The following is a 278941-nucleotide window of genomic DNA, read 5'->3' as shown; positions in this document are numbered from 1 at the left end:
GGGGGGGAAGGACGAGGGGGGGTGGGCAGGGCTCTTCGGGGCTGCCCAGGGAGGGGGGGGGGACACCCCAGACAGGATGGAGGGGAGGCAGCCCTGGTTCCATCCTTTAAGGAGGTGCTGGGGGGGGGAACCCGTCTTTCCCCCCACTTTTGCAATAGGGTGAAGGGAGGAGAGGCGACGGAGCGGGTCGCTGCCCCGCCGCTGCCAGGGGAAGGAGCGGGCTGGGGCTTTGCAAAAAAAGATATTTTGGGGTAAGGGGAGGGGGGGGGGCGCGGGGGGGAGGTCTCTAACGATTGACTTATCTGTTAGAAAACGCGTCTGCAGGCGAGTTCACCAATCCGGGGCGGCCGAGGCTGCTGACACCATCCCCTGGTGTCAGTTTTAATGGGAAACTTCACTGCTTTGCAGGGCTGGGGGGGGGGCTGGGGGGGTGTATTTTTTAATATAAAGACCTGCAGCTACCGCCGGCTTTCCCCTCGCCCCTCCTCACTCGTTCGGCTCCCAGTTTGCTCCCACCACTATTTCCAGCCTCCCCATTTTTGGAGTGGGGATTATTTTGGGAAAGCCCTTTGCGGAGGTGAAGCGGGAGCCTGTGGCTGTGCCAAAGCGTGAAAGGCCATCCCCAAAATTAAAAAAATAGAGAGGAGAAAGAGTCCTGCGGAGAGCTGATGTCCAGCTCCCCCCACTAAGCCCGGCGTTTGCAAAGTCGGGCTCGAAGCCTTTACCTCCTTGCAGTGCACCTTGCCTGCAGCAGAGGGGGGCAAATATTATATATTAAATATTAAATATCATATATTAAATATCATATATTAAATATTTTATATATTAAACATTATATAATAAATATTATACATTAAATGCAAAAAAGCCGTGGCATTTTTAGGGAAGGGAACACATCTGGGGTTCCTTGTAGCGCCGGAACCCACGGAGGGATGAGCCGGGAGGTGACACGGAGCACCCCAAAGGCCGGGGGACCCCCGCCCACCGCCACCCCCCACCCCGGCTCCTCCTCGCCCTTCCCAGGGCCAAACCTGAGCTGGTGTCGGGCCGCTCCCGCGGAAAATCCGCGCCCCGCGGGCTGCGGCAATGCACACGCGTGGGGCTGGTCGGGTTGCACAAGGAGTCGGGGAGCAGCAAGCAGAGCAGCCCCCCCCCCTCAATGTACCCCCCATTCTCCGACTCAGCCAACTTCTTTTTCCTACCCCCATCCCGCAGGAATTCAAGTTTTTGGCCGGGTGACTGGATGGGGACCCTCCTCCTGGGCTGGTAAAGCAGGGGCTGGGGGGGGGTCTCCCCAATTTGGGGGTTGCCTGGGGGCATGGCCAGCACAGAGGAAAGTCGGGTTTCCCAGGAGGTCGGTGCCCAGCCCGCTCGCTCTCTCTTCAGAAAGGATTTATACACAGGATTAAATGCCCGGCCGCATAGGACAATTTAACAATCAGCGTGAATTAATTCTGACTCTGTCTTTAAGAAAAATGATGGTTTGTGGTACAATCCTCTGCAGGGCTGTCATTGCAAAGAAGAAAAGAAATCAAATCCCAACAGCACTGGCGGGTTTCCGATGGCTGGAGGCACCGTTTCCAAAACGGCACGGACTGAGAGCATAGAGAAAAGGGGAAATTTGGTTCTTCGGTAGAATCTATTTGCCCAATTTCTTCACTGGTAATACACTTTTCCTTCTGGAAATGAGCCTGCGAGGTCGGGGTGCTGTTGGAAACCTATTAAAGCTTACGCCGGTAGGAGACATTTTGCAGTTGCATCTGGTTCTATGTTCGCAACACATTCTCAAAAATGTAAAAATACGCCGATTTAAATAGCTAATAATGGGCAATAGTGGGAATTAAAAAAAAAAAAAAGGAAAAATAAGGAGTGGGATTTTACAGATTTTGGAAACCCTAAGTATAACCCAAAACTTCATAGAGAAAAAAAAAAAAAAGACTTCAGACCAAACCCAACAAAAAGTCTGCTATAAAACAACCGAGGGAGGAAGAGAGGGGCACATTTCCGAGAGCTCTGAGCCCCAGCGGGTATTTGTCCCCTTTCCAGCCGCCTCCACCCCCGACGTCCCCCGCCTCGGCCGGGACTGACCTGGGGCTGCGCGCAGGACCCGCTCCCCGCAATTTTCCAAACCGCAGTCGTAAGCTGTGAAATTGGGATGTTTTTCCCCTTTTTAACTCCTTCCTGCCTCCCATCTTCTATTCCAACCGGTTCCCCAGTTGCTCTCGCAACGGGCCTTTGCATAGAGTCCTTAATTAAAAAAAAAACCAACTCCCTTTCTCCTCCAGGTTCTGATTCTGCACTGCGGTCCCTCGGGAGGGGGGGAACGACTTTTTCCTTCAACCTCCCCCCCTCCTCTTCTCCCAGGGACCAAAGTCCAGACCCGCTTTGCACATTGATCCTGCCGTCCAAAGGGTCACCCGTGGGTGCTTCCAGTGAGCTGGGGGACAAAACCAGCCGTGACCGTCCCCCCCCCCCCGGCCCCGCTCCATACATTTGTTCCTTTGCTGTTACCATCTGCCCATCACCGGGAGCCGTCGGGGAACTGGGGATGGGGAACGGGAAGGAGAAACGGGAGCAGGACTTTTAAAGGAAAAGTCCAGGACTGAGGTTTCAGGGTGTTTCGGCTAAAAGAAGTGACGATCTGCTTCTTTTTTCCCCTTTCTTTCTTTTTTCTTTTTCTTTTCTTATTTTTTTTAGCAAAAATCTGTTTGTCGGAAAAGCGCGGAGGAAAAGGCAGCTGGATCCCGCAGGCTGTGCTCCTCGCAGGGAAGAGGGCAGGGGAATGTTATAATCTCTTGGAAAGGACCCTCGGCCCTCTCGAGAGTTTTTTTCTGGAAATACTCAAAGGATGACAAACAGACCTCCGCAGGGAGGGCTGGAGAGGGCTCAGGGCGTTATCACCGCCCGGGGAAAGCCGCTGAAGGGTCCACACTAAATAAAAGCTATTAAGGCGGGTGGGGGGCTTTGCTTCCTTTTAATCCGGGCCAAATCCTGACAATCACTCCTCGACTTAATTTCAGCCGGGGAGTCCTTCCCCTCCCCACCCTGACAGGTTTTAGTAAATTTACTTCGTTTTTGGGTTTTCATGCTGAAGCCCCGCGGCTACAATCATGTGGGGCGTCGGGGCGGTGGGTGCCAAGGGCGGGGGACACGCAGTGATTTTTGCTACATGGTGCAAATCATATCAGAAACAACCCCAAACCATTGCGTCCCCAAGTTTGCTGCCGGCTGGTATTAATGTGCTTCACCACCGATGCTGGAGGCGACCAGCCCCAGGCCGAGCATCCCAGTCCGGGTCTGGTCAAGTGGAGCACGGGGCACCCCCAGCAACAGCCCTTGTGCCCCCAGTTTGTAAAGAAATCTTCCTTGTAAAAGTCGCTTTACATCTCCTGAGCCTGAAAACTACCAGGTAACAACTTTTTACGACCCAACTCCCAGGACACAGTTTCATTTCGTTCCTTAACTCTCCGTCCCTTTCTCTCCTGGCTGTGTTTCCCAACAAGAGATCCCTCTAGATTTAGCACGAATTTAAACACTCAAACCTTGCAACGAGAGCTGATTCACGACCTGGCCTTAAACCGCAGGATTTTCAGACCATCTGGAGTTGAACTCTGATTCCAGCCGGGGGGATTTTTGGCTTTTTAAAAGTCCTTGGGATCCCTGCGATGGTGGGGAGAACCTCTCCTCCAGCAGCAGCGCCGGTCTCTGCAGGAAGGTGCTGGGGCTGATTTGTCCCGAGGGTTTCCTGGCTCCGGGACATCCCGAGGACCACTCTGCTCCCATGTAGGCCCAGCGTCGATGCAGAAAAATCCCAACCTAATCCCAGCCTGAAGCAGCTGGAGAAGTTCCTCAGACGTGTTTCTTTGCTGTTTTTGCTGGTTTTCCTTCTAATTACTTGGACATTTTGGAGTTCGAAGCAGGAGCTTGGTGGGGAGAGAAGGACATGAAAGAGGGGGAAAGCAGCACTGGAAATCCAGACAGGGAAAAAACACAAGAGCAAATCCATGGCTTAACTCCCCTTGAAAGTGGATGGATGTGAGCCCTCCTCTCCCCCTTGCCCCCCCGGCCCTTGTCCAGGGACCTTCGCCTCTCCGGTTTATGGTTCTCCTCTGTGTAGTGTCAGCATTTCACGCCCTTGATGACACAGCCTCCCCTTCTCCAGTCCCTCTGAAGGCTCGGATCCCAAACAGAGCCAAAAAAAAAGACTTTTCCAGCTCTGTGATTCTTCCGAGTGTTTGGGAGGTGGTGTGGGTCTGCCCACTAGTCCGTCAGTTATTCTTTAGATAAAGAAATAAAATAAAATTAAAAGGCCCCCAAATCAAGAGGTGAGTCACAAGAGCAAAATGAGACTGTGGATCCCAGCAGCAGAGCTTGGCATCTCCCCTCCGACAGAGCAAAGGCAAGTTGTGGCACCATCCTGAAACTATTTAGTTCACATCCATGGGAGATGGGGGCCTTTTAAGGTCTCTTCTCCCTACCCCACCCCCAGAGCCACTACCCCTCATATATTATTTTTACTAATGTGGTGGGATTTTTTTTTTTTTTCCTTCCTAGGAGGAGGAGGGATTTGTGCAGCCGCATCTGAGGAATTTGGAGAGAGAGAGAGAGAGAGATCCCCCTGTTGACTAGAGAGATGTTGTTCTTGGGATTAGAGATGTCTGACCTTGAAGGTCACAGGTCACGGTCTTGAATAAGGAGCAGGAGTGTGAGGTTGGGATTGAAACTTGAGGTGTGTCTGCTGGAGATCACAGGGAAAAGTCTTCCAAACAAAGAGGAATGCCTCGATTGGGGCGAGAAAGGATAACTTCCCCAAGAATTATGGGCTCCTTCCGGATGGTCGCATACCTGCAGACCCCCCAAAGGATGCTCTGCGACTGAGGGAGGGAGAAAGGAGGGGCAGGATGGCTGGAGCCAGAAGGCCCCATTATTTATTACTATTTGCATTCTGGGCAAGCCCAGAGGCCCTGTTGCTGGCGGTTTTATGGAGATAGTTGCTGTGGAGAGCGATAGAAAGAGCATCCCACTGTCTGCTGCCCAGAAGCATCTTTGCAGGAAGTGAAGAAAGGAAGAGATTTCCCCAAGGGCAGGGAAGTAACACAGAGACACAGCAAGAGTCTGAGTCTCGAATCTGTGTCCAACACACCAACTATGAAAGCTTTCCCTCTGTGAGATCCTGCAGAATTCTGGGAAGTTGCTCAACAGCTGTGTGCCTCAGTTTCCCTCCTGGGAATACCAACCGGAGAAGCAAAGAGCACTTCAAGCCTTGTTTCAGGGCAGCAAAGGTAGAATAGTCTACAGAAACCTTATTTCTCTGCTGGGATCTCCGTCCAAATAAGGAAAGTAACATATTTAGTAGTCCAGAGCCATCTGGCTTGTGCCCATGGACCACAGAGATGGAGGTTTGTGCTTGCCTGCTTCTGGGTACCTGTGCACAGGCTGTGCCCCTGTCCAGAGGATGAGGTTACGTGGGTGGTGTGAGCAGGATCATGGCACGATCCCGCTGATGTCCCCTGCACATCCCACCAAAACCAGGCAGCACTGCAGGCACCATGCATTGCTGGCAACAGATCCCTTTAGCTATTTAACATGGCATTAAAGTCCATGTTCAAATATATGCAGGTCAATCCCCTGGGCCAAGAGGAACGAAGCACACAGGAAGGTGTTTGAAGATCCAGGATCTTCAATGCAACCTCAGCCCACCTCCCTGAAGCCCCAGTATTTGAACAAACTCAGCTCCAGATCCTCTGCCAATGTCAATATGGTCTGAACGACCTCAGGGGTGAAAAGCCCTGACTCTGTTTCAACATTTTTGCAAGAGAGCAATGAGGACCTCATCATATCACCCGTGCAAACCACGCACGGAAAGATCTGCAGTAAAACTCCACAGGCCATGTCTTGCTGTGATGCTTAAGCTCATCCTTAAGGCCTTTTCCTTTCTGCTTTCGGGCCCGGTGGTCTGGAAGAGAAGGGAGAGGGGTCAGGGCGAGAGCAGCCCCTTGCCCCCGGGAGCAGCCCCGAGCGACGCTAGAGGGAGCCCGGGGCTCAATTAATTAACGAGCCAGAATTAGCCGAGTGGGAAAAACATTGGAGCTGGCAGAGAAAATGAGAATTAATTTACCTGTGCTATTACTGACATTTCCAGCTGCATTTATGCCGATATATATTAAAAAAAAAACCCTATGTGCGTAGCAGTGGGATGACACTAACCCGAAATGCAGCAACAGCTTTGTGCGTTTGTGATCTGATTCGGGGCAATTTGGGCTCTAATTGATTTAAACGGCTCTCAAACCCGCTTTTCCCTCTGCCTAGGTATTTATTCTTCACTTTGAAGCATTTGAGGGAAAGCAGAAGGCATCAATCTGTCTCCAAAATGCCTTTTTTATACCGGTATTGATTTTTGAAGTGCCTCTGGAGGAAGGGGAAATGTAAAGAATAAATGTTAAGGAGTTCAACATTTCCCAGTCTGGCCCAGCCATAAGCTCACGCCCAGGGAGGCCAGAGCAGAGCTGCTCTAGGGAGGTCACCAGGCCTGATCCAGAGCCTGCCAAATGCAGTGGGACCACAGCCAAGAGGCCACGGAAGAGGGTCGCAGAGGCCAGAACCGCCCTTGGGTACCAGCCGAGAAGTTGCAGCAGGGTCTCCAGGTTTTTGGGGTGCTTGTAGGGTGCTGCCTGTATGCAGAAGGGTCTGCAGATCCACCCTGAGGGCCAGCCTCAGTTTCCCTCTCACCTTCCTCATTCCTCCGCAGCCTTTCCTGCATGGTGCAGAGCTCTGCTGCAGGTTCGAAGCCTCCTGAAGGCAAGAAGGGGTTTTCAGGAGTCGTAGCAGATTTAAGCAGAGGTCCTGTGGGTGGGAAAAGGGGAAAGCAGCCCCAGAACAGGCCCCCGTGGATGGGCTGGAGCTGTGTGGTGGAGGAGCTCAGGCTTGAGTGTAAGCAAAAGTGAACCAAAAGGGAGCTCAGCAGAAACGAGGTCATAAACGCTGCTGTTGGGCTTATTTATTATCATTTTAATCTTATTAGCATCCCATTCAGTGGCTCTTTGGAGAATAAAACACTGATATTGTGTATTTATCTTGACAGAAACCAACCAACCTTAATAAAAATGAATCACTCAATAAAGGAAAAAGGGGTATCAAACCTTTCTGAAGTTTTATATTGTTTTTTTTAATTAACTACTCTAATGTTGCCTAAGTATGTAGGAGGGGGGAAACTAGAAAATAGCACAGATTATGTAAAGTGTTTACTGTATCCCATGTCCTAGGTGTAAATAATGCTCCTGTTAATTTAAAACCAAGGCTGCCTGTCTTTACGACTTCACTGCACTCCCATTAGCTCTATCTTTATACAGTGTCATGGGTGCAAATAGATTGGGTTGAAAACTTCCCCCAGAGCCACTTTAAAGTGACTTCTAATCTTTCCCTTTAGTGGTGTTAATTCAACTTCACAAGAGTGTTTGAAGCACCATTAGGCAGAGAAATGGACCTTCTCTCCTGCTGGTGCCCTTATCCAAATAGCAACATTACAAAAAAAAATCTGTTTCATATCAGGCCAAGTCTCTGGGGCTCCGGAGAGCAGCGGAAGGAGACGTGGGCTTCCTTTTTATGACACTTAAATACATAAAGGATTTATGCTCTGCATTTCTGTATCACTGCCCCGTGGAAGTCTCCAAGCACCTTGGAAACCTTGTGCCTCACAGCATGCAGGACGAGTGGCAGCCGCTGCTGGAAATGGGGACAGAGAAAGAGCTGGGGACACAGCCAGGGAAAGAAAAGATTCCACGTAACCCAGGCTGGCTACATGGTGGCATGCTGCCGGGGTGGTTTTTTTACAGCAGGACACCAAGGAAAGGTGGAAAGTGAGGTGCTGGGAAGCCCTACATGTTTTGTGGTAGGCCATGGTCATGTTTATATGCTTGTCCTGCATCCTACAAGTGGGTGATGGGGGTAAGCAAAAGCCATGGTGTTATCTGTCATTAGTGGGAACGTGGCTAGGCATTAGCAAGAAGGGAGCGTAATGAAAGCTGTGAGACCCAGAAGCATTGGTGCTGCTGGATGGAGCAAGGTTTGTCACACGCATCAGCCCAGAGCACCGTCCAGCCCCGCTTCCAGCACCCACCCCAGCTTCCAGCGTGGCCTAGGAGCAGGTACATAGGGGGAAAGGGGCATGTACAGGGTGCACCTTTGCTGAGGATAATGTCCCAGCCTCTGGCAAGCAGCAGGGTAAGAAACTTTCTGACCTGGTGGCTCTGCCTGGACTGTCATGATTGACAGCCAAAGTTGGATGCGTCCCTCAATAACCTGTTGGATCCTTTTTTTGACTCTCATTTACAATTTTGGATTTTACATCCTCCAGTAGCAGTGAGTTCCACAGTATTTGGTGAGAAACAACCTGTCCATGCTCTGAAACAGAGAATAACTATTCCCCTGGACCTCCCGTTCACCTTCCAGGCTGGGACAGACCTCTATCATCCTCCATCTCAACCATCCCTCTGCTCCTGGCAGCTTAGCCAGCAATGGATGGTGGTTACCCCGTTTTGATGGAGAAAATCTTCTACAACGGGACAGTGTGCCCCAGGAGACCCAAATTGTCCCTGGGATCTGGCAGGTGCAGGAATTACAGCGACTGCGAGATCGTGGGATGCGATTTTCTCCTGTCCTCCAGGAGAGGGCAATCCCTGGCTGGAACTGAACCGAGAAACGCTGCTTAAAAAGAGATACTTGGGAGGCTTTTCTTCTTTCGCTGCTCCTTCCAAGCAAAAGCTCAAATTACTGTGATGGAGGAAGGCTGTAAAATGGAAAACACAGATGGGGGAGCTTATGGGGAGTGTGGTTTTGGGGTAGCCAGTGTTTCTGTACACAGTGGCATTCATTAATACAAACTGGCTCTACGAAAAGGAAAAAGCAGAGTTAAAAGTAAACCAGAGTTTCTTTTGAATCAGTCAGAACTTTATGCTACATGACCCAATCATAAGCATATCTCGTCATTTATTTTCATTAGGCTTGTGTTGAATTTATCTTGTTTAATCTTCTTTCTTTTTAAAACCCAGGCAGAAGATGCAGGTGTATGTTGGGTAAAACAAGCAGATCTATACATAGCTTCTCTCAGCCTCCTCTGAATATTTGATTTCCACCACACACACTGTTTTATTTATGCAATACACTCTCACACCAGCAAATACACTCTTCACCTGCCTGGTGGAGACAGGCTGGTGAGCAAGACCCTGGCAGAAGTTTATTCCAAGTTTTATTCTATATCATCAGGTAACAGATCAAATAGCTTGGCCTCTTCTCTCTCTCAGTTTCCCCATCTGCAAAATAAAGATCATGAAACTGTAACATTTTGCAAGATGCCACATTGCAGAAGCCATGAATTAAACATAATTTTCTTCAGATGTCCTCTTTCCTAAGAGGGCGGTAAAGATCCAAGCCAGTACTTCAAATATATTTTACTATGTGTGTGAGAGGTGTCCCATGCATTTCAGTGAAGTCAACAGTGAAGCTGTTTTTGAGCATGGCCTTAACTTTGCACTTGAGGGTGTCCAGGAGCTGGCAGAAGGGGAAGGTGGGGAGAGGAAAGGGGGTAAAAATGCTTCTGAGTAAAGACACAACCCGCTCGAGGAGGGCTGCTCGACACCTCAGTGATTTCCCAACTATTCCCAGGGAGAAGGTTTGGAAAACCTAATGTACAAGTATTGGAAGGGAAGTGGGCATCCCACTGGGCCACTTCATCCTGGTGAGGGTGTGTGGCTCAGAGAAAGAATATCTGGAAAATAAATGAGCAAAACCTTGTTAAAATAGTCCTTGGACCATCCTGTCTCTTGCTAACTGTTAACTACAGAAAGAAAGCAGGAATGAGAAAAAAACACTCAAGCCTGGGAGAACTGGAATGTGGAGCTTTTTGGCACAAGCTGAGCAGGAGAAGTTTCCAGAAGAAACAACATGAGTGAGAGGATTATTACGAAAGGCCAGAGTGTCAAATCTGTGCTGGGAGTTAAAAGGAGCCCATAAAATCCACTCACCAGAAATGGAGCCAGAGCAAGGTCTGGAGTTAACTCCTTAAAGTCTACAAAACAGTGATAACCATCAGGAGTGACTTTGTTTCTGTGAGGTGCAGAGTCTGGGCAAAGTCCCATCTTAGCCATCACCCAGAAAGCTATAAAGAGGAAAAAGGCAGGTCAAGCAGGTTGATGAGTGTTTTATGCAATGCAATAAATCCAATGTCCAGAGCAGCTCTCTAATTTAAACTTCCCCCTCATAGCCATTTATAACGATTCTTTCAAAAATAAAAGAGAATCATAACAATTTAATCCAGTAATATTATAACAATGTAACCCATATGCACCTAATTTTACCATCATTATTATTAAAAACTATTGCACTGCAATAGCTGTGTGAGGCCAAATCCTACTGGGGACTTGCAAAATGACTTCAAAGTAGGAAAAAAAGAAATTCCAATGGCTTTTAATTTTTTTCCCCATGCAAACTCTGAGCAGTGAATCCCTGAAAGTTACACAGCAATTTCTCCTCTTCTGTATAAATGCAGTGAGTTCTTGCAGTTATTTGAAGACTTGCTAGTCTAAAGAAGTAGAGTCTGAAGAGAAATTTCAGAGCATTGCCTAAAAACTCTGTGAAAGTGGGGGCAAGACTGAAGTGTATCCTGTTCTTCACTTTCATGGTGGACAAAGCCAGAAACAATGGGTTTGGATTGCAGCTAAGAAGATTCATACGACACGTTTTCAAAGATTTTGTTTTGCAAGGAACACAAAAGATGGGTTTGGAGTCTGAAGGTGGTGGGGCATCTCTAATGCTGGGTGGATACATATCACAGCGATAACAAGGTAAAACTGTCTGAGATCATGTGGCAAGCTGAGACTGGGACTCCAATCCTATGCAGAGGGTACGAGACTCATTCTTACAGCTCTCACCTCCTGCTTTCTTTGCAGAATGCCTTTATTGGCCTTTGATCCTATAAGGCAGGAGCAGCTGATCAGTAGATTACAGACCAGCCCCAGCCTGTCCCCACTTCCCCTTCTGCTTCTGGCCTTTGGATTCTGACCCTGCTCTCCAAACTTGCAAGATGAAACCTGTCTGGAGGGAGCAGGAGGCAGGACCTGGCTGCAGGAGTCCTGCCCTCTGTGCACAGCTTCGGCTCATCTGCACAGATCAGGGAAAATGAGAGAAGAAGCAGGGTCTAGGAGATCATGAAATGTTGACTTGAGAGTTGCCAGTAATTCAGTCCTGTTTGGATCACTGCTGTTCACAGACATTTTGGGAGAAAGAAGAAAGCATGTGGCCAACATTTTCAAAAGATTTTCGGTGCTCCCCTCGAATGGCAGGTGCTCAGCCAGAAGAAATGACTCTGGTTTAACACACAGCAGAACAAATATCATGTCTCCAACTCAGAGAGGCAGAGCTTAAAGGGACAATCAAACTGAGAAGCTTTGAAAAGACAGAAACAAGTGTAATACGGAAGCAAAGGCAAACTAATGAAAGTCAGAATGAATTTATGAGGCACCTTAATGAAACACGTGGACATGCAGAAGATGAATCCATGATGTTTAAGCTTTTAAGTCTGCAGATGGTATGGAACTCACATGATAGGAAAGGTAATAAATTTCCTAGCAAATGGACAAGATCATATTTGCACAGAGAAAACCTTTGCCCAAAGCAAGCGTGTGTGGTTAGTGAAAGATTCAATTAGGCTATTTAATGCCAGTTGCACAACTGTCTTGTTCAAAGACTTGTATGATGTTCTGTTAAAGGTTGCACCCCTTAAATGGTAACATTTATGGATTAAAGTCGAGCAGCTTTGCTCTGCCTGACAGATGGGTCTTGTTCCTTTGAGGAGAAAGATCACAGAGAAAATGATAAACAAATCATGTCCGACTCCATACCCATAGTGACAGAACACATATAATAAATGTTACTTTTTACTTAATTACCCAGAAAATGCTCAGCCAATACACAGGCTGAAAACAGGACATGGAACCACTAAGCAATGATCAGAAGCCGTTACCATTTATTAGCCGTCCTGCAGCAACACCCCAGCCCAGGTGAGGGTCAGAAACCCCACCGCACCGCTGGACAGACATGAAACAAGACCCCACCCCAGTGTCAGCACGGATTGACAGCCCAGGGAACCCCCCCACACCCCCAACCAGGCACCGGGCTCAGCTGCTGCTGACCCCCCCAACTCCGGGGCCACGCTTGAACCCGGGGACGGCAGCACCGCGGAGAGCTCCGCCCCCCCCCCCCCCCCCATGGGACTGCCAAGGGCTGGGGGGGCTCTGGGAAACACCCGGGCTTCCAGGTATATACACACGTGCCTACATATATCTAGACGTACGGAAGCATCGTTCCGTCTAGGCATGGACATCTACAGATTTTTCTGAAGGAGGGTTTGGACGCGGCCGCGCTGGCTCACGGCAAAGTTCCACCATCCCATCAAGCACGGCTTGGATTCTTCATTTCTCAGGAGGTTTGGGGCTGCTTCTTTTCCAGATCAATTCTCTGAAAGGTTTCCATAGCAAGGGTCTGAGCCTCCTCTCTGGTACAGGCAACGAACGCTAATGATGGGTGCAGACAGCAACAGCTGTACTGGTTGTGAGTCCTCATCAACTGGGAAAGGTCCTCCCCGCTCTGGGTATGGCCACGCTCTCCTGAAGTAACACAGACATTAAGTAAGCCCAGTTATTTGGGCTGGTACTTTGCTTTTCTTCCCTGCATTTATTTATTTGTGGTTGTGCATGCAGCTGCATGAAGTCACTATGCAACAAGACAGAAAAGCCACCACCTTAAGTTACAAGAGTTAAGTACCACCACCAGCTTGAATTACAAAAGTAAAATAAAACAAATAATAATAAAAATTATTCAAATGCCTTCAGGGATATTTAACACAGAGGGACAGAAAGAATAACTTCTTCCAGCAGAGGGGGGAAAAAATCTAGAAGCTAAGCGGTAAGATAAAGGTAACAGGGTGCTGCAATGTATTTGTGCTTTCTACAAGCTGATCAGGTGCGTCTCAAATATGCAGAACGAGGGAACTGTTGCCTGGGAAGACCCTGCATGTACACCACAAGCGGGTCCTCTTCCCTGTGCTGTGATTAAAATATATTTTCTTGCAGCCAAGATTTGAAAGACTGCAAATGTCTTTGTTTGCAAGCCAAACAGATGCGCAAGGAAAATTACCAAATAAACAGTGGTTTTATGCAGGGAAGAAACGGCCTTTTCTTGGTTTATTTTGTTTTCCGCAGATATAATCACAAGTTTCTGCAAAACAGAAGTTGAGGATGATGCAAAGTGGCAACATGAGATATTACAGTGTAAGGACAATTCAGATCTTCTTTACCTTTCACTCATCATCGGCAAAAGTGATGTCTTTGCTTTTCCTTGAGAAACCTAGAGCTGCAGGACTCTTCTTATCTTCAGTTATAACTTTCTATTGTTATTTAACTGTGTGCATCCGATTCACTTTCCTCTTCTTCAGTCAGGCAGCGAGCAAAGAAAAACCTTACACACACACACAGAGAAACCGGTACAGATAATTTAATTGATGCTGTGGGAAGTGTAACTGCAAATAGAGACAAATAATAATTTGTAGCCTAAAAATTCGGTGTCTAGATCTAGGGAGAGGTTTATTTCTGATTCTGGAACAGTAATAGTGGCTGTGGGTATGAATCAGTGCAACATTTTCTACAGCGTAAATGGTTAATATGAGCACGAATATTTTTACAGAAATATTTTCAAGGTTGAAACTTGCATTTTGTGAAATCGTTACCCCCGCGAGAATGATACGTCTCCCATATTATTTTAAAAACGCATCCTTATTATTTGTTATGTGTGCACATAAAAAAATACCCAAAGAAAACGAAAACAACAAAAATTGAGAGGCTTTTACAGAGCTTTTGCAAACGTGCGGTGGCAGTAGGGCCACAAGAGCCAGGGAACCGTGCTGCCGTGTCCAGCTTCAGCCTGCAGACAGCTCTGGGACATGGATTTTGTGGGTTTGTGATCAAAATGGCATGTGGGGCTTTGAGTTATGGTCTTTTGGGGGACAGGAGTTATATATTGTAAAGTTGTTGTTGTCCAAAATAAATTAAAATCGGCATAATCTGCGAGTTTCGCTGTTATAATAAATCAGGGTGGGTTTTTTCGCTGCCTTTAATAGTTTCTTTTCTTCGAAAAGAAAATGAAATCGGGTAATTTTTGTGCTTCTAAACATCCACAACAGCAATTCCCCTGGTTGTTTGGGCGGTGGGAGAAGGCTCGCTCGCACCCTCCCGTCTGCTGGGTGACCTCCACCCGGTGCCCCCTGCCACATCCACCTCAAATTCTTGTCCTTAAGGCAAGAAAAAACTGAAGAAAAACTGTCCATCGCTCAGCTCCGGCTCCGGACCCCACCGGGGCTGCAGCCAAAGCCTTTTCCCAATCCTTTCTGGCCGGGTCAACCCCTCAGCCGCTTCGCTGAAAGTTTTTTGGGGGTTTTTTTCCAGGTCGTTTTACCCGCACAGGGTGGGTGCGGAGCCCGGACGGGGTCCCCCCCCGCCCGTCGGTGCGGGGATGTGGCTTTGTCGTTGAATTCTCTCGGTCCGGGGGATGAGACCTGGGGCCGGGATTATACCGGGATGACCCAGGACATCAGTCCCGGCCGTGAGCTCCCGGGGTGTGTGTGGGGGTGTGGGGGGTTCTGGGGCACCCAGCAGCAACCCACGGCGCTCGGGGACACGGGGGTGGCATTATTTCTTTTATTAACCGATCTTCCCCAACTCCTTTCCCTCTCCCTGACTCCTTTCACGGAAAAAGTCCCCCCGGGTTTTTCCTGTCCGCGTTTTCCTTGCGCGGCCGCGGAGCCGCGGGGGGGGTGTGGGGGGGTGAATTTACGATCCGGCCCGTTGGAAACCGAAGCACCGGGATTTACTGTAAAACGTCGCGGCGGCCTTTCCCGGAGGGGGGCTTGAGGCGAGAAAATCTGAGAATGTCACTTAGCCGGAGCTTGTCGCCAAAAAAACCCGTGCTCTTGTTCAGGACAGCGATAAATTTCCCCTCTGGCACGGAGCAAATTGAACCTCGGAGGAGGGGGGGGGAGAGGAGGGACCCCCCCCCCGGGCCAGGCCGGGAAGGGCTCGCTGCTCCAGCCCCTTAATTCCCGCCAGCTTTATCCCTGGGGGTCAGATCCAGCCCCCCTCCAGATGACAACACCCCCTCCCCTCCGGTAATAGGGTTACCCCAGTGCTGTGAACCCCCCCAGTTTTTGTCAATCCCTGCACACACGGGCTCTCTGATGGGGAAGGGATCCTGATTTATATCCAAAGTATTATTGGATTGAATTACACTTCCTGAGAGGTGAAAAGGGCCAAACACACACAAGCACCCCAGCCAGAGCCTGGGAGAGGGCACAAGCCTTTGGGGTGGGCTTGGGTGGGACACAGCCCCATGCATCGTCCTGGGGTTCCATCATGTAGAGGAACCCAGGGCCTTCTGCTCTCAGTGGAGGGTTCAACGGTGAAGTAAGCAACAAGGGTGAGAAATGCTCCAGAGTGGTAGAGATTCACATGAGGGTGAGGGGAGAGAGCAGAGAAACTTGTGACCACAAATTCCCTCCCAAAATTTCAGTATCTCACTTCCTGTCCCACTTGCATTTGACTTTCGCAGCAAAAGGAGAAGAAAAAGAAAAGAAAAATAAGGAGGAAAAGTAGTAACTCCCACTGACTGCGGTGTGTTCTTCTGCTTTTTAAGATCAAAAAAGGGAGACAGAAGAAAAAAAAAAAACAAAACCAACAGATCTGGCTGAGCAAAGATCCCTAATTCCTGATTAATTTCTCCTTCCTTCTATGCAGGGCTATTCTTGGAGGTGGCCAGACACAAGTGGAGCCATGAAGCCCCCAAGGAGCTGGAGGTTGGGGCTGGCAGACCCGTACCCACCACCTCTGTCCTGCTCAGCACCAGCGATGCAGCTCTGCTCAGAGCAAGGGCTGCAGGGAGCAAAATCAGAGACACTCCTGCCCTAATTCCTGCAGCAGAGGTGGGAATAAAGTGTGTTTCTCGTAGAGTCTATGTCTACGAATTCCACTTATGAAATCAGTCCTGTTATCCCGTGGGATTTTGCTGAGGTCTGTGGTTGCTGCTCAGGCGTTGGTGACCTTGCCCCACATCAGCCTGGCAAGCCAAGAAGAGCCACTGTCAAATTGACCTTTTCCTCTTAAAGTCTGAGCAAGGAGGGTTTGAGAAAGCTGGATTTTGGAGGCAGGTTAAAGGTAACAGTTAAAAGAGGCTTTACATTTTGGGAGAGAGCAGCCTGCTGAGGCAGATGGTCCTCGAGGGTCTCGGTGTCCTGGTCCATTGTGCAGGCATTCTTCATGCTCCAGCCAGCGTGACGTGACCAAAATGCCTCCTGTTCACACAGCATCTCTTCAGCTTTTTTCCAAACTCTGCCGTCGGCCAGGTTGGAGGACCCCACAGGTTTGCCATATTTCACAGCGCTTCTGACCTGCTGCTGGCAGATGAGCTAGATGCTAGGCAGATTTGGGAGGATTTCTTTGCAACTTAGACTATAAATGACATCGTCCCTAATATAATAAAGTTCCATAGAGATCTCCGCGTAGTTTACAATGGCTGTAAGAGGTGGAAATAAAATTAGAGATGATGGTAAAGCCAGAAGTACAACTCAAACCGCTCGAGTCCCAGGGTAGTACCCCAGCCACTGGGCTCTTGGGTTTTCTGAAATACATTAATTGCTTTACAGCAGAAGCAGTAAACCAAATGCAAACCAAATCTTGGGTTTTTTATTTAAAGCACAGAGTCTTGGGCTTTGAATTCATGCTGAGAACAGAGACAAGCCAACATTTATTTTTGTCTTTGAGAAATCCTAGTCCTGAATGTTCCCCTTTTCTTCTAAAACTTGGGTGGGGAAGGGGAAGAACTGGCTTGATTCTGGGAAGTATTTTGATAAAGAATAGCTGCAGTCAAATTCAAAACCTCCAATGATTTTATTAAGGAGATTTCCTAATTCAACTATTTTACCTCTTTGTGGAATTTTAAGACGTGGAGCGTAGAGGAAGGTGGCAGCAGCGGTGGGATGTGACAAATACCGAAAGCCTTCAGTGCGTTTCCAGTTCTGCTCCATACACATTGCATTGTTTCATGCGTTTGTGTAACCCTAGGTTTAGTGGAATGTGCCTGAATGATGGTTGAGCACAGATGTAGGAAAAGACTGCCAAAAGCGCTCCAAGAAAGGACATGGGACTGGCAATAAATAGAGCTGCATCAGCAGGAATGGAGGCTATGAGCCCTGGAATCTTGTTCCAGATTTCACATCCTCTATGGACTGATGAGGATGGGGAACTTGGGAGAGGGACAGGAAACTGGGTGGCTGGTGTCCCAACACCGGCAGCTCAGGCATAGGCTCAGCATTAGATTTAGCAACAAAAAAAGAGCAGGTGGGAAATCAGAAGTAAAAAACCTGAGGATGGTTCAATGGTTCGCATTGAAAAATACTATCTCCACTGATTTACAGTGATGGAGGCTTGGCCCAGGGCACAGAAAGCACCACGCACATGGGTCAGGAGAACTGCGATTCCCAGGTGCCTGTTGTCCACAATGCAGCCAAATTCAGACTGAAGGGGTAAAGCAGAACAAGCATAAGCCTAAGGAAAAGTGCTTTCACACTTTACCATAAGCTATCCAGACTCAGGGACTAATAGGGCATGGAGAAGGACTTGTTATGCCTGACTCTCCCTTTCCTCTCAGAACTGGGACTGTGCACGGCTGTAGGAATGAGCTTTGTCCTTTTTTTCATTTGCACTGAGCTGAGTCATTGGGGAGGAAAAGCCCATTTGTTAATGAGAACAAAGTGATAAGGTTGAGACCAGAATCTCTCCGGTTGCCAGTTAAAAACATATACACTGATTTCCCCGAGGTTCTTCTAAAAGCCCCAGCTGAGATTCCCAGCCCTGGGGGTCTCATCAGCCCCCTCCTCGCCTGCCAGTGGAGCTGAAAGCAGCAGCCTGCTTGGGTCCAACCATGCCCAGCCCATCTGGCCAGCAAGATGAGCGCCTGGGTCTCTGCCCATGTGCCGTGGCCAGGCTTACGCTTCCCCCGGCAGCGCGATGGGCTGCGCGATGGGCTGCGCAGGGTGCACATAAACACCCCCCCGCCTCACATCGCCTTCCCAGACTGCAGACAGAGCCATAAGGTACCATGAAGCTTAAGGTGTGTGATTTTTATGTAAACATTTATTTAGATGCCGGGTCTTTGCTCTGCTCAGGAGACTCTGTACCTGGGGCACATCTGCTACCGTGTACAAACCTCCACGTTTCTTTGAAAACCCTCCCAAATTACTGGGCACTCAGGACTAAGGAGTGAGGGAGTTCATGAAAACAGGAATAGAAAAACAAGGGTCTTTATCAGAGACGGCAACATACATTAACCAGGGATTCCCATAAAAATACCACTGACCTTCCTTTGCTTGTGAAAATCTTATGTCTGAGGAGCTGCAACACCACAGTGCTTGTTTCCCCATTTACACAAAAGCACTTTCTCTTTTAACGTCGATGAGGAGGAAGGGCCCAGGGCTGGGCGAGGAAGGGCCCAGGGCTGGGCAAACACGCTGCTGTGAAGAGCTGGAGATGGGAAAATTGTTTCTGTTGGCTCTGGAAAAATACCCTGAAGCTATCTCAGTCCTGAATGCCGGTGCCTGACTTCTTGGAGGGAGAAACAGGAACAAAGTCATCGTTTAAGACCATCTATATAAGGATCAGATCTTTTCAGGAAAATAACCTGAGATCCTGGATAGGCTGATATATTTAAAAAGAAGATAAATGTCATTATTTGAAAGTATGTTCAAGGAATACAGAGACATTAAGCACTATTTTATAATCTTGAGGGAGATAGATGGTTGTTGCAAAAAGGGTGAGCCTTCAAATGACAGGAAACTTACCCCAACCTGCCATGTAATTCAGCAGAGGAATTTTAACAAGAAGCACCTGCCTGTCTCTTCTAGCTCAGCACTGGCCTTTATGGCTTTACACACATTGTTAAATTTAATCAAGCACATCAGTTTACATATTGTTTCTAATGATTAAACTCTCTACGGCTGGTTTTTTACATATAGGTGAACGTACCAAGGTGTATTAAAAATTAAAAAAAAATATCAATCAGCTGAAAACCTGCGGGCTGTTTGCATGCTGTGCCCTGAATCAGGAGCTTGTCTGTTCTCAGCGCCAGCATCCAAGAGTTCACGCATACTCTTGAGGAATATCATAGGCAAGAAATGATGAGATGGTAAAGGCATTTGACTTAACAACTGATCTGCGCTTTGTGTCTGTGTGACACCGGTAGAAGCATTAGCCCAGTAAATGGTCCCCGTGGGTAGCCCAGCTCAACCGCTTGCACTGCTGGTGGACCAGTACTAAGCGGATCGCAATATGTTTGCCACAATGCATTTCAAATTCAGAGGTGAGGAAATATTTTGCCCTAACAAAAGTTCTCCAGGGTTGAAAAACGAGCATCCAAAAAATGGGAGGAAGTTAGTGTTGGAGGGAGGAGGGGAAGGAAGGACGGTCGCAGCTTGGAAATCCCTGGCACAAAGAGGAGGTCATGGACCACGCAGCACATCTGAGGGCGCTGGACTCGCTGCCCATGTACTCTGCATATAGCTGGCTCGTGTGTAGTAGGTCCCAGCATGTCCCAAATGCATCAGACGCACTGACCTCCATAGAGTTAATCTATTCCTACTTTCCTTTGTTCCGTATCTCTGGATGTCCAAAAACCGTGACCAAATTCCTCTTCTTCCATTAAGGCAAAATTTCTTGGTGGATAAAGAGAACAAGTTGTGAAGCCATGAATTCCCAATTCTTTCTCAACTGTCTGGCTCAGTCTCATCTTCACAGGCCCATGGGGACCATTTTTGGGTGCACATGTGAAAGAACACAAGAGCACATGCTACTTTAGCTATTGCAGGTCAAGAAGCTCTTGTCCATCTGAAAGACATCGTCTTAATAGGCCGCTGCTTGCACAGGACAGATGGAGGGAAGAGGCAGAGAAATCCACTGTAGGAGAAGGACTCTCAGTTGCTGCGGGAGGAAGCAACAGCTCCATCCCCAGTGGATCTGCACCATCGGGTCGGTGTTTCAGCAGTGTCGACCGAGGGATATTGTGGAGGGACAAATAGGAGAAGCCATAATAAGGTGACATAAAATAATGGCTCATCCTGTAGAAAGGCTCTGCTTCATTCCTCGCAAATGTGCATGAAACGATGGTCCCAGTCTCCTCCGTGCTAAACTTGAGCAGATTGCTTTGAACTTTAATGAATACAAGGGACTGCACAATTTTGCTGGTGAACTGTAGGGGAATTGCTATTGATTTATATCTCAACATAAACCCAGGAGCTGAAGAGAGAGATGGGGAGAGGTGCTGCGCTCAGGCACCCCTACAGAAGGAGAGGCTCACCCTCATCCTCAGGGCCATGTGTGCTCAGCAAGGCCAAATAAGCTGCACCTCAACACAGCTCCTGGCTTTTTGGTGCTTATTTACATCTTCCGCCCTGGGCAAAAACTGGAAGCTGGTGCTCCCAGTGCTCCCAATGCTGACTGAGCCACCGTGCTTTCAAGCATTACGCAGTGCAGGAAAAACAGCATTTAACATAATTTAGTTACATTCCACTTCCTGCCTCTCCTGTTTCATGTGGTAAACTGCTAAAACCCAAAATACGTGAGATAAGAATATGGTTATTTTTTTCCCAGGAAAGCCAATGTAATACTTATGTTTCTGATAAAATGGCTTTGTGCGTGGATGTGAATGTGTATGCAGGTACCTGAGCCAGTGATTGCTAAAGCAAAAGGAAATTTCTTTTATATCGTTTCATTAATTTGGGGGTTGGGGGGGCAAGATGAAAGCATGTAGCAATTTTAATAGATTAAAGACAATTTTTTTTCAGGAAGAGATTTCTTCCAACTAGCCTTTTCCTGATGGGATTTTCCAAGCCAGAAATGTTTTACTCCTTTCTCTCGTCCGCTAACAGCCCTTCAGGTGAGCAATAACCATCCCAGCAACCTCGGTTATTTACACCCGCAGCTACTGCAACCATTGCGGCTGCATGCAGTGCCGGAGGACAACCTTGGAAGCCCCATGTCTGACAAGGTGCTTGAAAACTGCCTGGGTTTAAGCCAGATTAAGCTCCTGTGTCTCATTCACCTGCTTAAAGCAGTCAGTGAAGTATCCTGCTAAACTGAGACTTTAATGAGGAAATGAAGCCGTGAGTCCAGGTTATTTTTTTTTTTTATAAATTATTGGGTGCTGCTGAAACATATGCATGCAAACACAGCCCTGTCTCTGCTTCCATCCCTCCCATTTCCATCCCTGTCTAGCATTTCAGCGCATTTCAGTATGTTTCAGTGGGAATAAGATATGAAAGCCCGCGCACTTGTTTTCCATTTTCGGCGGCTTAGCGTTGCTGTAAGCTCCATATCGGCTCCATATCTGCAAAAACAGGCTTGGGTCTGTTCCTGACATTTCCACACCTCACTCCCTTTCACTTTTGGTATTTTTGCCTGTACCTGGTTTCTGGGTTGCAGACCCAGGATGGGCCCCTGCTGGTTTCAGGGCTGTGCAAGGGCAAGTTGGGGTGGGAGGTGAAGTTTAGTAAATCAAATCTTTTTGAGACTCTGATAAATGGTCCCTCGAAGGTGACCCAGGCGGGACCTGGGTTTCTTCTGGCCATCGCACACACCAAGCGTCCTGTCCCTCAGTGCCCCAAGCCCCCTCGCTAGCCTCATACCTATGCATCGGTTGGAAATTAATGGCATGAAAAAGCAACAGATCCTTTAATTCCGTTGCTTTTTTTGCTTTATGCAACTGAAGATAATCACCACCAGGATTTTCTTTCCATTCTCTGCAAAAACCCCCGTAGTCTCATAATAACCGACGAACTGATTTCCACGTATTTTTCTTCATTAGGTAGTACCCTTCCTGTGGCCTTACAGAGAGTTTTTCTTACTTGCTTATAAAAATTAAAAGCGAGTGGGTGTATGCTCAAAAAAAAAAAAAAATCTTTTAGCCTTGCGTGTTTAGGGAAAAAACCAAACCTACAGGTGCTGTAAAAAAGATATCGGCCTGCAAATTATTGAAGGGGACAGGAGACACTTGCAAGGTGAGCTCAGGTACAGCCAGGACTTCTCTCTTTCTAGGTAAAATTGTGCTTTAAAAGTGATTTTTCCCTCCTCGCGTCCCCGGTGGGGTGTAGCCTCAGACGGAGCAAATGTTTGAGGGACCGAACAAATCGGACTTTTCCCCCTCATTTCTCCACCGGGCTCTGGTTTCTCCTCCTGCCCGGCCGAGAGCAGGAGGAATCGCCTCTTTCTTGCACTTTTTTGCACGCAAATTGGTGCCGAAGAGGGTGATGGAGGCTGAGGGATGCGGCGCAATGCAAACGGACAGCCTCGGGTTGTTCATTTATCGTCCTTTAAAAAAAAACCAACAAAAAAAACCAAAGAAGAAAGAATTGTTTAGCTATCCGAATAAAGACAAAACGGTGCTTGAAAGGAATTGAAAAGAGCCCCTTTTTCTCCGTCTTTTGGTTGCAACAGAAAATCGCACACGGATCTATAATGCGGGTATTTCACAGTCTTACAGTGGACATTAACATTCAGCACACGGTTCTCTGCAGTAGGAATGAAATGGTTTTGAGTGGGAATGAACAAAAACCTATTAGAAAACCATGACTGTATTAAATTTCAGCTCGGAAAATTGAAATATTTCTCACTTGGACGCTTATTTCTGTAGATCAGAGCAAAACCCCAACGAAAAGGGCTCTTTAGTTGCTCTTTGGGGAATATTTCATCCCAGTGGCACTTCCAGAGTGGCGTGAGACCCATCAATGGCAAGTCGGCTTGCAAACAATAACCTATTTCATCTTTTTTTTTTAATTTTTAAAGTTTATAGAAAGTAATTAAGCCATCTAGCAGAGAAAGATAACATTGATTCCGGTGGAAAACTAATTATATTTTGCCTTTGTACAGAGTGTAACACTGTAATATATCGAAAAGGCATTTCACTGGCAGTGCTTTAGAGTAACGAATTTCATTTTAAATGTGTTGGATGTAACAGCAATTAGGAGTTTTCCTGTTTTGTTTACAGGTCTAAAATTACACGGTGATGTACAGCAGCATGCACACTAAGAGATCACGTCGTCTTAGGGTTTGAAAAAAAAAAAATAAAAAATTAAAAGAGAAAGAGAGGGGGAGAGGCAGAGCTCCCTTTTATATTGTATTTTATTTTTGGACTCCGATTAGGAAACAAATGGAGTGAGGATGTAAAAAAATGTACCTTTGATTCAGCTGAAGGAGAAACAGGGAAAGACAGAGAGCAGTCTGAGGTCCCTGTTAATGACATCCCGTCAAGATGCTTGTAAGACCCAAGAATGTTTACAACGTGGGCTCAAGTTCAATGACAAAATCCTTTGAAGGGGAAAGGGGAAGGAAAAAAAAAAAAAGCAGCCCAGACACTTTGTGCAGTGGGCATGAACTTGAACAAAAGAAAGGAGTCAAAGGCTGGGAAAGGGGAGGGGGAGGCGTGAGGGAAGGACTCGGAGAGGTGTTCCCACTGCGCCTGTTTCTGCCTTTCTTAAGTTCGTAGGTGGATCTTTAGTACATTTTCATTTGTTTTAGGAGAAACAATAAAGGAGGGGGGAAAGGAGAAGCGAAGCGAAGCGAAGCGAAGGGAAGCGAGGAGAGGAGAGGAGAGGAGAGGAGAGGAGAGGAGAGGAGAGGAGAGGAGAGGAGAGGAGAGGAGAGGAGAGGAGAGGAGAGGAGAGGAGAAGAGAAGAGAAGAGAAGAGAAGAGAAGAGAGAAGAGAAGAGAAGAGAAGAGAAGAGAAGAGAAGAGAAGAGAAGAGAAGAGAAGAGAAGAGAAGAGAAGAGAAGAGAAGAGAAGAGAAGAGAAGAGAAGAGAAGAGAAGAGAAGAGAAGAGAAGAGAAGAGAAGAGGAGAAGAGGAGAAGAGGAGGGATGCCAATGTGGTGTGTGCCCCATCTCGGGGCAGGGCAGCTGGGTGATGAAGGTGCCTCTCCAGTGACTCTGTTTTAAACCACAATTTTCTTCCTAAAACCACATCAGAGCCCCCCCCTTCCCACCTCCCACCTCCCACCCAGGACCTCCCAGGGCTGCTCTGCCCTGAGTTTGGGGCTGCTCTGCCCTGAGTTTGGAGCTGCTGTGCCCCAGGTTTTGGGCTGCTCTGTCCCGGATTTTGGGGCTGCTCTGCCCCGGGTTTTCTGAGTTTCAAGTTCAACGGCAAAGGAGGGGGCTTCACCTGGCCAGGCGCCCCCCGGCAGCGGCTCCTTCCCGGCGTTTTACGAGGATGTCGGGCCTTTCTCGCCCTTTGCTGAGACCGCCGTGTAAAGGTTTTACAGCTCTCCCCGAGACTCTCCTCCTCCCCTTCCCATCTGCATTTTCCGCCTCGGATTTGGGGCTGGAGCTGAGGACAGGGATTGGGGGCGGGGGGGGAGGGGGGGGGGCACGTCTCAATTTCAGCCCAGTTTCCCACTGGGGTAGGGATCTGAACTGGGCTGGAGGGGTTTGGGGGTTTCTGGCCGTTCCAGTGAGGATTTGGGGACAGAAAGATCCCTACATGGGAAAAAAAAAAAAAAAAAAAAAAAAAGGATGGGAAAAAGCAACACCTCACTAAAAGGATTAACCCTTAACGTGCCATAGAGGGGAGGTCTAAGAGGAGCATCCCTTTCCAAAGCCATAAGCAGGCAGGGTTTATTTTGAAGTCGTGCTCAGATACAGGCCATGGGAGACCAAAACCGCATTTCTTTTATTTTATTGGATTATTTGCTTTTCTCTGGGGGACATCCGAGGGGTTTCCTCCTGTCAGGTAAAGCTGCTTCTGCTCTGCGGCCTCTGCAGACACACAGAAATCAGGGCGAGAGGGTTCATTATTGGTAACAGAGGGGGAAAAAAAAGCAGATTTTGAGCTTTGTCATCCATCCGCCCATTCAGGAATGCCAGACAAACATTCCCAGCCGCTTTCTAACGCGGGACGAACAGCGGGTCCGGCCGGTGCAACCGGGACTCAGGACTGGGATCCTCCCTCTGGACCAGAAATTAAGAAAAGAAACCCAAAATGGTTCAAAGCTGAGTAATTCAGAGCAGGATCCGGATGGGGAAGAGCAAAGTGTAACCGGTCCCCGCACGACAACGCTGCTGCCAGCGCTCCAGCTGCCGGGGGACCCAGCACCACTGCCAGGGGCCGCAGGAGCGTTATAGGCGAGTACGGGGGTCTATAGGCGAGCGTTACAGGCGAGCACAGGATCTATAGGCGAGCGTTATAGGCGAGCACAGGATCTATAGGTGAGCGTTATAGGCGAGCACAGGACCCTATAGCCCACGCTGGGTCCGCACACGCGGTTTCCTACGCCCTTCTGCCCTCACACCGTCCATATCGCCCCTTTTCCACCTTTTGGGGGAATTTTTGGGTTTGGGGTTTTTTTTCCCGTGGACCGGAGCGGCGCTCGGACGTCGCGGAGCCTCCCCACAGCCCCGACGGCTCCCCCTCCTCCCCGCGTGGGGCGGGATTTATTGCGTCTGCCCCACCGCCCCTGCTTACGTCACCGCTCGGAACGCTCAGCCCGAGCGCCATTGGCTGTTCCCCTCCCGGAGGTTCTGGCGTCACGCGTGACGTCACGGGAGGAGTGACGCCCGCCCAGGCGGGGAAAGGCTGCACCCCGGGGTGCCGCCGGCACCTTCTGCAAAGCGCAGGGCGAAATTATCTGGGGAAAAAGGGCAAAAACGGGCAAAAAACCGCGGAGGGCGCGCCTGGCTCTGCTCCGTTCCCCGCCGGGAACCTGCTGGAAGCCAGAGCCGGCCCAAGCCTAAAATATTTAATAAATACGTTATTAAACCAGAACAAAATCACTATTTAAAATTATCCTTATTTAGGGCGCGTTGCGGTTTAATGCTTCGAATTTCTAAAAGAAAGAAAAGGCAGAAAAAAAGGCAAATTTCTGTTTGCGGTAAGGGTGTTTTGGAGTTTATTCGCCCTTTGAGAAGCTTTTTGGGGTTTACAGGCAGGTTTAAACACGACGCTGCTGCGGGGACTCTGCGAACCGACACGCCGCTGCCTTGAACCACCGAGGTATTAAACAAAGCAATTGTGTATGTAGAGTTTGTGCTTCCCTGAAGCTGTAAATAACCCGAAAAGAGCAGAGCAAAACGCATGTTTGAGTATATTTACTTTCACCCTATTTATTCTGTTGAAAAGGATGACGACGTTTCTTAATATTAACCAAGATCATTTAGTATTATACGGGGATTATCTTAGCACATGCTACGAAACGTATCGCTATAATTCTGTATTAGTAGGAGAAGGAAAATGTGTGTACAAATACACATATATTAGCACAAACGAAAGCGCGTATGGAATTATACGAATTGCATTTACCTGTATCAAAATATAGGCATGAACATACATATGTCTATATGTACGTATACAAACACGTGTATATACAGCTTTATCTGAGTATATATTTATATCCACACATCCAGTACTATATTGCATGTATACGTGCATACGTTTGAGTAGCTAGGTATATATAAACACACGAACACAAATATCGTATATGATAAAAGGTAAAATAATGCGTGCTGCTAAATATGTGCATGTGCATACGTACATGTATGTTTTATATATAACCGCGCAAAAAAACGTAGTACGTGCCTTCATAAATGTGTGCCTACGGGTACATATATGTCATACGCATATACTGTACATTCACGCAAACCCACACGTTTATGCAAACAATTCACGTGTGTTTCTCTATAACACCCCCGGACTATATTTATTCTCCCTTAGACGCGCATTTTGATACTTCTGCCTGAATTAAGGAGTTTGTTTGGTTGTTTTGGGGTTTTTTTTTTGTTTGTTTGTTTTTTATAAGTACGGCTTTTCGTTTCTAAAGACCAAATTCCCTGTGACGACTCCCCGCTCCCTCCATCCCCGGCCAGCCCCCCCCCAACGCACGCAGGCGAGCCGGGAGTTGCCTATCGGGATTAATTAACGTAATTAAACCAGGTTTTTTGGTTTGTTTTTTTTTTTTAAGCTCTCTGAGGATGCGGTTCCAACCGAAGCGGTGGGAGCAGGACGTGGCAGCGGCGTTGTAAGGCAAGAGCAAACTGTACAGGGTCCTCTGCGTGCAAAGCGGGCGGGGATGGGGCATCTTCCGAATTCACCCTCCTTTGCCGGGGAAGGTGGGGGGGGGCTTCACACTCCCCCCCCCCACCCTGGGAGCAGCGGGGAGCGCTGCCCAGCGCCCTGCGCTACCCCGGGTTCAGCCCACCCCGGGGTGGGTGGGGGGCCCTCTCGCTCCCACCGCTGACAGTGCCGGACCCCCCCCCCACCACCTCACCCCAAGACCCCCGAAGGGGAGTGGGTGGGTGTGTGCAGATGGGGTGGCCGTGTCCTCACGGGGTGCTGCTGCTGCTTTTGATTTTAGCGACGACTTTTTTCTCTTTCACCCGCCTGTTCTGGAACCAGATGGTGATCTGCCGCTCCGTGAGGTTGGTGGCGGCGGAGATCTTCCTCCTCTTGTCGCGGGTGATGAATTTGCTGCTGGCGTACTCCTTCTCCAGCTCCTTCAGCTGCCCCTTGCTGTACGGGACCCTCTTCTTGCGGCCCCGGCGAAAGGAGCAGCCGTCGGTGGGCAGCTGCCCGGCGGAGTCTGGGAATGGGAAGAGACGGGGTTTGAGACGGGTCGTGGGGGGGGTCCCACGCACCCTGCACCCACCTCCAGTCACCTTTCCCTGCGAGCGGCAGCCCCCCTCTCCCTGCCACCCCATTTCTTCCCTCCAGCCTCCTGACAGCGATGATATTTAAATTTATTTGAATGGTATATTCTCCCAATTGATATTTAAATATCTATTTTCTTCCCTAAATTTATTATTTTGGGGGGGGGGGGAGAAAAATCCAGGTATCGGCAAAACACCGACGTGGGTGACCCCCGCGCTAATACCCGCGTACTTGCTCCGCAACTCGGTGCGCGGCCGAGCAGGGCCGGGGGCGAATTCAATCCCACCGGCGTGGGCGGGGGTGCGTGGGAAGGGGCCCCCCCCCGGTCACGGCCCTGCACGGTGGGGTCCATGCGCACCCCCTCCCCTCTTTAAAGCATCCCGATTCCGAGTGCGGCTGGCCCGCAGCTGCCGGGATCGTGGCTGAACCCGGATAGTATCACCAGCTGAACCCGGATAGTATCACCGTCTGAACCCGGATAGTATCACCAGCTGCCTCCCTGCTCGGAGGGCGATGAGTTGCAAAGGGCAGTGTTAATCTCAATTATTATTTTGTGAAACCTACCTACTGGCTGATTTGGGCTAGCTCGCAAACAAGTGTTACTGGATGGCAAGAGCAGCTCCCCAGCAGATGATTTCGAGCTTTGGTCCCAATCCCAACCCCCCCACCCGCGATGCACCCACACCCCCTCGCCCGCCTCCCAGCCCCAGCACAGGGACTTTACCTGCAAAGGCGGATTTCAGGAGGTACCCGGCCTGGCCCTGCTCCTTGGGGCAGCACATCTGGCTGCTCCAGCCGCCGCCCAGAGCCCACGGCTGATGGTAACCGTCCACGGGCAGCAGAGTCTCATGCCTGGCCTCCCCCGGCCCCCCCAGCCCCGGTACCACCGACACGTCCAGGTAACCGGCGACGGGCTGATAAGGAGCCCCGTAGCCGGGGTAGAAAGCGAACTCGGCGGGGCGGCTCTGGAAGTCCTCGCTGCCCGCGGGGGGGTCCAGGTACTTCTCGGTGGGGAAGGGGCCCTGGGTCGGCCCGGCTTTCAGGGAGCTCCGGGCTACCCGGCAGGAGTAGTAGCCGCTGCCGAAGTATCCGTAGGGCAGCGGGGGCGGAGGCGGCGGGACCCGGCGGGGCGGCCGGGGGCGGCGGCGGGGCGGCCGGGCACGGTTTGGGGGGCTCGGCCGGTCCCTCCGCCGGGTAACCGGGGTTCATCCCGGGGGGAGACGAAGGACCGCCGAGGGCCGGGGGGGGAGGAGGAGGTGGCAGCAGCCCCCTGCCCTGGCCGCCTGCGAAACCGCCGGCTGCCAGGAGCCCCTCGAGGCCCGGGGGGCCGCGGGGCTCCGGGGGCTGCATGGGGGGCGGCTCGGGGGCCGGGGCATGGGGAGAGCCTGCTCGGCAGCACCCGGGCACTGCCCGAGGGGGGTCCCCGGATCTTTTTAAAAGGCTGCGAGCTACAGAGAGCTGCCTTTCCCCGCCGGGCTGCCCTGACGCAACGGTCGGGGGCTGCCTCATTGGCTGCCGCTCGGGGGGAAAAGGACGGAGAAGGAGGAAAAAAAAAACAAAAAAACCAACCCCAAGCCCACACAAAAAAAACCTCCAGCCCCAATAAACCCTGGCTGCAGAAATTGCGAAAATACTTTTATTGCAATGGGAGGAGGAAGGGGGACCCCCCCCCCGCACGTGACAGGCGGGTACACGGGAGGCGCCTCTTGCGCTGCATCTTGCCAAAAAAAAAAAGGGGGGGGGCGGGGGGGGGGAGTAGGGGGGACGAGGGGAGGGAGGGGAAGGAGAGGAAGGATCACGAACGGCGCGGAGGAGCAGTCCCCGGTGGAAAAATCCGGGCTGAGATTAAAACCATCTTTTTTTTTTTTTTTTTTCCCCCACCCCCGGTGTGGCCCCTTCTTCTCACGTAGGTCCACGGGTTTCTGCCCTCGGAAAAAGCCTGGTCCAACCCGAGGAGATCCGGGGACCCCCCTCGGTCCATGCGGGGTGACGGCTGGCAGCCGTGGGGCAGCAATGAATCCTCGGGGATGGAGCCTCCCCTGCTCCCCGGCTTCTCCCTCTGCCCCTGCTCGGGGGGGTTTAATCCCATGTACATCGTCGTGCACCTTCACTTTCAGCTGCAAAAGATTGAAACCTCTATCCCTAGGGAGAGGGACAGGGCATGGCCCTAAAAGCAAGGAAAGAGGGGAAAGGGGGGGTCCCCAGTACCCCGAAAAAATAACTGCAAAGGAGAAGGGGGGGAACCAGTCTGCTTGCACACAGCTATTGCCACGCACGATGCTGGCGTGGCCCTGGGCCGGGCATGCAGGTCAGTGTGGATCCAGGCTAAGAAGCATCCCAAAGGGAAAGACTTTGGAAAAGGGAGGTGGGAAAATAATATAGAGAGTCCCTTTGGGGTCCAGGAGCACCGGACAGGTGGAGAGACAGGTAGAAGGGGGAAAGACAGACAGACATGGCGATGAGGGATTACATGGGTCTGGAAAAGTCTGGGGTAAATACACTGAGGCCTGTGTCTATGTGCGTGCTAATAAATTATTCAGGTACGCACATTTTTCGTCGTCTGTACACATGGTACAAACACACAGCCACGTTTTTCGCTCCTTTTTTTCTCTGGTTTTCCCCTAAAGGCCTTGTCTGACGGAAAGCTTTGCCAGAATTCCCCCAAAAGCAGCTTGAGCTCACGCGTTGTTTCCTTCGGGCAAAGAAATCGGGAGATTTCTGCCTTCTGACTATCAAATCGCAATAAAAATTCTCCTTCTGCCACGACTTGGGGCCACCAAAGCAACGACCCATCCACCCACAGGAGCTGAGGCAGGGTTTGACACGTAGGGACAGAAATCCCGATAGAAAATAGGGATTAGGACTGGTGATTGCAATGCTCGCCCAGGTGGGGAAAAGCCCCGTTTCTCTGTGGGGGGCAGCTCTCCCCCCCCAAAAAAATCCCCCCCGGCTCCTTCCAGCTCCCTGCATCTGCAGGGGCTTTGCCCCGGGCTGTCTCGGTGAAATCCGCTCCAGCACCCCGTCCTCTCTCCCAGGGAGATAAATAAACCTCATCGCCAAGCTGCATCTTCGCTCCTCCGCCCTTCTCGTCCTCTAAAAATCCCGGAGTCTCACGGAAGCCGACGATTTTCTTTTTCTGGAGAAAAAAATTAAAATAAAAAAAAAAATCCCAGTGTTTTTAGCCTTCACCTTTCCGATTTCAAAGCTTCTTCCTTCCCTTTCCGTAGTTTAACGACTGCACTCCTTCTTTGATGCCCTTTTTATTCTCCCCCGCTCCTGCCCTCTCCCCATTTGCTTTGAACCAGCCCATAACTGGGGCGCTGGGACGCGACGGCCGGCCGGGTGTTTGCCGACGGGGCCGCAGCTCCCCCGCGTCTCACCCTCTTTCCTTCACAGAAAGGTCGGGCTTAATCCGGAGGTCAAGGCCAAGTTGAAAGTTAAGAACTTGTTGACTTCGGGGCTTCGCTGTGCCGGCGGCCGGCGGGGTTGCCCCGGTCCCGCCGCCCCCACGGAACCCCCACGGCCACGGGGAGAGCTCGGGCCCCGCGGTGGTTTTGCCGGGAGAAGCTCCCGAGATATCCCGGGTTGAGGCTGAAGCGGGATCCGCGGACAGAGCGACTTGCTGCAGACTTTCCTGGTAGTTTTTGTCACTTTATTTTCTTTTTTTTTTTTTTTTTTAAATCCAAGCGGGAAAAAAAAAAAAAAAGGAGTGGGATCCACCGGCAGAAGCTCCCGACCAGCCCAGCGCGCACAGACACCCCGATAAAAGAGGGTACGGAACCGCCGATGTATGGAAATCGGATTTTATCCCGTTTCCCAAGGACTCCTCGGGCAGGCCGGTGAGTGGGGGCTCGGCCCCCCCCGCCCTCCCTCCGCCTCCCGGGGATGCTGCTCCGGCCGGAGCAGAGTCGGGGAGGAATTCACCTTTTTTTCACCCCCCCAAAAAACCTGCACTTGGGTTAATTTATTTGGAGGCATTACCGGTTTCCGAAATTGCAGCGTACCTCGTGCTTTTAAGACCGCGCTTCCCTTCGGTTCATCTTCTTTATAACGTGTTCGGAAATTTTCGAGCAGGCTTTGCAGTGGAAATAGTTTAAAATGCGGCTTCCAAACTGATATTAAGATTTCCGTTCTTTGACAATTTTACTGAGAAAATTTCAGTGTGATATTTAAGGTCACGATAAAGCAAGAGGAACGGCGTTATTTTAAAGGAAAAAAACCCCGGATTTCTTTTACTAGTTCCTCTCTCCTCTCTGTGATCGGGCTTAAAATTATCAAATGCACTTATTACTTTGCAACTATTCTTTTATCATATTCTCGATAGGATCCATTTAATATTTATACCATCTGGAATTCGAAAAAGCAGGGGAATAACTTTTTAACAGTCTCTGATTTTTTAAAAGCAATTGAATTTGAGGCCATCGTTACAAAATACAAGGAAAAAACCTCAAAACCAACCCAAACCCCAAAGCAGTTTGAAGGGGAAACAAAAATTGGAACTACTTAAAGACTTAACGTTTGGAAATAATCAATTGTTGGAAAATTGAGTTCTGGGTCTGGAAGGGAGCCCAGCTCTTTGGTTTCTGATTTTGGCAATATTTCTGGGAAGAAAAAAATCAAATAAAGGCAAACATTTTGATCTTTTATTTCTTTTTTCTCCCTTCACCGCCGGCCCCTCCTCTCCCACCCCACAGGCATCCCCGGAAGCCCGGGGGATGTAGGTGCGAATATTTCTCTCCCTGATGCCTGGAGGGCCAGAATCTGTACTTTATAGCGGATTTCTCGTGGATCCTTTGAACAAATCAGCTGGCATGGGAACAGAGAGCATGGCTTGACTTCTCTTTGCTCTTTTTATCCCCGCTCTGCACTAATGCCCCAGCCCCGCTATCACTGCAGCGCACTTCTGATCCCCCCTCCCCCTTTTTGGGGTGAAACGTGGGGTGATTTCAAACTCGGGGTGTTTTGTTTAACCTGGTTCTCGCCATCCTTTCACTTCCCAGGTTTTCTCTCCCCTCCCCAGGCTTGACTGGAGGCTTCTTCCTTGCCATTAAGTTTCTTTATGATAAACCAGGAGTCCCAAGTTCCGCCTCGGACTGCTGGTGTGTTGCTCCCAGGTTGTCCAACCTGAAATCTCCAGTTTGTGTCTCTCCCTTCCGTTTGCCAAAATGGAAAATGAAATACCATGGTGGCCCCCAAAAGGCCGCAGCTGCCGGTGCCCCCCGCTCCCAGCCCCAAACCCATCTGCTCCCTCAGAAAATGCTCCTCTGTGAGCCCCCTTCCCACCTCCTGCATCCTCCTCTCCAGCCCCGGCCTCCCCCAGCCCGAGCTCCTCGGCCAGGGAGGCCAAAACCTCAAAGGAGACCAGCCCTGACCCCGCTCCTGCCTCCAGGAGGGGAATAAGCGTGGTGGGAGTCCATACTGGCTTTGCCCACAGAGCAGAAGCCTGGGGGAAGCAGAGGGGATATGTCCTCGATGCCCCTTAACGAAGCAAATGCTCCTGCCAGGGAGCAGAGAGAAAAAATACAAATGTATTATACAATATGTTTGTGTTTTATCTCTCTGTCTACTGCACATCCTCAACCTGGAAACAGCTACATAAATGCAGCTGGGTGTCCCCACTTGCTTTGGCTCTGTGTACAATCCAGCTCTTCAAAAGCCCTTTCTTTAAATACGGCAAAATGTACATCTCTGCACACCACCTCCACACACCCGTATATGTGCATCGTGCACTGTGGCTGTGCATCCCATCCATCCCACCCAGCCGGAGACGCCCTTTTGCCTGAGCACATTTCCCTGTCGGCACCGAGCCCGGCAACGTGCGCCCATCGCTGCACGCACCAGGGACTAACTCTGTGTTCCCCAAGTTCCTGCTCAGCTAAAGCAATTTATTTCAGCTGTTGTGGGAGAAAAGGGGAGTTGCTTTGTACTTGGCTTCTAAGCCCTGCTTCTGATGTTTAATTTGGTAGGAGCCGTCGGGATCCGTTGCGCTTCCCTGCTGCTCCCTCCGCTGCTGGTGGGAGCCTGCAGCCGGGTGTGGGTCCCGCAGGCAGCCTGCAAGGGGACATAGCTTGACAACATGCATGGAGGGCCTGGAGGTGAGCCACATTTTTGGTGGAATCAGGGAGATTTTGAAGGCCTATTCTCAAAAATGTGCTCTGCAGGAGGCAAATCTGGTTGTATCCAGCCAGGGCAGGAGCAGCTCTCCCGTACCAGGCATGTCACTGCAGGGTACCTGGCACATGGGGCAGCCTGGGGATGGGAACCAGAGGAATCCCCTTCCCTCGTAGCATAAAATTACACACAAGCCTATAAGCTGGACTGTGCCTCTGGTCCGGCACGGCTCCGCTGCGCTCGACGGGTTATCACTCTCTTTTCTGGTCTCTCTGGTAGATCAGAGATTTCTCCCTAGGGCAGAAATTCAAACATGAGGCCTTTGTCTTTTGGACCGAGCCACCGATATGGTGATCTCCATTGAAGGCCAGGCTCTAATTCACACGCCTGGTGTGATTCATGCCCTTCGCTCAGGGAAGTCTCACTGAGCTCAGTAGGATGGACCATAAATCATGGCAAGATGAGCGATGGCTGCTCCTAGTCCCAGGCTGGGCACGGAGGTGCTCAGGCCAGCAGGACGGTGACTGAGGTCCCCAGGCCTGCGGTGTTCACTGCAATGGGAATTATGCCTCCTGCTTTTCATGGCAAAACCTTCCCAGGCCTTTGGGGGAGACTAAGGTCTTCAGAGCAGGTAAAATATTGGGGATCTGAACCTCCTCAGGGCAGCCACGCTGTGGAAATGCCCCACGGAGGTGTCGGGGGTGCAGCATTGCTGCTTTTCTGGCTGAATCTTGTGTGTTTCTCACCTGTACTGCAGGGAGAGATCCAAAAAGTGGCCAAGTGCTTTGTTCAGGCTTCTTCTGCCTTCCTGAGCCTGGTGGTAGATCAAAAATGCCTAAAAGGGCTTACGTGCAGGCACAGGGCTGGGCTCAGCATTGCCCAGGCAGAGCAGAGACCATAGCAAGTATGTTGGGAGACTTTGTGATTAATAGATCGCCAAGAGATCACTACAACCGCTGGGAGACGGGCCATGCATTGCCCTCACCACTGCCATTGCCATTGCCACTGCCGGACCAGGTCTGAGGAGGTCTCTCCTGTCTCCCCTGCCCACTGCACTGGGGCGTATCCCAGTAAGGACAGATGGAAAGGCACCGAATATCACCCTTGGACTGGCCTAGAGCTCCAGTGAGTGCTGGTCTGCAGCATCGTGGGGGACAGGGAGACATGTCTCTGTCCCAGTGGGTTTTAGTGCATTTTTACATATTTCTACTTATTCTGTAATTGAAGGGTTGAGAGCAGAGTCTCTTCCCTGTCCCCCCCCTCAGCCCTTGAATCCAGTTTGCGATCCCAGCATGAGATGGGAAGAGCGATAGGGAAGGACTGAGAGCAGAACACGAGATGTGCGTCTCTGGAAAACACCCTGAGGCCAAACTGGGTCCGCAGAGCAACTCTTCCCCAATGCTGCCCTGGTTTCCTTCTCCTCCCCCTCTCACCCCACTGGGGAGGTGTAAACCCCCCCGGTAAATCAGACGGGGAGGGCAGAAAAGCCCCCCCGGAGCATCCCTGCCTGCAGTCGCACTTCCCCGAGCTCCGCTTCCCACCGCTCTCCACCGTTTGCACCCTGTACCCCGCTCCCCTCCGCAGCACCCGTGGGTGGGCCAGGGAAGGCAGGGAGCCCAGTGGGTGCCCCCAGCTTTGCCCCCCCCACCCCGGGGTGGCCCTGAGCACCGGACCCGCCCCGGCTCTGCAGGTGCCCGGGGTGGGGAGGGGGGAATGGGGGGTTTCAAAGGTCGCCGTTCCCCCCCCCCGCCACCTTCCTTATCGCAGGGGCGGCGGCTGGGACCGCCCGGTGCGGCGGGACCGGAGAGGGTGGGCAGGATGCGACCGGGGGGGGGGGGGGGGAGACACGCAGCCGCCCCCCTCCTCCCCTCCCCGGGCTGCAACGGGGGCTCGGGGTGGCTCCAGGGACTCGGGGTGGGGAGGCTCCGGGGATTTAAACAGCTTTTTTTAGCTTCAAATAGAAGCCGATAGGCAAATCCAGGGATTTCCTGGGATTTTCAGGGCTGAATTCACAGCTTTCCCCACGATACGTTGCCGGCTGTTAGGATTAGCCAGGTGATGCCGAATTGATTCGGTTTGGGGAAGAAATGCGTTGCTGCGAATCAATTGAACACCCAAACGTTACTTGCCAGAACGGTGGAAAAAAAACCGCCCAGGATTAGTCGATGGGTGAGTGAATTGTTTGTTTACAAGAAGTGCCAGACTACATTAAATCCCACGCGTGAATACAACGGCGGGATTGTTGGTTTACGAGAAAGTCAGGGGCGGATGCTTTGTATTCTGCTTTGCAAAAACATAATTCCGTCCTTTTCCAAAGGGCAAAACACAGGGAGACCACCTTACCCGAGCCCGACGTTTGCAGTCGTTTTTCCTCCCCTCGTTGCCAACCGAGGAAGGAGGATTGCGGGGGGGGGTCCTGTCCCCAACCCCACCGGCTTTGGGGGTGAAAGGGGGATTTCTGGGGCGGTTCAGGCCGTTTGCACTCAGAAACGGTTCAAAACCCCACAGGTTTCAGCACACACCGGGGGGAGCTGGACCAGGAGCTTGGGCCGGGGTGGCAGAAGCAGCAATTTCTGTCGATGCAGGAATAACTGCTTTAGGACTGAAGGAATCACGTCGGAAAAGTTTACCGAAGTTGCAGTTAAAGAAAAAGGTAGCTGTCCCTGTCTACACCTCTGATAAATGAATCCAGCCACTGAATCAGAGTCGGTCGAGGCACAGGAATTCACATCTCGAGCGGGATAAAGGTTTTAATATTCACTGCTCTTAACGTCCTCCTGATAAATTAGGACCGTAGCAGAGAAGCAAGGACGTTGCACAGCTCAGACCTCATGTCAACATGAGCATCGATGCCCCGAGCCTTTTTCACTCGTTTTCCCTAAAAAGTAAGGAAATTCCTTGTATTTACCCTTCGTCGCTGCTATGCAGAATAACTTCTCAGGCGACTTGTGTTGCAAATCAGCCGGAACGATTACCATGGCCAGATATCTCCATCGAATCTTTTTTTCTTCTCTTTTTTTTTTTTTACCAAACCCCTTTTTTGACCGGCCCAGAGACCCCCCCGAGGCCGTTCCCCACCCGGATTCCTCTCCCTGCACTTGCTGGTTTTCCCGGTGCTTGGGACACAGAGCAAAGCACGGAGATTCCCACGGGGAGAAACCCACTGCCTTCCACTCCGGCCCATGGAGACAGAATAATTAAGACCCTCCAATTTTACTCAAGACCCGATATCCCTTTGAGAGCTTCCCTGAGAGATTTATGTAACTGAAGTGCATTTATCAATATATTTTCTTAATAAGGATACGAATAAATACTAACATCAATCCTTAAATTAGTATTAATATTGATACAGTAATAACTATATTGATAAATATTATAATATTAATACATTATATTTATTATAATAATAACCAGTAACAAAATATCACCCCGACGATCTTTTTATTTAATACCTGTACCCGCATATGAGTATATACAAACGAGGGTGCAGAAACATGCCGTCAGGGCGGCGCGAAAGCACCATGTTCCTAAAGTCACAAATACACATTTTCTCTGTTGTGGTTCACACAGCGGATCGGAAAGGTTTTTTTCTGTTCCTTCCCTTAGTTTATTAGTGGATGACAAAACGCAAAAAAAAACCCCAAACCACAAATAAAAAAAACAACCCACCCCAAAACCCCAGCAACAGAGTACTGAGATAACACTGCAAAACAGAGAAATAATGATAAAATCGGTTATGATTTTTTTTTTTTTCACTTAGTCCCTCTGTTGCCCGAATTACCCCAATTCCCAAAGGGAGAGGAGGTTTTCCCTTCCTCCCTCTCTGTAATATTCCAGCGTTACCTGTTTTTTTAGCTGTCTTGGGAAAACGGTTGTTTTTTCCTCTCCCGTTTCGGTGCCACCGACTTTGAGGCTCTCCCTCCCTCTCCGGGCGCCCGACAACCCCCGCTGGGCTTTGGGGGGTGCACTCGCCCCCCAGAAACCCTCCCCCGGGAGGGAAGGTGTGCTGGGGGGGGGGAAGGTGTCCGCAGTAGGGACAGATCTGCCGGTGCCCGCTAATAACCAACTCCTCTCCTCCCTCATGGGCTGACAAAAGGGATCGAGCTCCCACCATCCAAGGTAACTGCCTTTTTTTTTTTTTTACGTTAATTATCCGGATTATTAAAAGTGATCCAAAACTGAAGGTGCCCCCCAGGTGCCCCCAAAGGTGCCAGTGTAGCCATTAATTTAAGGAGAGGTTTAGTCGTGAGCGACTCAGGCAGGACCGCCTCCACGGCTGAATTGTGGATTATTTCGGTTTCATTTTCTTCTCTTTTTCTTTTTCCCGGCAAATTTATCCTGTGGGATCCGGGGGTCCTTGAGATCCCGGGTGTGAACAGGGGACAGACCCTTGGGTCTGGTTGGAAAACCTCAAAACTTTCTCTGTTGAATCATTCGTGTCCTCATGAAACGATAATGGAGATGCAATAATACATCTTTCAGCAACCATTCCCAACCCGATTTAAACCTTTTCACATCTTAGTTTCCAGGCCATCTCTACTGCTTCTTGTCCTCCAGCAAGGAGAATGAATTTTCTTTCTTAATTTTCTTACAATCCGGATGTAAAAAACTAAAGAGATTACAGCACTATCATAAATTAAAAAATAAAACACACGTGCATGGTGTTAGAGAAGTTATATGCAAACTAGACATTTTTTCTACCATTTATTTCTGTCTGCACCTAAGTTACTTTTCCTTGTTCCCAGTGGCAGGTACATTTCTCTTACCTAGAGACAGTTCTCCTTGTCTTCGTGCCAGGTGTTTATACATTGTTTGGAGTTGTCTACAGATTATGATTTCACTCGAAAATTCCCCATTTTCAGAATTCTGATTTTTTTAGCTTGCACAGTATACTTAAAAGTCTAGATATTGAAACACGCGGCACCAAAATTTTCAAAGGACCTGTAGGTTTGGTATACTCAGCTCCAGGCACACAGCTGTACACCTGAGCTGCTCCCCACCTCCCCGCAGTGATACCTCATAGCCTCCCTGGGGAATCTGTCTTGAGCATTTTGGTGATCTCAGAGTATATTTTTCCTTCTCATTTTAGTCCAGTCCTTGCTGCTGATCAGTGCAGTTGGGGAATAACTCAGATTTCCAAAGCATAATTTAGGGAAAAAAAGATTCACAATGCCAGGGTTATTCTCTGCCACACTAGAAAGTCCTTCAAAAAACGTTTTCAGTCATTCCCTTTGACAAACGTCCTTCCAACATTGTCCAGTTTCTTTCCAGCAAAAGAGGTAGACCATGTACATACACTTGCACACCCGCACAGCAAGAGACTGTATCTGGCCAGTCATTCTCTTCCCATTTCCAAGATAATCTAGACTTTTCAATACCTGTGCCCACATCATTTCATATTCACCAGCAGGAGAAGCAGATCTGGGTTCTCCCTCCTTGCGTAGTGTGTACGCCACATCAGAGCACTTCCAAAGCACCCGTCTGACAGATGGTTCACAATTAATGTTGCCTTTCCACTGTCATTATGTACAACTTCTCCTGCTGAGTAGTCACGTACCGCAAGACATCAGGCAGTGCCGGATCATTTTATGAATGCCAGGACCAATAAATGCTGCTTGCTGGTCCTCGGCAGTTGTGAGCAATGTTACCACCCGTGTGACTTAATGTAATCACGTATTTCTGCACCCAGGCCCCAACTGTTAAAAGCAGGGTGTGTGACATTGCCATCGGTGGCTTCATATTTTCCATTCATTACTGAACACGTGTCAGAAACACTATCAGTTGTTGCTTAAGAAAAGAGATTAAGAAGTAAATATTGTTTCCTCATGGCTGGCTTACTGTAATCATCTCTTCGCTTGAGCTCCCCTTTTTTTACTGCTTGTAGAGAAGATATTTTCCTCAGACCATAACGTCTGGTATCCTTCCTAAAGGTAGAGGGGTTTTATCTTGGATATTCTAAAAAAATCTGTATTGGCTCCCCCTGATCCCTACACTTCTTGGGTATAATGACCCAGGGATTTCAGACACAATGCCTCTCCTGGCTCCACTGTGGGGAAGGGAATCTAGAATAGTTGCAGCAGAAAGGAGTCAGAGCACTCCACAAGCTACATCCCTCCCTGTCTCTGCTAGAATATAAATCTTCAGATATATGTTGTAATGAAAGAAACCATCCCATATGCACTGGAACTAATTAAATCCCAATCACATATTCCCAACAGAGGGGATGTGCCTTGAGAGCGGCACAGCTCCTCCACGCACACAAGCAGAGACTTGCACCTTCCTACACTGGCTGGTAGCTGGAATTACAGGCCCCTGAAAGATGCTGAGCAAATGTTTTGGCTCCTGACCTGTGTTAAGCCTCTGTTATTCTGTTTTTGCTCCTGTTACTTGTACTAAGCTGGGGTGGGTATGGGAGGTAGGTCTTCTGCTGCTACACTCACATTTCCATTTGTATATGGGTATATGTCCCAAGAGCCCTGCCCTAATCCTGCAGCACGTTATCCACATGGCTTGTGCTGGACTGCAACAGCTTATGTTTATGATAGGACTGTATTAAAATTGAATTAACTGATGGTCATTTGTAGGATGGAGGAGGACTGACCGTCAGCAGCTTAGCCTTAGCAGGCCAGTCGTCTAAGAAGGGGCTCTCTGAACTCAACCCAAAAGGACCAAAATGCCCCCACTGTACCATTTATTTCAGGGAAGCAGGAAAAATGGAAGCTGAGGCTTGTTGTGCCACTAGCTCTTGAAATGAAGCTATCAGAGGATGAATATTATCTACACCAGCTGAAAAGCAATATGAAGGGAAACTGATGCAATTTTCACATGCAGATAAACCCTTTAATCTCATTTTGCATAATTGTATTGTTGCAAAGGGATTATGCACTATTGAAACTACAGATATCCTCTAGCCTAGATAATTTCTCTGAGCCTTTAGTTGACAGTATTGCTGTATATAATAATTATAGCTCATGATCATCTTCCTTTGCCCAGCTGTTATTGATATAACTCATGAGCCAGACGTTGTTCTAAAAACATACTACTAATAAATGCCACTGAAACCTGCGTGCATACAAAATATGATGGAGTGAAAAATAATAAACCTGCTACAGTGAATGATCAGAACAAAGCAATAGTCACGTATAGTGAGACCTGAAAGCCTTCAAGGCAGAGACATTTACTGGAATTGCTTCCAAAATACACAATTCAAAGTGGGCCGAACAAAGGAGGTGGTTTATCTCAGCAAGGAGCCAATTTATACCTGAGAAATCAAGGAGATGGTATTTGAGATTTGTACACAATGGCATGTCTTAGCTGTATTAGCTGTTTGCATCGCCTCTGCTCCTGAGCTCAAGTGGCACCGAAGGAGGGGTGAGAATGTCTCTGTGCTTTATAACAGATGAAGCTGCCAGCCTAGTCTTGCGAGGACCTTCCCCACATAAACACCCTTTTACCTAGCTTTCCTGTGACTCCTCTTTGCTAGCTCCCATTTCACAGGAGTTAAAATGAAAAAAAAAAAAAAAAAAGGCAGCAGCTTCCTTCTTCTGCCAATTTGACTTTTAAGTGGGAAGCGCTGAAAAGTCAGCACCGTCCTGCCTCCCCCCTGGGCTGAGCAGCAGGGAAGTGGCACATGTACAAGTGCAGATATTGTAAAACATTTCCTCCTAGCCAAATGAAGTGAAGACAACTGAACCTGTACTTGCCCTTAGCTGAAGGGCAGTGTCAATACTTCATTTTCTTTTTGATTAACCCTCAGATTAAGTAATTTAAAGGGAAGGAAAGTGATTCTGCTGAGTGACACTAATTTCAGTCTGATTCATTTTACAGTGTTGTAAAAACAATTATGTGCCTGGCACCCTCCAGAACATTGAACGCTGTTCAATAACCATCAGATCTACTGAGATGAAACTGATACAGCTTGTTAGAGCATAAACTTATTGAAAATGTGCTTTGCAGCCAGACCAAGCGGACAGTGGCTTTTTTTTTTTTTTTTTTTTGTAATATGAGCTTGGCTGGTTTTCCTCAACTTAAATAAAAAGGTGCAGTTGCTACAGTCACTTTTGATCAGATTTTTAAAGGAGTCTAATTCTCATTTGGGAACTTAATTGGATTAATCTGATTTTTCAGAAATATTAACTATCTGTGGAATTATGTGTTAGGGGCTTTCAAAGGACTAAACTTTTGTAACAACTTGGGACAGATTTTTAAGTATTTAGCAATTGTGTAGAAGCCAGAAATGGCCAGCTTCCATTTAAGCTGTTAAATAAAAAGTGCACATTCCCAGTGCAATTGTTCCCAAGGATATGCCATCCTGTCCTAACTTACTGGTCAGGGCCACACACAGCACACTGAAGAAGTTTCAAAAATCCAGTTCTTCTGAAACTAGCTGCTTTGATTTGGTGTTTCCTGACTACATTTACAAATCTGGCCATTTTAGTACCTGAACTGATACCACTATTAAACAAAAACCGGAAAGAATTAGTTCTGTATCCTTTTTCTTTTTCCATAGCGACACAAGACAACGAAGAACTATACAGCTCAGAAACTTCTCTTTGTAGACATAGATCCTCTTTTATTGAGATTCTGCTATTGAAATAGATGACTTTTAGAAAAATAACAGCTCAATGAAATTCACTTTTCCAGAATTAAAAGCTAAGAGGTGATGGATGGCCTGAATATATCCAACAGCACCATGAAGGTTCACTATCAACTCTGAAATGGTCAGAACAAGGCTGTAGAAATGAATGTTATGGGACCTCACACTTTGTCCAAGAGTCAGGAAGAGCTAAACCCCCTAAGGGTTATGTTTGCTATCGGTTCCAAGTCTGTGCCATTAACGGCTGGAGCAGGAACCAAAACCAGACTGAGGCTATCAAAATGATCTTCTCCACATTGGAGAGAATGAGATTTGATGCTGTTCCTCACTCTGAGGGTCACAGAGAAAGTTCCAGAGAGGTCCAGTGACACAGATGATCATCTCTGCCAACTAGCAACAAGCTCCGTGCCTCACTTTCCCTATCCACAATACTGTTGTCATAACCATATTTTCCCAATCCATCAGTGATGCTTTGTACAGACAGTGTTTCTAATATGCCATGCTTCATTTTTTCATGTATGTTTGGTTCCAGAACTGAAGGATGAAGGATAAAAGAGAGAGGTACTAATTACCTTGATTGCTGCCCGTCAACCTTTAGTTACGTTGAACATGTCCTTCTCCTTTATACTCAAATATTCTTCCAGTATTTAGAAGGTCTCTGGAAAAACTGAAATTTCTCCCTCCACCTGCAAGCAGATTTCCTTTCAACTCAGAAATCCCTCTACCTTCCACTGTGTAGGTACTCACATGGCAGTGAAACACTGTGCTGAGAATCTAGCTACTAGAAGAAGAGCAAGGAGGCAATTCATGACCCCTTTCCAGGCTCACATGATCTTTCTCACAGTGACCTGCTGCATGTTGTATATGTGGTAGTTTCCAGCAACGTACATTGTACTGTATTTTTACATAGGAACAGTCTTGGAGTGGGTAGCTTAATTTCTACCAAAATGTCTATTAAAATATATGAAAAGATTAATATTTTATTGATGTTCTGCATTGGAATTGTCTTCCTTAATGCAGACACATCTGTCTCACAAGGCTAAATAGCTTGTATCAGGAGCTGATTCAAAATCAGATTGATGGTATGGACTAAATTCATTCTTGGTGCAACATTGCTGAGGTCGGTGAAATGCAGAGCATCAGCTCAGTCTATGTTACAAAACTGGCTACTGTTAAAAAATGAGCTAAAAAAAGGTGAGGATGGGACACTGGTTACCTTTTAATTTTGTTTCATGTTGCTATTCTGCTAGGGCAGAGGTTTTAATCTCTTGCTCAGTCAGCTGCTCATTCCCCACCTCCCCTCAATGACTGCCCACTCTGACCTAAAGGAATTGAAGAGTGAACAATTGAACAGAAAACAATTGAACAGCGTCTGTAGCTACCTCTGCAGCAGATCTGGAAAGTGCTTTTGTTAAAAATCACAACAAAACAACAGCATTTTTCTAACATAATTCCACAGGCAAAGTTCAAAGTATGAGTGCTGAACACTTGAACTGGCATGATTAACAGCAGTAGGCTCCGTACCCAAGGATGAAGGTCAGGCAGAATGAGGCACTGGATTGTATTGGTTCTGCTGCTGGTAGAGGAAACGTGAAGCAATAGCCTCAAATCCTTCTTTTATCAAGGCAGATGTTGTGAGTGCTTTGGATGGGGACAGTGCCTCCTTATCTAGAGTTTTGTTAATATGTAGTAAATAAATGTACATTTTCTGAAATTGAGCTTGAAAAAGACGTTGCCTTATCCAATGAAGCAATTTGTCAGACACATGAGGTCTTTTTGCCTCTAATCAGATGAAAACTAGGCCAAGGGCGGGCATATCTGTGAGTAGCTGAGTGCTCTCTTAACAGGGTTAAGTGCAAAATGAATGACTCTCAATGGAGCAATATAAACAACAAGCCCTGCCAAACCCCCAGACTTACAAGATCACAGTTGGTGTTCCTCATTTCAGCCTCTTCCACCCTTTATTCTTCATGAGCCTGCGAAGTGACACTCTGCCATACCACATTAATGTATTTATTTTTATGCTCTTTACAGTCTTATGAAGAGTCATAAATGTACAGGTCTGGTTTAAACATATCTTGCCCTGTGAATAGAAAATTTTCGAGATGTGGTGCAAGCACTCAGCTGTTCAGCTGAAGTTCAGTACAGAGAACTTTTTTCCCTCACTGTGTTCCACTAAGTAGATCAGACACCACACTGACATTCTTAGCAAACGATTTTTCATTGAGCAAAACAAGAGCTGGCAGCAATCAGATACCATCATAGCAAGCATATATACATCAAGTTCCAGTACAAGAGTTTCACGTCAGGACACCCAGAAACTCCTGACATTTCTCTTTTAAAGGCAAATTTCACTAGTCATCTATTGATGGATGTTACGTGCTAGCAAAGCTGTAAAAATTGAAGCAATTGCCAAAGCGTATATTTAAAAAAAGAAACAACAAAATGGTTCTGTCAGTTCCTAATGAACAATACTGTCTATAGAAGAGACGATCTCCCTGATTTGGGGAGACAAAGTTTTGGGAGTAGAGGTTTGCTCAAGCCCCATAAGGAAGGAAATACAATAATTAATGGTATGTCCACACTACAGGCTGAAACTTTAAACAGCCTAGCTCAGATTCTGGAAGTGGTATAGCTAAGGCATAGCTGCACTTGCATTGTCAATTCTCGGTGAAGTAAATTAAAGATAGCTCAGATATTGCTTCACAAGGGGTTTCCCAAATTAGCTTGCTCCTCCATGCTACAAACCTGCATACAGGAAAGTGTTTCATTATTTTGGTGGTACTTGCTTATTATCCCCTATGTGCCATTGCTCATAAAGGCATCACAGTTTGAGACCAGCTACTCCATACTACCACTGTAAGACTGCAAAACAGATACACGCTTTGGAAGCAGACTGAAATCATATAGTGAAAGAAAGCACACCCTTCCCCACCAGCTTGTGACACTTCTCCCACAGATTCTGTTAAACCCGCGCTGGGGACTACCGAACAGCTTGCAAAACAGATCCTGAAAATCCTCTGCCTGGCAGAATATTTGTCCTGTGTTGTCTCCAGTAATGACATGATGGTCAAAGTGAAGGCAGCAGAAGCTGGCACCTTCCTTGTCAAGGTTTTCCCTTCTAAATATAACTTCTATCACGTCAATACATCATTTCTGAGACAGTTATCATACACTGAATATTGCTGATTAATCATCTAGCACAGAAAGCAAATTGGTTCCCCCCTTAGCAGTGTTCAATCCTTCATTCCTAAATCACTTTAAAACTAAAATTAGGAATCTTTTGCTCTTTCGATGCTTTGCCTTAACATCTATAAATAGTATACTGAGGATACAATGCTGAGTCAGAGGAAGAAAAATCACCTGCTGAGTAACTCACATCTCTCCTTACTACAGTGTGAAGTCAAACCTGGCAAGTGATGGGGCCCACTGAAATGCACTTTTTCACTGAATGCAGTTCACTCCTGGCTGGCTAGCACCCACTATTTGCAGAATACTTCTGGAAGGTGATAGTTCTTGGACAGATAGATATTACCACCTAGTTTCTCCTCCTCCCCTTCCTTTGTCCTCAAATTTATTTGTAGCTTCCACTGTTTGTAACTTAGGACACGTTGTGTAATTCTTTGCGTCAAATAACTGGTATGCTGCTGCCACAAGGCATTTAATATTTTATAAGGAGATCTAGGTTTCAGAGGAATGGAATTAGAAAACAGAAAAAACACTGTGAATATAGTCCTCTGAGTGTTTTTTACCTGCTAATCTGACTCTCTGATCTGTTGCAGGGTGATGACCACATACTGCACGATCTCGTGGGTCTGGACTGGAGTTGTAGCCATCCAGTGGCTCCAAATCTTACTTGACATTTGCTAAAAACCATACCCAGTCTGGAGCAACAGAGACAATACTGTTCAGCATATCTGAGCTCACAGATGGGCTAAAGAAATGGGTCTATAACACATCGCTGGTGTAATCTCAAGCACACATACTTGCCTAGAGTTGAACTGTGTTTGTATTGTGTGGCTCCAGAAAACGCTAAAGGAGAAATTGTGAATCCAGTCTATCCTTTGGCATGGAACTTTTTGCAGAAATCAGAGCCTACAAACTGGGCTCTGTCTCTGGCCCCGCTGCCTTTATTACTAGGACTGATAAGATACGGTAAGCGATGTGAAAGCCCTTCCTAAGAGATCCCCCACCTACCTGCCTCAAACTGCATATAAACGGATTTCCTATGCAATTTGATGGCTACCTAGAACACAGTATGTATGGTGTATTAGGAAGTTAAATTATCTCTTACAGGTGACAGAGATGTGTGGAGCCAGGTCAGAGGATGCACTGTGCTTGATCCCAGCATCTAAGGTCAGAGGAAACATAGGAAATCTGGAGTTTTGCTGCTGGTTTCAACAAGGATTTGTGAACAAGTTGCTTATGCTGGAAAAAACACCTTCTTCTCCAGCCTGTTCTTGGTAGAGTGATGCCAGCTGGTTTTTTTATATATATATTGCAAAGAGGGAAACAAATAAGTAACACGCTCAGTTTGAAATTATAGCCTCAGGTCGAACGCAGAGTGGATACCAATCTAGTATGTGCTGGGAGTAGAAGAGGAGGAACTGCCTTTAACTTGCTCTTCTCTGAAAACCACAGTCTGCCCCTTCCATTACCGAGTAACTTCCACCGAGGGTAATGCATAACTCTGAAATACTTCTGTATGCAAAGACCTGGAGTGAAGCTGGCCACAAAGGTGAGGACTCCTGCAGGCAGGCAACGCTCCCCGCATGTGTCCGGGAGCACAATCCCCTTTTTCCCACCGATTCGGTGTAGTCTATCCCCCTCTGCCGGCCACCCACCAGCCAGCCGGCTCCGGGAACCAGGCAGGAGATCTGTCAAGAGCCAAAACGATCCGAAACTGGTGGTAAGAAAGAGGCTGATGCTAGCAACCAACAGGCTGAAGAAGAGACCAGTTAATACATGATCATGTTGCAAGATCAAGGAAAGACTTTTATCAGGGTCCTCAAGCAATTGGGGCTTGGATTTGTGGTTCAAGATAATATCAAACGTGCGTATTTCGAAGTGAGAACTACCCTGGTGTAACTGGGGGACCACATGTGATAGTTACGTTTCATAATAGCATGTGCTGTTACCCATATTTTAATAACAACATCTGCTATATGCAGCCACATCTGGCTGGTATCACAGCCATATTTCTGCATGCAGTTGTTAAAAGTGGACAGTTTCCTAGAAAGGGCAGGATATTGGAAACTTTGGTAACAAACACAAATGTAACTGAACTGGTGTATTTCTACCCTAATATTGCAACAGCTCAATCTCTGTACTGCTTCATTATATCATTATAACTGTATTCATGTCCAGAAACTTCTATTGCTCAAACTATTACTGAGTTAGAGCAATCCCATTTCCTAGTACAGGAAAGGATTTAGGAAGCAAAATGTAAAGAAGAAATGTATACTCCCGGACCACCTTGTAAGAGTTATACCTTGCACAATCACAGCACTGCAGCTGATTTATTTACAAAGAAAGAACACAGAAGAAACATTGCAAAAGAAATGCTTGCAATAGGAAAAAAAAATTACGCCTAGGTAAACTAATATAAAACTGCCTATCACAGCTGACAAAGATAACAAATACAGTAAAGATGTAGAATTGTTATAGCATGATGATCTAATATTACAAGCAAAGTTCAGAGGGTGGTAACATCTTATTAGACGAATCAGTGTACCTGGCAAAAGCAGGCAAGCATTTAATCTCAAGACAAAAATTGAAACAAATCCAATGGATGTTGTCAAGCTGAAGTGCAAACTCCCCTCTGTGGAGTATTCTTCCCAATTTTGGTGTCCAATTCTGTTACTCATCTGAGTTTCTTCACTTGCTTTATTCAACAGCAAAACATACAGTGCATTGGGGAAACACAAGGAGGTGTTTTGAAGGCTTCTGTCAAGCATATAAAGATGTACAAGAAAAGGTAAACACTACCCCCTCTGGGAGTAGCTTAGAAATGTTCTCTCCTTTTTACCTCTTACTACCAGGGTCTTTTTCTCTTGCAGAATTAACTCTGTTCTTGTTAATGGAATAATTTGTCAGATGCATGCATACATTATCCTGTAAATGAATGAACAAGATGCAGGGTTAGAAAGGTATTAGCCTCCTCCCTTCTTCTCTACATGATCCTGGTCACACTGCATAATGTACAAAGCATCTTAATTAAGCACAGAAGATTTAATGGCACTAAATATGATCAGCCCTATACTGATCCCATTACTCTAAAGAACCCAATAAATGAGGCTCAACAGTTTCAATTTCACTTCACTGCAATCTCATCAGCATTCCAATTCCATCACTTCTGAGAAATCAGCAGTTTCAATGGAAGATAACCTTTCTCAGTCAGGCCCCATTCTACAACCACTTATTAGTAGAGCTAATTCTGTGTTGGAATGATCCAGAACTGCATACCAGAACCTTTTCCAGCCATCAGCTAAGCCACAACTTCTTTTCATAAAGAAGTAAAACAAAATATCTTAGCATTTAGGAGCTTTTTTTCCTTCCAAGATTTCTTCTTCTTATAACTATTTTTTTTTCCCCCACAATAATGCTTCATGAAAAATAGTCAGAATAATACAGAAAGTTAATTGGGTATGTATTTATAAAAGTACTAACTGTGCCAAAACTTGCATGCAGCACTGATCTGGATAATATAACACATGCTGTATTTGACTACAGAATCTGCTCAAATATTTCATGCATAATTTTATTTATGGCACTCAGATACTACAAAGATGAATTACTAGTATTTATGAAGCGCTTAGAGATTCTCAAGAGAAAGATGCTTCGGGCAGTCAAACCATTATGATTTCTCTGTATCTCTGGTCGCTATGTATTGAGCTGTCATTAACTTCTGCTAATAGGCTTGTTTACTTACCAAATTATTATGCAAAAGGTCAGAGGATGCTGAAGTAGCAAAATGTGTAAGGCCCTCATTACAGACAAATATTCTTGGAGGGTCACAGGATGTCACCAGCACATAAATCCTCAGATCAAACTTAAATCTACCAATAAAAGGCTGGGAAGGAGAACATGAAGCTGATTTGCTTCTAAACTTGCTTGAAACACATGAACAACATTGGTAACTTACTAATCACTATAGCAAAGGTGACAAGACTAGCTGTTGTCCCTACTGAACTCCTTTGCCAGGTATGCTTCTACCATAGTCTAGCCTGGTGCTGACCTGGGAAAGATACTGAAAATGTCTCTTACTTGAGCCTATGTCCCTAACACTGATCAAACTAGAGCTTGGGTCTGCACTACAGCAAGTGTTCACAGGTTCTCCACTTAATTTAAAGTCGTAGCTGGTCTTTGTACAGCTCAGCGAGTGTTTGAAGGAATGAAACATTAACAGCAGAAAAGGAGCCTGTGGGTTAGTCCACCCTATCTCCTGCTCAAGAAGATCTGATTTCCTACTTTATTTTCCTCCAAGTCAGAGACTTCATGTGTCCTCCCTTCCACCTCTTATTATTTTTCCCAGACATTCACAGACTTTCATTCTTACCTTGGAACATCCCCTAAAATATAACAATGAGGTCAATGCAAAGTCAAACAAATTTAGCCCATAAAATAAAGTGTGTCCAAAGGTCAACAATAAACCAAAGTAAATTAAGGTTTTGCTCCTCAAATTATTGGAATTCTAAACAACTTGAAGCTTACAGAAGTTTTTATATTAGACTTCATTAGAGACATGACTTAAAAGTGTCAATCAAAAACACTTTGGTGAGACATTTATTTGGAACAGGATGATAGGGCTTAATGGGACTCATGAAAAATTAGTATCTTTTAAGTGCTCATTCACTGATGAGGGGTAAAGTTTTCCTTGTTCACCTATCCAGAATGCCCTGAATTCTTGTCAAGGTGATTCTTTCTCAAAATATTAGAAGTAATTTCTGAACAAAGTTTACAGAATAACATGCAAAGTAGACATTTTTCTTTTGACAGTGATGAATTCTTTTGACGGTGATGAATCTGAAGAAAATGACCAGTGAATGCTATTTATGGCTGACTGACCACATCAAGGCAAGGCTAAACCAGGTATTAAAACGCCAGCTCAGTGACAAAGCAGCAATCTTGAAACATGGAATGGAGGGATTACCCTTGAGATGTAGAGCTGGCAGATCATATCCTGTCCAGGTTTTATGTCCTCCTCAGATTTGGTAATGAAGATGCCTCTGCCCTGACAGCCAGAGTCCAGTTTACAGATATAAGTCTTGTGTTTCCTTGATCTGCTATTGGGCTACAAATGTCATAACTATGAGGAGGGAAACGAAACAGAGGGATGCTACAAAAGTTATGAAAGAATTGCATTAAAGCTGCTTTCTAACACAGATTTTCTAGGCCTAGGTTTTCAAACTATTGCAAGAACTTTGCAAAAGTGTAACTTTAGCTGTAACAGCAAACAGGACTGTAAGAATATTGTAAGATTAAAGAATCAGGACTACTTTCCTTCAGTCCTCTGCACTTAAAAAAGTTTTAAGTGACAGTAGCTTACTTTTCCTGATTTCTTTTCCAGCACTAATTTCAAACAGAGAAAACTATTTGCTTTCCTCTAGCCCAGCATATTAATCTTTGCCTAGTATTCAGGAGAGGCTTCTAATATGCTGGAAGGTAGCCCCTTCTGACACGCAAATAATAGAATTTAAGTCTGATAGCCAAAAAATAATTGTGCCAACAAGAAAGTCAGGCTTTAAGAAGGGCTTACTCGGCAGGAAGACACTGAGAAAGAAGTTGAATTCTTTTGGGAAGAGCTTTACCACCCTGCTCATGTTCGCAGCCAGCAAATACTTCCTACAGATCTCACTCCTCCCAGGGAAGTGGCTAATTTTCTGGGGAAAGAAGCCTGGGGGGGGGGGAAAGCCATCAACAAATATTTTGATCTTCACCTTTTTGACTGCAAAAAACCAATAAAGGGATCCTCATATGCATATAGCCTAACCAACTCACACTCATAAGCACGTGATTATTTTTCATTTCCATTAACTGATCTGTTGAGACAGTATAATCTGTCCAGCGTGCTGTTCACTCCTTGTTCTCTCTTGCTCCCCAAAAGCCATACCCGCTAGCAGCTCCACGCGCTGCATCGCAGAGCAGAAGCAGTTTCAAGAGAATGAAGATTTGTAATTTCAAACTCTCTGTTTGGACTCAGAGGGAGACGGAGAATCGCTGCTCAATTAGACCTCGGCAATCAATCAAGGTGGATTGCTTTTGCTCACTGTGGATGTATTATTTACAAACTGCCTGCTTTAGATGATAATCTGGGCAATTAATCATAAACGAGTACCAAAGAAACCAACAATTTCTTACTGTTTCAGAAGCTTCATACTAGCTAGCAATAACTGCTAGAACAAACAGTTCCATTGATATTTCCGACGAGTGGTGAAAAACAAAGATTCCTGGAATACAACTCTGAATAATGCTTTATTTGGATTGGGAACAGAGCCATTTACACTGCTTCTTCATGTTCTTCTCTCAAGGCACGAATCCAGAAAATACTGGCAAGAGCTCACAGACATATTAAGTTTTGACTTCTTGCCTAACTTCAGTCATTATGAGAGAAATATGTATAACGAACACAAGCTAGTACTTTAGAAAGATTAAACATTAGGGATAGTACATACTCGCAAAGAGCAAGTGTTAGAACAACAGGGGACACTGGGGCCAATAAAGAACTACTCTGATTAATGACTGGTAGCACATGTCTGAAGTCAACTGCATCAGTGGGGGAATTCTGAGACAGGCTGCCAAACTTTGTGCAAAACAAGACGCACGGACACTAAAGCTTTTGACTTCTAACAATTCAAGCGATATGTTGACGCCGTGACCCAGGCACGAATGTAAATTTACTAGTCCTTTAGGAATTGACTACACCACAATTATATTTTGGCTTCCCCATCCAAGAGATAACAGAAACGCTTTCCCAACGCTCCATCCTCGTGCCAGCAGCAGCCTTTTCAACCCAAAAGACCCGTCTAGGGCTACAGCCCAACTTTTGAGGCACTTTTTTTTGCCCTCCCCGCCAAGTTTCATCCCTGCACTTCTCACACGGGACTTGGCATCCATTCAACGCCAGCAGGAGACTCCCCAGGCGGGAACTGCCTGCCAGGAGGGCCCTTACAGAGACCGCCATCCCCCGGAACCGTCCTCAGCAGGCCCGGAGGCACCGCTGAGCTCGGAGCAAGGGCAACTCGCATCCCGCGGCACCGGGCCGCGCTCCCCCTCACACCACCCACCCCCCCCCGGCCTACACGGAGGCACTGGCAGGGCCGAGACGGGCTGACAGGCGGCGCGACCCCCGACCCGTCCCGGGGAAGCGCTGAGGGACGAACACCGGGCCGAGGCCCGACGGCTGAGGGGAAGCAGCACCCCGCCCCTTCCCGCCTCCTGATTGGGCAAAACGACCAGCCTAACACCCACCCACCCACCCCTTCCTCCCCGCCCCTTTATTAACATATCGCCGCTCCATTGGGCCAAGCGGCCGGGAGGGTCTCTGATTGGGTAAAAACAGCAAGGGGGGAGGTGTTGTTACGACAACAAGAGGATGCGCCGGCGTCACGGGCGTGCGCCGGAGTTGCCCATGCGCATTCCGGCGCTGCCCCGGCGCTAACGGCCTCCTAACGGCCGCTATCGGCCCCGCCTCCTTCAGGGAGGCGTGGCTTGGTTTGAACGGCAACAGCCAATCACAGCTGTGAGGATGGGGGTGATTTGAATATTCGCGAGGGGCGCGGAGGCTGCGCGGGGGGTTGTGGGAGGTGTTGTGTGAGGGGGGGATTTGCGAGGGAAGGGTTTTCCTGAGAGGATTTGTCCCCTCTCCTCACGGGCGGGATCCTGTGGTACGAAACCTGTCCTCACCTCAGAGCCCAGCTCCCCTTCTGCGGGCAGGCTTCGTGTGGCTCTGCCTTTGGGCCGCTGTGGTGTGGGATTTTGGGGGGCTAGAGGGAGGGAGGCGAGTCGGTGCGAGGCCCCCAACAGCTTCAGGTGACGCAGCGTGTCGAAGTTCTTGACAGAATCCAAATGTTGGTCCCCTAGCAGCAATGGCCATCCCATCAAGGATTTATTTGTGAGGCAACAAACCTTGTCGTGAGACCCTGTGTGAGGTTAGGTGGGATTTCAGGGCTCGGTTTTAGACAGCCAAAAGTTTGCAGATCGGTCTGCACCAGGTCTGTCCGTGCTAACCTAACTCTGGGCTGATGGTAGTGCACAGAGCCTAGAGCAACCTTGTCTTAAATCTTTAAAACGGCACAAAAATCGTCCTAAATAAATAATAATAAAACAAAATTACCAGCTTTGGGAAACTGAAGTTAGACTCTGAGGTCTGTTGGTGCTGCTGACACAATGGGTAGCACCATTTACATCCAGACTTTGCAACAGTTGTATGAATTCTGTTCCTGCTGCCATGGAAACAGACTGAGATGGCTAAAAATGGAGCAGGTTGTTCTAAGCTAATTGTTCGGCACACACAAAAAAGCTTGGATTCCCTTTTCTTTTTGTGATACTGACTCCTTTAAACTAACCTGCTCCATTTCCATGGCAGCCAGCAGCAGATTTACTAGAATTCATTTTAAATTTTACAAGCCTGATATGTGTCATAAGGTTAAGAGTTTTCCAACATTTTCTATAGAATTAAAGATCCAGAGAGCTCCTCAGATTTATTTGAGCAATCTGTAGCATACTCAAGACAATGCATTCAAGTGATATATAGGTATATATAGCTTCTACATTAAAGCAGCATATTTTTCTCTTCTGCTGCTTGTAAACAGAAGGATTGGAGCCTTTACTGGGACTGAAGAAATTTTCATTCAGGATCCCACAGCGATGCATCTAGTCTATCTTTTGTCTCTTGTTGGGCCACATGTTTTAGGATAAAGTGTAAGAATCTCATGTTTAGGGGTTGTCTTATAAAAGTTCATGGAGAAATATGATTTAATGTCTCTTTCAAAGTTTATGTCTCTTCCAAAATATGTGTTAGGATTGTAACTCTGAGTATTCTTATAAGATTTCTTCCTTTAAGAGCAGAGGGGCTTTCTAGTAGGTAGCTTGCAAGAAAGTTTAAGTGTCCCCATTTTGCCTGATTTGTTAAAAAACCCACCAGTGTAAAGCAACAATAACACCTCAAGGCACACTTTCTAAGTATAGTCCTGAAAGGACAGAATACAGGTCATTAAAATTATCTTATACTAACAGAGATGGAACTTCCTGAAGATGTAGAAAACACTGAGCTGCCTAAAAAAAATACTGATCTTCTCGTTTCATGTAAGGAAGAGCCCCTCTTCCAAAACTTTCCTACATTTTGGATCAGATCTATCCTAACAATAGCCCTCTTTAAGGAAGGATTGTCAAGTCTAATCACTCCATTAAGGCAAGCGTGGGCTCATACATACTGCTACAACCAAGTAATAACTCTTAGGAATTAAAAATCCATATGGCTCTCTCAGCTGTACTATATAACGTGCAGCAGCTGCTCTCAAAAATATTATAATTGTTATCAAAAAAGGAATTAACTACACTCTATGGCTTACAAAACTGCAACTTATTATTAAATAGAAACAAATTTAGTGTAAAAAATGTTCAGAATCTTCAGGCTGACCATCTTTTTTGTCTTTTTCATTGTCCCTATTTTTTTCTGGTTGCATTTAGATGCTGTAATCATGACCAAAGCCCCACAGGAATAGACATTATAAAAGCACATGCAATATTCTAGTCTCATCCTGTTACTGGGGAAGGGAAGCAGGCAGGGAACGAGACGTACAGATGTAAGTGCCTCAGGGCTTGAGTTATCAACTCACTCTCAAAGCAGCTGCTCCCACTGGCGAATCTCTTATGGATCAGTAGAGGAGAAGTACAGCCTGATGAACCCCACCAGGTTTTTCAGGCTGGGAAAACCATTGGGAAGGGTTAAAAACTCCCTGGAGTCTGAAGGGCATCAATCCCTTTTGGCAGCCATCCATTTTTTCTCCATCCTGGCTCAATTCTTGTGCTGTTCAGCTTTTCTCAAAATGAATGTTAAATCTGGCGAGGGAAAGGGGGATTATGCCACAAATTTTCTGAGTGACTTTGGCCAAATTCCTTCATGTCTGCATAACTGTTTCCCTGTCTGTAACATAGGGATAATATTTAATTAGAACATAAGCCTCGTAAGGCCTACTTCTTCGGAGCTTGTCGTGTGAGGTTGTAATGTGAAAGGAGCTATATTTAAGGTCATTAATTTAGGATCTGTGTTGCTGATGGCTTTGCTGTATTTTAGACCCTCAGTGCCAGACTAGTAATTATATAAGACTATAAGCCCTGGGCACTCTGAAGCTAGTAGAAGCTTTGTCACCAATGTCATTTTTTATTTATATTGCATGGTAAACCAGGGTGCAAGCCTACATTTAAGCCTAAACTGACCTTGCACACAAATTTTAATGAGCTCTGGTGCCTCAGAAGGCAGACAGTCCGCATGATCTCTTAAAATAGACCCCTGTGCAGCCTCATCTGCTTTGTGAGTGGGATGGGCACAAGCATGGCTGTGCCAATCATAATATATTCCATAATATCATATAGCCAATGGAGAATGGATGAGTGAGCTCAAGTTCCTTCCTAGAAGGCTTTAGTGTTGTATGCAGCAGGGTGCTGTGATCTGAGCAGACAGCTGAGCTACAGATATTTGGGCGATGACTAAGTCAAAGGGCATACTTTGTAGTAACCCAGTTCCTGGCCAGATCCAGTGAACTACAGAAACATTGCTGTTTGGATCAGGACGTGGGGTCAAATTTTCCCTGAAGGTAGTTTGGACTGGCTAGGAAGGTTAAAAAAATTCATCTTGAAAAGGAGAGTCCTCTTTGCCTAAGAGCAAGAGACAGTCTATGCAGTACCACTGCACTAGCTCTACCACTTAAAATGTGATCAAAACCTAACAAAACCCTCTACTTGCCGAGATTTACTGCTTCACAGACCAACGGAGCGAAATGTAAACTGCGGTACATCCGTCTTTATTCCACAAGCATCCCTGGTTCTGTTATTCCCCTCTCCAGCCCCCCCCCCCCCCGATGAATAACCCTTTCCCCTCGCCACGCTGAATAGGCCAGGTGACTCCAAAACCGGCCACCCAGCAGATGCTTCCGCAGTACCAACTGTTCTGAATCCCCCCCACCCCATCTCCAGCTTTTTTATTTTTTTTTTTCCCTCCTTCCCCCATGTCCTACCAATCTAGGCTGCCTGGCACATGCTGCAAGCTGCAGTCCCACTGGAGTGATATTGTGATGGAAATGAGGGAGGGGATGCAGGCAGAACTGCACAGATTTACAGCACTCTAAGGGTTTCCATTAAAATCCTTGACAACTTGTTATTTATGAGTAGACCAACAGCTCTTCTAATATCCAGGGCCTAGACCCCATTCACTTCAATAATGCTGGTTTGGAATAAATGAGCCAGAGGATGGAAACCAGTTCTGTTAGTATAATGGAGGAGGCTAATAGCTGTTTAGAGAAAACAACTGATGTAATTCTGGGACCCAATCCTTTCACCAACAAAACAATAAAGGTTCGATTCTTCAGTGCATTTCACGTAGTGATTTAATTCAGTACAAAGAGGGTGATAAATGGCAGCGTTTGGATTTCGTGCCGTTATATACCCACTAAGCACTCTCTATTTGTACTAGTGCACTACAGATAAAGGGACTCATTGACTCCTGTGCAAGCAGGAATAGGTCAGTCTGGATCTCCGCAGCAGAACAAAGATAAACAATGTGTCCTTACAAAATAATAGAAGTGACAAACCCCCCCTCTGCCTAAGTGTAATATCTTCATTTTTCAGTCTCACAGCAGCCTGTGAGCATTTCCTTCCCCAGATTTTTCTGAGGTGCCCCACATAAACCAGTGTGGCAGTCTGTCTAAGTGTCATTTTAGAATATTTTTTTTCCACCATTCCCTTCTCTTCTCCCTTCTCCTTCCCATCATTGACATGCTAAATGCAGAAGCACCTCCACTTACTAAGTAAGCACAGGAGTGATCCCTGAAATAAGGACTTTGTTGATCAAAACACTTTAAACCCTAGGTGTGCATTAAGCTGCTGTAAAGAATTATCGATCTCTTCTGCTGTGTCTTAAAATCAAACTGACAAGTTGATTACCGACTATAACCACTCAATTGCTGGCTTGTACACGGCTTTCCTTTTCCTCCTTTGTTCACCTGCATATCGTCTATTTACATTCCTTTTGTCAGGAATCTTTTTATTTCCTTTCAGCTTCCTCTGCTCTCCATGGGAGCCTCATTAAGGTGAAGCAAAGAGAAGCAGCAACAGAGCTCCCAGACTGCGTTCTGCCGGGTGAGAGGCAGCACTGCCAGATGGACCCTGCTCCATGCCTCTGCCTCCCCCTCGTCCACACGCCCAACCTCAGCACTGTGTTTTTGGAGGAGATTGACAATGCTGAAGGTCCAAATTGTTCTGCAGGAAGAGGAAAGAAGACATGGATAGATGAAGAGGAACCAGGAGGAGAACGGGTGGAGGAAAGAGGCTGTTCAAGTGAGGAAGGGGACTGTGGCTGTACGATTGGGAATTGCATCCTGAAAGAAGCTGACCCACCAGTCAGTTATTTCAGAATCCTTTCAGATACTCTGACTTTCAGGGCTGAAATAGTTTGGGAATCTGGAAGCTGTAACTGCCTCCCTCGTGGACAGTCTCTTTTTTTCTACGCCACAAATAACTTCTCCCAGGCAAAACAATGGTCTTTCCTATGGAACGAACTGACATCAGTCAGTATGTGATGCCCTCTGTGACCATAGTTAGCAGCGTGTCTTTGCAGCTGAGAGAAGTTATCATCTGGTTTGCATTTTATACATACAGAAACATACTGGTTAATTGGAAAATGATGTGCTGTGAACAGGGACAGATATATTCAAAATATACTCTGTGTGAATGGGAGAGAAAGCCCAAGGAAGAACCAGCTTCTTGGAAAAGAAAGGCAAAGGGTCTGGCAAAAATGAGGGAGAAGCAAAAGGACCAAGCAAAGGGAGAAGAGCTCTCTGAGCCTGAGTGGTTTTGCCTGGGTGAGAGACAGAAAATGCTAAGCTGCATCCCAGCAGAGATCATTGATGGAAAGCAAACCAGGCCAGTTCCTAAGCTGGACCAAACTGATTAGCTCTGTAAAGGTCTAAAAAGATACATATTCACAAAGATTTGGCCCACAAAGTATGACTTCTTCCTTTTAGATACATTTCTAATGAATGCCCATTCAGATGCTACATGAGTTCGGGTACAAATTGTGCCTTTTGAAAATTTATTTCAAGGTCCTTATCCAACACATATCAATGTAATACTGGATCTCATCCAAAGTATAACTGTATCTAATTATCAGCCATTTGAGGTACTTCTGTATTAAACTATAAAATTGAGATAGGATTGAAACCTCTTATGATTCCAAAGGCTAAATGCAGCAGTAACATAAATAATGCTGTAAATTACAAGCAAAATGAAAACTTGGTCAGAAAATATATGATGTAATTTGTGCTTAGGGGTAAATTGGTCCCTGGCTGCCCAGGATAGGGAAGGTATGACCTGTATCAGGCCAAAGTATATGGCTGGGAGTCTGAATCTGTGTCATTATTGCAGAAAAAAAATGACATACCTTAAAATACTTCAAAAAGCCAGCATCCTCACGAGATTTATTGCGGTCTGACCCCCTCTGCCGGTCACCCGCTCGCTGCCTGTGTCCCAGGGCCGGCACCTCAACATAGGCTCCGAGATTTGTAGAAATGATAGGAGCGAGCAAGTGGAAAATGATAGGTACCCGTGTAAAAGGGATGGAGAGGCAATTCGGGGGCACTGACACTTGGCACCCGTAGCTCAAGGACATAGGTAGCATCGTGACAGAACTCTAACCCCAAGTGACTGGGTTTGGGTTTAGGATATGAGCTGCTAAAGCCAGTACTAGCAATAGTGTAGAAAGGAAAGAGGTCTGATAACTGGCATTTGGGTGAACTACCAGTAAAAATTGTTTTTGTGTCTCTCCACATTTGATCTGCTGCTGTCAAGGTGCAAAGCAGTAAAAGGAAGAAAAATGTAATTTAGACTGAGGACGTACGGGAAAAGGTTGGGGGGGAAAGCATTTTCTTGAAAAACAATGGGACTTTTCCTGAGGAAACAAGTGTTCAGTTAAAAATCAGCCTCATTTTGATGGAATGTTCGATTGTCAAAAATGGGATAAAGCTATGCCGGGAATGTTGAGATATACGATAGTAATCAATAATGTCAAAACATGTACAATACCAAGTATTTTTAAAATAATATTTTATCGTCCCGAGTGAGGAGGTTTTCAGCTTTTTCTCCTAGCCTAGCGAAAAGAGGTGTTGATATGCTGGACGTTCGTATGACACAGAAGAAATTCAGCCAGCTCTAGGTTTTTAGATCAGTGCTACTGGGAATGGATATAAACAAACAGATCCCATACAGCTCATTTTAGTTTCCTGATTCATTCTCATTATCCCATACTATCCTTTGGCCTTCATGATACATTCCCATGCTGTGAGGAGCCACTGAGGATCAACCAGTTAAATAGGTGCTTTCTGTTAAACAGAAACAGTCTCACTACCCGTAGGGATACTATGTTGCATGCTAAAAGTTATTCAGAGAGGTGCTTTAAGTACTTTGTTAGAAGCTTCAGCAAGTAATTGAAAGCCTGCAAATAGCTCCCTTAAGACCCCATCAATTCCTCCAACTTATTTCTTTAAGAATGAACAGACATAGCCATCTTTTTCAAAGATTTTCTCCGTATAGCTTTTATTTTTGTTTGCTGTTATTTTCTTTTACAGGTTTTTTAAATAATGCTTACCAGTATAGTACATCTCAGGACAGAAATACTCTATTTAAACCTAGATTGATAAAAAGTTTGTGTAGAATCAAAACCGTAAAACATTTTGAAGTCTTTGTTACTCTAAATATTCTTAAAACTCTATGTAAACTTCTTAGGATTTTCTATTGCTTCAGATATTCAGCAGGAAACACAGACTAATACAGCTGGATAATAAACCTTTCCCCATTTGTGTTTGCGTGGAAAGAAGAGCTGTTAATTGTAAATTGAAAATGCCGAAGCAGAAATAAAAATAGTAACTGGATAATCTGTGCACAAAGCATTGTAATATCCCAAGGCACTTAGTTTTGAATCATCACAATGTTTGGGGTTGAGAACAGGCTCTTCTTGTTAAATCAAGAAGGTTTAGAAACATAAAAGAGAAATAATCTGAATTAATAATTTCCTTTAAATGAGGATGCCCAGTTTCTGACTGAGACCATTTATTCTCTGTGCTGCCAAGACAACTCAGCTACTGCTTTTCTATGGGCTCCATGCCATACTGACCTTCCCTGTTTCAGAAATTTCAGGCTTTCCTCATCCTGAGACGGATGGAGAAAACTGCACGTGCCTCACCCTAGAATAAGCCGTGCTGCCTACTTTGCTGGAAGGAGGGCCCTAGACCTTCAGATCTGCAAACAGGTAGCTGGTCTCCTTATAAATATGTATCTTTCACTTGCTTTATGACTGACGGTGAAAGAAGAGATGTATTTTTATTTAGACTTTTTTACTTATTATTAATTCATTCTGCATTCCAGAAGCTGAGCAGGACTGAAGGTGTGATCCTGAAAGATTATACAATGTTTCCAGTCTTTGGTTAGCAATCACAGTGCTATATTAAAGAACAAAACCATTATAATAGGGATGTATCAGCCAAGTACAGAAAACTGCTGTACTACATCCCATCACTTGGATCCCTACCTGAATGAACAGTTATGTGGCCAATCCTGTTCTAAAGAACTGGTACCACATTCAACTAAATTACTAATTATAGGATTTGTAACTCATTTAACAAGCAGATATACTTGATCCAAGACAGAGGACTTAAGTTTGATGACGGTTATTCAGTTTCAGGATGTGGATGTCTGACCTGATTTATGTGCTGGTCATATGCTGCATGGAACAGAAAGCTCAGAATTACAGTACTAGTGGCATAGTCAGTCGTGTCTGGGTGATCTTAGCATGAATTAAGCCTAGACAGTGATTTTGGTCTATTCTATACTGCGGCCTCTGCCACCTATTCTACAGAGCAGATATGGATTCAGAATTATTCCAGGCCATGACAAAAGATATGGTCCTCAAACACCTGCTTATTGGACTTTTCAAAGGTCTCACTGCAGACTGGGCACTCCAGAAGATGGCTCTGCACATGGGCCTCATATTGACTTGTTTCAATATCTTCAGGAAATACTTCATCGCACATGGGGCATTTCCTTATAGAAGGCTGAAGTACAAAGCAATGCAAATAAAGTCAGTTTAAAAATTATCTTCAAAGAGAAGAAACAGAAAAGTTTAGTAGCCAGGTATTATCACTTTTGGATAAGCCTCTCTGACTTCTAACACTCTCAAGTTTTCAAATGTCTCCAGGCTTCTCTAAATAGCACTTCAAAGTCAAGAGCTTCTGAGAGGTACTCTTAACTTTCCATCCTACATCGCACATGTCCATGTCTCCAATATGAAATAAGGTATTTAGCAGCTGCATGCTGCTCATTCTGACATTAGGTGCTGCCAAGAGCTGTTCCTTAAAGATTAAGGTCAACAGAGTTTCCTTTCTCTCCCTTAAGACATATAACTCTTATTAATTCTATGTGTTAAGCATACATGGCTCCATGTTGTTGTCCGCTATCTTACCGGGACTCAACCAGTTAAGTAGACAATTGGCTACAGAACTGAACTTGGAGCTTTTTGTTTCAAACCACTAATTCATGTCCAGTCGTGTCCACTTTACTTACTATGTCTGCAGCTCCTGCCCCCAGGTTTGTTCCTGTAGCTGGAAAAAGAAGTCAATTTAGCCACAGCAAAATGATTAACAATGTAATGTGCTGATAACTAGTAATTCTTGAAACATGAGGATGTGGCTCTGGATCTAAACGTTTGTATTTAGGACTACAGAAACTGGACATAAGCCACAGAACTAGCTGTCTCACAGCTGAATAAACCAGCTAATAGTTGTCTCTCTTGGCAGAAAATGAACAGACAGCTGATCACTTAAGTCAACTCTTAACACCTGGCAGCATTTCGCAGCTGCCAAGTCATCTGCACACATGCAAAGCTGCACAGAGGTGCTGCTAATAATGTCTTTTCTACAGCATTCAATTTGAGAGGGAGGATAATTTGCTGAGACTTTAACTGCCATGTATTTGTGGTTTCAGACAGAATGCCAAGTAATCTCACCACAATATGGATTTCCAAACAGAAGGCCTCCTACTTCAGGAGCTGGAATTGGAGCTTGAGCTTGTGAAACAACAGAGAAGGGAGAAAACTCTCTAGCCTGCGAGAGATGCCTCAGGAGTCCGTCATTCTCTTTCCTGAGTTTCTGCAAAGGGACAGAAAGGCAGAATGAATTTCCAGAAGCTCAGGAGACCATTTCAGAGAAAAGTCAAACTTTGCACTAACATAGATCCTCTTGTATCAAATGAAAATTGCTCTGAACTTCTTTTAGGTAGCTGCTTGACCAAATGGGAAAGTGAGGTAAGGAAGGGCAAGGATCTATTCTGTGGCTTGCTCGGAAAGGCAGACAAGATGATCACAACAGAGTAATACACTTTAAAAGACAAAAGATTATCATGAAGTCATGCAGAGTAAGGAACAAAACTGAGCAGCCATTGCTTAGACCGGACAAAAAGGCTATGTCCATTTAAATGAGTAAGTCCATTCATTTCAGTGGTGTCAGAACTAAGCTAACATTAGGAGTTTTTGAAAATCCCCATGCTACTATGGGTAAAACAGTCTATTCTGTGGTGGGGGAAAAGGTGCAAGTTTTTGGACCCTTCCTCTTAGGCTGTACAGATGTGGCAGCAACAACACACTGCGAGTGTATGCACAGAGTCATTTGTAGGTGTCTGCAGACCTAGTGATCTAGGTGATCCGTTTGGTAGATCCTAGTGATCTGTTTGGTAGAAGGGTTAATGGAACTGAACACTGGACTGAGACATTAGTGTCATATTCAATACAGGAGAAAAGCGAGGGAGTTGTGCCAAATTCTCACCTGATTTTCCTCATCAGCTTCCTTCTTTTTTGCCTGCAGAATCTGAAACAAACGCTTCTGCTCCTCAAGTTCTTTCATCAAGTCACGGTTTTGTTGCTATGAAGGAAGAGTGTTATTTGGTAAATCATGGGAAACTGGCAAATAGAACGATGACAGCTCCAAGCACCGGAGCTGTCATATACTAGGTGCCTCATGCTGCATTTATTACCAATAAATAACCCTTCACTTTTAATAGGAGTCTTACCATTTCATAGTTTGTCACCTAGGATATCTCCATGTCACCACTCACTTATGCTGTGCATTTTCATTACAACATGAGGGATGACACATGACCTCCGAAGGGAACACATGACAGGTCAAACAAAGAGGGAGGCTGAAGAAAAGGAACTCATACAGCTGAAAAATCCACCCTGGCAGGTGAGAGCTATGCAAGTCTGCCAGGTTTCCTGATGCTGTGAGACTTGCATTGACGGTAGACAGCCAGTACATCTTTAGGCATTAATCTTGTAGCTGACTCTTGAATTAAATCAGTAAATTAGATAAGCTAGAGTACTTAGGGATTCTGCAGTCATTCTCAAAGTATCACTCTAAGAATCCTGAACATTTGGTATCACAGCAGAGGTAATCACACCATCTATTTTAGGCATCTAATTTTCAATGCCAAAGTGAAAGTAGAGCCTCCAAAAGCTTCCTGAGTAGCACATACAGAGAGAAGCACCTTTAGAAGGTCACTTAGGGCAACAGGCTAAAGATGAAGTGGCAGCCTCAGTCATTGCCAATGATGGTTTCTTCAGTAGAAAGAAACACCACAGCATGCTGCCTTTTTCTTTTATATCCTTCACATTCCTTCAAGGAGTGATTTCCAGTGCTGAGGTTTGTGTATTACTTCTAAAAGGTCTGCAGAAGCTACCTAAGAAAAGCAAGCCTTTTGTCCATAAACTTAAATTTGTTATACACATAGTCATCTGCAACATCATAGGGAAATTGTGACGGTTCTGCAAATCGAAAGAAGGTGGAAAACAGTGCCGTCAGTGAATCTCAGCTCCCCTACACAGGTACCAGCTGGTTCCATATAATACAACAGAGCTCCGTGCTCAGCACTTTTGGGACCATCTCCCCAGCTGCACTGCCAGAAATGCTGGGCACCTGCTCATTCTGCAGACAGTGGGACAGACAAAGTGAGAGTTTGGCCTCCGACCCCGTCAAGTTTTCCTTGCAATGTTCAAGCTCCTTATTTTGCTCCTTCTGCACAGAAATCCCAGCTTTTCACAAGCAGAGCTGCAAAGAGGTGTTGGAGAAGGATGTAGGGCAGAGCACCAAACTACAGAACAGAAACTTTGTATTGTTTACAGCTTTTTTTGGTGCATTCTGAGCATATTGCATCTATTTTATTGATTATAAAATGCCAAATTTGAGATATTAAAGATGAGAAAGAGACAAAAACATCAACAGAGAGAAGACCAGCAAGGTTGCTGCCTCACACCAGTTACTAGTCAGCTTCCTGCTGGAGGTAAAATTAACAGCATATAGTTGGGGCAGATTTAGGGTAACTTGTTTTATTTACCCATAAGGTCCAGCCCTGAAACAATTTTGCTGGGATGCAACGATTTGCAATTAGCCAAATATGAATCCTGAATTCCCACCGATTTACTTTATCCCTTGAGCTGACTCAAAAGAGATCGAGACTGAATTTTCCTGCTACAGAGAATCAGAATTACAATGTCTAGTTATACAGATGTTTCTTCCAAAACTAAAACATATGTGTATACTATAAGAATGTATGTATACTATAAGAATCTGTCAGATGGTGTGTTCACAGAACCATCTATGTGGACACCCATGCCACCATGGACATTTCTCTTTCTGTCATGCATTCCCTTAAATTCTCGTAAGATTGAGCAATATTTGAACCTGCTCACTGCCAAGGACGCCTCAGCCTCTCTGCCCTGGCTCCCCCAAGCACCGTGATGCTCAGGGAAGGCCTTACCTGTTGAGTTCTAGTCATGCGTAACTGGCGATTCTCTTCCTTTAAACTTTCAAGCTGCTCTGCCTTGTCACGGTCGATATGAGATAGGTTTTCCACTTCTTTCTCATAATTCAACACTTGAGACTAGGGAGAAGGAAGAGTGTGCAAAAAGTGAAAATCGAACAGCTCTGAGTGAGGAGCACAGGCACCTTTTGCTGCAGAAGGCAAAGCTCCAGAACCCGCAGCTGCTTAAAATTTTTTTTCTGTAAACGTTTTTCCATTAAAACCTTTGTAGAAACTGAGGATAGTTACATGGGGATATACTGGAGCTGATGTATTTGTCAGAACACAGTATTCATTCCTATGTTCTCTGAAGAGCTTTCTAAGTTTCAACATGACACTTCTAGTCTGGAAAGTCAGAGAACAAAGAGAAAAACAGAGACTCTATAGCCAGATGGTTAGCCCATTGTTCTGGGTTTCCCATGTCCCAGACCTAACAATCAAGCTATTTTCAGCCTACCTTCTCTCTTCACATACCTCCCAGCTAGAAGTCTTGTTTTCACCCGAGTACTGAACATAATTTTAGAATGTGTTTCAAAACACAAGTGTTTTCTGCCCAGATCCTTAGCTAGCAGGAGGTAAACAACAGTCTGATTTTGGCCAACTTAATGAGCAGGTAAAGGGGATGTTTTTAGGAAATAAAATCCTTACAGTTTCTCTTAGCACATCCCCCTCTACCCTTCCTTCCAGAATACAGCTTTTTTGAGGTTTCCTGGAGGTCAAATCATATCAAAGGTTGACACTTTCTTAAAGAACTCATATAATCAAAAAAGAAACTCATACACCACATACTTGCTCAAGACAGCTCAGTTCTCTGTCAGAGGGAAACTGATTCCACCAGAGACAGTTCATAAAAGCAAAGGAGGGCAGCTACATGTTTGCTACCTGCAGCTGGTCCATGTGATCCAGGGCTGTTTTCAGTCTGGTTTCCAGGCGTTCCTTGTCAGAGGTCACATTCTGAATTTGTTCTTTGAGTCTACTCAGAACAAATCAAAACACACCATACTTTCACCGATGGAAATTTAATCCATAAAGGCAAGGTGCTTACAGGAAATCCTGGTTTGAGATATGTTGTAAATACACTTACTGGTGCACTTCTGCCTCTCTGCAGTCATCCAGCTCCTTTAGCCGTTTATTTTCCTTTTTCAGGGAATTCAGCTCCAGCTCCAGTGTCTCTGTGTTGCTCCTTAGAGACTCTAAACTATTCTGCAGCTCCTGAAAATCACAGTGAGGTCGACGAGAGGTAAACAGGACCAAAGCAATAGTCCTGCTCTGCACTGGAGCTGCAAAAACCCTCAAATGCAACACTTCCAGGCAGCCCATCTGAAGGAGGAAACTCTCTCCTTTGCATCCTGACTACTCTTTCAGACCCCATTTCATTTACATTAAGTCCCGAGCAAAACTGAAGGAGGAAAAGATAATGATAATGAGATTTCAGGACAGCCTATAGAACATTTTTGAACACTCCCCATAAGTTCCTGACTCCTGTGTCTGAAGATGTCTCTTGTTCATCATTATTGTTCTTATCACAGTAAAGGTGTGGTACAATTTGGTAAAGGATTAAACAGATAAGGTGGGGAGAAACCTCTTTAATTTTCTCCTGGAAGCACACAGTGGAACAAGACCTGACTCAGTCCCTCTTCATCTTTCAGACTTAAAGCTTCTGACTTAATATGTTAACTTTTTTGTTTACCTGTGTCTTCTTGAGGTCTTCCTGCAGATCCATGTTTTGTTTCTGGAGACTTGCACAGCTTGCTTTCAGCTCCTCGTTTTCTTTACGCAAATTTTTGTTTTGTAGTTCAATCTCTTCTACTTCTCCCTGGCAAGCCACAAAGTTGTTTCGTCATAACAGAAGCACTGAAAAGCTACATTCCAAATGGCACAGTGTGAAGGGCAGAGAAAGATGAGCTCTGCAAAAAGGGAACACTGTGTACCTCCCCGTGCTTTCACTGCTAGCGCAGACCAGACTGCTACTTCGCTCTCCCCAGTGCATCCAAAGCTGACCATCCACCCAGTTCTTGAATACTGAGCACATACTACCCCTGATCTTTGGAGATGCTCAATGCCTTCTGTGACCGCAGAAGTCAGCAGAGGCAGAGCTTTGAGGCTTTTTCCAGTTTGTTAGGTTAGGACCATGTGTGCAGTTTAGTCATTAACAAAAGGGCTGCACACAAGACACTGCAAAATAAGAGTGCTTGACTTCACAGCTCTGCAATTATTGTCCATGTGCATGCTCTTACTCCCATCTAATGGCAGGCTGTTTCCATGAAAATGACATTTTCATTTAAAGATATTCAAAATGCCCTGAAACACTATGTCTAAGTCACTCCCCGTTACAAAGAGCTCACAATCCAAGTGATAAATGGCAGGTAGAGAAACAAAGGCTGCCCAAATTTGTGTGACAGATCAGTAGCAAAGCCAAGAACAGAATCCAAGTCTGCTGAGTTCTAGCTTGGCATCCAGTCTACTGGATCACTCCATGTTAGCACTGACCATATGCCAATAAAAGCAGAAGCAGTAAAAAGCAGGGGAAGAGAGGACACATACCTGTGTGGTAACCACCAGGATATCATCCTCAGTCTCTGCTCTGAACTGGAAAGGCACACTGGCTCCACGGACCACGCCATCCTGGTCGATGTAGCAGAACTGGTAGTATTCATCATCTTTCGGTAGGTAGTAAGCTTCAGACAAACACAACAAACCCCATCATATGCAGCTTCTAATTATTCAAGACTCTTAACTACATAGCACAGAAAGTGAGAACCTCAGAAAACTGAGACATCCTAGTTCAGTATTGCTCCTGCACCTTTAGTAATCCCTTGTGCCAGCGATAGGAACACAAACCATATCACTCACTCAGGATGGCAGAATTTAACATGTTCAAAATTTTGTGATTTATTATGGGATTTGAAATAAGTCTCCCAAAGCATGGTCCTACAGATATTCTGTAATTCTGAATGTAGTGCTCATTAGTGGTAGCAAAATGGGAGTCTGTGAGTGTGTGCCTGTGTATGCACATGCACATACATTCCCCAAGCGATGCAAGCTCCCGACTCACCTTTGAACTGGATCTGTTGCTGCACAGCGGTGTCACTGTGGACATCATCAGGCAGAGGAGCCCACATGAATGTGTAATATTCCCGGGTTGTTTTCCATCCCACCTGCAACAGCAAAATTGTTATATGGCATCACAGAGTTCATGTTTATCCTATGGTATTGGGACTGTATTTCCACATAGATCAGTTACTGGGAGGACTTTTGCATTGATATCCTGACTTCTAAGAGTTGTGGTCTATGCACAAAAGGATAATCAGAGTGTTTGATTAGCCTTGAAGCTGTTTGAGTCACAACAGGTCTGGCACTTTGTCCCTAGGCACAATAAAGATGTTCTATTACACAAGGTTATTACTGAAAAAAATTCCCCAACCCTGTTCTATCAAAGCCCAAGCTGTTTGTTTCTGCCTGCTGCTGCTTTCTCGTACTTGGCACATCCGTTTTCACAGCATTCACTTACCCGGAAGATGCCCACCCAGTCCTTCCTGCGAGGAATGATGTTCTGTGTGAGGGTATAATAACATGTTACATCTCCTCCGGGAACATAAAACTTCTCCACATCGTTAAAGATGACCTGGGAGAAGTGGCAGTTGTCTAAGAGGACGGCAGAGGTGGGAGGCTCGTCTGCGGTCTCGTCCATTGTGGAAGTCTACAAGAGGAAAGAATAAGGGGATTATCTCATCTTCAGATGCTGCCAACATAGTTGTGTCCATGAAGGGTATGAAGAGGTACAGCTTGGGAATGACGTAGCTGTGAGGTCCAAAACCCCCTACGCACACACCAAGGTTTCTCAGCAAGGCACACGAGCTCATTGGTGTCCCTGCCACCATGGCCAGGCTGCTCCTGTCATCCGCGGCAGCTTGCAGAACCTCTTTAGCAGACACGTGTAGGACTCTCATCTGACTGCTGCTTCCCAGCCACGGTGCCTGGTGCTCTGAGGCTGCCAGTGTGGCACGGCAGCCCCTCTCCTGCGTGGGACCCCAGGAACCAGACCCGCTGACTATCCTACAGATCTGCAGTGGTGCCTTGTAGCAGCAGGAGCACACGTGCCTGCTGGTGGGATCCCATGCTTGAAGACCCTGCTGGAATGCCGCTGTCCCCACATGCAGCCTCACATCAAGTTTTTAATGTGAATTGACACTCCAGGCACATCCCCACCATGTGCAGCTCTTCTGAAATCTGGAGACTAGCACATTGCTTGAGAAGAACAGAGGTTTCACTCCATCAGTGAAATGCTCCAACAGTAGCACAAGATGAAAACAGCAGCTTACAATCTATCATGCTAGGAGCTCCAAGACTCGTGCACTCCCAGCCCTAACACACTCCACCTTCACGGGCTGACTGTGGCGAGACACACAAGACACACTCATGCTGGTGATAAGCAAACTCAGCAGCCTCCTTGCTTTCTGCATTCAAATCCAACGCAACAACTTGACCTCCAAATACAGTGTCTTTCGTCTTCAACTTCCTGGCTCCACGGGAAGAGAGGTACCTTGCTAAGCTCAGCTCCCATGGAAGAGCACAAACGGAGGAGATCCTGGCTAGGCAGGTCGTCGTAGTTCTGTCTCACAAGCCTGTGTCATGAGGCTATTATAGCCTTGCTACTCATGACTGCTATGCTGAAACCGCAAGATGATTCTCAGTATCGAAATGAATATGTTGCATGACAGCAGGGTCAAAAAATAGCATCAAAGCTTTTGCATGAGTTATCTATACAGAAAACTTTGCACTGCATTGTGACACTACAAATCACACAACATAAATCTGTAGCGGGTGCATCGATCAAAACAGTATCTAAACTGCCAGGAGCCTAGGCAGGACTGGAAACAGAACACTAAATTACCCTCTTTGCCACTACGTCTTGCAGGCAGCCAGGCTTCAGCCCTGGCAATCTGTCAAGGGGCAGATCACTGCTGAGAAAACCCTGCTGCCGGTCCCGGACAATTCAATTCCAGGAATCCAAAGCAAAACCTTCTCAGCTGATCTTAGTGACAGCAGCAGCGAGCGAGGATTGACCTCAGAACAGAGGGAAAGTTCATCGTGAACAACCATCCCACTGGAGCGTTTCAGGTCATCTCCAATCCAGAAGTTTCACATGGAAATGAACTCTCTGGAACCCTGCTTTATTTTTTTGGTGTCACCCAGGAGATTGTCTGTATTCTGTGCCAAAGAATAGCCTGAAAATCAGGCAGAAGTTTAGATGGGGATTGTGGGGCTGTGCTCGCAAAGGAAAAGGCATCCACAGCTGGAAAGAGCAGCAATAACTGCACTGACACAGGCTGCCTTGGGAGGATTCAGAATTCATCCTGCTGGGAGCGGAAGGCAGATCAGACCCTAGAAATGGATGTGGTGCAATCCTCCAGGACATCCGGGGTTGCGGTTTCACTTTTAGTTATCTCAGTAAAGTGTAGGAAATGGCATGCGACTCACCTAAGCCTCAGTCTTTATCTGGCTGACATCAAACTCTCCTACCCTGATGTGCCTTATGATTTGCAGTTCCTGAACACCAGGGACCACTTGACAGCCACCAGACAGAAAAAAAAAAAAAAAAAGGAAAATAAATCTAAGGACAGCACGTTAATCATATTATTGCATCGCTTTGGGACAGGACATGAGCCCTTGCTGCCACAAGGGTTAAAATTAACTTGCAAAGAAAATGAAGAGTCAGTGTCTGGATGCAGCAAAACAATGCATTCTGCTGAAAAAAAAAACCCCAAAACGTTGGCTTTGGTGAAAATACATGTGATCTTGAAGGAAAACAAATGCAGAGGCAGTGCCAAGTTGTGCTGATAGCAGAGTCCGCAGTTCACGTCCAGGAAAAGACAACAGGAAGTAGAGGGGCGAGGACATTTTATTAACGTTCATATTTTTGTTGCGCCAACAGCTCTTAAGTCATCAGGAGGGGCCCTGCCAGGCTGCTGCCGCCCTAGGGGACAGGGACGGGGACAGCCACACCTTCGGGTTGTTAATGCTAACGGGGCAGTCCCAGCCCGGGGCTGAGCTAACGAGGGATGATTGCAGCTCACAGGGAGCAGAGTGGAATAAATAACGCTTCCTCCGGTGTTCACGGCCCAGGCTCTCTCTGGGGACTCTCTGTTTTTTTTCCTTTTCTTTTGCCGTTGCTGTTTTCTTCTTGCATTAACCTGCAGCGTCCCCATGATGTAGAAAAACAGGAATTCCCCCTTCCCAAGCGAGACCAACTTCCAGCCGCCGTTGGACACCGGATGAACCGGGCAGCCCCCCCTCGCCGCCGGCAGCGTGTGCCACGGGGGGTCCCCCTTAGCATCCCCGTACGTGGGGTCCCGGCGGAGGGCGGGGAACGGACCGGGCTGTCCCTGTCCCCCCCCCCCCCCCCCCCCAGGCCGGGCACCCCGGGCTCCGCCATCAAAAAACGAAAGTGAAAGTGTCGCCGCCGCTTCGCTGCGGGGCAGCCCCGGCCCCCCCCATACGGCCCCGGTAGGGGGGGGGGGTATACGGGACCCCATCACCACCGCCCCCCGCCTCACTCACCGAAAAGCACTGCTGCAAACCTCCGGGGCTGCGAGAAGGAGGTGGAGGACCAGGAAAAGGCGGAGCCCCCCCCCGCCCCCATCCCCGGGATACCTCCCCTGGGCGGCCCCGGCCGCGCTGCTGGGACTTGTAGTTCGGTGTGGGGGTGTCGTTCGTTGTCCCCCCCCCCCCCCCCCCGCCCCAGCCCCGGTACCGCCTTTCCGTACCGGCGCTCCGGTTGCGGGGGTGAGGAGAAACCGGGGATGCAAGGTCCGGTTGTCCTGGGGAGGGAGGTGGGTAAAAGCTCGGGGAATTTGGCAAAGCGGGAATTTAAAAGTCCCGGTAACGGACCGCTCTCCTCCTCCGGGGCACCGGAGGCCTCGGGAGGGCTCACCTCCCCTCGGCTCACGCAACGGTGGTCCCCAGCGGTTGAGGCTGCCGGTAACGGGGCAGGGAGCCGGGCCTTGGCCCTGCACCACGGCCGGGCGGCGATCCCCCTCCCCCGGGGAGGGGGAGGGGGGGGGGGCGGTGGCACTAAACCTCGATTCCAGCGACGTTCGGCCACGGCTGAACCGGGCGCTTTAATAAACCACGGGAAAACGTTTAAACGTTCAAAATGATCTTTTAGGAGAGACTCGGAACGGGGGCTGGGCGGGGTGGGTGCCGGGGCGGCCGGGCCCACCCCTCCACCATCACTCCCCTGCCTCTATGGTAACCTCTATGGTTGCAAGGAGCGCCTCATGGTCCACTGGCAGACCCCCCCCAGACCTCCAGCCAATCAGCAGGCACGCCGCGTAAATACCTAACCAATGACAGCTCCGCGTTGCACCACCGCCCTCCCGCCCTTTTTGCGCTCTCCCGGACGCTAGTGGGAGGTGCTTCCTTCATCCGCAGCCAATGGGAAGCGCGGATATTGTCCCAGGATGCCGCGCGTCCTGCGCGGCGGCAGCCAATGAGCGCGGAGGACGCTGGAGGGACACGGCAAGGTGAGCGGGGGCGGGGGCGCCGAGTTTCTCTCACAGCCGCCGCCGCCGCCGCCTCAGGCCCGAGCGGACCCCGCGGAGGTGGGCCCCGCTCTCGGCCCGGCTTTGCCTTCCCCTCACCTCCCTCCGGGCCACCGCGGTCTCCTCCCTGCCCTCGCCGGTTAGCGGGGGAGGCTCTACCGGCCGCGGGGTATCGCTGGGCCCCGGCGGCCGGTGGGGTCGGTACCCGGCCGCGCCGGTGCCCTTCGCTGGGAGGAGGCAGCTGAGGAGAGTGCGACAAGCGTCGGCGCTTCCGCTGTCCCCGCGCATTCCCCCCGGGGTTCGGGTGGGCTCGGTTGGCTCTTAGGTGGGGGTTTCGACCGTGTTGGGGAAGGCAAAAATGTGCAGCCCTGGGGAACGGCCCAAAGGAGGATTAACGGAGGGGGGGGGGACGGGGACGCGGAGCCGTGCGTCGGGGCGGTGGGGAAAAGCCTCGGGCACAGAGGAGGGACGCGGCTGCAGATAGACGTGTTGTGTGTCTCCCCGAGGGGGGAGTGTTGGCTGGCGGCAATAGCGTTGGGATTCCCATTTCCTTTTTCTCTTTGTCTTTATTTGTAATAGGTTAAGCAAAATGCAGGCTCCTCTGGCTCTCCTCAGCTCTCCAGCTGTGGTAAGTCTCCTTTCTTCAGAAGCGTATAGTAATACTTAGCAGGGATACATGATTGTGAAGTCTTTCTGTGTGATGCTTGGCTCAAAATGCTGTCCTGGACACCCTCAGCTGAGGTGGGATCGTGTGGGTTTGTTTTACTGTGGATTTAACAAGGAGGGGAAACAAGGTGACCTCTGGTGACCGGAGGGTGATACCTACTATCGTAGTAGATGTGCATTGAACTACAGGCCCAAGGGCTTCTCCAAAGATTAGTTAACTATCACAGAGACACTCCTTCACCTCTTTCTCTCAAGGTGTGCATTGGGAAGAAAATGTGTGGAGTTGTAGTAATGACTGAACTGCTGTAGCAGATATGACACTCGTTGTGCTGCAGTGTGTGGTCTGTGGTGGTATTACTCATGGACTTAATACAACTGGTTAAACTAGAAATATCCTAGATTTGCATATGCCTTTGCTTTTTAGTCTTGTTTCATTCTTGAGATGTTTTATAAAAATTCTAAGGCTGTTCTTCATAAAATAACTGCTCTTTTTGAGGGTTAGTGCGGACACATCCAATTATAGGAGTTAATTGTCTGTGTTTCACTCCAGTTCCGGTGCTGTTCCAGGGCTCTGGCCAGACCAGTTTCAGTCTCTGTTTTCAGCAGGCCTGAGGTTCAGACTGTACAGGTGAGACTCTTATGTGGCACCCTGGGTCCTGTATTTCTGTGCTTGCTGCCTGTGATACGTGGTGGTTTCTCCTGAGATGGAGGAGTAAGTTTGTATATCAAGAGGATGGCTAATACGGGGACATAGCTTCTAGCCCAGATTGGTGATGGCTTTGCAAGCTTGGCTGATTTTGCTCTGCCTTGGGTAGAGGGTAAACGTTGATAATGTTTTATTTAAAAAATATATATATTTATGATTAAAAGTGTCATTAGCATCTTTCTTTTCCTGTATTCTGCAGCCAGCTGGTGTTTCCCATCCACAGCTGACCCACCGTGAGTTCCAAACCAGTGCTGTTTCCAGGGATATTGACACTGCTGCTAAGTTCATTGGTGCCGGTGCTGCCACGGTTGGGGTGGCTGGTTCAGGAGCGGGTATTGGGACGGTGTTTGGCAGCTTGATCATTGGCTATGCCAGGTAAGTAAGATGCCAGGCTGGCTTGAATTTATTCCCTTCTTCCAGCACTAAATTTGGTAGATCAGTAGAGCTTTCTCTGGAATATATGTCCGGCTCTACATGTGTAGTGTATATAAGCAGATAAATGTGTTTAACTGAAGCAGTCCTCCTTGGAATATAAAATGGTTGTTATAATCCATGATTCTATTAAAATAAATAAGAAAGTGCCTAAATTGTTTGAATCCACCCTATACTTACTTCTGAATGATGCAGCTGCTCTGTGGAGCTCTGCCTGCCTCTAGAAGAAATGAAGCACTGGTTATTAGCAGGAACCATTGCTTGGTGCCGCCAGGGCAGGTGAAACTAGCCTTCAGGGTTCAACATGTCTATGTTGCTAAAACCAGGGAAAAATCATGGCTTTCTCATTCCAGCCAGTGGCTGCCTGCCATAAAACTGGTTTGTGTCCCAAAATCCATTGCCTATGTGACATAATCCTGGCTTTCTGTGATACGGGCTCTGGTTTGGGGTTTGTTTGTGGGGTTTTTTTTCTCACTGTGGATCCTTTTTTGTATTTTTCCTTCTCTCTCTGGTTTGTTCCTCTCCTCGTACAAAATACAGGAATCCATCTCTCAAGCAGCAGCTCTTCTCCTATGCCATCCTGGGTTTCGCTCTGTCTGAGGCCATGGGTCTCTTCTGTTTGATGGTGGCATTCCTTATCCTCTTTGCTATGTGACAACTTCTGGTCCTGGCTGCGGCTTCCATCACTCTGTCCTCTGCGGTTTGAGTCTGCTTCCATCAGAGCGTTCCAGACTGACAATTAAAGAAAAGATTTCTCTAAATAAACTGGTGGTTTTATTTTTTTAATATTTTTTTTTCTTTCTTATGTCCTGGTCCAGTGGTGGGGAAGTCTGTGGGTGAGTTGATGTATTGGTTGAAGAGGGTGATATCCCAGGTATGGGGGCGCTCGCTGATAAAGCAGAAGGGAAGTATGAAAAGGTGGTGAGAAGGGAGTAAAACTAATGTGAAGACAGCTGGGGTAAGAGAGGATGTCCTTGAACAGCTCAAATCTTTGCAAAAATCCCAACAAGCATTGCCCTAGTAAAGCAAATACTTCTGGATGAGCTGAGGAGTGGTTTTTTCCACATACTGTTGTTGAGAATGCTGTGCCTTTGTTTTTTTTAATCTGAAAGACAGTCTGTAGAAAAGGTGATGGGTACAGGTGAGTGTGTTTAGAAGTGTACTAATGGTGTTTGCATAACTAAATTGCCAGTAAGTACACAAGGGTAGGCACTGCTGTATCAGCTGAATGTTCTTCTTTCACAAAGAAGAGCTGGTTTCAAGGTCACACGATTCATGTGCCTCCTTGAAGCATCAATTTACATGAAGGACCACAGCCTAGTTATATTTCTTTTCCCCCCCAACAGTTACATGCTTCAGCTGTGTTAGAGATTGGAGTATACTAGGGAGGAGAAATGCTAAAATCTAACCTGCATCTTGGACCTTGTGGTAAGACAGCTGTGCCTTTAAGGAAGATAGGAAGGTGAGCACTGGGTGAGAGTTATCTGCTTTAGGTAATTGAATTAATGCAGCTACTGTGTGTGCTTAAAGCCTCTGAAGCATGGTTGTGACCTCCCTGGGGATATGAACGGGGTACGGGAACTGTTCTTCGTTTGCAATAGCTGCTTACACCCTGTTGAGGGGAAGGTGGGCTGAGAAGAATTTGACTCAAAAAACTGTCCGTGAGACTTCTTGGAGAAACCAAAAAGAACTTGAGAGGCAAAATACTCCATCTGCAGCCAGGCTGGCTTCTGGGGACAAATGTGTAACCCTACAACAGTGATACTGTGCTTTGGGAATCTTCTCTGGGTGTTGATGGCAGGTTGTAGCGATCAGCGTGTCAGGCACTCAACACTGTCTGTCTTGGGAAAACAACACTCTTACCTGTCTCTAAGCTGGTTATAGTAATTCTCCCTTACGCATACGAAACTGTGCGTAAATAACTTTTGTCGTTGTATCCCTGGTAAAGCAAAAGTGACCTTGCAACGAAAATCGCTCGCTCTCCGTTGCACACTGTTACTGGAAGGCGCTTCTAGGCAGTTCTGGCGGGTGTTGTAGGGGTGAGGTGGGCCTTGTAGGCCAGAATCAGAGCTGCTGCTTTCCTGGGAGCCAGAGTAAAGGCCTCCATCCCCCCTCACACCTCTCCGCGTGGGCTGTTTTCCTTCCTGACCCTTTCCTCAGGCTCTGCACCCAGGGGAGGGCTTTGGGTGCTGCCTGAGGACATGGCCTTGCCTCGGTCTGGGCTGAAACACTGCCTTGCCGTGTCTCCGCAGGCTGAGGCGCGGTGATGGCGAGTTTGTTGCAGCAGCCGCTTCCCAATAGAGGGAAAAAAGAGTTGGGTTTGTTTGTTTTTTTCCACCCAAAAAGCCCCAAACTGGTCGTTCCGCTGCCTCCAGCCGGGGAGACCCCCGCCAGTAGGGGGCGCGCTGTTCCCAGCGGTACACTCTAGCCTACCACGAGGCGTCTCTGTGGAAGGGGCGCTCTGGCTCCGGTGGGGAGTTGGGGGGTGGGGGGGGGGGAGCGGGGGAGGTGCCGCTCTGGCCGGCCATCGGTGGTGGAGTCGAGAGGCGGGGGCCGCTCTGGCCGGCGGACTCGCTGGTGCGGAGTCCCGGAAGCGGCGTTCCTCCGAGGCCGGGCGCGGAATGGCGGAGAGTCCGGCCGCCGAGGAGGCGGCCCCGGCCGCGGTGCTGGCGGCGGCGGCGGCGGCGGGTAGCGGCGGTAACTCGGCCGGCCCGGGAGGCGGTGCGGGAAGCCCCGGTGTTTTCATCCCCGCCGAACTATGGGCGGCGGCGGGTTTCGGTGCTGCGACGCCGGGAGCCGGCGTCGCCCCGGGGAGCGGCGGGGCCCCCATCGCGGCGGCGGCGGCGGCCGCGGGGGCCGCGCTCCTCACGCACTCCGCCTTTTGGGACCCCACCGTCAGCGGCGATTGGGACAGCGAACGGCCCAGCCCGGCCTGTCTCCTGCGGATCAAACGGTGAGATAAGCCGCCCTTGCCCGTCAGCGGCGGAGCCTCCCGGGCCCGGTGGCCGAGCGGTGCTGCCGGGTGCCGGCTCCCTTAAGGACCTGGGGGGGGGGTGGTGACTCCGGTCCTCGCTTCTGCCGGCCTCCCCCGGGCCTAGCCAGCTGCGGGCCGTGGAACCCCCGCCGCCCTGCCCCGGTGGCTGTTGTGGGGGCTGCCAGGGTGGAAAGCGGGCACGGAGCCTGAGGGTCGTAAGGCGGCAGAGATGCTTGGCTCGTCGCCGGTACCCTCGAGGCGGTAACTGTCCCCTGGGCCTCACCATCCCCTCACAGGAGGCCCTGGAGACCTGGGTTCAGGTCTGGGGACAGCCTCCAGTCCTTCCCTGCGTCCCGGGGCTTTCCTGGGGCCAGACCCCGGTCCCCGCCATGCCCCGGGGACTCTCCTTGGGCGAGGATGGAGTCTCACACCTCGCCTGCCCTGGAGCCGTGGGCCCCTGTACCACCATCCGGGGTCTCTTTCTTAGTCTGCTGTTGCTGGGGCGTTTGGCAGCAGAGCTCCTCGGTGCACGGCTCTCAGCCTGCCCTCAGGATTGCTGGGTGCTCCTCAGAGGTGCTGTTAAATGGGGAGGGGAGCAGGCTTCTCAGTCCCCATCAACGGTCAAGTTAAGATGTTTATCCTAAACCTGCCCGTAGCGATCCTCCTTCCTGCCGGTGGCCACCCGTTTGGCTGCTCTGACTCTTTAAAGGATCATCTGGTTAAACTTGGCATGTCGATAGCCTTTGATATAATGAGCAATATGGTCTTGTATTGTTAGAAATGCTGGCGCTGTTTCAACAAGTTCTTCCTCTTCCTTCGGAGCAAGTATCACTGCCTGCCAGGCACTTGCTCATCCTTGTTCTAGAGCTGTATAATGTCTTCCAAAGATGGCACCAGATATTTGGGCAGTTTCCAATCCAAATGCCAAAAACCACTAACCTCGTAAAGGTAGGCAGGAAGGCGAGGCTCTCCTCTTGCTCTCGCACTTGCTCTCGCCTTGAAACCTCTCTGAGCTCTGGTTGCTTCCCAACTGGAGCTCAGTGCAGCTCTGATTATGGGAGGGAGGCTTTGGGCTATGAAAGGTTACAGGTGCCAGTTGATTTGTCTGTAAACTGCACCGAGTTGTAGGTGATTTGTTGTTTTTCAGTTCATTTGGTCAGAGTTACTAGAGAAAGGAGGCCATTGTGATCAAGTTGTGTGTGCATGTGCATCCTAACTACTCTTGAACCTGCTGTCTGATTAAACCCAAATTTGTCAGAGCAGTAATCTTCTCAAAGGCAGTTGAGTCACGGTATGTTTGGTGAAAACGAATGACTGGGTATACCAAAGGGATTCTGTAAATAGTCTGAGTGTGAAGAAGGAAAACATGGGGAGGGAAAGTCATCCTGTAAACAACAAAACTCACCTAAGAGAACTTTTAAACGACTACCTTAGGGGAAGTTTATGGTTGAAGTTTTATGTACTGAAGCCGATCTATGGGAAAATACGAGGCAGCAGGTAGTCAAGGTGCATTCGGTCTGGTGCCTCATGTATTGATTCATTGAATAGTGCTTGTGCTCTTGAAATGCCTCAACTATTTTTGGGGATAAGTTGAAAGAGCTCAGCCAGAAAACAGTCAGAGGCAAAAGAAAAATGTCTAGCAATTTACGAGTTGCAAGTTTCCATCTTAAAAGTCTGTCCCTTTGCATCCGTGCACAGATTTGTCATCTAGAACGTTCCTGTGCCTCGAGAGCTGATGAACACCAAGGGAGATCTTGACTAATTCCTGTTTCCTTTGTTCAGGGATATCATGTCCATTTACAAGGAACCGCCCCCGGGAATGTTTGTTGTGCCTGATCCCCACGACATGACCAAGGTAAGAGAAGATTTGGAGCTGGTTCAACTTTCTGCTTCTCTGTATGTTGCTGTTGATGGCTGCTTTAAGGGTTTGCCCAAATGGAGCATTCCCTTAATGTTTTGAGAGAAGTCAGGGTGAGTCTTGCAAATGCATAATGAGGCTCCAGTTTTCTTGGTGACATTGAGATGGGCTGCATTTAAAATGGGAGGAGGCTCTCAAGGAAACTGGCTCTGTGGAGAGATATTATCACAGGGATCTGAGGAGCTTCCACAGATAAAGCCAGCTCTGCTTTAGTGGCCCTGTGAACCAGTGAGGTGCTGATCCAGCTCACTTCATCCTATTGAGGCTTGAAAACAATCAATAGAGCAGCTCAGAGAAGAGTGAGCTCCATGGAAAGCCGTTGGCCATGGGGGCCTTCTCAAAGGCTGGAAATGAGAAATGTCCATTAGCCACAAGCAGTGCTGGACTATCTATAATCTGCCTGTGGGACTTGGAGATGTTTAATTGTTGTGAGCTGGTAGAGAGATGCATCCCTGTACCTGGGCCCTGGCCTGCTGTGGAGCTGCCCGCTGGGTTCTCACAGGTACCAGGGTCACGTGCAGGTCTGACCCACGCAGCTGCTCCCACCACATCGCCTCCAGCAGACCCGCTCCCTAGGGACACTGGCACGGCTATGGCCTCTCCTGCCCTGGTTCTTCCCCTCCTGGCTCTCAGGGTTTTCCAGGACTGGGAATTTCAGATTATGTCAGAGAGAATGCAGTGAGCTGGGAGGCAGAGGTTGCTCAAATGGTGTTCTTGATCCGACGTGTTTCTTGGCTGGTGCTGCCCTTTCTCCAGCCGGTGTCACCTGGTCTGGCTGTGCTGGTTTCTGAGAGTTGCGTGTGTGTGAGGTTGCTTTGGTTTTTCCTCTGCTGCACACTTCTCCTACCCCCCTGACAAACGTGGCATCCCTCAGTTTCCCCCAAATTCCTGCCATGTAAGTGCCTGCCTGGCTTGGGGCCCCTGGGTTTTTGGAGGTGGCACAAAGGGAGTGTCTCTGCACAGCCAATTCCCACCTGGGGCACTTTTAGCTGCAGCTCTGGCTTCCCTCAGCGTTGGTAGCTGCAAGTGCCAAAATGCCCTTCAACGGAAATGCAGGTTTGTAGAACACCAGCCTTGGGGCTTTTAACTGAAATCCTGGGGAGGTAAGAGGATCATTAAAGGAGACTGCTTGGATCACTTGGGGAGTAAGCTTCCTTAATAGCCCAAAGGGAGTAGATTTCCTGGTATACAATTGGGATCTTTGAGGGTAATTAGCATGGAGAGAATAGGGTCTTAATTTCAGATCCTGGCAGAGGAAATTGAGTGATTGGTTTTAATAAGACCAAATCAGCATGAGACCATAAAATTGAGGAATGCTCTAGTTTTGGCAGAAATTCTGAATCTTTTTCTTTCTAAAATTAGATTTTTTTTTTCATATTCGAAATCTTTTTTTTTTTTTTTTTTTAAGCATAGCTTACCAGCTGAACTGTGATTCAGTCTGGTTTGGACTGTATAGAGATGTATGGGAGGCAGCTGTTGTGGACTCTGGCCAAACCTTGCATTGGAAACCTGCTTTGCACATTGAGTGTGGCAGAGGGGAGAGAAGTGTGCAGCAGTGACTCTGGCTAACGAGGGAATGAGGGAGGGTTAAGTATGGCCTGCACATGGCGTGTGCTTGTGGAAGACGCTGCCTCTGTGCTGCTGCCTGGGTGGAGATTTCTTGCCTTTGGTTGGCTTTGTTGAGGATTTGATGGTGCTGCACAATTTTGAAGTGGTGCGCAAGACGGGCTTTTGTTTTCCAGATTCATGCATTGATCACAGGCCCATTTGACACGCCTTATGAAGGGGGTTTCTTCTTGTTCCTGTTTCGCTGTCCTCCAGATTATCCCATCCACCCACCAAGGGTCAAACTGATGACAACGGGAAATAACACAGTGAGGTTTAACCCCAACTTCTACCGCAATGGGAAAGTCTGCCTGAGTATCCTAGGGTAAGAGGAGACTTTGGCTGTTTTGATGGGAAATCAGGAGGTGGCTGCAGGCTGTATCCTGCCTCACGCATCCTTCTCAGCACATTGTGCCCTGATCTTGCCCCAGACACGTGCTTGGATGCACCTTTGTGCTTCTGTGAAGTCATGTGCAGAATCGGAGTTGTAAAGCAGCACAAATTCCTCTACTGAAATAAGAGTCTAACTTGTCTTTCAAAGCACCTGAGAACAGAGCAGAGGAAGCACGAAGTTCAGTGGACGCTGCCGCTTTTCTCCTGCTTCCCCTTGCAAAGCCTCAGCCCGAGCACTGCATTTCTTCTGCTTTTGCGCTTTGCAGCCTGATCCTTAATGTTGTCTGAATGTAGGTTTTTGTGGTTTTAATTTCCTCTCTCTATGTGGGTTTAAAAATAAATAAATAATATTAAAAGCCGCTAAGAACTTCCTTGAGAGCCATTTGACTGCTCTGGGCTTCCACCTACACATAGTATGTGGGGCTGAGCGGTGGGTGTGATGATTTACAAGCACTGCTCCCATGCTGCCTGTTCAAACAGGCTCCACTGCTGCAAAGGCTTGTTATTCACCTGCTTGATTTTTAAACATGTGAAAGTCCTGATTGATTGAATGGCTCTTATGGCTCTGCCAGAGGAACCCTGGCCATGGTGTGATATTCCCAACCCCAGCTGTGACAGTTTCAGTTGCCAGTAAAGAAAGGCTTTTGCTGAGACTCTGGACTGGTGCAGCTGGGCTGATAGTACGTGGTTCCTTCTGCTGCAGAGAGGTAGTAGCGGCAGCCAGGTGAGGAGAGGGCAGTGATGGCTTGAATTGCTGTAGGGATTTGACCAACCAGCAGGAGCTTGAGCACTGATGTGGTTATAAGACTGCCTTTGCTGGGATGGTTTCTACAGTGCTGTGCATGTGCCACTTACACCAAAGTTGGTCCAAGTAGCTGATACCCATCAGCTGATAGATACTGGCCCAGGGCTGGTAGAGAGATGCATTGTACTGGGAAACACCTTCCTCAGCGTAGGAGTTTTCCTGATCTGGTGAGCTGGATGCCAGTGCCTGCAAAGCGCTGAGATGTGTAGGGCACATCCATATCTTGGGGGTCTGAATGCCCAGTAGCTCCCACACAAGCTGCCTTGTTGCTCATGCAATTGTAGCCCTGGCATGGAAGCTAAATTATTGAAGAGTGAACAAAGAGCCTCGGCCTTAGCAGAAATGGGAAGCGCAGAGGGAGCTGCAAATGAAAGGATTTAGGAAGAGCATATGTGGGTCAGCACATCCTTGTTCAGCTCACAGGGAGACAGGTCTGTATCTGGAACTAGGGTATTAAGGGCAAGAAGCAGAACAGCTTTTTCTGCTTATGCTGTTCTGTGCAAACGTTTTTGCTACCCTGTGTGTATGAAATGGGCACCTTATTCCTATAGCAGAGCATCCGTTAGTGCTTTTGATGGCAGTCCTTGTGCTGAGTGTCTGCATTACAGACTGCACAAGTGATGGTCTTGTTTGAGTCTCAGAAATCAGATTTCAGTTCTTAAGAGTTGTTTTTGACTTACGGTAGTGCTGGTAGCTTGTGTTGCTCCAGGCTGCTGTGCGAGATGATAGCCATAGCTTTAAAGTTTCCTGTAAAATGCTCAGAAATGTTACTTTTCCTGAACTCATGTGTGATGCCCTGTGTGCGTTAGCAGTGGAGTGAGGTTTAACAGACTCCCTTGTCTTGCTCAGGCTAAAGTACTCACTTGGTTGAGAGAATAAACTACTTTGACCCTGAAAACTTTCTCTGCGTCCAGTGCTTTCTATATCTGTAGCAGCTGTTTCTTTTCCTGTCGCATTTCTGTAAGGTATAGATGCGGTTTCCCAAACTTTCTGATCTTTGGTAGTTGGAGGGATGGTGCTCGCTGAGCCAGTCCTGCGTTGTTAATTGATGCTTTTCTGTTTTGATGCCTCAGCACTTGGACCGGGCCTGCATGGAGCCCAGCACAGAGTATCTCTTCAGTCCTCATCTCCATCCAGTCTCTGATGACTGAGAACCCCTATCACAACGAACCCGGCTTTGAGCAGGTGAGAGTTTGAGGTGGACCACCTCTGGTTCTGCAGCTATTTGTCTCTTCCCTCCACACCTTGCTCCTGGTGGCAAATCCCGTTCTGGAAATGGGGACAAAAGTAGATTTTGTCGCTTGGCTCTTTTCCAGCTTGCTCTGCCTCTAGTCAGAGCTTGAGGGGGAGTTGCAAGCCAGCTCTGAACCAGAGGCTGCTTAGCTCACGTATGTGTAAAGTAACAGAAGAACATGAGGCATTCGAGAAGTTGCCGGGGAGATGGGATGGCTCTTCATTTCTCTGCTACGTGACTCCTGAAATGGCTTCCTTGGGACGTACTATCATGCGGGAACCAAACTGCTCAGGTCTTCATGGTCTCCAGCATCTTGGAGAGGCAGGTTTCTGTGCTAACTTTATCAGTTGACCTGTCTCCACAGCTGTGTGAGTCCAAGACTCTGGAGACGTGTAAAATCTTGCCAGCTTTTCATTTGCAATATAAATTAGCTCAGCATACGCAGAACAGACAAAGCTGTAGTGGGTTCATGCACCAGTGAAATTCATCAGGCCCAGGAGGGAGAGATGAAGAGCCATTGCAGTCGCGTGGACTCACTGGCCCAAATTCTGTTTCCAGGAGAGGCACCCCGGGGACAGCAAGAACTATAATGAGTGCATTCGGCATGAGACCATCCGAGTAGCAGTGTGCGACATGCTGGAAGGAAAGTGTCCCTGTCCTGAGCCATTACGGTATGGAAAAGAGGCATGGAGGGAGCATAAGAAAGTGGGTGTGGGGAAGCAGGATAAAATCCTCTGGCTGCTCTTCCTGAGATCTTGAGAGTTGCTTCAGGGAAGAGCAAGTCTTTACCACTGCCTGGTCCGGTGAATAGTCATTTTGTTTCCCCTGAAGTGGATGGCTGCATCTGTGTGGTGCCCAGGAGCTGTGCATTGACAAAGGCTGTGTTAATGTGCACAACGGCTGCATCCTCTGACTTGTGTTTGAGAATAAATTTGCCTTGTCTTATGGGGAAAAAAAAAAAAAAAATCTCGGAGGGAGGGGAGCACAGCTGTTGTGGAAGCACGTGCAGAATCTCTCCAGCAGCAGTGATGCTGCAGTTCGTTTCGCTCTGTGTCCTTCCTCGTTGTACCCTGTTAGTTGTCTGGGGCACCCTGTATGGGTGTCCATGCTGACTACATGAACTGGAGTTCAGTGGGATGCGGTGACCCTGGATGATGTGACTGTTGTAAACACTGTCGTTTTGTGTTGATTGTTTGCTCTCTCATTGCATTCAGGGGCGTAATGGAGAAGTCCTTCATGGAATACTACGACTTCTATGAAGGGGTGTGTAAAGAGAGACTTTATCTCCAAGGACAGACAATGCAGGTGGGTGGCAGACAATTTTCTTGTTGATAACACACTGCCTTAGATAAGGGTGTGTCCTTAGTGACAAACAACAAGGTGCAGCACCTAGAGGTACATGGAGTGGATCTGGATCTTTTCTATGAACTTTATATTCCAACTTTGAATCACGAAACTGAGACCTGCGACGTTCCTGTGGGTAAAACACTACCACCCCCAAGTTCAGAGTATGCACACAATGTTTTTAAGGCTGTTACGATTTCTGAGTACTGGGCCTGAGACACTCTCCAGGCAAGCAGGTGGTACTTTCAGCAGTGGAACCAGTACAGTTTGCTTTCACGTGGATTTGGTATTAAGCAGGGAGGGCACATGCAGCTTATCCAGTGCTGGTGGCAACTGTACTCTATTGCAGTATTTTCCTGTGGGGTCACTGCTAGAGTTTCTCTTTTTCTGAGGTTCCTTTGCTCATACAGCAGATAGGAACTTCTCTGACACTCCCTATTCTGTCAGATGAGATTAAAAGTGGCTGACTGAGTCAAAAGTTACTGGGGGAGGAAGGGGTGGAGGAAGAGTGACAATATGGCAGACACATCTAGACAGGTTGAATACAGGAGCTTGTTTCTGCAGGAAAGTAGACTTTAAAGAATAGATTGCCAAGCTATTTGCATATGAACAGATGTGTCTTCCTCCCTCATCAGCCACCTCTTGTCTGAGTCATTGAGAAATTCCACTGCTAAGAAAAGTTGGAGGTGGTTGATTTAATGATCTTGTGTCTCTGAGCCCTTTCTTCCCGTCAGTGCCATCACTGGCTGTGTAATTCATAAATTGAAAGCACTCCCGAAGCAGGAGGTTTCGTGTTTGGAGTGAGAAATTCCCATAAGGAAGGTCTGTGCCTGACTTACAGCTGCAGAGAGTACTGAACTGAAGGCTGTGTAGTGAAGTTTGGTGAGGATTGTCAGGTGTGGCCCACTCTTGTTTCTTCTTCAAGGCGCCAGGGCTCTGTTGCTTTCTTCAGGGTTTATGAAGATCACTGTATTGTCCTCAGTTCCCAGAGGTAGTGACTGCCATAGTTGGTTTTCTGCTTACTTGCAAATAGTAGTGCAGGAAGCATGGACACAACATGCTGGGGAAATGGTAGTTGTTGTCTTCATGACCTTGTATTTAAAATGAAGTCACTCCAGGCTCAGTATCAGTTGAGTGCTTGCCAGATGTGCTGTCTTGTTAACTCTGGGGCCACATGTTGGCTTGTACCTAAGACTCCCATCAGATGGGACAGCATAAACACCACCACCACCTTATATAGCCCTGGCAATGTGTTTTCGACCTGGGATGGGGATGAAAGTAGCAAATGTTAAATAGTCTCCAAAGACTTTCTGCCTCTGACTTGGCTACATCTCAGCTGAGGGCCTTGATTTAAAATGAGAATAGCAACGCTTTCATTTGGACGGGGTCTGTGGCACTAATATAAAGCGTGGTCAAGTCTTTGGCCTCTGGATTTAGAGACTTTCATTTGTAATGTTTTCCCTGCCTCCCTGGAGTGGTCCTGAGACCAAATCCTTGAAATAGTTTATTTCCTCAGAGGTGGTAGTAGAAATCCAACCTGTGTCTGCTTGGCCTTTCATCTGTTTTTGAAGTTTGCTTGGGTTTGTAAGGTTTCCCAAAAGAGACTCCAAACAGAAATTATCATCAGTCTTCAACCTTGGCCACGACAGTGGGAAGTTAAGGGGCCGCTCCATCATAAGATGGGATTTAACCCTTAAGTCTTTAGCCATTTGTTGCCCAATTACTACGCACCTTTCTTCTTTCTGCCTCTTGCCGGAAGGATAATGGTCTATATTAATAGGCTTATTTATGGCTTTCTTCCAGGATCCTTTTGGTGAAAAACGAGGCCACTTTGACTATCAGTCCCTATTAGTGCGTTTGCAAGGAATTCGGCAGAAGGTGCAAGAGAAACACCAGCAGGAGAATACAGAAATAGACTCTGAGAGCAGCTCCTCTGAGACAGAGACAGACACTCAAGGTTGCTCTAAAGCTTAGAGCTGTGTTAACAGTGGAGAGGCCAAGCCGTGGGGATGTTCTGTCTTCACACTCTAGAGTACCCCTGACAGACTCGACAACCAAACCAATGCCAGAGCAGAGAAAACTGCGGGATATCTTCTGTCTCCTTTTACTGCTCTGGTGGATAACGCTGAACGAGAAGACTTCATGCTAGACAAAGCCAAGCTTGTGGCAGGCTACTCTTAAAAGGTACTTACTATGCTAGAAAGCCGGAGCATGTGGCATCAGGTTATTTTTTGGAAACACCTACACTGGTTGTTTTTTTTTTTTCTTTCTCTCCATTTGATTAAAGAATGAGATCTAGACTGCGAATCCTCTTTACAGCTTTTCTGTTCCTAGACAGTGAGCCCTTCCCTGGGGCCATGCTGAATGTGGAGCTGTAGCTGTGGGAGCGCTTTGATGAGTCCAGGGTATGACAGGGCCCATGCACCGTGTGCCCAGGCGAAACCTTTTCTGTGCGGGTTGGGAGAGATGGAGCCTCTCTGCTCTATGGAGCCCATTTACCTGATGTCTTTCTTCTAGACACTGTTCTAGACAGACCAAAGATAAAGAGCAGTGGTGGAATCTGGGCTCCTTTCTGAAAGCTTTACTCACGCCCTGGGTGACTTCGTCCACTGAGACTTCAGGCGCAAAGGGGCAGATGAAAAGTGGAAACTGCAAGAATCTGTAAATTGAGTGCAGGTGTGTTCATCCTGGCATTTTGGGGAAGGGAGGGTGAGAAAACCATTGGTCAGAGATGGGGGGAGCACTTAAAAATAAATCTCGTTTGTGTATTTTTTGTTTTTTTTCCAAGTGTTGATTTGAATTTAGCATTCTAGACATACTTTATTCTGGCTGCTCTGAACGGAGCTGTTTTGTTTCCTTAACTGAAGTACTCTTTGCTTTCCACCTCTCTACTCAGTGTAATATTTTATTTTCCTCCCTTCTTCCTCCTGTCACCTCACTCCCTGCTGCTACCTTGATCCATCAGATTGAAACGCTAGAGTAAGGGGCAGTTCTAGCTAAGGAAGCCACTGTTCCTGGCTGGAGTTCTTTGGAGGTGTACGCCTTGTTACTGACAAATTCCTTTGCCAAACTTGGCCGAGCGCAAGCTAGCTGAGTGTCATAAAGTTTAACACTTCAGTGCATTGACCGTTTTAAACAGCAGCTTTTTACTGTGAGCGAAGGCCGGCCTCTTGGAGAGGTGTCTGCTGGCTGCGAGTGCCATTACATCAAAAGATGTATTCGGTGTAACTTGGGTGGAGGTGAAATACCCAGTTTCTCCAGGTAAATGACCCTGGTGATGATTGATTGGAGCAGTATAATGTTTTGTTGATAAAGAGCTTAATCTAATTTTTTTTTTTTAGTATTTTTATGGGAGCTTTGATAGAAAGCTAAGCACAAAGTTGCACATTGTCCTGGGCCCTCTCCCAGTTTCCTTAAACACCTTCCCACCAGCTCGGCCCTGTTTCAGACTCCTGATGGTGGTGGGAGAACTTCCAATGCAGTCATCTTTGTTCTAAAAAAAGCGCAGAAAGAGGGGCCAAAAGACCCCTGCCGTGTGCTGTACAGAAAGGCAATGCCCCATGCGTCACTAAATTATTTTCAGTCTCTGTGATTTATATCAACTCTTGCAGAACTCAGAAGCCTGCACACCGCTTCTTCAGCAGCTCTGAAAAGCTGAAAGGTGGAAACATTTCTGAATTGTTAAGGTGCCGTTTAACAACTTGGGAACCTTTTTTCCCTTTAGCAAGCAAACTCCCCTGGGTCTGTCATTGGCTTGATTTAGACTTAAACCCTGTCTTCCCTCGAGGGAAAGCTGAACTTACGCAGGACTCACTCAATACATACACCAGATGAGAGTAAATAATGCGGTGTTCACCTTGAAATGAGGTCTCAGGGAGGCAGCAGAGTCTCCCGAGAAGTCATGAGCTGTGTGCTACTTCACCGCCTCTTTAATCCCATTGTAAATGTCACGTTGTTTTTCACCATTCAGTAGCATTGTGGGTAGAGCTGTGACTCTGCTGCCTTCCCAAGGCAGAGCTGGTTCTGAAATCTGTTTGTGATGCATGTGGCGTTACCATCCACCGATACAACGAAACAAGAAAATGCCTTATTGTGGACACTATTCACATAACTAGCATGTGGCTGTAAAAGAAAAGTATTAGTTTTATAGCTCTAATGTTGTCTGTCCTACCATTTCTGAATGTTTCCATTTCAAAGTGACAATCCTCAAATGACTGCTCTAGGCAGAGATGTTTTAGCAACAGATTTTTAGACCTAATTGAGTTGAAAATATATGCACAAGAGTCACTCTAAGATACCTTGTTTATATACTATTGTACATAAGATTTTTTTTGTGCAATAAAGTTTGTTTTGGCAGAATCTAGACTGTGGTACTCCTTAGTGGAACGACGACTCATTCACAGAGCAGAGAGGACTGCAGAACAGTTTCTCAGTGTTACTGCTGGCTCCCAAGATTCTTTAGGCAGAGTCACACTTGCGTCCTCCGAGACTGCAGTTGCAATAGCAGCTTAGATAATTTTCCTCTTGCTGTGACAAGGTAATTAGTTGTCTGTAACGGTAAGTGGCATTTCCACGCACAACAGAGGAGAAAATTCAGAGGTAAGCAAGTATGAATTAGTCCTATTAAATTCTCAAGCTAGACACTATTTACAAAACTTTATTTCAAGTCCGCTGTCCCTGTGTTTCAGGTGATATGCAAATAACCTCACAAGAAGAATTATATACAGGCACAGAACACATATCGGTCAAGGTATTGCCTCCTTGACTTCCTCTGGAGTGATATCCTGAGAGTACAGCTCTGTAAAGAGAGCAGGCAGCCAGTACTGAGGTTCTCCTGCTGCCTGAGTATCCAGCCAGGCCATTCCTTCTTTCAGCAAGTGTTCCTATACAAACAGAGCGGAAACTGTGAGTGAAACTTAACTAAATGGCTGAGAAGCCATTCACAATAGAGGCCTGGCCCCACATTTATTTTAGGGTAAGGGAGGGGGTGTAGCGCTTCGGCTACAATAATCTTTTACTCAACTTGACCGGGAGAAATATAGTTCAGACATCCAGCCATGCCCACCCTGCATGTTTATGTAGGACCTGAACTAACAAGATTCAAGTTTTAACGGTGATTAGTGAAGCCACAGGAGTATCTGCAGCTTCTGAGAGTCTGCTTTCCTCATTCTACGTTTATGCAGTGTGTACTCTGCCTTTGGTCTACCAGCTAGCTTAGGATCCCCTGTGCATGCCGTGATAACACATCCCCAGCCAACTGTCTGCTGCAGGAGCAGTCACTCTACACTGTCACTGAACTCCACTGCGCACATGAGACCTTCATACATACCAGCACTTGCTTTGCACGTTCCGTCTCCCACTTCAGACTGGACCTGATCTCACTGACTGTTACATAGCCCTTTTTCTGAAATGAGAGGAAAATTATTGTGTGCTTACAGTCAAGACTGAAGTCCATAGTTTAGAAGAGAGCGTGGTAAGTTTTGCCTACAGGCCTGGTCTAATCACAGTTCCCTGTCGTGGAAGCAATAAGGTTCTTTCAAGGTGGTTGTATTTTAAAATCTCCTGGCTCAATACCTCTGCCAGCTGCAAGACGACAGTGTGATCCATGTTCAGTTCAGCCGGCACCGACTGGATCAGATATGTTCCACCAACAGGGATAATCCCAAAGCCATTCCCCAAGACCTTCAGTTTCTTGATTGCACGAAGGAGATCATCCCTGAGAAGCAGAGGTCAATGCAAGGCTTTAAAGCAAGAGCCTCTCTGAAGCTGCACGCTATGTTCTGTAAATAAGGAAGAATTGATGTGCAGAAGCTATGAGCAATAATAGCTCTTTGGAGCTTGCTGCAGTTTCAGGTAATCAACAGCTGAAAAAAATTTTTATAAAGCAATTTAGAATTAGTTTGCATATCTGTGGCCCCCTTCAGAAGTGCAGACTTGCATTAGAGAGACACTTGTAGTACCTGAGCTGCAAGTGCTAAACTTTAAGATTCAGCCCCAATTAGTGATCACGATGGCGAGTTGTGTCCTAGAATCTGCTTCTGTAATGACATGTGTCAGTCCCTTCCTTACAGCTCAGGAGACCTCAGCAGACTGTGCCAGTAAGAGAGCTGGATTTGCAGGGTACTAATTGTCTCCAGCTCAAGGCAACAGTCCTTTATGCCTTTGGGCTCCCAGAGAAAGCACACTGCTGCTTTCTGAAATGGTTAAGTTGTTAATTGCGGATCATGTGTAAGTGGCTCCATTGCTAGAAGTTACATTTGGAGTCCAATTAACAGCAGCACTTTGAAGTGCTGCTGAGGTCACCCTTTTCTTCCCCAAATGCTACTTGAGTCCCCTTTCCTGCAATACACAGACACTCACTGGCTGACATCCTGAGCAAACTTCCCCCTTCCCTTCAGCACTTGCTGATGAAGTTCTTCCAGTGTTATCAGACCTAGGAGTGAACAAAAGGGGACAGGAAAGCATTACAGCACAGCAACAAAATTACTCCAGCAAGAGCAGTCAAGGGTCCTTTGTCCATTTGCCGCTGGCTCACCCCTGCCTTCCATTTTACAAGCGGCTGTTCATTGTTCCCAGTATCCAGCCTTGGGTGAGATAAGCACTGAGTCCCTTCTGTTCCCAGAACTAATATGCAGCAGTCAGCTGTTGCCTTCTCCCACAAATGTATTGGACTCAGGTTTCAGCTGGCTTTGCTGCAGCCCTTTCCTGGTCTCAGATTGCCTTTTTCGGAGTGAAGAACATCTACACTCTTTTCATTGGGCACTTACCACTGGTATTCCAACTCTTTGGGATATTGCTGTGATCCTTTAGAGACAATCTTACTGCCAGGCTCAAAGCAGTAACTTATCAGTTTCATACTCCTTCAAGATTGTCATTGATGCCTGCTCCTTCCCCACCATACTGCGAGTTATGGTTTTGTTACCTAAACAGAGTTGGTTGATTTCTGCAGGAATCAGTAAAGCTGGGTGATTACTAGCGGTGTAGCCTTTATACATGTTATAGAAACAAAACAAGGCTTTTTGGGGACAAGGAAGACAAAACTGCCACTTCTGTAATTTGTGAAATCTAGTAAAGAACACTAGACTGAGCCATGCGACTCATTTTCCGCAGGGAAAGGGTATCCTCCTATTAGCTGTATCTCCTAGAAACCACACACAGTGGGATCCTCACCTCCATTCCTGTGTTTCAGAGCCAGGCAAACTTCAATGATCTGCACACCCAGTTCATAGTAAAAGTCTCCAACTCCCAACATCTCTGACCAGAATCCTTTACCAGCTGTGAAGTGAGAAAGGGGAAAGCGATAGGACCATTGGCAAAAATATCCTTCCTTAACAGTTACTGGTGCCAGGCAGGCTGCTTGCAAACCTCGCTGTGAGGACTCTCAGAACTGTCACTGAAGAGTCTCCATTTTGGTTACTGTTTTCCCCCACCCTTTTAAGTAAATAACACCCGATGGTACATTACACCAATTCACAAACCCCAAGAATCAAACCAGCATCAGCTCTCCTCAGGGAAACTTCAGCTTCACTGCGAGCTGTTTCCAGTACGAGAACAGTGAGATGAATCCTTAGTCATTAACCCTGGTGCCTGTTCCTCACATGCCAAAGGATCCACTCCAATTGTTGCACACATATCCTGGAACTGGACCCGGAACTCGGGGTTTTTACGGATCTCTTGCTTGTGTTTGCTGGCAAACTCTTCTAAGTTGGTCTTAAACATGTCCAGCTGCTTAGACATCTGAAAGAGAATTGCAGAGAAGTGTTTCTGTCTTAACACTTACTTAATGCAGTTTTTGCATAAACACAGCCCCCAACAGGCCCTAAGTCAGCAGAGTCCTCCAGAAACACTGAGGACAGGTCTCTGATGTGCTGCCTACCCAGTGCAGATGGACCCAGTGGTCTTAAAGGAAAGAAACAAGATAAAATCACTCGATGAAATCAGAATTCTCCACGCTTTTAACGCTGAATTCATATCAATGTCAGACCACAGTGGAGATATGACAAGGCAAAGGGCTGTTCTGAACCAAGAGACAGGCTCAGAAGGGGAGGCAGCAGTTATTCTGTGATGTACGTGGGGCAGAAACAGTTCTACAGAAATGAGATGTTGCTGAGGTCTTGAGAAGGGAGGCAGAGCGAGACCTGTAGCAAACATCACAGCTCTCTGATGGAGATGGATGCCATCATTATCCACGCTGCTCATGGATAATGCTCTGCACACCAAAGCAGAGGGGGAAACGAAGCCCAGGTTTTGCGGCTGGGCTCACAACCATGGTTTTTCCCACTGCCAGAGCAAGGGTGGATCTCCCACCTGAGCCAGCTGGTCTTCGGCCAGGACTGTCCCTCGCTCCTTGTACTTTGCCTGCAGGAGGAAAACAGGATGATGGAGACAGCGCTGAAGGACAGATGGACCAGAAACCAAAACTGGATGAGGGAGATGCTCCTTTCGGGATGGACGAGCCAGGAGAACGCGCGGCCCCGGTGCCCTGGGCAAGCAGGGAGCCTGCCAGGAAGCTCAGAGCACCCTGGGCTGGGAGCAGGGCTGGGAGCAGGGCTGGGAGCAGGGCTGGCGCAGGCTGGGATGGCAGATGGGAGGAGGAGGAGGAGGATGAGGATGAGGATGATGGCCCCCACACCCCCCGCCACAGGGCCGCAGGGGCCTGCCCCCCCCCCCCCCCGGTACCAAAGGAGCTTGGCAGCTCCCCACCCGAGACCGGTGGGGTCTGGCACCCCTCCGGAGCCTGGCAACCTCCCCCGGGGCCATTGGATCCTGACACCCCTCCCACGGACCCGCTGGGTGCTGGTGTCCCCCCCTCCTCCCACGGGCCTGGCACTCCCCCCCCCGGGCCTGGCACCCTCCCACGGGCCGACCTCGCCGCCCACGGGCCTGGCGCCGACCCCCCCACCCCTCCCACAGCGGGATCCCGGCGTCCCTCACCTCCGCTAGCTTCTTCTTGGCGATGGCGCCCGCGCCCACCCCCCGCCGGTGCATCCCGGCCCCTCTGCCCGCGCCGCGCTCCGTCTGACGTCATCACTCCGCGACCGGCGGTGTGACGTACGGCGGGGGGGGTTGTATCTCACTCCCGGGCACCCACGGCTTAGACACCCCCCCTGAGGGCCTGGGGGGGGGCACTGAGGGTCTCAGACCCCCCCCGGGGGGTCTTTGTGTGTGTGTATGGGGGGGGTTGGGTGCCCCCCGGGTGGGGGAGAGGCCCTTTTTGGGGGGGGGGGTGTGCTCTGTGTGGAAGGGTGTCGTCGTCCCCCCGGGGTGGCGGAGAGGCCCTTTTTGGGGGGGTTGGGTGCTCTCTGTGGGAGGGTGTTCTCCCCCCCCCCCCCAGCGTGGGGGGTAGCCCGGGTTTTGGTCTCCCCCAGGGTGTGGGGGGGAAGCCCCGCTTTAGGTAAGGGTGACCCCCCCCCCCCAGATGGAGGTAAGTCCCTATCTGTGGGGCTGGGTGCCCTCTGAGGGAGGGTGTCTTCCATGGGGTGCAGGGGAACCCCGGTTTTGGGGGGTCTGGGGGGGTGTCAGGAGGGGGGGGGGCAAGTCCTGAAGGCTCCTTTGGAAGGGCAGGCTGGCTCCCAGGCAGGTTTCAGCAGGACCAGCCCTCAGCCAGGGTCTGTTCCCCGCAGCCCAGGCTGAACTTCACCACCCACCGCCGCCACCACCACCAACATCGGTTTTAAAGTCACGGCCCAGCGGCAGGTCCTAAACCCCCCCAAAAACCTGCTAATGGGGATCGTTCCGTGGTATGGTTCAGTCAGCTGTAGGTGGATTCACTGACACTCGCAAGGTGTGTTGTGACCCTTATGAGCCTTGTTTGGAAGGACACTTATTTTTTAGCAATTTAGTAGTGTTTTATAGCCCATCCCCAAATCGGGTATTATCTGAATCTTATTTCAGCTTCAGAGTAAACTGTTTATTGCTTGCGTTAGCAAAATAGACAATATGCACAGAACAGAGAGAAAATAAGACGTCTTCCTCCTTCTCACGTGTCTTGGTAGGATGAAGAGAGAGCACCTTGGGAGGGTCGTGGAGTTACATAGTCCTAACAAAGCAGAAGCGGGAGAGAAAAACATGAATTCCTGTGGTACTGCACTTAACCCGTTTTCGTTTGATTCCTATAGGAAATGAGGCATAAGTTATTGCCTTCTCTACCCACCAGCCCCCTCTGATATCTTGCAAATCCATTTTGATAGCAAGACGTGTTTCAAAGTTAGTATCTAATAGTAAGTACCTACAAGTTTCGAGAAAAACCAGCAACTGGTTAGAGGAGAGAGATACAAATAAGTGTTTCTCTGCAGGAAAGGCTGCAGTATGAGCTCAACAGTTATTTGTTTTCTCTGCCCTGCTGGCTGGCTACTCAGCTCACATTGTCTGACCAAGCTGCACGGAATTGTCTGTAGCACAGAGCTGCCTCTTATTTCCAACCTACATTTATTCATGGCTAGTTCATCCCTTTTTGTTCTTGTGCCAACTTTTGCCATTAGCATAAACAGCTCTTTTCTCGCTCTGTTTTTTTAATAGATAGTGACTTTGTCTCTCTCAGCCTTCATTTTACTCAACTAAGCATAGGATGGGCTTGCCATTCCTTTGAGCCGCCCGGGGCCCTCCCCTGCACCTCTTCCATCCCAGTTTCTTGTGTTTCTCTCTGAATGCCTTTCATAGCAGTGTACAATGCACAGAAAAAATATTTCCTGTAAGTGGTCTGATGAACACCTCCTTTTCTTATTAAAAAGAGGGGAAAAGGATTTACTAACCTCCCTTCTCTAGACAGTGATTTTTCTGAAATTTGTCTTCCCCCATCTTTGTTGTATCAGTGATATGAAGATACTTTTGCAGAACCAAAACAAACTCTGGCCAGAGCTCTTAACTCTCCAGTCAAATCCAGCTGAGCTATGCCATGTAAGCACTCAGTGGTTATCTAAAGAAATCCTAAATTCATGGACTGAGCACTGCAGCAAGTACGTTTGGGGACAAGGGCTGCAAAAGGATCTGTAGGGATGCTTGTAACAACAGGAATAGGTAGAACAGCCACTCACGTTGGTCTGCAGAGATCAGTCGACATCAGCCATGTCAGAAACTCCGGGTTCAAAACATCCTTCAAACCTTCTGAACTTTCCAGAGAAGTAAAACTGCAAGAAATGTGCCATGCCATAAAGACAGAGGAGAGGCAACAATCCAGATGCAGTATATAACAGCCTCGTATCCCAATCCCCTCAAGTTCACAGGGGAGTTTTATTTTCCTTCTAATATCTTTGACTCGGATAAACCCACAAAAAAAGCTTTAAACTCTTTTTGACATGGTGAGCTCCCTGCACACAACAGTGCCTTGATCTTGGCATGTTTGAGCTGCCCAGCAGTGAACGTGTCTGTCAGCCTTGGGGGGCGAGAAGGAACAGTCCCGTGACCCCCCTGCACCCCACCTCCTCTTAGACCCAGCAGGCATCAAAACAAAGGCAGAGCGTGGGTGAAACAGCATCTACGCTCTAAACTCACAAAGGAAAGTCTTTGTTTCCAAGAAGGACTTTCCCCTGCAAGTCGCATTTTTTATTTGCAATTAAGGCGATTAAGGGAGACACTAGAAAACCATTTTTTTAAAAATGAAGTTAATCAAGCTGATTAATCTCTAGCATCAAAGGTTTCCCTTCCCCCCTCCACCCCCACCCCCAGAACAGGTTAGACAAACATCTGTCAGGAACAGTTTAGGGTGCATTGATCCTGCTTTGGAGCAGAGGTCAGACTAAATGACCTTTTGAGATCCCTCAAAGCCCTTGTTTCTTTGATTTTGTATTTTCAGTATGACTAGCAATTCTCGGTGTCTGATTTTCCGAGTGCTTGGCCTGAGACACCTCTGTGAACCATAACTGTGCTCATTTCTCCCACCATGGGTCATCCCCCGCACCCTGGTTTCTAAAGCAGTTTTCATGCAAAGGCTGTAAAAGACAACAAATGCCCCCAGGTTCTTGTTCTGGGTGACTGTCCCATGACTCCCTGTAGTTAGAAATTCCATTTTTTTTCCAGAAGACACTAGGATTGTGCTTGAGGGATGCAGGCTGTGTGCGGTAAGTGCTTTTTTTCCTTCTTGCCACCATTTTAGGACTAAGCAGTAGCAACCTGTTAGGTTTTGTAAAATCCCCTTCATGTTAAAGAAAGAAAATGTATCCTTCATTCATTTGTTGGTGGTTTTTTTGTTTTTTTTTTTAAATATAGAAAGTGCCTGAGAACAGATTTTTCTTTGGACTCATGCGTCTAATTTGCTTTTTGAACATTTGTGACATAAGCTAAGATTGGGGGAGGTGAAACAGGCTATTGACAGGCTGTGGATGTGCTGACACAGCACAAAGCTGCGCAGCGCTGAGATACACAAGTGTGCTCTCAGCCAGATGGCTTGGGAAACGAAGGCATGAGCTGCAGCAACAGAGAGCTCCATATGGACTCGGTTACCTTGCCCAGAGGTACCTGTTCTGGCCGAGCTCCTATCGCCATCATTACCGTGATCATGACAATTTTAAGACGATTTCATCTTAAAAAAAAAAAAATCTTTGCCCTTTACTGGGGACACTCAGACAGATCAGAAACAAACTGGGAAATTCCTCCTGGGTCAGGCAGGCATCTCTCCTGCATGGTTTCACGTTTAGATGACAGGCTTTTCACAATAAGAGCTTGTAGCAGTGATACAAGGAAAGAACCGTTTTGTTTCTTTTTTTAAAAATGAACCGGTCAACATGCTGAGAGTGTGAATGAGTGGGATTTTTCTTTCCCCCTCCGTGTGGGTTGATTGGATCAAATCAAAATGTTTTGCAGAAATGTATCAATTTAATCTCATTTTCGCTGGAGAGTTTTCTTTTGAGAGGGCTTTGTTTTGATTAGGTCAAAGCATTTCGACTTCTCCGTTATGGTGATGGTGGGATGTTAGAGGAATGGATGCACTTCAGCCCTGTCAAAAGTCCATGCTTTGACCTTATCAAAGCGCTGGGTTTTGATGAGGCTGTGCTGACATTTGCAAAACCAAAAAAGACCCCAATCGTCTATATTTTTGAAATTTGTATTTCGTGAGAAATTGCAAAATGAGAGAGGCTTTTTTTGTCTTTGTTCTTTTCCTCGCTCATGAGACAGAATTGCAAAATGTGAAATTTCCTTTTGAAATTAAAGTCCTCTTGTTTTCCTATGTGAAGCCATTACCATAGATTCTTGCCCCAAAATACTCCTTTGAAAGTTAAACACTTGGGGACTTCATCCCTCCCTGCCACCAGACTTTCTGTTCTCCCATCTCACCTCTGCTTTTTCGTGGCTTTTAGAAGCCAGGTGAAGAAGTCTTTGGCTTCCTGGGTGCCCAGGTCCAATCTTTGGCCATTCGCAGCCGATACTTGGGGCTCAGCTTCCCTCTTGTATGGCTCAATGATGTTGCTGGAAAGGCGAAATGGGAAGATACCAGCCCGAAATGCCACAAGAGGGTGCCAAAATGCTGCTTTTCCACAAACCCCAGCTCCCTCCCACTCCATCTACCAGCAGCCAGAGAAGAAGGCGGTCTTGGACAGGGAGAGGGATAGTTGTGCTGTGTGCCGACAGACCAGAAACATTTCTAGGACTTAGAAAAATAAAAGAAAAAAAGAAAACCAACTCCCTAGAGAATCGCTGCTGCAGTCCAAGAAAAATAACCTCGGCTCTGCATTCTTCTGTAGCCATCAGTTGGCTGACGACAGCTGTAAGTTTGGATCGTAGGAGCATTGAAAGTCTACACACTTACTCGCTTTTCTTCTCCCGTCTGGCTAGCAACCATTCCACAAAGTTCTTCTTCAGCATGTTATCCATCGTGCGGCTGTAATCGCTTGCCAGGGTGGCCTCAGAGTAGCGTCTTTGCACTGGTCTGGCACTGGGAGTCCTTATACTTATGCTGGGGTAAGAGCACAGAGACAGAGTGAGTGCTGCACAGACCAGGAGCAGCACACGCCGTGCAGATTTTTGCTTGGGTTGCACGCAGTGGCCCATGCGGTCCCTACAGTCAGCAAGGTTTTTGTGGTCACTTTTAACGTCTTTTGGTACAGGTGACCGTTCCTGCAATGTAAAGTGAGGAGATGGCCACAGAAGGGGCTAGCAGGCTCCTCATCCGTTTTGCTGGCTACTAGCACAATTCCGATTTGAGAACTTGGGAGGAGGTGAGCTCAGGATCTTTGCTGATAGTCTGGAGTCATGTTGTTTTCCCTGCTGTAGCCTGATTCACATGGACTTTGGCTCCCAGCTAAGGCACCAAGTGTGCTCAGGCTCCCTCCTCCAGTGAGCTGCACATCTAGGGCCAAGGGAACCCTCTCCTGTGTCCTCGAGAGACTCAGGGGTGGACGGCAGGAGACAAGGGCTGACCTGGAGCCCAGTGCTGATCTGACAGTGAGACATAGTTGGTGGCTGCGTAAGTTAGCAAAGGATTTCAAGGCTGAACCTTTTTTAGTACTATCTGGGATTGCAGCAACTCCTACTGCTCTAATAAGGGTTCTTTTGGGTCTTCTCAGGTGGTAGTTGGAAATTTTGTAGCAGGAGTCAGGGAAAGAGAGGGAAAGTCTTTATTATATACCTGCTTGATGTAACTGGTCATGTTTTCAGAAGCTTCCAAATACTGGATGCCCCCTAGCCTCATTCGTGTGAGATGATTACATCTCGTTTCTAGTTCTCAGCCAACCTTTTTCTCTTCCTGGTTGACTTCCAGCTTGTTCCTCCTAACCCAGAGCCATGAAGTTTGTAGGGAAAACTTGGGAGTTCCTGGCTCTGGCTCAAAGGCTCAGGGCTTTAGTTTGATCTCTCTCTTATCATTTGCTCATCTCTGTATGCCTGGGTGTCTCTATTATCTGAGATCTACCTCAGGACTCATGTTCTCACCTACTTACCGAGATGCCAATGGAAAAAGTCCATTTGCCTCCAGTGGGGAGCTGGAAAAGGCTCAAAATACACCGTGAGCTTTCCAAAACACTTACCCTGAGACGTTTTCTTCCATCAAAACAAAGCCCAGAGAAGCGAGGAGCAGAGAGAGAACTTTGAAAGACATCATTTTCTTGCCTTGTTTCTCTGTTCGAGAGCAGAGGGCAATCCAGATGTCCGTCCCCTATAACACGTGGGACACATAAGTGACAGGACAGCGAACCCAGCGAGGTGTGCGGTGGTTGGGCACGTGCCTGTGCTTGTAAATGTGTTTCTTCAGTCCTTGTGCTTCAAGCAGCCTTCTCCACCCTACAAAGCCCTCTTCTGCCGTTCCCAGTTAAATTACTTTTTCAATGCCAATGCTCTTTCCCACCGTGGTGTCTTTTAATGTTGGCTCCCTATACTTTTATTGTAACCATCAAATTCATTGTGGGTTGTGCATTCCCAGAGGCAAGGGCTTTGTCTTCCTCCATGTTTACAAGCTGACCCTGTGGGTACCTCATTGTGCTTTAAGGGTCGATTCAATCTTGAGTATGTGAACGGCAACGTACGTTGGATCAGGCAATTCAGTAGCAATGGCATCCTGCTTATCCCACACTGCGGTTCTGCAGGGTTTAGGAGCCTGATCTAATTTCTGGGAGATTTTCTGTTGGGATGGATAATGCCTTATGTAGGGACTGGAGCCAGAGTCAGTGAATATCAGTTATGAAAAATATCCCATGGACAGTGACAGGATCGGATTCCAAGATTTATTACTTTCAAGCTGTTCCTAGTGCTCACGTCCACAGTTCAGCTCAATAGCCCTTGGACATTTGAGCTCTTTTAATTACTATTCCAGCTCTGCAAACTCCGTACAAAAATGGTTTTGATCGTGGCTCAGAGATATATTTTGTTGTCCCTCATCTCACTCTTTGTTATAGCTATTTCTGGAAACTGCATTACAATGGAGAGCTGCTGTTAACAAGAATAACACAGTAACAAAAAGAAAAGGTCTAGATCAGGACTCAGGTATCACATCCTTCAAAAATTTATTTATACATTGGTAGAACTTTACTCCTCTAAGTAGTTACTTGTACTCTTACAACAGCCCAATTATTGTTTTAGAGAGAGCAAGAATTTGCAAGTTTGGTTGTTGTTCGTAATTGTGGTGTTTTTTATTTCTGGAAAATTGTCACATCTTTTACAAATGTTATCAGCCCTTCCTATTAAGTGCAAAAAAATACTAAATGTGTTACATCATTACCTCAGATACATCAAGTTCTGAGGAATGCTCTTAAAAGCAAAGGTGTAATATTCTGAACTGAACTGGCAAAATCCCTGAAATACTTAGACCGAAAGCAATAAAAGACAAATAGTTACAGAGCGTTAACAGCAGAAGTAAATTCCATTATACAAAATGCTGAAGAGTGTTTTAAATAAGAACAGAAAAAAATGTCATGATTAAATAACTGAAGTTTTCCCTCTTATTTGCTTTTCATTTCATATATTGGTGATATAACTGTGGGTACGATGATGGATCTGAAAACAGCTAAGTTGTGCAAGAATATTGTTCTGCTTAGGGTAATTATTTGTGATGCTAGGAGAGGAAAGGCATTGTAGCCTTAATTTTAAGAAAGGGCAGTACTCCTTCTCTGCAGAATTTACCCAAACAGGGAAGAAAAGCAGTCCACATTTTCAGAGACTGTTGAAAAACCATTTTGAATTAATACAAGACCCCTTTGCCTGTGTGACACTGAACTGGAGTAGTCGAGTCTGGCATGGAGTTTGCTGTGATACCTACATTGTTTTGATCCTATGATTTGACTTCTTCACAAAAGGAGAAGCAACTGGTGAGATCTTTGCAACATGAAGGTCTTCCAGTCCCCTGTGCAATACTGTCTGCTTTGGAAAAAGCATTAGAAGGATAATATAGGGTTTTATCCCTAGCTGGGAGGTCCCAAAAAGCAACTAAGAACGAATTTCTCCTCATTTCCCTGTTTAGGTGCAGATCCCATCCTGATATTTGCCAAGTACTGAATCCTCCTCTGAAACAACAGTCTTTCCCTTTACAACCCAACACGTACACTGCTGCAGGTCTTTTCTGCCAAAGCTACCGAGAAAACGGCCGGTTTTGTACCACTTTGGGAAAAACTCAGCCAAAGGTCCAGGCTGTTCCTGCTCTGCTACAGCTACTGCCTGGCACTCTCAAACACCGTTCACTCCCACTGTTATCTTAGGGGGACAAAAAAGAGTAAAAAAAGTTAAAAAGAGAGACTGACATAGAGCTTCTTACCTTTCTCCTTCTCTGAAACTGCCCAGAGGATTTCAGCTAGTTCTGGTGCTGAGGAGAGACCCTTCAGGGCTTTTATATACGTTAGCTGTGCAGGACCAAACCCACTTCTATGAGGTAAACAGGAAATCAAGCACCTAATCGAAGCAATTCAAACCCACTTAGAGCTGCTTCATTAGGTCCATTGACCTACAGAGCAGGAAAATAACCTTTTAAAATATGTTTACATTAATGGCAATTAAACATTACTGTATCACAAAATCAAGAATGAACATGGATTGTGGGCATAATACATACGGCATTGGTCTAAAGCTTAATTCCACGTAGCACCTCCTCCCGTGGTAAAAGCTTCCTTAATTTCCATCTTTTCTTTTGCCAAGTGTAAGTGCTATCTTAGAGAGATCCAATCTACTCCTTCTGTTTCTTACAGGAGGAATAACTTTGCTAAAATCAATAGCTCCCATCACTGTTGTTTTCATCACCATCGAGTCTGAGCATCCCAACTGTGGTCTGCAACCCCCTTGTGCAAACTCCAAGTACCAAAACCAGCACCTGTCCCCCAAAACTTGCACTCTAAGAGGAGAAAACTCAGGATGGAGAGTGGCAGACGGGAAACTAGTAGGAAATGGTGAGGCAGCATTGGTTAACGAGGTGGAGGGTGTTGGCACAGCAGCCGCCTCTGTGGGGTGAGGGATAGCAGCTGGACCTGAGCACCCATTTGGGCTTTTTCTGTCCTGAGTGATGGAGTGTTTCCCTGTGGCTCTGCAGCTGCTGGGGACATGGGTCAGTGAGGCCACCACCTCACCCTGCCCTTGCACAGCTGGATCCAGGAGAGCAGATGTTCTGCAGATGTTAATTGTGCCATCAGAGTACAAGGGGTAAAGCCACTTCCCATCAGCTCTGCTGTGACTGCGTGCCCGGTAAGATATTCGTTCTCGCTGGTGGCTGACCTGCCCCGCTTCCCCTGAACCTCTCTGGGAGAGCTGGACTCATTATATTTTAACATGTAAATCCTGTTTAGGGACTGCTACTAGGCGTGTACCTGCTGCTCTAGGATCCCCGTCACACCCAGCTTCAATCTGTTGAAGAAGCAGAGCAGGATTGCGTTTGTGCTAGCCTAACCCACAAGCTGAGCTCTGCTCACATCATTACCAAAGCGAAGCCATGCCCGTGGCTGACTGTGCTGTCTTGCAGAGCGTAGTCCCGTCCGTGACTCGGTTCCCCCGAGCAGCCTGAACTTTTGCAGAAGGTTATCCAAGTTACAACCTTCCCCTCAGGTCTGCCAGCCTTTTTTTTGGTTTTTTTTTGTTTTGTGGAGTTTAGCTGAGCTGCTCGGAGCAGTAACCCTGCACACCTGGATGTAGGAGGGATGTGTGTGTCTGTGTGTATTCTCCCAGGTTTGTGCTGGCTCAGCTACATCAGGGATTTGTGTGGGAACGAAGTAGGATTTCTGGTTGACAGAGCTGAGCAAGAAGCAGCCTTTAGTGGAATTGCAGTAATAATGGCAAAACTGAAGTGTCGGTGGTTTCGGCGTGGGAGAGGGTTTCGCTGTGCTGGCACAGTGCCCCCAGTGTATCTTGTCCCAAACACGTGCAGAAATCCAGCGTGATGAGGTACGTGTCTCCGCGTAAAGGCTATCCATTTTGCAGTTCCTTTCTAAAAAGTGGTTTTTCTGCTCTTCTGAGGAGTGCTGCTGGGATATGCTGTCAGATACAGGCTGGTTCCAACCGCTACCTGTATTCCTGCGCCAGGAGACCACAGAGCGCAGAATTAACTGCATCTAGCTTACCCCGGCGCTGGCAGAAGCGAGCTCTTGCTGCTCTGTAGTTATACAACTCCCTGGCACAACCAGCCTCTCCAGCAAAAAGTGTTGCATCTATATTGCATTAAGGTAAAGGCTCAGGAGGACATTGTTAGGGTAGATTAAGAGTTCAGTGCTATTAGGGAGTAATTACTACTTTCACAGGAACTACTTAACACGTGGCTTAGTCCTTTAGCTAGCAGCACACAAGCATGCTAGGGTCTCCAAAAGCTTTTCACCCATGCAGGAGCATCGTGCCTGCTGTAATAAATGGTGCACTACAATAGTTACAAGTAACCAATTTACACTCCTAGCACAGTTGCTAATCAATAAAATGGAATAGTTTATCCTGGTGTCTTTATTATATGTATTCTGGGTACTTCACTCCCAGCCAACCCAGATATCTTGTTTCTCCAAAGTGCAACCTATTTGTTTTCCTCTCATTAAGTGCCTCTGTAGGATATAAAGTTAATAGAGTGAAATAAATATCCAGCAACATTAAATGTTGACCCAGGGTTCACAGTTCTGGTTATTTCAGGGCATCTGCTCGTGCTGCAGTCTGGACAGCAGCATCACTCTAAAATTTCTCGCAATCTTTTGAACAAAGAAACCCCAGATATGCAGAAGTTATTTCCAAGGACAGGTGGGCACTGTCTGCATTTCGTTCTGTCTGTGTGATATCGATGCCTAAAATGCTGAACCTCTGCGTGCCAGTTCAGGTCTGGGAAGTGCAGAGGCGAGGAGTGAAGTGCTGACCTAGAGAAGGACCAAGTGCCTGCATCTGCTTTCGTGAGGGTAACAGGGGGTCTAATTAATGATGCACACCTTGCTCTTCTTTAGCTTCAGCTGCCCTTGTAGCGTTATCTGTGGTCTGCTGCCTTCGCTGATAAAACAAGTCATTTCACAAGCTTCAGCTGGGTCCCAGCTTGGGACAGAGGACTCTTTTAGCTTAGGTTTCACCCAGCCATGGCATTTGTCTCCCTGCAAATTAAACAGGAGAGCTGGGGCTGCCCTGGTTCATCCACACAGTGCTTAGTGAGTGAGCTCTGCTCTTCTCCGCAGCAGACCTGACTCGAGGAGTTGGTGTTTCAGGAATTCGGGAATGTGTTGGGAAGATCACAGCTGCGTTACTGAAACGGTCCTTCTGCTCTGCTTTGAGACACCGAAACATCTCAAGGGCAACTTTGATTACAAAGCATTTCAAGTATTAGATGTCCCTGTAATCATGGAAAATAGGGCTTGAAGTGACCTTAAGAGGTCACCCATTCCCTCCCCTGCTCCCAGACAGCCTCAGCTCTGCTTAAATCTCTCTGAAAGGACGAGTCTGATCCGTTCCCAAAAGTTTTCAGAAATGGAAATGCTGCAAACTTCCCAAGAAACTTCTTAGTGTTTAGCGCTAACATCTCGCCTTCAGTGGCACAGTTTACACCTCTCTCCTATTCCCCGTGGATGTGGTGAGTAAGATTTTCCTTTTCCCTCTGGAGCAGTGCTCTTCAGCTGCTGTTTGGTGTGGCACCGCTCAGGGCATCTCTGCTCTGCCAGAGACGGATTTCAGGTGTTGCATGTCCCAGGTGAAAATAACACTTTCTGCTCCATTTTGCGTGGAAGCGTTAGGCTGATCTGAGATTCCTAATTGTATCCAGCTCTTATAGATCAGTATTGGCGTTTGCTCTGCTCCTCAAATCACAGGGAGAGAGGAAGGAGGGATTTTTACATTTTTCATCCCCATCCTCTCCCCAAAATCACAGGCATTGGAGTATCGTACAAACTCCGGTCTTGATTCAGGACCCGTTCTGTTCTTAACTCAGCTTTGCTGCTGTCAAAGGCATAGAGGCTCAAAGCTTTTCTCTGGAGCTCATTTCTCTCCCTAGAATACCAGCAATGGAGGTCTGCTGAAGTCTCGCAGAGGCAGTAACTCTTACGTGCTCTATTCTCGCTCATCCTGTTATACCTTGGCAGAGCACAAGTCCTAAATATGAGCTTCTTTCCCCCAAACCCTGACCCCACAGCCCGTGTCCAGCTTTCCCCTCCCTTCCCAGGGCTGCCTTGGGGTCCTGCTTACAACCTTGGCTACCGTGCGGCGTCTTCTAAATCTTGTGCGGCAAAGGCTGGTGCTGTCGGGAGGGGAAACCGCACGCCCGATCCCGGGTGCCAGGACTCTGCCAGGGAGCTCAGACTTGGCAAAATGCGGCAAAAGCAGCTTTGGCTCCAGCTGAAGGCAGCGAGGGTTTGCCTGGCTCCTCATCCCATCCCTTGTGCTTAACCCTGCCCAGCGTTCACGTCGAGCTGTGCTGGGGACACGAGTGACGGGCTGGGTGGATTTATAGGGCATCTTTGGAGCGCCAAACGCCGCTTTGTCCTTTCTTCTGGGTTCAGACCTGCCTCCTCCTCCAGTGCTTGCGGGAATGGAACAGGTTTTTTCACAATGGCAAAATACCAGATATGTTTTTAAATGCCAATACTCCCTTTTAACTGCAAACAAACCCTAGGGCCTTTTAAGGCTCCAGCGGTTGTTCTTGACTAATTCAGCTCACTGGGATGGCTGTCTCGGAGCCTTCCTGATCGCTAGTTCTCTGGGGGGGAAAAAAAACCCACAACAACTAAAAATGGGAACCACAAAACATGGAGAGCATGGACTTCTCCTGGTTGCATGCTCTGCTCGTTTCTTTTCTCTTAAATGCTTGTTGTAACCCCCAGGAGCAGGGACCTCCAGGACACTAAGTGCTGTAACAAAAAGCCCACGACAGCACCTGTAACATCCGTGTGGGGAAGGTTTATTTGGACCACTGAGCTGCATATAAAAATCTCACAACTGCAACTTTTACCCCTGAGTAGCGAGCACTGTCACTGCTTCCAGAGGCTGGAGAGATGATCCGGACTCGCTCTAGCATTAAAAGTACCTGTGCTTTACCCTGTTAGCACTTTACCTTGCAGCAGCTATCTTAATGTGAAAACCATCCTTTATTCCCCCTTCGAGCAAAGATAGAGCCAGAACTAACCAGCTGGGGAGATTAGAGCGGTGGAGCTGCAGGAAAGGAGAGGAAATAATCAGTCCCGCTAAATCCCAAGTATGTACCAGCAGGACGAGAAACTAGACAACCCGGTCCACGGCAAGGCGCCTGCCCAAGTGGCTGGTTCAGTAACGTGAAATTATTTCTATCTCGTGCCCTTGCTGCTCTCCTAACATCACCCTTCCGGCAGCCCAGCGGTGCGGGTGCCCCGGCACAGGCGGTGGGGTATGGGTCAAGGTTTCGATTGTGAAATGACCTATATTTTTTAAAGTGACCCACAACAGAAAGTGTTGCTGCGCAGCTTCCCACCTCCCGGGTTACACTTGTTTTGGGTATAAAGAATTAGGCATAAATGCAACGGTATTAGTGGCTGAGCCTTTCGTTGCCTCCTGCTACAGGGAGTTTAAAAAGTGGAGGGATGAAAAGCAGTGAGTGCTGGAGAGCCCGCTGTTCTTTGGGGGATTTAAATGGTGACTCGAAATTATAGGGCCCCCAAATTTGTACTCGCGGAGCATAAATCTGATATAAATGCATTTATTTCAGACTGGAGGAAATCTGATACAAATACCTACAGTTACTGAAAGGAAAACATTTAATCTGTGCTTTGTAAGTGCTGCAAATGTTTGGAGGGGGGTTCAAAAGAGCAGCTCCTACTTGAAATAAGGTCAGGGGGAGTTCAGCAACGGCAGGATTCATCCCCCACGATGCTGTCTCAACTACGTTAGTTTAGTTTATCGCTGTACCAAGACCAAAACTTTCCCCCACCGGTCCAGCCATCTGTAGGAGAAATGGCTGCTCCAGCTATCTGTCCAGCTGCTCACAGTGATTTTTGAGGAAGAAAAACTAAATTGACAGGTTAGAAAGGTCTGCTATAAAGAAGTGGTGGCACATTCATTTGGGGGGAAAGCTGAAAATTAAAGGGACTGTCTAAACAACGTTTCGGGGCTCCTTCCAATAAGTATTTTCCTTTCCTCGCAGTTAGAGTTTCCCACTTACCCAAAGAAAAGGACAGAAACCCCCAAACTGAACCATTTCCATTTGGGGGGTGCGGGGGGGGAAACGAATCATGCAAAGCAGCTTGCTTTGGTTGCAATCTGAACATTTCTCTGTGTGTTTGCAAATCCCAATGGAGAATTCAGGTTGTTGCTCCAGGAGACCTGGGAAGCGCAACCAGCCCCAGCCCTGAGCGGAGCTGAGCACCCTGCCCTGGTGGGAGCCCAGAAACTGCAAAGCAGCAGATGTAGAGGAGAAGCAAATAGTTGTTTGGTTGTGGTTTTCTGTTGGGTTTGTTTTAAAGAGACTCCAGCTCTTTAGTACCAGAACTAAAGGATTTTTCAGGATGGGAGTTGATTTTGAAGCCAGAGTTTATTGCAGTATTTGCTTTGTTTTTAACTGAAGCACTAAAATGTTTAGGGAATAGGCAGATCTTCGAGCAAATTGCAGGTTTAACCATTTCCATCTTCAACACTGCTGCTTCTGAACCTCCCACCCTTCAGGGAGCAGAGGGACATTTCCCATCGCTCAGCCCCTTCCTTGGGGCTGGGGATGCTCCTCTGCTCCTGAGCTTGAACAAAACATCCTTTAAATGCCAAGATGGTGTTTCAAATGCACAGAGAACCAGGGGATTACTAATAATCTACTTCAAACCTCAACTTTGTTTTAAAGCAAACTATTAATTTCATAGCAAGTTTGATTCTTAACAAATTTATCAACGTGAGCTTTAATCAACTGGATCTTCTTAGATATGAGCTGCTTTTTCCAGTCATGAATATTTTCCACATAATAAAAACTGAACAAAAGGTGGTTTAAACTGGGATTCCACTTAAGTAAAAGGAAATATTTCCCAACTGTAGCCCTCACTCCTCTTATTCTGTTGAATTCTCACCTATGTTTTAAGGACAGGCTTGCTCCATATTCAGATTATTTCTGCTAGTTGAGATTTGATTGAAACAGATTCTATGAAAACAAAATTCTTATTTTTTTTCCTTTGTGACCTGTGTATTTTACTGAAAACTTTTAGCCCGTATTTATTAGATAGTAAGTAATACATATTTTCAAACTTTCAAAAATGAAGATTTTTTCAAAGTTTTGGGGGTTTCTAAGCGCATCTTTGATATTGTCCAAATCTAATACTAGTGATAGCACCAGAGATTAAAAAAAACCCCACACAAAAAAAAAAACCAAATTAAAGAAAGATTCAAATGATAACTGGCAGAAAAAGAACAGAATATAATCTGTTCTTGTTTACTGCTAATCTGTCATAAAAAATTATTTCTATTTTAGTTATTTTCTGCCTCAGATCAACAATGCTTCAGCAGATTGCAGTAATTACACCCTTTCGTATCAAACCCCATTTCAGTGAAATCTTAGCTGCATTATTTACCAGCCAGCTTCAACCTTCTCCCTTAAGAAATTTCCCCAAACTTCTAAGAGTCACCAATAACTATTTGAACTTGTAGATAAATTGTAAAAATTCATTAAGACCATTTCTGCCTGATTTAAAGATTTAAATCTTGAAAAAAACCCAACTTTTGCCCACATCAGATTTTATGTATTAAATCAGAGGCAGCTTTACGTTGATGGGAGAGCGGGGCAGTAAAATTTGAAAATGTTTGTAAACTCACATGAGAAAAAAAAAAAATCAACTCCTCAGAGTGCTTTTTAAAACTACAACCCAATTTAAGAAAATCCTGGGGGAGGAAAAAGGCCACAGAGAAGTGACAGTGCCCGGGTGCAAACTGTTGCTTTGCCCTTCCCTGGCTCCAGCAATCCCACTGGATTTCTGTTGCAGTTGCTGGTAACATTTAAATCAGCGAGGGGAGAACTGTTTCCCTTTGGGGGGAGAATTTGCAGAGCTGATTTTGCCCTGGCTCAGCCTGGGCAGGGGCAGTTTGGGGTTGGGGGGGGGCAGCCCTCTGCCCCCAGCTCCTGCACAGGGGTGAGTGCAGCTCTATTACCCCCCAGCAGATCAATGATTTAGTCTCTGCTGTTTGCATTCTCTAAATACCTTGCATCTGGAATGCTGCAGCGAGGGGAAGGAGGTTGACTGATAGCCTTTCTTGTTTCAGATCTAAATTGAAGACTTCCCTCTTTGTTTGGATTTTTTTCTTTTTTTTTTTCCTTTTTTTTTTTTTTTTAGGTTGGTTTCCTTCATTTCATTATTGCAAAGGATTATGTTACATGGGGAAGGTACTGGGTAAACCAATAAAAGCAACAACAAAAGTATTCTGGTCAAGATTAGAAATAGATCCGAAGCAGATAGTGGATCATTTATTTTTGCTGTGTTTGTGGGTGACACGTATCAGTGGAGGAAGGTGCATGCTCAAGTTTTCAGCCAGGGAAGGCTTGAAGTGCACTTTGTGAGCTGCAGGAAATTTATTTCTCAATTTCATTGCTCTCTTCTTTTCACCTGTGAATTTTGAGCTTGGATTACACCCTGGAAACCTCCAAAACACGCACATGGACGCAGCAGTGCTCCTACAAAGACTCCTCTGGCTAATTTGGTTTGGTACTTTCAGGAGAGCCAAGTAATGCAGCTGGAAGGATGGGAACCAAACTTTCCCTGGTGAGCAGCATCTACATGTTTTTAAGGCAAAGATCCCGGGATAACAGAATGGATCGGATACAGGAGGGAAAGCTAAAGGCTTTTTGCTTGAAATGACCATTTCCCAGGATTTTTATTATTCATTTTAATGAGTTTCCTAGGAGGCTGTAGCACAGAGCACATACAAATGTCCTCGGGCATGTGCATCTATTTCTAAAGGTTTACACAACTTCTGATTCCTGACTAATATCCAATTTATTTACTAACAAATTCTCCGCGTGGCTTTTCCTCAGCCAGCAGGAAAAAAAACAAAAAACAAACTAAAAAAATATTTAGCTACTAATAAAAAACATTTAGCAACACAGCACAGCTGTGTAGCACCGAGGGAACAACCAAATCTACCAGCAGTGCTGGGGGGGCCCGGCCGACCCCCCCCCCCCCCCCAGCCCGGGGTCCCGCAGCGCGGTCACCCCGAAAGGCTGCGGGGGGGGCGCGGAACCGGCTGCGCACCCGCGCAGGGAGCGCGGAGCTACCCGGGAGAGCCGCACCCGGCAAGCCCTCAGCCGAGCCTTTCCCTCCCTGGGCAAAAAAAAAAAAAAAAAAAAAAAAAAAATTCTCTGTTGGGGAATTTTACTTTTTTTTTTTTTATTTTTCCCTGGAGGGGGGGGGGGTGTAGAGAGGAGCCCCCGGCCCGGCGGGTGGGAGCGAGTTTTCCTGGGGAGCGTTACATTTAATTACAGGCGCGGAGGGGCCGGACCGTGCCTCTACTTGCAGCGCAGCGGGAGGGACCGGGCGGGGGGGGGGGGACGGGACACAAGGGGGGGGACACACACACACACGGAGCCGCCCCTCCCCGCCCGGCAGCATCCCAGGCTGAGTCCCCCCCCCGGCGCCCCGGGGCTCCCCCCGCCCGCCCCGTCGGGGAGGCAGGAAGGTTTGGGGGGGGGGGGGGGGGGCTCGCTGCTATTTTCAACTCATCTTGAGCCTAAAAATAAAAAGTCTCCAGAAAAGGCAGGCGGGGAGGGAAGGGCCGGGGGGGGGGCTGCTCCGCACACGCCGCTTTGCCGACGGGGCGCCCCCCCCCCTCCCTTTCCCAGCCCGGCCCCGTCGGGGAACGGCCCTCCTCCACCGTGGGGCCCTTTTGTGCCGGGAGAAGCCCCCCCCCCCCTCGCCCCCCCCCTCCATTCCCCGAAGGCTTCCACGGGGCTGCACATGAAGGGCTTAAAACAATGCCGGGGACAATACCCCCCCCCTTCCCCTGGGGGGGGGGGGGGCTCCCCCAACCCACCGGGCTGGGCTAGCCCCGGGGGGGGGCGAACGGGTTGTTCCCCCCCCCCCCCCCCAATTCTCAATCCCCTGGCGCCAGGGGACCTCCCGGCCCCTTTGATGCTGAAGTTTTTTACACCCAGCAAAAAAAAAAAAAAAGAAAAAAAAAAAAAAAGAAAAAAAAAATCCCCATTGAGGCACCGGGGGGGAAAGGGGGTGGGGGAGGGGCGCGGTGGGGGGAGGGGCGCGGTGGGGGCGGGGGGCTGCAGCAGATGGGAAAGTGCCTCCGACGGGACGGGGTTGGGCGAAGGGGGGGGGGGAAAAACCCCCACACGGGACCCCCCCCCTCCACGGGATAAAGAGGGGGATGAACACTCCTCCCCAGCGCTCAGAAAGCGGGATGTGCGTGGAGGTAAATAACGTAGTATTTAAATTAAAATAAATAAATAAGTGGCGGCCGCCCCCCCTCCCTCTTCCCCCCCCCCCTCCTCCTCCTCTCGCGGCCCCTCCCCCCCGGGGGCCGGGCCCTCCCGCATCACCACGTGGCTTCCTCCAGCAAACATTTTCACTCATTTTCCAGGTCGGGTTTTATTTAGAGGCGGTGCCCGCCTGCCTAAGAGGCGTCCGGTGACACTTCCAGTGCCACTCTACCGACTCTGGGGGCCCCCGCAACCGGCGCCACCGCCCTGCCCGTCGCCACCAGCCACCGGAGCCGCCCCCTCCCCTAAGAACCCCCCCCCCCCCATTCCCTTTTTTTCCCGCCCCCCCCCCCCCTTTCCCCTTCTCCAAAGGGAAAAAAAAAAAAAATCCACCAAGAAAAGGCCCCCCCAAAAAAAATAAAAAAAGAAGAGGGGGGTTAAAAAAAAAAAAAAAGAAAGAAAAAAAAAAAACCCAACCAAACCAAAAAGCCCCCAGGCCCGGCTGTGGGGTGGTAGAGCGCGGCCGGAGCCCGACGGCGCGGGCGCACGGTGGAGCCCCCCCGGGAGCCGCGCTCCGAGCCCCAGCGCTCCCCCCCCCCCCTTCCCACCACCACCACCACCGCCCCCCCTTCCCACCGCCACCGCCACCGCCACCATGAACAAGCTATACATCGGGAACCTAAACGAGAACGTGACTCCGGCCGACTTGGAGAAAGTCTTCAACGACCACAAGATCTCCTTCAGCGGGCAGTTCCTCGTCAAGTCCGGTTATGCCTTTGTGGACTGCCCCGACGAGCAGTGGGCCATGAAAGCCATCGAAACTTTTTCGGGTAAGCGCCCCCTTATCTCCCTTTCCCTTCCCTCCTTCTTCCTCCTCTTCCTCTTCCCCAAGAGCTAAGGACCCCCCTTGTCTTCCTCTTCACCCCATCTCGGCGCTCAAAACCCCCCCCTCACCCCTAAAAACAGCCCCCCCCCCCCTCCCCTCACCCCCTTTCCCGCTGCGTTGCGCCCCGTCGGGGCTTGCATCAGCGGGCGCCGGGGTGGGACCCCCGCTTTCCCTCCCTGCTCCCCCCCCCCCCCCCAAAAAAAAAAAGCGCAGCAGCGTGGTGGCGGGGGAGAAAAAGAGAGAAACAACGGCCCCACACCCCCCCCCACCCGCCGTGGGTTGCCCCCCACCCAAATCTTTCCGCCCCCCCACCCCATCACGGCGGCCGCCCCGGCGGGGCTGGGCGCGGGGGTCCCGTCGCGGTAGGGGCGGGTGGGTTGGGACTTTGGCCATTTTGATTTGAAACTGGGTTTCCTGGGGCATGTGATGTGTGGAGTAGCGCGAAGGTCGCCATGCTGCTCGCAGGGAGAGGAAAAAAAGCTCCCCGGGAAGCAGAGAATTTTAAAAATATTTGAATTTTTAAAATTTTTTTTTCTTTTTTTTTTTTTTTTCCTCCCCCTCTCCCTCTCGGGCCGGGCTCCTCCCGCCGGGCTCTTCCCCTCTTCTCCCCCCCCCCCACCCGCCCCCCCCCCCCAAATCATCATAATAACCCAGCAGCAAAGAAACCCACTCCATTTTCCAAGAGAAATCCATTTCTGCCATGGAGTTACAATTTTTGAGCCTTTTAATGGGGGGGAAGAAATCTGCCCGAAGGACTTCTTGCAGGGATTAAACAAGGTGGAATTAAATAAAGGCGAAGAATGGGTCTCAAAATATTATTCCTCATTTTCTTTCGCTCAAAGCAGGATGAACTAAGGAATTAAATATTCCTAAGGAACATTGTCCAGACAGCTAACTCACCACTCCCTCCCACCGCTTCCCATTTGAAGCCAGTCTTATATTTAATAAAATGCACTTGTAAAGGAATCGGAAAATGTATTTGTGCGTAGTTCGTCGTAATTTGAATTAAATTGTGAGGTTTCACGTGATAGTATGTTATCCAAAGCTTTCTGACCACTCCACCCAGATTTTAAAAAACAGACACATTTTGTTTTTAGGGAAAGTGGAGCTTCATGGAAAACAGCTAGAGATTGAACATTCAGTACCTAAAAAGCAAAGGTAATACAGTGTTTTAATTTCTTTTTTTTTAATTTTTTTTTTTTTAATTTCTGTTGGGGGAAAAAAGATTAACCTAAGATAAAGGAGGCAAAAAATTATACCCAAATATGTGCATGTAAAATTAGAGATGTTGGTGATTTGGCTTTAGATACGTCCCCAGCGAGGTGAGAGGCAGTTTTGAGGATCAATGTTTAATTTCTGTTTTTTTTTTTTTTTTTTAAAGAAAACTTTCTCTGTGAGCAAGTTTGGGGGTTTTTTGGTTTTTTAAAAGAAATGGTTAAACAATTATCCAAGGTGATGGATGGCTGAGGCATTTTGGGTTGGGATTTTCAAACTTGTGGCACTGGAAGAATTTCCCAGCCTCGCTCGGCTCCTCTGCTGCGAAATGGGCAAAATCTTTTGTTTTCCAAGAGAACCGTAAAATGGAAAAAAAGAAAAAAACCAAAACAAAGAAAATTAAAAAAAAAAAAGGTGAAATTTGTTGGGATTTGATGGTGAGGACTTAAAGAAAAGAAAAAAAAAAACCCCAAACCAAAAAACAACAAACCAACATGGAGCTGATCTCACCGTGCCATGCCGGGGAGGGATTTAAAACCCAGCGAGCGCGGGGCGCTGGCCTACCTCCTACCCACCGGCAACTTCTATTTTGGGGCAAGAACTGCCTTTTTTGGCCGTTTCCATCTACCTGCCAAGCGGCTTCGCCCGCCGCCGCCGGCCTTACCCAGCCCGGCCCTCTCCATCTTCTTGGCCCCTTTGTTGTTGCGCGCTGGGCTGGCGTGCAGGACGCCGGAGCAACCCCGGCCACCGCGTTCCCCAGCCCCAGTTGGGGGTTATAGATGAAATATAAAGAGTATTTTTTAATTATTTATTTTTATTTTTTTTTTTTTTACAGAGACGCACCCCCTCCCCTTCCCTAAAACCCCCCAGCTCAAGGAGAGGCCGCTTGGGTTGAGGGCGAGTTAGTCCCCAACCCCAAATAGTCCACGTTGGATCGCGCAGCCCGAAACCCGCGTCGGCCACGTGACGAGGCGGTTACTTCAACGCCCGGGCGCGGAGGGAGGAGGCGAAGCCAACTCTTCCTCCCCAAACTCTCCCAAATTCCTTCGTCTCTTGACGAACCCCCCCCCCCCCCGTCGCTTGGACGGTGGGAACCCATTTTTGGGGGTCACCCCCCCCCCCTTTCTCCTCGCTTCGAGGGGCTTGCCAAAACTTTGCAGCCCTGGGGCGACGGCGGAGGGGGGCTGATCCCAAAGGCAACCCCCAAATCCATTGAATGATTTCCTAGCGGAGATTTTGTTGTTTAGTAGTAGTAGTATTTATTTTTTACCTCCTCGGGGCGGGGTGATCGATAGTCCCCGCGCTGGGGGACTCGCTGTGCCTTAAATCTCAATGAGCGAAGGGCTGGTATTGGAAAGAAAATTACCCTATGAAGGGTAACATCATAACACTCAAAAAACCCCCCTTTATTATTCTTTTTTTTTCGTCTTGCTGTTGGATAATCGATAGGTTGGGGGGACCAGATCTCGTCCCCTAAGAGCGCGGGGGGGAGAAATTCACTGAAAATGGGAATATTTCTTTGGCGGCTGTAATTCAAAGAAATGCTGAGGGCTGGGGGGGGGAAGGTTGGTTTGCGTTGCTCCTGGATCTCCTGAAAATGTGCTACGCCTTGCATTTAGCTGCTAAACCCCTTTTTTGGGGGGGCTGGGGGGGGTAAAATGAGCCCCCCCCCCCCCCCGGGTGCTGCTTTTAAAGCGACAGGAGCCGCTTTGGCTGTTGATCGTTGCGGGGGCTGCGGGGGGGGGTGGTGGTCTGGGGGGGGGGTCGGGGGGGGGTCCCCGTCTGCCCTCGTAGCGACTGCGGTTACTTTGTCTCACTTTGGGGAAGTAGTTTGTGTTTCTGGGTCGGAAAAAGGCAACTTTTTGGCAGCTGCTTGTAAACTTGGCAGGTTGTTCGCCCCAAAAGAGGTTTTGGGGGTAATTCGGTGTATTTTGCTTCCCCCCCCCCCCCCCCCGCTCTGGGTAAGGGCTGAGATGATTTTTGGGGGGGGGGGGTGCCTCAAAGGCGACTTACTTTTTTCTTCTTTCCTTTCTGCTTGTTTTTAAGACTGGATTTTCCAGTTTAAAGGCACATAGAACAGGAAATGGTTAATTAAGTGTGAGCAGTGAGGACAAAATCAGATGGGTTTGGTGGGATCTAAACCAAACAACCTCCCCCTCCCCCCCCCCCAACCTGATATTAATTTTTTTTTTTTTTTTCCCTTTAGAAATGTGGGAAAACAAGTCATGAGCATTGGTGTGCTTCCTAGCTAATTTAGAAAACAAAACAAAAGTTGGGGTTTTGGTTGTGTTTTCTTCTCTTTGAAAGTGCAAATAGGAATGCTCAGGAAAACTGATGTGGGTGTTTTTAGAAATGAAGGTGTGCCTTAAAATCGTGTATTGTAAATAAATCTTTCCTGCTGGTGTATTTCCTTCTTGAAAATCTCTGCTGTCCCTAAACCCACCATAGAAATTAATTAAAAAATACTGAATGTGTTAATATGGCACAAGAAAGAGCGATTGGTGTGTGTAGTTGCTGCACCAAAACACCCAAGAAGGATAAACTGATTTAGAGTTGTTTAATTACAGTGATTCTTCAAATCACACTTAAAGCTGCAAATTATGTTAATGATTGTGGGGAACCATTTTAACGAAATACTTTAGAAGTATTAGACTGCAAAGAAAAGTCAGTGTTGATAAATATGTTGTTTCATTTAAAAAACCTGAGTTTTAAAGTTAGTTTAGATTTGTTTAAAGTATCTCATTGCTGTTTGGGAGTTATTTTTTCTTTAAGGTTGCTGATAGAAAAACTTGGAGAAACTTAAGAGGATTTAAAAAAAAAATCTTAAAAATTATCGTATGCTTTATTCTTCAGAAGGTTAAAAAAAAAAAGATTCTTTAAGGAAAACAAATAATTCAGTTTTCTTACTTAAGATGAAGGATTGGTTTGGGGGGGTTGGAACTGGGAAGCTGAAAAGCCCAAAGTCGATGGGGTCGAAAGAATGAATGAATGAAGAGAGGAGGAGGGGTGAGGGGGGAAAAAAGTGAATCCATCAAGCAGACATTCCAAATATGAGGAATGTGGAAGTGAGTCGACCAGAGAGAATGAAACCAAGTAACTGGGGGGGGAAGAGGCAGTTGGGTTGATAACAGCCCACAGACTTAAAACGAAAAGGGTATTTTTAAGTTGAGGTCATTCACAAGCAACTCGTAGGTTTAGAGGGTCCGTGTGCTCCCGAGCGGAGGTGGGAATTATTAAATGTTGTTAATGACGTGAGGATTCAGCGTAGTGCATAGGAATGGATGGAGAAATCTTAAAATTGGTGCTTTTTTTCTAGTCTTTGTTTCAAATTTATGTTTTCACACCAGAGAAATGTTCTCTCTGCATGTGCATAATTGTGCAATTAATTGTTCGTAACGAAATATTTTAAAATTTTTGATAAGGGTGAGTGTGATTTCTTTGTTTGTCAGCATTAATCAAAAAATGTGCCTTTCTCCCTCGTGGTGGTTGGATTATCTAAAACTTGAACTGAAAAAAGTTTGGTAGTTCTTTTCCATGTAAAATAAAGACACTGCCTTGAATGCTGAGATCAAATATGCTTTTAATCCAGCCTTAAGACCATTCTCTTCACCTTAAAACAGGTCTGGTTTCCAAGTTATATTATCATTAAAAAAAATTAGCAACACCCTTGTTTACAGCAGGGCTTGGAAATTGAAAGGCAGGATGAATGCTCCTTTCTGAGGATGTCGAGTTTAATGGGATTTGGTTTGTTACTACTTTTTTTGATTACCAAAAAGGGTAATAAACTTGAGTTCTTCCTTGCTTTATTTCTGTGAGCCGCCAGCTTAGAGCTGAGAGCTCTCTGCTACTGATTTTACACCTCTGAGAACTGTAGTCGTTTCAAAATTAACACATTTTGGTGATTTCCAGCTAGAAAAACTAGAAATAATTTGTCATTAAATTAGTCATTAATAATTTGTCCCTAAAATTCATCCATGAGGTGTAAAACTGAGATAATTTAATCAATTTTAACATATCTGGAAGAAAGAATATATTTAATTTACAGCCTGAAGTGAGGAAAATGCCTTTATTTCCCCCTTTCCATGCAGGAGCCGTAACTGGCAAATATGTCCAAGCAATTGCAATTTAACAGTAAACTTTGTAGCTTCAAGTTTTGAACCCACAGAAGATGGAGGCCATCCCGGGGAGATGCCCTTTGTTGAGTGTTTGAGGATTTTTAAATTCAGAAGTAAAGAATAAATTGAGTTCCCTGGAGAACCTCGGTGGCAATTGCAAGGACTGAATCCACTTCTCCAGTTGGCTTTGTGTCTGTCTTTGCCTTTTAGGTTAAAAAAACAAGCAAACAGAGATATGGCTAAGGGAAGTTGGGGTTAAAGTACTCGCTTTGAAAATTGAGACCTTTCAGAATTTAAAAAAAAAAAAGAAAAAAAAAGGGGGGAGGGGGGGGAGAAAAAAAAAGGAGATTCCTGTCCCCCCAGCCCAAACCCCCAGTGATGTTAATGTTTTCCAGAATTACCAGGAGGGTTTTGGGGAGAGTTCAGGCTCCTTGGGATGGCCTAAGGTTGACCCAAGGGTTTGCAGCTCCAGGTTGGAGCAGGAGGAAACATCTCCAGCCCCTTTTTTCTCTGCCGGGGTCACCGGTTCCAGCACCTGCCTTTCCGCTGCCTTCCAGATTTGCTGGATTTAGGAATGGAAGGTGCCTCTGTCGATACGGGTGGAAGGTGTTGGGTTTTTTTTTTTCTGCTTCTTTTAATGATGCCACTGGTTTTATAGAACAGTTTTGATGGGGAGAAGTGGGAGCCTACAGCAAATGGGTAGGGATGCTGGTGTCTCCTCCTTCCCAAAAATTAAGGAGGGGAGTAGGAGGAAACAGAAAAATTGAAGAGCCTGAAACGTGGACGTTGCAGGTTTCTTCTGAAAAAAAAAACCCTTTTAAAGAGGTCTTGGAGACTTTTCTGGTTTTTTTTGTGTTTTGTTTTGTTTTGTTTTTTTTCACCAGAGAGGAGCTTTTCAAAAGTTTTAGGTGAAAACTCTCATTTTCACCATGACCGGAGGCATTTAAAAGTTTAAGTGAGGAGGTGCGCTCCAAAATCCTCCGCTTCTGAACAACGTTGCCAGCTGCCTCTTTGGGTTTGTGGGTGAGAGGGGTTCCCAGCCGCTGGACAGACCCCAATAAACCAGGGGATAGTGGGGAGGAACCGGCAGAAGAATTAGTTTGCAAGGTGTCTTGGTGCCAGGATCATCGCTGACTGATGGGTTTGAGCCTTTGTGCACCTTTACATTCTTATTCTGGCCAGTTTGAAATATGGAAATGAACTGGGAGGGTCCTGCACTGAGTACCTGGGAGGGGGTAAAAATGCACGTGCCCAGCAAAGTTTAAAAAATTTAGGAAAAGAAGCTGCACAGGAGAAAAATGCATCAGTGATGGGGCTGATGTCCTGCATCCACTTGGGACGGCTTTTAGCTGCCGCAGGGAGAAGCACGAGAAGCGTTGCAGAGACAGTTGGGGAATAGTCTGCTCACCAGGAAAGTTTTTCTTAACCTATATTTTATGAAACAAGAAGCCCAGACCCACGGCAGGGTTTGTCCACTCCAGAGATGTGTGTGGTGGTTTAGCCCGGCTGCCTTCCCAGGTCGTCTGCTCTTTACCAGTAAATGTGCAAACCCTGCGGGGAATTGAGCTCAGAAATCTTTGCTGGGTTTTACCTGAACATTTCAAGTTTATCCTGGAAGTCGCAGAGCTGGGAGGGTTGCAGGGGTCTCAGCTGGAAGGTTTGCCTTGTTTCTGCAAGAGATGCTGGGGAGGGTGTCCGTGCATCTCCGTCCGTCCATCCGTCCTTGTCCTTGCGCGTTTTTTGGTGAACCGTGAGATGTTCTACCCAGGCAGCATCAAGACCTGTGTCCCTGCAGAGGGGACGGGCTGGGGGAACGTTGGGGTTGGGTTGGCCAAGGTGACCTCGGGAGGTCCTTCCCCACCCGAGTCCTGCCCTGAGCCGAGGGCAGATGTCTCGGACCGAAGCAGGCTGAAGGTTTTACACCACTCGTGCGTTGGTAGTGTCCCGGGGAAGCAGTGGGAAAGTTAACGTAAGGTGTTGTTTTAAGCTGGTTTTCTTAAAACCAGCGTGCGTTTTCTGCTTCTGATGGAGTAACCCACTGAAGGGGAGCGGAAACCAGTTCCACTTCGGTTTATATCCAGTGTCCATAGCTCGCTCTTGAAGATGCTGGAGCGGTCTTCATGGTTTTAAGTACCTAGATTTAAAAGAAAAACAAGGCTTTAATTGAAAGCCACTCGGTTTTCTCCTCTGGACAGAGTTAGCAATGGATGGAGCTTTCTGGAAAGGGTCTCACAAGGGTTGGGGTCCTGCAGCCCGTTTCTGGCTCCTGCCAGCCCTTCCCGTAGGGGACACTGCCCGACTCTTGTCCCCTTCCCTGGGGTTTAGCTTAGTTTTAGCAGCGTCTGAAGCGAAGTATCGCTGCAGCTTTTGGGTGCCGGTGCCTGTTTCAGAGCGGAGGCTTTGGGGTACGCGGGTGGTCTGCGTGCATTGGGAAGTGCTTTTGGGAAACCGTTCATCCTGCCTGTGCTGTTGTCTTGGATCGAGCCTGCTCCGGCTGCCTTTACAGCTCCTGCATGGGAGCTTCCCCAAGGAGGCTAATAAAACCCGAAGAACCGTGGGGGACAGTTTATTGAGATTCTGGCTGGAGGCGAGGGGCCAGGAGCTGGCGAAGCTCGGCGGGGAGGAAGCGGAGGACGTCGGTGGGGATGGCGTTGGGGATGGGAACAGCCGGGAGGGCACTGCCAGGGCAGCGGCACGGGGGCAAGAGCATCCCTACTCCGCTCCCACCTCCTGATGTGAAAGAGCAGGGCAGCGCAGCCTTCCTGTCAGGGGAAAAAAAAAAAAAAAAAAAAAAAAAAGAGAAAATAAACAAACATAAAAAAATCTGTCCGTCCGTCTCGGAGGAGCCCTCGCGATCCATCAGGAAATGGGTCATTTATTTTATTGTAACTGACACTTGGGAGCCCTGACATGGTCAGAGCTGAAATTTCACACTTTTCTGGCTACTGTAATTGTCTGGTCCGTACGGAGCAAACCAGTTTGAGAAAACAAAACTCTAATCCATGGGGCATCCCCAGCAGAACTAGGTCCGTGCTTTATTTTTAAGAGTAATCCACCAGGTTGAGTTTAAGATGCTATGAACACGGTCCACCTAAAATAAAAGCAGCGGCAGCCCCGTGCACCAGGAACCGCTGGGAGCTGGCAGGGCTCCATGCAGCGCACGGCGAGATGCAAATCCCGCACGGTCCGGGGGTATTGCGACGTGTAAACAGCACTTGAGATTACAGGGAAATTGATTTGCACAAAAAGGAGAAAGTTTTGACTCCGACGAAGGTCCTGCTGCAGTTTCCTTTTTTACAAGGTTAAAAGCGGAGATCCTGGGGGAGCAGCCTCCCGGACTGGAGTGTAAAAGAGACACGAGAATTGTGATCTAGAGCCAAATAAAAGGGAAGAGAATAAAAAAAAAAAAAAAGGCTCTCAGGGCCAGATTTTCACCCACAATTGGAGCCAGATTTTTCCAACTTGCATTTAAGCGTCTAAATAAAAGCTCCGTTTTCAGAAGCGATTAGCGCCTGATGTGCTGAGCGCTCTTGAAAAATCTGACTGTCGGGATTCCTTCTTATTTCTTGAGATTTGGATCCGCCAGCTCACACCCGGGAGGATTCAGCAGTTATTGACCCCCCCGGGTCCTGCCCCTTTGCCCCCACGATGCCACGGAGGCTGCTGCTGCCCTGAAGGAGGGGGTGGATGCTGGGGGGGGCACAGGCTGGCAGGTCCGGAGGAGTTACTTGTCCCTCTACTTTTTAGCTCTCAGCTGCGTGGAGAGCCGTTGCGTTTAGTGCTCGTGGCGGCGAAAGGTTTGTCAAACTATTTGGGAATTTTGGGAGCGCGCGTGGACAAATGGTTGGGAGCTGGGGATGAGGTGCAGAATAAGGGGCACAGAGCTGCTGCACGGCGAGGTGGGGACGGAGCGATGCCTGAGATGCTCCGTTCTCCCTTTTAGCTCTACGTTTTCTCCAGCGTTTATCACCGGCAAAGCACTGGCTTTGCTTAAACTCCTGCACGATCCAAAGCTGTGGGTTTGGACCTTCTGAGTGTGTTGCGTGCAGAGAACTACCTGTAATGAAAAGCTATCTGTATTAAGGTATCACAAGCAGTAGCAGCGTTTACCTGCGAGGTGTTGGGAAATGCTGCGTCCTCAACAGCGACGCTGCTGGGGTGGGGTGAGCTCTGCGGTTCTGCCTTATAACCAGGACTATCAATCCTACCTAAATTATTCCTTGGTTATTACTGGTCACGTCTGAGCAGACTTGATCACCCGAGTGGGTAGTCATGTGTTTATATATATACACACACACATATATGTGAGTGTATATGTTTTCTTTGCTGTGAAGACATTCATGCATGTCTTGTGATCTCCTGCGGTTGAAGCCTCTGGCATAAAAGTATTTACAAACAAATTGATCAAAGACTAAAAGAAAATTGTGATTTCTCGGAGGAAGAAGAGCTTGTGGCTGCTATAGGCTTTTATGGAGTTGTTTGTCGGGGTGTAATTTCATGAGAAGCCAAGAACCTCGTATAAATGTTGTGCTTTTGGGCTCGGATTCACAAGGTTCCTAAGGATGTGCTTTTAAACAGGGGAGCCATCCTTTTGAAGTTAATGGGGCTGCTTCAATGGTAAAATGAGGCATATGCTGAATTTGAGCCTAAATATACGACTTTATATGAACTTTATATAGTCATTGTTTAGCGTTCAGTTACAGCTGAACTAATAATGCAACAAATTTCTCTGACATCTGCGGCCTCTTCTTGCTTATGGCAGAGACGCAAAGTGGCTGTGACTTTTATATGTGATACGTATTGGGGGGAGAGAATATTTGTGACTTCAAAAGCTATGGCTTGAATGAAGAGCTTCCCCTGGTGAGCCTTTATGTGCCTCGTGATATTGTTCCTGTGCCTTACTGTCTGCACACCCCTGCATGCCTGGCATGAATATTTGCACAGCGCAAATTTTATATTTAGTTTCCCCAAATACTTGCTCATGCAACTTTGAAAGCTACTTTCTGCCGCTGTTTGCGCCAGTAAAACTTGGCGATGTGAATGTTTATGGAAGGCAGACAGGAGAGAGGGCACGAACATGACTGAGGGGAATTCACTTAGGAAAAAATCCAGATCAGATATTCAGACAGCTTTATGCTGGATTTCCCTAACGGTGCATTGAATTTATTTGGTGTGTGTTTGTCGGGTTGGCTTTTCATGTTGCCTGTGCCAAAGTAGTAGTGGGCTTTAAATGGCTTTGCTTCGGCACCGCTATTTACTCTGTAACGAGGTGAATGGCAGTGGAGTAGAAAAGCCCCATCTTTGCTGTTTTCCAGCTCCTGCCCTGTCCTACCTGAGCCTCAACCTTTTCCTTTTCTTCTCTTATTCAAGACCCCCTTGCTAAAAAAACCCCAACCCCAAACTAACAAATGTAGGACGTCTTCCTCCATCTGGAAACTTTACATCTCCCCTGGTGCTGGTCCAGCACCCGTGGGACGAAGGAAGCAGCCGGGGGGTTTAACCCTCTCCCAAACCCGAGTAGATGCCTGAGGAGGAGTGCGGCCGCATCTGCGCAGGCACCGCTGGCTTTCTCGGTCGGGCTGGCCGAGGTGGGTTGGTTGGCATCTTTCCTTCTGCCCCCAAAAGGTGGTTTTGTGGGCTCTGCGTGAGAAACTTTTAATTTTTCATTTTTCAATGAAAACGCTAGATCGCATTTTCTTAGAAGAGTTTTGCTTTGCCCTCATCTCCTTTCTGAAGAGGAAATGCAAGAGGAAAGCGAGTCTGGCTTCAACCAGATTTGGCGAAGAACCTCGGTGGTTCTATTTAAAATTTATGCTGGAAATGAAGAAGAAGAAGAAAAAAAAAAGTCTCACTTGTACTTTTTCATCTTAGTTAGTCTCTTCTCTTTACCAGCCCCGGCTGCGACACCAAACCTGCAGCAGATCTTTGTGTTGTCCTTGCCTGGACCTGCCAATGCTGCTGCCAGGGCTGGAAGGGGCTTTTGGGAGATCCTGTCTGGGATCTGGGCTGGGATTTGTGCCCGACACGATGGGGACAAGCCTGCTGCTCGCAACCTGGGCTGCTGGAGGTCTGAAACCCCCTCTGCCACCTCCCCACCCAAACTGGGAGGACTGGCAGGTCTGAGTACGGCATCACGGGTTTTAACTTGAGTTTTGGCAAAAGGGTCTCCACCCTTGAATTAAGCTCAGAAGATAGCATAATCTGTGTTGTAACTTCTAGATTCTCCCTTTATGAGTCCGCTTTGATCCCGGAGGGCTTGTCTGCATGCAATCGCTGCACTGGTTCAACCTGATTTGGCTTCAGACAGGCTGGGTGCCACTGGCACAGAGCCCTGCACGGAGACTCTCTTATATCGATTTTTGATCCGGTCTTTTCTGACAAATCTGTACCTGCCAGGTGCGAGGGTCCGTGGCACCGTAATGGCACTGTAACGTCACAGCGGAGCAGCTTTCAACGCCGCCGGTCCCCGTGCTGCCTCATCCACCTCCTCCTCCTTCTCCTGCCGACACAGACCTCGATCAGAGAAACCCTCAGAAGTCACAAGCGGTTTTGTTTCCTCTTCCTTTCTTGCGCTGGCACGTGCTTGTGTATCTGAAGTTGTCAGGGCCCTGAATCCTTGCAGCTCCCCTCGGCTTTAACGAGTCCCTCCTTATTTCCTCTGCTCAAAGCACTCCGAGCCCGTGGGGTTTGTAAGGTCTCCAGTAAGAGACCAATACCCCGCTGTCTGGAGGGGCTGGAAATACAGAATAAAAAGATGTCCCCGGCCACTTTCTGTAGGCAAAATCTTATGAAACATATCTGAGTGACACCTGTCAATCACCCTGGTAATGATGCTTAATTATTGAGAAATTAGAGCAGTCTAAGACCCACCCGAGAGCATGTGGTGACAGGGTTTGGGGTTCTCGCTGACGCCGGCTGTGTGGGACCTGCCCGAAGCTTCACTTGGCTGCTTTGCCAAGCCTGAACTCATCTCAAAGCATCCCCAAGCCCATAGCACCATCAAGAACCACTGGAAACCAGTTAGAAATATGTCCTGGGCACTGGAGGAGGACAGAGGTGCCCTCTCGTGGCAAGGAGAAGTGGGTGGGAGGTTCATGGGTGGCACCCAGCTGCCTGCTGAAACCCCATCCCCGGCACCCTAACGAAGGCAGTAACGAAGGGCGGGAGTCGGTGTAGCCATGCTGTGGGTTTCACGTCATCTGAGCTTTTATTTTGTGCATTGTCGGCTTTGGGGGAGGATGGCAGGAGACCTGGTGGACCGAGACATCTCCTGTATCGGTGGCTGAGTGAGAATCCACGCTTAGGACCTTTTCTATTCAAAGTCAGCTCCCATGGGTGAAGGGAGATGCTCGGAAATGTGCAGAATGCGCCAAAATGCAGAATATGCTTTATCTCGTGTGTGCTTTTATTCAGGTTTTTATATCAGCGTCAGGGATAGAGGGAAGCTAATAGCCGTGTGGAGTTGGCAGTGCTCCCTTCGACGCTTTGCGGACACGCAGATGATGCCACGTGCTCCCTTGCCCAGTTACCTTAGAGTTTGTTGCGTTGTGCTGTGCTCTGAAGTGATGGTCTCGGAAGTGCTTTGAGGTCCATGGGTAAAAGATGGGGCAAGGAACGAGTCCCACTTCTGCCACCCCTCCACGTGTAATGGTCTGCAAGAAAATTTGCCTTTAAACTTCACATTTGTTGGCGTGTTCGTAGTCCAGCCACTGCCAGCTTAGGGGTCAGGTTTGATTAAGGGCGGTTTGAGAGTTGAAATTTTAGATTTTTCTTAAGGGAAGAAAATTCCTCAATGTGTCTCGCTGGCTGTTGGGTCGCAGTGGGACCGAGCTGCCCCGTGGCCGGAGCTGGCCGGGAGGGAACTGGTGTGTTACCTGCCACCCATTTGTCAGAGGCAGCGTGTCCCGCTGAGGTTTGGGGTTGGGTTGCTGGCTGTGGGAACCCACCGAGTTTAGCTGGGCTTGGCTTTGGGGCATCTTCAGAGCATCAGAAAGAGCCTTTCGATACGTGGCAACTCGCCAGCAAATTGGAATGGAAAGATAATGCAAAATGGATGCATTGTATAACTCATCCATCTTTCCTCTCTATTACTTACTGTTAAACTTGTCCTGTCCGCAGATATTTGATGTATTGACTTTGGCAAGGACTAGCTGCAGAAGTCTGGAGGATGACTAGAGGCTTCCTCTGGGCAAGTTGAAGATAAGGGTTTTTGAGATTTCTTTGCGATTTCCTGCATCTTTTGAAGCACCGAGGTATTGGCTCCTCTCAGAGGTTGGCACTTAGCTGGGTGGATGTGGCATGTGCTCCGTGCCAGCACCATCTACGTGGGGTCAGTGGGGAAAATGAGGAGTGGAAAGGCAGAACAGCAGTTTAATAGAGGAGGGGATATAAGACAGCATTTTTCCGGGCTCTGGGCAGCAACCAGTCCCTTCCCTCTGCACCTGAAATGCAGCAGCTCTTCTAAAAACAGGAATGAGTTCTCCGAGGCTTTCAAAGGGATGCTCATGGACAACTCATTCTTGGCAGCTTCCTGAAAAAATCTCATCAATTATTAGGCGTGATTCTCCGTGTACAAAGCGGTTCCGAAAAAGAGCTAATGGGGAGAAACCAATTAGACAGATTTATTAGCCCAAGATCAAATTCTGGTTGCTGAGATGATTGATGGAAAGGATTAATCACGTCGTGCTTGCTTGCCAGAGATAACTGCTAGCCAAGGCGAGTGGGTCCGTATGAGACTTTTGCGTAGATGATGTGTTTCTCTGAAATCCCACGGCCGGTTCGCTTCTGCGTCCCTCCAACTGCAAGAAGCCAAATGCCCTTGTTGGCTTGGCCTGATCTCCTCTTGGTTCGTTTCTCTTCAAGGGACGAGCCCGGTTTTCTCTCTGCCTTTCTTTCTGCTACTGCTGCTTTAATCTTGTCATTATACATATTTGCATATTTCTTTCTCAACCTCCTCTTCCTTTTATTCCACCCCCAAATCTCTTTCCCATCAGCCACCCTGCAGCTCTGGCTTTGCTGTCGCACAGGCGCAGCTGGGACTCTCCTCTCTTGCCTTGGCCAGGTCCCCCAGTGAAGGCAACCACTGGCCGTGGAGGCTTTTCACTGGTATGTGGTTATAGAGAAGTTGTTTCTTCGTGAAGATTTGGGATAGGAGGGCAAGCAGGTCACTGGGGTTGCAAGGAAAGAGGGCAGCACCTCAGAATAACACAAGATGCTTTTAGAAGAAAGGGTGTTAGAGTTTAAGAGCTTGTTGCACTGATGACATTAAGTTGAGGTCTGGTGAGAGAAGGCATTTTGGAGGCAGGGGGTGGTTCTCTGGGAGACCTGTGCTTTTTCTTTATGGGAGATACAGAAAAATCATTGTTTAAATCGGTGTTTCCTAGGCAGGCTGCAAGCTGGATCCCTTTTCAGGACAAGAAAAGGGATGCTCTTCTTTCCCATTCCATCCCTCCTGGATCCTGCTCAACTGTAGCACATCTGGGGGCTTTTTGATGGGGTTCTCCCACTTTTTTTTCACGCTCCGTGGGACTATACCTAACCTGCCCCATATCACAGCCCAGGTCGTAGTCCAAATCTATCTCAATCAGCACCTTCAGCGGTGAAGCCAGGCTTTGAAGCAAGGGCCACAAGAGGGGTACGGGGGGCCTGGGCAATGCTGTGGTGGGGGGGACTGGTAATGGGGAGCAGCATGGCCAGGAGAGGGCAGTGATGACCTTAACTTTGGCAGAAAAATTCAGTGCTGTAAAAACTGCCCTTAATTTGGGGCTCACCTCCCAACCTTTAGGAAATGCTAGCTCAGATCTGTGTTTTTTTACTTATGTGCTCAAATTGAATATCCTTGATGTTTAACATTGCGGCACTAATGCTCAAAACAAATGCGATGCCTCCAAATCTCAGAGCTCTGGGTTTAGGCTCTTTGCAAACTCAGGGGATGACTTTTCCATGGTTCCTCCCCATTCTCACATTGAGGTTTTTCTTCCAAACCATGAAGGCTCCAAAAGTTCAGCCTGGACCTGCTGCACCTCTGTGAGGAACTGGGTCAGGAGGTCTGGATTCAGAAACAAATTCAAATATCTGTCTCTGCTTAAGTATGACTCAAACCTTAGTAATGCTGCATTTAAGGGGAGGGAATTAGGATCGCTGGCTTTGCTTGAGCATCATCCGGTGAATTCGGTATGTGGGTTTTTTTCCTGCCTTGCCAGTGTGTGAGCGCTTCCAGTGAGGACCTTGCGTGTCTGGTCCTGCTGGGATGTTCGTGTGTCAGTGGGTTTAATAGTACAACAACCGACCGGCACGTGGGGAAGCCGAGAGGTGCATTGACTTGGAGGGCAACGCAAAAGATGGCAAATCACAGGTGAAGTGGCTAAAGCCTGGAGGCAGATCCCGTCCGAGCGGACGGACGGTGTTGGGTTGTGCTCGGAGGTGTGGTAGGGATCTGCTGTGGGCTTCCAGCAGGTACCTCCTTTTTTTCTGCTATTGTTGCCTTGTCAATGTTTAGGGATAATATTCCTGCTTTGCGGAGATGCCGGCAAATTGAAAGCCTATCAGTTTATAAAGGAAAAGCAAGTTATTTCTGCTACAACTTTTCTCCGAGTCCCCCTGGCAACGTTTGTGTCTTAGCAACCACATTTTCCTATTTAAAAATGTTTAAAACATTAAAAAACAACAACAACAACAACACATTAAGCACAGGATTAAGTGCTTTCCTGAATCAAAGCCTAACTAGATAAATGAAATGCTGTTAATTGAATCAGGGATGCACTGTGTTTTCAGCCCCCAAATTTGCATAACATTTGCATTTGATTGAAAAGCCATCATTAATGTTGTTCAGTTCTAGTAGGTCCCCCCATGTCTCCGGCTTCGGCCGTCCTCCTCCTGCCCCGAGGAGCTGCCTAAATGGTTTCGGTAGGAGATGGCCAGGATGGGGTCGGTGCTTGGGGTCGGGGAGAGCCCAGAGCTTGGTCCCTTGGCGTCTTGGTGCTGTTAGTCACCTCTGCTTTGACAAATACATGGTGGGGGACGGCGAAGGTCCAGGAGATACTGGATGTAAGGGTGATGCTGTAGCCAACATCCCACGGAAAGCACGTCTGGTGTGTGTGCGGCTCCGGGGTGACTGCAGAGCTATTGCTGATGCCCTAAGACAGAGCGATGGGGGACAGAGGACCAGCAGCTCCTGTCGGCATGCTCGGGGTTGGCCCTTCCTCTAGCAGACGTTCACTAAATCAGCCCTTTGCTTTGGGGCTAAGGAGAAATCAAGTTGTCCTGACTAAAACTGGACCAGTGAGGGAAGAGGAAGGAAATCTGTGGGGCTGGCTGTGCTGGAGATAGCCACGCCGTGGGGCCATTTCCCTCGTTGGGGTCACCCCTGTGCATGGGGATTGTTGGTGCTCCCTAAAGACGAGCCTTGTAGAGCATCGTGCGGCAGTAACACGGGCGGTTGTGAGTGTCTGGTGTCCGCGGATCACAGGGAATGTTGTTTGGGGCTAAACACTCAGAAGGCAATAGTCGGGGTAACCTGAGCATCCTGCACCTTCCGTACTCCTCTCCTCCCTGCGCCCACTGCGCCGATCCCTCCAGCTGCCTCCGCACTGCCAGCACAGGTGATGCCTGGGGACAAATCCCTTTGGCAAAATAATCCCAGTCCATCGGCAAGCCCCTGCCTGCTCCGTGAGGCTCCGTGTGCTGCGGGGCAAGGGAAGGAGGCACATCTGCGGGGTGCGATGGAGAGACAGAGGTTTTATCCCGAGCTCCGCTGCCAACCCGCTCAGTGGCTGTGGATGCGGCGATGCTCCTCTCCGAACGTCTCTCCGGCTTTTTGCGCTGGGAAAGAGCCGCTCTTGTCTCCGCTGGGACCTGTGGCCAAAACCATATCGGGAGGAGGTGACAGCAAGTCTCGCTGGGGCTCCTCACCGGAGGCAGGGATGCACCCATACTGGTGATGCGGCGGGAATCAGCTCTGTCCCCCGTCCAAAGCGTTGCCTCGAAAACACCGCGCGGGGTTTGTGCAAAAGGGAGGGGAACCCTCGAGCGAGGCTGGGCTGTGCCGGTGCTGCTTTGCCGTTGCCTTCGGCTCGCGACGGCCAGCCCCAGCCTCCCGCTGGCCCCCGGCCAGGCTGCCTGCTCCTAACTAGCTAGTGCCCCTTTCTTGGGTCCCTGCCACTGCCGCCACCGTGCCAGTCCACTCCGGGGAATTACCAGCAGATTCTTAATTAAGTGGGAGGCTCTGGCCACCCTTTTGAAGGCGATCTCTGGGGATGCATCCAGGGGTGAGAGAAGGGGGATCCTGGTGGCTGAATCTGTGCTTGGATGTTTCCCAGCGAGATTTAAAAACTAAAAACCAAACCAAAAAAAATCCCAAACCTAATTTGGGATTCTTAACGACGATTCTGCCTCCCTGGGTGATCAGGATTTTCTGCGAAGGTTGCCGCGGGTACCAGTCCGTTCGTGCTGCCGATGTGCCGCGGGGAACCGAGGGTGCACGGCTCCGAGGATGCGGCTGCCGACGCGGCACCGAGAGCCGGCGATGCTGTGCGGGCTGGGAGGGCTCTGGGTGCGTCAGGGACACGGAGTGGTTTCCAGCTGGCTTCGAGGCTGTCTGGCTGACCGGCAGCGGGTGTTTTCTGAGCGAACAGGGCTTTCCTTTGCTGCCACTTTCTCCTGTTTTATCCTCAGTTTCTCCCTTTTGGAGAAGAGGTCCCTCCCGGTGCACTTTGGGTTTAACCCACGCGGTATTGATGGGCACAGTGTGAGAGGGCGAGATATCTCCATGGTACGTGGACATTCCAGGTTGCTCCACGACACTTTGCTCTGTCTCTTTGCTTTTCCTCCTCAGTGAGGTTTAACCTGTTGGTGTGTTGAGCTCTTTAAAGAGCTGGCTGAAGGAAAACCCGAGGAAAGCCTTTGATGGAGCAGATCTTGGTGCTTCCAGTGCTTGGGGGTAACGAAGGACTGACCCAAGATGGTCATCTGTGGTGTGGCTCCGTGATGTGGGTCCCATCACAGCCTCCTGTTGCATCAGGGTGGGTGGTTTTTTTTTTCCCAGTGAGCCCAACCCATGGCCAGGGAGGGTTTTCTGAGAGCATCAAGAGATTTCAAATGTCTCACTTTGACTCCTGGCTCTGCAGGAGAGCCAGCAGATCCACATGGGGCTGCCAGGCACGTTGGCAGGTTTTCCAGGACTGAAGGATGGACATAGTGGGATGCTAAAATCCCATTATCACAAATAGCACCGTCGGCGTGGAGCAGGAGGAGGGCAACGTCGGGATCCGTCCCTGGGACTCGCGGTTCCTCTCCCCTTACAGCCCTGCAGCTGTTCACCCTCCTCTTTCCTCCCCCTTTTATTTATTTATTTTTTTTTAAATAAAAAAAAGCCACTAGCATGCACAGGAACTGGCCAGATTTGCAAATAGACATTTATTTACCAGGTTGATCGGTCTGCTCCGGCTCACCCCAAGGATCTGGGAGGCTCTTGCCTTCGGCATAAGACGAGCAGCGTCCGGCAGAGCTCTCGCCTTCTCCCGCGGGCTGGAGATGCCGGGGCTGGTCCGAGGGGCACGAGCACCGGTCCTGGCTGGCAGCTGAGGTCGGGCGAGCGGAGGTTGCGAGAGCCCTTCAGCGGCACGGGAGGGAGGAGCTCCTGCTTTTGGCACATTGTGAATAAAAAGCCGGGGAATCGCAGTCTCGCGGAATTATTTATTTGGAGTCGAGCTCTGCTTGGCGTGGAGGTGGGAGCGGGCAGAACCGGGCTGTCGCATTCGGTGGTGTGAAGAGCGGCATTTCGCGATGAGGATTTAAATACAGCAGGACCTGCTTCTAGCAAAGCAAATAACGGGGTTTATTTATTCATGACTTCCTCTGTAATTCTAACCACAGCTGCTGCCGAGTGCTCGGACGGAGCCGGATTCGAGCAAGAGCTGTTCATCGGAAGGGGAGGTTTCCACCCGCTGTGGGACAATTCCATGTCGAGCCAGTCCTCACTGAAGGGTGATGGATGCGGCTCTGATTCTGCCCTCCCTGGGGCAGGATGGGCACCGGTGGAGATGGGCCAGGAGTCAAGTATTCGGGATGCCGGCTCATCCTGGAATTTTGCGGGATCTTGTTCTGCTTTGTGCAGCTCACCTGGCTGGGCTGATGATAAAAGACCCATCTCTGCCTCCGAGCGTGGCCTTGTAGGGTTTTAATATCCATCAGTGATGGAGGCTGTTAGGACCGGTAAATAATCCCGGTGGCGTGGTCGCGATGGGAGGAATTATTGGTTAATTAACATATTAATAAAAGCACAGTGGCCCCGGTGAGGCGCAGAGCAGCCCCTTCGCCTTGCCCAGCCAGCACGGATGCAGGCGATGCTCTGCCTGGGCAGGCGCTCCAGCAAGCTCAGAAAAGGAGATCCGATTCTTATTTTAATTAATTTTTTTTTTTTGGGGGGTGGGGGAAGAGAAAATTAGATGCCACCAGCAGAATTACGGTGTGAGGACATAAATGGCTCTTTTCTCTCCATAGCACATTCGATTCTGGTCACGTATGTGCAGAACACATGCTCTGCCCGTGCAGATGCTTGTAGCTATCTGGACAAGTTTCCGTGGCAGGGGTGGGCGGTGGGAGACCTACGGGGTTTTCTCTATCACTTCAAATCCTTTTGACCCTCCCTGGACTGTGACATTCTTCGCATTCTGAATTTCTTAATCTCTCTCCCATTCATTTTGGGATGCGGATTAGCACGTAAATGAGAGATCTGGTTTCAGAGCATGCTCCCCCCACTTTGCTTCCTGCAGCCCCCCACAACATGCTGTGATTTTAAGGGTTGGGTTGGTTTCTTTTTCCTTATCCACCTGGCTTGCATCTGTAGCAGTGACAAAATTTGGTGTTTTGGAGCCTTCCCGGTGGCTGAGCTGGCAGGAGCTCTGAAAATCTTATTTTTTGTGCTTCATTTTGACTTTCGGATGGGAGAGCAGCCCCAAATCTGGCCATCCCATTCCTCCGGTCTGAATCTTTGGGAAATCTTTGGTGACTTTGGGAAACATCAGTTCTGGTTTTGTTTGAAACCACCCAACCAAGCCAGCTCTTTGGGGGATTTTGATGTGTGGGGGTTTGCATCAGCAGCACGGATCAGAGGGGATGCTTGAGGCAGCTGCTTTTACCTTGCAGGATGAAGGGGCTGAGGAGGGATCCTTACCTGTGTGGCTAAATCATACCGATGGCTTTGGGCCATTTCATGCCGAGATGATTTCTTCTCGTTGACAAATGAGCTGAGCCACCTTCTGAAGTTGTGTAATTAGAAGATAAGGATCTGGAATCTCATTTTCTCTCCTTTTTTGGATTATTTTATGCATTCACAAATACTTTGAATTTGAAGCCCGGGTCTGTGATGAGCCGGTCCAAGGATATTTACCCGATATAGTGCTGAGCTGCCTGCCACAGTTGCAGCATTTATTTTCCTTTTCTTTAGGCATCTTAAAATTCAGTGGGTTTGGTTATTCCTGAAAAACAGAGGCCAATGGGGGGGACCAGCCATCTGTGGGGGTTTGGCACTGTTTGCATGTGGGTTGCACCCACAAAGCTGCGTCCTTCAAAGCCTTGGGCACCTAAAGGTGTCATTGCCTTTAGGTGGGGGCTCTTGGGGTGTCTGGCAGCATGTCGGGGTGCCGGCAGCCCCGGCAGCATGGTCGTGTGCCGGTGCCGGAGCTGCCGGCCGAGCTCACGGCTGCTCTCAGCTGTCTGCAGCAGCTGCACGGCGAAGGGTGGGATGGGGGGGGACAGCACCCCCGGGGCAAATTTGGCTTTGGAATTAAAAAAAGAGTTTCTATTTTGGGAAAAGTAAGGTTAGGAAGAGCCAAAAATGTGAGTGGAGAAGTAGCCTGAGACCATCTCGGTTGGTGGAGCTGGGATGCCCGTGCCTTGATCTCCCCGGTTGATATTTAGCCGGGTTTTTGGATGAGGCAGTGATGCTCCGGGAGCTCCTGCCAGCGGTTGGTGGCATCCCAAGGGTTGTCTCTTCGTGCCTCCAGTGCAGGGGGGGCAGGTTACATGAACACACGGCTCCCTTTTTGCTTTTGAATCCTTCTATTTAATCTGGCAAAAGTCTCTGCCTTTCCAGCCGTGCCTGCATTAGGGCTCCAACCAGTGCCAAAGGCTTGGGGGGATTTTGGCATCTTGTTCTTGGTGAAGCTCCCGGCGTAAATCCAGCACTGACCAGGCTGGGTGTAATTAGCCAAAAGCCATCAGAAACCCTGATAGCATATGGAAATGCAAAGCTTGATTAGATACATCAACGTGCAACAGTTCAATGCAAGACGGCAGTGTTTTGGACACCAAATTTGCTTTTTAATCGCTTTTCATTTATTTCAGGAGCCGGAAAATTCAAATCCGAAACATCCCACCCCAGCTGCGATGGGAGGTAAGAGGAGCAAGCGGAGAAGGGTAGATCAGATTTAAGGACTAATCACCCCCCTCCTCAGTTTCTGTACTTGGGGTTAAAATTGATTTATCCTTTTCTTTGTTATTAATTGGGTCTAATTATACTAGACTTTTGTGTCCACGTAGGTTATTCCTCTTCTGTTACAGGAGTAAATTCAAGCGGTAGAAGCAACGTAAGCCACACCAACAAAAATCCCCATTAATAACAGGGTTATATGATTTATCTATTGTATAAGGAACAAAATGGATCCTTTCTTCCTGCTGGCTGCTGGGACTTTTCCCCGACATTTTTCCCCCCCTCAGTTGGCTCCGAGGTCCCGTGGTCCAGCGTCCTGGGGCAGGCAGGAGCTTCCTTCATCTAATTGCTTGTGAAATCTTAATGACTAGAAAGCTGCCTTTATTGATTGATTGTATTTGTCTGGTCCGTCCTGACAATCCCAGTGTAAAGTGGGTTTTTTTTCTCCCTTTTCCAGGTTCTGGATGGTTTGCTAGCCCAGTATGGCACCGTAGAAAACTGCGAGCAAGGTAGGACTGAAAAAAGATGCCAACTTGCTGTTATTGAAGATATTTTCTGCCCCAGCTGTTTTTTGGGGGGGAGGAGGGTGAGGACGGACACTCGATTTTGCTTTGCCAGCAGAAGCCGCAGCTAAAGATGTCAAGAGGTCTCAGCCTGATCTCTGGGGCTTTTTTTATTGTTCCCTGTTGCTAAAAGACGAATCCCATGCGGTAGCTTTGGGCAGCGCACGTGGGTGTCCCCGCATCGGGTGCCAGGTCGGCATCATTCCCACCGCACCCGTGGGTACCCACCGGCAGCCGCTTTGGGGGAAGCAGGATGCTCTCCCGAGGCTGGCCGGGGACTATCTGTCTCCGCTTGGCAGATTTTATCTCAGCCTCTAATGGTGATCAGTTGAGACAGGAGGTTTAATATTGCCCCCGGGATGTTTAATGAGAGTAGAGTTACCATAACCCTCCTAGAAATGGAAAGGAGGGCTCAGAGGAGCTCCTGGGACCGTCCCCGGGCTCTGGTGAAGGATGGCAGGATGGAGTTGGCTTTGGTGCAGAGCACGATGGCATATCGGGAACCTTTAAATAAGGCAGGAGGGACTGTGCTGCCCGGGATGAGTCCCAGCGTGGCCTGAGCCCTCGGACACTCTTCTCCCTTGCAGGAGAAAAATGCTTACAAATCCCTGGGAAGCCCCGGAGGGGACTCGTCTGAGCAGGGACTTGTCCGAGGGGGTGTCTCAGCTTTTTGGGGTGGGGGGGCTTTGGTCTGAGGCACTCGTGCTGCCTCTCTAATTTCTGCTTCGTTTGCTCTCAGTGAACACGGACAGCGAGACGGCCGTTGTCAACGTCACCTACGCCAACCGGGAGCAGACCAGGCAGTGAGTGCCCCGTGGACCCCCGGCAGCTCGGGCTGTCCTCCCTGCTGCGACTCCGGCCCCTTCCCCGCTTGCAGAAAACAGGATTTGCAGTGCTGGGAGTCAGATGACCTCAGAATTCCTGAATTTTGGATAAAAATGCAGCAAGTCTTTGAGGACACCCTCCCCAAGCTCTGATTTCTTTTCTTTCACCTTCAGATGGACATTTAAGTTTTTAGGCTTTTCTCTGCAGTTGAGAGAGTAAAAACCTAACTTTTTGCTCAAGGAAAAGTGGAGATTTTCTTGTATTTGCATGATTTCGGGAGTAAGGTCTCCAGAAAAAGTAATAATGAGATCAAATATCATAGGAGCTGGTAGGCGTCAGGCAGCACGTGTCCTTTCTGGCTGTTGGCCGTGTCATCAAGAGACTTGCAACTCCCTTCTCCATCCTGCCCGGGGAAGATCAGACTTTGCACTAAATGCAAATGGAAAATTAATTGGGTTTTCATCGCTGTTTATTTCTTTTTCCTTTTGCCCCGTCAAAAGGCTTTGGAAAGGGACAGGATCAGCGCTTTCCTTGGAGAGCAGCCTGGAGGAGCGTGGGGATTGATTCATAGGTTTTTATCCGGGAAGGTTTCTGTCACCAAGGTGGGAACGTGTCAAATGTGGCCACTGCGGCCACGCCACCGTCCCCGGGGACATCCCCTGTGGTCACTCTGCCAAAGCGCCGGGTTCCAAAGGGCCGCCCGGCCGATAATACTTCAGCTGTCAAACCCAACTTTGCTGTGGTTGCATGCGCGGCCGCAGCAAACCTTCATGGGGGAACCGCTGTCTTGTTTTACTTTCTGTAATAACACAGGGCAGGGTCGGGCCGTGGAGCCCAGCAAGGGGAATGCTCCTGGTTTGTCATCCCGTCCCTTGTCCATCCGCACCAACCCTGCGCTTTGCACCCCGTAAAGTGAAATATTTTGAGTTTTTTTTAGCAGGAAGTACTGAGCAAAAGAATTTTGTGCAAGTAGTTTTGCTCTCAGATCTGCAGCCCTTCGTCCCCTGCTTTTTCCTCCTCCGGGAATGCGTGGGCTTCATCGAGCATCTTTCTCTGGTCCCTTTGCATCCTGCAGGGATGAGGCTGCTAGCAGGGAAAGTCTCTGTTCAGCCAGTTTTAGGGTTTTTTTCGTTTTGTTTTGTTATTTTTTTTGCAAGAGTTGAGTCACTGACCACTTTCTGGAGAGCTGCAGTTTGGGTTGTCTCCGCAGAAAGCTGGGGAGGTTTGAAGGAGCTGTGGAGAGCGGTGGCCAAAGCTGTTGCTTTGCTCTTGCTGCCAGCCCCATCTATCGACAGCTTTCAGTTCTTGCAGTCCCTGAAGTCCTGCCGGGAGAGGGATTTGAGATATTGGACAAAAATCATAAGGCGGAGGAGATGGGGGAATCGCTCCCTGCACGATCCCGTCCTTGCCCTGGGTGCTCGGAGAGGTTCCCCTTAAAATACTTGGGCTCATCCAGGCTGGGTGGAAAGTCCTGCCAGGTTCCCGCGGCATCGGTGACGTCTCCTTTCCCCGCTCCCGGTGCTTCCCTTGCTGGGCGTTACGCCAGGGAGGGCTTGGCCCGTTTTGAGCCGAACTGATGCGCTGCCGCTCGGCGTGGGAACGTGACAGGAGGAACCCTCACCCCCAATTCCTTCTCTCCTTCCAGAGCCATCATGAAGCTGAACGGGCACCAGCTGGAGAACCACGCGCTGAAGGTCTCCTACATCCCTGACGAGCAGTCCATGCAAGGGCCGGAGAACGGGCGGCGAGGCGGCTTCGGGGCACGCGGTGCTCCCAGGCAGGGCTCCCCCGTCACTGCCGGGGCACCGGTCAAGCAGCAGCCGGTGGATATCCCCCTCCGCCTCCTGGTGCCCACCCAGTATGTGGGTGCCATCATCGGCAAGGAAGGGGCCACCATCAGGAACATCACCAAGCAGACGCAGTCCAAGTGAGTCCGTTCTCCCGTGAACTGGTTTGCGCCTCGTGGTTTGCAGTGATTTCTGAGGCTGGATTTTTTTTTTTTTTTTTTTTGGAGAAGGGGCTATTTGAGGCCCCTCCGGCTCTCCCGCTGTGCAGGGCAGTGTGTCCAAGAGCCACTTTCCCATGCCCTGTCCCAGCCAGTTTTCTCTGGCTGCGCTTCCCTACGTGTCTCCCTTTGCCGGGGCTGCCCTGGCTGGGATGGGACCCAGGCAGGCGCGTGGGGATGTCGCTGCTTCAGCCGGTCTCATTTAGCACGAGCTTGTTGAGCTTCACCCGCCTGCTCTTGCATTTGGCCCCTGAGCTTATGTTGGCTACAGCTTTTGTCCCCCAAGGAAGGCTTTATCTAAGACATGAAGTGATGGACAGCCCATCCCGTCACCCAGGCTTGTGCTTGTTGCACCACTTAATCGCTCCTGTTGCTTAAAATAAATAGATGCTGATGCCTTATTTGGATTTCTGTGACTTGAGCTTCTAGCCACTGCATCCATGTTAAGTATCGAGGCCAGAATTAACTCCTCTCACCTTCCCTGGGTGCATATAACCTTACATTTGAGTGTGAGCTCCAGGTGGTTCATGGGGAGCGGAGCAGCCGGCACTCGTGCTGCCGGGAAGCCGCAGAGCTGCTCCCCTTCCCCAGCGCCCATCCCGTGCTTGCAGGATCGATGTGCACCGGAAAGAAAATGCAGGAGCCGCAGAAAAAGCCATCAGCATCCACTCCACCCCCGAGGGCTGCTCCGCTGCCTGCAAGATGATTTTGGAGATCATGCAGAAGGAGGCAAAGGACACCAAGACGTAAGGTTTCCCCCTGCCTTTCTGTGCATGCGTATCCCGTCCGCGGCTCTTCGCTGGGCTGTGGTACCCTCCTAACGCCCGAAGCCAGGTGATGCTCCCGTGCGTGCAGGAGCTTTGGTTTGGGGGACCCAGGGACTCCAAGCAAGGGGACCTGAGCTTCCCCCATCCCTCTGTACCAAATCCCTTCTCTTCTGGCTGTGGTAATCCTTCATGTTTATTCCCCCATTCCTCTCTCAAGAGCTGACGAAGTGCCTCTGAAAATCTTGGCCCATAACAACTTTGTGGGGCGCCTGATTGGCAAAGAAGGGCGAAACTTGAAGAAAGTGGAGCAGGACACGGAGACAAAAATCACCATCTCGTCGTAAGGATCCTCTCTTCCTTTGGGGAAACCAGGGCAGACCTTCCTCAGCCCGGGGCGGGTGGGGAGGATGAGGAGGAGATGGGTGATGTGATGAGAGTGGGCAGAGATGCCTGTCTGTCAGCTGGGAAGCCAGCCTGTGGCGTGGTTGCTTTACTCCCCAAAGCTCTCTCGAAGAATCTTGGCTTTATATTTTCTGTGTTCCCCTCCCCGTCCTTTCAGTGTCCCCTCCCCATCCCTTCGGTGTCCCCTCCGGGTCCCTTCAGGGCTGCAGAACTCGGGACCGGCTGGTTTGATGGCCAGGACTGGGGTTTTACTCTTAAGCCATGTTTTTGGGGAAGGCAGAGTGGACTTCCCCGTGGAAACCATGGTGCTGGTCCCTGCTCTGACTGGGACCAGGCAGTCCCAGTGGACAGTGGCAGTGGCACCCCGTGTCCCCAGCACCCCAATGGCACCCATCAGAAGGACCAGAGGACCCGGCGTACCGCTGGTCGTGTGGGGTCTTGGTGCTGACGCTGGTTTTCCCATCAGCTTGCAGGACCTGACTCTATACAACCCCGAAAGAACCATCACGGTGAAGGGCTCCATCGAGAACTGCTGCAAAGCGGAGCAGGAGATCATGAAGAAAGTGAGGGAAGCCTACGAGAACGACGTGGCTGCCATGAGCGTGAGTGGGGTTTGGTCCTGCCCTGTGTCTCGGCTGATGGGAGCTCTCTAGGAGGTTGCCCTGATAAAAGCAATGAGCATTTCTTTCCTCTCACCCTCAGTTGCAATCTCACCTCATCCCTGGCCTTAACCTGGCTGCGGTTGGCCTCTTCCCTGCCTCCTCCAACGCAGTACCTCCTCCGCCGAGCAGCGTCTCCGGGGCTGCACCGTACAGCTCCTTCATGGTAGGTGAACACCGGGCAGCTCAAACTGATCCTGCTTCCAGCTCGGGACTGTCCCCTGCGTGGAGAAGACCCTTGCGATGGTCAGGGTTATGCCTTCAGCATCCCCTGCTGTCAGCAGGCAGGTCAGGTCCAGCATGGGTGCAGGATCTGGTCTTGTAAATTATTGCAAACTGGGTGGAGAAGGGGCTCAGACCCCACAGGGTTTGGGTGGCTCAGCCCTGCACCCTTGGGAGAGGCGTGGGCATCTCTTGGGAGGGGACTTAGAGCCTTGATCCCTGGGGTGGCACTGAGCCCTGAACGGTGACGCTGAGCCCTGAACGGTGACGCTGTACCCGCAGCCTCCGGAGCAGGAGACGGTGCACGTCTTCATCCCCGCGCAGGCGGTCGGTGCCATCATCGGCAAGAAGGGCCAACACATCAAGCAGCTCTCCCGGTTCGCAAGTGCCTCTATCAAGGTAGTGTTGCCCCAGCGGGGACAGACCCCGGACCCCCCCCCCCCACACCTCTGCCAGCACCTCCCTGAGCGGGGGCCTTTCTGGCTGGGAAAACCACCCAAAAAGCCCAGGCAGTCGGGCTGGGGGCCCAATCCTGCGGCGCAGGGGAGGGAGGGCACGGCTCCCACCCTGGCCGTGCCGCTCTCCGCCGCAGCCACCGTCTCTCTCCCCCCTCCAGATTGCCCCTCCGGAGACGCCGGACTCCAAAGTGCGCATGGTTGTCATCACGGGCCCTCCAGAAGCTCAGTTTAAGGTTCCCCCTGCGCTGCCGTCACCGCGGGGGATTCGGGGTGCCCCTCTCCGCCACCCCATGGAGCTGGGAAGGGAGGAGCAGGGTGGTGACCCCAATTTTGAGCCCAGTCTGTGGCTGGGTTAACCCAACATTGGCTCTCCCAGGGGCTGAGCTGGTTTAAAACCCTGAGGAATTGGGATTTCATGGGATGCTGGCCCATCCCGGGTCCCAGGGATGGAGACCCCCCGAGCCGGCTGCACGTCCGTGCCGTGGTGGGGACGTGTTGGGGGTAGGACATCTCGGGTGATGCCTGACTCCGTCCTCCCTCCCCTCCGCAGGCGCAAGGCAGGATTTACGGGAAGCTGAAGGAGGAGAACTTCTTTGGACCGAAGGAAGAAGTGAAGCTGGAGACGCACATCCGCGTCCCCGCCTCGGCCGCGGGCAGGGTCATCGGCAAAGGGGGCAAAACCGTAAGCAGAAGCGATGCTTGGATGGGAATTGGGGGACGACGTCGACATCCCTGGGAGGGTGGCTACTTCATACCAGTGCCTGGGGACATCCCAGGGACAGATTTCCCGGGCGACTGGCTGGGACTTCCCGGAGGAGCTTGTGCTTCCCGCACGATGCGATGGGGTGGTCTCTGCCCCTTCCCCGCAGGTCAATGAGCTGCAGAACCTGACGGCAGCAGAGGTGGTGGTGCCGCGGGACCAGACCCCCGACGAGAACGAACAGGTCATCGTGAAGATCATCGGGCACTTCTACGCCAGCCAGGTACGGCTCCGGCAGCTCCCGCGCCAGCACTAGTGGATTCTCTGATGGCTCGTATGGGGTTGTGTCCACGCGTGTAGCCTCCTGTGGAAGTTTTTTCCATGCCTGGCTGGTGGTGTTTGCAGAAGTGGGTGATGGTGGGAGAAGCACGGAGAGCTGTGGGAGTGTGTGCGCACGCAGAGTGTGACCTCCCAAACCCTACTTCTGGAGGAAACCAGGCTAAAAATAAGGCAGGAATGGATTTCCAGGAGCCATTTCACCCAGCCGTTGCACCTTTCACGACACGCAAAGCTGTTTCGCTCGCCCTGGGGTTCCCTCCCAGCTCCTCCGTTTGCTCTTCTCATCCGCAGATGGCTCAGCGCAAGATCCGAGACATCCTGGCCCAGGTGAAGCAGCAGCACCAGAAGGGACAGAGCGGCCAGACGCAAGCGCGGAGGAAATAAGAGCAGCACCGACACCAACGTGAAAAGCGGAACAAGCCAATGCCGGGCTTAAGAGTGGCTGGGAATCAGTTACCGTAGACAGATGCTAATTTTTTCATTAACCGATCGAGATTAAAAGGCAGTTTGATTGGCTTCCAAGGTAGATGGCTAGGGTAAAAAAGAAAATTGGGTCCGTTTTTAGCTCCACGTGCCAGGACAGCTACTTAAATGAAGCGAGAGGTGCTGCAACGCGCCGGGCCGGCCGACTGCTCTGCCGAGGCCGGCGCGGCGCTGGGTGCCGGGGGACGACGGTGTGGCGTAAGCCGCGGCCACCGCGGTGCTGGGTCCCCCTCTCGCGGGTGCAGCATTTGCCCTCTCATTTAAGTAGCCTCTGGAGGTCCCATCCCAGCCGGGGCGCCCGGCGGCTGCGTCTCCCCGACCCCTCGCTCCCTCCCTCCCCGCGGCTGGTGGATATTCCCAGAGCGACGTTAAGCCTTTTGGAGCATTTAATTTTGTTTTTTTGTTTTTTTCCCCCTGTTTTAATTTTTTTTTTTTTTTTGAAGAGAAATTCCAGTGGATTCTTACCAACCACTGTTGGTAATGAGATCCATTGTGGGCAAAAAAAAAAAAAAAAAAAAAAAAAGAAAATAAACCCCCCACCTTAGCACCAAATGGATTTGGGTCCCTTGGGAGCTCTGCACCGCTCCAGCCTCAGAACCACCAGCGGGCGTGCAGGAGGGCAGGATTCCTCCTGCCTGTGCTGCCTGCAGTGCAGTGCCTTGTAAAGCCTTAGAAGCCAGGAGAGCACCTCTATTTTCCAGGATGATTTTTTTCTTTCAGTTGTTTGAATGTTTCTTTTCATTTTAAGTTAGTTTAAAGAAAGAAAAATTTTTTTTAAAATTTTTTTTTTTTTTTGAAGCCTATGAAAGAATGGCAGAAGCGGGACGTGCGACCATTTTTCTCAGTGATCTCCGCTGCGGAGGTGACAACCCGTCCTAGAGACGAGGCAAACTGTCCGGGGAAGGGAAGGGGCGAGGGGAAGGGCTTTTGCTTTTCACTCCTCCCTTCAAGCAACAGCAATAAACCACCACCAAAAAAAAAAAAAAAAAAAAAAAAAAGGCAAAGAAACCCCTGCTTGGTAGGAAACATTGAATTACTCTTCATCTCTTTAGTAATCAGATTATGGGAACTAAATGTGTGCAGAATGGTTTGGGAGGTGGGGAGGGAGCCGGCGGGGTTGAGGGGTGCAGCGGAGAGATGCTCAGCCGCAGGGCGCTCGGCTTTGCCGCTGAGCCGGGGCCGGTTTTGTGCCTGACTCCATTGCCACGTCCTCTGCCAGCCGCCCTCGGCCTCAGTTTCCCCACCCGGAGTGGGAGGTTTGCGCCCCGAAATCCTGTCGGAGCCTCCGGGGGCTCAGCCGCGGGGGAATAGAGGGGGTTTTTTTTTTTGGAAAACACCCAGGGAATATTTTTATTAGCAAACTGGGGAGGTGCCAGCTCACGTGAACTCCCCTGGGGCTATTTGTGTCTTATTCCCCCGCTCCAAATCTCTCTAGGTGGGGAAAAAATATTCTTGAAATTTGGCACATTTTTATTAGTTCATAAAGGTATTTTTTTCATTATTTAAAAAAAGAAAACCGCAACCACCACCCTCCTTTCTGCAGTAAGAATAACTGTTCTCATGAGACGATACCAAATATATACGTCAAACGAATGTAATATGGTTACTGATTCCCGTCACTCTTATGTGGATTTTATATTTTAGATATATTTTAATGATTTGTTTTTAATATTGAGTATTTGGAAGGGACAGTAACTGCCGCCATCACCTCTTCCAGGCAGGGGAAGGTCTTGTCTCCACGGCGGGGCTGGGGCAGCCCCCGCGCCGCGTTTTTTTGCTGCAAATCCAGCCGAAATGTGGATTTACGCTGATTTTCCTGCAAATTGGGGTGGGAGGGTGGAAAAACAAAATTGGGATTAATTTTGGGGGAGAGGGATGTTGCCAGAACCTGCACTCTCCGGGTGGGAGGAGACCCGGGAGCAACCCCCAGGTGAGGCAATTTGGGGCTAAAAGGAGGGAATTTGGAGCAAACCTCGCACTGATGCTTTTATCTGTTTATTTTCTGAAGTGGAGACCAGCCCTCTCGCTCCGAGCAGGCATTTTCCTGGGTGCATCCTCCAAAGCCAAACCCGGCTTGAAATTCAGCTCATGCAGCATCAGGAAGGCGGGTGGTTCATTAATAAGGGAACACGGCAGCAGTTACTGTCCTTTAAACCATTGCAACAACAGGAAGATGTGGGGGAAGGCCAGGTATTGCTGTGTGTTTGAGCAATGAGAGAGAAAAAAAAAAGAAAAAAAAAAAAAAGAAGAGAAAAGAAAAAAAAAAAGCTACCTCAAGGTATGAAGTTACCTCAGCAATTGATTTTTTTTTTTTTTTTTTTTTGGGCTTGCTGATATTTTATATAAAAGCTGATAGTCTTGAATATTTTATTTTTTTAATGAAAAGAGAAGTTAAGTTTCATAATTTCTTATGAGCCAGGAGTTATGTGCAGGTAACCAAGTGTTATGAGCTCTCTATGGAGAACGACAGGAATTTCAGACATAGTGGAAAAGATGGCAGCAGCTTCTTTTTTTTTGGCCTTTTCAAGCCAGTTAATGAATTTCACCACAACACAAGAGCTGTCAGATGTCGCGACTCTTCGAGATCTTGGACAAATTGGAGCCCACCAACTTTTTCAATTGGAAAAACTTAATTTCTTTCTTTTTTTCTTTTTTTTTTTAATTAAATTTAAAAAAAACCAACCAAAACCTGCCACTGGCTGAAAGGCCTTTCTCAATCCAACTCCATCGAGAAATCAAATTATTAAAGAGCTTTGGGATCAGAAATCTTCCACTCCCGGGGATGCGAGGACGGACTCCTAGGCAGCGTTGACTATGCAAAGTGGGGTACACGGGGTTTGCTGGTATTTAAACCACACCAGCTCAGGCGATTTTTTTTCAAACACTTGGAAGCCATATATATATAGATATATATATTTATATATATCCCAGAACCCAAATGAATCGGCCTCCTGTGTTGCCACGGAGGCAGCGTCGAACCATCTTCTCCACTATGATGCTGTTAAATATTTTACAGAGATTTGCCTCCGTTTTACCGAGGATAAGCAATTTAAAAAAAAAAAAAAAAAAAAAGTGAGAAGGAGAGAGAGAGAAATTAATGGGAGCCAATTTTTTTTATATAAACGCACATCGAGGAGAGAGAGGATGAATCCAACCCTGAGGACCGATGGGCTTGAGCATCTCTGCCCACTCTAAAATGTTCACGGGGTTGGTTTTTTTTTTAAGTCCTATCTTGCTATTTTTCACTGTACCCGCAGGAAAATGACCCTTGCTTGAATGGTAGTTAAAAATTATAAAGAATTCGGTGGTGGTAAAGTGAATTTGGGAGTGGCAGGCGCTGCTGTCCCCATCCCGCCACCCCGCGCCTCACCCCCCCAAAATATTTGGGGTGGGTGAGGAGCGCGGGATCCGACCCCTTACTGGCGGAAGGGAAGCGCTGACCCTTTTTTTTTTCCCATAAATTTGGGGTCAAAGGAGCAAAATTAAGGCTTGGCAGTGCCTGGCCGGCAGCTCCTGCCCCTCGGGGTGGTGGGAGAGGGGCTTCCGTGGGGTTTTCCTCTTTTTTTTTTTTTAATTTTTTTTTTTTTTTTTTTAGGAAGACTGGCATTTGTCCTAGGAAAAACGGTTTCTTATTACTTGAAATCTCTGGCTCTCTACTTTTTTTTTTTTCCAGCCTTGCACAGAACAGTGTATTCAGACATCGGTGATTATAATTGTCTTTTCCAACAGCAAGCATTTTTGAGAACTGGTTCAAACTGTATCATTGAGGGATAAAAAAAAAAAACAAACCCCAAATCCCACCCTAAGCACCCCCAGTCCTGTTGATCTGATTGTTGCAGTGAGAAGATCTCGACCTAAAATCTGATGATTCAGGGAAACCTTTGATGCTTTTTCCCACCCCCAAGCCGGTCCCACTGCCGTAACGTAGGAGCGATCGGTGCTTTTTTTTTGGGGGGGGGGGGGGAGAATCTCTTTGTTTTCCCGAGGGAATTTATTTATATAAAGTGATTTGCAGTAAGGAAGACACCTCCAAGCATCTCCCATCTTTCTCCGGAGCCAAGCTGAGCTGGGAAGAATGAAAGCAGGATAAACTGGGATCCCCGGCGCGGCTGGCCGGTGAGATGGGTGGCAGGAGACGCGAGCGAGCCCTGGATCAGGCCTGGAATGAATAAGCAGGAAAAAAAAAAGCTCTAGTGAACCCCAAAAGCAAGCAGGAAGGATCCCCGGCTCTGCGGTAGCTCCTCTAGCCGCTCTCTTTGTGCCAGAATAAAAGGTAATTTAGGGGAAACCTCCGCACGGAGGGGTGAGTGACGCCGTCAGCTCCTTTCTGCCTTGTTTTTATCCTAGCAGAAATAATTTGGTTTTCTTTTTTTCTTTTTTTTTTTTGGTGTTTTTTTTCTTTTTTTTTTTTTTTTTTATTCCCCCCATGAGCAAGGAGCAGCCCCAGTCCTGGGGCGTGCGTGGAGCAGGGGGGTGGTGGTGTCCGCTGCTGTCCTGAAACATCCTTGTCGGTGGGGTGAAGCAAGATGCGGAGTTTTTAAGTTGGGGCAGGGGGGACATAGGGAACCTCCAGGCAGGATTGGGGAACAGGGTAAAATGGGTTTCTACTCGCTGGGTCGTGCCGGGGAGGAGTTGCAGGCAGCGAGTAGGCAGAGCTTGTGCCACTGGCTGCTTTTCCTGCCGTGGGGCAAAAAGGAAAGCAAGCAAAGCATTTCCCCGTGCCTCAGTTTCCCCTTCCCGGGGGTGATGCTGCTCTCCTACCTCATCCTATGAGGATGAACAAATTCATGTCTCGGAAGCACTTGGTGCTTCTCGGTGCCGTGTCCCGTGCAAAGCATCGCCGGAACGAGCCGCCGCTGCGCTACGGAGAGACTTGGATTTGGGGGTTCGCCTCATTTTAATGCTATCAGAGTCTTCTTTTGCCATTCAGCTGGAGAAAAAGAGAGAAAAAGGAAAAAACAAATCCCAAAATCCCAGCTAATGTTTCTTCTCTTCTAAGCTCTGAATGCTTTCTCGGCCACTAAGAGCATCCATGGGCTCAGCAGCGATGCCGGGGCCGTGCTCCTTCCCTGCAGCCTGACCCGGCTGACAAGCGTGGAATGGTTTTGCGGAGTCAAACTAGAGAAAAATCTGTTGTAAATATTGAAAAGAAACTGCCTCTAAGCTACATTTTATGTTTCCTGGGCATTAGGTTTTGGGTTTGTTTTTATTTTTTTAGTGCATAAAAAAAAAAAAAAAAAAAGAAAAAGAAGAAAGCAGTAAAAGTTAGTCAGATAGTAATCAGTGCCAGAAAAAAAAAACTTTTTTAATTTCTAGCTCCAACTATTCTGAGTATTTTCTAGACTCTGAAAAAAGATCAGAAACGCAGACTTGCTATAAGACAGTTGAAGACATTTCTTTAATTTAATTTCTTTTTATCAGTGTAGGTCTTCTCTTCCTGTCCCCTGCTGGTCCACACAACATAGGCTTTTGATATTTTTGGAACTTTCTTATTTTCGGAGAATTTAGTAACCGAGGGTTGGGTTTTTTTTAGGGGGGTTCTGATTTTTTTTTTTTTTTCAGTCATTTCTAATTTCTTTTTTCCGTTGTAGTTTTTTGTTTTGTTTGGATGAAATCGGTGTGATCCTGTGAAATGCGTATTCTCCTGAGAGGGCACGGAAATATTTAAGCATCCTCATAACGCGCTGGCTCCCGGCAGCCGCTCGGGCTGTGCCGTGCCAAGTCCAGCTACGGTCTTTCCCAGCCAGAGGGTGCAGGATTTGGCTATGGATTGGCTTTCGGAGCCGGGAACGGTGGATGGGGCAGCGGGAACAAGCGGTGCTTGAGCTTGGGGAGGCTTCGATCTGCTGGTCGGAGGTGCGTGGCCACGTGCCGGGTATCCGATGCTTGGGATGCAGCCTCGGGAGCGGGTGCTTGGCAATAACTCTTCAAGGTTAGAATTAATTCGGGATGCCTGACGGCGGCTCCGCATCGGCAGCGCTTGGGGAGAAGAGAGATGTGTCCCCATTTGGTTGAATCAGCCTTTCTTCTTATTTTTGTTTGGTTTGGGGGTTTTTTTTGGATTTTAGTTCTTTTTTAACTCATTTCTAATTGTGGATGAGATCCAGAGCAGAGCGAAACCAGCCAGAGGCTCTTAAATCATGAATTTTTTTGGAGACCGTGCAGGTGCTGCGAGCTGGAAACGTACACGTGCAAACTACCTCAGAGCTGACCGGGAGCCCCGAGGGATGGACGGGGGGTCCCTCACCGACCCCCGCGGCAGGATCTGGCCTCCGGCACCCCCGAGCTCAGCAGAGACCCTCCCCGGCCGGTGGGGAGGCAGTTTTGGCATCCCGGCTTTATGCCCGGCTGTTAGGGAGAGCTGCGTGATGGAGGAGGAAGAGGAGAGCCGATGAGGAAGGCTCTGGAGGATGCCGGGAGGGCAGCGGGGATGGGATAGCAACCGAGTCGGACCGCTGGAAAAGTCAGCCCCAGGCTGACTCGGGGCTGTGTTTGATCCCTGCTGTTTTACTGTACGTTACAGAATTCTTGAGTTTTTTTGTTGCAGACGAATACCTCTCTGAGCGGCGGTGGGGCGCGGCGGCGGTGGGATGCTCTGCTGGACCGCGGTGGCAGTGGGATGCTCTGCCGGACCACGGCAGTGGGATGCTCTGCCGGACCGCGGCGGTGGGATGCTCTGCTGGACCGCGGTGGCGGTGGGATGCTCTGCATCCCTGCTGGTGCGGCAGAGCAGTGGGTTATGAACTGTGGAAAGTATTTGGGTGCTGCAGATCAGCACAAGCTAACACCGAAAGGGTTTTTTTTGCTTAAAAAAAAAAAAAAAAAAGTAATTAATAATTTAAGCGCCAGGAGTCGGGATGTATAACAGAACTGAAGCCTTTTTTTTTTTTTTTTTTTGGACCAGTTTGGGAAATGGTCTCTGCAAAGCAACACTAAGTCCAGCGGGAAGGAGTTTGCTGATGTTTCGGGGCGGGGAAGGGCTGATCCGGAGCACGGCCCCGGCAGAGCTGCCGGCGGCAGGGACGGGAGGCAAGGAACGGCGCTGGGCTCGCCGGGCTCTCCCATCGCTGTTGGTGGATCATCCCGGGAAATTGATGGGATTGACCGGAATCAGGGCAGAAAGTTAATCCTTAAAATGGCCGTAATTGGTGTGAGCGTTCGTTACGCAGCAGTTAATTGCGTTGGTTCGTTCGAAGCGCTTCTGGATTTATCTCGGGATCAAATTCCTTGACTTCAGGAGGAAATCAGGCTCTAAACTGTGACCCCCCCGGCCGCCCCCCAGCGCCACTGCCTCCTCCGTCGGCCTCTGCGGCCGAATTGGAACCCAGCAAATTTTAGGATGGCTCCAGAGGAGGCGAAACCCCCCCCATGAAGCCCGAGATTTTCCTGGGAGCCCCGAGCGGCTGGTGCCCGTGGAGTCCCTCAGCTTCACTGCACATCAAACCCGGGGGCACGACCTTATATATAACCAATTCATTTTTGTTTATCTACCTCTTAGCGACAATAGATTAAAAACTAGGTAGTGGCAACTCCACATGCTGTAGTTTAGGGGAAAAAAAAATAAAAATTACTCTCTTTTTCCAAAGAAAAATGTTCTTTAAAAATAGAATTTATGGGCTTTCTTTTCACTTTAAAGTGGTCATTAGTTGTAAAAGCTCCAGACCTCAGCAGTCCAAAATGTTTGGTTGTGACTGATTATTTTTTTTTTTTAATGCTCAATCTTCCATTACTTTTTTTTTTTTTTCCTTTTGAACTTGGATATTTACTTCTTCCATCAGCAGTACACCTCCATCCTCCTCGCTTCCCCAGCCCGGCGGGGGCTGAACCCCGTTTTTTGCTGGGGGAATCGCAGGCGATGCTTTATTGTTATTTTTTTTTTCCAGCGGCTTTTTGGGGCAGGACGGCGGCAGCCGGTTGATGGCAGCACGAGGGGGGTGATCGAGCTGAATTTGAGGTGCTGCATCACTCTGCACCCCAACGCCAGGAGCACCCAGCACCTCCTCATCCACCGACCGGGTGCACCCAAGGGTGCTGCTTCTGCTGGCAGCCGCCCTGATACAATTTCAGGCTATTCAGAAAAAAAAAATTGTACTTTCCTGTAAAGATAATGTTTTTCCTCTTTTCAGCTGATTTGTTTCTTTTCACCTTTTTCCCCCTCCCTCTCCTCCTTGCCTCTTCTAATCCGTGTTCTTCCCTTGTCCCCTCGCGTGAGGCAGTTTGTTGGCTTGGATGTGGAGTTGGGATTACGGATGGACGTGGGCTCCATTTCTCTTCCAGCGAGGTTGTGTTTTGGTTTTTTTTTTTTTTTTTTTTTTTTGCCACAAACCGCTTTACTCCACTGTTTCATTTTAAAAAATAAAGAGGAAAAAAAAAACAAACAAGCAAAAAAAAAAAGTGTATGTGTGTTTTTATGGAGTTGGGGGAGGGAATAGAGAAATAAAGAGGGGAAATAGAGGGGGACTAGAGGGAATTAGAGGGGGACTAGAGGGAAATAGAGAATTAGAGGGGGACTAGAGGGAAATAGAGAATTAGAGGGGGACTAGAGGGAAATAGAGAAATAGAGGGGGACTAGAGAAAAATAGAGAAATAAAGGGGGAATTGAGAAAAAACAGAGAAAAAGGGAAGTGAGAAAAAATAGAGGAAGAGTTGAAATGGGGAAAAAATAGAGAAAGAGTTGAAATGGGGAAAAAATAGAGAAATAAAGGGGGAAATAGAGAAATAAAGGGGAAAGAAAAATAGAGAAGTAAAGGGGGAATAGAGAAAAATAGAGGGAAAAAAGAGGTGAAATGAGGAAAAAATAGAGAAATAAAGGGGAAATAGAGAAAAAGAGTGAAATAAAGAGGTGAAATGAGGAAAAAATCGAGAAATAAAGGGGGAAAAGAGAAAAAATCGAGAAATAAAGGGGTAAATAGAGAAAAATAGAGAAATAAAGAGATGAAATGAGGGAAAAATAGAGAAATAAAGGGGGGAATAGAGAAAAAATAGAGAAATAAAGGGAGGAAATGGGCGTTGAGGGTTGGGGACGAGGAGGGGGGGGCTGGCAACGGTGAAGCTTGGGGCCATCCCCGAAAATGTTACGGCTTGTCCTCGGGGCCGGTAGCACCCGAACGGGGCCGGTATCGTGCTTTAATGGGGGTGCTGGGAGAGGTGGGATGGACTCTCTGCACCCCCCCCCCCAAACTGGTGCTGCTCCCCAACCGCCCTGCAGCCTCCGGACCCTCCCGGGAGGCTCAAGGGCACCGAGAGCGACCGTTCGGTCGCTCTCGGTGCCCTTGAGCCTCCCGGGAGGGTCCGGAGGCTGCCGGCGGACGGGGGGGGGGGCGGTGGGACACGGGAAAGTCGCGCGTGTGTGTGTCCCCCCCAAACCGGGCAGGGAGCGGAGCCAACACGGACGCGCCACACCGGCACGGGCGGTACCGGAGGCGGTGGGGGGGGGGGGGAGCAGAGCCCCATCGCCACGGTGAGACGCGGGGGGGGGACACCGGACCGGACCCGGCCCGGGGGGGGGGGGGGGGGGGGTCCCACCCGTGAACGGTGGGATAGACTGAGGGAGCGGGGCCGGGCTATGGACGTAGCGGTCCCATGGTGTAATGGTTAGCACTCTGGACTTTGAATCCAGCGATCCGAGTTCAAATCTCGGTGGGACCTCGCGTTCTTTTTGCACCTCCTACGCCGCCGTGCCGGCAACGCGGCGGGAGGTCCGGCGGCAACCGGGAGCGGGGGCGGGGGCAACACCGGGTGTGCGTGTCCCCCCTCCCTGCGCCCTCCCGGCCCCCGCCGGGCTCCATTTTGTGCGGGGGCGCCGGCTCTTCAATGCGCATGCGCGGGAGCGGCGGGGCGGACCAGAGGACGGCGGGAGCTCTCTTAGCTTCGATTGGGCGAGCGGGCTGACACTCTTACCTCCCCGCGCTGCTATTGGCTGGAAGCGCGCTCCGCTCCGCCTCCCACCGCGTTAGAGTGTCGCGACACCGTGTGGAGGCCGCCGCGGTTTCGCGAACGCGGGTGGGCGGTGTGAGAGGCCTCGGGGCGGGGACCGACCCCAAAGGCCCGGCCCTGGTTTAAGCCTCTGTTGGGCCTGAAGCGTCCCGAATCCCTTCAGCAGCGGCTTAGCCGGCTCTGACGCAGGTTTCCAGCCCTTTAACATCGATTAACGGGGTCAATCCCTTCCGAGCGCAGGAAACCGGGCCGCATCCGGGTTATCGGCCCCGGATTAGGGGCAGCCCGAGCTCCGGTGCTCTGCTTTGGCCTAGGAGCCGGACCCCGGTGAAGCTGCTTTCCTCAGGGCCACTGGTCCCTGCAACCCTGCCCCTCGCTGCCGCAAGAAAGACAGAGGCCACATTCGAGCTGGCAGGTTTATTTAGCATCTGTAAGAGAGAACAAAACCACCTTTATTTTTTTGGTCTTTTTTTTGGCTAGGGAGGTATTGCGGAGGGGAGCGGTGGGGAAAAGCCTCTTTTCTTTGTGTCTGTGCTCTGCCAGGGAACCCCCCAGCTTGGGGTGTCTCTGGGGTTGAAGTGCCATGGGACCCCCTTGGCCCCACGGATGCAGCGCTGAGCAGGGCCGGTCCATCGATGAGATCAAGCAATGGCCTGGCAAGCAGGAAAATGCCACTCCAGGTGGCGTCAAAAGCAATTTCCCTGCAAGCATAGCATTTAGACTAGTCCCAGGCCCATCTCCGCACGTTCCTGGAGCTCCAGCAGCAGCCACCAGCATCGCTGTAGACCCCACACCCTTCCCACCATGCAGCAGGTACCTGCTACACTCTGGCCTCTTCCCAAACACTGGCTGGAAGAGGTTTGTTCCTGCCTTGAGTTTGCAGCCATCGTCTTCTCCGTGTCTAAATCTGCCATGGGACACGTGTAACCTCTGAGCAGAGGCTCTCTGAGCCTCGGGGGAGTGTTTCACCGTGGGTCCCGAGGGCTGCTGCGATGTCAGAGGTGGGTGAGCATGAAGCAGAAGTAGGATGAGGACAGCCTGCGGCAGGGACAGGACCTGAGAAATAAAAAGAGCTGCTGCTTCTGTTTGGGGTTGATTGTCTGGGGAAGTTTTGAAAAGTTTTCCCAAAGATAATACGTAGCTGTAATGGATTTAAAAAACAAACAAGAACAAAAAACCCCAAACATCCCTCAAAAACCCCCCAAACAACAAACCCCACAAATCTTCCTTGAAGTATCACCCTACTGAACTCAGAAGCTGGCTGTGCACCAGCTGATGTGCTTTTTTCTATCAAGCAGGGGATGAAATTTATCCTAGGAGAAAAGCTGTCCTTGGGAGCAGGAGGATCATGGCCTGGCATTGCTAACTTACGGCTTGGGGAGTCCTGTCTTGTTCCAAGGAGCTGCTGCCCCCCAAACTGCCTGCACCAAGTCATCTCCATCACTAATGCGACATGGTGGGATGAGACTTTGCAGCCCTTCTGCCCGTATGGGGCCTGGTTGTAGCAGCAGACGGGAGCTGACAAAGCAGAGGCAGTGCTTGGAGCTACCCCAGTCACAGGCAGGACCTGACAGTCCTGGGCTTGCTTTCCCATGGCTGCCAGGGGGTTTCCAGGGAAGGCAGCTAGACCGAGAGGCTGGGTGAGGGTTTAAACAAGCTGCCTGGGGCCTCGCTTCTTCACACGCCCTACCCTGTGTTGGGTGAAGCCCACCCAGCTCTGCTCTAGCCGTTCCCTGGCTCTTGATGCAAGGTGCATGGTGGGTGCGAGGCGTAGGCTGTAGGAGTTGTGGGCAGCAGTGGTCACCAGCTGGGGGGGATGCATGGGAATGAAGAGAATAAAGCTTCAGACCCCTGGAAGCCTCAAAGCAGCGGGGTGGGTATTGCCTTCCTGTGCCAGATGGGAAAACTGAGGCACCGAGAGAAACTGATTTGAGCAAGGTCCTGCTTGGGAGGCTTTTCTGCTGCAAGCGGGGGCTCGGCTCCAGGGTTGGGCTGCTTGGAGAAGTCTGAGACCAGACAGAGCTCCGTGGTTTCATTAAAGCCCCATTTGCTGCTGGCTGCTAAAAAATGCAGAAGTTTTGCTTGCAGGAAACCAAACGTAGATCAGCCGTGAGAACACAAAAGCACACACTGCGCTGGCTGCTGAACCTCATCTCCGGTGGCAGCGGGGTAAATTTTTTTCCCTTTTTTTTTCTTTTTTCCTTTTTTTTTCTTTTTTCCCCCCTCTTTTTTTCTCCTTTTTTTTTTTTTTTTTCCTTTTGCTGTCCTTTAGATGCGCTATGCTTTGGTTCTGGATTCCCCAGCGCCGAGGTCAGACTACAGGGAAAGCGGGTTTCTGACAGTCTTGGCTTGCACATGGGAACATCCCTGTGCCTGGTGGTGACAGCAGCAGGGGGTCAGCTTATCGTACAGCCCCCCTTCTCCTTAAAGGGGTTCTTGTCCTCGGGGACTCCTTTCAGCAGCGGGTCCTCGCCCGCCATGGACTCGATGTACTCCTTGATCTCTTTGCCAGTCTTGGAGACCTGCCAAGGAAAGAAACACTCTGTGTGGGTTATGGGATTGAATCCTCACTGCAGAGCTGTGCTCCTGCTCGTCAGCTGCCTACAGACCCATTTGTGCAGCCGAGAGAGGGGAACCATGGCCATGAACATCCCACCTAGCATGGGATGTCCCCAGGGTGCTATGGGCGCCTCACCAGGTGCAGGGCTGCAGCCCCTGGGCTCTGGGACATGGGCAAAGCTTTTCCTTTGCAGCAATCGTGCTGATCAGGTCAGAAAGTTACCCTGGGGAATGGCCCCTTTGCATTTTGGGTGGAAGACTCACCATTTGCCTCTCGTTCTTCACTTCCTTCTTCAGCTGATCCAGCTCCATCTTCAGCAGCTCCTTCTCCGTCATGTCCTGAGCCATTTTGCCCTGTAACCGCAGGGAAATGGCTCGTTATTAGCGTATAGCTGGGCTTCTCCTAAGGCACATTAGGACTACTGCGTCGGCCCTAATAGTATTGCAAACACCACTAACGTCTCAGCTACCCCCATGGTGAGAGATGGGCTGATGCTAAAAGAAAAGCGAGGCAGGAGGCACCTTTCAAAATCCTTCTTGTAACATCTGCTGTAACCAGATTTTCGTTTGCTTGTTCTCAGCAGGCACATTGAGCGACAGATGCACTTTGAGGGCAGCAGAGGAGGATCCAGTGTGGTTTTTAAAGAGGACTTTGCTACCACAGAGGCCATTTCCTCAAGACATGAGGTGGCCAGCTGAGTGGGGCCAGCTGAGCCTTGAGAAAAGCCGCTGCCTTGGGGCCATCAGCGCAGCAGCCTTGTAGGACAACCCGGATGCCCAGGTCTGCAAACTAGACCTTCCTGATCAGGGTCCCGTGCCTGGGCAAGAGCGTCTTTGCAGGTTTTCTAAGGAACTAAATAGCTTTTTTTTTTTTTTTTCCTTCTTGTCCCTTCCCCCCCAGGTAAGCGATAACATGGATTACGGCCCCTTCATTGCTGTGAACTCGCCTATTTGAATGCAGAGGCATTGCTTGTTGGGACTGAAAGTTTTTGGGGCCACCTGGGTTGGAAAAGCCCTGCTCTTTTTTCATGAAAGCCCATCCAAGGGTTATGTGAGATTCCTGCACAGCTGGCCTGTGCTGCTGAGATTTGTTCCTGTGTTAAAACTTGGGTTTAAAAGCCTGGCCGCAACCTTTTAAATAAAAAAAGTAAATGTGATTAAGCTGAAATGTACCTTGGCCCTGCTTTGGAAGGCATCAGGCTTGCATGTCCCAAACCCTGCTGGTTTTCTGCAGCTCCTCTCATGGCATGTGTGCCCAGTGCTCCTCTCCCTATCGATGCCCTTGGGGCACAGCCAACCCCAGGAGATGCTGGTGGCAGAGTGCAAGGAGCCGAAAGCTGTGTTACAGCCATAATACCGACCCGCAGAGAAGGTGGCTCCTAAACTAGGTGGACCCCATGATGCCATTTGTACCTGGAGGGAGCAAAGCCACTTACCTCTGGGGACAAGGGGCTGCCCCTCTCAGCAGTAGAAACGTTCAGAGATCCATCCGAGAGGAGACACTGTCAACTGAGCCCTTGCTCTCTTGCTCCGGGCTTGAAGACTCTTTCAGCTCTCTGGGAGGGTAGTGGAGAGCAGATGTCTTTGGTCCTTAAGCTGATAATAGACTCAGGAGAATAAGCTGGTCAGGTGTTGGGCATTAGCCTCAAAGCCCCGGGGTAATTGGTGGTGGGGCTGTGGGGAGGGTGAGGATGGGGGAGGAAGGGTGAGGTGGAGAAGTGCTTTGTGGGACTGGGTGGCTGGGGCACCCGGGAAGCCCTGGAGCCCCTGCTATGGGTGTCTGGGTCCTGCCCCAGCTGGGGCAGAGGGACTGACCCCTGTGAGAATCAGAGCAGCTTTCATTGAGTTTTGGAGGGGATGGAGAGGAGGGGAGCTGGGGCTAGGGGACCTCGGGGGGCTGGCGCAGCCTCGTCGAGGGCCGGGAGCAGCTCGGGCGGCTCTCGGTCCTTCAGGGTGTGAGGAGCTGGGCCGGCGCTGGAGGAAATTCATCATTTCCCTCGTCCTTGTGCTGGTGGGGCCGTGGGCTCAGGAAGGGCTGAGCCCTTAACGTGGGTTTTGCTCCTGTCTGGCCAGAGCAAAGTCGGTGGGGCTGAGGACAGAGCCCCGGAGACCCCAAGGAAGCACCTGCGGGGGGAGGAGGAGGAGGTGGAGGGGGATTTCCAAGCACTGGGAAAGTGGGAATTTCCTGCCCTCCACACAGCCTCACCCATGGGGATGTGAAACGTTGTTAGCAAAGCACGGAGAAGGACACGCTGTCCCGGACAAAGGAAGGACGGGTGCCTCCGTGGGGTCACTTGTCACATCCCTCTGTGCCCTGAGCTGAGCGAGGTCCTGGTGACCGGAGCGATGCTGCGTAGGGTGCGCAGGGCTTTTCCAGGGAGGAGGACCTGGCAGTTGAAGCACTGCCCTTGGCTCTATCTCTTGCCTGGCTGATAAAGGCAAAGGGAAGGGAATCACCCTCCTGGCTCGGCCCCAAACCCACCGGGAGGGTGGCAGCGGCTCACGGAGGGTGGGCGCGGGTGGCAGAGATGGGGGGGGGGGGGGGTTGGGATCTTTTTCAGTCGCTCACCCCCACCCTGCGCTGCCGGTTCCTCCGTGACTCACATCCTCCACCGTCGCAGCCGCTCTCAGCCCCTGCCCCAGTGGGGCGACCACCAGCCGTGGCCGGGGGCTGCCCCCCAAGTCATCCCTCATGGACCTGGGGCCATGCTGGTTTTCCTCGCCACCCCCAGTAAAGGTGGCCAGGGTGGGCTCCATCCCTGCGGGGTGTCCCTTGGGGGGAACGGGGACGCCGCGGCGCCCGCAGGCCCTGCGTCAGCACGGCCGCGAGCTTCAAAACCCAGCTCCGAGGCGGCCGGGGAGGAAGTGGGAACCGAGCCCGGCATCATGTCGGAGCTGGAGCAGCTGCAGCAGCGTGACATCCCGGCAGGCCGGCAGGTCCTGCGCGACCACCACTGCAACCTCCACAGGGTCGCCGACTACTGCGAGAGCAACTACCTGCAGGTAAGGGGGACGGGGACAGCCGGGGACGTCGCGGGACGAGCTGCGGATTTGGGGCTGGGCGTGATGTTGGGGACAGCCGGGAGCCCTGGTGGTCCTGGAGGGGTGGCTGGTGGGTGACGGTGAAGGCTCTGCACTCGGAGATGGAAGCCTGAGCATCCCTGGTAGCTTCCTACCATGCGTTGCATGCCGCTGTTTGGTTTTTCTTTTTTTCCTTCCTGCCTCAGTTTCCCCGCTTGCTGCACAGCAGCTTTTCTGCTCAGCTCTCAGGGTGGGTTTGGGATGAAAGGAGAGTCCTCCGGGGCTTTGATGCCTCCAGAGAAGCCCTGGGAGGGGACCAGGGACACCAGTCCCCCCCTGGGCTGTCCCCAGGCTGTCCCCAGGGTTTCAGAGGTGCCTCCTGGCAGGGCAGAGGCAAGCTGGGTGCCTGCACACGCAGAGCAAGCGTGAAGCTCTGCTGCTGTCTGTGTCCCTCCTCCTCCCTGCCTGGCCCCCACTGAGGGAAGGGGGGGGTAGGAGCTTTTGGTATGAAATAGGAGGGAAAAGGCTCATTCTGGGCCTCTTTGCTGGGGAGGGTGTCTTGGCCGGAGGGGGGTTCCCTGTGTGCTTTGCAGAATCTGTGTCAGCGGCTTCGCTGGCTCAAGCCAGACCCAAGGCTGCTCCCAAGGGATTGGACCCGCCGGAGCGGAGCTGAAGGGGAAACGTGCTGAACTATTCAGAGAACTGAGACGCTGTCCCCAGCACAGCTGGTGGCACGGCCAGCTGTCCCACGCGTAGCCGGCTGGTGGCATGGCCAGCTGTCCCCAAGGGTGGCCGGAGACTGAGCCGAGCACTTGGCTCTGGCACCTGCCGAAACGGCAGCATCCCAGGGAGGAATCACGGTGAATCCCTGGTGCTGGAAAAGCCGAGCACCGCTGCCTGACGGGTGCCCGTGTGTCCTGGCGGAGCCGGAGGAAGTTTGATGCATTTGGAAAGCAGAAGGAAGCATCTTTGCTACCGTGTGACTCCAGCGTGTGAAGACGGAGGGTAGCGGTGGCCACACAGGGTGGGCTTATCCCACCGACTGGTTTTCCCCCCTCCAGGCGAGCGACAAGCGGAAGGCGCTGGAAGAAACGATGGCGCTGAGCACGCAGTCCCTGGCCAGCGTGACTTACCAGGTCAGCAGCCTGGCCACCGCCTTCCTCCGGTTGCTGGACCTGCAGACGGCCGAGGTGCGGAAGGTGGAAGCCGACATCACCTGCGTGGCCCAGGTGGGACCATCCTCCGACCGGTGCCGATGCATATTGGGATTTGGGTCCTCAGAAGGGGGTGGGCTCTGGGAAAGGTATTTGGGCAGCTCGAAGGGGCTGAAGACCCTCCTTCCACGCAGCTTCAAGAGCCCGTCAGCCCCCCCCCCCGTAGCATCACCTTGCAGTGGAAATGCAAGACCATCTCCTTGGGTGGTGGTGGGGGGTCACCCAATGCGTCACGGGGGGACAAGTCTACCTGGGGCTGGGAAACTGGTCTCTGGGGTGTTCTCCCAGTCTGGGCACTTGCAAATCCCAGTGGAGGGGACCGTAGGATCTGCCTGGGAAATCTCAGAGGAGCCAAAGCGGAGTGATGGGGCTCGGACCGTTGGGCTGGCTGCCACGCTTTCCCCTTGCTGGGACCTGGCCTCGTCCTCCCGGAGCTTAGGGACACCGATGCGGAGTCGTGTGGCCACCCGCCCTCTTCCTGGCTCTTGGAAGCCACCTGGAGCCTTTCCAGCCATGGGAAGAGACGGGACCCCGTGGTCACACTGGAAGCAGCAGGAAAACAGCTTATGGGTGGCCAAGGCTCACACATCCCCCCGCCACTGCCTTGTCCCCCCATCCCCTGCTTTAGGAAGGGCCAGATCCGCTGTGGTGGCATCAAGGGCATCGCTCGCCCTGCTGTGATGGAGCAGAGCAGGATCTGCCCCTGTGGCTTCGGTCAGGCCAGGGGGTTCAGGCTCAATCCTGATCTTTCCCTGTAACCCCTCTCTTAGAGGCAGGGAGATGGGGCCGGGAAGGGTGGTGGGACTTGGAGGAGACAGCAGGAGGCGAGGACAACCTGGGATGGGACAGTGGGGACAGTGTTATCTCTGCAGAGGGTTGACATGCACAAAGAGAAGGTGTCTCGCCGGGAGATCGGCTCGTTGACTGTCAGCAAGAGGTTCCCGTCCTACCAGAAGATCGTGCCCCCCCCCAGCCCACCCTGCCTGGAGCCCTACTACAGGAAACCCCTCAACTTCAGTGTCCTGGATGACATCGGCCACGGCATAAAGGTCAGCCCAGGGGTAGGAAGATGTCCCACAGGGATGAGGGGGCTTGGATGGGCTTTCTTGGTCCCCAGTGTATGCTGATGGGTGCACGGATGGGCTCAAACCCCTCCTCAATGGAGAAGCGGGGTCTGTCTGTGCCCCACAGCCCACTCCGGGACTCATCCCGCTGAGGCTCGGTGGTCCCAGCGTGGGGAAGGAAGGGGGGGGGACACGGTCCAATACAGCAAAGGGAAACTGAGGCACACAACGCTCAGCAAAAGCCATCAGCACCGCTGGGGCCGGTACTGAGCCGTTGACGCTCTCACCCCCACGGTGCCTTTCCCAGCACCAAAACCGCCCGCGCGGGAAGGCACCCACGGCGGGGGGGGGGGTGTGTGTTTTTTTGGCAGTCTCGCAGGCGCGAGCCCCCGGCGAAGCCGCCGTGGGGCTGGAAGGGAAGTGGTGGCACTGGGGACGTGGTTCCCACGGTGGCGGGCGCCTCTCGGCTGCCTCCGCACCGCAGCGCCGGTGGCTCCTTCCGCTCGGCTTTTCCCATCGAGGCGGGGGCCCAGCAGAGACCTTGGGGTGTTGCTTCCCCTGGAGGTGGAGTGGGGGGGGGAATGGGGGTGTCACAGCCCTCTGGGACTCGGAGTTTGCGGGGGAAGCTGCGGCCACCATCGCCTGTCACGTCTCCGTGTCTCCCTGTGCCCGCAGGATCACAGCACCCAGCTGTCCCGCACGGGCACCCTGGCTCGGAAGGGGATCAAATCGGCGACGCAGGCTACGGGCACCCTGGGGTGAGGATGGGTGCGGGGGCTTTGCTTTTCTGTGTCACCGAGCGGTGACACGTGGCATGGGGCTAGCCATTGGGGTCCCATCCGGGGTCCTGCTAGCCGGGCTGGGGGGGGTCAGCGGCCGCTCTGCCCGCAGGAGAAGCACGCGTGCCCCTGAGCCCATCCAGCCACCCGTGGTTCCCGAGGGCAAGATCTCCGCAGCTTCTTCCACCTCCTCGCTGATATCCATCAGGTACCGGCGCTGCCCGGTGGGTCGGGAGAGCCTGGGGGGGGTCGGGAGAGCCCAGAGCAGCCACTGTCACCCCGCTGCTCAGGGGAGGTCCTGCTGCAAAGGGGTTTTGATGAAAAAGATGGGGTTTGGGGAGTGGGAGATTTGCTACCCTGGGCGGTGCTTGTCTTTAGAGCAAAAATATCCCTTACAGAGAGGGTCCCCAATGGGGAAACTGAGGCACAGGGTGGGGAAAGGGTTTGTACACAGATGCCGGGATCTCCTGCCCACACGGTGACCGCAGCAAGCGGCACCCCGTCCTGGCATGGAGCAAGTGTCTGTATTCAAAGAGTGGAGGGGCAAAGCCAGCCCCCCCAGCCTGGCCTCCCACCTTGACACCCCCACTCCTCCACACCCCCCCCAGCTCGAGCGGAGCCCCGGCAGCCCCCGCTGAAGGCATCCCCGTGCCGCCGCCACCGCTCCCCTCCCTGCCAGGGCCATCGCCACCGCCTGCGGCCCCCATCCCACCGCCCCCACCTCTCCCCGGGGACCTGCCCCCGCCACCGCTGGGGGACCTGGCTGTGCCCCCACTGGACCTCATGCCCCCAGGTGAGTGCTCGGTGGTCCAGGGATGCTCAGCACGGAGGGGTTAGTGGGGAGGTGGGGGGCTGTATGTGGCTTCTCTCCCCCCCCCCCGCCATGGAGCCCTTCATCCCCCATCGATTTTGGCGGGGTTTTGCCAGCCCCCGATGACCTTGAGCCGCCACCGCCGCCGCCACCACCAGCTTTGCCCGACTTTGAGGATTTGGCCCCACCACCACCACCACCACCCGCCGCAGAGGACCCCCCCTGGGTCCCGGAGAGCTACCTGGAGAAAGGTACGATGGATTCCCCCCCCCGATCTCTTTGCCATGGTGCTTTTAGTTGAGCCCCTGCCCACAACCATGGCACTGAGGGTCCAACTCTGCCCCAGCATCAGCCGGGGCTGGGATGGCGAGCGATGCCGTGGTCTGCTCACGTCCTCCCCGGCGGTGGCTTGTCCCCTCTCCCTCCTCTCACAGTGGTGGCCCTCTACCCCTACACGCGGCAGAAGGACAACGAGCTCTCCTTCCAGCCCGGCACCCTCCTCTTCGTCACGCGGCGGTACTCGGATGGCTGGTGCGAGGGCGTCACGGGCGAGGAAGTGGGTTTCTTCCCCGGCAATTACGTGGAGCCCTTTTGAGCGCCGGGGTCGGGCAGTCCCCCCCCAAATCCCCCAATCCGGATCATGCCGAGCAGGGCTCCGCTTTGCCTTTCAATGTCGGCTTTGCACAGCTGGGGTTTCGCACAGCTCAGCCCTTGCGTGGGCAGCTGGACTGGGTGCCACTGCTGGCACCCGCCAGCACCCAGAGCATCCCCCTGCCCGGTCCCTTTCCCATCTTGCTCTTCTTTGTGTTTTTAACGACAGCAGCACTGGCTGCTGTTGGTGCCGGGAAGGTTTAGCACCGGGACACAGCAGCTTTCTCAGCTGATGGAAACGCAGCGGATGGCACGGTGATCCCGTGGGCTGACCCTGGTGATGCTCCCGGCCCCGGAGCGAGGGCGGCACAGGACCAAAGCCCAGATAGAGGAGAAGGGCCGAACACCCGCGGGGACAAGAAGAGCAGCACCCGGCTGTGGCCCCAGGGAACCTGCCTGCCGTCCCCATCAGCTTGAGACGCAGAGGGGGATGAGCTGGGGCCCAATCCTGCACCAAAGGGGTCCCCATAGGGTCCCCTGCAGATCATCGCTTGTAGCCTGGCCCTGCTCTGCTGCTCCCCCTCCAATGCCATTCCCCCCCCCCAACTTTCACCAGCCCAAGGAAGAGGAACAACATGTATGTGCAACTCAGAGAGCCGTTTCACACCCAGGTTTACGTCCTGGATACAAACAACTTGTGTATCTGCAATATATAGATATATATCTATATACATATATATGTATTTTTTTAATTCCATGGCTTTAAGTTCCACACAGTTGAAGAGGGTCCAGAGGAGGAAGAACAAAGACGGGGGAAATGAAATAGAGGAACAACTCAGGGCTGCTTTGGTTATTTCCTTACTGCTCAGATTTGCTGTCAGGGTTTCTACGCTTTGGAGGAATTACGAGCCACCCTCAGGGGCTGGTAAGGCTGTGGATAAATCCAGGAGAAGCCAACACCAGAGAGCAGCGAATACTGCGGGTCCCCCCCTGCAGAGTGCAATTAGAAGGGGCAATTAATACTGCAGCAGGGCAGGGGAACAGGGGTTTGGCCTCCAGGGACCCGATGGCAGGAGAAGTGCTCACAGCACCGCACCTCCCGCGGGGAGGTCTGGCACCTCTCGACGAGGTCAGGAGGGAAATCAACCCCTGGGTTAAGAGGAATTTGATACGATCCAGCAAACAGAAGGACGTGACTGGTAATGGCTTAGAGAGAGGAGGAACCTGTCCACCCTGGGGACATGGGGGATGTTTTACCCTGCAAGCAGAAGCAGAGGATGGAAGTGGAAGGCAAGGGCAGGTCCTCCTCCCCGCAGCGGGATGCGGTCGCTGTGCCCATGCTCTGGGCAAGTGGGTGGGGATGGGCACTAAAGGTTTTTTTCCAAGGTACCACCTTTCCAAAAGGTTTCCTGTCCTTCATGTCATGTTTTTTTTCAGAGCATAAAGTCTCAAGGGACAATTTACTCCATCGCAAGGCTCAGCAGCTGAGCCAGGAGCTGCCCTGCTCAGGCAGGGTGTGAAGGGCAAACTGGGGAGCTCAGGCAGCACGAATTTCCCAGATTAAATTTCCAGTGGCCTCACGAAGAGGCAAGGAGACCTCAAGCATCAGGTTCAAGGCAACAGCACGCAGCTTCTGGCGTGGCCGGTGGAGATCAGGCAGGCGAGGGGGATGAAGGAAAGTGGAAGCATGTGCAGGGCCCAGCCCGTGGGGAGCTGGCTTCTGGTCTTTTAGGAATTGCTCTTGTAAAGTCAAAAGGGAAAGAAAGGACAAAAAAAAAAACAACCCACTACCAACAACAACAAAAAAAATCACCATTAGTGTTGGCAAACACCCACGGTGGAGTAGATGTCGGAGCTGCATAGAGAAGGCGTCATCTCAACATGGCAGGGGAGGGAGAAGGGAGGACCTAGAGAAAGTGCTTTAATCGCCAGAGAGAAAGGAGCTTGGAGAGGAAAGGCAGGAAAGTAACCCGGGAGCGGGGGCTGAGCGAGCAGCGCCGATGAGCGTGGGGTACACGGTGCGACCCCCCCGCCAGTCTTCTCCTTTCCCAGCTGCTTATAGTATGCAAGTCTCTTCTGAGCCAGCCTCAACACTTCTTCTTGAGGACCTCCTGGAGATAGCGGGCGACCTCTGTAGCTGACTCCCAGGGGACAACAGTGGCCTGGAAGGCTCCAGGCTGCTGCTTCTCCATCTCTTGGGTCATTCGGTGCATGGGGTAGCCCTTCCGCGGGAAAGCCACATCAGCTGAAGTCAAAGTCACGGAAGGGCAGAAGTCATTGGCACCGTCTCCCACGTAGAAGACCCTCTCGAACTCCACCTCCTCCTGGGCTCTCTCCGCCAGGTACTCTGTTAGGATTTTGCGTTTGCACATGTTGGCCGGGCAGTCAAGGCACTTATGGCTGTGGTAGGGCCCCAAGGTGAAGTACCCCCTCTTGTCAAAACCAGACGGGTTGCTGAAGATCTTGCGGAAAAGGGAGTAGAAACCGGCTGCCCTCAGATTGCATTCGATGCCGAACATGTTGGCATCAGAGATGAGGATGATCTCGAAGAGCTCGTGGTTCTTGGAGAGGAACTGGAAGAGCTCTGGCATGCCAGGGGACAGGGGGATGTTCTCGTAGACAGTCTTGAAGTCCCCCATCTTGACCCCCTGGTCCCCCATGTACGCCAGGACGCGCTGCATGTACTCGTTGTAGAAGCCCTCGCGGAAGGTCTGTCGGATGTGCTCCGGCAGCGCCTGCCCCGGTGCCGCCCGGACAATGGAGTCATCGCTGTTCTCATTGATGATGGTCTCGTCGAAATCGAAGACGAGGAGGTATTTGGGAGGCCGGGAGCTGGCCATACCAACACCCTGCGAGGTGGAAGGATAACGCCCAGCCGTTAGTTCAAGGCACTTTGCTTCGGCCCTGGCACAGCGATGGTGGCAACCGCAGTAGCAAGAGGCTGCCAGCGCCGCAGAATGATGCTCCTTGGCTACCTTACCCCCAGGCAGCTTATTAGCCCAGCTGGGCTTGGGGGGGCTAATCCCCTGCTGACATACCTCAGCCCCAGCCCTAAGGCGTTTATCCTGCCTATAAAGAGATCATTTTGTCACTGCTAATCCTGGTCCTGCCGTCAAGGCGGTCACTGGGCCGAGCAACTGCCGCACACGTCCTCCCAAGGGAGACGAGGACAGACTGTGCCTTGGGGTGGTTTGTGCAGGGAGGGTCCTCGGCGGGGAGGAGGGGAGGTTTACTCCCCAGCCTGCTCCGGTCCCACCTCTGAAAAGGGTTTTGTGTCCCTGCAGACCCCTCTTGCTGCCAGGACGAGTTTGGCTCTTCCCAACAGATGAAAACATTTTGCAGGTTGACTTTTGCTCCATCACCTAGATGCAGTTTCTCCCTGGGTTGGGCTCCGCAGGCTCCTGAGAAGCCCGGGATAACTCGGAGTCACCTCCTGCCCTGCTCTAAAACCAAAATAAACCCACTCTGCCAACAAGGGTGCAAAGCTGGTGAGCCCCAGCCCAGCCTCCCGGTGCCCATCTGCTCCCCTCGGCTAAAGCCACGATGGCCCCAGCAGCACCCGCTCACCTCCCGGCTGCTCCCGTGCCGCCTGCGGCCAGAGATTTGCAGGATGGGGACAAAATTCCTGCTCCCTGCCCCTGAGAAGAGAGGGAACAACCCCGTTCAGAGAGGACAAGACGAGTGAGAATGGCACTGACCTTAAACAGGCATGGCAGCCCAACGCCCTCACAGCACCTTTTCATTTTAAGACCATCACTCTGCAGGCAGCGTGTTGCTGAAGGCAGCGCTTAGGGCTCGCCGGGCTGCTCTCCTGACTGCAAACCATAAAGAAGGGGGAATTTGGTTAACGGCTTGGGTTTTCCCCAGCTGCCAACTTCGGGCACAGCACCAAACGGCACAGCACAGCCGGGCTCTACGTCCTGCAGCAAACTCCCAGGCTCAGGACCTTTTGTACCAGGAATGGAGGAATTAAAGGAGTCTCCGGAGAGCAGGGCGAGCGGGCAGACCCCGTTTAATGCTTCTCATCCCTCTTAATTCCCCGAGCGCCATGGCTTTGCCGCACATGAAAGCGGCCAGCAGAATGGCTCGGCAATAAACCCTGGCAACGCATGCCCTGTTCCAAAATTGCCCTGATTTTCTTCCAGTATAATTAGTTTGGGGTGTTTCTTTTAGTGGAGTAATTATCCTGGAATGAAACTGGGTGCCCAGACAGCTCGGGTGAGGATGTGCCAGTCTGCTGCCCCAGAGCAAAGGCAGAGCCCAAGTTACGTCTCCTGAATTTTGCTGACCTCTTGTGGTCCACAGCGATCAAAGCAGAGTGATGGGAAACCTCAAAAAACCAACCTCGCAGCCAAACCCGGCCGAAAACTCAGCCGGGTGGTTAGCGGGAGGAATAACAACATACTGGGACACGGGAAATTTTAACTGGGCACCAGTAGCTCGGCTTAGCTGAGGCTAGGAGGATTTCAAAGATTTTTTTTGTCATCAGCATGACAACAGGAAGAGTTTTTCAGCTGAAGGTGATTTGTGTGGGATTTGTCTGGTTTGATGCCCAGCATCAAACTATTTTGGGCACAAATGCGATTCATGACTCTGCTAAAATAATAAACCACAACTGCAACTCAAAGGTGGCACACTGCAAAAGGAAGCGGGCATTCAAAATTAAACCCCAGGTTGAAATCTTGTAAAAGCAACTTTTTGTGAAATCTTCAAACCCAACGCTAGTTATTTCTTTGCAGGAGCACCCATCTAAAGCCAAATAATGCTACAGCCAGCCTGGGGGTGGGATTAGCCACCACGATTTTCAGGTCCAAACCAAGGGAAACAGAAAAAAAAAAAAAAAAGATCAAACATGAAAGAGTAATTGTAATTTTTGTCATTATATTCTGAAGAGCTGCCAGCAGTGAGAAAATAATTTGGGTCTAAGCCTTAAGGAGACTTTGCGGTACCAATGCAGTGGCACGGGGAAAGAGCCCTGGAAGGGCTGGTTAACCCTGTGGACACCATTACAGGCAGCTGTAAGGGATGATGTGGACATAGGGAGCTAACCCGCCCCAAAAAAGCTCTTCTGGGCCCAAAGTTTTTGCATTTTGCAAAACAGGAAAGAATAACAGCACACATCTTGGATTTCGGGCAGATGAGGTCAAACACAGACCTCAACAGCAACCTCCGTGGAATCTATCGTCCCTTTAGCGCTTTTCAGCTGAGGTTCCCCAAACACCTTCCATTTAGCCACCTCTCCTGAATTAACGTTTTGTTATGTACATAAAAAAACTGACCTACGAGCTGGGGAAAAGCCAGTTTGGTCTCTTCTGGCTTATTTTAGCTCTGCCTCCCTCTAGAGCTGACCAGCACGAGGTCAGAAGTAGCATCAGCCACCCTGATCTCACATTAACTTGTCCTCAGCAGAGCTCCCTGTGAGCTCTCGCCTCTCCTCCCCACTTCCCCGGCATCACTTTGCTCTCCCTGAAGCACCGTGGGCACCAATAGCTCCAGCGGGGATAAATCCAGCTGCTCCCAAGAGCTGGAAAACAAAATCAGTTGCTCTATCAGGCTCCTTGCCCCAGCGTCTCCAGCACTGCCACCGCTGCTGCCCAGAGCCTCTCCCAGCCCAGGGCTCTGAGCCAAGCACCCTGACAGCAGCTTCTCCGTCGTGGGGGAGGAAAGAAGCCACCAGACCATTTTCCACAGGATTTCTAAGGAAAACGATAATCTGTGAAGTCAGCTTGGACAATTGCTGCCCCCATCTACCGGCAGGAGATCGGAGCATTCCTGCCACGCTTCTGCAAAAGCCGCCTTCTGCTCTCAGCCATCCCCAACGCTGCTATTAATTGTATCAAAATGCGCATTGCTTTTACGCAAAGGAGAAATTGAAATCTAAGCCAGTGTTAATTAGGGAATAAAGGTCCGGGGATGGGATTTCTCAGCACCGGCCTCGGGGGCTGTTGGGCAAATGACATCCTTCCCCCACGTGCTGTTTTCCCCTTGTGATACAGAAAAAGGAGATACCAGCGTTAGGAGCGACTCTTAATAAACCAGCGCTCATCCTCTCCAGCTAAAGACAAGCAGGCTGAGCTGTGGGGTCTGGCAGCAGCCACCTCAAACCTTGACTCTGCCCCACGCAGGAGGAGTGCAGAGATGAGAAAAAAAAATACTTCGCAAATCTCCCAGCCTTAAATTACCCTGTTAAATCCAGCCACGAGCCGGCGGTGCCCGTGGGCACACCGCTAGTGGTGTGGGATGGAGCAGCCGGCTCCATCCGGGGAAGGAAGAAGTGAAATCCCTGCAGGACCATGTCACCGCTTCCAGCAGAGCTATTTCTGTGCGGAAATGACTCACCCGGCGGCTGCCTCCTGGGAGCGCGTCCGTCCACCTTCTGCAAAAAAGGGACTCCCTCCAAAATAAAAGAAAAGCGGCCGCGCTTCCTAACATTATGCAAAGCCTGAATGTTGGAACAGAAAATAAAACAGATATTTGCTCATTAATCGCGGCAAACATAAAGGTTTAAACAAACTGAATTTGGGATGAGGGTCAAAAGACGCCTGATAAAAGCGGTGAGCTGCTGGGCTCACGGCAAAAATAATTTCCCAGGGTAGTTTATCCCCAAAATCTCAATGTTTTCTTCCCCTCTGGCAATACCTCCAGCCATCCCCAGGATCTTTGTGCCCCGAAGAGGCCCAGGGAGGAAAGGTTGAAGCCCAGCAATATTCGCTGCCCTCCTCATCTCTGCAGATCAGCTCTTGCTGCGCGTCCTGGCAGACCTCTGCATTGCCGTGAGACTTCGGGCTTAATCCCGTAATGGGTTCAGCGCGAGGACGAGTTCAGGACGAGCTGCATGGAGAGGAGCAGCACTGCGCTACGCACCCGCCCTTTGCCGCAGGATCAGGCCCTACGTGAGCCCCCATTGCACCCAAACGAGCGCAGATGGGGATCAGCACCTGATTTTGGAGCTGGGAACTGCCGAGCCTCAAAAGCGAAGGGGCACGGGGGCATTTCCCAATTGCGGGCACAGTCCCTGGGCTGGTTTTAATCACCTGGTGTACTCTGCTCTTGCCTGTTTTTAACCTTATAAAACCACTCGATGTTTTTGGTGTGTAAAACATGGGGTTTTTTTAGTTTTAACTCAAAACCCAAGCACTGACCTTTAGCAAACTCGTTTGTCCACCCCCTAGGACAGTATTAATGGCAAAACAAGAGGACAGAGTCCTGCTGCCCAAAAAGCAAAGGAGAGGAAAACCTCCCTCCCGGGCACCACCAGGTGTGTCATCGGGATCATGAGACAATTTCACCGCTCCTGGAATAAAACCCGACCCGTTCCCATCCCTGGCCATCTACACGGCTCCCGAAACAGAAGCAAATGAGCAAATAAATAACAAATCACCAGACAGCGGAGCTCGGAGGGGTTTCTCAGCCAGCCCCAACCCTCTCCACGCACCCAGGTGCCACCTCGCCCCTTCTTGTGCTCCGTGGCTCCTGCTTCATCCCAAATCCCCCTGGCAGGGGCAAAGGGGAACAGGAACGGGAACGGGAACACCTTCCCGGGGGCTGGGGCTCACCCTGCTCGCCCACACGGCTGCGACGCTGCGGCCGGTCACCTCGGGTTATGGGGATGGTCCTTTTTTTTTTTTAATGGTGTTTATTTTTCCTGCCGCCTGCCAGGAAGCCGTGGCGTTACCGCAGCCAAAGGCTCCCGCTGCGGCCGTCGGGACCAGAGCTCTCTGCTCTGCAACAACAACAAAAAAAACCCTGAAACAGGTGGTTTCGGCCCCAAAACGCTGCCGTTAGCAGGTGGCGGGTGCTGGATCGACGGCTGGTTTTGTGGGAGTCCCAAGACTGGATCCCGGATTCCCAGCTGCGGTGCCGGAGCCGTACCTGGGCGGATGTATCCTGCGGCTTTTCGCCCTCCCGGGCACCGGTGCCGGTACCGGCCCGGTGTCAGCTCCCTGCGGTCGGTGGTACCGGAATGGACAGCGGCTGCTGCTCCGGCTCCGGTACCGGCATCCCCCAGCCTGCTGCCCGGGAAGCGGGAGCAGTGCCGACTCACGCACGGCCGGTCCTCCGGTACCGGTGACAGCCGTAACGGGGCTGACTCATGCACGGTCGGTGCTTGGAGGCTCCTGCCCGGTCGGCACCTCCCGGTACCGGCACCAGTCGCACACCGGTCCTCCGAGAGTCCAACCGGGTGGGGACTCTCCGGTGCCGGCATCAGCCGCCCCGGTCACCGCAGGGTCCTACCGGCTCGGCACCTCCCGGTACCGGCACCAGCCGCCCCCAGTCAGCGGAGACCCCCACCGACTGGGCACCTCCCGGTACCGGCAGCAGCCGTAGCGGATCGGCATCTCCCGGTGCCGAGACCCGGTGCACCGGTCCTCGGAGCCTCCTAACCAGGTCGGCACCTCCCGGTACCGGCTGCCCCGGTGCAGACTCACGCCTGATCAGCCCCCGGAGCCTCCTTACCGGGTCGGAACCTCCCGGGAGCACCCGGTTCGTCCCGGTGCCGGTGGGTGTGCAGGCAGCCCGGCGTCTCGGCCGTGAACGGGGCCGGGCACCGGTGGTTGCGGAGCGCGGTCCGGTCCGGTCCGGTCCGGTGCGGCGGGGCCGGCGCCGCTGCCGGGGCTGCAGCGAGCGCGGCCCCTTTAAAGCGACGCAAACGGAGCCGCGGCGCGCCTCCGCGGAACAACCGCAGTCCCTTCACGTCACTACCCGGATAGCCAATGGCAGCCCCGGCGGCGCGTATCAAAAGAGGCGGTGCCGGCCAGAACCACGCCCCCACTCCGCAGGGAGGGGGGAGCCGCTGAGCGCGCTCTTCCCCCCGCCCTTCCCGCTAATACCGCGTTAGCGCAGGGTTTGCTCCCCAAAGTTGCAAAATCGGCAACAAGGAATAAAACCTTCCTAGAAATAGCCAACAGAGCAATTCTGGAATTTAGCCATTTGGCCCCAAAACAAGGGGTGAGCATAGGGGGCAACCCCCAAGACCAAGGGGTGCGCAGAGGCTCTGACCAACAAAAAAAAAGCACAAATTCGCCCCAAAACCAAGGCACCCCCCCAAGCTCCGGGGACCCAGAGGCACCATACCCGGGCTGAGCTGCTGCCCACAGCCCGGGGCGGGGAGCCGAGGCTAATTTTAGGTGCTGGCTCTGCGCTGGGACACCGAATTGCAGGGTGTCCGGCCAGGCACAGAAGCAGGGCAGCCCCAGCAAGCGTGGTCCACACCCCAAAATACTCTCCTTGGCTCCGGCGTGGTGTTTAAGTGGTATCTTTGGTTTTGCAGCATGTCTAATTTGTACTGAAGTCGCCTGTGATAAAAAAAATAAGACCAGTTTGTTCAAAGGCTGGAGGCAGAGGGTGTGGGCAGGGAGGGGACGCAGCAGCATGGCCTTAAAAACATGTAGTTAAAGAGAGCACCAGAGGTTGGGTTTTGTGTTGCTTTTTAATTAAAAATGTCTAAGAATGGAAGGACGCAAACAGAATTCAAAGGGTCTGGAAAAACCACAGTTTTCTGCTCCCTACATGGGCTGGACAAGAGCCGACTGCCCCTGTGCCGGCTGCTCCGGGGAATGCCACGTTGTCCAAGCTCTCAAGCTGTAACCCCCCAATGCTCTAAAGTTTCCCCATTTTGGCAAAATTCAGTTCCAGCCCGAGCTGAGAACAGAGGTCTGAGCATTTCTGCAGCCAAACTGTTGCTATTCCAAGCCCTTTCCTAGCAGCCCTTACTCCCAGTTGTTAAAGGACAGCAACCTCTACCTACTGATAGCCTGAGTCACTAGCCTCTCCTGAGAAACAACCTTGGTTATCAAGAAAATATTTTATTGCCTATTTAGTCTGAGACATTCTGGCTTTTTGATGCAGAGCACACCCCGTTTCCTCTGCACAGCATGGGTTTCACCGTTTCTCCTTTCGCGTTACCCCCCCTTTTGGAGTTACACCAGCTCCTATTGACATAGGAGACCAACCGCCTTCAAGCGATTTGTCAGTGGTACAAGGCAAGTGGGAAACTCAAAAGGGCAAATTCTCCGCTGCCTCCTGTCTCCTTCCCACTGAAAGGCAGCGGGGCAAAGATCATTCCAGAAACATCACAGATGGAGGAGTTTGGCAAGGGTGATCCTGTATCCCAGTGATTTTCCACTGTTAAGAACCCTGGAGAGCAAGTGAGGACAGCGCTTTCTGCATTGGGCTGACCTGGCTCCTGGCAACCCCTGAATAGACAGGCAACACTCTTATGAACACACGGATTCCCCACAATGGGTGTAACATCCCCGCGCTACAAGAAATACACTGATGCACACTTCTCTCCAAGTTTGTCCTCCTGTTTTTTAACCACCAAGTGGATTGCATAAGCACATAAGCAAACCCTGAGCCCACAGCGTCCACGTAGCTGTCTGTCTGTCCCACCCCACCCGCTTTATTTCCATCCTGCAGCACACACAAGAAGTTTGGTTAAGACTAGCTCGGTAGCCGCTGTGAAATCCATCTGGCTGCCTGTGTCAGACCTCCTCGGTGCCCATGGTCTGCAGTACATATTTTGGGGAAGCTCTGAGTAAAACTGAAGCTTTCCTTTACTTACAAGGGGAGCTAATCACTATAGCTCAGACTTCAAGGCACATGGACAAGGAAACTTCAATCCTCAACACAGTATTCTCTAATAAACAGTATTTCTTTTATAGCAATAAATTTTTGGTGGCCAAATAACATTTATATGCCCAATATCAGGAAAAACCTCAAGAACTATCAAGCAAGAAGACAGCAAACTCCATTCATTTCATTTCACCATGTGGGGTGACCTTCCCATGCATCTCCTTCTGCGAGTCCCCCCCAGTGCAGCAGTGAGGACACTTGACAAAGAGTGGCCAACTCTGCTTAGTGCAGGCTACAGCAGTCCGAGCTGAGGTCTCCCTAATTTTCTCCTGTTGATGTGGGCTTCAGTTTTGTATTTAATGCTAAAAGTCACTCAGGAAGAAACAAGGACTTCCTAGAGGAGCGGTTAGCTCACCACCCATCAGGAGTCAAAGTATTTTATACGTTCTGTTCTATGTAACAGTAGAATGTAGAAATCAGGAAACCCAGGCAACAAGATAGGGCTTTTTATCAGGTGGATAAGCTTCTGCTGAAGTGGCAGGAGATGCACAGATAATGTCGACTGTCTCCACACACTACAGGTCAGCGGTATCAGCCACTCCGGCTGCTCTCACACCACCATGCTGGTGAGCAGAGCAAGACGATGCTCTCAATAACTGCAGCCCACTTTGTAAAACACATTGCACTCAGTCAGCTCGAAATCCTATTCTTTCACATGGAAGTCAGTTCAATCTCTATCTCCTTAAACCCAAGTCTAAAAATCCTCCTACTCCTTGCCAGTCATCCAGTGTAACAACTGACACCAATCATCACAATGGTTTCTAAAGAGACTGACAGAGGTGACAAATCTCTCACTGCAGCCTCGAGTTGCTGAGCATATTTAGGGAAATACAACTTAAGCAATGTGAAAATTTGAGAGATCAGGGACATTAGCAATTAATTAGAAACAAGCGGCAAATTGGAAATGTTTTCTAATTCACTAAGTTACTTTGTGCACAGATTCCAACATTGCTACCGTCAGAGGAGCAAGCCGCCCTCCTTCATCCACTTCATTTGCTTCTTCAGAAGCAGGCAGCGATTCCCTCCGCTGCCATCTCCTGGCTAATCCTCCACAAACGGTTCCTCCTGCAGGTCTGTCTCCTCCTCAACAGAAAGGACATAGATTAAATCTCAACCCCCCGGGGAATGATTCCTCTGTGGGATGGGAAAAGCCAAGAGCTATGACAGCAACATAACGTATCGCAAGTTACATTAGCTTAAATTAATTTAAACCACTGAATTTATCTTCGGTGACAATCTAACATTATTTCTGTATTTTTTTTAAACAGTAGGCAGAGTGGATGGATTACTGTAATCAATGAAAATATATGCCTAAAATGAGTTAATTAAAATCCATGAGACACTATATAATAATCCGGTTGTTTTCTGGGAGTAACAAAAAAGCTTAAATTTTCACAGAACACAAGACAACATCTCAGGCCAAGCAGGAATTTTCCTATGAATTAACAACTCCAAATTACCAAATATATGATTTGTTGGAACTAGATGATCTTTAAGGTCCCTTCCAACCCAAACCATTCTATGATTCTATAACAACTCTAACTCTTCATAAACTAGTATATTCTGACACACTCCCTGGTTTCCTTGGTGATGGCTGATGAATCATGTTCCATTACAAACCCGCAACTAGCATGGACAGTTAGGTAACATGCTTCCTTGACGCTCTCATTTCTCAATGCACTGGTTCTCCTTCTGGCCCCTGGGAACGAGGTCATCGTGCAGCTAACATCAAATTCAACCTCTCTGTTGACATGCGATGCGTTTTCTTTTAGCACCCTCCAGAAACTGCTCTGTGAAAGGGAGGTGCAGGATACCTTAAAACCTGCTGAAATTACAGAGGTTACATAAGAATCAGAGCGCAGTTACCAAACCAGCCTTCAAAAAGGATGCAGGTTTTCATTTTAAGTGTCATAAGACCTTTGGACTATTAATGATATCTAAGGCTTAACAGAAAGCCGATACCTTCATGCTTGGGCTGTCTTGGAAGGAATCATTTTTCAGTCTGAACTAATTTTATGTATCATTATTCTGAGACATCTCCAGCTGAAACACTGGCTACGTTCTGTTCCCTGCATGGCTTATGCGATCAGAAACACATCGTGAGATGAGTAAGATTTCCCAATTGCTATTTTTTGCGTTCACAGCTTTTTGCCTGTACGTAGTAGCTTCAATATAACCACAAAGTAAGAGGCAAGTGATTCTTATCTCCTTTATTATAATATACGCTATCCACTGTCTGAAAAACCTTAGCGAGGAATTATGTAGAAAATCTGAAAAGAACTGAAAAGGGAAATTGTGATCCTGTGGTTAGGGCAGTAGTCTGGATCAGAAATAACACAGAGCTCTGACCCCAGCTGTCACTCGCTTACATAATGTCAGGCAGGTCTCTCAGTTCCACATCTGCAGAACAGGGATATTTACTCATCTGACAGTAATACACTAAATTTAATCACACGGGCTGCTCAAGTAGACACACAAGTAACCACCACTGGAAACCCTTAAATAGTACGTTCTCTTTTACAACAGCTCTTTTCTAATAAGCTTCCTAGTTTTATCACAGCTTATTGAGAAAGTTGTCTTCCTTGTAAAGGTATTAAGTAATTCTCACAGGGTGCAGGAGGGAGACCGAGAGTTTTAACCATGGAGATGAAAGCATACCAATATTTTACAGGGAAAGTATGCAAACAACACTTCAATTCATTGCCCTGCATCAAGTTACTCAGGGAAGAAGGAAGGCTGAATTCCTGTTTGAAAAGCAAAACTGGAAACTATTTTGCAATATGCTCAGTCTTTCATTTTGCAAGCCCTCAGACATGCCAATGCACGGTTGCAGAATTATTTTGCAGCTCACAATTCACAGACATGAACACAACATCTCATAGTTTTTAACTCGCATACCCCCTTGAACGTGCAGCACGCAGTAGCAGCACATGTGAATGACTGAGAAGGACAACGTTACATTCCACTATCAGTTGCCCCTTGATTATTTTTCTCAGACTACAGGCAAAACAGAGTTGAAGCAATCCGAAGATGAAATTGCAAAATGAAAATTGTAAACAGGAACAGCACTTAACCATAACACACTTGCTTTTGTTCAGGTCAAATAAGAAGTCCGATACAAGCAACAATAACGGATCCTCGCTATTTTTTTCACTTCAATGTTACTGGTGGCAGGGAGCTGTCAGCAGTTTGGCTACTTGATGTTTATGCTGCAGCTGTCTCCTGACTTCACTTTGTTAATTCCTTTTACTGCTTGCTAGTATCAGCCCTCATTAGAAATCGAAATGCATTAACTCCAATGGGGGTTCAGGAGAAAGCAGAAAGTTGGAAAATTTTAGCTCCCTACATGCCCATCCTTCCCCTTTCTTTTAATATGTTATCTGTGAGAAATGCACTCACGCTGATCCAACTTTTCATGTAGGGAAAAATCGTTACTACGCATTTCTGAGAAACACGCTGCGTTACAACTTGCGAATGGAGCAACAACTAATTTTCATAACCTTCCCATGCTACTCAAGAAATTTTACTAATTAGTTATTGCTGCATAAAAAAAAAACAAACCACCAAAAAACCCCCAACAACAAAAATCCCCCCCCCCCAAGCACACACACAACAAAGCTCCAAAATCTTTCCACAACTGATTTTGGAATTACAGGTTAAAGAATGAAAGGTGCAACATCACCAAATCCCTCTCAGCATGAAGGCTGTAACCTCAACATTAGCGGCAAGTTGTGTTAGGGGAAAAAAATCCTGAGACAGCCTGCATGTGTCTGGAAACGCCCAAGTGGCTTTCTGAACACTGCCTGCTAGCCATTTTTTCCAGCTGGACCATGGTAAACAGCAAGGAGAAACAAAATCTCTGCTCTTAAGATGGTTTCATTCCTATACCTTCCACTCTAAACTAGGAAAGAAATGTAATTCTCTTGCAGCTCACCTTAAGGACCTCCTGCTTTCCTACAGACAAGAATTCCCATCAAATCTTTATATTTCTTGTTTTTAAGTGATACATGAATGAAAAAAAATCCCCTCAAAGCAGCAACCTTCTGTATTACTCAGTGACGTACCATGATTTATTCCTGTACTTCTAATGAACTTGGTATACCTGTCCAGCAGTATCAATAACTGGCTTCTCTTTAGGGGTAATCATTTTAACAGCATTAACTCCGAACAGACTATGTGCATGCATATCTTTAAACTGGTCATTAGATTTTCATTCTTGCCCTCAATGCCTCTTCTTATCCTAGGAAAGCACATTAGTTCGGCGGCATATCAGAAAAATCAATCAATTCTACTGTCCCTGAAGGAGTAGGGTGGGTACTTCCCTACTAACCTTTAAGCCACGACTCTGCAAGCGGTCAATTCAGCTTAAAAAAGCTTCAATGACCCTTTGGGAAACCAGGCACCTAGCTCAGGAAAAGTTAAGATGTCTAGTTTCTTGGAAAGACATCCTCAACTGATCAGTGCCAGGGTTATTGCAAATTTCTCCTTTGTGCAGAAACAAGTTTAAAAATATCTAAGGGAACTCTGCTACTGCTGTCTGGGTTGATTAAAATAAACAGTAACAACCCTGTTCAGAGGTCTCCAAGTGAAAGATAATAATTAATAGATCCCTTCAACAGGGTACTTTTAGTCTGCTTTCGCACTCTGCCCAGGAGATTGGCAGGTTTTTCAGGAAAGGGAATTAAAACAAAAGCTGTGTTTCCTTTTTGGTGGAAAATTTTATGTAATTTCTCACTTTCAAATGTGTGTAAACTGTGCATTATAAGGCTCTTATGCTGCAATACACAGTAAAGTGCCTTAGGCCGTGGAAAACAGCATAAGAATTATAAATGCAAGCATATATCACACATATCCATTTTCATGCTAAATTAGAGGGATCAGTAAGACATGGGTGAAATAAATATTTAGCAATATGATGAAATAAAAGGACAGTCTGCAAACATCTAGACCAACTGCTGTTCCTGGGGAGCCTCCTTTGACTACAGTGCTTGTGTACGTAAGTTCTTAGCACATAAAGAGATGGCCTACATTGCAAAATATATCCACTCTGTACATATATGTAGGCCATGACTCAGTACAAAGGCAGCTATTCCCAATATCCAAAGACATTTCATCAGAAGATATTTGCTAATTCAAATCTGTAAAAGCAGCAACAGATCAAGAAAGCAAGAGGATTTATTTGAAAAAAAAAAAAAAAAAATACAGGGACAGGCCAATTTTAAAAATAGAGAATAAATAAATAAAATAAAAAAAGCCCAAACCCCAAACCACTAAATCCCTCTCAAATCTTTATCCTCATTTAAAAAGGCACAGCTAACAAGACAGAAGAATGTGGCACTGTCCAAAAAAAGCACTGATTATTTTGGAGATCAGAGGGCGCCCCCTGCGATCCACGACAAACTTTTCCTTAGGCTTGAGAATAAATGTGAACTCAGGCAGAAATTATCTTGGTGGGTCAGAAAGCAGTAATGAAATTAATGTAATTCTCATTTCTTATTCAGAATTATATTGGAAGCTTAAAACCTGCAAAATTATCCTGTTGCTGCCAGGATAAAAATCTTTATTAAGGACATCCGTGAACCTTAAGGTAGACTTTTATTCTAGTGTCTATAGGAAATGCAAATGCTTGCCTTTCTTTTGAACTTCTCTCTCTTTAAGGGTGGATTTTAATTCTTCTGCCATGTCTCCAATATCTGTACAATATATTACACAATTTATTTTTAGCACAATCAGTGTGCTAAAATAAAAATAGAAGAATTAATTAATTTATACCTTTCAAGGCCAGCAAGACAATACCACTTATTAGTACCGGATTACTTCAAGAACTGCCTTCTGTCTGCCGAAACAGCGAAAGTTACTAATTTGAGTTTAATTCCAGTTTTGCACACCCTTAAATCACCACAAAAAATTACCAAGTTTCATTCACATGCACATGAGCCCTGGGAAAATGAGTGTTCCTTCTTCCCCACCCACACCCTTTGAAGGAACACTCCCTGTGAATTGATAGGAAAGAGCATTTTACAAAAGAAAACAAATAGCGAAATAGTACAAAAATGTTTTCAAGATACAAGTAAAATAACTATTATGGTACAAGGCAAATTCATTTGATGGAAGCTGGCAAGTGATGTGCTGTGAAAGACTTTAAATCTTAATGCCCATGTCAAAACTTGCACAGTGACACTTCTGCTCTCAAATTTAAACTGTAAAAGGGTGAAACCATCTTACAGTGATTAATTTTCAATGTACCTTTCTTCTACTTTTGAAATACTTGAAGGTTTACTATATAGTCTAGACAGGTATGGTATTTATCAGTTCCGAACCGATGAGGTTGTAGCTAATGACGTCAATTTCTGAAAACACAAATGGCAATTCCAAATTGTTAAAGTAGTGCATGATAACGTTATCTATAATTACTCAGTAGAATATGTAATACGAGTCTCACTGTCTTTAACATAAAAAATATCCTTCAAAGACATGTGGCTATTGGTTCTAACAAGTACACATACCTCCATTCTACACTTTTCTAACCAGGATGCAGGAGATTACATCCAAGCTCGAACTCTACAGGAGTCTTCTGCTCAGCAGTATGTATTATGCCAACCAAAAAAAACACACAAAAAAATTATGCCCGTTAAAAAAAAATAATATCGCCAGACCATAAGGACAGAGATCTGGGGAACTTCTATAGTCACTCCTGAAAAACAGTAGAGCTCAAAGTTCAGAAGCAGGTAAGATACAAGAATAAAGTCATGTTTTCCATTAAGAATCACTCACATTGGACATCAGGAAAAGGTTCTTCACTGAGAGGGTGGTCAGTCACTGGACCAGGCTCCCCAGGGAAGTGGTCACAGCACCAAGCCCGTCAAGACTTCAAGGAACATCTGGATGACGCTCTTAGTAATACAGTTTAGTTTTAGGTAGTCCTGTGAGGAGTAGAGAGTTGGACTCGATGATCATTATGGGTCCCTTCCAACTTGAGATATTCTATGATATCTTAATCGGAGTGTTGCACGTAATAGACTAGAAAAACTGCCAGTTCATTTTGTCATGAAAATGGGCAAGTGTTTATTTAATTGGCCTCCATTATCTCTCAGGTAGCCGTGTCTCCCAGGTTTAAAGACCAAAACCAACACTAAAACCAGAAATCTGATCCATCTTCTATTTACAAGTGAGATGTTCCTTACTAGTAGGTAATAAGCATCTCATTGAGCTCTACATTATGTTTGTTTTTTTTTTTTTTTAAATACCATTGGTCAATAGAAATATGAAACGATAAAATAATCATTTAAACATTTTATGACCCTGAGCTCAAGTCCCAAGAGTGAAAACAATTTGACATTATTAGTGTTCTTGAGTGCCCCACTGCAAGCTGCATATTGTTTTATCATATTCTCAAAGGCACATTACCTACATACTCTGCAAGTAATAATCAAACCAAAAAGTGTCAACGCAACACACCACTACCTTTGCACGAATAGAAACAGCCCTGCACAACAGCCTCTCTCTCAAACTCCTAAAAAATGGTACTTGACCCCACTGATGGTCACACCGTTGGTCATTATAACGCAAAGAAATAGACAACAAATTGAATACGTTACAAAAATACTAATCTTTTCAGCCCAGAGGTAAACTTGGTCTGTCGCTTACTTGGCTAAAACTGACAAAAACTGTCAAAGGGAAGCACTATCTTTTAAACTGCATATCCTGAGCTCTACCTCCTCCCCTCTTCGATAAATTGAAAATAGCTATTACATGCTCAAGAGACACAACAGGGCAGAGACAAAAACATCAAGGTGGACTGCACTGTTGAGATATGAACTAATTTCCCAGTGATAAAAGCCTACATTCAGCTTAAAGGACACCCGAGAAGTCCATAATTTAAGATTTGGTTGGCAATACAAGGTGGGAGACAGTAACTTTTGATGTGCACAGCAATACAAATTAGGCCATCTAAGAAGTATCTGAGCTGTGTAAATAGGAGTGTCAATAATTCAGGCAGGCATGACAATACAAAACAAATAATCACCACACCTTTATCCAGCAAGATATGTTAGTCTGAGATAATACACCGAACAAACAAGCTCGCACAGCTAATGCCTTTAGTAAGGAGAAGGCACTGTCTGGTAGACTAGCAGTTTAAACTTCTCCAGAAAAGATACCGTCCTTTAAACTGCTTAGAACAGTCTTAGAATGCTGACCTCCCAACTGTGTGTTAATTCTGTTGTATTTCCCCCCTTAAAAATGCAATGTTAAAAATTCAGTAAAACTTTGCCTTAGGCCATAGGATGGTTTGGGGGCTTTTTTGGGGGGGGTGGGGGTGGAAGGGGGAGGAGAATTTCATCCCACTTTCCAGAAACATTCAAACCAAACCCAAAGTTGGTATAATTTGTCTTTGCTCTTCCTGAAGGAAGCATTTTAGCAACACAAACCAACTCCTTAACTTACTAAATACAGTAAAGCCGATACAAAAAATTACGCTTAGTTTGTCAACATAAGCAGAAGGTAGTAAAACACACTTGAATACATTCCTTAGTGTTGCTCAAACTCTGTAGAAGGTGTGCATAGCAATGCAAATTTATGCAGAAGTGAGAAGCCACAGCAAATCTCAACCTTGCATTTCCTGCCTTTTGTAACACTCATTTTCCTTTTCTTGCTGAAATATATGTACTTTATAAGACATCACACTGCAACACTTTTAGACCAGTATGTCGGCTTTCGATATGTTTGTCCCAGATAATGAGGAGAATCTGTTGACATCATGTCACATTATGACAGACTGTTAAGTGGGTTAGATAGTTTAATCTTCTTCCACAGAAAGGAAGTTCATAAGTCTCAGAAGGAAAAAATACAAGGCGTATCACTGCTATTAACTAAATAATAGAAAAAAACTGTCCCAGATTTTAGAATTCTGAATAGCAGCCTAATACTGTAAATTTATTGAGAAGAAAATCATTTTGCAAAACTGGAATACAACTGATTTACCAAGAATTTTTTAGCATTTAAAAATCATTTAATAACAGGCCTGACCATAAAATAGTGGCACAACAGAAATGTAGGTTGCAAATGTGACGTGGAATGCATAGAACCTCCGGGGCGGACCAGCCACAGTAAATACAACAGTCATAATCATGAGTGTAAATTCACTTTCATAACTGGCTTTTTCTTCTAGAAGGTAAGAGGGTGTATATAAATATTATAGAGAAAACATTTTTAAAAACCCATTGGTTTATTTTTCAGAAATGCTGGAAGGGGTTTCAGCTCAGTCAAAAATGAGTAGGTTTGTTGGGCCAAAATTGCCCTTTCTGGTTCCTCTACTTGTTATGAAAAAACCAACATCAATGGTTAGGTGGTAGAAAATGGTGAAAAACATAAACTAAGGAGCTAATTCTCAACAGAGGACATGGTGTTTCAAAACACAGTGCTTAACAGCATTAACCTTGAGGAAGAACGCTAGGAAGAATTTCCACCATTTCTGCTATCTTGAAAAAAAATCAATCCCATTAGCCACAAAACCCCAGTTCATTACCAAGCAGAATAGAAGTTTGACATCTGCCTATGAGGATCTCTGGATGTATAGTTTGGTGGGATTTAATTTAAAAAGCAGCACAGAAGAGCAGGAATTTTAAGGAAAAGAGGACTTACAGTACATTGCCTTGGGCCTCTGTCTTCATTGAAGGTGGCAACAAGTTCCTAGATTGCATAATGCTGCTATATTTAGTTTTAGATGAAGAGAAATACAAACCTGAAAAAATAACAGCTACTCACTGGTTAAAACAGATACATTTGGCATTCCAGCCCACCATCCCTGCACTAAACTTGTCATTTCCCCCTCCTTGCCTCCCAGGATTATGAAACAGTGACATGCCTACAATTCAAAGTTTCCTATTCTACAACTGTAAAACTTAGATTTGCCAAAAGTCTGACTACAACCCCTAGAAATAATCCCATAATTTTATGCACATTACATTTACGGGATAGAGCTTCACATGGTACATACAGTGCTATCAGTATTTTCTTAACAATGCAACTGAAACACCATTGTCTCATTCAAACTTCTCTTCTCAGTCTTACAATCAGCCAGTCAGAAACACCACATTTATGATCTCACTTAATTCCCCTCTCCTAACAACTCCAGGAATTCCAAAAAGCAATCTGAAGAGCAGCATTTGATACGATCCCCAACTTAAAATCATACCATGAAAAGCCACTGAAACCGGCTCTCCTACATAAAGAGAAAAGATGCTTGGCTGACTTGAGATACTTGGATTTCCTCTCTGCTGTCTGATTCTCATTCTGTTGTGACTCTCTATTCCCAAACTAGTGGGTCCCTACGTGTAAGGGGCTCCCCCTTTCTAACCCATCTCATACCTCATTCCAACTGAACTAAAGAAAACCTGTGGAGCAGGAATACGGTATCCCAATGTCCTTGTCCAAAAAGCTTAAGAGAAACTGTGAAAAGGGAAACGTAAGGGTAAAAAAAAAAAAAAAAAAAAAAATCCCTACTAAAATAAATTACATAAAGTTCTGAAATCAACATCACTTTTGAGGCAACCTTTCCAGAGACCTCTTGGGTTCCTTTCTTCTCTGAAGCACCTTTTAAGTTGTATGGTTGTAAGAATAATTTTCACTATAGAAGCTATATGCATCTTTTAAGAATCACATTTCGATGATTATAAAAATTTATCTATTATACAACATAGGTCCAGCTACACTGAAAAAATTACACCGCTTATTGAAATACATTTCATTTTAGAAACAGACTACTAAATAGGTCTATACAAAAAACTCTAAAATAATTTCTGTAGTAAAATAAAGAGTGTGTTAGGAGAGCTACACAAACAAATTTTTTTGTCTTTCTTTATAATGCTCAAATATACTGTGATACGTGGCTGGCTCACTCCATAGCCGGCACCAAAAGCGGAAAAGAATCCATTACGATACACAGTGATACAATTAATGCTCTGTATTAATCTCACAGCCTTTCCGATTAGTACAAAGAAAACCAGGCCTATCTCCTCTTTGAGCAGAAGTCCAGGATATAAAAGCAAGCATACCTCATCAGCTGATATGAAATTATAAAATTCCACAAGTCTCAGTATCTGAAATTTATAAAAGTCACCAGTAAAATGCAAGCAAATTGGGTTTAAGTCCTGTTGGTTCCCACGTTCAAATGAGCACTGCTGATCCAAAACAGGATTTCCTTGTTTGTTAACTGATTCAAGGGAAAAATTAGGACCATCTGCTGGGGTTAAGAGAAAGACAAAGATCCTCACCAACTAACCCTCTGTACTTCCATGAGGGCATGTTTCCATGTGCATAAAACGGGAAAATAGCTGGCCGGAAGCAAAGATGTTAGTGGTGCTGTGCTGAACTGTTTTTTTCTGCCAGGTGCCGCAGAAAGTTGTCCTCACTCTGGCCTCTGTGATTTAAAGGCTCACTCTTAAAAAGAGCTGGAGGAGGGGGTAAATGAGGAACCGGGGGGACCGGGAGATGATGTGGATGGTGAGGATGAGGATGTAAGTGAAGGTGTGAATATGGGTGGGGAATGGGGCGTGGAGGAAGTGTGCTCACTGGGTTCAGGTTGATAGGTGGAGTTGGGGTGGTGGGTGTGTTCACTATAGCAGGGACTGTGGTGGCAGAAGTCGTGGACAGTGGGATCTGGACAGCAGCTGACACATTGACGGGGCTGGTAACACGGAAGCACTTCTCCTTGTGCGCCTTGAGCATGTTGGAGAAGCGAAATCGCTGGCCACACACGTCACATGGGTAGGGCTTCTCCCCTGTGTGAGTTCTGCGATGTCTCTTCATGTTTGGGCGGCTGGTGAAGCTCTTCCCACAAATTTCACAGATAAAGGGCTTCTCTCCTGCCAAACACAGATACAGCCATCAGTTAGGCACAGAATATCTGCTAATACTTACTTCAGCATACTTATGCACACAAACTGCATCCTACAAAAGCTACTGTGACTGCTACCTTCAGCAAATAAAGAGACAGCTGTTTCACAGAAGTCCTCAGTCTTTATGAAATCCTCTCTCACCTTTGGATTTTGATGCATGAGACAATCTTTGATAAGGCTTTGGCAAGGGGTTCCTTCTGACCAAAATAACAAGGAAGTAAGCCTAACCACTCATTTTCCCCCACAGCGAATCACGGGACTACAGACAGTTAGATTTAATAGTAAGGTAATGTATTAACCTTTCCTGTCTAATTTTCTAGGTTGGATAACAGTTTTGATCCCAAATTCCAAGAAAGGGAATACAGCTGGAAGTATAGGAAAGCTTTTGTCCTGGAGGTACTTGTGCTTTTCTTTGATAAGTTCTTACCAGTGTGTGTTTTCATGTGCTCATCGAAGTACTGTTTCATGTTGAAGTCTTTGCCACACCACTGGCACATGAACTGTTTGTGCCCAATGTGGATGCTCATGTGGGAACGCAGTTGGTACTTGTACTGAAACCTCTCATCACAGTTCTGCAACAGAAAAAGAGCAACCCATGATATTCAGGCACCATGCATTAAGAAGCAAGGCAGTCATGGGACAGCACTCAAATGTACTACGTGAAGGAGTAAATAGTACCTGAACTAGTACACACAGAGACCCTCACACAAACACAGAATTTAAATTATTTAGCGAGAGTAGAATTTGGTCTGTACTAAAAGGTCTGCTGACACAAGAGCTTTGGCAGAGAGCGTGGAACAGTCACAACCTTTAGTTGACACAGCTGTTGGCAAAAGCCCGGCAGAGACACGGTTATGCCAACAGAAAAGTGCTTCTGTTGGCTTAAGGTATCATTTGGAGGTTTTGCAGCTTTGCCAGCGATCTCTGCTGGACTACAGCATGTCTCCACTAGAGGACTCTGCTCACACAGCAAAACCAACAGCAGCTCTACGGCAGGCTCGTTTTTCAGCAAGCCAGCCTGTTTTCCAGCTATTATTTATTGGTATGAGGTAATTTCTTTCCCTACGACAAGACTACTCTGGCTGCACTACCGCCATTACTACTACTTACTACCATGTGTCTGGCTGGAATTGTGCCCCAGTTCATGGACAGGGTGAGCCACCAGACCTGCCCTGGAAACAGGAAGGGCTCTGCACCCCCTCTGCCTCCATCATGTGATACCCACAAGCATCCCCATCAGATGACTGAGACATTATCTGCCCCAGACATATGACTGGGTAAGTCTGTCCATTACGGTCTCCTTCCCGAGGGCAGGCATAAAATTACAATCACAAATGCACATGAACGCATCTGTGAGATACTCTCCCCCATCCCAACACACACATAACTTGGTTTAAGAAATGCAAATTCAGAGCACTGTCTTAGATCTCAAGGAGGTAATAGTTTGCAGCGAGGACAATAGTTTTTCCCACAAGTGAAAATCAAGCAGTAATTTGTTTATTTTCACTGTCGCCACTTCTATCTGTTTCAAGTTACTGGGCAGGACAGGGAGGATTAATGTAATTTGCATTGGGCTTTGCTATGAACACTGAGGGAAAACTAGGATTCAAATCCTGCTGTAGTGTGTACTCATTGAGAAAAACACGACAGCCACCAGTAAAAGCAAACCAAATACATCTCAGTTTGAACTGCTGCTAGATGCACTCCTGCTGTGCTCTCCACATGGAGAAGAATTTTCCCCAAATTTTTATGAAACTGCACCTCATTTACAAGTCAGTCAATTCACTTTCCACCTACATTCCCTGCTGACAGTGTTACTAATTTTATACCTTATACTACCGTATCTAAACATATTAACAGTGGCTGCCTCACCTCACATCTGAAAGGCTTCTCTCCAGAATGCTGTAGGGAATGTACTTTGAGAGACATACTGCGTTTGAATGATTTTCCACAGGTTTCACATGTAAATGGCATGTCCTTTGTGTGTGCTGCAACACAACAGTACATTAGAGATAGTCATTCAAATGCAAACAGTTCTTTAACCAATTTTTATCTCCAATTCCAAGCAGGAAAATGATTACTACTGAACAGCTTGTAAGTATATACACATATGTACACACATACATATTTTGCTCGCTGCCCGGTACTACAGACTTGAACTTTTTGCTAAGGATAAAACTCAGACAACTGAATTTGCTGTATTATTTTTCTCCTCAAAACAGCAATTACGAGTTAAGAACCACAGACACATGTTATGAGGCAGAACCAACAGAAGCACCGATCAATAACTCACCAACCATATGTTTCCGCACATGGGCCATGGTGTAGAACTTTTTTTCGCAAATCTCACAGGAGAATTTCTTTTCTGCATATCCATGGATAATCTTGATATGTTCATGGAGGGACCAGAGCTTCTTGAATGATTTATTACAGGAAACACACTGAATGAATGGGATAAATAGAAGGAAGTTTAAATTAGAAAGATTCAGTGATTCAAGTTTGTGGAGTTAAGCCACGTTATCTTCCTCTTGCATGACAAAAAGAAGCCCAAAACAAACCAATATGCTGTATATTGTCTCAGACTGTACTTCAGCTTACATTTACTGTTTCACATTTGAAACAATTACACTAAGAAAAGCCAGATCAAGCAGGATTAGAGAGGATGTTAACACGCTGCACTTTGGTGCCACCCGAAGAGCACCACAGCCACTGCACTAACTTATTTCCAAAACACAACAGCATATATGGCTGGATGCAGCCCTTGAGGAGCGAGCACAGAGAAGATAACTTCACAGGCACTGATGCTGCTGGTGTGGGAAGAATCCAAACCCCTGGCGTGGGAAGAAGCCAACAGAGGTGGAGGAGGCCAACACCAACAAGTTGCCTTAAACCCATCTGCGCATCCAGCCCTGGCTTTCACAGGAGTGCCGTGACCCCTCAAACTCCAGGTCTAACTGAGCCCGTGAACTAGTCAAAGCTCTCTCCTTTTAGCTCTATACAGAAGACAGCTTCCATCTTGCAGCTCTTGACCATGTGGCGAATCTGGTACACAGCTCATACAGCAAAGCAAGTTGTCAGCTCCGTCTTTCATGTTCTGACTCTTCATTTATACGTATCAGTAGCACTGTAGGTCTACAATGACAATATGCAAACAATGTTTTAATCTGTTCCCACAACTACTGTGAAATGTCCAGAAAGTCAGCGATGAGCAGGATCCTGAGGCTTTCACGCATCTCTTTTTTTCCCCAATAGTTAGTTCTTGCTAAAGACTTGATAAAAAAAATCCGTGTACAATTTTGAAAATTCCAGAATAACCTTAGTTGTAAAACTTGATAGCAGACACATATGTGAGGATACCAAGCCATTTTCATCTTTGAAGTGAAGAGGAAGGAATTGTGGCTTGTTATTTTTTGTTAGCTGTTGGGGTGTTCAGGGTTTTTGGTACATTTCCATTTTTCTGCCTATCAATTACCCTCCTTCCCTCAAAGTAAGAAGGGCTGTATGCTGTTCACTGCTGAACTAGCAAATACTATGTCTTCTGCCAGCTTGAGCTGTTTCTTCTCTGCACAGACAAGTTATGTTGCTTTCACAGTGCTTGAATCTCTGCAGGCTTGGAAACTCTGGTACACCGCTCACCATGCCGACTCCAAGGAGAGCCTCTGCCTCCAAAAGTACCTACTTGGAGGCATGTGAAGAACAAACTGTAGCCCTCGGGGGGGACAAAAAGAGTAAAGCAATGCTAAGAAATGATCAAAAATCCTTTGTTTTAAGGTTAAGCAAGCCCTTGAAGCGGTCAGTCTACAATTTAATTGACGATCAGCAGCAAGTAATTTAGAACACTAATATTGAGAGCTACTACACAGAGAGTCTAAGGTGACAACAGAAATTCTGTGAAGGTGCTAATTTTGAAAGGATGAAAAACAGAAATTACGTGGAAAACCAGATACATTTCATCACGTAGATGAAAAATATAGAGGAGCCAGCCGTGTTTATCAGTTCAATTACCGCTTACATAATGAAACAATTTTTTTTCCTAGACAAAGCTCCATATCCCCCTTGACATATTAAACCCTACATTAATGTAAAACTTTCATATCCCCTTACTCCTTTTGCCAAGTGTAATAAAAACAAATTAGGAGGCAGCTGCGAAACACATTCCAAATGTCAGGACAGACAAAAATAATTGTTGAATATATGCTTATACTGAGAACTTGAAGATGACTAGCGGTGCTTCTAGCACTAGAAATATTTGGGGAAGTTTCTGGACCTGATTCTTCTAGTACTGGATATAAACCACAATTTCTACAATTTCTTCTTTTCCTATCACTTTTGGACAGAGGAATGTAACCCCTCAGAAGCATGTGTGTGCATGGATTACAGGATACTTCTCCATTCTATACCACATATTCAAACTATTAATGAATTCCTGTTTCAAGTCAAAAGATTTTATGCTGTGAATGAGCCACCTGGATGACAGGGCATTCCTTAAAGTTACACTTAAATGTTCTTTGCTACATTAAACTTTTGAAGTATTTATTTCAAAAACTGCAAGGACATACTGAAATGTTTATGTATTTTACTAACTATGCTCAAAACTCATTATCTTATATTCCTTCCTTCAGTCTTCCTCCTATGAGCTGAAACATAAGGAAAAATAACAGCGTTATACAGAGCTGCATTTGAATCTTACAGCAAAGAGAAATTGCAATAAATATTTCAACTGTGTCCCACGCAGTGGGGATTGAATACCAATTCAGTTTAGCATTTAAGCAAACAAACAAACTCTTAAATCTTTCTGGTAAAACTCATTGGACAGACAAAAAACTTGTTGCCCTACAAACTCTCAACATTTCAGCTGCACAAAAATTGAACTCAAGCTGCTTCATACAGGCAGCGGGATTATTTCAGAAGTAGGTGGCAACACTGTGCCTAGTTTAACAAGGCAAAAAAAAGCACGTTCTAATCGCCAGATAAAACAACAGTGCCCCCAGTTACATGAGAACATAGATGCCTATGAGCAAAGTACAAACCGCAGATGAATCAGAAACTCTGAAACTCTTTCCACAACTTAAACTTTAAAATGGTTCTATTACAACACAGCCTTCCATTGTTGTATAAAATTAAAAGCTGCAAATCTTCTGGTGAGAAAGACCAGAGATCTTTAGATTATCAGTGAGATTTACTGAACTTTTTACACTGGGAAAAGGGCAGGCTCATGAACAGATTTAGTCCCTGAATTCGTACGCTTCCATAGGCATACATGAACACTACTGTATATTGCCTGTATATAATTATAGGATTTTAAAAAAAGCTACATTTTAACACAAGTTCAAATCCTGACTTCACTAGTTTCTCTCTCACCTGCTTGCCTCTCCGGTATTTTAAAAATTTCTGATTCCCATACTAGCAAAGTGCCATAATTCCATTCTCCCTTGAAACCTTACCTGGACATACTCTGTGACTGAGTTTCAGGACACTGAAACACTTTGAACTTTAAAGCTAGCGAGAGCTGCAGGTGCTCAGCACCTGAAGAAGGAGGGTTTATCCTGTCAAAGTACTTCACTGCAAATGCACTTGTTTTCGGGCCAGTTACTCTTGAGTCTGACATTTGTTAAAGTAGCTTTGTGTTTTCCCCAACTCGTAGATAAATACTAGAGTAACTCTGCTAAAGCAGATGTCAGTTGTACACTTTGTTCCCTGCAATTTACTTCTTTTGGAAGACACCAAAGTGTTGGTATGTAGAGACAAGGTCTCGGTCAGAACCTGGTCTGTGCAAAAGATTTCCCCCTCTGAAGTGTCCACTAGCTGTATCCAGGGCACGACAGAAGGTATGGAAATCTGGCAAGCAGGTGAGCAAACCTACCTGGATATTTTTTTCACAGTCTGTTTGCTGGTGAAGGGACAGCTCACTTTCTAGAACAAATTTCTTCCCACATTTGTCGCAGATCTGCATGCGCCTGTGAGTGACGTTCATGTGCTTCTCCAGGTACCAGCGTGTGTTAAACACCCTGGGGCACTTCTCACAGGTTAAAGTCTCCTTCTCTTCACACTTTGATTTCTGCACAGGTGCCTTGGGCTCCTTTGCAGCTTTCTTCTTACGCTTGGGGGGCTCCACACTCTTTCTACGACCCCTTGTAGTTCTGGGTGATGGGGAAGTTGTGGCTGCTGCAGCAGATGCAGCTCTCCTTGTTCTCCTTTGTGCAACACTAACTTTTTCCACTCTTTTCTCTTTTTTCTTCTGCCTCTCATTTTCCTCATAATCATTACTGTCTTCAGTGGCCTCTTCCCCACTGTCACCCTCCTCTTCCTCACTGCTGGTCTTAAGAACAGCAGTCTCTTTGGACTGGGAGGGGACACCCTTCTCCCCTTTTGATACATTTAATGTTTGGTTGTTAAGGTTTACCTCTACTATAATCTGCTCCCTTTTGTAAGTCACTTCATCTTCCTCCTCTTCTTCCTCCTCAGAGTCGTCAGAGTTTTCTCTATCTTCTTTCACAGCCCGGACCTCTCCTACCGATCTGTTCTCCCTGAAATATGGCTGCTCCTCTCTTTCATGGAGATGTGGTTTACTCATTTTGCTGTCCACCAACACAGAGTAAGGACTTCCTGACTCTCTCTTGTATACTTTGGTGGACAGATCAAGTTCCTGGCTGGCACCATGATAAAACGTGGGTGGCACTTGACCACGGCGACTGTCCTCTTGCGCCATCCCTGCATGCGCGGCACAGTTTTCAACCAACTGTTGGCAAGAATTGGCTGTTTGACTCATTTGGGGGGCCCTAATTCATTGAGCACCTTTAATCCCAGAAAACCAAGTAAGCAGCTTTGAATCAGGATGGATTCTCAAGACCGATGCCTGTTCCATCTACACAGAATGAACAAAATAGGATTCTCTGCCGGTGTTTAGCACTGATGTGTAGGTCACAGAATTCTGGTATTATGGCAAGAGCAGAGCAGTAGTAATTATTCTTCTGGAGAAAGTTGCCAATGAACCGTTGAACATTTTATCTATAAAAGACAACAGAGAAAACAAAATAAATTAAAAAAAAATCACTAAAATCATCAGCAAATTCTTTTGTTTTGAGTTTGTACAACTGGGGTAAAGCACAGGGTATATTATCTGAGCTGCATCTGCTGGGGGTGGACTGTCCTACAGCACTGTCTCAAGCAAAACTGGCAGTTAAGTACCAATACATGCACCTTTTGTGGGGATCAGAACTGCTACTAGACTCATCAAGGCAATGAATGTTCTCCACCTGCCTCAACGCTGGGCCAAGATGCTGACCTGCGTTTCTCCTGGACTCTCGGGAGCACTGATGGCCCCGAAACTCTGCTCTACTCCTATATGCCTCTCCATCAAACGAGGTGCATACCTCCCCAGAAATACCTCTTCTCCTTCTGTATCTCCCCAAAGGAGCCCATCCTTACCCAGAAAGAGGACATATTATACTGAACAACATTCCATTAATGTAGATATGCATGAAGAATTTCAATGGAGACATTTTCAACTTGCAGCACTAAATCAGATTAAGAACACCACGTCCCCTGCTTGTTTCCACCTCAGAGATCCCTCATACAGCCTCTTGATTTAAGGCACTTATTCTTTTGTCTCATTCTCCCTTCCCCCAACTACTTATTCCTTAATGCAGTAGCCAAACAATATTACATTTGCCCATCTAAATTTCACTTGAAGTTATTCAAGTTGGAATTTGACCGGGACACTGTTACTTCCTCTTGCAAAAAAAGGCCACGTGATCCCTAATGAATACAAGTAATCAGTCTCTCGCATCTATTTTTCACCAGGACAATTAGATTTTGGTAGCACTGTATTGCAACATCAAGCCAAGATTTTTGGCTGTGCAGATCAGATCAGAAATACATTGGAACTCCTGACCAAACAGCATACACAGAGCTAAACCTGTGACTAGAGGGTGCAGAAGAAGAGAATTAAGGACAGAGCCTAAGAGACATCCCATGACTAGAGGACAGACAAGGGCCCTAACAGAAAATGGATGGATCGAGCAGCTAAATATGAAGAAAACCGGATCCCCACTATCAGAATCTGAACATATCCTTGAGGCTATAAGCTTGGGCTAAGTCCAGCAGACAGGTATAAAACACTTGGATTTCGCAGAATCATATGGCCATTTTTATTAGTAGTATTCCTGAAGCAACAATAAAAACCAACCAACCTAAAGCAGTATTAGACGTGGATTTTTATGATAAATTTCCTTCCACATCATACTGAGTTAAAATACCCTCCACACTACAAATGTGGTAACTTGCATCCAAACATGTTTTCATATGATTTGTAGATTACAGTTTCTATTTTACTCTTCCACCAGAAATTTCCCCCTTTGAAGTGAATTTAATTGAACAGGAGATGAACCTACCAATGGTCTCAGTGGTTTGAATAATAAAGAAGACTCAACTGTGCCCCACAATCTTTGTGAAGTGACATGCTGGGGAAAGTGACAGACCAATAACCAGTTGTCCGATTACCAGCTTAAAAGCAGATTCTTAAACAGTACTCCAGTATTTCCAAATGCACTCAAAAAGCACCCTGAAGACGCCTGACAGAGTGACCTGCAGACAGACTCACAGCACCGCAGCACCAGGCTCTATTCCTGCTGCTGAATACTTGCTCCATGCTCAGCAGGGTCTCAGGTTCCAGCTTCCCAGCTCCAGAGGTGAGGCAGGAAGACGAGCACCAAGACCCAGCTGGAACAGGAAATACGTGGAGACGGGTTGTTAACATTGGCTTGTGATCACAAGTAATATTCAGATGGAAAAGCTAGTAAATAATAAAATAAACTGGTTGTGATTGCAAGCCAAAATTAACAAGTCTATACCGAGGAAGGCCCTGAGAAAGCAGTGGGCACGATGAAATCCAGTTTAGCTTTTCCTTTAACAAAATGTAATAAATTATTCAGAAACTCAGAAAAATCACTGTGTCACGTAGAAAATGATACCCGATTATTTCCTCAGCCTATTAAGCATCTCTCGCAAGTTGCACAAGTAAATCAGGAAGGCTACCAGAATGCTGCTGCTAGATCGCCAGAAAAAGCAAAAAACTTGTCATGAAAGGGAAGCTTTACTTCCACCCCCCATTTACTGAATGTCAAAATATTCTCTTTACATATCCTGCCACCATTTCACCTCTGCTCATTTAAGGAATATTTAATAAACCACTTTGTATGAACAGAGTACCACTTCAAATAAAAACAACAAAGGGGCTTATTCCGAGTTATCAAAGCTATTTGGTTTTAAAACCACTTCACTCTGCAGAATCAGTAACCTACTTTCACTTTGAATACACCGCCTGCTACCCTCAAGGGACCTGCAACTTTCGAACAACATTATTTAACAGTCAAACAGCTGGTAAAGCAAAGCCCTCTTTATACATTTAATACCATCAACATACTTACTAGACTACTGACAGTTCTGAGAGACAGTAGTTTAAATACTGCCCAAAATATTATAATGGAAGATTTTTTCCCCTTAAGTTTCTAATCCCAAATGTAAGAAAGCAGCATTTGGGTGTTTTTATTTTTGCTGGCCCCCCCCGCCCTTTTTTTAAAGGTGAATCCACTTTTTTCAAAGCTGCTGAACAGCTTGGGCTCACAGAATGAATTTCAGCCATAATACAAAAAGGGAGAAATACAGGTTCTGATTAAAATGCAAAAAGGATACACAGTTTCAAAGCAATTTTTGAAGAAGCCCATCTAGACATAAAACTGAGGAATAACTGTATTACAAGCATAGAGTGACTCTCTGAGGTGCATGCAACACTTGCAATCAAAGATCATACAAGAAAGGTTTGCAAGCCTATGAATGTTAAAGGCTCAAACCCAGGAAAAAGTACAAAAAACTTGAAGACAAATGCGTAGGTGGAGGAAGCATGTGTATGTGGGAGCAACACTTCATACAATGCTTTCGCTACTGGTAAAGAAAAACCGCATTTCTTCACATTATCTGTACTAAAAATAGAACAATTTATAGCAGAGAGCACAGGCACAATTACCTGCCCCAACTTTGGCTCAACAGATGCCTTGAAATCAGCACAGACCAAGCGCAATATACTCAGAGGTTAATGACTTTAAATTACATGTCCTTAGTTTGCCCTCAGAGAGGGACCAGCTTGACAGCCTGGCTATCTCATATTTTCGTCTAACCTGTGCCAAGGACATACGATTTGACTTCTGGCAAGCATCCGCCAGAAGCAGACACTGATGTAAAGAAACACAGCTTCTTCCAGCTTTTGTAGTAAGTGAAGTGGTTGCACAGTCATCTCTGCGTATCAAGGCTCCCTGTGAGCTACTGACCCCTGCATGGCCTACAGCTGTTTGCCTGCGATCACAAACAGGCTGCCAGCTCCACAGATGTACACTTAACTGCTCATTCTTTCTGCCTGCATGTTTCTGGTGGCTCCCATAACAGGGCAGAAGAGGCACTTCGGGGCACTCCACAACCAGCGATGACCCTGCCACTCCTGGTCAATGTGACAGTGGCCTAATTTTTTTTATTTTTTACCAGTTTAATCACTGCCCATAGAAAAGTTATCAATATTAGCTCTGAAAATTGACAGACGCTGGTCTTATTCACTTTGCTGTAGGTTGGCAAGTCTAGAAGCATTGCAGGCACAAGGGTGATTTGTCTACTGACACAAAGACGGCACTGTATTGATTTATTACTTAGTTAACATCTGGAAGTTCCCCCCACTCTTCCCAGATAGCCATAAGGACCAGAAAATTCCTTTAAAAAAAAATACCCGTGCCTCAATTCACAAATCAGTGGCATTTGCTTGTGTAAGTTTTACACACACCATAAGGAAAAAGAAGAGGAAGGGTAAGAGCTTGGGGCTTTCCCGCAGCTCACCTACTTCTTGCATGAAAAGTGAATACTATGAAAGAAGAGATTGCGATAGTCAGTGTCGCACATTAAAAATGCATTAATTTATTAGCCATCCATTATTTTCTTGCTTTGTTATAACACAGCCTTTCAAGACAGGCACAGAATATAAGATTTTGTTTCTGTTTACTAGCCACTTGTACTAGATTTCACTTCCAACTTGGTACAATAAGAAGTGTTCTCAACCTTAATATAGCTCACAAGACACCAAGACAAAATATTTCTCCAGAAGTATACGGCACCTAACACGTGGGGGAACCTGCGCCACAGCTAACTGCGGCACTGAAATACCACACACCCTAACAAGCATCACAAATTATTTGCACACTTCCTTTACAACACAAGACCTGTAACATCACACAAGACAACCCCCAAAACTTCTTTTTCTTCCCCTCTTCAGTTTAGAAGCAGACAGATCTCAGTTTAACAGCAGTTTTTAGATGGATACAACCAAGAGGCATTGCAGGGAATGAACAGGTTTCCACTCTACCATTTAGAAGTTTGATCATCTTGAAATTTGATGTTTTCTTTTCCATAAAACAAGACTTCTTTCAGACTACAGTTAGAAAAAGTTAAGAAAAAAATAACTGTGTTATAATTAAAGGCAATGCCATTTTACATATACATTAACAATCTGAAGTTTTTAAGGATCCTGGATGCCTTTCTGTTGGAAGCTACAATCCAGCAGCTCCATTAAGTCCTGGGGCAACCAGATTTGCACTCAATTTACAAGTGGTGAAACAACCATGTGCATAAATAAATAATTTACATTATTTAAGATAATGGGCCAATTTCAAACTAGTCAAGTAGTTGTTGAAGAAACTATACTCAGAACAGGAGTAAGAGAGTGGTTGCAGGTTGGGGGGATTAATTAAACACGGCTCCAACATTATGCCAAACCTGGGGCACATTACAGTCTGGCTACCACCCAAATTTCTAACCAAAACTGGAGCACCAGCTTCCCCGCTTCCTTTCTACTCATCAGGTAGAAATTTCTAGTACAGCTAAAACCTATGTGAATTCAGAATGCTAGCGTAGCTCAACCCTTTCAAAAGGGCAGTATCATTTTAAGTTAAACACTTTCACACTTACTAGTCACATTATTTGGATACAGAAGAAGTATTACAACTATGACAAATTGGCATGGGTTTATTTTGGAAGGCTGATAAGAGAATGCATCATTCTGGTAAGTATAAATATAGAGGTAAATAAGAGTGTGATTTTTCTCACCTTGCTTCTGTTAATATTAATCAGTGTTACCCATTAATCAATTTCAAGTCATCAATTTCATCAGCAGACAGGACAGAAATACAAGAAAATGCATCAGAAAAATATAATTTTCATTACACAGATACAACTTAGCTTTAAGTATACTGCCCAACACAAAGTTCTGCTGTATTTTTCCTAAAAATAACAAAACATTAATGCTTTCTCAGTACAGCTCTGCTCTAGGAAATCCTTAGTTAATGTGAATTCTGAAAAGCATATTAGCAAGAAATAACTAGAGATTGCAATGTGAAAATACAAAATGTTTGACTAAAATGGTCCAGTCACCTACAGTTCAATACATTAGCAATATTTCAGAGGACATGAAAAAAAAGGTTTCAATATACTTGCGCAGTTTGAAGAACAGGTGCATGAAACAGAATAGTGCACAGGCACAGCAATTCCCAGTTAGTGGGAAAACACATCTGGTACAAGTTACATCATGTCAGCGGATAGTAATCAGGACTATAACACAAGAGGGAATTATTTATATCATCATACAATCACTCCTTTCTTGTGCATCTCAGCTGCTTTATATGCAAAAAACCTGAAAATGTTCTTAAGTGGTAAGTTTTATGTCAAGACAGAGCCACAGTCAGCACATCCTCACAGTTTTTGCATTTCTATGGGTAAGTACTCAAGCCTGCCTTTACCCATGTAAATGCAAAATAAAAAGACTGACTGCTACTAACGACCTAGTCTGTTATCTGCTAGACCTCAAGGGACAGCTTGTAACACCCATCTAAGAGATGGTATCTGTAATAGGTTCACGCTTAGTAGAGCTACAAAGGAAACGAGGGAAGAGTAATCCTATCTACTGTATCAGAAGGACAATTTTGTGCAGCTGACACAGACTTTAGGAATCTGGTGTAACATGGCAAGAGGATATTCGGAAACAGCATTCACAATTCCTGGGACTGTTCTGTGAAAAACAGAAAAATCATAACCCTCTTCACTGCAAGCTCAAAATTCACTTGAAACAGATTTTCCCATCAATGTATATAAAAGATCAGACATAAAATGGTGTGTGGCACTTTGGCTTGTATTTTGGTGAAATTAAAGTTATGCCACATATTTGGGCATCTCTGTCTCAAATGGATTAGTCTTGGTACAACTAAGCAAACCGACATGCACATCAAAAACCCAACAACGCTGGCAGTAACTGAAAGTATTGCAGCGAGTCTTGGCACGGAAACAAAAGACTGGAGAGTGAATAAATACTGTCTAATTCTTGAAGTAAAGGTCTGGGCAGAAGTATGTTCGACGGGGTGGTATATGAAAGCCTGAAGATGCAGTACAGCATCTAGACTGTCCCATCGTCCAGTTACTTTTTTCGGCCACTCCTAAAATAATCTATGATAGGTATCTCGCTAACTCAGCAGGCAACATATTTTCACTGTATGGAGCTGGCTATTTGCCTGTAAGTATTTAACAGTCTAATGGAAAATGAAGCAGACCATATTTCCAATTCCAGAAAAATGCCTTATATAATATCCTGCAGCTAAAACATAACAACTACGATAAAAAACCTTCAGGCTTTTTCCATTTCTTAAGATGAATTATTTGGCTCTATCTAGAAGTTTGGTTTGAGGGACAAAAGCTTACAAACCAGTGATTTCCAGAACCGTGAATCTGGAATTTTTTCAAGCATTATCTCCACTGAAAATAGTTTAAAAGGTTGCCATTTCAGAATTCAGCAGCATTATAATCCCTCAGCTTTTGCAATAAACTGAAAGATTTCTATTGGCTATGAACTAGTTTTAGCTATGACAGCCATAAACCTCAACATTTTTCTTTTACTAGGCAAAACCATCTTGAAAGAAGTTCTAGTACACCACGATATACAGTCAAATTAAAAGTCTAAGCTCTTCCTACTACCTTAAATATATAAAAATTAAACACATGTGACTGAATTAGGAACTTCCTTGTATTCAAATCTGTTGTGCCTCACCCGTATCTTTCAATACAAAAAATAGAAAGCAAGATTAAACCACAACCAGGTAGCTGCCACTTAACAGTAGTCATTCACATGTATACACCTTTCACATTTATTACTTTTCTGTAATTGCTTGGTAACTTGAAGACAATATATGAAGCAAAAAAAGCCTTATATGACCACATTAACAGATCATCTGTCCCTTCAAATTTGTATACTCATCAAAATACGTGCCAGAAGTTCAAAACTACCCACTGCTATGATACTGAAGGGCAATTGTTTCACCCATTAGCCTACTCTTTGTTCCAAATCACTTTTTATTGCCTAGTTTTGGTCTTTGTTCAGTGGCAAGATTTCTTTTTGCTTTAAAAACACTTGCTTTCATCATTATCTGCTCACATATCTTGAAGACTAGTAAAAACTGCACTAAGATTTTAAACCGGCCATTTATATTCATAGACGGCAGTGATGACACTTATTAAATACCACTAACTTATTCTAAGATTGCAAGTGATTGCACTAACAATATAGGCTACACACAAAGCCATATGAAAACAAAAAGGAAATCTATCATCAAGATCTGTACTTTTGTTTCCCAAAGTTAGCATTTTCCCTCTCAGAGAGGAGGAGTGGAGAAAGAGGCAGTAGATGTTTATCAGTGTCTTTAAATACGTAGATGTGATCAGTTGAGAGCTCAAAAAAATGTAAATGGTCTGTCCACAAAGTAAAGCTGACAGGTATAACTTCCACCTGGACATTTATTCTGGAGGAAAGGTGTTTTTCCTCGGTTTAATCTGACAGTACCAACTTGGCAAGAAACAATAAACTTTTATATCCAGAATAGACTTACCTCCTCTCCTAGCAAGCCCCAAAGGAGACCTTTGCAAATATGTAGAATGGAGGTAACAATCAAGTTTTGTATTTTTTAAAGAAGGGGTCAGTTTAAAAAAACTCACAGAGAGGTTCACTTACTTATTTGCTTACAGCTTTTTGTTGACCAGCCTGTACTACACATCACAGCACGTAATGTGCTCCTGTATCATTTATCTTTTACAGTGTAATAATGGAACGTTTAAAAAAATCTCATCTGAGCCGAGAGCATGATGTTACACACATACTTTACAGAGTCCCTCAGTCACAGTTTAATATATTTTTTTAAAAAACATTTTGATTCATTTCCAGTCTACCAGTTTAACTTAAAAAAAAAAAAAACAACGTGCTAAATATTTTGGAACTTCGCTGAGAGTGGTATGTAGTAAAAAAAAGATTTAAATAGCAAAATCTTCTTTGGCTTCACAAAGTGTGAATTTGATCTCTCGAAAATAAAGTTTGTTCTTCTCACATCATTGGAATGTGCTTACGGATAGGTTTAAAATCCTCTCCATTTTTCATTTAGAGCTCTTTACACACTAGATAATTTTGACTTTGAAACCAGCAACAAGTTTGTAAAAACCTCCATAGCAACAAAAAAGCTTGCAGCAGCTGCACAACTGCCCTCTGCACAGCAGCAGATGCACTAGCTAGGAGCATGACTCACCACTCTGGTCCTGGTAAATGCTGTGCTGATGGAGAATTAACACAAGGAGCTTTCCCTTCTTTTCCTTACCTGGGCTTCTCTTAGCATCTCCTTTCAAACTGCCCACAAAACCACACCTGCATGTGCCTGTAGAGTTTCAGTTTTATAACTTCTAGCAGCGTTTTAATTACTGAATCGCCAAACGCTACTCGGATCAAGCCTGGCTAACCTTGTGGTTAATACAAAGATGATATGTACGTTCATGCAAGCACAAATCACCAGGAGAAGTTTAAGTAATCTACTGTTGACAAAAGTCTAAATGTGCCAATACCAAAACTATACTATTGTAAGTGTTTCTTCTTGCACAATGTCACAACGCTCCTGTAAACCCTGAATAACCATTCGGTATGGTTATCTTCCACTGCCAATTACTGTCTCGTTTTGAGCTACTGAATCTTCTGAAACATTACACACAGTTTGTTTTAAATGCATACATAATGTAAACTTTCGGAAAAACAGACCTTCTTGCTTTTGTAATATTTACCAAATTTAACAAAGCACATTTAACAACACACAGATTTATCAACTTCCAAGAAATGCTAACCAAGTAACAATACTTCAACAGAACTCCTATTTGCACATATTCTACCTTTGCAAGTACATTCAGCCCTCTCCCTGAAGTTACCAGGGCTAGACAGGGAGATATAAAGCTGTTCAGCAAGTCTACGCGTGACCAAAACAGACACTGTACCACAGCAGCAGTTCATTTCAACCTTCACGTGTTTTACAGTTGCAATTCTCAAGCATACCCACTCTTCCCACTGATACAGTGGATTTTCTTCCCAGTTTTCCCTCTAATTCATTATGCAGCTATGGGCAATGCAGCTAAATACAAAGCTATCTCCGCTTTGTATTTAAATTTCCTTCTGGGCAAAGTGAGGACAATTATCAGTGAAGGCCAGCATTACTTGTTCATTTCAATCTGATCTAAGTCTGTGTGGCTGCCAAAGGAGGCAGTACACTCTTTCCCTATTTATATGCCAACACCAGCATTCTTATGGTTGCAAGGCCAGATGCCTTGGGAAATCAGTCTGCCTGGAAAATAACCATTCCTTGGGATAATTTTTCAGCTGGATCAGTTCTCTGAACCAGCTAACTGTGCAAGTTCATGAATACTACCATCCAAGATTTTGCTTCCTGAAATAATCAATTTGTTCTACAGGTGCAATCTGGCTTTCACCTTCCACAAAATACCAAGGTAAGAGAACCAGCAGCACAGTAACAAATTTGTGGAAAAAAAACCTGAGGATGATGCTTAAGAATTGAGGCTGAAAAAATAATGTATTTTCAAGAACCTGTAGCAAACAGGAATTTTTCTGAAATTACTTCAGCCTTTGCATAACTCATGCTTTCATTTAAAAATAAGTTTCTAATGATTATGAAAACATTCTTAGATATGAGTTCTCTCTCCTTACTGACGTGTTGTAATCTAAACTCACAGATTTAAGAACAGTAGGATCAGAGTTATAGGCTTCAAGTCAAATCCACATCTTGGCAAAGCTCTGAACGAAGTATCACAGAAACCACCTCAGGACGTACTCAGTCGTGCACGAGTTCCAAATCTCAGCAATGAGATGCTGTCTTTACAGCAGCCAGCAAGTTTCAAGATGAGAGGGAAAACACTTGAAAAAAAAAAAACCCAAACTTTTATTTTCCCTCTTGGCAAAAAGGCACAATGGTTACTTAACTTCCTAAGCAAGACAGGGAATAGCATCTCAGTAAGAATCTCAGTAAGATTGGGGTTATTTGTGCAAAGGGAGAGTGAGAAAGGAAAGTGTCCGCTGAAAGCAAGGATAATTAACTTCATCTTATTGTCTGAATTTAAAGTGCTAGGAGTGTGGGATAATAGAAGTTGGTTGTGCACAGGAGAGATTATTTTAAATTATTTTATAGCAGCATAAGTGGGCTAGGTAATTTATCAAAGATAAGTAGAAGATGGGATCCTCCATCAAGAAATCTGCAGCTTAGAGGAAAGGCCATGAAAATCTAAAAGAGGGGAAAGAAAACAGACTACTTTAGGAAACAAGTTTAAAAAAGGCAGTAGAAAACACTGTAATAAAGAAAGAGTAAGGTGAGGGAACACCAAACAGCAAAACAGAAGTATTGAAATGAATTTAGAAGGGTACAAGTGGAAGAAGAAAAGAGCAACCAGGTATGTGTTAAAACAAAACTGCCTGGCAAAAAGTTGCAATTACATTCAGGACATAATTTTTCTCAGACCTTTAAACTGCAGTCAGTATGGCATTTCACTCTGACTAATAGATTTTGTCCTGCAGCTAGTAAGTGTGAAATGAATGATTCAAGACATGCACATTACAATAAACCAAACTAGATTCTCAGCAGCCATTTTTACTATTACATGACACGGGCATGTTTCTGTCTCTGCTCAAGGCTTCTGAAGTCACATCTATATACCACAACTTGTATTGTCCTAACGTCAAACACCTATCCCAACATAAGCCCCTCATAAAGTGACATGCAGTTAAAACACAGGAAATCTAAGCACAGTGCATGTCACTTAACAGGGAACTTGGAGAATTTACTACAGTGAGAAAGCATATAAAATATACTAAGGAATGGCAATGCATCTGACCCCATCATTTATGTAAGAAACACCTCAAATTTTCTAGGCTGAAAAAGAAAAAAAAGGGAAAGTTACTGGAATTAAGGACAGAGCTCCCATCATTGTATGAAACAGTATAGTTTGTTAGAAAAGACAGAACCAGAAAGCCTACAGAAGTATGAGCAGGAAGGAGAGTTTCTTCTTTAAAACATATGTAGCAAAAAATATCCAAAAATGTTACAGTGACACAGGTAGTTGACAGTACCTGCTACACATTACGCTATTGGACACTAAAAGCAATCAGGCTTTTTGTTAGAAATAGTCTGCCTTCTACCATTAAAATTCACAGTTGTCACCGTATGTAATTTGTCTTCAGACAGCACTATTAAGACACATTCCATAACTCCCTTTTCATCACATAAGCACTAAAAAGGCTTAAATAAGCATGACCTGCAAACAACTGTGGAGTTCAGAACAGATTTTTACTGTCTTCCAAGAGACTAGTGAGCCATAGGAAAAGCAAAGTTCTAGTAAGCTTTCTGCACCTGCAAGATTCAGCTATGCTCCAACTCAAATATTTGCAACTTTTTGTGTACAACATTCCCATAAAAGAAGGTATGTGGATCAATGGATGCTTGTCTGTAAATTTGCAACTATAAAACTTTCCGCTTGTAAAAAACAAGAAAAGCTCTACTACCTTATCCTACCAGGCCATCTGCCTTCCCAGTGTTACCGTGAATATTCCTCCAAAATTCCAGCTGAAAAACTTTCTGTTCACTTGTATTTAGTACCTGGGACAGAATGAAATTGGCTTAACAGGTTTTGCCTCAAATGTTAATATGGATCCTAATTCCACTAACCTATCTTCAAGCAGGCCCGCTTGCCTTTCACATTACACTCCTAAAATCACTTTTCCACTGAAAGAATCAAGTTTCAAAACTTCAAAATACACAAACAGCACAGCAATACAGCATAAAGTGCTGGTAGTTGCTCAGCATAGCTAAATGTTTCTCTTGAGTGAAAACTACTAGTCTGAAACCTCCTCAGGGAAGGGTGTCTGAAAGTGTCAAGGCAACTAATGCAAGCTGCTTGTGTTAATGAGTTTAAGCTGCTGGCACCAGAGCTACCGCCAGAGTTTCACTGCCTATGCAATTGTTTTTCAGGAGGGAGCAGCAACCTAAAAATCACCAATTTAAGATTACTTGGAAAATTAAGCATTTGTGAAGGTAATTTGGAAATTAGATACTAGAAGTTTAGGTTATAATGAATGTTTCAACTGAACTAGGAAAGTCTGTCTGATATGCTTTTACTAGTTATGAGAGCTACATGAATTCTACTTCAGAGTTATAAGCAAACCCCACCCACTTTCCAAAATACTGAAAATGAAGATCCTGCAAAGACTCAGGATGGTATATAATTTTACTCACGCTTACTCACTTACAAGGGTGTTTAAACAGAGTTTGCAACTTCAAGGACAAATCATATTTTTATTAAAATGTTCTTAAAGGCATAAAATTTGTCACCTCTACACAAAACATCCTTTCATGTTAAGAGATTAGTTATTTAGATTTTTGATACAATAAAGGAGTTATTGCAAAGTTTTAAAAATACGTAAGTCTCGTATTTACGGTGGAAAGAGGTGGAAGTTAGGCATTTAGATCCGCGGAAAGAACAGGTTAAGAACTACACATCCTTATTGGAAAACACTGAAATAATTCAGCCATGCTTCCTCAGCTTGAGGAAGCTCAAGACATTATAGGGTGATGTCAACTGTGGACAGTATCTGCTCACTGACTGCATTAATATTTAAAGTGTATAACTTCATGATAATAAAATGACTTCCACATAAACCCCCACATTTTTTCCAACTATTGTGGGAGAAAACCCCCAAACTTTGGTATCATAAGATTCTGAAAAGACAAATAGCACGTATTTAGCAAAATGTAAACTAATATTGTTTTAAAAAACAAAATTATGTTCTTTAAAATTTACTTCATCTTCCATTTAAAATAAAAGCCAAGATCTGGATTTTGTAAGGAGAGAGCTGTTTCACAGCAGAATACAGCAAGAGATCAGCTGTTCTGTGCTGTAGGAATTTAACCAAGGGAATGGTTATATTTTAATACAATAATAATCCACACAGGTTGGTAGAGAACATATCAATCTTCTCAATTGGTTGGTACTTCCATCCAATTATGTCTCTCTTTTTTGTGGGGTTAGAAAGAAATTTATTCTTTGATAAGGCATATTATAGTGTGCCACAGAGAAATAGGTCACTGATGACATGTAGTTTTGTAATCACCTTAAATATACCTATGCCTATCTCAAATATGCTATTGGTACACCACTCTTCCATTAGGCACCGATACGACACATGATATCAAGACTGGAAGATGGTATCTTGCTTACTGGAAATATCTATTTAATGCAGTTGTATGAACTCAAAGAGGACTCTTCCCAAGTCTTTCTTACATGGACATCTCATGCTCTATGTGGTATGACACCAGAAAAAGTATGTTTGACCTATAAGCAATTTCTTGTACATATAAAGACTTTCCATCTTTAGATAAAATTGCACCTCTCCATCTGAAATTTCCACATTCTATGATTCTGGCAAAAAGAAAACAAACAGAACATCCCAGTATCTTGCACTTGCAACAGAACCTGACAAACTGCTTTTATAATTTAGCCCCTATATATACCTAACCTTTCATACAAAACTGCTGAAGAATTTACTCTCCAGAAAACATCAGTTAAAGGCTTCCTGTATCAGTATTAGATGAGAAGAAATAATAATATAATCAATTAAGTCCTTTAAAAAAAGTTCACAATAGTCTATAATGCCAAAGCCTCTTTTGATCATGTAAATATCTGAATGGGGTTTTTTTTACAAGTATTACAAATGCTGAGCCACAAAACACGTATTGATCTTCCCAAATCTCAATTACTGCAACTAAATCTAAAGTAGCTATAAATACTAGTCACTAAATACTAGATAAAATTATAAATAAATTCTTAAGTCTCTGACATCCTAGTAAATGCAATTGCTTAGAAAAATAAAAAGCCTTCATGATTTTGCACTTTTCTTTCAAACACATACTGTCTGAAAAAGCTTGCAAAATTTCTATCCCTCAGCTACACATTTACACTGTGAGTTTACTCTATATCTCAACTTTATTATCAACATCTAAATTTAAGTGTGGGCTGCCTGGGGCAGGGATGGGGCTCTTCATTCATTCAGCACAACAACCATATGGCAAGTGCTTGATTAATCTCTAAGAAGCAGAAAAAAATGCATCTTACATGCAGGTAGAAAGACAGATAAAGGGGTTTCAGATAGGTACCAATGAGAACACTAGACCCATATAAAGGATGTAAATGATCTCTTACCATGAAATACTAGATCCTTTCAAAATTACATTTTGCAACTCCACAGCCCATGTAACACCACCAGTGTCCACAGTCCTGCGTCTATAAAATGCGTTTTGTTAATACACACCAGATACCTCAAGAGAAAGAGCGCCCAACTTCCACATGTGAACAATCAAGCTGCAGTCAATCAGCACGGTGGCAAATCAAGGTGCACCAGACCATCCTTCACAAATCAATGCTCACACATTACATCTCCTTTATTCAGTGCGCACACACATACCCCACCATCATTCTCTTGATTCACCGCGCATACACCACTGTCAACAAAGCATGTGCCAGTTGCCATTCCCAGAACAATACAGCTCAGGTCATCCCCTGAAAAGATAAAAATGCACATTCCTCACATCCTTTATGTCTACAGTACTTCCCTCGCTTTGACTTAAATCACTTCTACCGCACAAGATGCCAAAACTCAGTTGTGATTAAAGACACTTACATAATACTATCAAGACCAAAGAGATACGCTGTCTTGAAGCATATCTTTTCATTCTAACAATACCTGTACCAAGACATCCACAGGACCGAAAGTTGCACAGAAGGCACTTAAAAATCAGAACAAAACCCAAAACCCTAAGGCGCACATACCACAACATCTGTCCTGAGAGCAAAGAGAAGGGAAAGATACCTAAGCAAAAGACTGAGGAAAAGAGAATACATCTGATTTTACAGCTGATCTTCCCTTTCACACGCCTAGACCCAGAACCCGCAACTGTAAAAGGTAACATTTCATTTCCTCACCTACCCAATGACAGCTCCAGTCCCAGAAGCGAGTGCATTTAAGAACCGCGTTCCCTCCTAACAATCGCGGACCGTGCACCGTCGTGGCGGCACAATTAGCAAGTGACAAGGAGAAAGGAGAGGGCTGCCAGTGACCCCCACACCTCCATGCCACCACTCCGCGGGAGGGGGCTGGAAAGCAAAGCCAGAAAGCGAAGAGAGGTGTGGAAAGGCAGTCCAACACAGCCAAATGCAGCAAGATTTTTTTTTTTTTTTTCTTTCCCCCACTTGCTCCCCTGCAACTCACCTTCCCTCCCCTCCCCCCAGGCAGGTGGCACAGCCCCCCCCTCCCCGCGGGGTGCAGCAGCCAGGGCTGATCCCCCCCGGCCCTCCGGCAGCATTCCTCCCCCACCCGCTCCCCTCCTCCGGCGAGGGGCTCTCCCCTGGCTGCACCCCCTTCGCCCGGGGTGTGCGTGGGGGGGGGTGCCCTGCCCGCACCCTGCTCCTCCGGGGGGCTGCGGGCCGGGCACAGCATTCCCCCCCACACACACACACCCCGCTCCCTTCCAGGCCGGGAGGCGGCTCTACCCCGCTCCCTCCGTCACCCACCCCCGGGCTGGGCCTAGCGTTGCTCGGCGGCTGCCGCCAGGCCCGAAGAGAAGGGGGAAGGGGAGATCCCCCAGCCGAACGGGCGGCCCACACTCACCCAGGCCGATCCCTTCAGGGCCACCCCCACCGCCTTCCATGCCGGGCGGCGAGGGGAGGGGGGCACAGGCGAGGCGGCGGAGGGCGGGTGGAGGAGGCGAGGCGGGAGGGCGGAGGGCAGGGCGGCCGGGGCCCTCCCTCTCTCCCTCCGCTCGGCCCCCTCAGCCGCCGCCGCGGCGCTCGAGTAGCCGCTGGCTCGGGCTCAGGCCCAGGCCCCGGCCGTCGCCGGCGGACGCGGCTCCCGCTCCCCTCAGCTTCAGCCGCCGCCGCCGCCGCAGCGCTACGTGGCCGCCGCAGCCAGTCTCGCGACTCCGCTCGCGCGCACGCGCGCGGCGCGCGCGCGCGTGTCTCTGTGTGTCTGTGTGTGTGTGTGCCGGTGCGGGCGCGCGCGCGCCGAGGAGGTGGTTGCCGCGGGGGGGGGGGGTAGTGCGCGGGGGAGCGCGCGTGGGGCGAGGAGGACGGGGGGGGGGGGGGGGACGGGACGGGACGGACACCCCCATACGCTGAAGGGAGCGGGGGGGGGGCCCGATGCGCGGCGCCCAGGGGCGCATGCGCGGTTGGGCTGTTGCTTCTCTTCTCCCCCCCCCCCCTCGCCGCCGCCAGTTCCCAAGCCCGCTCCCGCCCTTCACCTCAGGCTGCGGCGGGGCCGGAGGGGAGCGCGGAGCGCAGGTGAGGCGCGGGGGGGGGGGAGGGAAACGGACGCTGCGCATGCGCGGGGGGCCGGCGCCCCGCGGGGCTCAGGTGAGGCGGTGCGCGCGGAGTCCGGTTGCGCGGCGGGAAGGCGGGGGAGGGCGCCGGCTCCCCTCAGCGGGGCCGACCGTTACTCCGCTGAGGTAATTAGAGAGGCTGCCCTAATTGCAGTCAGCTGAGCCGGGCAAGCTGTGGCGAGCGCTCCGCCGCGCTGCGGCTAACCCCGGCCCACGCCTTGCCTCGCTCCGCGGGCACCTCCGTCGCTCCGATAAAGGCCCCTTGGTCGCAGCCTCCTGCCGCCGGCAACCGGGGGAATAATGGCCGTAACGGGAGCCGAGCCTCGGGGCTCCGGTCCTCTCGGATAAGTGGAGGTAATGCTTCACACAGCGGCTGCCGTGAGAGAGCGGCTGCGGCCTCGGGATGGGAGGCGCCTTGAAGGGGCCGTGTGTCGTGTAGGGTGACAGAGCTGCCCCTCAGGAGCCAGGTAAGACCTTAAAAAAGGCCTCTTTAGTGAGGCCCTGTCTGATTTACAGTAGCCAGAGGAGTCGGTCCTTCTGTTATTGTGCCAAACCCCAGCTCCCGCTTGTTCAAACCTTCCTCTCCCCTTAAAATACTAATAACTACTTAACTCTGGCCTGTGGTTTCTTGATTACAGCCACCTGCAGGGCCCAGGCCTGATGTATGAGGGAAATGTGACGAGAAGTAAAAAAATATATTTTGCTGGTAGAGCTCCCTGTTCGTGGCAGGTATGGGGCTCATAAAAGGATGTGGGGAGGGTCGGAGCTGCTGCTTTCCAGGCTGGCACAGCGTTTCACGGTGGTACCACCTCTCCCAGGAAGCTGCGAAGCCTACTCCATAGCCATGAAAACCACTGCTGAGCACTGTGTAGGAGGAAAGAGCACTGCTGTGGTTTAGGTTTGGCGGTGGTAAAAGAATTAGCAGGAGTAGCAGAAACAGGAAAAGGGGGAAGGGCACTAGCCCCTTTGGTAGTAGTGTTAGCTGCTTCCCAGGGACTTCAGGAAACTCTTGTGCCCTGTAGCTTTGGCTCCCTCTTGTCTGCTCTCAAACTTGTGTTTGTGCTGTAGTCCCCTTTTTAAAGCCTTTAGTCTGCAATCCCTTCTCTACCTGTGGTTTGTTTCTTAATCTGCTTTGTTTGCTGCATATGCCCGCCCCACCCCACCCCCAACAGTGTAGGGCACTTGATTTGAGGTTCTGCAAAAAATCTATACACCCTCACTCCCCTGAAATGTAATGTTACATGCCAGTGTATTTGACCTGCTCTCGATTATTGAACATAAAACCCAGATTTGAGCTCCCTGTGCAGAGCAGGGATTGGGGCTTTCAGAGTCAAAGTTCAGGATCAAATAAAAAGGGCTGGGTAGGCTGGGGAAGCCCCATGGTGGGATCAGAACAACGTTGCCAGTTTTCTTCTTTGCCCCAGCAACCCCTGCTGTGGGGGCATGGGAAAGGAGCAGAGCATGGTGCACTTTACTCTGACCAGCCCCATGGGAGCTGTTACTAGCTGGCCTAGTTCAGGGCAGGCCCCAGGCTGTTCTGATCTCTGCTGGGACCTGTGTATAGCTGAAGAGGGAAGAGGTAGCCAGGGGAGACCCTGGGCTTTGAGAGCATGGGCACTGCTCCATCTGAGCCCAACAACACCCCTGTGCAATGCAGCTTCTTGAGAAAAATAAGAGGATGTCAGGGGATGTGGTGCTGCTGTTGGTTAACTGTGTGCGTGTGAAGGATGCCATGCAGAATTTCCTGCTTTGAAAAGGGCAGGAAGAAAAATGTTGGGGACCTTTTTCTTGGAAGGTGAATGAACAAGACAGCAGTGACAGAGCCCCACTTCCAAATGTTGGATTTCAGCAGAGGAACAGCTGAGGGATGTTGGAAAACAGTGGGTGCTCTTGTCCAAAGGAGTACAGATGAGGACTAAAGCCATCAACTATTTCAACACCCACAAAGGCAAAGCCACTTGCTGGTGTCCATCCATGGGACAAGAGTATGCCAGGGCCTTGATGGTCTCTCTCTCCAGCATGTGAGGAGAGCATTTGGTCTTCGAGGCTGTTTTGCTGTTCCCTCTTCTCCGATGCAGTCTCTGGTTTTCTAACCTGGCTTCGGTACCCTGAGCCTGCAGTGTGAGGTCCCCTCATGTTGAAATGGCTACTGGAGGATTGCAGGGGCCTTTCCTGACAAAGGTGCTCTGCATCCTCAGCTTCAGGTGATGTCAGTGAGGGTTATATTTCACTCCCCCCAAATAAGAAATATGCAGAGATTAAAAGGAAGTGCCAAGTCCCTCTTTCTCAGTGGGCACCATGACTCTGCAGAGGGAGAGTTAAAAAAAAAAATAAATAAAATGGTGACCAAGTGCAAATATTCTTGGACTCTGAAGGGCTTCTGACATGATGAAACCAAAGCACTTGTCCTCATGGCCCTGCTTGTGTCCCATCAGCATCAGTGGTGGCCTAGGGAAGAGACAGCTGCAGAGAGCAACTCTTCCTAGCCTCACTGCATGGTTTGGCTTCTCAATGCCCAGGGCACCCTGCAGTCGCTTTCTTCCCTGGGTGTTTGGCTAATGGAGGGTGACAGCTCCCAGGGAGGGGTCCAGCTGAGAGGTTGGCTGTGGCACTCAGCCCTGTTCCCACAAGGAAGCCTGTTTCAGCTATTTACATCCCTCTCTTTGATCTAGCTTATGACATGAAAAGACATGTCAGCCAGGTAAAGGGAAACAAACAAAATGCAGCAACAGCCCCACATCTCTGCTTGCACATGATCTGCTCCCTAGCACACACCTGCCTTACAGCCACAGATCCTTATCAGCCCTCTGATTTCCTTGCTGTCATCTCTGCTTTCCCTGCACACTGGTGTGCAACTTTCTGCATCTTGTTCACTGCTCAGTAAGATGCTGTGGCTCCCTTGCCCCCTCTCTGTAGCATTTCCCTTCTCTCTAGGATACAACCAGTGTGGGAAATGCCTTTGCGTGTCCTCCTCATTGCATGCAGTGCCAGGGACAGGTGATACAGATCTTTGTTTCCTCCCTAAACTGCTGCAGTGTTTCAGCAAGAAGCTGTTTGCAGCTCACTCCAGAAGTAGCAGTAGTACAGTGACATTGTCCCTCCCTGGAAACCAGATCTTTTTTCTGCTAAGCAGCTTAGGACCTTTCAGGGTGAAAAGTACAATAAAAGTATGAGAATTTGCTGGGCCCAGGGCTGCAGACACAGCAGAACAGTGTTACCCACCTGTGTTTTTTCTAAAGGACTAGATGTTCTAGACTTGCTGAGAAAGCAAACTTAACTAGTAAGAGTATTGTTGAGATGCAGCAAGCTCTGCGGTGGGGATAACCACTAGCACAAACTGCAGAAGAGTGTGGGAAGGAGAAAATCAGAGGTGAACTCCTACTTTTATTGGCTGTTAATTTTCCTGTGGCATGGGCAGGCTTTTTGGGTTTGCAAAGCTGGGTGTTCCTGGGCAGTCCCCGAGCCATCTGCTCTGGTTATTTTATATGGCTTTCAGGCTGTAAACCGTATAGGCTGGAATCATTTAGTAAGGGAGATGTCTGCCCAGTCCAGGGCCTGCAGACCCACGCAAGCTGCGCTTCTGTGAGATGGGGCCTAGTTTACAAGAGTTCTTGGCTTTACCCAGGCAGCAATGGCTCTCTGCTGCATCCAGACTCCTGCTGTGATGATTTCTTGGGAAACTCGGCAGCCAGCAAACCAGCCCTTCTAGCCCTCTTTCTTCCCAAAGCCAACAGGGAGATGGGCTGCCTTCCTGCTGGTCCTACCTGCCTCCTCCCAGGGTGAGAGGTGGCTCTTGGTGGCTTGTTGGTTCTGGTGACAGGGCTGGCACTAAGCAGGGCCAAGTGGAACCAGTACTAGCCCTTCTCCGCATGCTTGGTGTTTTGCTGAGGCCTCCACATCACAACAGTTCTGTTTTGGGAACAGCCTGAACTGGGCATGACTTGACACTCGTGAGAGTGAAGTTGCAATTGGGACTCTCTCTCCTTCCCCAAGGGAGGAAGGCCCTTGGAGCTAGGTGCTGCTCAAGGACCTGCAAAGCACAGGCCCTGCCCCACTAGGAAAAGAAGCCAAGGGCGAGAAGAGAAAGTGAGGCATGGACAGGGTGCTGACACCTTGCTGACCTGGTCTGCAACCCAACCAGTTGATTCTCAGATTAATGCTTTATCTTTTAGGTATCCTGCTATGTCCTGCAGGATTCAGGATCCTCTCAAGCAATGGGAAAGGAAGCAAGAGGAATACAAAGGGTTTTTCCTGCTAGCTCTTGTCACAGGAAGCCCTGCACTGTCTGAGGGAACCACCACCAAGTGCAGAGGCACTGGGCTTTGAGACTATATCAGAGCAAAGTAAAAGTTCAAGCAGAGGAAATTCGTCTTCCCATTCTCCCTTCTCATTTACTAGTTCAGTGTAAGGCCACAATTAAAGATTAACTGCCTTCAAATAATACAGCAGAGCTAACACCCATCAGCATCTCCTTGTGCCCAAGATTAGACCTTCAGAGCAGCAGGGTACAGGCAGAGTTGACATGCAATAAACACCTGAGAAGCAGAACCACAGACTGAGGTACCCACAGGGGGTACTAGTAGCTTTAACTCTGCCCTTCTGAAAAGATGCACTCAGCCCTCCCTGACAAGTATTTCAATGCTGCAGTGCAAGCACCTGGGTGCTGTGGGGCAGCTCTTCAGGGACCCAGCATGGCCATGTGGTTTCAGCATGGTTTTACAGGGCCTTGTGCATTAAGGGCTTGAACTCAGCCTGGGCAGGGCAGCAGTAACAGCCTTTTATAATACAGAAAAGCCTGGCAGATCCATGTGTGGGTTATTAAATTTCTTTGGGGTACTGGGGGCAGGGTGGTAACATGACTGTATTATCAGAGCCATCAGCCTCTGCATAAAAATCATACCACCAAAAAAAAAAATATAATAAAAAGTTCTCTTTGGGGAACCTTGGTTTTGTGCTTTTTTTTTTTTAAATAAAATAAAATACAGATTGCAGTTGGACAAGAGCAGGATGGGAGCGAGGGAAACTCACAGAATTGGGCTTTTACTCTTTGTCTGTTTAATCAGCTTTGGTATTATGCTGTAATCTCAGGTGGTCTCCTGAGCAGACTGCCTACATAAGAGAAGTTCTAAAGTTTGTGCTGGGGTAATTGTTAAATGGAAACAACATCACAGCAGGCTGTTAGAGACATTTCTGTTCCTCCATTAAAGAGCACCTCAGATCGGCATCAACCCGTACCAAAGCAGTGCAGGTAGGGTCCATGTACCTTGGCTGGTTAGGAACAAACTGGTTTAGCTAGAGCTCTTTCCATTCAACACCCAATCTTCCAGCTTAGCTTTTTGTGTAGAAACTTCCCTCTGGGTTTGAAAAACACCCATGGAAAGCTGTGCTTGGGAGGAAGATGCTATAAGTAACAGAGAAACAGAGCTGTATTTACCGGCTTTGCAGAAGGGGCACTGCAAGACTTATACCCATGAAAGTCATGTTTGAATTAATGTCTCTGGGATAGACTCACCTTGTTCAGGCTTAACCCCTGCTTCCTTCCTGTTCTTGCCTCTGTTGAATATTTTTAAACCTACTGCTTCAGAGGCATCCTGCACACGCTCTTTCCTAGCCTCCTCCTGCCCTTCCTGCCTTGCTGCCCTTACCAGCATGGGGGACACAAACATGTCTTGCAACTGGTATCTTCCACTGACTCCATCTTCTGCACTGCCCTCCTGCAGCTCAGTCTGGGACACAGTGTCCCATGCTCATGCACAGCTGTGGCTTGTCAGAGATCAAGGATAACTCACTGCAGGTTTCTGACTCAGTCCAGGTCAGCATCCTGTGCAGATCCAGTGTGGGCAACCCCAAATGCTGTTTTTACAGCAGCAGTTGAGCTCAGCCTCTCTAGTTCCTCTCCTTTCTGGGGATGCGTTCAGCAAGAACTGGATGCCTGCTCCACCAGCTCCTTTCCCCATAGGTTTGTTTCTTTACTGCTTTCTATGGGGGGGAAAGTGAACCAGGCATGGCTGTGCGTGAGCATGTGGTTAAAAGAAGTATCCACCATATTTTTCCAAAGATATCAGATGCTTTACTTTCTCTGGAAGTTTGTTCTGCATCCCCCAGCTAGAGCATGCTTTATGTCCCCCGTCACTCACCCTGATACTTCTCTACCTGTGAGAGTCCTGTCCTGCTTTATCAAGTAGAAAACCAAAGTACAAAGCACCGAGTCACCCCTAAGTAAACATGACACTAATGTAAGTCAGGACTTGCTGGACTGAAGTCAGCTCAGTTCTGCTGATGGAAAATAAGCATATGAGAAACATCTCAGCCCCCAGGGCTGCCTAGTGCCAGGCAAGGAATAATTAAACCAGATTTGTCCCTGAGAATGCTTGCGATCTCCCAGCCCAGCTGAGCTCCAAATAATGTCCTGACTTAGGACATTATTTCCTACCCGCTTTCACAAGTGCTTTCTCCCCCCGCACACCCCGCCACATCCTCTGTGTTTCAGGACAGAGGCATTTTCTGCTGGATCTACTTGGATATAAACAGCACAAAGGAAGTAATAAGGAAACTCCTCCCTATCCCTTGCTCTAACCACTTCAGACATGCTGCCAGCTTGCTGCAGGGTACAAATTATCACAAACTTGGGGAGCTGCCTTACCTGGAGAGGCTTCAGCACTGGCGCATCAGCGACTGTCAGGGAGCAGATGCCCATTTCAATGCAACAGCTATGCTGCAAATTACAAGTGCTCCAGAGTGCCTGTCCATGTGGTTGCTTTCGGTCTCCACAAGTCAGGTAGGCTGGTTATCTATTAAATAGGGAGAAAGCGCGCGCAAGAGAGAGAGAGGGTGAACACACAGAGGAAATCAGGCAGTTTCCTGTTTGTTTATCATGAACAAAAGCTTGTTTGGCTGGTCTGAATGTTGCTAGCGGGCTGGCCCAGCTGCTGCGGGTGGTGCAGAGCTGAGCTCTTCCACTAGCATGAAAGGAACAAGAAACAAGGCAGAGTCTTCCAGGAAAAAACAAAACAAACCCAAACCTCTCTGGAGGTTTGGAGGTGAGGCAGAGCAGTAGGCAGGGAGATTTCACCTTGGCTTGTAAGGCTCTGATGTGTGAAGGTTGCAACCAGCTGCTGCGGTTTGGTCTCAAGAGGGAGGTGTGTTCTGGTAGCAGAGGGCTGCAGTCCCCCTCATACAGGCCCCTTTAGTCACCCCAGCAGGTCTCATGTTGCCCATTTCCAGCAGACCTTTGCCCAAAACCCAGTCCCTGTAGTTTAGTTTTTGGGCTGTATTCAGAGAAATACAAGTGACAAGTCCGTGCTGCCATTACTCTAATTGCTCTGGGGCCACAAAACTACAGGGCTTCCAATGAAAAGACTGCTAAGCTTTTACCAATACTAGGCCCTCCAGTATGAATTCATCATACTAACGTTCTGGACCCGAAGACTCAATGCTGTTTTCTAATGTCAAGCTAAAGCAACTTGCACCTCTGAAGTCATGCCTAGGCATTTCTGTTGTTCCTGTCCACCCTGAATTAGTAACAAACTAGGGCCGGCCTTTGGTGGGTGGGAAAGGGGGAATGCTTAAAGCCCTGCAAGGAGACATGCTGCAAAGCCAAGCCACCCTGGGACCAGAGTTAGAAAGGGAGACAGGCATTTGCACCTTTCAGTGTGCTACCTTAGGCTACAGGAGTTAAAACCTGGAGCTGGAGATGCTCAGCAGAGTGAAGTGGGCATGAGAGGTTTACCAGGACAGCCTGGCACAGGGACTAAACCCTCGTACCTGCCTGCCTGAGTGGTACTGCCTGTCAGACAGCTCTCTTGCCAGCTTGTGCTTTTTCTTCCTCACCGGGAGACTGTGCTATTGTGTTTGCCCTTGTCCACATCCACTCCTTATGTCCTCTGCCCAGGGCAGGGTGACCTCCCCGCTCACCTGTCCCCACGGGAGGCTGAGAGACACCCTTTGGTCCCCGCTACCCTTTCCTGTGCAGAGATCAGAATTGCTGCTGCCATCTGGTGGGAGAGCAGCCTGGCTGCCGGCCTCCGCCGCTCCTCAGTTTGCATTCATCTTGCCTTTTGAAAAAGGTGACCTCTTCGCAAGCGTCCTTCCTGGCTAACGCGGTCTGTCACGGTTAGCAGCAAAGCTACAGCCTCCATCACTCACCCGCAAAACACTCCTGGCCCCAAGACTCTGGTGCTAAATGTAACGATTTGTTGGAAAATGGAAAGATCCAGGAGTACCCGGTGTGATGCTGGTGAGAGTCAGCTCTGGCGAGAGCCTGACAGAAGGGCATTTAATTCCGACTAGCAAACATCCAGGCAGAGCCCTGGGGCAGAGCCTTTCTCCGAGTAAATTTTTCGGCCGTTTTAGCTGGGTTGCTTAAGGAAGTGAGTGCTTTCTCCAGCACAGTAACACATCCAACCTTGCTGGGGAAGCACTGGCTTTATGCAATCATGCTGTCCTTCCTCCACAGAAAACCAATTTCAATGGGGGGATTAAAAGTTGTGGAATATACTAAATTCAAAGTGTTTTGTGCAAATAGGTGGCAAAAATTAAAAAAAAATTGACCACAGAAAGAATTTCCCCCCCCAAAGCAAAAGTTTTAGCATGGCTGCTATCCCTAATAAGCAGTAGAAAAGCCACACAACAGAGAACTGGTATAACTGCCCAGTGCAGGAAATTCTTCAGTCAGTCAGACTTGTGCCATGCATTTCAGACAGTGGGAATCCAGGCATGACAGCCAGACCATGCGCCCACTGGCTTTTCTGTTCACAGAAACAAACCTGAAGTTTCTCCACCTCCCTTCAAGTGGCATCACCCAGCTGCCTCCCACCTACGATCACAGCTTACCTTGGGCTGAAGCGTCTTACCCAAAAAGACGTGGCACATGGTGGTCACAGAGTACTATGTCACAGACAGTGGTTGCTCCTCCAGGTATGGTCACAAGACAGCCCCTCTCTTGCTCTCTCCAAGGATGAGGTGAAGGGGGGAGATCTGCTGTTTCTGGAGCATCTCCAGCACCTTTGTACGCATGAGAGTTGCAAAGAGCAGGCAACCTTTGCAATAGCTCTGTCCTGCAGCTGCGAGCCAGCCCCTCTTAGGCCAGCAGAGCAGCAGGTGACAGTTGCAGGATGCCTGGCTGATCGAGTGGTTTACGCAGGCTTTCTGGGAGGGCAGACCAGGACCTGCGCAACAAAGCTCCTTTCTCTGCCCTCAGTACAAAGCCACATGCCTTGACCCTCTCTCTTGTTTCTCCACCCCAGGCTGCGCTCCACTTTCACGAGCAAGTTTTTGTTACTGGATTATTAAGAGGAGTAAGGTTAGAAATGCCAGAAAGGGTGGGGATGCCTTGTTTGTTTGAGCAGCGAGGGCGGCCTGCCTTCACATTACCCAAGCCCAAAGTTCTTTCTATTGCCCTGACAAGTAGAGCACTGAGAGCAAGTGCTCACACCCTGCTGACACCTCCCGAACACTGCGAGGGAAGGGGAGTTCAGCCTTCGACTCTCTTCATTCGGTCCAGCCTTGGCCAGGAATGCCAGGCAGGCCAATCCTTGACTACACATTCTCGACTCTGTTTTGTTTTTACATCAAGGAGTCTCCCAGCACCTGAGAAGTTTGGCAGAGGATGCCAGGCAGTGCTCGCTCGCTGCTGCATAGCTCTCAGAGCAACCTCCATCCAGCAAGCAGAAGGCTGTTTCCTCACCCAGTATCCCTGTGCAGCCCACACAAAACCACATCCTGATTTTAGGCTCACCATTCCCATCTGGAGCCAGATGGTTGGATGGTCCACATGGTCTACAAGGCTGAAGAGCAGCTATAAACACAGTATAAACAAGGGGTTCAGCTAGCACACATTAAGACAGCTACAGGTTCAAGAACAGCTTTGAAGTCTGATGAGTTCATGGCAGCTTTAGGCATTAAGTGAGGCAGAGCAAGGGTAAAGGAGCAGTTAACAGCCAGGGAACATTTGTAAAAAGAATTACACCCAAAAGCAAAGGAAATGATGATTAATCAGACCGAGGGGCCACCATTAGAGCCTCACACACCTCCTCCAGGGAGGCTAACAGCAAAAGCAGCAGGAAACACTCCATACTCCACTGAAAATGCAGAACTGGAGGCAGAGGTAATGCAGAGCCACAGAAGCTGAGAAGGGATTTCAGACACACTGTTTTGAGCCCAACACCTGGTCATGAAACTAATGGACAGAAATGCAGGAAACACTAAGGGGGCTTTAAAAGGAGCCTTGGGAGAAAAGTGGAAGCTTCCTTAGAAGTGTCTGAAACGGTAAACCAGAAGAATAAAGAACAAGAGCACTGGAGGTGGAAGAGGTCTGGAAGTTATTTGGGAGTTACAGACCTGACTGCTCAGCTGCTTAAAATATTTTGCAAGCTCAGGCACCTCATCACTGCAAGAGTGTACCCTGCCCAGCAGAAAAAGCAGGCAAGCCTTTCCATTTCGCCAGAGACAAGGGCAACAACTCAAAGTGGCTGTACGATGACAAAATGAGCCCACCATTCACAGAAGCTTTCCCGAGGGCTCAACATCCTCAAGGTAGCGATGACGTCCACCTAGGGCTACATTGCTGAGGGGTAACAGACGCTGTACAAAGCACCCTATTTGCAGGATGGGAGCAACGGTGTGCCAGGATAGTACCATGCCTTCTGACAGCTGCTGACAGGTTTGTGGCTCACTGTAGGCTGTATCTGGCACAATACACCCCCGTTTTCTTTCCAACAGCACAGTGTTGCATCAAAAGAGCACCCTGGAAAATGTAGGTACGTGTAGTAAACAACAGCCTGAACTGCACATGGAAAGCAGTTAAAAACTCTTGCAATAACCTCAAGATACTCTCAGCCTTACCTTGTTGCAGGAATTCCGCCTAAGAATCACATTTCAAGCTTTAAGTCATCAGGAGCAAGACCTATTTGTCTGTGCTAAGTGACTTTTATCCAAATAACCTAGCACAAGCATGAGGTGTCTTGCTCCACTGACCCAACCTTCATTCTTCTGAGCTATCAAAAAAAAACCCCCCAAAAAACAACCCCACACTACTACACTTGGGACCGTGACATTTATTGAAGGCTGGTTATACAATCTCAAACCCATCACATCCTCCTCACAATTCAGGTTCCCTAAATAAAAAGAGCATTGATGTAACAGAGAATTCTGCCCACCTCCGACTGCCTGAGCCACGGAGCACCGAGTCATCCCCTCTTTGTCCCACGTGCCATCTGCAATAGGCCAACTGCCACTTTTACTGACCTTGGTGAAAGAACCAACAACGCTACACAACAGGGCAAGCGGCAGCAGACCAGTGTGTGGCGGCAGGGGGAGAAGTGGAGATGTCCCATTGCTGGCATGTACATGAGAAGTATTTCCTGCAGAGGAAGTATCTTCTCCTCCATGCTTGAAATCTATCTACTACATAAAGTGAATCTCTGCTATTCTCACCCCCAGCCACAATCCACTTGACCTGTGCCTCCAGCTAAAAAAGACTGGCTTGACCGAAGAGCGAGCCCCGAGCATCCCCGTTTCATAGTCCAGGACCTGCAAGTCTGGAACGACCCTGGCTCAGTCAGCCTAAAGGCACTGAAGCATCGCTGTGAAACCTGATTGATACAGTACTCATGTGGTCAGGGAGTCACCTGGGCTACTTGTTCGTCCCAGGAGCGAACAGATGCAAACTCTGCTCCTATTGCTCAAACTGCCTGGAAAGGGGCAATTCTCAAACCTAGCTTAATGGTCAGTGGAGCCACTGCTCTGACCGTACATGGGAGGAATGCAGGTTTGTTGTCAAGAGCATTCAGTTTTATTTGATTAAGAATTCAAAATGGGTTGAATTTTAATTTCCTCTGCTTTTACCAATGAGGAAATTGCAAAGATTCTTTTGGAAAGGGCTGATCTGGTAGGTGGAGGTGACCAGGCTAGCTATGGCTGCAGAGCCAGGTTCACTGCGGCAGCTGGAGGAGCACAGACTGTCCAGAGGGCAGATAGGTGATGTTGCGGGACCGTGAGAGCTGGTATGCGATGTCTTCAGCTGCCTCCAGCTTGCGCAGCTCAATCAAGCCATCACCTGCAGTGGCCAGCGAGTTAGCAATCAGCTCGGCTGCTTTCGAGTCTCCCTCAGCAGAGATGACAGCTGCTTTCTTCTGCTGCTCAGCCTGAAAGTAAACAGATGAGAAGAGAACAGAGAAAACAAGCAAAAGAGAAGGAAGATGCTATTGTCATGTTTAGAATTTAAATTCACCACCCTACTATTCTTTTCCCCAGTAGGGGAGCTAAGATAGGTGATTTTATTTTAAAGCTGTATTCTGTTAAACCGTTTTTCTGCCTACTGTGGAAAAAAGGTTGAAAAATCATCTTGCAATTGTTTTATCAGTCTTAACCTCGTGAAACATTAACCCACCTAAGGGCATTCCTGGTGGAAAATTGCCTATGAAAGATTTGAGAACTTCGGTGGGAGTCAAAACCAAGTCAGATAAACACTTCTACTGTTTAATCATCCTGGCTGATTACATGCATCTTACTGCATCCACTGGATTAACTCTGGGTGTAGTTGCAGGTTCTTGCAATCTCAGCAGGCATGTGTTCTCAGCTGTACCAGGGTACTTTAACGTGAAACTGTTTCTGTGGATGCTCACTGAGATCCTGGGTTGATCTGAGATTATGTGGTCTTGCATGCAGTCAGTAACACTCCTAGGACACAGGCCCCCATGCCCATGATGTCAAACATCATGGAAAGCTTTGGCCACCCTCTCAAAATTCACAAACAGCAGGATCACTTGGGTTGCAAAGCTCAACCTCGAACCCCATTTCTAAATGGCACTTCCTCCTGAGTTCCGTTTCCTCCCTTGTCCATGCAGACATTTCTGTTCAGCACTCCAGTAAGACCGTGATGTGGTAGTAGAAGAAAAAAGGACCCCAAAACCCAGCAAAACCAACCTTAGGCTTTATCTATCCAACAGTCATGTGCCAGAGCCGAGAACCATATCAGCATTATGACCCTAAGTGACTGCGTCACTCAACCTGCCCAGTCTCCTGGACAGCTGAGCGAGATGTTCACTGCGAGCTAGAGTGGGAAGGAGATACCAGGAACCGTTTCCAAGTTTCTCAGAAGGACAACGTACCTTTTCCACAATGAATCTGGCTCTCTCTGCTTCTTGCTGGGCCACTTGCTTCATTTCCACCGCCTCTGTGAACTCCTTGCCAAAGGTCAGATGGGTCTGCAGGGCACAAATCAAGCAAAGTCCACAATGCTGACAGTTTACAGCAGCACTGCTGTGACCCACACAGCTCTCAGGGAGGAGGCAGCCTGCCCGTATCAGTGAAACTGAGTGGAAATGGAAAGCCAGTATCCCTAAAAGAACAGAAACTGGGACAACCGGGCCTCTGCATCCAGTTTTGAACTCTCAAGGGAGACGCCACAAGCACAGCTCCAGTCCATCAGACCAGTAACACCAGTACCTTCAGAGACACACCACGCTCCCCTGCCACCACCGGTTGCTTGAGCACCTGGCAGAGGGAGCCCGCTCGCTCAGTGCTCCCCTCCAAGGCAGCGAAGCCTGCTGTCTGCCAAGCCATCCTACACCCTTCACACTCCCATACGCACTGGTATGCTCAGCCTGGGCTGTTTGGACAGCTGCAGGCTCCTGAGATGGGACAGGGGAAAGGTGAATTTCCTTCATTAGTGTGCTCAGGAGAAAGCACCAGAAACAAAGTCACCTTCCTGCAAAAATTTTCTAAATGTCCCTTTCCTCTAAGCAGGCTTTCCAGGGAAGTCCCAGAAGAGAGAGGGAGAGGTGCACATACAAGCCAGATTACAACACATTTAATTTACAAAGGTTATAGGGAGACAGTAGGGGGAGGAAGGAGAGCTCCCTCCTTGAATAGTATTAGAAGAAAACACAGCCAGGAGAAAACCTAATACTTTGTAGAAAAAAGATGCTATCAAAAGTGGATATTTTCACTACCTCCTCGTGCCTAGCACTTTCTCCCTGTGTCTCGGTGCTTGTGGAACAGCTGCCTTCTCTAAAGCAATGTGCAGCCTGATCCGTCACCCACAGAAGCATTTGCTCTTCATTTTAACTACAAAAGCCCCGCAACAGCGAAGTCTGTCAATCAGCCAGCACAGCAGAGCCTTCAAGGGCTTGCTCAAGGTCACAGAAGGCCAGCAACAAAACCAGAGGTACTGACTTGAGCGGTAACTACTACATACCATGCAACTGCAGACAGACAAACATAGTCCACACATCCAAACTTCCAGCCCACCCTTCTCTGGCCATCCACTGAGTCTCTTCTCCACTGCTTGTATTTGGGCACACTCCAAAAAGAAAAACTGAAAAGGGAGAACTCTTACCAAAGACACATCATCCAGAATGAGTCCAAAGGTTGCTGCTCTCTCCGTGAGGTCTTCACTCACTTGCCTTGAGACCAGCTCTCTCTGAGTGATTAATTCTCCAGCATCAAAGCGAGCCTGAAATCAGGATGGACAACAGTGTGAAGAAAGCTCCCAGAAGTGATAGATTCTCCACGCCCTGCCTGTCTTTGCACCCATGAGCACCAGAGTTAATCCAATTCTTCTCCCAAAACTAGCAAACACTGAGCTGCCCAGGCATTTAAAGTAAGAGAAGGACTGAATGACTGGGAATTTAAGTGTAAGCTGGAAGGGAGGTTGTCTGGTTGAGCACGTAACATAAGAGCTCACAAGCTGGGCTAAAGTTGTTTAGTAATTGTTTAGCAGTCCCCTGGGGATGCTTCCAGAACCAGAGGTCTTCAGTAAGCTGAAATCTAAGATTACATAAGAAGTGAAAATCCCAGTCTCTTGTCTGAGACTCCCAGCCTGAAGAGCAGAGCTAACAGCTGAGAGCAGGTAATGAAGAAACCTCTTTCTCTCTAGAGATCATCCAACGTGAATCAAGTCAGGCCAAGCAGTCATAATGACTGAGAAACAAACAATTAGCATAGCTACAATTAGCTTTTCTGGATGGCCCATGAGAGCCTTGGGGCTGGAAAGAGAAGCCTTATTCTGGAGCATGACATATTCCATGCTCCAGCACGTCTCACTGCTAAAAAGAGGAAAAACCCAGCAGCTGTCATGCTGTCCTTACCACAACAGACTTGAGGATTTCGGTTGTGATTGAGGGCAGGACACGTTCATCGTAGTCCTCTCCAATACTGGTGAAAATCCGTGGTAACTGGGCAGTCACTGGTCTAAACAGGATACGCAATGTGATGTTCACATTCTGTAGATCTGTAGGAAGACAGTCACCAGTTTAGTGGCAAACCACAGGGACCAGAGACATCCTGAAGCTGTCCTCTGCACGGCAAATAAATGAGAAAGAATAAACATTCAGAATTATTTTTGCGAGCAAAGATAAGTTATTTTTACTACCCCTTCCACCTTGGGATCCAAATCCTCCTTACAGATAAGATTTAAGCTTCCGTTTGTTTGCGATGCAGGGAATTACGTGCCCTACTGTAAAGACAGATTCGTTATGTTTAAAGGGATGACTTACAGGACGGAAGGAAGGGTCCTTTAATCTGTTCTGTAACTAAAAAGACAAGACCAAACCATTCCTGACTCTGTGCCAAACTAGACTCGGGACGCGTGGGATCTCCACGTCCAGAAGAAAAAAAAAAAAAAAAAAAAATCATCAGAGCATCTGGTTCTCTTATGGTTGCTGGGTCCAAACACTCACCTTTGCTGCCAGTGATCACAGGAATGTTACGGGGGCGAGAGCGGCAATCGAAAATGATGGGTTTCTGTACCCAGGGGATGAGGAAGTGGGTACCTTCTCCTACCACTGTGTCCTGGACCCCACGGAACCGGTCAAAGATGACAGCTCTGTGACCCGCATCAACTAGAGAAGAAAACAGCACGTCAAGCGCAGTTTCACTATTGCCGCCCGTTGTTCCTGCACACCACCAAAACCTCCGTGGCAACAATCTGTCAGGGTTAGTTAAGACCTTTTGCTACAGACCGGTGAAATTAATTAAGATTGCTGGGAGCAACAAAGCAAAAGAGAAGATGCAGCCATGACTCCTGGCCCCCAGCCTGCTCACAAGGGCAGCAGCTAACGGACAGCTTTCTAGAGAAAGGCCCTTGCAATCCTCTTGCTTGTGCAACGCACAAGGTATAAACAGCCCAGCAAGACTTCACGTCTATTCTCCCCCAATGCCATTAGCAATAAAAGCACAGATCAGCCAAGATGCTGACAAAAAAAAAAAAAAAAATACAAAGTGAACTGGAAGTGCTCAGCTTCTCCCACTCACCGTTGTAAAGAGCAGAATTGACAACTCCACCTGCGACAGCCAACCCCAGGCCAAGCTTCCCAAGGCTTTCAAACACCTTCGCGGCCATTTCACACGTCCAGTTCCAGCCCCTTTAAAAAGTCCCTCCTGCAAAAACCCACCATCTTGTTAAAGATTAAGCAAGGCCAGGGGGTCCTGTGTACAGCTGCCTACGGAGCCAAGGATTAACCCCCCCCCCAAAAAAAAAAACCCAACCCAAATTGCAGTGACGGCATGCCCCCCAACAACTCCTTCTCTCCCCTCAACAGCCACCTCCACCCGCACACCTCTCCTCCCCGGGGCTCTGAGCCCGAAGCCCCGCAGCACCCCGCGTGGGTGGACACCCCCACCCCAGCACTCCCCACCTGCACCCACCCGACCCCCCCATCACTACGGCTGCCCCCAGTCCGTCCCTCTGGACTACTCCCGCTCCGCGCTGCAGGCCCGCCCCGGCCTCCCCTCTCTCCTAGGCCTCTCGCCCCCAGGACAGGCGTCCCGTGAGCCAAAGGCTCCGCTCCCGCCCGAAGGCCCCGGCCCCGGCCCCGGCCCCGGCCCCGGCCCCGGCCCCGGCCCCGGCCCCCACCGCTCCCTCCCGCCCCGCTCCCCTCCCGTCAGCGCCCCTGACCTCCACATGAATCCACGGCCACTCGCGTAGAGCGCGCCTGCGCGCCGCGCTAAAGACGCCCGCTCTTCATTGGCCCGCTCTTCATTGGCCCGCTGCATTCTGGGACTTGTAGTTCTACGCTATCCCGCCAGCAGCCGGGAGGCTTACAACTCCCGGCGGGCCCCGCGGCGGCCCGCTCGCTGAGTAAGGACGCTTTCTATTGGCTGCGGCTTCCCGCTGCCCCGCAGTGCCTCTTGGGAGCTGTAGTCCCGGTGGAGGGAAGCCACGTTGCGGGCTGCGCCGGGGGGGCCGGGGCCGGTGCAGAGGCTTGCGGGGGCCCGGAGGTGCTGCCTGAACACCCGGGGAGGGTGGGCCAGCGTTGTGCCCACTCCTCGCTTGTCACGGGAGAAAACGGGCCCGGAACTGCCCTTTCCCGGTACCTGGGCAGAGGGGCAGCGGGGCCTGGGCGGGGGGTGGGGGTGGTCGTGGGGATGCTGGCGGATGAATGGATTTTAGGGACGCGGTGTTAATACCAAGGAGGGACCCCAGCCGTCTGGTTACATCCCCGCCTGCCTGCGACACTGCCCCCGGACCAGGCAGACACCCGCCATGCGCTTTGTCCCCTTTGGCGTGAGAAACCAGACAGCCCCCCCCAGACAGCCCCCCCCCCCAGGGCAGCCCCCGTCCCGCTGCGGACAAAGACCCCCTTATTCCCTCACCCTGAGCCTCCCCTTCGGCCCAGCAACCCCACGAACAGAAGGGCCGATGCCGCTAGAGGGAAGCAGCACTCTCCCATCGGCTCCAGGAATCCTGATTGAAAGGGAAAAAAGGGGGGGGGGGGGGGGAACCAACAAACCCTTCTGCCCAGGGAGACCCCCAGAGGAGCCGCCTTCCCCCGAGGCAGCCCTGTCCTGTCCCCACCGTGGCACCCTCCCTGGTGGGTTTTCCCTCTGATATGACACCACTAGGCACAAGGGACTGCATTACCCCCCCCAGGCCACCTCCTCCCTGACAGCATCTCAGGATGAAAATGGTGCCGAACCCCCTCCTTTAGGGCCCAGCAGAGCCCAGGAGCAATCAGGGAGCATCGTGTCCCCTCCACGAGCTCAGAGGGTCCCCTTCACCCCCTGCTCTGCTCCATGTGGGGAAACTGAGGCACGGAGCTGCTCAGCAACCCGGCGATGGAGGCTCCTGTGCCGCAGCCTCCTGGCTGCCTGCGCTGCCCTTTGAGTGGGGTGATGGATGGGGGCCCTAAAAGTGAGGGCAGGTCCCACCTGATGTCCTCGATCCCCACCTCTCACCTGCACACACCTCCAACCCCGTGTGTCCAGCCTGGGGTAGCCATGCTGGAACAGCTCCTGCCTGGGAAGGTCACCCCCTCCCAGGTCCCCTGTGGCATCCTGGGGTCCCCAGGGCCCCCGGCACAGCTGTGCGGACAGATGTGCAGTGGAAGCCCCGTCCTGTGTCTGGCAATGCTCCTTCCGAGGCCACAAAAGCTCTTTTGTGCCTCAGCAGCGCTGGGAAGCGGATGCCGACGAGGGCCAGGATGAGGTGAAGGTGTTCGGTGGCGGCTGGATCTGCCGGGGAACCCCCTGAAGCCCAGCTGAAACGGGGGTGCCCCAGGGAGCCACGGCCAAGCCCTAAAAGCTGCCCTGAGCAGGACTTGGCCCTCCTTACGATCATTGTTCCCAAAACACCGAGTCACCGCAAACCAATTTGAGGGCCAGATCCTGCCAACCCCCAACCGTAGTAAGCGGGAAATGTAAAGCTGAATTTTGGGTGCTGCCGCGCCTGTCCTCAGCCATGTGCCTCCTTCCAGGGATAAACCCCGGGAGCATCCGCCTCCAGCCCAGCCGACAGGATCAGCCCCCCACGGCCCAACGCTGTCCTGCTGCATCCCCCACCAGCCGCTGGGCTTTCCCCCAAGGATGACTTTGCCCTGGGAGGCTTCTATCTACTTGCATCTAATCCAATAACAACATCCTAATTGGTGACAAAGCCACAGCTATAAACACCGAGAGATTTATTCCCTTTTGATGTGAGATTCATGCAGGGCACAATTCAATCATTAAACTTGGGATTTACGGAGCCAGGGACTGGAGCTTTGCACCTCCCTGCCCGGCATCGTCCCGCGCTTTGCATTTCATAGCAGCCGTCAGGGGTGCATTCACTACTGGGTTTGTGCAGCCCCATTCCCTTTTCCTCACTATGTAAAACGAGCGTTTCACATTCATGCAAAAAAGGGAAGAAGGCTCGTGGCAATGGGGATTTTTGGTCCAGGGCCCGGGTTTTAGGGTGGGAGCCGCCGGGTTGGAGCCGGTGGCACCCGCACTGCAAAACCAGAGGAAAATGGGTCCTTTGTGCGGGGAATATCTGGTGGGTGATTCAGCCAGGGCTGACGCCGGCGGTACGGACTGACACGCTGCTTGGCGGCGTGTGGGGACCCGATGTGTCTCCCCGCTGCCTGCTGAGACCGTCCCCGGCTTCGTGGGCTGGGGGACACGGCACAAACCCTCGGTGGCCGGTGACTTGCTGGGTTCGGGATGGAGGGGAGGGGGCTGAGCAGCCCTGAAGCAGCCAGGAGCATCCTCTGCCCCAGGGAATGAGGCGAAGGTGGCCGTGGAGGTGCACCCTGAAACAGCACCGGGCTGAGATCCTGCTATCGGGCGATGGCAGCGAGCTGCACCCCTTGCTTGATTCTTTTAACGAGGCTGCTGCCGTCCACCACATTTCGGGGGGACATTCCTCCATGGGGCAAAGAAACGGCAGCTTCAAGAAGCGGCTCATTGTCCTCAGGCAGCGCAGCCGGGGCTGGGCAGCCTGGCCCAGCTCCGGCCACCACAGCACGGGAACAAAAAGCCTCCTCTTCTCCAGCTTTCCGCAACCGGGCGTCCCCAACCAGTGCTGCCCCTGAAAAATTTATGGCATGAAGTTTGCAAACTGCGGAGAATCCGAGCGCTCAGCGGCCGGTGACCCCAGGGATGTGGGGCTGTGAAGGCAGGCGTTGATCCACAGGGATGCAGTGGCAGAGCCACCCGAGCGGGGAGCGGCTTTTGGCAGAAATGAGGTTTTTCCAGCCCAAAGCATGGGTTTGATTTGCACATGGCAGGACGGGGCTTATGCTGCTGCCCCGTTCTCACCTGCCCAGCCTCACGCGGGGGTCCCAGCCTGAGCCCCGGCGGCTCCAACCCCGCGCCCGGCACGTAACCCAGTTAGTCTCAATAAGCGTTTAAATTAAATTAGTTAAACTACATTAAACCCCTGCGAGGACACGGTTCAGAGTGGAAACGGCCTTAATGTGATTTCAGCTGACTTCCCTGCCACGATTTGCAAGTCAGAGAAATCGAATTAAGGCTGTTTTCGTTCTGAACTCTGTCCACACAGGCCCGTAATGCAGTTTAATTAATCTGCTTTAAAATTGAGCCTGTCTTTCATTCAGGCAACTTCACCTGACTCACCCCAGAGAAGCAAAAACCCCCCCGGGCAGACAGCGGGGCTGGGCTGGGACCCCCGGGCAGGCGCAGGGCTCGGCCATAGGTTTGGGGATGGAAAATCCTGGAGGGTTTAGAGAAAACCAGGATTATCCCTAATCCCATCAGGGAATAATCTAGAGTCAAGCTCTGTGCAGCAGTGAGCTGTAGCTGCCCACACTGGGCTCCCCAACGCCCGGTGAGCCAGAACCGGAGCATCCCGGCTCTCTGCCGCCCGGGGTCCCAGCAGCACCACGGGCACTGGGGCCAGGGTTTCTCAGCTCTCCTCGATGGTTATCGCCGCTTAACAAAGTTTCCTCCTCGGTGGAAACGAGCAGCCAGCTGAAACTGGCTGCATTAAGCCCCACGCCGCTCCCGGGAAGGCTGTAATGACTGGTAATTGCCGGCCAGCAGCTCTGAGGAGGCTGGGGCTGGGCCAGGGAAAACGTCGGCCCCCCAAAACCCACAGCTGCTTTATCTTCCCTGCATCCTCCAGCTGCTCCCCATCCCCTTCCCCATCGCCTTCCTCTGGTTTGCACCAGATTTGCAAAGTAAATGGGCTGCTTGGTCTCCATCACCAAAACAAAACCCTGGGGGGATCTGGGGCTCCCCCAGAGTGGGGGGTCTTTCCCATCCTCCCTTCGCTCCTAACTCCCGTTTTCTCTGCAAAGGTAAAATGGCATCTCCATAAAGAAGCTCCAATTAAAAGGGAGTTAATGACTTAATGAATCATAACAAAATCTGCTTGCATTAGCACATGAACTGCTGACCCTCTCTCATTGTGGCTACCAGCTTTTTAATTGCTTACCTTTTTATTTCCTTCCCAGCAAATTGGCTGCTCGTTAAGTGTGTTGGGGGGGAGCAAGCGGGGCTCTGGAGGGCGAGCAGCAGGTAAAACCCAGCCTGGAGGGGATGAGTCCCGCTGCGCCCAATCCCGCACCAGCACTGACCTGAAGCCTGAGCCCCAGCACACCAAGAAGCCGTGCTGTCAGCCCCTGCTCCTTTCTCCTGCTGACGAGGATTTGCAGTGCTGCAGAAAATTAAGACTTAAATTAAATTTTTTTGGAGTGCTAGGAGCTGTACAAACCCCCAAACGAGGTTTGTGTGCTGCTGCAGCATCCCCATCACTCCCCACCTACCTTAGAGCCCTCCAGAGCAGCCAGGAGGGCTAACAGGGCTGGACTCTCCTCCTCATTAACTGCTCATTAATTCCCCATCACACGATGGGGAACAGCTCCAGGATGGAGTGGAGCCCAGCTGTGCCCACCCAAGGACCCACACAGCTGCTTGTATCCTGAGCCACAAGAGCATCCTCTAATAAGCACCTTCTCACCCCATAGCTTTGGGTGGGGGGTCCTACAGACACCAAAATAACACCCAGCCCACCCTGGGCTTTGTCTGACATTTTCCCCCTCCCCTTTCTGGCACGGTCATCATTTCCCTTGCTCATTATGGTTTCCCCAACACCAACCTGCTGTACCCACCCAAAGGCAGCACCGGCTGTGGGTGCTCCATGGGGGTGGCTGAGCCCACCCGCGTGAGGCTGGGTGATCGATGGCTCCGTGCTGCCGTTGACATTTGATTTATGGCAGGCTGCATCCAGCCCCGCTCCCCTCCGCCCAGGGGCTCTGAAAGCATTTTCATCTGAGCTGGTGCGTTACAGGAAGCGCTGGAAAGAGCCGGCTCCGCGCTGGCACGACGGCACAGGAGGGTGAAGCTTGGCATGGCCCCGTAACTGGGGGGTTCACCCTGGGGTGGCGGAGGTTGGGAGCCTGGGAAGCCCTGGGACCCCCGTGAGGCTGGTGGGAGCTGCTTTGCTGGGGGGTCGCAGCGTTTCTGTGCTGCTGCCTGGGTCTGCTGGAAGGGCAGGAACAGTCCCCAGCATATTTGCAGGAAAAAAAGAAAAAAAAAGGCAAAATTGACAGTTTTGGGGGTGACGTGGCCAGGATTCAGTGGGGGTCTCTGCTGCTGGGGTGCCCACAGGGAGGAAAAACCCTCCTGGTGCTTTTTGCATGCCTCGGAGCAAGGTGGGAGTCGGGTCTGGGGGGATGCAGTTGGTGCATCCCAGTGGTCCCCAACCGAGACCTCTGCATCCCACCAGCCCCATCGCTGTCCCCGATGTGGGACTCCCCAAGCCCTGACCCAAAATCCTTGCAGGGGAACAGGCTGGGCTCGGAGCACGCCGCATCCCGTGCCGGGATAAATCCTGCCCTCTCCCGCTGCAGCCCATCCGCCCCTGGGACAATAGCACTTCAGTCTTGCCTTGCCGCCAGCAGCTGCCCGTACGGCCGTGCCCCCGTGCCCCTTCTGCCCCCGGGGGGGCCGCGATGCCCCCCATCCCGCTGGGAACAGCCAGGCTGAGCATCCCGGACCTGTCAGCCGGGTGGCTGTTTCCAGGGGAACTATGAGGGGGTCAGGGAGAGGTCTGGGATGTTTTAGTCTTCCTGTAATGTCTTTAATTGCTCATTTATTTAGTGCAATTAGTCCCAGGTGCTTGCTCTTGTCTGCGTGACCTCGGCGGATGCCTCTCCAGCATGGCCTGGCTATTCCGAGCTGCCGGATCGATCGGCTCCCGGTGAACGTTGCCGAGTCCCCTCTTGCCGCTGAGCCAGGCTGTGTCCATGTGTGTATAACACGTTCACGTCCTTCACCCGTGACCTTATCCTCGGCACGGTCCCCTCGTCCCTGCCAAGGTCAGTTCATCCCCAGCATCCCCCTGTGGCCGTGCAGGAGGGATGGGGTGGGGGGATGCTGTGCTGCACCCCCCCCAAGATGTGCACCCGGTGAGTGCAGCCCTCCGGAGAAGCGGTACCAGCCAGAGCATCCTCATCCCAGCCAAAACTGTGCTGGGCACCCAACGCCAGGCCATGCTGAGCCAGCAGCTGGATGGGCAATGTCGGGTGCAGGAGCCATCCCTGGAAAAAAAACCTCCAACCCCCCCGGCTTTCTGCTGTCTCGAAGGAGGCAGGAACGTTGCTGGAGCTGGCGGCTGCTCGGGGGGGGGAACAATCCAGCGCTTTGTGGAAGCTGCCGTGAAAAGAAACCACCCCGAAACGCCGGCGAGGTCAGGCAGCCCCAGGCTGCCTTTTGTCCCGTAGGCAGAGCGCTGGGAGGGGGGACAAACCGCAGGGCCCCTTCGCTGTGAGTCAGGGCAGGAATCACCAGTGCTGGCAGCGAGAGCCAACTGGGGGGTTCGCAGGCATTGGGGGGGGGTTCGCAGGCATTGGCAGGGGGGTTCGCAGGCATCGCGGCATTACACAGCCCCTGCTCTTTGCCCACCGCTACAACCTGCCCCACTGCTGGCTTTAGCAGACTGGCCGGGCAGCCCATGGGGGGGGTTGGCAGCCAGCCCCCCCGGCTGAGCGCCCCGTCGCCTCCAGCCCTTCCCTTTAACTCCTCCAGCTTCTAAAAGGCCGGGGGCTTTCTCTGCCAAATGCATCTCCATCGCTCCCCAGGTATTACTTCCCCCATGGCTCTCTCCCAGCGTTTTCATTCCCTGGCACCGTTAACAACCAGGAGCTCTTTGAGATTAAACCTTTTTGCTGCCTATTTCTCCGTACACCCAAATTTCAATGCACTTTAATTGTCTGCCAATTGATTCCCTAAATTCCCCACTGACACACATAATGTTTAATTCGCGGATACTGGGAAAGAGGCAGCTCGGGGGCCGTATGAATCCATTCTTAACTCAGTTGCACTCAGACAGATCACAGAGCATTGGGGAAAAGATGCTGAGAAAAGCAGTTCTTTGTGGGCTGGGCGCTGGGGGCAGGCTGGGGTGGAGGGGGGGGGGTCCCACTGGGGCAGCCCCCGGGATTCAGCCCCACAGCTGGGCTCCCAGACCCTGCGGCAAATTTCATGTCGACCGAAAGCTGCTGCTGAAACATCCCCAAAGCCGGGAGGACAAAGGCATGGCCTGATCCTGCCCTGGGGGGAATCTGCTGAGCTTGGGTGGACCCGGGGGGGCTCCAGGGAAGGCATCTCCCCCCCTCCGGTTCCCATCTCCCGCCGATGCTCTCATCTACGGGATAACTCCTTGCTGTCCCCCAATCTGGCCGTGCACGGCGAGGCCACAACCTGCCCTGTCCTCCCCTTTGCTTTGCGGTGGGCAGAGCTGTGAAGCTGCCCCAGGCGAGGGGGGGGGGGTGCCCCCAGCCCCCCTGGCATCCCTGCCCCACGCGATCTGGGGAAGCCTTGGCAGCAGCAAGCAGAAATAATGAGTCTGACCATGAAACGGAGATGAAAAAACACTTCGGCTAATGGCTGCCCATGGAGGAGGCTTTGAAGTTTATTGGAGCCAGACCTTCGGGGGCTGCGTGGGTCCCGGGGAGGGAGCAGGGGGGGCTCAGCCCCCGGGGAAAGCCTGCATTCATCCGCTCCTCTGGAGACACCGGCTGGACACCACATCCCCGCCGAGGTCAGCCCTGGCCACCACAGGTCGTTAGACACGCTGGGGACCCAGCCGTGTCCTGCAGGAGACCTTCCCCACCAGAGGGGTGACACACGGCCCCCCCCCAACCCCATCACTACCAAGGAAGGGTCCCCACAGCACCGGGACCAGGTGGGTGCTCCGGGTGGGGAGGGGACCCCAGCTTGGGGCACTGCTGTGTAACCTCCAGCAGAGGCATTTTGGGGGGGGGCAGCTCCCCCAGATCCCCTGCCAAGGGAGGGAGCAGGTCACACTCAGCCACAGACAAAACCGCTCAGCCCCGAAAGGAGAGCAGGAGCTGGGAGTGCTGGTCCTGGCTGGGGTTTATTGCCGGCCTCTGCTTGGGCTCTGCATTAGGGATGGAGCTTAGTTTTCAAACTGCTGCTAATTAAGCACTTGGGCAGACCGGTGGCAGAGCTAATGAGAGGGACTGGGGGCAGCTTGGGGGGGGTGCAGAGCCCTCACCTTGCAAAGCCAAATCCATGGGACCAGGCAGCTGCTCCCAGCACCGGTCATTGCTTTGCAGGTGAGGGAGCAGAAGGGAAAATCTCTTTTTACTGCTGGGATGAAGGATGAGTGGTCCATGAAGGTGCTGCAGCATGGGGGGGAGCAGAAACCCTTGTCCCAAGGAGCTGGCACGATGCTGGGACATGGACACAGCCCCCTGCTCCCAGCCACTGGCTCTTCCTCACCTCCCCTGCAGTGAAGGGGAAATCCTTAAATCATTTAATTAAGTCTTGTAGTCGCTGCCAGTTAAATAGACGTATCACAAGGACCTCTGCTTTCCCCTGTCCCAAAGCTGAGCCTTCATTGAAGCATTTCACCGGGTCCGGCAGGAGGGAGGCTGAGAATGCAGGATAAGGGCTGGGGGGATGTGGAATGTCCAGAAAGGTGGGTCCTGGGGGGCCAGATCCTGCCAGGAGGGTCAGGTGCTGGGCAGCTTTAGGGGGTTATTAGTGTCCCAACATCACCCAGGACCTGCAGCACAATGGACCTAACCCAGACACACGCAGCCCCCGGGGGGGGAACCTCCCCCCCATCTCTGACCCCCCTTGCTCTTCCCCAGCCCATCACTCTCAGGGATGTGGCTTGGGAACAGCAGGATTTCAGAAATGATACCAGGTCTGGGACCTCCACCCTCCATGCGTGGGGTTTTGGGCAAGGAGACACCGAGTCCTCCCCACTCAAACTGCCTTCATGCCTCTGGGAGCAGCCGCTCCGGGAGCTGATCCGCCCGGGAATGCTGACAGCCATCAAAGCAGAGCGATGCTCCAAGCCTCTTTATACAGACAGTAAAAAGGTTTAAACAAAAGCTGCTAAGTAAATAATAAAAGCCAAAAAAAGACTGGAGGGAATTTTTGCCCTGATAGTAACTGCCCCCTCCTTCCCCCACAGCTCCCAAACCTCCCTGCCGGGCGGTTATTTCCCCAGGCGACGTCTTGGAAGTCTGCGCTGCACCAGCTTTGCTCCCCAGGGCCCTTGAATGGAGGTTTTATGAGGACTAATAAATATCGAGAGTGTAGCTATTCGAAACGCCACTTGCCAGCGTCTTGCAGTGGGGGAGCGGGGCTGCGCAGGGGGATTTTGGGGTTCTCACTGCGAGGGGTTGACAGCGTCTCCCCTGGCCACATGGTAAGTCCGAATCAGCCACGGAGCATTACAGAAGTTTACGCCTTGGTAAATACACGTAACCCCTCCAGATGCGACCGACCCTCCTCCCTGCTGCCAGCTCTGCCTTTGCCCAGGCGTCGCGGTGGGGTCACCTTCGTCCCTCCTGCATGCCCCCCCCATCCTTCCGCACTGTCCTTCTGCTGCTGTGACGGTGACCCCAGAGCTCGGTGACGTGAATACAGCCGGCAGTAGCTCCTTTCCGACCCACCTTGCCACCAGCTGGAAGGGATGGGGATGGTCAGGATGAACCAGAGCTCCCTGAGCCCAGTGATGCTCAGCCCCCTACCCCGGAGGCTGGCCAAGTTTGGGGGGGGACACACACACTTCATCCAAGCTGTCACCCCTGCCTGGCCTCAGAGGGGACCCTGATCCCCCCTTTTTATAGCTCTTCCCGGGGAAAGCATCCCTGCCGCGGGCAGCTGTCGGGGACGGGGGAGATGCTGTTTCCAGAGGAGCCAGGAGCAAAGCTGCTGCTTTTCCCCAAATCCCCCTCAGGCTTTAAAATCTTTGGGAACTCACAGCAGATTGCCCAAACCCCCCCTGCTCTGCACAGCTCCCGTGCACGACCGAGCCCTCTCGGATTCCTCTGCTTTCAGCCCAGGGACACGTTCATGGGAGCTTTTCCCAAGGTTTCCTGTTTTACTGTGACCCCCGACGGCTGCAGAGAAAGCGGGACCTCGCAAACCTGGGAAGGGGCGAAGGTGGGACCCCACGTGGCATCGTAGGAGGAAAGGGGCGATCGTGTTCTTGGAGGAGCCCCGAAAAGGACAGTGGCTGGAGGAGACACACGGGGAAGGTTTCCCTCGAGGGGAACGTGCCCGAGCTGCTTTCGGCCCAACAGCTGTGGTTAGAGTCGGGGAGAGCAATTCGCCGCTCAAAGTGCTTTGGGCTCAAGGGTTTCTGTACAGATGGAAGCATTGCACCAATTCCATTTTTTTTTTTTTAATTAAATACAATTGTGGGGCTGAAAAGCATGCAGGATGGTTTGTTTTAATTTTAATATCCTTCGGAGGTACTGAAAATGGGATATCCAGGAGGGTGTTAGCAGGCTGGGTGCTGAGCCACGTGGCATGGCTCTCGCCCGCAGGACCTCACCCCGCAGCTTCCCCGTCTGAACTGGGAGCAGGTCGCTGCTCACGAGGGGTCCCGGCTCCTTTGCAGCAGTCACTGGGGCGAGCGGAGCCGGACGAAGCGGCAGCAGGGGCTGCGCGGGCACAGGCACCACGGTGGGGATGACTTGTGGTGCAGAGCCCCAAAGATGAAGCAACACGGGAGCACACAGACTAACAGCCGTGCTGCCAGCTCTCCCACCTGCACCCTTCGGCTTCAGCACCATTTCCCTACCCTGGGTGTCCCAAGGAAACCTCCCATGAGCAGAAGACACAGGAGAGCAACCCACAGCCCAGCAGCTGCCTTTGAGCCAGGGTAAGCTGCAGAAAGCATCAGTACAAGGTTTCTGAGAGCTGGCTGGCTAAACAACAGTGGCAGACAGAAAACCAACCGAGGGGGATATCAGAAAACCGGAGCAGGGAACAGCCGCCACGTTTCGGGCAAGTTGCTTATGCGGAATAATCCAGCCAAGTGCTCAAGCTGCAGAGACAGGACCTGACACAATGGATCACATTCCCATCCTCAGCAAAGACCTCTAGCCAAAACCAACTGAAAGCTCTGAATTTGTGGGTTCACGTAGAGGGCAATGGGGTTTTTTTTCTGTTTTTAAATACATCTCTTAAAAAGAGAAAGGGTGTCACGGGAGAAGCTGTTTTCCAGTGGAGTCCCCCATTATCCCACCTGTGCAGCCTCAAGGACCTGGCTTGGATGAGGGATACAGTGAGCCCGGAGGAGCCCGTCCCCATGCAAGGATGGGGCTGGGGTCTGCTCCTGCCCGCCGGGTACCAGCCACTCCAACAGCAGCCTGCACCGCATCACTTCGGTTACAGCGGGGCCGGAGACCCCTCTGCCGCGGTCTCCTGCTCCCCGAGAGCCTTTGGGGCTACAACGCGACGCCACAGCAGAGTGGGTAGGAGGAAGGGAGTGGGATGCTCTGTATTTAGATCCCTGGGATGCTGATGTTTCAAATGTACCGTCTATTTATTTTTTATTCTGCCCCACATTGCGAACAAAGCAGGCAGGCACCCTGCTCGCCCTGTTCCCAGGAGGACTCGTCTGAAGAAGCGCATTAGTGCTCTGCAGTTTCTTTTCAAACTCAGTGACAGCAACCAGGGACCTCCAGAGCAAAATCACCTCCAGGGCCTGAGCCAGAGAACAGATCCCCATGGGACCACCACAGCCGACAGCCTCCAAGGGCCAGGAATGCCCTGCACCATCAGCAGGGATACTCTGGCAGGACACCCAAGCACCTTCCCGGTGAAAACAAGCGTGGAAGGAGCCACTCTTCCCTAGGAGCCTCCCAGGCAGCCCTTTGCTCCAGGAAAACCACTTGTGGAGAAGTTCAGGTCCAGGGCTTAAGCACCCTGAGCTGGCCAGTGGCTTTTCCAAGGGTTTTCCTGTTGGCTGTACAGCAAAGGGCAGGCTTTTGGCATCCTATGTGCCCTGGAAAATCCTGGTTCAGGGATGTAAGTCAAGTTGGGTGCGTGCCCTGAGCAGTTGTCTGCCCTAAGATCCCTCAGCAAGGGGTGGAGATGCCTCTTTCTTCCCAGGCAATGATTCAGCCCACCTAAGGTATAAATTGTTTCCGGAAGGTTCCTGTCCCTCTCCATTGACTGGAAGGAGACCAGAGCAGCTACATTATTCATAGAAGCATCTCGGTCTGATGCCCAGGCTAGAGATGCAGCTTCCACAGCACACACCGAGCACCCAGCAACCTCGCTACATAGAGTCATAGAATATCACCAGTTGGAAGGGACCCATAAGGATCATCAAGTCCAACTCCCTGCTCCTTGTAGGACTACCTAAAACTAAATCGTATGACTAAGAGTGTTGTCCAGATTCTCCTTGCAGGTTCAAGGCTTGAAAGATCCGTCAGAGGCACCAAATCCAGGTTCATCTCCCTCCTCCTGGAGCTCTGCCTCCATCAGTGGGTGCTCAGGGAGAGCATCCAGCAGCACTTCTGCGACTAACGGGGATCCAATCACCCAACAAGCACCCCTGAGATTGCAAGCAGGGGAAGCAGGATGCGGCCCAAGGAGCTCATCACCTATAGAGGGATTTAACAGGGCAAAGCCTCCAGCATCCAGACTATAGGTTGCTGTGAGGGGAAGCTCCAGCCCAGATTTCCTGGAAGGCTACAGCGTTCTTCCAAGCATCCCTTTGCAGGAAACCTGCGACGGATGAATGAGCAAATGGGTGAATGAGGCTCCCTGGGAGGAAAGCTGCTCTACTTCTCCAGATCTGGGTCATCTGGTCAAGGCGAGGTCTGAGAGCTGGTTGAATAACTCCGGTGCATCTTCCACGGCGGGGAAAGATAACAGCGATCCCACCCTGCTTCTCAGCTTGCTCTGGAACAGGTTGCATATGGGGAGAGAAGGGAGACAGCCAGCGCTGCTCGAGGCCATAAATTAACCTCAGGGTTTCCTAATGGGACCCTGATTTATCTCCTGCCTCTGTCTGAACTAATTGAGTTCATTCCACTCGGTGATTCATGCCATGGAAATGGGTTCCAGAGAAAATGGGACCTCAAGCAGCTTCAGCAAATCCCTTGCTTTATTAGCCAGGGAGCCGTAATGCTTTTAAAACAAGGAGATTTTCAAAAGCAGCAGCCAGCCCCCAGCCGATCAGTCACTGCCAGTGGCCGCAGCTCAGGTTTCAGCCAGGGCTGCCATGTCCATCCCTTCCCCAGCTGCCAGCAGGACCCAGAGGGCAAAATAAGGGGGTTTGTGGTCCCCAGCCCTGCTGGGGGTGGGCAGGAGGTGGTTGGGGGCTTAGCCAGCCACCACCATGCCCAGAACGGTGGCAAAGGGGTCCCCTGCCCCTTCCCATGCCAGGGGATGGGGAGGGAGGTGGGTGAAGGAAAAGCCACGCTGAGCTGCTCTTACCACCCTCTGATCAGCACAAGAGGTGAAACAGGGGCTTGGTTTAATTCCTTACATCTACACACCAGGGTGCTCGTCCCCAGCTCCGACCTACATCTCAGCCGAAAACCCAGCCCCCAAGCTCACCCCCTGCCCCACACGTTGAGCATCGCACCCTCCTCCTCCTCCTCCTCCTCTCCATCACGCTGGCTGCGAGAGCATTTCCCCAGACCTCCTAGCTTTCCTGCATCGGCTCAGCCAATTCCAGCAGAAATTCAGCCAAAACCCCAAACCAAGGCAGTCGCGGGGACTGGCCCTCAGCTCCCTCCCTGCACACACGTGCTTGTTTGTTGTGCTGTTTGTGCGCGGCTGAGCGGACACAGAGGAAGGCTTTCGGCGACAGGAACGGCGGATAATGGTTTGTTTGCTTTCAGCATGTCTCGCGTGTCCCCGGGGAGTCTGAAGGCTCGGCCTCGCAGCCCCAGCATCCCTCCCCTGCTTCTCCGAAGCAGCGAGGATGGGGCCGTGCAGCTCTTGGAGACCTTGGAGCAAGCCACCCACGGTTTACAAAGATGTTAGAGCCTCCTCCACCACGTTTCCCCATCCCACGGGGCTGGCAGAACCCCCGCCAGCCCAGCACAGGACTTCTCCAGGTCACCAAACCTGGGTGCAGACCTTGAGGGGTTGGAGGGATCCACTTTCACGTGCATTCCGAGCTGTGGCCCCTTTTAAAGCATCCCAGGGCTGGTTGCCTTTGGCCTCACCACATCCACCAAGCAAACCCAGGAGACGCTCACCCCAAAACAGGCACTGCTTCTCCCAGGTGGATTTTCTGCTCCCCCACTTGCCCAGCGCGCTGTTGCAAATGCCAGCTGCGTTTCTTTGTTGCTGTCATGTTATGGACCTCATTAAAATCCTTCTAGAAGCCAGAATAAAATTGCCTTTACCAATTTCCTCCTTGTCCTTGGCATTGTTTACTTACTTGGAGAATTCCAGCAGGTCTGAAAGGCTCGCTTCCCCGCGGAGACAGCGCTGCTCATCCTAATCAGATTACCCTTATCCAATTGGTCTTCATTTATCTGACCTTTGTAAAGCTCTCACCTGATTTCCAGAGCACAAGATGTTTGCAACGTACGGTTTCCTTCCTTTCTCTCCTTGGCTCTGCTCTATCTGGGCAGCCGACTCCCCAGCAAACAGCCACTAAACCTGCCATAACCCACTGGGAAACAGTTAATTAAAAAAAAAAACCCAAACACTGTAATTGAGTTGGTTGAACTGAAGGGGCAGGAGCTGGGCTGGGTACGGGCAGGGCAAAGTGTTGGGGGGGACAGAGCTGTAAGCACCACGCACACAGGGCACGTATGGATGCTATGCGTGCAGCGGTACTGGGTTAGCAGAAGTCGGTGCACAAAACACAGTGGCTCCCACCCGAAATGGGAGAGCAGGGCAGCTCCCAGCCCGCTCCTGCAGATGCTCCGGGCTTTGTCAGGAGGGCTGGCCGGCTGGCTGATTTGCATAGGGAATGAAGGCAGCAATTAGTTTACCTCATCATCTCAGCAGACTGGGAAATTAGGTCCCTTCTGATTCAATCACAGTTGCTGGGAAGAGGCTCTGGGGACACTGAGGGGGATGGGGGGGGCGGCTATTGCACCGAGCACCCGCTCCAGAGCCACACCAGGCTCAGCCTAATGGGGACGAGAGCAGCTGTCCCAGTCAGCCCAGTTTCACACCAGTACACTGCATTCACCTGCTGCAGTTCAGCCCTCCGCTGCATGCTGCACATGCCCTCCCCATCTCTGGGTTCATTTCTGCCAGATTCCCTGTGGATAAATATGGAAAGCCTCGAGCACCCACTTTGCTCGTGGAAGAAGTTGGATCCAGCCCCAGTTTGACATTTCCCAAGGGACGATGGCTCCTGCTTCACCCTCCTGCTGGGGGGGGGGGGGGAAATTCCCAAAGGGACAGCAGATATGTTTGCCCACATCTTTCACCCCCAGCCCACTCCCTCTCCCACGGCATGGATTTATTCCCTACAGGAATATTAATGAGCCTGGAAGGCACAGAGAAGCCCCTCTCCCCATTACACTCCTGGGAGCTTCACCTTGACGAGCACTTCGCTGCCGGGTGCTGATCAGAGCCACTCTCCTGCAGGGAGATGGATGGAAATGCATTTCTCCCAACCACATCGCTGCTGATTAATGCATCCAGCCGAGCTCTGGGAAGGACCCACCACGGCTCTGAGGCTCCAAACTTCACCACTTTCAAAAGGGTAGAGTGAGGAGCTTATGGGTTTTCTAGAACAACATCCCAATAACACGCAGAAAAGTTTTGCTTTTGTATCAGGTGCAATGCCTTTACCCTCCCAGCATCATCTCCTGTCTCCCATCCACCTTAGAAGTCCTTAATTCAATCCAGCTGGGCTCCAACCCTGCAGGGCTTCCCATCTCCAGGCTTGTCTGACCATTGCTGGGGTCATCAGCTCAGGCTGTGAAGGTCCCCAGCATCCTCCCAAATGTAAGATTTTTGAGAAATGGGAAATCTGGGGAAAAAGTGAGGGGAGGCATCTCTATCTGGTGACACAAAGGCTTAAAACCAGCCTCCTGGGGACAGCAGAGGAGAGGTGGAAGGAAACATTTGGGGTCTGGCCATTCAACATCTCCCAGAGCAGCATGTGGGGCTGCAGTGGGGAGTCACGGCTCTGCTGTGCCCCCAAGCTAGCTCCCCCCACAGCTCTCCGGGCAGAAACCCCCTGATTTCCCACCTCTTCTTGCAGCCCTGCGATGGCACCTGATCTCCAGCCCCTCTCCACCCTCCCAGGAGGTTTCCTGCCCCGCTTTTGTGCACAGATGCGCAGAGGAGGAGATGAAAAGGAGAGGATGCTGCAGCCGGGGCGCTGGAAGCAGTTGCCATAGGGATAGTATCTCTGAGTGGCAGCTCGGGCTTCATTTGCAATCCTGGCCTCCTCTCCTTCCCTTTTCTCCCTTTTCTCTGCAAGGAGCCCGATTCAGCAGCTCTGCCAGGGTCAAATCCCCCTCCCCTGCACCGGGGGATCGTTGGGTGGGTGCGAGAGGAAAGCGTTGGATGTCAGAGAGCATCACGCCGGGAGGATGGATGGATGGGGTCTGCCAAGGCGAGCATGGACCAGGATGGGGAGGAGGGAAACGTGGCCAGACAACTCCCCAAAAAGCCATATCCCTTGATAAAAGCAAAGGTTTGGGCTGTAGAGACCCAGTGGCCAGAGCTGCACTGACCTCCTCACCCCATGGGGTGGAAGAGCATTCCCTGACCCGGCCCAGGCAGGGAAAGCCCAAAGTCACCCCAAATCCCAGGGGGGAGGCGCAGGCAGCACCTTTTGCCCTGGCTAAAGGTGACGGAAAAGGGCCATCCATCAGGGAGACGGGGCTGGAGGAACCACACGGTGATCTGAGGAATGGGGCCGTTGGGGGTCACTTGAGACCCCCCCCCGTTAGCTGACATCATCGACAGCATCATTATCCCAGGAAAATGAAGGCGGCTCTCTGGATCTCTTTGTTTCCCACTAAGTGCTCCAAAATGTTTTACATTTTAATCAAAAGCAGGAGCCAGAAGCCCTCTGACATGGTGGTACCCTGCTCTCTCCTTCCACTTTCATGGACTGTGTGATTTGGGTGTATAAAAGGAGAAAACGGGATTATATTTGAGCTCCCTCTGCTCAGGTTTACCCCACATCCATGAGAGAAGGGCACTGTCTGGCACCGAAGGGCTTTAGATGCTGGGATGGACAGTCACTGCGAGAAGAGGACTGAGTTCATTACGAAGCTGTAATCTGGTCAAATTTATTACCCCGTTTATTACCTGGCTTTGAGGAAATCTTGGAGAAAAGGCTTCATTCGACCCCGGGAGGAGGGATGCATCATTTCCCTTTTCTGAGCAGGGAAGGGGTGCTGGGTTGGGCTGGGCTGGATGGTGTCAGGGGGCACCGGGAGTCTCCGTGCGGATGGGATGGAAGAAGGTGTGGGAATGGCATTTCTTTCACTCTGGCCCCGCTCAGCAGCTGATGAAGATTTCACCAGCGACTTCAGTGAGAGCAAAACTGAACAGGGGACTCGGGGGACCCCCGGCGAGAAGGAAAATAAATGGGGCTGGAGCGTTGCAGCTGTTCCGCACATCCCCGGCAGATTACAACCATCAGGCTGGCTCACCCCCTCGCCCCCACGCTGCCGGAGCTGCTTTTCCCTGAACCAGCCTCATAGAAACCTCATCACGCTCCAGGAAGGGGCTCGGACCCCCCTCCCCAGCCCCTGCCCCTTTCTTCCTGCCCCAAACCAGCCACCCCCCACTTCGCTCGCTGCCAGAAATGCCTGGAAGGGGGAAATGAAGGTGATTTAAAGACCTGCAACCTTTAGGGCCGGTGCCCCGGGGAGGCAGGATGAGTGATGGGCAGCGGGGCGGTCGCAGCGATGGATCTTGCTGTCGGAAGAGGGTCGGGATGGGGCTGAGCCGCGGGAAGCGGCCGGTGCAAACGTGCAGGTGACCGCAGCGGGACGGCGGCTGATGCGTTCATGACTCCGGTAGAAAAAGTTTTGGGGAGCGAAGAGGTGAATCTCATCCCCAAATAGCAGCCTCAGCTGTTTCCTGCCAGCCAGGAGCAGGAGTAAAGTTTTCCTGCCTGGATGTCCTCTGGGTTTTCTGAAGTTTGGCTGGGGAGGAGTGCGGACGCCCTGCGGATGGTTGTCCAGCTCCGGTTGGCAAAGCTGAGCGACCTCCCGGGGCTGCGTTAGTCGGCCGGGATGGCTGGATGTCCCCGTCCTCACAACAACCTGCTGATGTGCCCGTATGGAGCCTGAAAAGAGTCCTGGGACCAGCAGAGCAGAAAACACCCTGATCTGCAAACCGACATTTCCAGTTTCACCAATTAATAAATAGAGCCCCAGTATGTCTGAGTACTTGGCAAATAAAAAGCTTATCTTTCCAGATGTCGGTGAGAGAGGCAGGGATCAGCTTCCCTGCTTTACACATGGGGAAATTGAGGCACGGCAGAGTTAGCAGGCGGTATTTCTAGCACAGCCACTAATATCATCCCTGCTTGGTGCAGGCCAGATGCTGGGAGAAGGGAAAAGGGAGGCAAAAAACCCGCTGGATCTTGTCTGGGCTACACGCACTCTGAAAACCAGTTGGAAAAGCATCCCACAGTTGGACTAGATGATTGTTGTCGGTCTCTTCCAAATGAAATATTCTATTCTATTCTGTTCTGTTCTGTTCTATTCTAAACTGGCTAAGCATTGAAGCAATTAAAATAAATGTCCACTTCCAAAATAAAAATAAAACCAGCAAAAAGTCCAGCTATGAGTCAAGGAAAAAAATACACCCCCCCCAGTCCTGCTTCAGCCCGCACCGCCTGCCTTGCTCAGTCCTTATCGATGCCACGACGGATTTGACATTCATTTCCTCCTAACAGCAGAATTCTTGATCCATCAGCAACAAAACTGAATCAATCAGTTCCCAAAAGCCGGGCTGGTGAGAAGGAAGCCAGCCCTGCCCCTGGCATGTGGAATCAATCAATATCTTAAGCAGAAAAATATTGATAATGTAGCTGCCGCAGACATATTTATGTCCTTTATTATATGTGCCACGAGGAGCGATTTTCTCCCCGCTGCCTGGCCCTGCCAGTGTTATTTTAAATTGTACAAAATCTTGCTTCTTTCTCAGGGAGGGAAACCACGGTCTATTTTTACTGTCTCACGAATTTGCCGTGGCTCCATCCCGAGGAGGGATCAAGTTTCCCGGACATAGTGGTCTCCGCTCGCCGGAGATTCCTTCGGTCCGTCCTTATAAGGAACCAGAGATTCATCTCAGCCACTGCCACGAATCCCCCCTGCTGCAGTGAGGGTGATGGATCATGCTGGAAAGACAGTTAAAGAAAGAAAAAAGGGAAGGGAGGGAGGCTGGGAGCCGCCAGGCTGGGGATTAGCAAGTGAAAAAGGAGTGGAGGGTGGGGGGGAGGATGGAGAGAGGCATTAGGAGAAATTACAGGCATGGAAATCAAGGAGTGTAATCAAAACCAGATTGGGACACTTTGATAGTAATGGAAATCAGTTTTTTTGTGAGTCTGGGGAATGCTGGATCCCTCCTACCCCAGAGCTGTGCTTTTGGGGTACTTTGAGTCTTCCCCCAAGTAGGTGCCCAGTGGCAATTTTGGGCCACATCCACACCTCAAGGGTATCTGGGGGCCAAAACCCAAGTGAAATCTCTGCTCAGGAGCCCCCAAACAGCACCGGGGTGGCTCCGCAGCCCCGATCCACGTAGTGCCCGGCCACGTGCCCCGCGTGTCCCTGAGCCCTTCGGTCCACCCCACTGCCGTGCACGTCCCCAGCGCCGACAAGTCATCCTTCCCCGATCCACCTGCACCGGCATCGCCGACACCAGCGGGCTGCGTCCATCCCAGTACGTACAAAGGGCTGCGGTTTGATCCTGGCCCAGCCTGCGCTGGAACGGCATCATTTCCCACCCCAAGGCGGGAGGAGGGCAACATCTGAACCACCTGGTTTGGATGCTGTAGTCCGGCCGAGCCCCATCCCCATGGGAATAACTGAGCCCCATCCCCATGGGAATAACTCCCTGCAAAGCACAGATGCTGATTTTTTAGAGCACTCCCCATTTTTCACAGGCTGCATCTGAAGCAGATACTATAAGCAGGCACAAGGCTTGAGTGAGGGAAAAGGGGGAGGTATTAACGGCGGTCCCTCCCTGGCTGTCTAAATCAAGAGAGCAGTTTTCCCCTGAAAGGTAAAATTCTGCCGTGGGTGTACAAGCCCGGAGCTGCCCGGTGTTTACTACGCTTCAGCCGGGGAAGATGCTCGGCAGTTTTTAAATTGCGGTTCGAGATGGAGCTGATCTTCCCATCCCTCCGTCACGGAGAACAAATGGGTGGTTTTGGAGCTGGCAGAGGCAGCGAGCAGAGGCTGGGAGGGAAGAGCACGCCTGTGCACCTGCTGCACGAGAGCCGACCTTGGCCTCCATCCTTAAAAGCTTTTAAGTGCCTAAATCCCATCGATTTCAAGGAGAACCAGGGGCTCAAGGACTGCGGGAGCCCTCGGCTTCCTGCTCTCTAGACGTGGGCTTGGCTTTTGCCAAGTGGCCCAAGGTAGAAATTTCTCAGCAAAGCTGGCCTAGAGAGTTCAAACAAAATGATTTCTTCCCCTCTTCTATCTTTTTCCATTGAAAAAAATACAATGCATTTTCTAAAGCGTACCTTATTGGCACAAATTCCTTTCCACCCTACAGAGACCATCTGTTGAGGAAAGCTCCGATGGCTCCCGGTGAAGTGAAGCCCCTCGCTGAAGTTAGCACCAATAACCCCAAATCCTGATTTCCACCCCAAATTTCCTCCCTTTCCCCCTCAAAAGGGACTTTTCCCAGCACAACATGGGCTGTACAGGGTCCCCCTCACCTACCCCCGCAGCAGCCAGGTTCTGCCACTCACCGGGACCCCTCCCCTGCTCCAAAAACGGTCCCAGCCCACGGTCGCAGGGGCCCTTTTGCTCCCCGCAGGCTTTTCCTTGCAGTCCTTTATTTATGCGCTCAGCCCTGGCCGTGAACAGTCGGGACGATATTTTCCCAATGTGTATTATTTATTCATCGTTATTTATAACTTACCATTACTGTGTTACTGTCTTTGTCGGGAAAGTAATTACCTATGCTTTTTAGTAAAATCAATAAAAAGTTTGAAGGTAGGAGCTCACACCGAGTGTTTAACTTGTGCCATTTCTGGGGGCTCTGGTGATTCCTCGTGGGTGGTAAGAGAGGGGGGAAAAGCATCACCCAGGTTTGCTCAGACACCTCTGGCCTTTGGAAGCGGTTGGGGGAAGACCTGGATGAGCCTGAAGGAAGATAACGAGGGGGAGAGACGGTCGCTCCAAGGATGCTCCGTGCTCTGTCCTTGAGAGGGACTTAACGCAATATTTCACCAAGCTGTAATTGGGCTTTGGCTAATTAAACCTTCCCTTTTCAGGGGTGAGGAGGCACACCGGCGCACGACTGTCTCTCTCCCAGGCAGCAATGCCGCAGCCAAGCAGCCAGGAGCCCCCCGCTGCCCCTCCGGCAGGGAAACCCCCCCGTGCCTGACCCCCCCCTCAGCCTGAAGGGAGGTTGGGAGCCAACAAGAAAACCAGAAGCTCTTTTTCTTATTACAAATGGGCAGCTTGCAGCCAAACCGCTCCCCAACCTCCTCTCAACAAGGCAAACCCAGCTCTGCCGGTGGCCAGTGCCGTGCCAGCCCTTGTGGCATCGTCCCGCTGTGGCAGAGCGGGACCGGCAGCATTGCTGAGACCCAATTTTGGGCCCCCCCGATGGCCACGAGCCACCCTAGGAGCATGACCGGCCACAGTCTGGCACACAGAGCTGATTGCAGGTGGATGTAGCTTTTGGTTGACCTTAGGGGTTGCAATATGGCAGAGAGTGCCGTCTTCTACCGGCAGCCTAAAGGATGCTCCCCCAGCAAATAAACCCCTGGAGCCTTTGGTTTTAATTCCAGGAGGCGACAGTAGACTTTTAAGAGGCTTTTTGTCATCTCATGGAGCCAGGAAAGGGCCACAACCTTTTTGGGACAGGAAAAAAAAAAGCATGCGGGGGATTTAATGAAAAGCGCTAGCGAGACCCTTCACCAAAGGAGCCACGGAGGGTTAGGATGGGAGCAGAAGTTTTCACTTACCTTCGCTGGCTGCCAGCCCAGCCTCGTGCAGATGCAGCCCAGCTGAGCGGCCGTCTCCTTCTGCTGGACTCGGCTTTACATCACCGGTACTGGCTTTTTCCCGGGGTGACTCCCGCGGTGGCACCAGGCTGTTGTGCAGCACCCGTGTTCGGGGTGGTGGCAGGGAGGGAGGCTCGGGGACCGCTTGCCCCAAGCCCTGTGTCCCCGGCAAGTGCATCCCGTGGTGGGAGACCACAGCACAAACCCCTGCGGGGTGGAGGGATTTATCAAAGGGGCCAAGGAAAGCAGCTGGGTTTGCCACTTGCTGTGGCAGAGCGGCAAAGGCAAATTAATTGCGCGAGACCGTGGCTGCTCCCCCCGCTGTGCCCAGCCCCGCCATATGTCTGCAGACAGCTTTGCCCCGTTTTCATTCATCGGTGCGTTAAAAACAGAGCGGGATGCTTGGCTTATCGCTTCCCTCCCTGCCCATCCGATCTGCGGGTGGGCATCCCATGCCCCACGGTCCCGGGCGCATCCCGCCCGGTCCCCACCTGGCTCCGGCACGGCTTTCTGGCCAGCAAACCCATCGCCATGTGGTTTGCACATGTGTTCCTGCCTCTCCGTGCCGGAGAACAAACGGCAGCTTTGGCTTCGGTTTAATCTTCTTGAAAGGCAAGGCTGGGAATGAGGGACTTTCCTTAAAACCCTTCCTGGCTGCCCAGCGGAGCAGCCCGAGCTGGCCAGGAGCAGCCGACCTCGGTCATCCTCAGGAGGTTGATAATTTGCTTTTCAAGAGGAAATCCAGCTGAACTGCGCTCAGCCCTGGGTGCTTTTCTGCCCGGAGGGGAAAATGTGACCCAAGGGAAGAGCCTGCGCGGCCATCGGGAGCTGGGGGGGCTCGAATGGCCGCAGTGGTGGGAAAGGCTGGACCCGAGCATTGCTATGGGGAATCCCAAAAGCGCCTGCAGAGCCCGGAGGGGTGAGGAAATGCTTGATGTTGGCAGGACACAAAGCCAAATCCACTGTGCGGTGGATAAAGTCGGAGAGAGAAGGCATCTCTCCTCCGTCCTGGCCTCAGGAGCCACCCTGGGGGCCAGCGACAGCATGTCTGGGCCATTTCCAGCTCCCCTCCCTTACCCAATGCCACCAGAAAACCACTTCATTTTTCCAGTGAGCCCCACAAAGAGCATTTCTGGTGCTGACACACCAAGGCGGGGACCTCGCCGGGCTGAGGGACAGGCTGTGACATTTCCAACTTCCATCACCGTGGGGTCTGGGCTGGGCGGGACGCCAGGCAGAGTCATCCTGCAAGAAGCTGGAAATGCTGGGGCAGAGGAGAGCGGCACGCGGGGAACAGGGAGCTTTTTAGGAACTGAAGGACACCAATATGTTTGGGTTTTTTTTTTTTTTTACTGCCAAGGGTTGATTTACAAAGAAGAGCAGGCAGTTTCGGCCACCACAGCATCACCTGTGTGCTCCCCGCTGCGGGGGGCTTCTCCGTGTCCCCCAGATGGCTGTGACAGCCCTTGAGGTCTGGGTCCTGGGGGTGTCACCGCTCCAGGCACCCGTGGGACGCTGTTCCTTGTCCCATGCAGCCAGAGGAGGTCTGCTCACCCAAATCCCAGCCATGGCCGCTGACCTGCCCGGAGTGTCTCACCGGGGCTGTAATATCATTAACAAACCCGTCATGGGGACAGGGACCGGCGGAGGAGGTGTGCAGGGACAGATGGACAGATGCGGGTGTTTGAGGGGATGGAGATGGATGGATGGATGGACGGACGGACGGACAGCTGAGGAGGGTGCACGGAGACAGACGGATGGGTGTGAATAATTGAAGGGCTGGAGAGCTGGCTGGGCAGGGACAGAGCGCACCCCAAAAGCACTTCGTGGGAGGGCGGCGGGGGCTGGGGGGGGGGGGACGGGACCCGGGCTTTGTGTGCCGGCGGAGGAGGGTGCTGGCTCGGCCGCTCGCCGTGATGCTCCGGGGGCGGAGAGGAGGAGGAGGAGGAGGAGGAAGAGGAGGAGGGACTTGCAGCCCTTTTCTGGCTGCCGCCGAGGCGGCGGGCGGCAGAGGGAGGGCAGCCCGGCCGCGCACCGGCTTTCGGGGCGGGGGGGGGGGGGATAACCGGTAACCGGTCCCGCCGCCCCAGCGCACCATGGCCGGGCTTCTGCCGCTGCTGCTGCTGCTGCTCCTGCTCCCGGCGGTGAGTGCGGAGGGTGCAGCATCCCCTGGGGGGGTGGGAGTGCAGAGGGTCCCCGGGGTACCGGAGACATCAGGCGGAGGTGGGATAGGGGGGTCCCGGAGGCACCGCCCGGGGGTATTTGGAGGGTCCCGGGGGTACCAGGGTGGCAGAGACGGAGGGTCCCATATGTACCGGGATGGAAAGCGCGGAGGGTATGGGGCGGGAGGTGCCGGGGGTGGGAGGCAGGAGCTGGGGGTCCCCGCCGTGCAGGGCTGGAGGGTCCCGGAGGCAGCGGGCAGCAGGGCTGGAGGAGGGGGGGGGGGGGTGAGGGGAGCCGGGGGGTGCCGGGCAGAGCACCTCTGGGTGAGGAGGGAGGGGGCCCGGGGAGGTGGGTGGTGATGGGGAACCCCCAGGGATGGCCTGTGCAGCCCCTCTGATCCCGTTGCACCGAGCTCTGTCATCCCTTTTACCCAGGAAAAAAGGATGACAGAGCCCTCAGTCAGTGGGGGGGGGAAGGAAGAAGCCACCCACACCCCAGTGCCTTCATCTCCTGCCATCCCGCATCCCCCAAGTCTCCCTTAGACCTTCCCAGCTCCAAACCCACTGCCCAGAAGAGAAGAACCTCTTCTCCCCAACGTGAGCCCCCGGGACTGGCGCAGCCTCAGCATGTGCCGGAGACAAAACTTGAGGGCACAAGGGGCCAGGAGAGAGGGAAATACCCGGAGCAGGGCAGTTGGGTGGGCACACGGGGATGGACCTACCTACCTGGGGCAGAAACAGGGCTTTTATTGGGGGAGGATCTGACGAGGGTCCCAGAGGTTTCGTTAGGCAGCAGGACACCTTTCGGGCGGGATATTAAAGCTGATGCTTTAACAGTTTCGTGTAGAGACTGAGGAGGAAAGTGGTGCTTGCGGCTCCGTGCCGGAGGGTCTCTTTGCCCTGTATGCTCACGCTACCGGCCATGGGATCGGGCTGGCTAAGCTCCCCGGGGATGTTCGCTGCGGCGGGTGGGTGGCAGGAAAAGCAAGAACTGTCCCAGTCGTATGGATTCAAATGATTTCACCCCAGGGAATTACCCACCTCAGGCAGCCCCCCACCTGCTGCGGTGGGGCCGGGCTTCGGCGTCTTCGAATCTCCGCAGCCACCTCCCCGGGTCAGGGCTGAGCCCAGCCGCCATCAGCCCGGGGCACCCGCTGCCGTGGGGCTGGATCTGCCCCCCAGAATTACACCTGCCGAGCCGGGGGGAGCCTGGCAGCTCCGCTGAGCCCTCACCCAGACAGGTCCAGATGTGCACCCACAGCTGTGGCCGCAGCCCCGGGACCACCCCAAACCCTGGGTACCCCGTGTTTGTTGCTCTTTACCTATGCTGCTTGGCCAGTAGCTCCGCATGGGAAGAGGCACAGCCCTCCCAGTCCTGCCGTGCTGAGGGTTGGCCGGACCCACAGACCTCAGACGTGGCTTTCTCCACTGCCCAAAGTTTGGGAATTGCTCGGAGCCAGGGGTTTGGCGGTTCCTAGACAAGGTGCTTCGCCAAGAAAGGCAGAGCGCGTCTGTCAGGCTTGCGGGCGGTTCGGATCCAGGCTTGCCGCTCGGCCCATCTCCAGCTGTAGCATCCCCTCCCTTCCCTGCTCCGGTGCGAAGCAATTTTTCTGCGCCAGGGCTCTGGATCTAATGGTGCTGTGCCGAACTCCTGCTTCGCGTAGCTCCCTCCGAGGCCATCTCCACAACCGGCAGCATCTGCTAGGACACAAAAACCCACTGACACAACTCAGAAAGCAATTAAAAGCTTACAGAGGTGTTGCTCGCACCCTCTGTCCGTGCCCCCCCTCCTTGGTCCAGCTGTCAAAATGCTTTATGGTGTTAATACCTGTGGCTTTGTCAACAGGAGTTGTGTTAATAACATGCACATTTCAGTGGGCTAATGCAGACCATGTGCCCCTCTTATAAGTGTGTTAATCTTTATGGGGGTTTCAGTGCTCGAGACACAGAACTGAAAGGGAAACGCAGGCAGAGCGTGGGGGGGGTGCAGCACCTGGGACTGGAAGTTGCATTTTCTACAGCATTTAGGAGCACAGAGGAGGGGATCTGGGGGGGGGACGGGGGGATCAGCTGCTGCTGGCAGCCCTACGGCGAGGGGACATGTGGCCAGGGGGGGGTCCCTGGGGTCAACTGCTGGGGGTCCGGGTGTCACATGGAGGAAGCGGCACGGCCGAGTCCCATCCCCACGGGCGCACGGAACCGCTCGCAGCTGCCTGCGGCGTGGGAGAGCTGGCCGCTGCCGGCCCCAGCTGCGCTGCCCCAGCCTTCCCAGCACTATTTATAGCCAGGCACGTTCGGCTGCTCCCCCAGCCCCGCTCACGGCTGCTGCTGCCACAACCATGGGGAGGTGGGATGGGGGTAAACCCCTGCCCGAGCGGGGCAGACGTGCCGCAAGTCAGGGCTGCAGAGGACGGAGCAGCGGGGTGAGCTCCAGCCAGGTTTGCTGCAAAGCCCCACCAGCCGGATCTGTCCCCCAGGAGAAGCGTGCAGCCAGCCCGCTGCAAAGCAAACCCCATCCTCACCCCCAAACCCATTTCCCAGCTGGCATTTGGGGGTGCTGGGAAGCCCCTACACACCCCAAGCCCTCCTGCCTGCCCAGTTGGGGCCAAGCACTGGAGCAGGCTGCCAGCCTGGGCTGGCGAAGCAGAGCCAAGGAGGAGAGCACATGCTTTCAAGCGCAGGGTAATTGGAGCACTTTGTCATTCAGATGCCTATAATTGGCGCTCCATTGTCTCAGCCGGGCCGGATGCTGCCGGATGATGCACAGCGAGTTCATCATAACGCCGCATTGTGCAAGGAGGCGGCCAACTGGCTGACGAGGCATCCAGATGCACAGGGAGGGAGAGCTCCTCTAAACGTTAGCTGAGTTTCTTTCCCCCCCCCCCAAAATTAAGCTTTGTTGGATGGCAAAGGGATGGTCCAGCCCTGGAACGTACCTGCTTGCGAGCAGAGGGAGCAAAAGGAGCCCAGGTAGAGCTCAGATCACCACAAGCATCTCAGCAGTCCCGTGCCCAGGTAGAGATGTTTCCTGCACCGGACGGCCCCGGCCAAAAGGTGTTTTGGGGAGCAGCCATCCTGCAAATCCACCCCACTCCCCAGGCTGCAAAGTGCGTGTGGTGCAGGGTGGCTCTGACCCCACCGCTCCTGGCATGTTTATTGCTTCCATATGTGATGACAGGTTTTATAAGCAGATACCCTTACATCCATTAGACAGTAATGTTGCTGAAGGTCTCAGTGCTCCCTTCAAAGTCTTCGTTTCTATCGTGGGGTCTGATTTCTGATCCTCATGTGCAGCAAGAGCACTGTGCAGAGCTGTCACCCCAGCTCTCCAAACCCTCCATCACGGCAGGCAGGTCTCCTTGCCGCCAGCCTGTAGGCAGTGCCCTGCCTTCCTCCAGGCTGGGAAGGGCTGAGCCCTTCAGGATGGCAAAGCATCCTTAGAGGAGAAGGCTCAGGTGAGAGACAAGAACAAACAGTACCGTAACCCTGAGGAAAAGCCCACATCCCCCCCGCTCCAAAATACCCACCAGCCCGGACCATGGAGACATGGGCTTTCCTGACCTCCCTCCAGCTGTAGAACTCAGCAGGGGCTTTCCTGATAAGCAAGTTTTGCCTAGGAAAGTCATTTCTCCCAAGACCTCTATTTAATATGAGCCCCCTTTAGCCCCGACATTGGATGTCCACCCCTAGAGTGGCACCCTACCTGGATGCGATGCATTTCTCTGCCTGCCCTTGCAGGGAGGGTCCCGTAACAAGGGTCACCTCCTGGCTCTGTTTTCTCTCCCAGGGACCCACCTGGGGCTCCAAGGAGAAGTGCTTCACCAAGATGTACACGACAAGCGGGGAGTGCTGCAAAGCCTGCAACCTGGGAGAGGGGGTGGTGCAGCCCTGCGGGGTCAACCAGACCGTCTGCGAGCCCTGCCTGGACAGTGAGTACCCCTTCCCCTCCGCAAAGCACCGCAAAAGGGCTGGTACGGGGTCCGGGGGGGGCTTTGGGGACCATGAGCATCAGCAGGTACTTGAGTCTCCCCATGTTGTATCCTCTTTGCCTCCTGGAAGGATTGCCTGGGCACAATTTGGGCTGTTTGCTTCAATCTTTCCACGCACAGCCCAACAACATCCCTCGCACAGATCAGCTCCACCCCACACGCAGCCTTCCCAGGCCACCCATCTCTGCGCCGACACCAGGGTTACTGCCAGCATTTCCCCAAAGCATCTGCCCTGCAAATCCCGGCCACGGATGCAGCATCTCCCCCCCCCGTTTTGGGAACCGTTGGAACCAGGCACCTTTGCAGATCCCCTTTCCAGCACTGTTCCCCTCCCGATGGCTCCCTGGCTACTGGCTTATGGCCAGCGTTTGCCCCTGAAAAATTCCCCTCCCAGCGCTGACTGCACATCAGTCTCTGATCCAGCCACAGGGATGTCTCCCAATAAGCCACCTTTTTTTTCGGATTTTTTTTTTTTTTAAACCTTGTAAAGACTGCAAAATAAAAGCAAGTTTGAGAGAGGATAAGAAATCATGTAGGTCCCCGAGAGAGAGGGGAGCAGTTTTCTCCCGGCCAACTCCAGGCACATTGCCTATGTCAAATGCTTCATAAATGTCGGTCAGAGATGTGTGCTGGAGACCTGCTTAAATGCTTACAGATGAAGTGGTCCAACTATTACTGTTTAAACAATGCCATGATAGGCATAAGCAATCTGTCCTTCAAATTTACTGCTGCAAACCCTTTGAAGGCCTAAAGGCAAATATTTCTAGGAAAAACTGTGCCAGCCAAGCCCAGATTGCTCCGGGGACGTGATTTGAGAGGTGGAAGGGACAGAGCACGGCTGTGGGGGAGCAAAGAGGAGGCGAAGCCGTATAAACAGAGCAGCGCCAGCACGGAGCAGGGGACAGAGCAGTGTCAGGGCAGTGCTAAAAATACCTCCGCGTTCCTGCAAAATCGATGAACAACGCTTACCCTCCCAGTGCCTGGCTGCAGGGGTTGAATCCCACCGCTGCAACCTCGGGGCTGCTGTGCTGGATAACCCTGCGGGGCACGGTGGGCTCGTTCCCATCTTGCTGCAAGGTGCCAGGGCATCCACTGTGCCGTCCATCCCCATCAGTCCTTCCTACAGGGAACCTGGCCGGGGTGTAAGGCTCCGGCTCCCAGGCATGCAGGGCTGTAAATCCAAAGGGTCACTTTGCATTCCTGGAGATGCTCAGACAAGCCTGTTTCCCAAACCCCCTGCACTTCTAGGCAGGCAAATGGCTTGTCTCCCTGATTTCTTTTGGGGAACTGGAGGGATGAAGGGAGTTTCCACCCTCCCTGGAGGACATGGAGCTTATGGAGAGACCAGGACCGTGACCCGGGTGGGGTGCTGGGAGCCCGTGTATCAGCCAGGGTGCAGAGGCAAGCGCTGCTGCTCTGGTTTGCATCCCAGCTCCTCCTGCCCAGCCCCACATTGCTCCAGGCCAGGCATTTACGTTTTTGCAGGGGGATTAACATCAGGCAGCAGCTCTGTTGGGTCAGGGAGCTGAGCTGGAAAGTACCAGGACAAAAGGGTCTGGGCCCTTCCTCCACCCCTGCTGGGATGAGAGCAGCCAGGAGCAAATGCTGCAGCCCCCAGACCCCCCAGCACCCCACACAGACTGAGAGCAAAGCCCCAGGGCAGCACTTTGGGCCCTGCTTAACTTTGCTGCTGATGGACCAGCAAGGCTGAGTGCTCCCAGCCTCCAAGCAGCTGCCAGTTGCCATCTCCATGCCTCAGTTTCCCCCACAGCCCTTCATCTGCATCCCAGCAGCTCCCAGGCCTGCCACCCCTTGCTTGGGAATATCTACTATACCACTTACCCAACTACACAGCAGTGTGATGTACACCTCAGGGCAGGATCAGGCCTATCTATCACCCTGATAAGAAGCAGCACCAAGTAGGGAACCCAGCCCCCTCACCACCTTAAAAAAGGGAGCAGCAGACAAGCTGAGAAACCACAACCAGAGCAAATTCCCCTGCAAACCCTCCTGCTTTACACCCCCAGCCCTGCCCCAGCTGTAGTCTTTCATTCATTCATTAATGGCAGCATAGACTAATCCCCAGAAGCTCATCAGCTGGGAGCTGCTGGGTGGTGGGGATGACCATGGGGCGACTCATGGGTGCAGGTGCTGCAGGGGGGCAAACGCTCCTCCAGCCGTCCTCTGAGCCCAGAGCGGGATTTCGGGGTGGGGAAGGAAGGAGACCTGCAAACCCCATCATCGGCCCTTGCCAGGATGGGGAGAGGGTCCTTTTGGACCTGGGCTCACGCCGGATCCTGCTGCCGCGGGCGCTGGGCAGGTGCAGGCAGCCCCGGTCCCGGCAAAGCACCCTGTTTGCCAAGCGTGAGCCGGTGGGGAGGAATGCGGGCACGGCCCTGGGCCGCCGAGATCCCCACCTCCACCCTGGGCTGCCTCCAAGCTCTCACCTTGGATGTCTTCCCGATTCACCAGCCAAATTGTTTTGCAAAAATTTGCTACAGTCAAAGCACCACCCTTGCCAAAGCCCACAGGGACCGGGGGGCTAGAAGAGATGGTCCCTGCATTAGCCCAAATGGCTACTTGCTTTTTTTTATTATAATTTTCTTTCTCCCCCTCCCTTGCCAGCCACCCCTGATTGCTGCCTCATGATTTATTTATCCCGCCTCACCAGCCTCCATCGCTGCGGGCAGGAGGGAGGGGGCCCTGTTTGAATCTCAGCTGTAATTGCTCAGCTCAGATACCTTGCTGCCACTGAAAATGTGCCCACTCAGCCATATGCCTTTCCTGGCCACTTCCCCGCTCTAATGGTACCTATCAATAATTCAGAATAATGCAAAGGATGAACCCAGGTTAATGGGAGCCGTGCATGCCGGCGGTCAACCTGGTGCTGCTCTGGCTCTTCTCTCTTGCTGGGCAGCAGGGCAGGCAGGAAGGCAGGGGCAGCTTGCCCACCCCGGGGCAGAGCCGAGGCGGCAGCTCAGGACCAGCAGCAGCGGAGCGGGTTCATCCCTGGGGTCCTGCAGTTCCAAGGAGGGCGTGGGGCCGGCCCCGAGAGAGGGGAGCAAGACACCCTGATGCAGGCATGGGGTGGAGGGAGATGCTGGGGGGTAGAAATGTCACGGCTGTTGCTGCGCAGGGTTTGCTGCGGCTGAAGAATGGTGGGAAGGCAGCTACTGAGGCTGGGATGGCAACTCCATCCTGCTCTTCTTGTGCAGGCGATGCTAACTCTGCCCATCACCATGGTCTCAGGGCTCTTCCTTCCCCTCTGTCTTGAAAACAGCCAAAAATTAAGCACGAGAACAGCTCTGCCCTGAGCCTGTCCATGGCTCAGTTTCTCCTTAGCCACCCCGGGACGATGGAGGCCACTGAGGGTGGGAATTGCTGATCATCCTCGGGAGACAGGCAGGTAATTAAAGATCAGCACACGGCTGGATTGCCTTCCTGAGGAGCAGGGCTAGCGGAGAGATTGCGGTTGAGCTCCCCAACACCTTCTCCATCAAGGCGGCTGGACTTTCCCCCGGTGTTTCAGATGATGGAAGACGGGGCGTTGCGGCAGCGTGGGCTGCGGGGGGATCGATGGGAGGCGGCCGATGCAGGGACAGCAGCTGTGCCCTCCAGAACAGGAGCTTACCCGTCTTCCTGGGCTAAAAATATCTTCAAACACCTTTGGGAGCAGGCAGGGGAAGGAGGGGGCACGGGGGCGGCTTGCTGGGCTGCGGGATGAAGATTGATTTCCCCAGCAGAGTCAGTCTTGCAGGATGAAACCGGAGAGCAAGAAGCCCCGGGGTCAGAGGAGAGTCAGCAATTAGTGTTGTAACCTCCTGTTCGCATCACGCCCCGCGTCGGGGACACGAGGCTGAGGAGGGGGGCACGGGGTGGTGATGCCCTGCGGGACTCCCCAGGCAGGACGCAGAGGAGAAAGCGTTTGGGATGCTGGGAAGAAGCGATGGCTGTAGGATGCCCACGGGGACCAGAGCTTGACCAGAGGTTGAAAACGGGGATGGTGCTCTGTTCGGTGGCAGGGATGCTTGTCTGGGGACATGGGCACCATGGACACGTTGAGGGCAGCATCCAGCCCTGCCCAGGCTGCAGGAGCTCAAAGGCTGGATCCCCTCTGAGCTGGGAATTGCTGCAGAAAGGGTGTAGCAGTTAATGGGAAGAGGAGCCTGTGCGCTGGGGGATGCTCGGTGGTGTTGAGGGGCTGGGGAAGGTGGGGGACACCTTCTCCCTCTGGCCCAGAGGAGGGGGAAGATGGTGAAAGGGGAAGATGGTCCCAGCCAGCAGCCGCTGCGCAAGCCCATCTCCCCAGCCCAGCACCATTTAGTGATGGGACAAAACCAGTGCTGGGGACCAAAGCGGCCGCAGGGCTGGGGATGCCACGCTGGGACCCTGCTCACCTCACCCTCTCTCCCGTGCCAGGCGTCACCTATTCGGACACGGTGAGCGCCACGGAGCCGTGCAAGCCCTGCACACAGTGCGTGGGGCTGCAGAGCATGTCCGCACCCTGCGTGGAGTCGGACGACGCCGTGTGCCGCTGCGCCTACGGCTACTACCAGGACGAGCCGAGCGGGAGCTGCAAGGAGTGCCGGGTGTGCGAGGTGGGCTTCGGCCTCATGTTCCCCTGCCAGGACTCGCAGGACACGGTCTGCGAGGAGTGTCCCGAGGGCACCTTCTCCAGTGAAGCCAACTTCGTGGACCCCTGCCTGCCCTGCACCACCTGCGAGGAGAACGAGGTGATGGTGAAGGAGTGCACGGCCATCTCGGATGCCGAATGCAGAGGTAAGGCCACCTTTTTCCAGGGAGAGCCGTTGCGGAGGGGACAGTGGGGTTCGCTGGGACTCCCGTAGCGCTCCCTGCCTCAGTTTCCCTTTGCGCTACAGCAATGGGGAGGCAGGGGCATGCCCCTGTGCTCGGAGGAGAGAATCCTGGTGTCCAGCTGAGACCCCCAGCCCTCAGGCATTGCAGCGTGCAGCTTCCTACCAAGGCAGCACTTGCTGTGAGCCCTCATGTCCCTTGCAAATGCCTGGCCCCAGGGTCTGCCCAGCTTTTTCCAGGGGCTTCCTTGGCTGAGTTCCCGGCAGGATGCTGCTGCGGATGCAGGCGCTCTGCCGGGTGGCTTTTGGCGTCCAGGAACAGCAAGCAGAGCCGAGAGGTTCACCAGTCTTGGATGCTGTGCTCACTGCTGCCCGAGCCTTCATCAGGAGGGAACTCGGCAGCCGATGAGTTTCTGATAGGAATTAACTGCCCTGAAGAGCCGGGGAACAGCCAGCCCCGCAGCCCAGGAGGGTTCGGTGCCCAGGGGAAGGGGGAGAGCATCATTCACTGGCAGCAGCCTCCTGCCATGCCAGCCCCCACGTCGCTGCCGTGCGCAGCCCCCCCAAAAGGAGCGGCAGGGCTGCTTTGGCTGGGGATGCCCCAGTTGCTCCTTGGCAGCAGCAATGCAATTCCCTGCCCCGAGCCCGGCCGGGGAGAAAAAAGAGCTTTGTCCTGGCCGCCGCTGATTCGCGGCGCGGGGGCAGCCAGCGCAGCTCCCTGGAAAGGGTCGAGTAAATGGAGCCATAAGTCAAGGAGCACAGGGCCAGCTTTGTTAGCCGGCAGCGGGACCCTGCCGGAAACAGCCGTGACGGCCACCGAACCGTCGTTCCGAACGGGCAGCGGGGTCCGGCCGGGGGGCCGCGGCCGGGAGGGCCGGCGGGGCAAGATGCCAACTCCCCGCCGTGGCACCCGCTCCATCCTCGCCGGTCCGGCGGACGTGGCAGAGCCCCGCGGGGCTCGCTGCCGGTGGGTGCGGGACAAGCCCCTGGAGAAGGGTGGTGGTGGTGGGGGGGTTTGGGAGGGAGCTGGCACCCAGGGGAGGGATGGGGCAGCCGCAGGTGAGAGCATTTCCCTGGGGCAAGACAAGACACATCCACTCGCTCCACGGGATGTGCCTGGGTGCGGCGGGAATGGGGTCATTCCCAAATGGGGCCGGGTTGGTGGGGTGCACGGCTGCAGGCAGGGGCCGGGAAAGGGGCAAATCCCGGCTGTGATGCTGCTGGCAGAGGAGGAGCCCGGCTCCGTGCGAGCTGCGGAGGCAGCTGGGTTGCCTTACAAATGTCCCGGTGCAGATGTGCAATGGGTCGGATGCAGCTGGGGCTGCTTCGGTACCAGCGACGGGAGCCCGGGGCTCAGCGTGCAGCTTGCACGTCGGGGCAAGAGCTGCAGGACTCAAGGAAACCCAGTGCTGGGAAAGAAGAGCTTACAAAGCCATGTCCGTGTCCAGCCATGACCAGGCACCATCAGCCATTCAGGGCAGGGGAGAGCTTTGGCTTGTGCTGGGGACCGGGGAGGCCGGTGCTGTCTGGGGCCAGGGGACGAGGTGGTTTGTAAGGACAAGCCTGGGGACAAGGGGATGGGGCAGAGCTGGCACCTCTGCAAGCCCCACAGCCTTTGGAAGAAGATCCCTGCAGAGACTGTTGTCCCTTCCCCAATTCACCCGCCACAGCCTGTTGCAAAACGTGGCCGGCTGCGTGACTAATTATTCTCATTTCTTTTCCCCTCCCTCCTGGCAGACCTCCACCCTCGCTGGACAACACACACGCCATCCCTGGTGGGCTCCGACAGCCCCGAGCCCATCACCAGAGACCCCTTCAACACCGAAGTGATGCCCAGCACCCTGGCAGACACCGTCACCACCATCATGGGCAGCTCGCAGCCCGTCGTGAGCCGCGGCACCGCCGACAACCTCATCCCCGTCTACTGCTCCATCCTGGCGGCCGTGGTGGTGGGGCTGGTGGCCTACATCGCTTTCAAAAGGTAGAGGATCAAGCAGCACCTTGGGGTCACGGCAGAGGATTTAGGTAGCGGGAAACAGGCTGCCCCCCCACCTCAGAAGTCCCACAGCCAGAGCTGTCACCAACAAGGGAGAGAGGGGTCCGGGCTGGGTGGGTAGGAGGTGAATTTCCAAAAATGCATGAAAAATCAGGCAGTTGAGAGGTGAAAGAGGGAGATGGCAGCAGGGTGGAGGTGCAGGGTGGGGGAGCCCTCATTGCAACCCCCCCCCCACCCAAACCCGGCCCCTGCTCGTTCTGGCACGCCGTGGGCGGCCGTCACGGCCGATCACACTCAGCGGCTCATCCCCGGCGTGCTGGGTTTACACCTGGCCCCGGGCAGGCTCCGGCAGCTCCCCAGGCACCCCGAGGGTTTTGGGGGGGGGACCCACAGGCAGCCCCAGGACCCCTGCATGCTCCGGCAGCGCAGCTGCGTTTTTGCAGCAGATCCACGCAGAAGGGAGCCCTGCCCCGGTCCCTTGCAAAGCTCAGGTGCTCGGCACCTGCAAACACCGATTTAAATCGATCCGGCCGCTGCGCTGGAGAGGTTGAGCCAGAGGCTGTAGGAGAAACACTTTGCCCTGCGAAAAGCGATCCCAAGAAAGTGGGACAAAACAACAGACCTGCTCCCAACCTGGGGGACATCGCCACCGGCTGTCACCTCCCCGCTCCTCTCCTTGCAGGTGGAACAACTGCAAACAGAACAAGCAAGGGGCCAACAACCGCCCGGTGAACCAGACGCCTTCGCCGGAGGGGGAGAAGCTGCACAGCGACAGCGGCATCTCGGTGGACAGCCAGAGCCTGCACGACCAGCAGCCACCCAGCCAGAGCACCCAAGGGCCAGGTAGGGCGAACCGGGGGTTGCAGGGTGGGCAAGGGCACCCCGGGGATGGGCTTAACGCCACTTCGTCCTTCCCAGCGCCCAAGGGAGACGGGAACCTCTACGCCAACCTGCCACCCAGCAAGCAGGAGGAGGTGGAGAAGCTGCTGGGCAGCTCCGCGGAGGAGACGTGGAGGCAGCTGGCCGGGGAGCTGGGCTACAAAGAGGACCTCATAGACTCCTTCACCCGGGAGGAATCACCCGCCCGGGCTCTCCTGGCTGACTGGTCCTCCAAGGAGACGGCCACCCTCGACGTCCTGCTGGCCGCCCTGCACAAGATCCAGCGCGGGGACATCGCCGAAAGCTTGTACAGCGAGTCCACCGCCACCTCCCCCGTCTGAAGGGTGGCCCGGGGCGGCCCCGCGGGGTCCCCTTCTCCCTTCACCCCCTCGCCTCTGCCCTCCCTGGCACCGAGAGCCCCAGAGGGGAGGGTGGGAAGGAAGCGGGGGCTCCCCGGGCCCCCCCAATTTACAGTCCCGTATGCACTGACCTCCTGTTTTCGGTATCGCCCCCTCCCAGCACCGCCTCCCCCTGGCAGCCCGTAAGCTCAGTCCCGCTCAACGCCCAAAGCCTGTCTGCTGCCGGATCATCCTCTGCAGCCCCGTGAGGCTGGACGGACGGACGCAGGAATGAGCACCGCGCTCTGAGCCCTCTCCTCTCTCCCCTTCCAGCCCCTTCTCCTTATTCCTTGGGGCTCCAGTTCTCCTCTTCCTCCTGCCCTTCCTCCTTGGCTCACCCCACCGCTATCTCCTGCTCCCCTCCAATGCCCTGAAATCCAGCTGCTTTCCCCAAACCCCAGGTGAAGGGCAGGGCTGCGATGGGTACGGAGAGAACTAGAGCTACTGTACCAGGATTTGGGGAGGGATCTGGTCCTACAGCTGGGCTGCACCATGGGGGGGGTGGGCTGGGGGAAAGGACTTGGCTTCCAGCAGCCCAACCTACACTGTGAAATTTGGGGGGCGCAGCCCCCACGCACGCTCCACGGGGCTGCCAGCGTTTGGTCTCGGTGAGGAGCAGCCGGGACCACCCGAACATTGGGGGCCAGAAGACTGGGTGCCGTGACCTCCCTGCCAGTGCCCGGCTCACCCAGGCATGCTGGAGCTACACGGGAGGACACCGAAGGTCTAAAGGGCTGAAAAAGTGCCTGCCCACAGTGGGGACACGACAAAAGGGCTCTGCTCATCCTTCCCCCGGCATCAGCCCTGGCATCCCCACGCTGCACCGACCTGGGAGCAAAGCCACCCTGCTGCGATTGCACTGTCCCTGCTCTCCCGCAGAGCCGGCCGGGGCTGGTGGTCCTGACCCCCTGCTTGTAAGGGCTCCTTCTCTTCCAGCACTGTGAAGGGTGGCTCAGAAATGCCCCTACCCACTCCCCTGCGGGCCCTTTGCCTCCGTCCGGGCACGCAGCGGGTGCTGCCCACCCTCGGTGCACCGACTGCCTCCCCGGGGCATCCTTGGGTGGCCCCAGCACCTCTCTCTGCTGGGATCCCACCCCAGCCCCGGAGAGGGGACATCACTCACCGCCTCCAGAGCTATAAGTGCATTTTCTTGGCATATCAGCTCCCTGCCCAGCACCCAGCTCACTCATAGGGGATGCTGAAGAGCAGCCGCCGGGCAGGGGAGCACCCCGTTCCCCCCGCGAGCTGCCACCGAGCAGCCAGCGCAGTCCTGGGGGATGTCCCCAACACAGCTACAGCTTTGATGTCTCGCTTGCCTGGAGCATCACGAGGTTTTTGCAGAGGAAGGGCTGTACGGTGAGCTGGTGCATGGCACCAGCACCGCTACGCCTGCACCTACGAACTCCCCCTTCGCCTCTGGATTCAGCCAGAAACTTTCCTGAAGGCAGAAGGTGATTTTCCTCCCCTCCTTAAGGAGATAAGCAAGACTTGTAAATAATGTCATGTTGTTTTACTAACTGCTTGATGTTTCTACGTGTGACATGGGGTGACGGCACCCGGCCCGGCCCCTCTGCTCTCCCTCACAGCCTTTCTGCCTGCAAGGCGAGCTTTCGTTTTGCAGCCCAAGTCTTCGGTCCCACCTCGTTTCTGGCCTTAAAGACTCAATGGGGGGGCAGGGAAACATGCACACCCCAAAAATCGCTGCAGCAGGTCCGTGAGAAACTTGGGAACATGGAAGGATTTGGCTGCTCCTGGCAGAGCTGCCAGGTGTCGATAGGGAGAGCTCGGCGCTTTCCGAGGGATTGGAGGCTGCCTCAATAGGATTCAAGTGCCCAGGTCCTTCAGAAGCTTTTGGAAATTTTGCCTCCTGTGCTTTGGATGATAAAGCAGCACAGGCTGAATCTGGATCTCCAGAATGGGATATTTGACACATCCTGCCCTCATGCAGCAAAACAGCCAAGATCCCTTCGGAGGAACAACCCCTGTGACACTTTGGCTGCCGGCTGCCCATGCCAAACCTGTTGGTTAGAAACACTTGGCCCCAACAGGGCTGCGAGTCCCACATCTGAGTCCCGAACCTCTCCCATCACTAAAATCCAAGGAAACTGCCCCAAATTTGCAACTCTACTTGCAGCGGGCGACTCCGGCTTGCGAACCCCCGGCTGGGGCGCCTGCTCCTGCCAGACCGAGCCATCCCCAGGGATGCTTTTGGATGAATTTAAATGTTGGTTATCGTCAGGTTGTTTCCATCGGTCCCTTTTTTTGGTGAAGCGACTCAAATACAAACTAAGGGCAACTGGAATAAAGTGCCCAGATCAAAAGCAAAACAAACTGCCCGATTCAGTCTGACAAGCCAACCTGGCCATACCTTGCCAGCTGGAAACTGCTTTTCTTCAGGACAATATTGCCACGGTCTCAGGTTTCAATTGCCATAGTAAAGGGATTTCCTCAGGGCTGAGGAAACGGAGACTAACTGAGCATCCAAAGAGAAGCCGGGGGATGCCTCAAATCCCTGGTTACAGGAAATAAATGAAAATAAAATGAAAAAACAGGGAGGGAAAACCAAGCCAAAGTTAGTGCTCGTCGGTACGTTTTGTGTCCTTTTCTAATGTTTCTGTTGTACAAAGAACGTGTGTTTCTCCACTCGCCCCTCTGTAATACCAGTGCTGATTTATTAGGAAGTTTTACGGTGAAGAAATAGCCGTCGTAGAAGGAGTTTGGGGGGTTTGCGGGTGGGGTGTGAGCAGCATGAGGTGGGGGGGGTGATGCACGGGGGGTGGTGGGCCGCCGCGCCGGCCGGGTGGGTAGCTGTCCTTGTGTATCCATCGGATGCCAATAAAGAGCATCACTACGTTGGCGTGCTGCTTGGTTTTTCCACCCCCCACCCCAAGAACTGAGGTTTGTGAGTCCACGATAGGAAAGATGGCCTCAAAGCCTTCAAGGGTGGGGTTATTTTTTTCTTCTTTCTTCCCCATCCTCCTATTTTAACCTTATAAACAGCAGGAATGTAGAGTCTGATCTTATCTGGTGGAGGCGACTACGGACCTCAGCCAGGAACGTGGCGTTGGGAGCTTCGCGCGACTTAACCAGTTTTGTACAACAGCTTACTGTGGTGCCAGGCAGCGTCCCGAGCATCCCACCGTGCTCCCACCCCGCTAGTGCGCTCCAGGAAAGACCTTCGATGCTGGGGAAAAACCCTAGAAAAAGAGGGTAGCTTCCTCCTCCTACTCCTCCAAGTTACTTCAGCTGCTGTAAAAGAGCGTTAAAAGGCTCAAGTCCACTTATTTTGAAGCATTTGCTGCTTTGGGCACAAGGCGCCTATTTCTGCACCCTGGTGCCGTTAGGAATGCTGCCCTCAGCACCCCAAAGTGCAGGATTAGCCTCCCGACACCCTCCACAAAACCCCCAGACCTAGGGAGATTTATTTAGTTGGGGGCAAGTTTTTGCAACAAGTCCAGGAAGGGCTTGGAGGGCTCAGCTCTGGGTAGGCACAGGGATACAGGGTGCATTTCTGATGCTAAATACTCACACGGCCCTCAGGCAGCCAAATTAGGGGGAAAACCCCCAGGCACGGTGGCAGGTAAAACTTTTCCCGAACAAGAGGTTGACTCTTGCCCCAAAGAGCTTCCGATGGCTCCGAGGAGGGTGCGTGTCCCCAGGGAACGTGGGACACGTGGGCGAGGGCAGCTGGGACCTCGCGGGGCTGGTGTTGGAGTTGCTTCGCGCAGGATTGCGTGTGGGTTTGCACACAGAAGTATTTACACATCACAGTTTAAGAGAGCTTGAAATAGGATGCTCAAATGTAGCTGGTTTTATTTTTGGCTGGCCCGGGTCGCTCTCTAGCAGGAAACATAATGAGGACCAGGACTGCACACGCATAAAGAGCATTCCCCTTCCTTTTTTCAGGCTCCCACACAGCACTGCAAATAAACAAGGGAAAATAATTGCAATCAATCCATTAGGTTTAATCTGCTTCCTCTTAATCCCCATCCTCCCCTGGGAAAGGGGCTGGAATGGAGAAGAGGAGCGGAGCAGAGCTGTGAGCGTGAGCTAAAGGATTTCTGCCTGCAATGCCGGGGAAGCTCCCACCGTTGCTCCCTGCATCCCTGGCTGAAGCCGTGCTGGGGGGAGAGGGAGGGAAAGAGCTTTGCAAGGTGGTCTTCACGTGCGGGATCAGCTGCGTTAGATGGTCCTTGGGGAAAGCAACCTGATTTATGGTTAGTGCAGGAGGGGGAAAAAAAAACCCCAAAACAAAACAACAATAAGAGCTGGAAAGGAGCCCGATGTTTGTATCGGCTGGTGAGCAGGGCTGGGGAAAAGGCCCTGGAAAACTTCCTTCCCCTTCTTTATGGGTGCCTGGGGAGGGAGAAAGCCCCCCAGCTTAATCTTGCATCTGCTGCAAGGAGCTCTGGAGGGGGTCCCCCAGGCTGGGGGCTGGCTCGGGGGGGGGCAGGAGGAGGACACTGGAGCACAGGGACAGACCCTTGCTGGATCCACACGCCCGCTCTGGCCACCATCACCCCCAGCAAAGCACCACCGCTTTGCTAAACCACTCGCCATCCCCAGCAGGAGGTCTTGGATAACCTCGCCAGTCACCCAGAAAAAGGAGAAAAAAAAAAAAAACCAACCCAAATCCCCCACACATTAAAACCCCACGATGCACCAGGATGCTTTTGATTCAAATCCTGGCCCCTACGGGGAGCTGGGACCTTCCCTTTGCAGATGGACAAAGATGGGAAAAGAAAGCTGAGCTTCCAGAAGAGCAGCAGGGCTTTGCAAGTGAAACAACAGCTCACGGCGCCCAGCTGCAGCTGACGAACGCTAATCTCACCTATATTTCTTCCCCATCCATCTGTCTGCCTCCAGAAGCAAGCCGAGCAAGCATTCTTGCAGGTTGCCCCAGCAATTTAGCACAGATTTGGGGGTGCAGCCAGCCACGGGGAGGGGGGAATTTGGAGATGCTTCAATTCCTGACCCCAGAGACAACCCCAACCTGCAAACAGCCCCACGGTACCAGCCCCGAGCAGGTCACGCAGGTCAGCTCCAGCATCGGCAGCCCCATCTCCCCCCTTTACACCCCCAGGCGAAATCTGCCTCCCATATGCTGACGAGAGCCACATTCCCAAATAATGGGAAGCAGGTCGACGGCAAAGCCGGGAGCGCGGGGGCGATGGCCACGTGCCAGCACCGGGCACGGCACGGCCCCCAGGCTGCCTCGTGCCGTGCGAGCGTGGGGGGCTGCTCAGAGGCTGGAGGGATTGAGGTGGGGGCTAACGGCTCCCAGGAGAGCAGCGTGGCAGCCTTCCTCTTTTAACCTGCTCTTAGCTCCTCGTCTGAAGCTTTTCCAGCCCCACAGCCCAGTTCAGGAGAGACAGGGCTGAGCCAGCATCGCAAGGTGCTGGTTTAACCCATCACCACATCTCTACTGACCAGGCTCGGGGCAGGGAAAACGCGTGCGTGGTCCAAATCTTGAGTAATTGTGGATGCTGTTGTAGCATCCAGAAGCTCTAGCAGAAACTGCGGCTGTGCCTGGAGCAGGATAAACCCGGCCCAAAAGGCGAGGGGACAAGCCAGTGGGTGAAAAAAAAAATATGCCTTGGTGCCTGGCAAGGCAGGGTGGAGATGGGAAGGTCCCTGCATCTCAGGGTGTCCCCACCACCCCGTATGGGGTAGGGGACACAGGGGAGCAGGACATGGGTGTCCTGGCTCAGGCTATTATGGGACAAGGATGTCGGAGCAGTGACAGAGCCAAGACCAGCCCCTGCAGCCACCTCACACAAAACCACCCCTAATTCAATGCATCTAAGAGATATTGCATCTCACTCACCTGGGAAGGAGGGACAGCACGGCCACCACCAGCAGGGACAGGCAGCAAAGGGAAAGGAGAGGGAAGGAAAAGCCCTGCCCTTCTTCTTTCCCAAATTTCTCCCAGGTGATTCTGCTTTGCTGCAGCTGGGTGCAAACCAAGAGAGGTGGTGATGGGGCTTTACTTTAATGGATGCGGCCTTCCTGGAGGGGGCAGGGAGAGGTTAACCAGCCCCAGATGGATGCGTTTGGGGGAAGTTAGCAAGGGAGACAATGTGAGAGGGGATACAAGGGGCCAGGGCAAGGCAGTGGTTCCCCCCAGGCGTGTGCAATTCCTGTTGCTGCTGTTGAATCATCTCAGCAAGACCCAGCACAGAGGGTCTGGCACAAGGAGTGTGAGATGTTGCCCAAAATATGCTGAGAAAACCCATCTCCAGCCCAGCAACACAAAAGTGAGGGTACAACAGAGTTGCGGAGGGAACCCCAAATTAACACCCCAGCCAGGCAAGCTGCAGCATAAATGGGGCAAAACACTCTGGTTTCCCTCAAAGCATCACTCTGAGATGCAAATTGCCGCTGGCTGCTAACTCTACACGCATTGCAGGCTCCTGTGCAAAGGCTGGCTTCATCTGAAGCTGAAAAAAAGCCACCTGGGTATTGAGCAGTGCTTTTGTTCTGGCAAAGAGACAGCAAAAAGCCATCTCAGAGCATGGGGAAGGCAGCAGAGAGCCATAGAAATGGCCAAATCTCTCCGACGGAGGCATCACAGCAGCTCCCTGAAAGCTTACCCCGCTCCTGTGAAAGGCTTCAAGCACTGCACAGCACCTTAGCGCTGAGCAATTTTGTAGGAAACTTGCCAAAAGCTCATTTTCCTGGTCTTTTAATTATTTCCTTCATCTAAGTATGAAAGGGGAAGGGGTAGGGGAATGATTTACAGAGACTGGAAGAAAGTGGTCGGGTTGGTTTCCTTCCAAAAACGGCTGAAGACAAAATCACCCAGAGCAGGAAAAAGCCTCCAAGGGGTCTGGAAGAACTGACATTCTCCTGTTTCCAAGGGAGGATGGGGCAGATGAAGGAGGTTTTAATTCCCAGGCAAACCGAAGATGAACTTTAGCCAGGACATTGCTGCTTCAGAGGAGGCTTCCAGGGTCCCTTGCTCCCTGGGCGAGCATGCAAGCCCTCTCCTGAGAAAACTGCATCACTTGGGTGCAAAACCAGGCTGAGACCCAGACTGGAAGGATGGTAAAGAGGTTTTTATTCCCTCAAAAGGTGAAAAGCCCCATGCAATTCCTTTCAGTTCATCAGCTCCCCTTGGCCATTGGTTGGTGACTCATTTTCCCCACCTGAAAAACAGTGATCATAAATCCTCCTCAGATACAAGGTCCCAGGTTAGTTTATTACTCATTTTAAAATAAATATTTTATTCTTTTTTTTTTTTATCTCCAGCTGCTGGGTGTTGGAAATGTCTCTTTGTTTTAGAAACAAAACAAAAAAAATCAGAATAAAACTTTCATTAGATGCAAAATGAGACTCTTCCAAACAAAGTGAAAGGAGAACAGCCTCTGGTCCCGGCTCACAGTTGCCAGAGTTTTGCATCGCAAAACCGGGCCGGGACCAGAGGCTGTGCTCCACTTTGCAAAACTGCCAGATTAAGTACTCAGAAATACAGATTTCTGGTTTTCCGACTAGGGAGGCCGGGCTGGGCGCCAGGCGAGCCGTGGGAAGGCAGCAAACAGCGGCCAACTCCAGTGCACCGGCACTGACCCTCGTGCACGATCTCCCTTCCCATCCCTGGGTGCATCCTTGTCCCCCCCTCGGTGGACAGATGCCGGGGAAGGATCTGTTTTTGCTGCCTGTCCTCCAAAACCAAATGAAATCTTGGTGCAGCCACATCTTTCCAGTTCTCCGCATCACTTCATGTCCCTGTAATGCCAGGGATGGGTCACCACCACGGCAGCCTCATGACAAAACCCAATTCTTGTTAATATTCATCAAGCTTGAAGAGTGAAAAAGAAAGAACTGATGTGAGGCCAGTGAGGATTTTGCTCAGCTCCTGATCAGGGAGGAAAGTCTTCCTCCCCGCAGGTCCAGCCTGTCTTTAAGCTCAAATCCATCCCACACAAATTCTCCCCCCCTCCCCGTTTCCCTTGCGCAGCTCCATAGCTGGAAGGGTTTTGTCCATCTCTAATTGCTTCAGACCTGCTTTTCAGCCTGGAATAATCAGGGCTTTCTGGAGAGATGCTTTGGCTCAACCCTGGAAAATACCCAAGGCTACACACACACAACTGCAAGGTCAAAAAAACAGAGGCGCAAAACAGTTGCAGATCAGCGGGCGGATAACCACCACCACCAGCCTGAGCCGAAGCCTAAGCTGGGGTTTTCCAAAATAGCCCGAGGGAAGCAGCATCCCGCTCACGCGCCTGGACCATGCGGGGCACGTGCATCCTTGCTGCCCCTCGCCTATTCTGGTGACCCGAGGCCAGAGGCACTGAAACGGCATTTTTGGGCTGTCCTGGTTTCAGCTGGGATAGAGTTAACTGTCTTCCTAGTAGCTGGTACAGTGCTATGTTTTGAGTTCAGAGCGAAGAATGTTGATAACACTGATGTTTTCAGTTGTTGCTCAGTAGTGTTTAGACTAATGTCAAGGATTTTTCAGCTTCTCATGCCCAGCCAGTGAGAAAGCTGGAGGGGCACAAGAAGTTGGCACAGGACACAGCCAGGGCAGCTGACCCAAACTGGCCAACGGTGTATTCCATACCATGGGACGTCCCATCCAGTATAGGAACGGGGAAGTGGGGGGGCAGGGATTCGCCGCTGGGGGACTGGCTGGGTGTCGGTCGGCGGGTGGTGAGCAATTGCACTGCGCATCATTTGTACATTCCAATCCTTTCATTATTGCTGTTGTCATTTTATTAGTGTTATCATTATCATTATTAGTTTCTTCTTTTCTGTTCTATTAAACCGTTCTTATCTCAACCCACGGGTTTTGCTTCTTTTCCTGATTTTCTCCCCCATCCCACTGGGTGGGGGGGAGTGAGTGAGCAGCTGCATGGTGTTTAGTTGCTGGCTGGGGTTAAACCACGACATGGGCTAAAACCTGGTGCAAACTTAAAGTACCCGTGTGCTTGGGCCAGGTGGTGGATGCGGGGGGGGAACACACATGTAGGAATGGGGGGGGTGATGTGCTGCCACCCCCCAGCCCTGCTTTCCTAAGGGAACCCAGGTTAAGGGCACCCAGAGGGATGTGAGCTGGGCAGCACAGTCCTGCTCTCCAGGGCTGGGTGAGAAACAGATTTGGCCCCTGCAGACGTTGCCCAGGGGGGATCAATCACAGCCACATGCCTCCAGGACCCCCCCCCGGGCAGGGCTGCCTTCACAGCCCCAGGAAAGAGCCGCCAACCAACCCGTTTCCTTCCCAAAAGCCTCAATTTTACACTTGAAGTGAAAGGATTGAAACATTTATGATTGAGCCCAGGCTGAAAGTTCCTGGGAATTGCCCGTGCGACCATATGGATTTGTTCCCTGGCTTAAAAAACATGAAACCCCGAAGACCTCCCCCCCACCTCCAAGCTTCCCACCCCCTTCCTTCCTCCCCTCGGCTCAGAAAAAGCCGCTCGCTCTCCAGCCATGGCCGCTGGTTTCAATTATCTCCGTGATTAACTTTCTTCGTTTTACAGGCGATTCCTGCCAGGCGCCCCATTTCCACCCTGCTGTGGTGCGGGGGGTGGTGTGGCCGGGTGGGCAGAGCTGCAGGGCACCCCGGGGTGCTGGTGTGGGGGTACGGTGATGCTCCGGCCCCTCTCGGTGATGGGGGGGACGAGCGTCTGGGTGGGATGGTGGGATGCTGAGCTGAGAGGCTGCAGGCAGCAAAAGCTAAAGGGGAGGGGAGAGGGAGGAGGAAGAGGATGAAGGCTGAGAGAAGTGATGAATGGGGTTTGGAAATGTGGGATTTGGGGAGGGAGGGAGCGGGAAAGAGGGGGGACCTTGTGCTGGGCTTGCACAGCTGCCTGCTTGATAAGAAGGAATCATAGTACAGTTTGGATTGGAAGGGACCTTAAAATCATCGAGTTCCAACCCCCTGCCATGGGCAGGGACACCTTCCACTAGACCAGGCTGCTCAAAGCCCCATCCAACCTGGCCTTGAACACTTCCAGGGATGGGGCATCCACAACTTCTCTGGGCAACCTGTTCCAGTGCCTCACCACCCTCATAGTGAAGAACTTCTGCTTTACATCTAATCTATATCTACCCACATTCGGTTTAAAACCATTACCCCTTGTCCTATCACTACCTGCCTTTGTAGAAAGTCCCTCTCCAGCTTTCCCGTAGGTCCCCTTTAGGTACTGGCAAGCTGCTATAAGGTCTCCCCGCAGCCTTCTCTTCTCCAGGCTGCACAACCCCAACTCTCTCAGCCTGTCTTCATAGGAGAGGTGCTCCAGCCCTCTGATCATCTTCATGGCCCTCCTCTGGACTCGCTCCAACAGGTCCATGTCCTTCTTGTGTTGGGGACCCCAGAGCTGGACGCAGTACTGCAGGTGGGGTCTCACGAGAGTGGAGTAGAGGGGGAGAATCCCCTCCCTCGACGTGCCGGTCACACTGCTTTTGATGCAGCCCAGGATACAGGAAGGTGTGAATGGCAGAGAAGAGACAAGAAGGCAGCAGCAGGTGATGTGTTTTATCTCATTGCTCTCACCCATGCTCAGCCCCTGGGATTCAGCTCTGAGCACCCATCAGCTGCACCCATGGGTGCTGCCTCCAGGCATCCCCGTCTCCCCTACAACGTCTGTACCCATGGGAACCCAGCTCCCACAGGATGCGGTGGGCTGCGGATGGCCGTATCCAGCACAGCTCAGCGCTGACGCCCTTCCCCATCCCTCCCTCAACATCTCCTGCCCCTTCCACCAGCTCCAGGCACTGCCGAGGATATTTTGGTCCAGAGATCGCAGGGAGCCCATCGGTCCTCACAGCAGGGGGGGGATCATCTCCAGTCCAGGCCCTTCCTCAGCACCCCTGCCCCCCTCCCCAGCAGTGGGAGAGGAGCAAGGAAGGACCATGACCCCCTTCATCACCCTTCAGGACCCTCAGGGGAAGCCGCAGGATGCCCCAACCCACCTCACCCCAGCCATAAATCCTGCCCCGATTTCCAGCAGGCGCTAGAAGCTGATTTGATTCTAATTTCCTTCTCTTGACTCAAGATTGAGCCTTTAATCCCCTCCAGCAAGCAGTCCCTGACCGTACCACCTCCTCCCTCTCCCTTTTTCCTTCCCGTTCCCCCACCGGCCTCCTGCCCAGGCTGGGCAGCAAGTGGGACCAGCTGGGCTCCATCACCAGCCCCATGGTTATATGACCCTTCCCTCGCTGCTCAGCCAAAAGAGGGGGGGCGATTGCAGCTCAGATTGCTACAAAACCTGAGATGGGTCCTGGGTTCCGCCCCGTACCGAAAGCCAGGATGGAGAAACCGAGGGGCAAATCTTCACCTTCAAGGGGGGACAGAAGGTCTCAGGGCTGTTTAACCCAGGAGAGAGCGGCACGCAGAGCTGGGGAGCACCCCATGGTATGGAAACCGGCTGCAGGATTGTCACTTCCGTGCCTTTTTTTGGCCAAAACAAGTAGCAAGAGGTTAAATCACAGCTGGGGGAATTCCAGCTGGATGATGGGACACAGTGGGAGAAAGCGGTTGCTGCACAGCCACCCTCGTGGCTTTGCCAAGACCGGCCTGGCTACCGGGTAGGGCGATGGGGCAGATGTCTGTGGTCTCCCCACGCAAGGTTTGCTTCGCTCAGCAGCCTCTTTCTCCCCAGCAAACGTGACATGAGGACCCCCCCCACCATTCCCACAACCATCTGTGTGTCTGGGCTGAGTGAGGCACAAGCTGGAAGCCAGCGCTCAGCTGGGGCTGCATGCAGACAATTAGCAGATTGGAGCATCATTAAGGGTGCCAGAAACCCTTAACAAGGGTCCGTGGGCTTCTGCCAAGATTTCCTACCCATCCCCATTTCCTCGCCAAGCCCCCCATTCCCTGATGGCCCATCACCCCCAGGCTGCTGTGCTCAGCCTCTGCTGCAGAGTGAATGCAAAGCCCTAGTGACGGGTTGAGAGGGAAGATGCTGATGTGGGAGAAAAATGGATGTTAGGAAAATACGGGGTGTTTGGCTCTGAAATCCGGGGATAGAGATCAAGCTCTGGAGGTGGGGGAGTAGCAATGGCTGAATGCAGAGGTTAGGAGTTTTGGCTTAGAGGAACCGGTGGGTTGAATCTGCAGAGCATCAGCACAAAATCAGGGGAGTCCGTGTTTCATTTACCCCCCCACCGCTGCCATATGCAGGGGTTACAGATCTTGCTGGCGTCTGCCGAGGAGCAGAGGCATTTTGGCCCCAAGGAGGAGGATGCAAAGGGAAGGGGGAGGCGAGGTGGGTCACTGGCCTTTCCGCACCTCCCCGCTGTAATCCCAGCCTGGGTGGCTGTAATCACCCCCTTTGTCCAGATGAAAAGCAGGAAGGTCACGTTACAAAATTATACCTATCTCACCCTCTCCTTCCCGCTTCGTCCCTCACCGGCTGCCCCCGCCACCGGCTACAGTTACCCCACGAACAAAGGTGCTGGCGGCGGGGGGCTGGGGGTCCCCAAACGGGGACACAGCCTGGCCCACGGCACTTTCATCTCCTCCCCACCACCGCTGGAGCAGAGATAACCCCTGCCCTGAGCAGACTGCCTAGCGAGATAAGATCAGAGCCAGCAGGTAGACAAGGCTCAGCCCTTCAGCACCCGAAATCAGAGAGTTTCCCCGGTGCCTTCTGCCTCTTTGCAACTCAACCCGCTCCCTCCTGTTGCTGCATGGGGTAGCACAGCTCCGGGCGGCTCCGGCTCCAGCAAAACTGCAGCCGTTCCCCTTTGCTTGGTCCTTGCACAGCTTTTCCCATGCTTCCCCAAGCCATGCTGCCCTTTGGATGCAGGGAATGAAATGGGAACTCCTTTGGCACATTACATCCCGCAATGGGCTCAGTGGCTTTGCCAAGCAGCTCAAACCCGGGTGATCCCGGCAATGGGAGCACCCTGGGAAACCAGGTTGCATCCCAGAGAGCTTGCTGTGGTGGTTAAATACAGGTTAATTCTTCTGCTGCCGTCTCCCTGCCACCCGGTGCCCTTGAGCCCCGAGCTCAGCCTGCCCCTCGTGTTCCTCACAGCACCCAGGAATGACCTCCTGATTGCAAGAAACAAGCCCAAAAGTGCTGCTCAGCCCTTGCACAAGCAGGCCAGGGCCAGTGCTCTGCCAGGGTGGGATGAAAAGCATTCCCTGGCCACGACAGCATTTCTTGGCTTTTAGGAAAGGATATTCTTAACACACTTGGAGGCTCAGAACAGGGGCTGGGGAGGAAAAAAGAGCATCGATCCAACCGAGCACTGCTCGCTCTGACATCCCAAGCCTTGGCCAAAGTCAGCTCTGGTAACACTGCCTTTTCTTCAGGAGAAGCAGTATTTGTCTAGGACAAGGGAGCTGGAAAGGCGGGTGTTTCTGTGCTTTCCCCACCGGCCCCTTTGATGGCAGAGGACTGGGAGACGTGGCGGATCACTGTGTGGCTGTGGGCATCTCCATCGCTCCATGCAAGGTAGGTTTCAGCACTCCCGGTCTCATCCTGGATGGGGACGGGGTCCTGCAGCGTGGGATTAGTGCAAAGAAAGCACATTCCTCTGGGGACACGTGCTTTGAACGAAACCAGGGGCACAGGGACAGAGCAGAGGTCCAGCACCTGGTAGCGAGCGTTAGATGGTGCTTTTCATCAGAGACCTGACAAACCACTGAAACGATGACTTTGTTCCCAAGAGAAACCTGCCCTTCTTTGAAGTTACTGGAAGTCCCCTAAAATAAGGCGGCTTTTATGGAAAGGATAATTGCTCTTCATTGCACCGAGAAGCAGTGGGGAGAAGGAATCAAAGGCAAACAGCCTCCAGAGCATCTCTCCTGCGGGTAGGAGAAATATTGTATCTGGCTGCCCCCGCCACTTCTGCCCGCCCTGCTGATGCTTCAGCCACCTCTTAAGTTTCATTCATGATGTTCCCAAAATAACTTTTCCTTTCTCATCAGGACAGGAAGCCATAAGAAACAAATCAAAGTCCAAGCCTGCTCCAAAAGCCGATTCCTCCGGCGTACGAGGCCAGCTGAGGCTGTGAGCGTTTGGATAAGCAAGAATAGGAGAAAACACTTTTTAATTTCCTTGAAGCGCAGCGAGTCACCCGAATTTTGGCATCGATGCTTGCTCTGTGCTACGTTCACACGCTGCCTCCAGCTCCCAGCAGTTTTGATGTTGGTGAATTTGACCCCTCATTTGAAGTTTTGCGTCGCAGGGACAGCTTCAACAGCCACCACCCAAGGTGCTGCCATGACCCCCGGACCTCCCTCTCTCCCAGCCGTGTCCCCGAAACTTTAACACGTGTATTTGCATCACCCCAACACTTGGGACTGGCTCCCGCATGTTCTGGTGGAGCAAAAACTCAAAGTAGGGCTTCCAAATCCCTCCCTAGCCCCTGGCCACTGGCTCCTCCATCCTGGCAAAGCCGCTGACCTGGGAACCGCAGACAGACCACTGAGTTTTGGCTCTGAAGTACTGGCCGGGAGGACGATACAGCCGAGGACCCAATGTCCCCGAGGAACCCTGCCAGCTACCCTGGGGCTCAGCCATCCCCACTCGCACCCACGACTCTGCCAGGGCTCTCCCTGTATTGCACTGACTGCTGGAACGGCAGCCGGGGCTGAGCGAGTCCAGCTCTCGCTGGCTGATGCTGGCAGGGATGGTTGGAGAGATGTTCAGCCTTCTCCAGCGCTCCATCCCCGCTGCCAAGGAAGTTTTTGGCCAGGCTGTCACTATACGTTGCTGCAGTTGTTGCGGTCCAGGGGCTGATGGCAGCTGTAGGTGCATCCTTATGCCAAGACACAGGGCAAATCCTCATCCTCAGCTCCTGCCTGGCTCCAGGGCACTGGCAACAGCAGAAACAACACAAAAAGGGCAAAATGCCCCATTTCTGCTGCCAGAAGCTGGCAGCGGACCTAGACCACTCCTACCTGAGGAAGAGATGGCACCATGGATGGTCTTTTCATCAGAAACCCAACAACCCACTGAAAGGATGACTTTGTTCCCCAGAGGTGCTCAGGATGTTCCCAAGAGATGCTCCGGCAAAGCCCCGGAGCCGGGGAGGAAGGTGAGAGCTTCGTGCAGCACATCTGGATCTGGATGAGGACATCTGCCCACAGCCCGCCGGCTGCAAAACATCGAGCGTGCACTGAGGGAACCGCAAACTCCCCTGTTCGTGGGACAGCATCTGATTCAGCGCAGAATTAAAAACAAATATTTTCACAAGATTCCCAGGAAGCAGAAGTGGCGGAGGGAGAGGAGGGGATCCCCACAGCCACCAGCATATCGGAAATGTTCACTTTTCCCTTCCCTTTTACATCTCTTTTATATGCTTGTTAGTCAGTGGTTTTAACACACTTCTGACCCACCCTGTTGTATTATAAGACTTAATACTTGGTGCTGTGGGAGTTGTTTAGTGTATTTAGTCAGGCAGGGTGCAGGGAGAGCCTGAACCCCGTCTGCATGTGCAGAAAAGCACCGTTGCTCTTAAAACACATGGGAGCATTTTGTTCCTTCATTGGATGACAAAAATGCCTTAATGGATTATTATTATTATTAAGCTGGGGAATGACAAATAATCTACCTCTGAAGAATGCCCTAGTGAGAAACAGCTGTGTAACTTTTAGTTATAGCAAATATTTCCATGAGGACCAGCAGCTGGCCAGGACAGACTGGTCTTGGGAGCCTCGGGGAGCAAAACAAGGGGAAAAAAGTGTCTTATCAAGAAAATATTTCATCCATCAGGTGACTCAGTTTGCATTTTGGCTAAACAAAAGGCACCAAAAATAGAAGGCATTCAAAGAGCTTGCAGAAAAGGGAAAAAATTGGGTCTAATTCTGGCTTCCAGGCTGCAGGGAGGGCAGTGAGTGCAGCAACAGCCCCTGCAGAAATCTGGTCCGAGTTTCGTGCTCATAACAAAGCTGAAACCACAACAAGTTTCACATGGTTTTGTGTTTCTCCCGCAGTATTTTCTGCAGCCACAAAAGCAGGGACTTGAAAAATGACCTCAAAATTTTTATCTGAATTGAGAAATCTCTCCCTGGCCCCTCTGACTCATGCCATCTATGAATGGCCGGAGTATGAAGCAGGAGTGAGGTTAACATGGGTGCACCGAACACGCATAACACAACCTGCTTCTGGATGTAAATCCTTTCCAGACGGGGCCAGAGCTTTGCTCTGATTTCCCCATGCCCACTGCCATGCTTCTCATTCCTTAAGAAATGGCTCAAGTGACACAAACCCCCGTCCCAGACCCTCTTTGGCTGCCCATGGGGCCATGGCAGCGCAATGCTGCTGGGACGAGCCACGGGATGCGATGGGGACCGCAATCCAGACCTGCTCATGCATTTCTAGGGGAGCTGGAGAAGCGGTGGCTCTGCCTCTTCTATTCAGCGCCGAGAGGCAATTCTGTGATTCTTGCTGCACACCGGTTAATTAAAACATCTCCGGCTGCTTGATGTACGCGGGGATGCGATGGCACCGTGTCCCTGCGGGGTCTCGCCGTCATGTGCAAAAAAGGGGCGACGCTGGGGCTGGGAAAGTGTCGGTGCTGCCTGAGCTGTGAGATGAAGCGTCTTGAAAGAACTTGATGCCGGTTGCCTCTGGGACCCACAGGCATTTGTAGTTCAGGCTGTCGCTTCAGCTCTGAGTCCCCGAACGGTCGGTGCCTTGAAGGAGCTGGCGGGGCACGTGCTGCCGGCAGCATCCTCCGGCCCAGCCAGGCAGCGGGATCAGCCTCCTCGTTTGCGAGGAGGGGAAGCAGATGGGAATGATTTAGCCCCAGACGTGGGGCTGCTCCAGGGCACAGA

At 49.9% G+C, this 278941-nt stretch overlaps 13 protein-coding genes, 3 long non-coding RNA genes and 1 other non-coding gene across 27 annotated transcripts; 8 read left to right on the top strand and 9 right to left on the bottom strand.

Moving 5' to 3' along the window:
* Positions 1-27424: 27424 nt before the first annotated feature.
* Positions 27425-29870, bottom strand: HOXB13 (homeobox B13). Its single transcript, XM_052785854.1, is given in 4 exon segments — positions 27425-27707; positions 28500-28878; positions 28880-29119; positions 29682-29870. Coding segments are annotated over 4 exon segments (1065 nt in total). The 3' UTR covers positions 27425-27450.
* Positions 29871-60262: 30392 nt separating this feature from the next.
* CALCOCO2 (calcium binding and coiled-coil domain 2) lies at positions 60263-72252 on the bottom strand. 4 transcript variants are annotated; one of them, XM_052785276.1, is made up of 12 exons: positions 72159-72252; positions 69109-69297; positions 68653-68755; positions 68142-68275; positions 67288-67413; positions 66682-66809; positions 66480-66570; positions 65556-65678; positions 63569-63664; positions 62755-62896; positions 62313-62350; positions 60263-61804 (listed from the first exon to the last, which is right to left on the bottom strand). In XM_052785276.1, exons 2-12 carry the CDS (start codon positions 69286-69288, stop codon positions 61628-61630), a joined length of 1338 nt encoding a protein of 445 aa, XP_052641236.1. In that variant the 5' UTR covers positions 69289-69297; positions 72159-72252; the 3' UTR covers positions 60263-61627. The 4 variants fall into 4 exon arrangements, with proteins under 4 accessions (XP_052641236.1, XP_052641235.1, XP_052641238.1 ...); XM_052785275.1 differs by lacking the exon at positions 72159-72252 and adding an exon at positions 71625-71975; XM_052785278.1 differs by lacking the exon at positions 72159-72252 and adding an exon at positions 71079-71164.
* Positions 72253-73019: 767 nt separating this feature from the next.
* On the top strand, positions 73020-75710 carry ATP5MC1 (ATP synthase membrane subunit c locus 1). Of its 2 annotated transcripts, none has more exons than XM_052785289.1 (5): positions 73020-73123; positions 73721-73769; positions 74358-74435; positions 74713-74888; positions 75486-75710. In XM_052785289.1, exons 1-5 carry the CDS (start codon positions 73035-73037, stop codon positions 75598-75600), a joined length of 507 nt encoding a protein of 168 aa, XP_052641249.1. In that variant the 5' UTR covers positions 73020-73034; the 3' UTR covers positions 75601-75710. The 2 variants fall into 2 exon arrangements, with proteins under 2 accessions (XP_052641249.1, XP_052641250.1); XM_052785290.1 differs by having other exon boundaries at positions 73111-73201.
* A 1754-nt stretch (positions 75711-77464) lies between these two features.
* On the top strand, positions 77465-89581 carry UBE2Z (ubiquitin conjugating enzyme E2 Z). 2 transcript variants are annotated; one of them, XR_008234841.1, is made up of 8 exons: positions 77465-77898; positions 79702-79774; positions 81580-81767; positions 83714-83825; positions 84433-84545; positions 85089-85179; positions 87022-87402; positions 87736-89581. XR_008234841.1 is itself a non-coding variant. In XM_052785280.1 (7 exons), the coding sequence occupies exons 1-7, from the start codon at positions 77567-77569 to the stop codon at positions 87190-87192; spliced, it is 1080 nt and encodes a 359-aa protein (XP_052641240.1). In that variant the 5' UTR covers positions 77465-77566; the 3' UTR covers positions 87193-89581. The 2 variants fall into 2 exon arrangements, 1 of the variants encoding a protein (XP_052641240.1); XM_052785280.1 differs by having other exon boundaries at positions 87022-89581.
* A 278-nt stretch (positions 89582-89859) lies between these two features.
* SNF8 (SNF8 subunit of ESCRT-II) lies at positions 89860-94260 on the bottom strand. Its single transcript, XM_052785288.1, has 8 exons — positions 94153-94260; positions 93526-93576; positions 92817-92955; positions 92389-92493; positions 91579-91651; positions 90793-90934; positions 90548-90622; positions 89860-90101 (listed from the first exon to the last, which is right to left on the bottom strand). The coding sequence occupies exons 1-8, from the start codon at positions 94204-94206 to the stop codon at positions 89964-89966; spliced, it is 777 nt and encodes a 258-aa protein (XP_052641248.1). The 5' UTR covers positions 94207-94260; the 3' UTR covers positions 89860-89963.
* Positions 94261-94921: 661 nt separating this feature from the next.
* GIP (gastric inhibitory polypeptide) lies at positions 94922-100249 on the bottom strand. The gene is made up of 5 exons (XM_052785292.1): positions 100176-100249; positions 98960-99106; positions 98488-98619; positions 96252-96344; positions 94922-95257 (listed from the first exon to the last, which is right to left on the bottom strand). Exons 1-5 carry the CDS (start codon positions 100247-100249, stop codon positions 95248-95250), a joined length of 456 nt encoding a protein of 151 aa, XP_052641252.1. The 3' UTR covers positions 94922-95247.
* A 12824-nt stretch (positions 100250-113073) lies between these two features.
* IGF2BP1 (insulin like growth factor 2 mRNA binding protein 1) lies at positions 113074-142530 on the top strand. Its single transcript, XM_052785273.1, has 15 exons — positions 113074-113259; positions 114413-114473; positions 134990-135038; positions 135532-135583; positions 136377-136440; positions 138108-138389; positions 139079-139213; positions 139452-139574; positions 140103-140238; positions 140339-140461; positions 140800-140916; positions 141134-141208; positions 141526-141657; positions 141845-141958; positions 142306-142530. The coding sequence occupies exons 1-15, from the start codon at positions 113085-113087 to the stop codon at positions 142396-142398; spliced, it is 1731 nt and encodes a 576-aa protein (XP_052641233.1). The 5' UTR covers positions 113074-113084; the 3' UTR covers positions 142399-142530.
* A 9543-nt stretch (positions 142531-152073) lies between these two features.
* Positions 152074-152145, top strand: TRNAQ-UUG (transfer RNA glutamine (anticodon UUG)). The gene has a single exon. It is a non-coding gene; the product is annotated as a tRNA-Gln (tRNA).
* A 2525-nt stretch (positions 152146-154670) lies between these two features.
* Positions 154671-156553, bottom strand: GNGT2 (G protein subunit gamma transducin 2). The gene is made up of 3 exons (XM_052785291.1): positions 156429-156553; positions 155257-155346; positions 154671-154955 (listed from the first exon to the last, which is right to left on the bottom strand). Exons 2-3 carry the CDS (start codon positions 155338-155340, stop codon positions 154830-154832), a joined length of 210 nt encoding a protein of 69 aa, XP_052641251.1. The 5' UTR covers positions 155341-155346; positions 156429-156553; the 3' UTR covers positions 154671-154829.
* Positions 155342-156149, top strand: LOC128140872 (uncharacterized). Its single transcript, XR_008234842.1, has 2 exons — positions 155342-155773; positions 155894-156149. It is a non-coding gene; the product is annotated as an uncharacterized LOC128140872 (long non-coding RNA).
* Positions 156554-157204: 651 nt separating the features above from the next.
* On the top strand, positions 157205-163207 carry ABI3 (ABI family member 3). Its single transcript, XM_052785279.1, has 8 exons — positions 157205-157995; positions 159075-159242; positions 160100-160276; positions 160967-161049; positions 161183-161278; positions 161679-161863; positions 161998-162132; positions 162316-163207. The coding sequence occupies exons 1-8, from the start codon at positions 157699-157701 to the stop codon at positions 162474-162476; spliced, it is 1302 nt and encodes a 433-aa protein (XP_052641239.1). The 5' UTR covers positions 157205-157698; the 3' UTR covers positions 162477-163207.
* PHOSPHO1 (phosphoethanolamine/phosphocholine phosphatase 1) lies at positions 163202-171132 on the bottom strand. 6 transcript variants are annotated; one of them, XM_052785281.1, is made up of 4 exons: positions 170930-171131; positions 168812-168914; positions 166171-166287; positions 163202-165321 (listed from the first exon to the last, which is right to left on the bottom strand). In XM_052785281.1, exons 3-4 carry the CDS (start codon positions 166213-166215, stop codon positions 164560-164562), a joined length of 807 nt encoding a protein of 268 aa, XP_052641241.1. In that variant the 5' UTR covers positions 166216-166287; positions 168812-168914; positions 170930-171131; the 3' UTR covers positions 163202-164559. The 6 variants fall into 6 exon arrangements, with proteins under 6 accessions (XP_052641241.1, XP_052641243.1, XP_052641242.1 ...); XM_052785283.1 differs by lacking the exon at positions 170930-171131 and adding an exon at positions 170345-170449; XM_052785282.1 differs by lacking the exon at positions 170930-171131 and adding an exon at positions 169854-169940.
* A 751-nt stretch (positions 171133-171883) lies between these two features.
* Positions 171884-176469, bottom strand: LOC128140861 (uncharacterized). The gene is made up of 2 exons (XR_008234840.1): positions 174063-176469; positions 171884-172668 (listed from the first exon to the last, which is right to left on the bottom strand). It is a non-coding gene; the product is annotated as an uncharacterized LOC128140861 (long non-coding RNA).
* A 5551-nt stretch (positions 176470-182020) lies between these two features.
* On the bottom strand, positions 182021-208439 carry ZNF652 (zinc finger protein 652). The gene is made up of 6 exons (XM_052785272.1): positions 208112-208439; positions 190868-192012; positions 187298-187445; positions 186877-186992; positions 185432-185576; positions 182021-184971 (listed from the first exon to the last, which is right to left on the bottom strand). Exons 2-6 carry the CDS (start codon positions 191771-191773, stop codon positions 184460-184462), a joined length of 1827 nt encoding a protein of 608 aa, XP_052641232.1. The 5' UTR covers positions 191774-192012; positions 208112-208439; the 3' UTR covers positions 182021-184459.
* Positions 208440-208708: 269 nt separating this feature from the next.
* On the top strand, positions 208709-219858 carry LOC128140859 (uncharacterized). The gene is made up of 3 exons (XR_008234839.1): positions 208709-208779; positions 217575-217733; positions 218392-219858. It is a non-coding gene; the product is annotated as an uncharacterized LOC128140859 (long non-coding RNA).
* Positions 219852-225820, bottom strand: PHB1 (prohibitin 1). Its single transcript, XM_052785271.1, has 7 exons — positions 225715-225820; positions 225072-225197; positions 224498-224659; positions 223907-224049; positions 223156-223272; positions 221927-222022; positions 219852-220960 (listed from the first exon to the last, which is right to left on the bottom strand). Exons 2-7 carry the CDS (start codon positions 225157-225159, stop codon positions 220748-220750), a joined length of 819 nt encoding a protein of 272 aa, XP_052641231.1. The 5' UTR covers positions 225160-225197; positions 225715-225820; the 3' UTR covers positions 219852-220747.
* Positions 225821-249954: 24134 nt separating this feature from the next.
* On the top strand, positions 249955-264955 carry NGFR (nerve growth factor receptor). The gene is made up of 6 exons (XM_052785270.1): positions 249955-250106; positions 253912-254053; positions 258533-258892; positions 260665-260908; positions 261606-261766; positions 261842-264955. Exons 1-6 carry the CDS (start codon positions 250059-250061, stop codon positions 262141-262143), a joined length of 1257 nt encoding a protein of 418 aa, XP_052641230.1. The 5' UTR covers positions 249955-250058; the 3' UTR covers positions 262144-264955.
* Positions 264956-278941: the final 13986 nt, after the last annotated feature.

Source organism: Harpia harpyja, chromosome 4 (assembly GCF_026419915.1).
Source record: "Harpia harpyja isolate bHarHar1 chromosome 4, bHarHar1 primary haplotype, whole genome shotgun sequence".
Lineage (NCBI taxonomy): Eukaryota > Metazoa > Chordata > Aves > Accipitriformes > Accipitridae > Harpia > Harpia harpyja.
Note: the sequence above shows the minus strand (reverse complement) of the source record. Positions and strands in the feature narration are given on the sequence as shown.

Bases quoted from the DNA above. Each gene is read 5' to 3' on its own strand.
- CALCOCO2 (XM_052785274.1), bottom strand. From the start codon at position 70,161: ATGGGAGCTGAGCTTAGCAAG. The intron at 68,756-69,108 runs GTAAGTGAATGC...TTGCTGTTGCAG, and splicing joins ACTGGGTGGGCATCTTCCGG to GTGGGATGGAAAACAACCCG. The intron at 66,810-67,287 runs GTAAACAAAAAA...TGTGATTTTCAG, and splicing joins AAGACCTCAAGAAGACACAG to GAGCTGCAGAATAGTTTAGA.
- ATP5MC1 (XM_052785289.1), top strand. From the start codon at position 73,035: ATGGGAAGCGCGGATATTGTCCCAGGATGCCGCGCGTCCTGCGCGGCG. The intron at 73,770-74,357 runs GTAAGTCTCCTT...GTTTCACTCCAG, and splicing joins TCCTCAGCTCTCCAGCTGTG to TTCCGGTGCTGTTCCAGGGC. The intron at 74,436-74,712 runs GTGAGACTCTTA...TGTATTCTGCAG, and splicing joins CTGAGGTTCAGACTGTACAG to CCAGCTGGTGTTTCCCATCC.
- UBE2Z (XM_052785280.1), top strand. From the start codon at position 77,567: ATGGCGGAGAGTCCGGCCGCCGAGGAGGCGGCCCCGGCCGCGGTGCTG. The intron at 79,775-81,579 runs GTAAGAGAAGAT...TTTGTTTTCCAG, and splicing joins ATCCCCACGACATGACCAAG to ATTCATGCATTGATCACAGG. The intron at 85,180-87,021 runs GTGGGTGGCAGA...GCTTTCTTCCAG, and splicing joins TCCAAGGACAGACAATGCAG to GATCCTTTTGGTGAAAAACG.
- SNF8 (XM_052785288.1), bottom strand. From the start codon at position 94,206: ATGCACCGGCGGGGGGTGGGCGCGGGCGCCATCGCCAAGAAGAAGCTA. The intron at 92,956-93,525 runs GTGGGAGATCCA...ATTCTCTTTCAG, and splicing joins CCGAAGACCAGCTGGCTCAG to ATGTCTAAGCAGCTGGACAT. The intron at 90,623-90,792 runs GTATTGAGCCAG...CTCTCATTTCAG, and splicing joins TCGTCTTGCAGCTGGCAGAG to AAAAAGGGCTATGTAACAGT.
- GIP (XM_052785292.1), bottom strand. From the start codon at position 100,249: ATGATGTCTTTCAAAGTTCTCTCTCTGCTCCTCGCTTCTCTGGGCTTT. The intron at 98,620-98,959 runs GTAAGTGTGTAG...TCGCCTTTCCAG, and splicing joins AGACGGGAGAAGAAAAGCGA to CAACATCATTGAGCCATACA. The intron at 96,345-98,487 runs GTGAGATGGGAG...CATTTCTTGCAG, and splicing joins AAAGCCACGAAAAAGCAGAG to TTTTACTTCTCTGGAAAGTT.
- IGF2BP1 (XM_052785273.1), top strand. From the start codon at position 113,085: ATGAACAAGCTATACATCGGGAACCTAAACGAGAACGTGACTCCGGCC. The intron at 140,917-141,133 runs GTAGTGTTGCCC...TCCCCCCTCCAG, and splicing joins TCGCAAGTGCCTCTATCAAG to ATTGCCCCTCCGGAGACGCC. The intron at 141,959-142,305 runs GTACGGCTCCGG...TCTCATCCGCAG, and splicing joins GGCACTTCTACGCCAGCCAG to ATGGCTCAGCGCAAGATCCG.
- GNGT2 (XM_052785291.1), bottom strand. From the start codon at position 155,340: ATGGCTCAGGACATGACGGAGAAGGAGCTGCTGAAGATGGAGCTGGAT. The intron at 154,956-155,256 runs GTGAGTCTTCCA...TTTCCTTGGCAG, and splicing joins TGAAGAACGAGAGGCAAATG to GTCTCCAAGACTGGCAAAGA.
- ABI3 (XM_052785279.1), top strand. From the start codon at position 157,699: ATGCTGGTTTTCCTCGCCACCCCCAGTAAAGGTGGCCAGGGTGGGCTC. The intron at 159,243-160,099 runs GTGGGACCATCC...TTATCTCTGCAG, and splicing joins ACATCACCTGCGTGGCCCAG to AGGGTTGACATGCACAAAGA. The intron at 161,864-161,997 runs GTGAGTGCTCGG...GGGTTTTGCCAG, and splicing joins ACTGGACCTCATGCCCCCAG to CCCCCGATGACCTTGAGCCG.
- PHOSPHO1 (XM_052785287.1), bottom strand. From the start codon at position 166,215: ATGAAAAGGTGCTGTGAGGGCGTTGGGCTGCCATGCCTGTTTAAG. The intron at 165,322-166,170 runs GTCAGTGCCATT...TCCACCTCGCAG, and splicing joins GGCTGCCATGCCTGTTTAAG to GGTGTTGGTATGGCCAGCTC.
- ZNF652 (XM_052785272.1), bottom strand. From the start codon at position 191,773: ATGAGTCAAACAGCCAATTCTTGCCAACAGTTGGTTGAAAACTGTGCC. The intron at 186,993-187,297 runs GTGAGTTATTGA...GTTGTGTTGCAG, and splicing joins TGTGCGGAAACATATGGTTG to CACACACAAAGGACATGCCA. The intron at 185,577-186,876 runs GTGAGGCAGCCA...TTTCTGTTGCAG, and splicing joins AGAAGCCTTTCAGATGTGAG to AACTGTGATGAGAGGTTTCA.
- PHB1 (XM_052785271.1), bottom strand. From the start codon at position 225,159: ATGGCCGCGAAGGTGTTTGAAAGCCTTGGGAAGCTTGGCCTGGGGTTG. The intron at 224,660-225,071 runs GTGAGTGGGAGA...TTTCTTCTCTAG, and splicing joins CAATTCTGCTCTTTACAACG to TTGATGCGGGTCACAGAGCT. The intron at 222,023-223,155 runs GTAAGAGTTCTC...TGTGCCCTGCAG, and splicing joins TTCTGGATGATGTGTCTTTG to ACCCATCTGACCTTTGGCAA.
- NGFR (XM_052785270.1), top strand. From the start codon at position 250,059: ATGGCCGGGCTTCTGCCGCTGCTGCTGCTGCTGCTCCTGCTCCCGGCG. The intron at 250,107-253,911 runs GTGAGTGCGGAG...TTTCTCTCCCAG, and splicing joins TGCTGCTCCTGCTCCCGGCG to GGACCCACCTGGGGCTCCAA. The intron at 254,054-258,532 runs GTGAGTACCCCT...CTCCCGTGCCAG, and splicing joins CTGCGAGCCCTGCCTGGACA to GCGTCACCTATTCGGACACG.